This window comes from Parus major, chromosome 1 (assembly GCF_001522545.3).
Source record: "Parus major isolate Abel chromosome 1, Parus_major1.1, whole genome shotgun sequence".
In the NCBI taxonomy this organism is placed as follows: domain Eukaryota; kingdom Metazoa; phylum Chordata; class Aves; order Passeriformes; family Paridae; genus Parus; species Parus major.
This window is the reverse complement of record NC_031768.1, coordinates 66,897,385-67,132,462: the sequence shown is the minus strand read 5'-3', so window position 1 is coordinate 67,132,462 and position 235,078 is coordinate 66,897,385. Positions and strand designations below refer to the sequence as shown.

At 37.8% G+C, this 235,078-nt stretch overlaps 2 protein-coding genes across 9 annotated transcripts; one reads left to right on the top strand and one right to left on the bottom strand.

Annotated features, from left to right (window-relative positions):
- Positions 1–11,755: 11,755 nt before the first annotated feature.
- FRY (FRY microtubule binding protein) lies at positions 11,756–230,831 on the top strand. Of its 8 annotated transcripts, XM_015629509.3 has the most exons (65): positions 11,757–11,821; positions 40,418–40,594; positions 57,647–57,745; positions 103,935–104,134; positions 116,802–116,855; positions 125,216–125,355; positions 127,240–127,330; positions 127,711–127,790; positions 127,905–127,985; positions 129,634–129,802; positions 132,153–132,245; positions 132,339–132,437; positions 134,907–135,008; positions 138,200–138,303; positions 138,769–138,877; positions 139,820–139,906; positions 141,677–141,848; positions 142,332–142,464; positions 146,655–146,762; positions 150,953–151,208; positions 152,290–152,472; positions 153,364–153,450; positions 154,922–155,181; positions 155,535–155,724; positions 156,513–156,637; positions 156,829–156,886; positions 159,493–159,584; positions 159,792–159,964; positions 161,032–161,192; positions 162,000–162,110; positions 163,307–163,461; positions 165,478–165,577; positions 165,879–166,050; positions 167,785–168,041; positions 168,410–168,556; positions 171,918–172,086; positions 172,853–172,943; positions 174,959–175,041; positions 178,258–178,408; positions 178,969–179,072; positions 182,488–182,673; positions 184,622–184,820; positions 185,313–185,434; positions 186,247–186,434; positions 187,353–187,447; positions 189,123–189,724; positions 191,281–191,378; positions 191,466–191,636; positions 196,899–197,039; positions 197,779–197,958; positions 198,661–198,822; positions 199,629–199,703; positions 200,751–200,921; positions 203,002–203,010; positions 206,597–206,797; positions 207,297–207,458; positions 210,838–211,001; positions 211,867–212,056; positions 216,240–216,389; positions 216,960–217,058; positions 217,524–217,607; positions 223,509–223,526; positions 227,041–227,151; positions 228,613–228,806; positions 229,370–230,831. In XM_015629509.3, exons 4-65 carry the CDS (start codon positions 104,015–104,017, stop codon positions 229,626–229,628), a joined length of 8,898 nt encoding a protein of 2,965 aa, XP_015484995.1. In that variant the 5' UTR covers positions 11,757–11,821; positions 40,418–40,594; positions 57,647–57,745; positions 103,935–104,014; the 3' UTR covers positions 229,629–230,831. The 8 variants fall into 8 exon arrangements, with proteins under 8 accessions (XP_015485004.1, XP_015484995.1, XP_015484960.1 ...); XM_015629518.3 differs by lacking the exon at positions 57,647–57,745 and having other exon boundaries at positions 11,756–11,821; XM_015629474.3 differs by lacking the exons at positions 11,757–11,821; positions 40,418–40,594; positions 57,647–57,745 and adding an exon at positions 74,519–75,408.
- A 560-nt stretch (positions 230,832–231,391) lies between these two features.
- Positions 231,392–233,878, bottom strand: ZAR1L (zygote arrest 1 like). The gene is made up of 5 exons (XM_015629526.2): positions 233,623–233,878; positions 232,969–233,536; positions 232,486–232,578; positions 232,269–232,343; positions 231,392–231,865 (listed from the first exon to the last, which is right to left on the bottom strand). The coding sequence occupies exons 1-5, from the start codon at positions 233,748–233,750 to the stop codon at positions 231,722–231,724; spliced, it is 1,008 nt and encodes a 335-aa protein (XP_015485012.1). The 5' UTR covers positions 233,751–233,878; the 3' UTR covers positions 231,392–231,721.
- Positions 233,879–235,078: the final 1,200 nt, after the last annotated feature.

Below are 235,078 nucleotides of genomic sequence, written 5' to 3'. Positions count from 1 at the left end.
CTTCCCTTCCCTTCCCTTCCCTTCCCTTCCCTGTCCCAGCTCTCTCAACCTCTCTTGCGTGTCAGGTGCTTCTGGCCCTGAACGATCTTCACGGACATCTTCCTCAGCCACACCTCAGCATGTACATCTCTCCTCTGCTGGGGAGCTCTGATATGGAACCAGCACACCAGATGTGCCTCTCCAGGGCTGAGCAGAGACAAATGATCACTTCCCTTGACCTTGTGGAAACATCTCAGCCCAGGAAGCTTTGCTCTTTTTTACTGCAAAGGCACGTTGCTGGCTACGAGGCTATTTGTTCTCCATAAGGACTCCCCAGCCCTTCAGAGCTGCCTTGCAGCTGGTGGATCCCCAGTGTGTACTGGTGCACACCAGGATTTCTCCACAGAGGAAGGGATAGGCTTTTTCCTTTGTTGAATCACGTGCAGTCCTTGTTAGCCCATTTCTCCAGCCTGTTAAAGTCCCCCTGAATGGCAACACAACCAACTGGTGCATCAACCCCTCCTCACTGTTTTGTATCTTCTGCAAACTCTGTCCCACTGTCCAGGTCATTGTTGAAGGCACTAAACAGTGCTGGCTCCAGTATCAACCCCTGGATTACTTCACTAATGACTGGCCTCCAAGCTGGCCTGTTTGCCTCAGCCTCTGAGCAGCTCAGTTTTCAGTCCACCTTACTGTCTATTTATCTCGTTCATATTTCATCAGATTGTCTGTGGGACCTTATGAGAGACAGTTTCAAAAGACATTTTAAAGTTGAGATTCAGAACATCCACTGCTTTCCCTTCATCCACCAAGGCAGTCAAGTCATTGAAGAAAGCTATCAGCTTAAAAACATGCTGACTGCTCCCAGACATCTATTTGTCCTTTATATATGTTTGGAAATGGTTTACAGGATTATTTGCTCTGTCACCTTTCCAAGTACCAAGATGAAGCTGACTGATCTGTGGTTCCCTGGATCCTCTTTCTTGACCTTCCTGAATATAGAAAGTGATGGGGTTTTTTTTCAGTCTCAGAAATAGCCCTTCGTTTGATGTTGCAAAGTTTCTTAGCATATAAAATATTTGAGGAGTTGAAAAGATTTGTGGAGCTTTTTTTGCCTCTAATGTCTGTAATTCTTTATAATCATTTTCATGGCTATTTGCTTGATTTTGAATTAAAATAAAAGAAAATAAGAACAAACAGCTGTGCCCAGACAAATATTGTTCAGATAATTGCCCACCATGAAGAACTAAAAGGAAAATTGCTTTTGTACTGTGCTAAACATTTTTAATCTGTTGTTACTGGGGTCTGTTTAACAAGCAAATATAAAAACCCCCTAAAGTTAGCTTTACAACATAATTTTTTGACAGAAGACAATGATGAATAAAATAATTTCTTGTCCCTCAGAGCTAGTATGTAATCAATGACAAATGAAACACAGGGGCAGGAACTGAAGGTGAACACTGAAAATCCCAAGTGCAGTTCAATTGTCTGCAATGCAGGGAAGTTTTTTAAGGTCATTATCAGCCTGACAGTAGCAGAGAACATTCCCTTGTACCTTTTATCAGTGAACAACTGAGCAACAAAAACTTCAGCCTTAGAAATCTTAACAGGAGATAATCTAACTCAGAGACAGATCTCAAAAGGTAATCTTCTTTTTTGTTATATTCCTACTTGAAATACAAGATAAAATGGATCAGACAGGACTGGATGCAATGATCCAGAGGATGATGTCTTTTAAAACAAGGATTTTCAAACTGTTACAGAAATCCGTATCACTCAGCATTTTCAATATTCAGTGTTTTAAAATAAGTATGTACCCTTAGGATAGTTCTAAAATACTGTGCATTATTCATTGTTTGTTCAGGATAAAAACACTTGGTTTTCCTACTCTGAACAAAGGTTGTTCGGCAGGCACACTGTAATATCAACAAAGGTAATCTCAGGTCAACACATGAATTATGGAACAGAAAGCAAAGTTAAGACACCTTCCTATCTCAATAAATCTATAAAAAGTACTTCAGTATGATAGATGGTGGTGATGGTGGACTGAATGTAGAACTGTCTCTGCATTCAAGAATATAGATGCCTTACATTATTTATCAAAAGAGAGTCTCTTAATTCTAAAAAGACTGCACCAAAACATATTCATGGCTTGGGCTGCTCTCTCTTATTATTCTACTCATTAGAAATCAATAATAACAACACTTTCTGAAAGGTCAAACAAGATGATTTCTTCATTGGTATGAGTAGGATTTCATAATATGAAAATAATAGTATTATTTTTCTGCATCCTAAAAATGTACCAAAAACAAGCACTGAAATACCTATCACATGTAAGATAAAATGCTGCAATGCTGGTTGTGCACACTAGTGGAAAATTAATCTTTTACTTAATCCCTTTGCTTATAATTTGAAACTCATTAATAAAAGCAAAGGTGAAAGTAGTGCAAATATTTCCTACAAGACACCCCTCCTTCCTTGAAAAAGCTAGGACCCCCAGAATTATTCTGGGAATTTTCTCTGCACTTTAACCCAGAGTTCTAGGGATTGCAACCAGCCCTACACTTCCTGAAGCACAGTGTATTTGTGGTGTTTATAATGGTACTATTTTATAACCTCACTGCAAGTCAAGGCAGAAAACTAAAGAGTTCAGTGTGAAAAGGGAAGATGCTCTACTCTTTCAAGGTTAAACATTTTTTTCAATGCTCCCTGTCATCTGCTGTCTTCTCTCCATCTGTGTTTCATTCCTGTATTATTTTTCAGCTTTGTTTTGTGTGCACCTATAATAACATCATGTAACTGAATGAAATGATGCCTTTCAGAAGCTGACATTTTAGTTACTTTTGCTTTGTTTCTGCTACCACACAGAGAAAGGGAAAAGGGAATGACAATGGAGGAATTGGAGAGTAAATAATCTCGTTTGTAAAGGTTCACCAAGCAGCACAGCACAAAGGAATTAACAAAATGTTCATGGCAGCGCTTTAGCTCTTTAATCACTTCTCTAACATGTGGGAGACTTTCACTGCAAGGGAAAAGGTATCTCAAGAGAGGAGTTCACTTTTACTAGAGATATTTTTGCCCTTATTGATAGCACTATAAAAGGTAACAGCTGTCCTTGGATTTTATTTCCACTTACCAATTAATGTCTCATATACACTCCCAAAGCCCACACCTCTGTTTCCAGAGCCTCCACATTAACTGCCTGGAGAAAATTTACCATATACTCCTTCAGAGACCTTTTGGCACTAAAAAAATGCCCCCAGAGTTTGTGGCATCAATTACAAGTCACTGCTGACCTTGGTCCTAACTTGTATTTCCCCCATCATGTCCTGTGATGCCCTCATAGAACACCAGGTAATGAGGTGCTCCTGCTGCAGCCTCTGAGCATCCATGCTGACCCTGCTGGTCCCTGTGTGGCAATACCCATGAAACTGAGAAAAGGAAGAGAGGAGAGCTGGGTGCTTCAAACAGCTCCAGGCTCTGGGCAAAGCACCATCTGTCGTCCTTCAATGACAGATGCATAGAACAACCAAGGAATTGTGCCACCAAAACTGATACCAGCCATAATTTTAGGATCTGGCATTTCCCCGTGCTTTGGGAGCATGGCCAAGGGTTATCCAAGCGCTACTAGGCGGGGAATTTATTCACTAAGGAAGTGGCATAAGCAATATAACAAGACTTCAGACACAGCCTGTAAAGCTTTAATGTTTTTACATCAGTCAGCAGCAGTTGGCTGAACAACAAGGAGAGTTCACACTGTACCTATTCAAAGGAAAGCAGAGCTGTGACCGCAGCGGGACATCCCTGTGGACCTCCAGAGTTCAGGGTAGCTTTGCTACATCTGATCCCTCCCCACATGACTGTGCTGCCCAGAAAAGATCCAGCTACCCAGGAACAGCTTGCTGTCTTGCTTTTCAACAAAAAAAAGTATTAAACTTAAATCATTGGAGGCATTTGAATTAAGAAAAAATCAAGAGACAAGAGGAAACTAAACTTTTTTCTTTAAATGGCACATATAGATTGTGTATAGAAACTATACACAATTTGAATGCAAAAGAGTTATTGAATGCTGCACTTACCAGTATTTATTGTGATGGGAAAAAGCATTAATGGCATAAATCTTAAAAAACACCCATATGTAGCCACTCAGAATCCAACTCTTCTTTCACTCTAACAGCCACTGACAGGATTATGTCAGAGTAAAGTGCCCTTGCTACATCAGAGAAATGTCCTCTGACACTTTTGTTACAAAATACTTACTAAAAGGGAAGGAGTCCCTCAGCTTCACCTCTCGATGCTAGGTGATCCTGGATGAGATAGAGTTTCCCAGATGTATAGGGTGAAGCAGGAGCTATGAGACTATGAAATCCAGAAGGAACGCAGGCCCAAAAGTGTGGCATGTGATGGCAGAAGTGTTATAACTCAAACATCTCTCACATTTCTGTCACCATTTCCCCTCTATGGATCAGTTCTGTATGTTGGGTAAGAAAGCAGACAAGTAGAGAAATATCCTCCTGTTGCTGACTAATGTAAAACTGGCCCTTAGCTCTCTAAAATCAGCTCCACTCAGCATGAGAGAAATGTTATCCCAGGAGAGAAATATCCCAAGAGAGCTGAGATCCTACACTGAATGAGTCTCCACTGCTTCATACCTACAAAGAAATCTGTAGTTTTTTTGGGAGATATAAAACTCCTCTGCTCTGATTTCCTGGGATCTTTTAGTACCACTTTTTTAAATCAGTTTTGGGCACATAGACAAGATGGTAAACAATATAGTGCTAAGAAATAGCTTTAAAAGCATGAATATAAGAGCTACATTTAATATGAAAATACTAAAAAATAATTTCATCCTTCCTACACATTACTCTTTATCTGTAGATTTGAAAGCCATTATTTTAACACAAAACTTTTTTGGTTTTTTTTAAATTCAAGTATTCATTTCTTATATCACAATTAAAACTGAGTATTCAAACAAGATCCTTGGGAAAAGGATCTCTTTGAAAGCAATATATGTATTGTAGTGCATCTTGTTTATCAGTATTTGTAATTACATTTTCTAATGAAGACACAGCTACCAGAACCTTTCAAGAGGCAATTTTTACCTATTTAAGCACATTTATGAATTTTTAGATTTGTATTTTCTGTCAATAGCCCTAAAAACTATGACACCTATAACAAAGATTGCATTGCATAAGAAAACAGAGCCTTTGGTAATAGCCAGTTTTAATTTAGGAGGGTGACACACTAAGCATTTACGTGAAATGAGCACAAGCAACAGAGAGCAGATTATTACAGCCCTGTGCAACATATGGTGACTTCAGGTATATAACTAATGACATCAGAAAGACAGCCTAGAAACTTCTGCAGCACATCTGGGTCTGAGGAAGAAGTGGAAATTTTTGACAATTTCTAAAGAAGCATATGCACTCCTGCCCATTTTTATCTGTTCATAAAAGTTAAAACAGTGCTTGTTGATTTTTACTGCTTCATCCCTGCAGTTACAATCACCAGTTCACACTTAGCAAAGGTGAGATTCACTGCTCCCTGTCTGATACTGTAGTACTGTACAAAGGTACTGTATAGGGTAGTAAATCCTTTACACCAGAGGGATGTAGAGGAACAGGAGGCAGAAGGACATAGCAGGTTGTAGAATTGATTTTCACCCAGGTAAATAAGAAACAAAAACTACAACAGCTGCTGAAGCAGACCATATTGGACTTTCACCATCTTTCCAGCCCAGAGGACTCCCAAGTGCAAAGCAAAATCTGGTGACCTGGTGCTGTGTGTTACAGCTTACCATGAGCATGGTGAGGGAAGAAGGCTGAAAAGACACAGGGCTGTGTACACACACATGTCCTTGATATATGCAACCAACACATTTCAAAGCCATCAAGGGCTAAGGCTGAAGCCTGTCCACTTTATGCTACCTTTCCAACTTCCACCTGTCTGTCCAACTAATTTATTGGGACAAGTGTTTTGCCCTCAGGTGAAAAGCCTCTCCTGCTTGTTGCTTCACTATTTAGTATATGGGCAAAACAGTTTCATCATTCATAATGAATCTGAAAAAAAAGTAAGCCAAGGGACAGCTGCCAAACTCACCTGGATTCTAAGCACAGACACGAAAGCAAGGTCTAATTATATCCTCTTTCCTTTCTAGAGTTTCTGGAAATGTGATGATGTTTCAGGCAGCAAAGGGAACTAGTTTTACAGGAGAAGCACATACATACTTTCTTTTCAACCACCCTTCCTCAAGTAGCTTCATCATGTCACCTCAGTCCTTTATTTTCTATTAAGATCTTTAATTCATTGAGAAGGTCTCACCTCCCATTTTGGAGAAGCTTTGATTCCACTGATGTAACAGCTATGAAAAACAAGCACTATATGGCATGAAATCTAAGTGAGAAAGGCCTATTATTGGCTATTTGACTCATTATTCAATAATATCCAGCCAGCCATTGCACTACTGAGACAGCAGAACATTTGATTTGAGACATAATAACAGTCAGAGAAAGCATTTGTTTCTAGAATTTCAAAGAACCCATGTATTAACACATACTAGGCTTATTATCACTCTTGAGAGTCTCCAGGTGAGCATGACAAGTCTTGCTTCTAAAATTAGGGTCTCCAGCATCTCCAGAATCTTAACAAGTGAAAACACACTGGATTTCTGTGCCATTATTTTGGTCATGCTGCTACACACAAATCCAGTCAAGTAGACTAATGCTAGATTCCTGTATGTCTTATTCAAGGCACAGCTATGTCATTCACCAGTGCAGATCAAGGAAGCAGCATGCAGATGAAGCTGCTGTAGTGCATTTTTAGAGAGTAACATCTTCTACTGTGTGCTTTGTCATATGTTCTAATGTGGGGAAAATAATTCCTGTGCTTGGTCCAGTATTGTAATTCCTGTTAAACAACTATAAATGCTTCATTAAGGTTTTTTTCCCAATCACCTGTGACCCTATTCAAAATTGCTTTAAATCAAATAATGCTATTAGAAAAGCCACTTGTGCAAAGTGTTATAAATCATCATCTTTTTTCACCTCTCTTTGCACTGGTAAAAATGACAAAGAGAGGTAAGCAGCCACTGAAAACTGCACTGAATACTTGAGTCCTTTAGAGAGGACAAGCAATTACAGTCTTATTTATTCAGACTTTGGCAACCAATTTCTACCTTTTGCTTCTCCTGCCAGAAAAATCAATATAATTAGATGCAAATGCACAGCAAACAGTTTGAGGAAGACACTGTGTAGGCATCTGAAGCATGGTGAATGTGAGTACATCATGATGGTGCCTCACTCCATGAACAGGATGAAAGATGTTTCCTCCATTATTCCCCAAGGATGAATCTGAATGTGGCATGTTTTGCAGCTGGTGTTTTGCAGTCATCTAAGTTACTCCCCTCCTCACTTCTGACAGATGCCAACACAGCCCCACCATCACCTCCCATTCAGCCTGTCCACCCTCAGCCCATCCAACAGAAACTGGCAGAGGTCAGTTCACCCATCTCACAAGACAGGAGCTGTCAGAGTCCTGCCTGAAATCTCATTGCTGGAATAAGACACTCTTGGACAAAAGACGGCTAAGAAATGCAAACTTTTAAAAGTTAAGATCCATTCCAGACACTGGAAACATATGAGACTGTATTTAAGAATGTAATTTCTATGCATTCCTGCGATCCTGGCCTTCAGTGAATGGAAACAAGGTTTTCTTGGATCAAAATTAAAAGAAATGGATGAGCTCTGCTTAGTACAAAATAGTTCTCAGTATCAGGAGGAAAAGGAAGTGTCAACTCTTAGCACTAACAACTTCCTCTTTTATCTCTGCTAATACAGCATGTGTTATCTTAGGAGAAGGAATTTGAAAAATCACATATATAACAGAACTCATTACAATTGAACAGTAGATCTTTGAGTGCTACCAAAGTGTAAATAAATGTAATGCAGCATTTGAAGAACACTGTCTCAGTACACTTTGAAAAAGCAGGCAAGAGACAAACAGAAAGGTGCACAATGCTCTCTTACCATCATACCGAATCATTTTAATATGTTAATTTGAAATTTTCTGCAAGTTTCCATTGTCCTTCATTGTAGATAGGACATTAACTGAAGAAATGAGAAGCAGAAAAGCTGGGTAAATAAAGCTGTGTTAGCTGCTGAGAGTTGCTCTCTCTTCCAAAATACAGTGTGACAGTATTCTGCTCTTCGGTGTGTCAAAATGCCCAAACTAGGAAAACTATTTATTAATATAATCAAACAATAAATTACCATTTGCAACTCCAAATTATTTTTCCAGAGATTCATTTCAAGCATGTTTCCTTGTTTCCTTGGAAACTGAGAAATGAAGAAACCAAATTAATCCAAACTGCTCTTCCATGTCACTCTCTGTCAGTGTACAAAATTCCTTCTCATTAAAACTTGTGCTGTAAAATTTCTGATATGTGTAGCTTTCAAATATTTCCTTAGTCATCAAAATAGGCATCTTTAAGGCCAAATGATGCACAGGTCAAATTTTTAAAAATCCAGCTTCCTACTCTTAAATATACTGAGCTTTAGAGAGCTTCCACACAAATCACGTGATCTTTACAAGTGTGCAGGCCAGCTCATTAAATGACAGACCAGGTCTCAGCCCTGAAGCCAGCAGGAATGCACACCTTGTGAGTAATCACTTCAGGCTGGAAATTCAGCTTTCAACATTCTTGTAGGAACAGAAGTATTCTAATTTGCTTGCAAAGGACTTAAGTATTATTATTTACTATTATAAAGAGCTGCCACTGTTATTAGACAAATCATAGAAAATAAGGCCAAAAGAGATCCGATACACTTTGTTTCCTTCCTCTTCCAACCTTTCTTGCACAAATTCCAGTTCAATTTGTCCTCCACATCAGCTTGTCTCCTCTACATATACCTCTCATATTATCTTCATCATCATCTTCCTTCCTGGTTTTTATGGGGGTGAGGGATACTTGAGTGACACAAAATTATTGCTGGCCCTTTCCATTCACTATCAAACACACCACAACCTGGCTATTTCCTATTTTTGTCTGCTTCTAGTACTTGTCAAATATGGGATACAGGATATCATGGTTTTGCTTTTTAATAAAGTCAAGTATTTCAAGGAAAAGGACAGATGGGATAGAATTGCCTTCTGCAGGATGTCACTGGTTCTCAAAACTGTTTTCTACAAACATGAGAAAATCAGATTTTCTCTAACCTGTGGTTTCAAGAGATAGCCTAATTAAATGTAATTACAAAACCTAGCTGCCCTGAAGACAAAGGGGCTCATCCAGTCCTTTCTAAATCACAACTATCACTCTGTTCCTCTTTTTCCCTTGAACAGTAGAAATTCTGTCCCAGAATTCACAATCACTATCAATGCCGTAGTAGCTCAGCTGCCTTGGTTAGTGTACTCCAGGGAATCAGCCAAAATTTAATTTATTACCCTCTAGGAGATGAATATTGTGTAACCTTTAAATTAGGTTACTGCATAACTTTTAAATTCTTGTTTCCCAGTGGCTTTTGAAAGTTGTGTGTAGAGATTCAATTTGGTTTCTCATGCAACTTTACACCCCTACAAAATTCCAAGATGTTTTCTGAGAGCTTAGTCTCAACCTATAAGATGGCACAGCCTGAAAAGACATTATAGGTGCTCAAGGTAATGACAGTGTTTTTCTTGTACCTCCTCAGAGTGTCCTTCCTTTTCTAGTGAATTGTTATAAAAGTCAAAATCTAAAATGAAGATTCTGGTTTTTCTTACAATATAATCCCCAAGACACAGGTCTGAGTAGATGAGACACCTCCAGACCAAGACATACATCATGTACAGAGTAAAGGGATACAATGAGGAACACAGTAAAGCTGGTTAATCGGGAAAAGGGAATGGAAAATGTGAACCCACAGCAAGGGGAATACTGGTTCTCAGGTGTATTTATCTGCAGTTTTCCTACAGAACATCAAAGATGAGATTTTAGGGAAGGCTGAAGCAGTGAGGTAGCTGATGGTGTAAAAAACCCTATTACCTCCTCACTCTGAACACTCTGACATCAACTCAGAACATTTAAGAACTGCAGAATGCCGAGAGCACTAAAAGGCAGAGGTCTATTACCCCACTCTCCCCTAATGGCTCTGTGCTGCCTGGCAGTAATGCACAGCACAGATGGTGCATGGATGATATAGAGACAATACCTAATTTTTCACCAGCCTGTGACACCCTGCTACATACATCCTTGTTGGCTGAAAAATTACCATTTGTAATTACTGAGATTCACAATAATTTAGCTCCCACAGAGGTATCTAACTGTAATATAAATATACTTTACAATAGATGACAAACTAACATGAGTCATATGTGGTCCAGTTTTAGTCTGGAATCAACCCTAAGTAAAATGGGCTTACATGACTATTTTGTTATTCCATCCTGTTTTCTTTCAGTGCATGTCTCTCACAGATTTTGAAGCCTTTGCCAGTTTGACAAGTCAAGAGGAGAATTGGGATACAAATCTCAAAGACACTGTATTTTCTGAAATTCCATGAGAATTCAAAGAGTAGAAGAGACACCCCAATTCGTCTCTTGACTAATGTCACCACTAATTTCACAGTTTCACTTGAGCCTCTTATGAATTTGGGAAGAGTAATGACACATCTCTTGACTGGTGGCTCTGGACATGGATGTCAGCCTGGCATACAGGCAGGAGGAAAAGACTGTAGGTGACTTTGGCAGGAGGGAGAGATCCAGAGGACTCCGTAGAAATAAACAGGGAGAAAGTACATCCCTCCCTAGGCAACCAGGCCTCATCAGCTATGCTGCTTAAGCAACAGCATGTTCCTTGTAGGAAAAAGACACCAACCTGCTTTTACAAGCCCATCTGCCTAAAGCTGAGTAGAACTTGATATATATCTTAGTATTAACAGCTGACAAACTTTTTATTTTCCAGGCAAACACATTTACCTTTATATAAACAACCTTCTCATACCTGTCTGTGCTCTTATCGCTATTCCTCGGTATTATTACAAATAATCTAAAACAACACGAATGGGTTCAAGTATTTCCTGGTTGATCCCTTTCACACATACTGTCACATTTTAAGTTACCTGAGGCCGCAGACTTAAACCCCCATCCTTCACCAGCCCCTCGGCGAGCAGATAATGGAGCGCTGTTCTCCTCGGGATGCCTCTCAGCAGCGGCACCGCGTTCCTGCTCCTCCCGATCACAGCGCAGAGCACTCACTGCAGATTTTTTATTTTTTTTTTTTACTTCATTTAACCCTTTCCGCCTTATTTTTGACCCGCACCCCATCCAGGACTTCAGATTAAGAGCTCCTTGCTGACAGGTACTACCAGCACTACCGTTTCCCTGGAAGTCCCCCATTTTCCCCGCTCTTTTCTATTTCGCACACCGAGCATCCCTCCTCAAGAGCGGGGTTATCCGACCCGGCACACTTGCTGCGAAGAGCGGCGCTGGGATCGTGTGACACAGAGGGAACCAGCCCGGCTCGCAGCCAAACCCCACCGCCGGGCTCCTGCCACCTCCTCCCGAGAGAGCGCCGTGATCCCGGCCGGCTCTCCCGGGAATGCTGCCTAGCTTTCCTGCCGCGACGCCCAGGTCGCTCCGTGTCTCCCGAGGGGCAGAAGGCGGCCGCGCCCGCCATGCCCGCCATGCCCGCTCCCGGCCCGGCCCGGCCCGGCCCACCGCCCCCCTCGCCTCCCGGGGCGTCCCGGCGGGGAGGAGCCCAGGGAGCTCCGGGCGGGGCGGCGCGATCTCGCCGCTGGCTGGGACTGCCCGGAGCCGCCTCGGCTGTCCCCATCTCGCCCCGCTCCCCCCGCGGCGGCGGCGGCAGGACCAGGTGAGAGCGGGGCGGTGCCCGCTCCGCTGGGGGAGGGCCCAGGCGGCGGCGGCTCCCGGTGGCGAAGGAGGGGCCGGGCGGGAGGAGGTCGGGCGGAGGGAGGCCGGGCTCGTCTTGACAGGAGGGAGGGAGAGAGGGCAGGCTGCGCTGGTGGCTGCGCTCGCCGGGCGCGGGTGAGTGAGCGGGCGGCGGCGCGGGGAGCGGGGCGGGCGGCGGGCGGCGGGCGCGTCCCGGCGGATGGCGGGCGGCCGGAGCGGGGAGGCGGCGCTCGGCCGCGCCCGGCGGACGGGGAGAGAGGCGGGGACACCGGGCGGTCCCCGGCTCCGCTCCGGGGGCTCGCGGCGGCGGCGTCTCTTCCCTCGCGGCGACCCGGAGGAAAGTTTCGGGGATGCCGGTGTGGCGGGGGCTCCCCCTGCCCCTCCGCCGCCCTCGCCTCTCCGCCGGCTCCTCGGAGCCCCGTCGCCAGCCGGCGGCTGCCCGCCTTGACGCCGCTGTCGCTTAGCGCCCGATGGCAGACAAAGCCGCCTCCCCACCTGCAGCCCCGGCCCCCTCCCCGCCCGAGGCGGCCCCGGGGACCGAGGACCGGGCCGGCTGCCCTGACGGGGACGGGCGTGGGGAGCGACACCGGCCCGCCGAGCGCCAGCAAACTTATTTTTAGATGCGCTTCCCATCACAATGCGTCTTAAAAATAGCACGGTTATTATTTAAGGAGTGGGAAATAAACTCGTTCTGGAGGCCTCGTGGTGGGATTATTATTTTATTTTTTTAAAGCCATTTCTTTTTTAGAGAGGAAAAAACTGTTTCAGTGGTATAGGCAACTGTGGGCCGGTTAATATCCACAGGTGCACCCAGGATGCTTTTACTACATCTTCATTAAGGTCACCCCTGAAGCGTGCGAACAAAGGTACTCATGGCGTTGTCCTCTGCAGTGTGTCTTCGGTGTGAGACGCGAGGTGTGATCTACGGGCACACCTGATTCATGCAATGCTTCCTGTAGGGTTACTCGAGGTTTTTTTTTGATCTGTCGTTTCCTTCGTTTTCTGTCCTGTCACTCGTCTCCAAACGCCTGCAACATGTGGGTGATGCAGGCTGATGGAGTGATAACAGCCTACAAGGATCAGAGCTGTTTATTACTTTGTAAAAGAATCTTTGGCTTTTGTTTTAGCTACCGTCTCTCAGCAGACTCTGGTGATGGAACTACCATAAAATAAATGGGTCTTATTGCTCCAAATGTTGTAATATTACATCATTTGTATCAATTACCTCATCATGATTGCTTGCAAAGCAGAGTTCTGATTTTTATTTTGGAGCCCCTATAAATAATTGGGAGACTTGTGTAAAATGAAGCATAAATGAAAATGGAAAAGTACACCTCCAATAAGGAAAGGAACTTTAGGAAAAAAAAGCACTGAATTGTAGAGTATTTTAGATTGCAAAGGACCTCTGGATGTCACTTAACTTCTGTCTCCACACTCAAAGGAAGTCCAGTTGGGTAATGTTTCTCAGACTTTGTCTGTGTGAGTTTGACTATTTCCAGGAATGGAGGTTACACAGTCTCTGTGATTATGGTGGTGCCAGTGTCTGACCATCTTTGTGGTTATTTTGGGTTTTCTTCCTTAATCTATTGTCAGTTTCCTGTGATGCAATTTGTTTGTGTTTCTTCTTAGTCTGCCACTGTGCACCTCACATCCGTCCATGGGTGATCAAACTCATGTGCATCTGTCGTTTTAGACACTAGAGGAAGCCATGCTAGTGTTTTGAACCAAAGAACCGGTTGTTTCACAACATCATTTTAAATATAATGGCTAGTTTTTATTCTTATACATCAGAAATTTATTAATCCCAAACATCTGCTTAACATTTCCTGTTTATTTGAATGTGGTTAATAGCAGATTAGCATATTAATTTGAAATGCATGAAAGCCTGATGGAGACTATTTATTGGTGCTTTCCTTAAATAAATGTCTCAAATAATTTACCCATCTCTGTCCCCTGGATTAAGCATTGTGTTCCTTAACCTGAAATTGAGATTGTTTACTCCCAACTTTTGCTAGAGTCTTTTCACCATCAACAGTGTCATATATAGTCTCTTAAAATGGCAGTGAGTCTACTCATTTTAATAGAAGGACAGCTTTTTGGCTTTGGTCTTGAAATAGGTTTTCCTTGGGGAGGGATGTGCCGTGAACAATACAGTACAACCTGTTATTACTGGGAAGTTGCCTTTGTACTATATAGGCGTTGTTTAATGCTCTGGAGTTGGTTGATATTTATGATGCTGTTGATGTGGTAAATGGTGTGGGGACTCTTTTTTTTGTCCAGCAGGAAAAAGTAAAAAAAATCTTCTGCGCTGTGCAGAATAAAAATCTGTGTGTTCTCCACCATGGCAATAGGCTGTCAAAATTACTTGTTTCTTAATTTGTGTAAATTCTTGGATATTGCTGATAATGCCTCAAAAGCAGGGGAATATATTTCTAATGTGATTTATAGCATGTCACTTCTGGACGTGTCTGGGTGGAATTTCAAAATATTAGTGTGGTGCTGCTTAATAGAAAATGCTTCTGAGTAACTCATGATTTCCATTAGAGCCGTATCAAATAATTTATTAGAAGCTGTTTGAATGACTGGCTGCGCTGAATTTGATGATATTTAGGATCATTTGATAAATAATTTAACTTATGTTTCCAGATAGCAGCTGCCTTTTTATAATGACGGGAACACCTGACGGGTCCATTCATTGACTTGCAGTAATTGTAGGGAGCTTCCACTCAGGAAGAAATCAAATCTATGGGTCGTTTTTTTTTTTGTGGTGTTGTTTTATATTATTTTATTTAGTGCTGTAGTGACTCTGTGAGTCGTAAATACTCTTGACATTTATAAATCCCTTCTGCAAGCTTACTAGACTCCAGATTATGTATTTGAGGTTTTAAATTTTACCACCACTAATATTTTAGGTATTTTAAAACGGTATTTTTTATTTCAAATGTGGACTGCTTAGTCTATGTTTTTCCCAGTCTGAGGAAAATCTCCTGATAGTATGTAATTATGGTTAAATAAATAAATGTTATATTACACTTCCACAAAATAAAACTTTTTTAGGGGATATAAAAGCTGTATTTTATTTGACAGTATTTGAGGGTGATTTGCATAGCTGGAAAAACAGTTTATTTTGGATTGTTAAGATCAAAGTCTTGGAAGAGGTGATCATCAGGATAGCAGTGATTCATATAATAGATTTCAGTTTGAATTTGGTCAACAATGTAAAACTGGGAATGCTCTTGTTAGACTTAAAAATGGTTTGCTTATTGTAGTGCGTACAGAAATGCTGTCAGTGGCTTTAACTTTATTGTTATAGGACAGAATTTCATAATGGAGCTCATATGCTTTCAGTTTTATGGCCTGGAGGACTGAATGTTGGAACCGCTGTGCTAAATTAAACCTGGGGTCTGTGACAATGACTAATAAAACATGCTTCAGAGGGAATTGTGAGAACAAATGGGAGGTAATTTGCATCCCCTGCTCAAGGTGAATATGATGCTTTGTAGTTTGGAATTGGCTTAAAACCTGAATAACGTTTAATAGCCTCTTCAGATGTTATTATGCATAATTATGATAATTTTGGACATACTTGTTGCTGATATAAGTAACCAGTCTAGATCTGTGGCTAATTTGGGGGGCAGATAGTTTATGCTGGTGTTTTGTTTGCTTGCTTGTTGCCAGACTGCTTCTAGACTCAGGCCAAATTCACTTAATATTTTCCACCAGATTCAGTGATTGGGGCTAATGTGACATTTGGGAAAAATAGGTTCTTCTGCCCACAAAGTTCATAGTTTGAAGTGTAGTGGTGACAACACTCACCTGGGTGTGAAACCTGTCCAGGTGCAGATTGCTTTTCTGTTTGTGTTGGAGCAAGGTCTGGAACAGAAACTGTTTCTCAGAGAATTCCACTATCACCGGTTTGTAGGCAGGTCTGGGGTGTGTATCTCTCAGCTTCTCTTGTGGAATTGACATAGAGATCATGCCTGTACTTGCTAATTTGGTCTTTTATTTTGGACTTGGAAAACTTGGGAAGTTTGTGCTCCAACAGCTGTCCTAGTGAATGTTCAAGTATTTTAAATATAAACAACATCTACAAAAAAGCCTGAAGTTACACTGATACGTACTAACTTGAGTCTCCTGAGCTCTGGGCTCGGCTTAAAAGTCAGGGTAAAAAAGCATTGTTATTATACAGTGTGTTCCTGAATATTGCTTAATTCCATTGTCATATCATCTTGAATAAGGGATGCTTATCATCTCTCATGTATTCTAAGCAAATGTTTCTGAATACTGTTAGATTCTTGGTGTTGGTGGCTTCTGGTAAGAATAGGTTATGTGCTGTATGATTATGTTTTTATGAACTTGCCATTGTGAGGTGGAATGGCACCAGTCAGTATTATTCAGTGAATACCTGTGAGTCTAAGTATAAATTTCACTATGGTGTTATCACTTTTTTGAACTTCATTAGGAATGCAGCCCCCATGGAGGGTTTTGAAATGGTGAAATTCTGCAGTTCCTACCACAAGCTCCTGACAGGCTCCATACCATGTTTGAGGACTTACATCTTTGAACTTTGATTGAAATTGCAGGTAGTGCTGTTCCAAATCAGTGTTCCCTCAGCTTCTGTGTCTAGTGGATAGCTTTACATTCCTTATTTGTATGAAGAAATCCATTATTTGCTTATATGCACCCAACTGGCCCTAAAAGGAGTGTTGTTGGTCCTGCTCAAGAGTTCCCTTTCCTAGACTAGAAGTCAGTCAGCTGCTGTGTTAATCCCATGAAAAAACTCCACCAGTTTAAGTTATCAGTCACTAATATTTGTACTAATGTACAATCCAAATCTGTTTTTCACAAAAAGCTTTGTGTTTGCAACATGACCACACATTCTGTTCTCATCAGTGCTGGCATCACTGCTGCAAGCACGAGACTGCTATAGATGGCAGTGTCAGGCTGGGGAAACGATGGGAGAATTTATGGTGACTACAGGCTCCAGGAGGTGAGAACTAAATTTAAAACCTGGATTTCTGTCCCTAGTAATTGAAGTTTCTTTCCCAAAATAGCACTGATAAAAATCATAGCTTTCATTGTCTTTTTATTGTATTATCTATGTCAACCAAGAAATGTTCTTAAATGCTTTAGGCAAATGTCTAAAAGGAGGGTTAAAAATGGAGTAGGTGTGTACTGTCATACTTTTGACTTCTTGGAAATTTGTACTTCAGGAAAAAAGATTCTTATAAGCCTCTTAACATACTTTTAAACGAACTGGAACAAAATGTGGTGTTACTAATAGTATTATTAATGTCTGTTAAATATTTTGTTTTCTTTCAGTTACGTAAGAGCACAGGTAATTAGAGTGCTTTGAAAGGAGTTTAAATACAAGTGTCAGTTGTCATCGTAAATGAGTGATTGTTAGGATGTGGATTTATTTTATTCTTTGCATCATAATACGTGGTTTGTCTTGGAGCAGCAATTGCAAGACCTTCATACCAGGCCATGACGGAGCATACAAATTTGGCATGGGATTCCAAACTGGAGCACCTCGCTTGAGTAAGATTGGAATTTCTCAGGACACCCCACTTCTTAGGGAGCAGAAGACATTCAGCAGTGCTATAGGATATTGCTGTCTTTCAAGTTAAATAATAGGTGTATTCTTATTTCAGAGGCAGGCTCTTTGCACAACAAATCCCTGAAAAAGAATCTTTCTCTCACCTTGTGGAAGGCTTTATTTGGAAACAGAACACCTCTATTCATTCACTGCAGGACTTTCACTGTGATCATTTTTTGTCTACCTGACAAGCTGTATAAACACAATGCAGTGACATTTGGGTTTGTTTTTTTTAATTTGAAGAAATCAACTACTACATCATTAACATTTTCTTTCACATATCTTTACTAAAAATCTGATTCCATGCAAAAGCAAAAATATTTTGAATAGATAATATTGTTCTTTGGAAGGAAGTACTGCATGCTTGTGTACCTGGCAACAGGAAAATATAAACTAGTGCTTTCAGAAAGCAAGTTAAATTTCTCCTACAGTAGAAACAGGTTTACTTGTTGAGACTGACAAGCTTAATGTTTCTGGGCAAGAACACGACTTTAACCTCTGTTGGTGTGATGAAATACCACAAATGATGCTGTAGGTAGTGTTGGCATTGAGGATGAAATGACAGACAAGAAGTTACATAATTGTTTGTGATTGTACCATAGCTGCCTAGACTATTCCTAAGTCAGTGATTCCATACATTGCTGTTTAAAAGGCAGTTTTACCAGACTTCACAGAATTCATCAGTCTCACTTTTTTTTTTTTTTTTTCTTTTTCCCCACAGCATGACAAGGTCTGAAATGAGTTAGAAGGAAAGCTGTATGCTTAGCGTTAGTTCAGAAATTATTTAATGGATCTGTTTAATCTATCAATGAACTGTCAACTTGGTTATTATTGAACAAACATTTTCAGTATCTTAAAATTCTTCATTTTATATACATAAAAAGTATACATTGCTCATTAGGAATATTTGTAGCAATAGATGTTCTGAGAGAGGGATTATTTTGGCTGTTAATAGTTTCATTAGACTACCTTTATTAGAAGATTGAAAATTAAAATAACATTATTTATGTTTTTCATATTATATTTGCCTATTTCTTCTGTCTCCTGATTAAACATGATCACCATTGAGAGCAAGTATGCCCTCCTGTGAAGTCTGGAGTTAGTGAAGCTCATTTCCTTATGAATTTGTATTTTATGGTTCCTCTGATGGTTATGATCAGTGTTTTTATTATGTTGAAGGTATGGTAAGATTTCTCTCCATGTGGACTCTGCTAATGTGTAATATGATGTGAATCCATACTCCAGCCTTCATCTCATTCAGGGCATCTATTGGAGCTGTTTGTCAGAAGCTTGTTCTTCACTTGGCCATCTGTTTCTGTAAAGCATGTAGCAATTTAACTGCCTTAGAGGTTGCTATCCTGTCAGAAATCAGTAATACCTGTCAAGTGGTTCAAAACTATTGGGAGAGGAAGAGAGAGATGTTCGCAAGCCTCGTGATCGCATAAGCTTCTTATCTTTGCCAAAGCAGACCTGAAATCTGTGTTTTAATTATTCTGCAGCACTTGGGATTCTGATGCTCTCCTTAAAGAGCTATATCCCAAAAAGAAAGTTATTTGTATATGAAAAGTTTAAAACATGTGCTGAAACCAGAAAATATTTCTTATGATGTTTAGTGTCAATAGGATACTCCTAAAAATACTGACTTATTTTTAATAACTGTCAGACTCACATTTTTTCCCCTGTAAATTCTATGATTTCATTGATATTTTGTAATCAGTAATAGCTACAATTCATTCAGGCAAGACATTTTGATGAGTTTTTATTTTACTTAATATCCTTTACTTGATATCCTTCAGCTTAATATCCTGAATGTCTGCAAGAGTTAGTGCAAGGAGCACAGATGATGTGTAGGATTGGGTCACCTGTAAAGAAGAGTAGCTTCAACATATACTAGGCTCCTGCTTCCCCTACTAGAAATACTTGTGGAGTCCCATACTCTGACACAATGTTTGTTTCAGTTTCTTTTATGATGTGTTATTTCAGTTCTGGTCTGTTGCGGTGTCATTTAGCAATCTTGTTCTGGAAGTCATAGTACAGAAGTCATCTTGAAATGAATCCATATCATGCAAATAGGAAGTTGTCTCATAACAAATTAAAATTAATATCCTGCTTCTTTAAGTGCAGAAAGAAGAATAGAAAACTGTCTTCTGTCAATAATGTTCAATCACAGTTAGACCCTGCAGGACTCTGAAGTGTGCTATTGGTATTGACAGGCTGCACATTCTCAGGAGTTGTCTTGCTGTAAAAACAGATGAGAAGTAAAATCCCAATAAGGGAGATAAATTAAAAGTAAAGATTGCAAAAATAAATGTAATTTTTAATTTAAGAAAAATTGATAGATTGGTAGGAAGGCACTGGAAGGGTGAGTTTGGATAGAGATGGAATGAATGAAGAGCATAATAAAGAATGAAGGGGGAGAAATTGCCCTTTATGGGGAAAAAAATGAGGGCTTCTGGTAAAGCCTTTTGAAAATCATCGGAGTCCCAGGCAAAGTAGAGCATAAACCTCTGAATATACTAATTTGAATACAGTCTTCAAAAGGATCTGCATTATTTTTAGATTCATGTCAAGCTGACTTTTTGAATAGCTTAGATTTTATTGCATGATTTGTTAGCTGTAACTAATTTGCTAGCTGTAAGTCATCTAGGCCTGAATCTTCACTTCTCAAAGTTTCTGTCATAAAAAGACGAAGCAAAATACTTTTGTAAGTCTGGACAAGGAATGTCAGAACCACATGAGAATTTTGTATGGCTGATTTTCCCTGTTTAGGAACAATACTGGAGGGCTTACACAACGAGGACTTTGTGTGACCACACAGGCTTAATAATGCTGCAGTGGTATTTTTCCCCAGTCTAAGCATGGCAAGTAAAACAACTATGGTAATTTAGTGTAGCCTCATTAGGCAGGTGCCCTTCAAAACAAAAATGAATATTTTATTTTGCTCTTGCAGTTCTTAAAATGATTACTAATGTCATCTAGGAAGGTAAAAATACACCATTTGTTTTCATGCTTTGTACACTCAGTGTATCTTGTTGGAAAACACTGCTATTGGGCTATCATAGAAAGACTACAGAACAGCTTCCTGTATATTTATCCCTGACGGTTGTCTCAGGTCACACTGAATGTTTCTGAAAGGGGTAGAGAAGGTCAGCTACCATTAAGAAAGCTATGATCCAACTGGAGCAGCTTCTGAGGAGTAACAAGGAAGAGGAAGGAGGGAGAAAATGAGAAGGTGCAGTGCTGGTAAAGTTTGGGAGATGGAGAAGAATGGGCCTGCCCCCAGCAGAAGTCAGTCCTCAGCAGCTACATCTGTACTGCTGCATCCACAGGTCTGGCCCTGGCCAGGGGCTAAGCTGAGCTCAACCTGGAGCAGCTGTGTACAGGGCATGAATCCTGATCCAAGGACAAGCTGAGTGGTGAACAGTATAAAGAGTTGGTTTGCTGCTCAGGATGGCTTCTTGTACTGCCTTTTGTTCTCTGGTAAAGGATTTTTAGGGTGCTGAAGCTGTATCTAGACTTATGGAAATACCAAATTCTTAGTGATATTATTTAGAACAAGTTGTTCTAAATTATTTATTAGTCCTTAGAGGAAACTATGTGGATATTCTTCACCCGAGGAAGTGGCTGAAGATTGCTGGGCAGGAAGTAAGGTCCAGAGGAAGGTGTACTGCCCACAGGGGCATAGCTATGGGTTAGATTTGATTCTTAGGTTTTTTCATAGTATCAACTGGCAACAAACTGGCTTGAATTCTTGTTGTGCCCAGTTACATTGTTTAAGGTTCCTATTTTTGTATTTTAATTAAATACAACTTCAGAGCCTAAAAGCTATGGTCTTGGGGGGGTCTTTTCTTCTTATTTTCTCTCTGTTTTAGAGGGGATGGGGAAGCAAGACTGTTTTCATCTGAATTCTGCATTCAGATTCTGGTTTCAGCTAATTTTAATAACTCAGCTAATTTTGCTAATTTCATTAGCAAGTGCTAACGCAATTTACAGAAATAAGAGGCCAAAAAGAATAGGCAAGAACATATTCTTATTTCTGACAGATTGCACAGTGCACAAAGTTCTTTGTAAATACAGGTATTTAATAGGATAACATGATTAACTTTTGCCAGCTTTCCAGTGATTTTTTGAATGAATTTCCTATTTAAATTTATAAGCGTATTTAAAGAGTGGGGGGGGGATTTTCAATATATTTATTATAAAACATGGAAAAGATTAAAATTTCCTTAGTTCATACTGTCAAAGTAGTCAATAGAGAGAAACAGTGTGGAAAGTGAATGTTGCTGTAGGTGGCTATTTTCATTGTCTTTAGAGTGATTTCCATGCTATCCTTTTCCTGTGACTACTTTCTTCTGCCTTGTAAGTATCACTGTGGAATCTTTCTTCCCTTAATAATTCTGGTCTAGTAATTCGCATGCTAATAGCTGGCTTTGAGGTATATAGCAACAGGATCTACAGTCCCACTATTCACAAATGAGTCTTCATTCTTTATGCAATCTGATTATGTTCCCCATCCCTTGGGAGGATCCACAGTGCTGCCTTCAGGACTCTAGAACAGTTTGTGACTGAAGAAAGTCTGATGGTCCTCAGGCCAGTGAATCCACCTTGGAAGGAGCCCTGTTCAAATGATGTCTGAAGCATTCTGTAATATTATTATTATTCTCATTTCTGCCACTATTAAAAATGAAGGAAAGGAGGAAATGGCCAAGCTGGTTACCTAATTGTTTTCAAAGATTTGCATGAATCACACAGGTGGTTTGTAGTTTCTTTTCCCCTTTGGGAGACAGGGAAGAATAGATACATCCTTAATATGCCATGTAAGCCATACTTGAGCATTCCTGTGGCAGGTAGTTCTTTGCATACAGTTTATGATCTTATTACAGTAGTAGTAAGGTTAAAATTGTAAATTAGCATTTTGTTCTCATAATAAAAGGCTATGTTTGAAAAAGAGTGCAGAAAGCAATAGTTAAACTGCTACCTATTGATTGAGTACTGTGATCCTGTGCTGGCTGAAAAGTTAATAGTGATATGCTTGAGGATGGCAGGTTACTTTGCTTAGCAGAAATTACAGAAGATTCTGAATAAGTTTGTGTTGTGTGAAATTCAGTGTTGACATATATTAGGTTCTACTTTGTTGACAGAGGGAATAAAAGAAAATACATATACATCATTGGGACATCAGAGTCAACGTCCCTCTGTGCTGATGGCTTGATAGATAAGCCAGGCCCTGCAATTATTTTTTTCCTGACCCAACCAGTTATGAGCAAAGACATGGAGATCTCTGTTTATGTGAAGCCATTTACAGTCTAGAAAGAGAATAGAAATTGAAGCTGGAGATTGTCAGCAATGATTAATAGGCTTTGGAAAACCTTCCATATAAAGCAAGATTAAACTTTTCCCATTAGAACTATATGCAGAATACTAGCCTTGATGAGGAAAGGGAATTGTGTGTTCTCTCTATCCTTTTTGATGAAAGACTAAAGTCTGTGTAATAAACTAAAAAAATGTCAAGTATGCAAGAAGTTCTTTTTAGATGGTGTGTCATTAGTTTATGTAATTAACTGACAAAAATATCTGAGCAGTGAGAAGATGTTGTTATTTCTACAACAAAAGATTACATGCTTAAATGCAATATATGCATTTAACTATTCTTGAAGTCCTTTCTTCTGTAAATCCTTGCACTTCAAAATACAAGCAAACTAGATACAGCAACTAAAGAGACACTTTCCCAATCCAGAATTGTCCGCTGACGAATTTCTTGCACCTTCTGTCAAACCATCTGCCACAGGCTAATGAACAGACAGCATGCTGGATTAGATGTAGCACTTGTATGAGCGATTTTGATAGTTCCTGTGTTCCTTTCAGTGGGAACTCTGTGATTAATGAAGCTTAGAGTTAAATTTTTTGAGGGCAGGGGTGGGCAAGTTCTTTCTTTGAGCTTCCGCACTGCAGGATGCCGTTGACAGAGAGGAGTGACAAACCTACATCGCTTGAAGCATCATTTTTGAAGCATGTTTCAGTGTTTTCTTATAAGCCTTCATTTAGCAAAAGGACATCTCAGTAACCTGTTGTATGCCCATGAGAAGTAATAGTTGAATTGAGAGGAGTGCAGAGCTGTACCTGTTTTGGGCTGGGGGATCATCGCAGTTCCAGGTACCAAACATCACTCTGTAGTATAAAGCAGATACCAGAGCTGGAGCTACAACCTAGCTAGAGCAAATACCAGCTTCATTTCAGACTTCTCTCTCTGAGGAATCACCACCATGACCTCTTAGAATTTCTTCCTGCTGTTCTGAGCAAGATACCACACTGTGAGCTGACACTGGCAGGAAGTACAACCACAGATTTTCATCTAGAACACAAAGAATAAGTTTATTTCTATTATCTCACTAACTGGGGGATCCCCCAGCAATACCCAGGCAGAGGCACACAAGAGGCAGGCACTGTTAAGTTTTGGTAGAACGCTAGAGAATCACTGGCCTGCAGTTCACACAGGTTTATCAAGGGCTCTCCCAGCTGCCAGGTCATTTGAGCGATTTACAGTCCTCCTCACCAATCTTTGACTTTTTAACACATTCCTCCCAGCACACCACAAGTATTTTTTCCAGTAGCAGACACAGATCTTGTATTTGAAGCTCTCTCTATACAGACTAGCAGAGAAAGCATTTATTTATTTAATTCCAGTGTATGCCCTTTTGAAGTATTCTTAGATATACTTCATAGATGTATTTGTGTTACTCTTTAAGTCAATCATTCTTGAATTTTTCAGCACTAAAAAAAGGTTAATGATGCTGTTTGGTCACTCTTTAGTGATTCCTACAATTACTATTGAAATGGGAGCTGCTTGTAAACATCAAAGGTCCAGAACCAACAACAGTAAGTGGAAGTGACTGGCCTTACCACAAAGCTGTCAGCGCTGCTGATGGTTTCCAGTCTCTAGACCTGCTCGTGATCAAACCAGAAGCACGTCACTGAACACAGGTGGGCTGCTCTAAGGACAAAGGAGCAGGGAACCAAAGGATGTTCTTCCTGCAACGTGGTAGTTGCAGTAAGAACATTCCTTTTTGCCTGTTAAACCAGTCTTAGAAGCAGCTGGAGTGAATCTCTGTTGGCCTGTCAAGAGTTCTTGCTGGAATCTTTTGCCATACTACATTTGCTCTTTGTACTATAATATTTGGCTCATGATTACTGCCATTTTGCATATTGATCAAAAATGCAATTTTTTTTCTTTTGTTCAATTGTTGTTTTTTTAAAGTGTTGAAGAGTGAGCATGCCCAGGTGCTCCTCAGCACCACAGGTGCTTCTTTGCTAGCAGAAATTCTGATGGCTTAAAATTTTTGCTAAATCAGCTGTGACATAATGATGCCACGGCAAGAAGATCCACAAGGTGAAAAACCTTTGTGGTCATATTGGAACAGTCTGTGCGTTGTGCCTGCGTGTGTTGCATTAATAACCAATCATTGGAATAAATCGATTTTTTTGCCCGATCTGATATGCAGCCTGTTATCTTTGATGTATTTAATGAAGTCTCCCAATTCAGTAAGTTGTACATAGATAGTGCACACACCAAAAAAAACCAATGTGGGCATGGCTGATAGATCAAGCTATTTCAGTCCATGCTTTCTGTCCTAGCATAACTTAAGTGACTTCATGCTTTCAGTGTGCCTACTTTCAATAAACTGACCAGCTTAGTTTATGTAACTGTCAAAGAGGGCAAGAGTCATTGCAGTTCATTTGTCATTCCTCATCTCCTCCAGCTGTGCATAAATTCATGGGAGTTAAAAGTAGATTTGGGGACTTTCTGGAGTTAATGTTACTGGGTTGTGATTGCCATTTCATACCTGAAAAGACTCTGAGATCTCTGTGTAAATACTTATTTTTATTCTTTTATATGTAGTAGTTAAACTCAGAAGTTAAAGTTGCTTCTGAATTATAGGCATTCTGGTGACCAACTAGGACATGATACTGTGTAATGCAATTCTGTAGCAAATCTCCTTAATTTTTACACAAGATACAGCTAAAAGATGGATCCATTAGAATTCCTTTTCTTTTTCTCTCTCTTGGCTTGTTTATTTACCAGCTTAAATGCTTTAAAACCATTGTTGTTGCCTGTGTTGAAGCATATTCAAGTTTTTTTGGCATTTGGGGGATGGGGAACAGATTTCAGGGTCTGTCTCTTAGTTTTGTTTGTCCCAAGCAAGGCCATGAAAGGGTAACTAATTTTAGTGATGTGAGATCTGTATCCTCTCTGGCTGACACCTGCAGCATCTCAAGCAGCACTGGATGCCTGTGTGTGTGCGTGAAGCTAAATCAAGACCCTAAGGCCATATAAGTGATATAAAGCTGTTACAGTATCCCAGAGCTACAATATTGTAATAATTGTTGACATTGTGTCCTGTGAAAGAGGGAAAATACTAAGGTCAGAAATTCTATGGCATTTGGTGCTCTTAAGGAGGCAAGGAGCATCATTTAATGAACCTTTAAGATGTGGGCTGCCGTACTGGAACTATTTTAAATCCATCTGTATCCTTGCAGCTGCTGGAAGGATCAATCCCACTCAACATCACTGAGTGCATTAGGCTTTAACAGCAATTTGGGATGGGTCCAATTATCATGACAAGTAATCTTTCAGATCAAAAACATCTTAAAATTTGGACTCTAGTCATATCTACCTTTGAATAGATCGTTTTGCTATTTTTAATTTAGTTGAAACTACATTATTTAATTTCCACTTAAACCTATCAGTTACAACCAGAATGTACTGCATCTAGTAACTGTCTGGCCTCTTCTTTTCTAAAAGATCTGAAAACTCAGTTTTAAGTTTTAATTAGTGTGTATAGTGCAGATTGTGGTAGGTGTGTTGTTAATCCTTTTTTTTTGTTAAAGATTGAAAATAAATCCACTCTGGCTTGCCTTATATAACCTCACACTTCCGAATATTATCTGTGGAATATTGCTCTACAATTTAAATTAAAAAATCCCCATACTAAGTCTCTATCATTGGGCTACATATGCTTCAGAAAGCCCTATGGATTTCACTACTGGCCAGATGGAAAACTATGTTAAATAGGAAAATAACACTTTTCACCATGGTCTTGTTTAATATTCATCATAGACGTTTCACTACTTAAACAAAGTGATTATTGAGACTTAGTTGGTGGTCAGAGTGAAAGATAACAAACAGCATTTTTTACATAACAATGTTAAAATAGAAAAGTTTGTTCAAGGCAAAATTTTCAAATAGCAGCTTAGTTTATTTGCTGTTTCTTGAAATAAACCATTTCTTCTCTAAGGTATTTCCATATTTTTTTAATAATCTCCTAATTTCATGCTAAGCTTAACAATAAGATCTCATTTTAGGATGCCGATATCTTCTAGTACTTCTAGTAGAAATTCTTCAGTATTATCAGTTCCTGTGGTTAGGCTTTTATTTAAATATCCTGCTTATTTGTGTGAATTGTTACTTTATCATTTAATTTGGAAGTGTAATTTGTGTAGGTAGTCTTGTACATTTCTCCTTTTGGGCTGGAGTTAGAACAGGAATCTAAACAATTTGAAGTTCAAGTTCTGAAATCTTATAGTCTTAGGTTTGTGTGAAAACCTAAACCAAGGTTTGCCAAGTGAGCTTGGCTGTCTGTGAGACCATCTCTTCAAAGTCTTGTATTCCAGTTGTGTTGTGATCTGGGAGTCCTGTGATTCATTAGTGGGGTTATTATCCATGGCGGTAAATATTGCAAATTGCATGGGTAGAAATGGCTTCTAATGTCATTTGGTGCATGTGCCATCCAGTGTATGAATGAGGAGATTGAGTCAAGAGCCCAGATTTTGCCTTGTGTGTGGTCGGGATCGTCCAGTTCTTCGGCAAGCTCTGAGGAGATCACTGAAAGTTAGGGACTTGGTGTTTGTGCAGGAGTAAGGAAGCTGAAGCAGAAGTTTACAGTGTGTGTAAGCTGAGCTCTAAGTGTAATCCTAGGGCCCTGTGTTGCTGGTGGAGCAGCTTCTGCTCTCTGAAAGATGTGCATTGTAGTGGTTTATAGTCACATATGGTTAACTGTATTGGGAATGTGTGCATTACTGGCTGGCTCAAAATATGGAGGTGTGGTGACCTTGTCACTGATGTACAGGTAAAAGAATTTAAAAAATTATAGCTAAATGCATTTTTCCGTGGTATTTTGAGCCTTCCCCCCAGCACAGCCAACTCCCCCAGTTTATATACTGGTCATGATGTTCTCTTTAGCCAGTTTGAGTCAGCTCTCCCAGTCATGCTCTGTCCCAGCTTTTTGTGTACCTGCTCACTGGCAAAGTATGGGAAACTGAAAAGTCCTTGACTTAGGGTGAGCACTACTTAGCAACAACCAAAACATCACAGCATTATCAACATTGTTCTCATACTGAATCCAAAACAACAGCACTGTACCAGCTACTGAGAAGATAATTAACTCCATCTTAGCAGAAACAATAAGGGAGACTGATGACGCTTGAAGGTGACACAGAGTTTAGTCCCACACGTCCCAAACAAGAGGAGTGGAGCACTCTTGACAGTATCCAGCATTAGCCAACAAACAGCCCCCTTTGCCAGACAGTCCTGTGGTCATGTAGCAACTTCCTTTTAACTGTGGTGAAGATAAGGAATGTTTAAGGGAAATATCACACAGTTCATCATTTTAACCAAGAGCAATATGGGAAAAATATTAAGGACTTACTGGGAAGGGACATGAACTCTCTGTGTATATCACAGTTTCTGTGCTGTTAATACTGTAGTTAGAGTTTCACATATTAGAGACACATTAAGATTTTTATATATTATAGAAACCTTAGAAATTGCTGCCAGGATGATAATAAGATGCTCAAAAGCATAACTTTAATCAGTGCTCCTTAGAGATCTCAGCAGAGTTATCACACATTGAACACCTCTGTGAAAAAGCAAGAGTTGGGAAACAAGAAATTTTGGCTCTTCTGCTTTACAAGGTGAAGGGAGAAACCTTGCAGCACTAAAGCATTAAAGATGTCTCTTCTGGATTAATGAGCTACATGAACAATTTTCACAGTCTGGAGGGGAAAGGAAGCATAATTTGTGATTGAACAGCTAAAAGAAGGTGAGAATTAACAGGATCAAGAGTGTTGGAGAAACACAGGGGAAATGGGTGAAGAAAAAGCCTAATTAGACAAAAAGAAGAGAGAAATTAGAAAAAATCACTGAAAGGGACGAAATAGCTAGGCCCAAACGAACTAGAAAAAGATGCATTTTTATGTGTATATGTATGTTTAATAACGCTGGAAAGCATAAAGAAGCAGAAAGAAAACATTGAAATGGTATCATACCAAGAAGACTGTCAGATATGACATATTTAAATTAAGATACTTGCTGAAAACAAGTGAAATGGTTCTAAAATTGAAGAGTGAGTTTAAAATTTAGGGGTTTTGGAAGGCCAACCATTTCTCAGTTTGTGAAACGACCATAGAAGAGCTATTGCATCCAGACATTAAAATCCATTCTGAATTTTGCTAGTGGTAATTCAAAGCTACATATTTATATTTAGCAGTGTGAGAGGAGTTGGCTGGCTCTTACACAGTTAGCACCTCAGTATTGCTAAGCAAATTAAAATGTATTGATATCTTGGAAATTGTTTGGGGTTCATGATGTAGTAAGAGAGCCATGTCTATGTTCATGGTACAATAAGTAGAATATTAAGTAATCCAGCAGCTAGGTCTAACATTAGTTTACAGATTCACTGATTATGACTAGGAAGGGAAGAATAGTGTTGCCATGGTGAAGTCTATATGATAAAAGGCAAGAAGAACAAGCTAGTGAATAATTGATACATGTCTAAGATTAGAAACGATCATTTGCAGTGTGTGCTTTGATGTTCATGCATGCTTTTTACTTAAAAAAAGCTCAGAGAAACACATTAGCACAGACTATGACAGATTTTTGCATGAGCTTTTAGGTAAAGTACCAATAGGTTACATGTGGAAGAACACACAAATATACAGTTACTACAGTGGTAAGATTGAAAATTTGAGCAAAAGCCAAAAAGTTCCAAAATGGAAAGCTGTAAGCGTGGGATATATTTGGCCAGCCTGCATGTATTACTATATTTCTTTAACACAGAACACAAATAAATAAGAATGTTTATCATAAAATTCAGTAAGATAAGTTGTAACTTTGTGCCTGTGTTTTTATCTCCTTCTGTCATATGATTTTTTAATCTTTAGTTTAGAAGTAATTTAGTAAGATCTCCTAGGCCATCTTGAATTAGGAACAGTAGTTACAAGTCCTGATAAAGCTTAAAAACAAACCTTTTCAAAACATATAAAAATTTGACTGCTCTTGCAAAGGTATCTGAATAAAGTAATGGATAAACCTGTAGATCGTCCAGAGCAAAGAACTGCAGGCATCATGCCTTTATAAACAGTTCTGCTTAATGAATGTGTGAGTTAGTTTTGTAAACGTATGATGGAAATCAGTGATTGTACACAATAGTTCTAAATACAGTCTGTCTGCCCTGCAGCAAACTCTAATTCTCATAAATTCCTTTCTAGAAATCTCAGTAGCAAGAGCTATTTTTCCTTATTAATTAGCTCCTTAAAATAAATAAAAATACATGAAGTTGTCTTGTGTAGAGCAATCCTGAGGCTGATGGTGTTGTTTTTTCTGCTTGCAAGCTGAATTAAATTACTCAGGGGGGAAAAAAAATGTCCAGTATGGATTAGTCTACTGCATCATTATTATTTTTTTCTTTTTTTGATGCATCAAATTTACAGGGCATTTTAAAGTAATCACTGAAGGAAACATAAAGGAACAAATTAGGTTAATCTCTGGTAAGTTATAAGCAGGTTGTGACCATATACCAAAGCTAGTTCAGTAGTCACTGTGAAATAGTGACAACAATTGTCAAAGGATAGCATTGAGAGATACTGTAAAGGATGATGGCAAATCATATGGGAAGTATCAGGTTCCATTTTAGTTCATTTACTGCCTAGAATAAGTAAGGAGTAGCATACAGTAGGTAACAAAAAGTTTGGATTTGTATTACATGATGAAGCACTTGATTTCTTTGATTAACTTATAAAGCTGCACAGGCTTCCTGTGCTTTTTTCTGTTGAAAAATAGACAAACTGGCACTGATGATTACAAAGGAATCAAGACATAAAAGCTAAAAGGAAAGGGAGAGGGTTTGCATTCCTTAAACATAGTATGGATAGAGGATCATTAAGGTACATGATACATATAAAAATGATCAGCATTTTTTTTTATCAGCTGGTTTGTGGTATGCCTAAATATTCTTATTTTCCACAGAGCAATGTATTTTAAGATTGGGGTTTCAGATTAGATTTTTGTTGCCTGTCCCAGAACTGAATCAAGTACATTGGTATTTTATATATTGTTTTATACACACTAGCCATGGTCTGTGTAGAAAAAACTATTCCAAACTTGTATGCTTTTCATACTTGCCTGCATACTTACCTGCACAATGCTTTAAAAATAGATTTATGCAGAAAAGGAAAGAGGCTTTGTGTCTGAAGCAACAATCCATATAGATGTAGAAATAATAATAATAGTTCATGAGGTCTGTGTTTGCCCCTGTATTCTTCAGTCAGTGTTATATTTGATATTTGGATACATCTTTATTAATTGCAAAAAAAGGGTAGGATTTTCCAGTACCTTGAAGGTCTTGGATAAACATGTCATTGAGGAATGTGAACTTGATAAATATACCTTTGAGAGCAGACTGGTGAAGGTTACTTTTTGCAAGAAGGGAGTTCTCACCCAGCAATTAAAATAGAAGTGAAAATGATACAGATTGAAAGCTAATAACTGTAATTACCCTCAAAATTAAAAAGCACTTATCTTTTAGGATGGCCCCATCATTAATGAGAGACTCTTCAGTGAATGGCAGCTGTTGTCTGGTCCTTGCCTTCCTGTTCATCCCTTTGAAATGGAACTGAGGACTGCAAAGGTTCCCCTGCAGATGTTGCAGTCGGCAGTTCCTCGCGTGCTGCTCCGAGCCAGGGTCACCGTGTTGGCAGCAGAGGTGCACTTTGTGTGACCAGGCACACACTGTCCTGTGAGGCACTGCTGAATAGAGATGATATGGGTCAGGTTTGGGGATCTACTGGTCAGTTAAAATTATATATCAAAATTACACACAATGAAGGAAAGCTGTGTAATTCCATAAAAACAACAGACACTGTTATTTTCCTTAATTAGCTCTCAGAAGTTTCAAAGTAACATCTTGAAAGAAGTGGCGGCATTGAAGTGTGTCTGTTTTTGTGTGAATGTCTCCAACAAGGCAACAATTAAAACTTCTTTTTATAGATGAGTGAAGAGTTAGGCCTGTATTTCTGCTACCTGCTACTTGCTGGTCTTCTATTAGATATTTCCATAGAATTTAGATATGTTTTCCTATGCCTTATTTCCCATATAGGTTGCTAAGCATCAATAAATGAATTCTGCATATGTCTGTGATTTGCATACAGGGAAACATCATCACAGAAGTTGCATGCATTTGTTAATATTTGTTTCTATTATTTCTTTATAAGCGGTGGTTTGGTTTGATTCAGTTCAGTTTGGGTTGTTTTTCAGAAAGGCAGTACAGAGTATTGCAAATCACAGATATTCTCAAGTTTCCTTCTCAAAACTTGGAGCTGTATCATGTAGTTTTCCCACCTTTTTTACAACAGAGTGGTAAACATTAATCAGAGGCTTCACTGTCAGAGACTAATAGGTCTGGGTCTGCTGAGCATGGTGGAGAAGAGCAACACATTAAGGACTCTCTATTAATACTTTTGAGAAAAGTTTTTTTAATCAAGATTCATGCTCATATCATTTTGTTGGTATAAGTTTTGAACAAGGTATTGTCTGCTTTATTCTGAAGCAGTTTTCTGGCAGCATGATTAATAGTGGTTTATTGTACAACCAAAAAAAAAGCAATACTGATTTGCAAATATAAAGGCATCCTTGCAGATACTTTCTGAATTGTTTAATTTTCCTAAATAAAGTATTTTTTAAAATAATTTTACAACTGAATGTCTGTTCTTAATTTATCTATTGTTTTGGAAATCCTTATGATTCTTGTTCTTGATTTAATTTTTGAGATTGCCATCTGCATGACATCTAGAAAGTGCACTCACTAAAAGTATTATTCAGAGCACTCGTATTATCAAGTCTAAGCACCTACAGTTTGATTTTGTATTTCTTTTTTTGTCTTTTTTTTGCCTTTAAGTATTTTAATAAGCAAGTGGGCTGTAAACTGGTTGGTATTACAACTAAAAGTGACTTACATGCTATTTTTGTTTGTCTTCTTAATTATTCACTCTAAAGAAGTGTACTTTAAGTTTAAAGACATAAAAGACATGGATATGGATAAGTTAATTCTTAGTCAAGGAGAGACCTTGTTTGGTTCAATTTCCACTCTACTATATCTAAAATGCTAAAGAGTTACTTGAGATGGAAAAAGAAAGAAGTAATGCTGTACTAAAAAAAATTGCCTATTAGTTAGACAAAAAGAAATTTAAACTAAAGAGATGGCTAATTTAATGACATGAAGGGAGAGTACTGGCTGAAGTGGGTGTTTTGTGTCTCTTCTTAAACTACTTAGCTGCTGACAAAATATTTGCAGATCATGAAAGGGTCTCTGTAAAACAGGTTTCTGTTCTACATGTTTTGGTAACCATCTTTCAAGTTGTTCTTCATGCTTGTGCCTTCAAGTGAAGCTGGAAAAGTTCAGGTCTTCATCTTGTTCAGGATGTCGTACAGATTGTATAAGAGTTTCATCCAGAGTTTATTTATTGAAAGTTTCATGACCCATTGTCTGGACCACTGAATTTGCTTCCATGTCTAATTAATCAAAACAGAGTGGGAAGGAAGTTCAGAAAAAGGAAAGTTATTTAATGAAATTCTATTTTAGAGATTGATTTTAATTAAAACTGGCAAAAGAAAAGTAGTAGCCCCTATCTGAATACTATTACTTCCAGCTCCATCAAAGAAGACTAGTCAAATAAAGATCAGATTTTTGTCTCTAATTAGAGATCTGAGATTTTTAATAAGGGGGTTATTTTTCATATTTTTATTCAAATGGACCTTCACTCTTGCTGTAGTGACCAAACCAACACCTGGTGCACCATTAGAGATGCTTGCAGTAGAAAGCCTTATAGTCACATGTAGAATATTCCTTTCCTTCTGAGCAATGAAGTGCTTTCTTTTTATTGCTTTGAGACCCCACATTGCTAGTGAGGCTGTGGGTTATGTGATCCTTTTCACCAGGAGGAAATCAGGCCTGATGCTGGAAAATCAGATTCTGTCATCCTGCACTTTTTTCTGTCCCACTAGGTCTCATGTTGGCTGTGCTCAAGTTTTCCCAATGAAAATTAATGTGAAATAGAAGGAGGGTTGGGTTGTTTTTTTGGGTTTTTTTTAATATATATTTTGTTTAATCTTCTACCATAGACATTAGGACTTTTTTAGAATACTGTCTGATTTTGGTCCTTTTCACTTCTTAACTCCTTGACAAATGCAAGTTATTCAGGAGTGACAGGCAGTTTTGAGGTGAAATGTATCTAGAACTGTTGGGTTTTGAAACATTCTCTTATGAAATAGTCATGAGAGTTTAGAATGGGGTGGTATTTACTGGTGCTAACTGTCAAAGTATTTATCAATGTGGTGATAAGGGTGTACAGTAAGGTAAGTGCTTTGTCACTAATTAGGTAAATTTTAAAGAAGCACGTTATCTTATATATGATTGGTACAAAACAGTCTGCCAAGTTGGGCTCTAGAGACTTTGTAATAACACATCAGAGAATAGTGCCTTCCTGCTGGTATGTTTACAAATCTGTTTCACAGCATGAATGATGCATCTCAACTCTTCATTTAGTCTATTTACTAAATGAGTAGTTCATACTAAATTAGCATTTACTTGCTGTGTGAAGCAACATTGTTACCTGAGAAGGCTCCTGTGTAAGAGACATAGTGTTGGGATGAGAGTTATAATAAAATATATTATATGTAGTGTATATATATATATATACACACACTTATAAGTATAAATGAAGAGCAGTACCAGTTGTCTGTGAGAGTATGAGGGGAAAGCACGAGCACCAGAGCTGCATGTGCAGTGTGAGCTGGACCAGAAGAAATCGTCACGTTGCCTTTCTGAGCTTTTTGCACCAGTTCAGAGCTGTATGCTGCCCAGGCCTGGCCAGACCAAACCAAACTCTCAGAAGAGGAGTTATTTGGGTGGATGTGGGCAACTGATAGAGCTCTGCTCCTTCCAGCCCCCAGACAAAGGGTTTACGTTGTGCAGCTGCTCCGAAGCAAGCACAGATGTTCCTGGTGGTAGCGTTGCACTCCACAGGCTGGCTGAGTGCATCCCTGCTGCTCAGAAGGTGCGCTTCTCCCCTCTGCATAAATAGTTAAAAAGTGAAAAATGTAACTTTTACATGAATACAAGTGGTCAACATCCCCAGCCAAACTTATTGTCTCTGTGATACATAATCAGTTCCTGGCCAAATAGAGAAAGACTTTGGATTTGTGGAGGGTGGGAAAATCATTAACTGGAACAATTTTTATGAACACAAAAGTGATACTATTTTGTGTACCTAAATAGTTTTGGGTAGTTTTGTGGGGCTTTTAATTTGGGTTTTTTTTTCATACACTACTGTTTGAGGTACTGGTTTCATTGATTCTTTCACAGAATGATTATTTATAAACCTTCAAAATAATGTATTTTATCCTGTAATTATGCCTATTGTTAACCAGCACAAACTTAGTAAATCAAATTATTATTAATTTTGTTATTACTAATAATTAGTTATTTAGTAATTTAATTACTAATTAGTAATTAGTAATTAAAATTTTCAACAGTATCTTTAATGTTTCCCTTCACTTTTTAAAAAAAATTTAACATCTTGACACAAAAATACTAGTACTGAACCTTTCTCTGTAAGTATTCAACATACTGAATTACTTAACCAGGAACATTTTTAACAGGATTTTATTGTAAGTGAAGATTTTTTCCAGCATTCAGTGGAAAGGGAAGATTAGTTCAAGAATAGCAAAGTATTTACATGATCTTTTGCAGGGATTAACATGTTCTCTGCATGAATTATTTCTCTTAAGAATCATTATCATATATTGATCTCAGAACTAATTACCACTCTGAGTGAGAAATAGTTTAGCTGCTTTTGCTTCGTTCTTCTGTGTTGTTTGTTGCCTTCTTTTCTTAGAAAGTTACATTTCTCGTGAAAAAAGTGGTATTTCCCCTTGCACTTCCCGTTCTTTTCTCTCTTTTTATTTTTATTCCTCCACCTTTAGTTGCAAAATGTGACTGGTGCAGTTGCTGTTTTGGACCCCACCCTTAGGGTTGCTAGGCAGACGAACGTGGTTGCGTAAGTAACCTGTTACTGAGCAGGCTGCTGCAGCCCTAATCAGCCACCTAATGACAGCCAAGTCCTAAAGGAAATAACTCCTACCATTTACTGTTTGGATCCAGACTTTTTAAACATGGAAAAAATGAAGCGTCGAATTTGTTTTAAAAAAACAAAACAGATAAAGAGAAAGAAATCTGCCAGCAGAAACTAGTGTAAAGCAAGAATATAAATGCCTGAAAATAACTGTCAGAATAGCAGCTCCTGAAAGTGGAAAATGCAAGAGCTCTATTGGGGTTTTTTTCAGTTTTGAGGTTTGGGTATGTGGATTCAGTCTGGGTTCACCTCTGGCTTCTTGGGCTGGTTAGTCAGTGACCTCAAGTGAACTGCATAGATTTTGTGAGATAGTTTCTAGTTTGTTCTGTGCAATAAATATTTCACTCTAATAATTCATATCTTGACATTCCAAATCAAACTGATCTCTCCATCCCAGTGAAGTGGTATAGTATAAATTACCCAAAGAAGCAGCATGTGTGTAAATATTTGAAATAGGGTAGTAATGCTTTCTGACAAATAGTACTTCAGATTTGTTTGGTAAAAAGTTTGTATGCATTTCTGCATGTTCTGGAGATCGTTATCAAACTGATCATTGTTTATTAGCACCATCTTAAAGTTGATAAACACTGAAATATTAGGAAATATTCATATGAAGCTGCATGTGGGAAAGAAGAGAAGCAGAGAGCAGAGCCTGGAAGGGTGGTGAGACAGTGGCTATGAATTTCAGGTGAGCAGACAAGATACTGTGAAAACAAAACTATGACACAAAGCTGTAGAGAGGTTAAGAGGCAGTGAAAGGAGCAGGTTTGCAATAGCTGATGACATTTTTGAGAATAAATTATTCCTTGTCATTAAGATCAGCGAAGAAAAGCTCTTTTGTTGTTTTTCTGGGCTCTGGCCAGTGTTGGCTTTGCCGTAGGGAGATAAAGTGGGCAGTTACTCAGCCGCTCAGCTGGTGGAAGCAGACAGACAGCTCCGTAAGATCTAGTTGTGTCCTGCCTCCCCTCTGCTTGTGGCTCTTCTTGAGTGGTGGTTCAAGGACTGTGAGATGGCCAGGCAGCAGATCTATGCCTCTTGCTGCACAGCCAGGCATGGGCTGCTCTCCCCTGTTCTCACACACTGAGGGGCCAGAATGGACCAGGCAGCCCCGATAACCACCCTGGGTGGTTTTTCTCGGAAGCAGCTTTACCATCCTTATCTCCCCCAGCGCCGTGGGAGCACACCCGCTTCTGCATCTCAGCCCTCCTGCTTCCTCCTTCCTCTTCCTCTCTGCTACCCACTGCAACTTCACATCTGCCTTCGCAAAGCTCTGAGCCGGCTTTGCGAAGCAGCTGCCAGGCTCGCTGGGCTAAGGGCCTTTGCTTCTGGAAATTACACCATCTGTCTGTGCACAGTGTATGGAGTTTATATTTAGATCACCTTGTATCTGGCATCTGGACTTTATTCTGTGTGCTTGATGAGACCTGGTTGGGGCACTTTCTTTTGTGGATGAAATTCCGCATAATGTATGCATTGTTAGTTCTCAGCAGCCACAGTGAATAATGTTCCATAGAAAGAATTGTTCTTTCTGTAGAGCTGTTATTTCTATTGGTGAGAGCTGCATGCAGGGTGCCATTTATTATTGGTGTTTTTCAGAATAATCAGACACAGACAGGGCTCATAAAGAAGATTTTGCCCTTGAAATTAGATCAATTATAAGTATCTGCAAAGATGGGCTAATTCATGACAGATCCAGCAATACTGAGTAATCTGATAATAAACTGTGTTGTGGTATATAGCTGAAGATTTTATGCATAGAACTGGGTTGCACAGTAGGTTTCTGTTTGCTTTTTATGTATTTTTTTTCTGTAAAGGAATCTTTGTCATAGCTTTGAGATCCAGCAACTGATTTTATTACGAGTGCACAGAGTACCATGCTGCCTGAAGGCCAACAGAGGGTGCTGGAGTGATGCAGCTCTTACCTTCACTCATTTTTGTTGGTTTCTGGAGAACAAGGTGCAATTTGACAAACCTCTTATTTGGTATGTCTTACTGTACAGCTGTGAAGTTACTGCCTTTTTTTTTTGTTGTTCATCTATTTTCATTATTTTGATGCTTATAGAGATTATTATGAAGATTATTTCAGGAATGCACGTTTAACAATAATATTTAAAATAACAATGTGTACCTGCTTAGGCATTTTAAAATTTCCTTTACGGCTAAAAAAGATACAAATAAAAATTCTCCTTTTTCAGAAGAAAAGACTGGGCCCAGTGGAAGTATCAATTATTTCTGTGACTTGTGTACACCTATTATTGTATATATATTATATAATGATGCAGATGTAGCAAACCACAGATCTATGAAAGTCATGGTTTGGTGTAAATAATACCTGGGTAGAAATAGGATACTTACAATGGAATTTTTCAAGGAGGATGAATAAAAAGTTGGATAGCATATGATAAATCATTGTGCAACACTTCACAGTTAACCGTACTGTACTCTATTTCAGGTTCCTCATTTTTATCCTTGTTCAGGGTCTTGTTTCCCTCAGTTTGTAGAGGAGACTGTGTCCTTTGTACACTGGACTGAAAAGGTGGCATATCTGCAGAGGGTTGTAATGTTTGGTTTGTGACTGCTTGTTTCAGGTTGTCCCTGTTCTTTGAAGTAGTGTCCATGAAAGTCAGTAATTAGACTGTATTACACAGAGCCTGGTATGGAAAGCTCTTCCTCCCTCTCCTCCTGGCCATGCTCCTCCCCATAGCACAGGATAATGGCTTCAGGTTACCCGAGACTGAAAAGTGCAATTTGTCACAGGGATATGCCGAACTAGGTGATTACTTCTAACATGCTGTCTCTCCTCAGTGCACAGATGTTATGTATGATGCCTAAGTCTGCTCTCTTGTACTGATGGTGATAACCTGAAGTATTCCATTTAATTGGGATTTCTTTTTATGATTTTAAAACTTGATAACCCATTTTTGACCAAAAGTCTTGTATGTCTCTGACAGCATCTCACTTCTCATCAGGGAGATGAAAATAGGATGGTTTCAATAACCTGTCAGATCTACTGTCTGTCATCCCTATATTATAAAGCCAAGAAGCATCTAAACAATGGAGCCTTATCTTTAAAACACATCTGGAGTATAACAGAAAAAAAAATACCCAGATCCGCAGAAATTTTGAAGGAGCAGATCTGAGCTGTGACTGCCCTGTCTCTCTGAGGGACTTTACTCAAATGCCACAGTTTGATACTCTTAATGTTCAGGAAACCTGATAAACATGATAGAAGAGAATTATTCAGACTTAGAGCAGTGCTAATTTAAGTGTGGACAGAGGTACTACTGTGTTTTTATAGACATCAGCTGCAAAGGGCTATCCAGAAGGATAAAGGCACTGAAGAGAGAAATCAAGATGTGTAACCCCTTTAATAATGCATGCTGAAGTGGCAAGGGTGGTTCCTGTTGTCAGCGCAAGGGTGGGGAGAGGAGACAGGTTGTAAAACACCCCCTTGTGAGATAGTCAGCTACTCAGTATCATTTGTTAATATCAGCTCAGTAGATCTTCTAATTACATGCTCTGTCAAACATTTTGTGGAGCTGAACAAATCAAAGGGGAGATGGACTGTCCTATTTTCTGCCACGGATCTGGATTATTCAGGTGGAGATACAGTGTTCAAGAGGCTGCTCTGACAGCATTGTGGCTATCCAGAGAAGTGTGTCTCTGTCCTTGGAGGTATTCAGTGCTTTGGTTGGACAAGGTCCTGTGTAACTGCACTCCATGTTCAAGTGAGCAAACAGGTGTCTTGCTCATGTCACAGATCTACGTAGCATCATCGCTACTCGAGCTCACAGAGAATATTCAAACTGCCCTCACAGTAACAAGATTCAATTTGGATTTGGTAATTTAGCATTCTGGGCCTCAGGGCATGCCCACCATGGGATGGTGCTCTCTCTGCAAAGTGTGGTATCTGCATCTGCTGCCAATGGTTCTGCAGGTGGTAGTCTCAGCTTCAGAGCCTTTTGGCAGCCACATGTATTTGCACAAAACAGGAATATAGTGTTTCCTGTTCTAATAACTACCTTGCAGTTATACCCAAATAGATTCCAAAGTGCGTTCCTACCTTTCAGCACCTTTTTTTTTTTTTCCATAGGTTCTGTTCTGTTTGCTTCTGCCTAAGGAATTAACAGCATAAGTCAGTTTTTGCTGTTGCTTGCAGCTTCTGACCAAAAATCTACAAAAAAAGAGTCTAGTTTAAAGTCTAGTTTATAGTTCATACTGTCAGTGTAAAGACAAGTTGTAATTTAAAAGATTTACGACATTGATATATAAATTTTTCCCGCTTGTTTTATGTCTCTATCCAAGAACATGAACTCCTGGTAGGAAGGCATGCAATAATTCTTTTAACGGCATCTGTTATGAAATGTTTGGTAGATAAATACAAATGTTAACATCATGTTTTAAGACATGGATTTCTTTTAAACATTTTGTTTAATCTGGGAGCGGTAATATATCACATTGGCCAGGTGACTGAGGGTTGGCTGTTATTTTTCCTAGGTAGTTGTGATGGCTCACAAAGCAAAACAGTGATCTCCAGGAAGCAAGCAAGATAGCATCCAGACTGCTTGCAGTTAACCCATCTCTGCCTGAACTAGAAAACTATCTATGAAAATTACATTGCAGAATTAAAGTGTTAAGAAGGATCACTGCTGGAAACTGTTGCTTCAGGGAAAGGTAAGATTTTGCATTAATTATCCAGTCATTATGGATTTACATGAGATTTTTCTGGTAAGACTGATAGTAAATTCTAAATGTATTAATACATTTCTTTATTGAATAGATTTGGCAACTATTCTAAAATTTTTAGGAAATAGTTAAAAGTCTTTTGCATAGGTGTGAGGAATATAAAATACGCAGATTGGTATTTGGAAGCTCATGTAAATGTGGTTCTTAGTGAAAAAGATTGTGAGCATAAATTTAAATATTTGGCAGTGACAAATTTTGGGTTCTTACGGCCTGACTTTAAATATGAATTTCAAAGCAGTATTAAGTCCATCACATGTGACATGAGACTATACATACTTTACTACGAATATTTGTGGATTCTTTGTCTTAATATTGTTGAAAGCTGGCAAGCCATTACCAGGAGCTGAAGAAACTTGTGGCTTTTAACTAATCTGATACAGTGCAAGTGTTTAGTTAAAGCCTTCCTGGGGCTGAAATTCCGTATAGCAAGGAGTTGGCTATATTTGGTTTTGTAAATGCCGATGCCTTGCTGGAAAACAGATGAACAAACATTTTGCACATGTACTAATTAAAGGATATAAAGTAGCTGCAATTGCTGCCATGCATTTATATATCAAGGAGCCAGGGGAAAAATATACAGCAACATGAGTACATCAGTGTCCTTTTGAAAAAAACAAAGCCTTTCTTTTCCTACTAGAAAGAAGGTTGCATTGGTTTTAAACTACTGTTAGGCTGTATTTAGTCCTTCTGTCATAAAAGTAAGATTTCTTGGAGACAATTAATTTTGCTGTGTAATCAGCTATAAGCCACATCAGATTATATTGTTAGCAGAATTTCTTCTGGAGTGCTGGCTTCTATACTGCTCCCAGTTCTACTCCAGTGGGGAGTGAAATATTTTCTTTTGCTTTTAAAGAGCAGTACTATAAAGACTCTTGACAGGGTCACAGCCTTTTCAATCTAATGTTATTTTCTTTGTTGATTGCTTAAATACAGACATTTCTGTTTCTGCTTTCCTAGATTTTTGGATTATGGTTTTTAGTATATTGGGACAATTATTATAAAGCCATTTATTATTCAGTGCTTATTTTCTTTTAATGTAATGTGTTTTTTATCCAAGACTGTGCAGATCAAAACAAGTAAAAGGATGCATTTATGCCGTAGAGCACAGTGATGTGTAAATGTGTGATATGTATTCTGGACGTTTATGATCAGTGTGAATATGGTGATTTTCATTGCCTAGAGATAAGCTGTTCTGTGCACCAGAATGTGTATCTTGCAGCTGACATGAAAAGAGCTCCAACTGGCCGAGTCTGTAAGTTGGCTTTGGCTTGAGGTGGGGCTCTAGGACACATCTTCACAGCAGCATGTCCAGTTTCGACCTGGTGCATTGTTGGAACAAGAGGAAATTCCCATGACAGTCACTGAAGGGTGTAAGGGAGATGTCTACCTCTTGTAGAGCAGTGCAGCCCCAGGAGTCCAGAGCACAACACCCAGTGCTCCAGACACGAGATTGAGCATGTATCATTGCACCACCTGAGCCAGCAGGGAAGGAATGCCTGGTGACTCTGCTCTGGAAAAGTACAACTATTGGAATAACAGGCTGGTAAGCTGGGAAATGCAAGAGCTGTTTCCTAGACTACCTTGCAACTTTTTAAGCAGGCTCAGAAAACACTAGATCTGACCACTTTGGGATCAGTTCGCCTGTTTTACTGTGCCTTCAGAGAACTGGTTATACAAACATTTCTCCTTCGCGAAGCAGTTTGAGAAGACACAACCTCTCAGCAGTTAAGCTAATGGCTTCTGAGTGGAAATGGTATCTCATGGCAGCAGGCTTCCCACTCCAATGAATACAAATTTGGCATATTAGCAGGTGTCTTGTAAGCATCCTTGAACTCAGAGACAGAACTGTGTGAATATGCAAACGTATTTGTGGGCTTATATTTTCTAAAGGGAGATGAGACCAAATGGAACAATGAGCTATTGTGAAATTTCTTTTACAGTTTTTTCTAAACTCCCAAGGAACTGAGGGACTGATTTAGTTCCATTTAACTAGAGCAGTGTTGTTTTTTTAATCACACTGGTTGCATGTCAGAAAAATTAGCAGTACTGAAGTCTGATGAATGTGTGACCTATTATCTTCCTATAGATCTCTCAGGTTTTGGAGGATGCTAGTGCTGGCCTCAACAAGAGAGTGCTAGAGAGAGGGGAGATCATATCTGTTGCTACTCATAAATAACAACTGCCTTTTTCTCCTTTATTTATTTTAATACTTCACTCTAAATGTATGCTATTTGTTTTATTTGCTTTGATGATTTTTTAATCGTATATCTGTCCAGCTGTAGATGGAGCTCAATTAGTTCTGTGGCTTTGGCTTTTAGAAGTAACAAATTAAAACTGTATTTAGACCCAGAAAGGCATGTGACAAGCTATCTGGCAGTAATCTAGGAATGCAATTAATCGTGTGTAATTATGCACTTTGTTTGCTAGGCTAGAGTTTTAAAATTTTGCAAGGTGGAGACATCACAGGACATAAAAGTTCAATCTTTTTTTTTTTTTTTTTTTTTAGTTTGAAAAACTCTGTAATTTCTTCACTCAGCTAGTTGTGAAGCCTGTGTTATCTAGGAAGGTCCTGATTTTTACCTAAGTTCTGATAGCAAGCATTGGTTTAAGTGTCAAAAAAAATTGCAGATCCCAGCAGCTGTAAGTTCAGGAAGTTGTTCTCCATTTTGATTTCCCTTTCTTGGAAGGCCTGGCTCTATGGAAGATCCAATTCTCTAACTGCCTAAATGATGTACATATATACATGGATTACAGTACTTCACAGACTGGAGAATGAGATATTTAAACAGGTCTGACTGGACTAATACAGGAAAATAAATGAGAGCTAAGTGTCCAAGAACTGAGATGGAACAAAAACATAGCAGTAGTTTTAAAAAATAAAGCAAGGAAAAAAGCCCCAGAGAATGAAAAACTAAAAATAGACTTGTTTTGTTATTTTTAGGCATTCCTGCTGGTTGCATAGAAATCACTGAACTTAAAAGGTCATGCTACCAATGCTCAGTACCTTTCAAGCATTCATTTTAATCTAGTGCAGAGATCCAAATGAAGGCTGACACTTGGAATTTGAGGGAGGCAATATAATTCTTTCCTAATTAAATATATCAGTGTTTCAGCTTGAAATCTGTTCTGGGAAACAGATCAGCATCATGCATCATGTTGAAGCCAACAGTATTAATACTAACTTGAATCAGGTGATATTTTAGAGCTGATAAGCATTATTTAATATTGCCTAAGAGTGGGTTTTGGTTTTTCTTTCATATTAAGGAACTGTTAATATAATAGTTCAGGACAGGAGTTTGTCAATATTAATTCCAGAAGAATTCTTAAGAATCTCTATAGCTTAGATGTGTGAGTGCTTAAGTAATTTGGTTTTTGCTTTAGCTTTTTGGATTCTTAAAAATGAGGGTGGGTGGGGAGGGGAATAAATAAAAGAAAATATTTTTCTTTAGCAGTGTGCCTAGAATGAAAGATATCACAAAATATGCAGCAATTCTTATTGCAACAGCAAATATTTAAAAAAAAACAAAAAACAAAACAAACAAACAAAAAAATCCCCACAAGATGAACAGCAAAATCACAGACAGTATGCTGTTATTTCCAAAGTAAATATTTTACCAAATAGATTTTTGATACATGGAACAAGATACGCAAGGAACAGGATGTGATACATATCCAGTACAACGTTTTAAACACATTTTAAACATCCTGGCTTTTCCTTTGGTTATATTTAGATAAAGCTTAAATGATTCCACTCAATGTTGTTTTGCTTTGATTAAAAGAGACAACATTTTACCCATGTAGGTGGCTTATTTGGGGTCTTTTTTAGGTAGAAGAGATTTTTTTTCTCATATAGTAGAATAAGAAAAAGTCTCATCTTTCATTTCCCCCTTCAGAGAGATGAGCTAAAAATCCAAAGGTACAGATATGCTGCTTTTTCTTTCAGTGCTGATATGCTATTTTGGAATATGTGCTGACCTACTTTCTCTGTTTCCAGAAAGCAAGCTGAAAAATTTTAGCTTAGGCTGCAGACTTGGATTTATTTTTCAGTGTATTTTTGTACATACTTTCACACAGATATGCACATACACACATACACTGGCTAATGTGGGGGTTGATGTACAATAACAAATCAAGTTTTCCAATTTTGGTACAATTTCAAGCTAGTAGCAGCAAAAATCTGCTGCTAGACACCTTCCTTAAAGGATTTGACAGGAGGATATTTTCAATCTAGTGGTGCCATTATTTAGAGTTATATTATAAGATAGAAAATTTTCAGTTCCCAACTTCAAATAAATTTGATACCTAAATAAAATCATCCAAAATTGCAGTGAAAAATACTGTAGGAATCTCATTATTATATGTTTTACTGTTTCTTCAGCATTGCCTTAGATACTGGAAGATAAAACCCCTTTGAATTATTTACTTTCACTCTATGCATCTCTTTATTACAACACTCTAACCATCAAAGAAAGTTCAGCCCATTAGTTTGCCATTCCCAATTAAAATAATGATACATAAAGCTTTGCATGAATTGTATGAACAAATTAGGAGAAAACGAGTAATGCGAGATGAAGCCCTGCTTAGGGCAGAAAAAAATTATCAGTCTTGGCAACTCTGCTCTCAATTCTGAGCTTTCCCCAGCAGAGCTACTCTGCTAGTGGAATAAAATTCTTTTTAGTGTATTGTACTTCATTCACAATTACTGTAGTAATTACTGTAGTGCAGAAGATCTTGGTGCGGCTTTCCTCTCATCTAACCTGTGTGAGAATTCAAAGGGTGAGCATCTGTAAGTCTCAGTAAAAGGCTGCAGTTAAGGAGAAAAGACAATTTCCCCTCTCCTCAGGTCGATGTGCCTTGCAGAGGTACATCTCTGTCTCTGTTAACTACAGGTGGGGTTTAGACTTTGGCAGCTCAATCTCTGAACGTGTGCAGCTAGGTGGGGGAAATGCATGATGCTCTGCAGGGGAAGGCAAGACAGTGTAAATGAGGCCTCTGAATATTGTGAGTGGTAGGTCTGAATCTTCCTATGACTGACAGGCATCTTACTTCTCTGGAGAGTGTTACGGCCTCCTTGAGCGAGCTGTGGATATGTTGTATTTTTCTAAGACATCGGAATACTTCTCTTCTTTAAATTTACATTGTATAACTTAAAGATTACATACAGTACTTTTAAAAAACCTGTCTCTCAAATCTTCACTTGATTATTGAGATGAGTTTTAGCTCTATGTGAGAGTTAAGAGTTTTACAGTTTCAAAGCTTTTTCCTATTATTTTCCCTTTTTTTTTAGCATTTGGATGATGTAAAATAAAATAAGTATCCTCAGCAGTTCTGCTATTTTGCAGGGTGTCTAAAATTGATGAGACATTAGTTAATAATCAAGTTAAATCAGTATTAGACCCTGATAGTCATATGTGAATTGCCTAATTAAGTGCTCATAGTATAACAAGGCATGTTCTGAATGCTATTACATGGAAGGTAACTGGGGATAGATAGGCAGGTTGCAAATACAAAGCATTTCAGGATAGGAACTTGAAGGAAAGCCAAGGGGCAATTTAAGAAGCTTCTTCAGCTTGGCTGCCCGTGTGATGCTACAATATGGTGGTACCAAAATATTATACCCAGTGCCTTAGTTATTTACACTTAATGAAGTGTTATAAATAAGGGAGAGAGTTTAAAAAAGAAGCCTGTAGAATTTTTGAAGGTCTGGAGAGGAAAGTAAAAAAAAAAATAAATAAAACTTTTATATTGTGAGGTTTCAAGAGTGAAGTGGTATAAATTTATAGAACAGAATTTTGCACAATGAGTTGGTCATTATCTATGAGTTCTTGTATTTTAAAATTTTATCGTGTTTTAAAAAAGCCATCTTAATGCAAGGAATTTCTCAGCCTTATAAATAAAGGCATCTGAATGTTGAAGCTGAACTAGCTTGGAAAGATAGCCCCCAAATAATTCTCTTCACCTAAGAAAGATAGAAATTATATGACCAGCAGTGCAAAGTGCCATGGGTAGGTCTGACCCTTGCCCTGGTACTTTTTCATTCCCGTACCTGTAATATGTTCTCAGTGCAGTCGCTTAGCTAAATTTATGGTGCTAACATGACAGCAGTGCTTAACTACAGAAAGGTAAGGGTAGTGACTTCTAACACAAACTGGTTGAAGGACTTGCTTTACTGATATATGTCTCCCTGAAAATAATTAATTTCTACAGTATTTCTGCTTTTTATTGGACGTTTGCATAATTGCAGAAGGCTTCAAGAATGTGTTTTCCTGTTCTAGAGACTGGTAACAACTTGACTTCTCAGAGATAAGCCAAATCATGGTGTTCTGTGCTATCACAGACATTAGTTCTTCACATTCCTCTTCTTCCTCACTAATCTGAAATGTCAGGAAATTATTGTTTATCCAAACTATATGTTTCAGTATCTTTGAATCTGGATTAATTTCAGGAATGTCATCCTGAGTCTAAAAGCCCTTAATTAATTCTCCAAGACTCCAGCTATAAAATGTTTTGCTCTTCGATATTTGGCCGCCCATCTTCATTTCAGGGTTATAAAGCCTGGAGCTGAACTTGGAAGAGACATGAAGATGGTGGTGTTTCATGCACCTTCCTGGACTGTGGAATGAATTACTGGAAAAGTTCAGTGGGAGTCTCACTAAGTTTTGGGAGTGTTTCAGGGTTTATCTCTCTTGGCAAGCTTTTTTCTCTTTAACTAAAGATCCTCATTAACTTTGGGTGAAATAAATTCCCTGTTTCTGGAGCCCTGTATAAAGGTGACAGTAGAAGACATTAAGGAGTGAAGGGTGTTTCCTTTTCTTGACAGACTGATACTTGTATGGATTAAATTTTCACAGTCAGTGGGCAAACAGTTGTCTCAAAATTTGTACTTGCTGCAGTCTGACTTGAACTAGGTTATTGCATGTTTTCATTTTACACTAATGCTGTGTTTTTCTCAGTTGTTTTCATTTGTGTTACTACTCAAAACAGGTTTGTGTTGTCTTAGTTTAAAATTTAGAGGTTGCACAGCTGACATTCAGAAAAGTAACTCTCCTTTTCTATTGTGTTGTTGCAAGAATGATCTTTGTTTCCGATTTCCATGGCATACAATAGGATGTGTGTATGTGTATCTGTGTATTTGGTCTTTATCTGGAAAGCCTTGGGCCACTGCAGCACTTTGAGCAGCACAACCCCTAAGGGAGCATCTGTTCAGCACATGATCTCTCTTATCATTTTGACTGTATTTAGGGGGCTTGCACCGGGGACATGACTACCCTCTTCTGCCAACACTCTTTGAATGCATTCACTGTTATTCTTGCAAATTAATTGTCAAATTAGTCTAAATTATAGTTATCTCAGGCCTGTACAGAGTGACAAATAATCCCATCCAAATTTTAAAATGTTTTTCTAATTTTCTCTTTTTTTGTTTTTATTAATTGTAACTGTGTTCCCTAGGTCTCAATATGAATGTTAATGTAGAAATTGAATAAACTGTATATATATATGTAAGGTTTTACTAGACATGTTAAATATCTATATATTTATATATAAAATGCACAGGCACACTGCCTTAAGTCTAGCATTGTCTATGCAAATTGTCATATTTATGGCAGGGTAATAGTATATGATATTTTTCTAGTCCTGTCTAGGAATAATTTTCAGTTTCAGGCATGATTTGGAAGCCACCTTGTCATGCAGCTAATTCTTCAAGAAGTCAAAGGAAAACAGTCAGTAAAATTGGGCGTTTTAATGTCATTGTTTAAAATGGTGATGCTCTTTAACTAGTTAGGTTCTCAAACCTCTCTAGTAAACAAGGTGGATGAAAGAGTACCTGAAAATATCTCTGACTTTAAGTAAATCTGTACAGCATCTCTTACTCTTCTTTTTATGTTTTGTGGATTTTTCTCCTTTTCAGTTTTGAAGCACTTGGAATTTTTCACTTCCCATAAAGCTTGCTTTAGGGGTCAGGCCCTGCTTGTGCTTGCCAAGCAGTGCCCACTGTTGCTCTGTGGCAAGGCTGTGTGTCAGTTACTTGCCGTTGGCCACTGCTTCCTGTGGTTTGGAGACCCCGAGTTCCCTCACATCCTTTCCATCTCCCACTCCTTCTCACATGCCTGCTGGTTGTCATTTTTTATCTCTAAGTATGGTGGGTGTGTGTGTGGGGTGGGAAATTACATTACAACTGATGAATCCTACTGTCAGTGTTAGATGCAATAAGAAGTTCTTATTAATACCATTCTAATGCAAAATAAGTATTTATAAGAAAAGTACTGAAGGTTAATATTGTACAATTAAAGATGGACAAATGTTCGGCTGTGGGATTTTTGTTTCTGTAACTGGAGGTTTTGAAGATAATTTACACGTCCTCCTTTATGATGCTGTAGCAGTGTCACAAAGATTCTTGTGTACTGCTGACTCCTGTAGCAAAAGGTGAAACTCAGGTTGGGGTTGTGCAACAGTCAGACATTTAGAGTTGTTTGGGATGTGTTCTGGTGTTTCTAGAGCTCTGGCCTTAAGTGGAGCGCCTTCATTTTCATATTGATTGCTCTTGCACTTGAGATGGTGATCCTCTCTAAGAAGTACTTCCAAGTTCCATACATGGTGATTTTTTTTCCTCTATATTTGTAACACTTTTTTTTTTTTACAGAAGCTGACATGCTGTTACATTCTTTCACATAAGTGCTAACACAATTTATTTTTTGTAGAATATGGAACACTCAGAAGTGGTTTCAAATAGAAAATTGTCTCTGAAATCTATAACCTTCATATGCATAGTTTGCTCTCAGTATTCACTTTCAACATAGAAGGCAAGAGGAAAACCATCTGCCTTTTTTATTCAGGACTAATGCTACCTCATACTGAGTAGAATTCCCTCAGAGCCTCAGGTCTTTCTCTTTCCACTGTATCCAGAGCATAGGCTTCATGTCCCAGGTTGCAGAGGAATAATATCAGGCATGATTTTGTGATTGCCAGTGTTACCACTGTGCAGATTCTGGCAAGTTCCACCCTCAGCCTGTGATCTTTGGAAAATGTCCAGCTGCTGCCACTTGGGCAAAGCCACGTGTGCTGACAGCTCTGAGGCCATCTGCAAGGAGCCCTGTCACCTAGCTGGGTTCTTGTGCTGTGCCTCTTCCCTCTACCCTGCCAGAAAATGCCTGTTTCCTTGGTTTGCACTGCTTTTCTGTTGGAGAAGGATTGACTTTCGAGTCCTCATGAAAATAAGGCTGTGACAGCTATCGTGTAATGAGAACATCAGGGTGAAGTGAAATTATTACAAATGGACATTTGCATGTGAATTGTTCTGCCTATGAAATGCTGTGATTGAAATCAGCTTCCTGTTTTAATAGGGGACATTATAGATCAAACAGTAAAGGACTAGCAGTACAGCTTTTTTTTTTTACAGCTATAATATATATTTTGTTTGTTGTTAGCAGGCAAAAATATGACTTCAAATTAAAGGTGCTTATCTTCTTTCAGCTGAAGGACAATGCATTTGAAATACTCAGCCAAACCTCTTATCAATATTCATCTATTAAAAGCAACATTCCAGCACAGAAGGCAGCTCTGTAAAAGCTCTGTTCTTTTCTTCATGTTTTATCTGTTAGTATTTGATAATTTGAAGAATCATCTGGGCTGAAAGCCTACTTCTTTTTTTCTGAGGCTGTAATTCAGTATTAAGTTATCTACCTCAAGTTAAAACTGTAAATATAGTGCATGATACGATGAACTTCTAATACTCTTGTTTAGCTTCTCAAAGGTCAGGTGTAGCCTGGCAACTAAGTCCTATTTGCACAATTCTGTGAGCCAGTTTTTTCTACAGGGTAGAAGATAATGTGAACCTGAAGTGATCTTTTTGCTTTCTTTAAGACTATGACCATGACTGATTATTTGCTGACTTTTTCCTCTTATACTCACTTCGAAAAAACAATGCTTGACTGAAGAGAGATTTTTTGGATGCCTAGTCCAAACTCTGCTTCTAAGAACATTAAACTGGAAGAAATAGGTTAATTAAAGCAGTGAACATGTCAGATATTCACATCCTCTGAATTCAGACAACCAGAATATTCCAGAAAATTAAATTAATACTTTTTTGAGCAACAGTTGGAAGATTTGAACAGCTGTATATTTTCCTTATTCCTTATTTTTGATACCCCGTTTTCTCTTCCTTTGTTGTTTAGCTTTTCTATTTGAAATGCAAAGCAAAATACGTTAGAGACTTGATGGCATAGATAACTTCTGAGGTCTATGATTGTTCTGCTGTGTAAGAGGTGTGAGACCTGGGTAGTAAGTGCTTACAGGGAAAAAAATAACAAGATTGGGTTGCTAGATTGGTGTGTACTTTTTAAGTCTCCTTAACAAGCAGGTACCCAGGAATATTCAACTTGATTGGTAACAACTTCATTTCTTTAAATGTCTGACACCTGTAAAATGCATAATTAAGTAGCCTGAGGATTGCCTTTTTAGCCTTATTTTTACAAATATTGTAAGGGGTAACACTCAAAATTTTCTAACCTGGCACAGTCACTAAAAGAAACAATTCATATATCCCTGTCCTGGATGCTTACTCTTGTCTTTTTGTCCTTTGTGGCAGCATGACTACAAATAAATAAATAAACAAAAAGCAACCTAGGTTTGTGCCGTAGTTTTCTGTGCAACATCACAAAATGGGTGCTAATGCAACAAGGAGGGGGAAGTTCCATGGGCCACAGGCGAGAAGGATGAGGTTTGTTTGACTAGACTGTGTTGGTTTAAAATGTTAGTAAAGCTCAACTTTCCCTTCATGCCTTTGCAGTTCCTCCAACATGGCTTGGAGGCCTTGTCCTCCCTTGGGGTACCATTCTGTTCTGGTGTGTGTGGCGTGGTGGGAAGGGCCGTGAATCCGTGTACTCTGATACAGAAGTTATGAAACCAGACAGGAACTCATTGCAGAGTTGGTTTTCATTTTCCATAGCACAGATTTTCTGAGTCAGCCCGCACAAGGTGAGACATGGAGAACACTTTTTAGAAAAACCTTTTCTTACATCTGCTGTTGATAGGCACAAATATTTCCTCAGCTGAAAAGGAGACTGGCAGCTCTAATGCAGTCATAATAACAATTGGCTTACTGCACATAAAATATAACAGAATTTACTTGGATCTGTTTTCAGTGGGTTTTTTAATGAACTAGGAAAAACAGGATGAGATTGGCAGATGATACAGGTCTGAAGGACATGAATTAAGTATTTTGGTCTCTAATGATGAAGATTGGCATGTAGGGAGATTTTTAATATGTAACTGAGCAATTTAGAGACACAGTTCCCTTTGGTTATAACCCAATTCTTACCACTTAATCTCTTTTGGAATCCAGTAGAATTTTCAGAGCCTTATTTCCGCATGTAAAAAGAGCTCATGATCCCTAAAATACTCAGCAAAATCAGAACTAGTCGGTTTGCTATTTACGTTTAATGTTCATTTGGTTTAAAAGATCAGTTTGTTCTGAATACAGGGTATGATTTCTGATTCAATCTATTTAAGATTGGATCCTTCCATTCAACTTTTAGGCCAATGCAATATAATTCCCAGAGGAACAAGACAGAATCTAGGAGACTATTTTGCATTTCTAACACAATAAAATACTTAAAAAGCTACACACTTTATATATATATATATATATATATATATATATATATAATGTATACACACATACCTAAAATTACTCCTCTTCCCTTTCAAAAAACATGTAGATGAACCATAAACTTTTTTCAGCCATAACATTACAAAAGGTTGTCATGAAATTCACACAAAAACTATATTGGGAACAGCCAACCTTGTAATCATTACACCAATCTTACAGTGTACCCTAGATTTAGGAAAGTAATTAAAGCATTTTTAGTTTAATTGCTTTTAAAAAAATCAAAGAAATCAAGTTCTATCTTGATTGTCATACGTGTATTTAAATGTCTTATTTTTACTAGTCAGCAGTTACAATAGAAGGAGAAATTAGTCACACTATCACATCTTTCATTTCTTCAGAAGGAAATAAGATTATTGCTCCTTGAGGAAAGAAACCCCAAACTGACAGTTGTGACTATAAAATCCTTTGTGATTTGGACTGTTTATCAATCTTCAAAATGAAAGTTTGTGACATGACAGGTCTAAAAAACCCAGACATACTGTTTGTGCCTTTCCCCAGACAGGTCCCTAGGCTGGCATCTGGAATTTGGATGGTTGTTTGGTTGTTGTTTTGTCATTGTTTGTTTGTTTTGTGTGTGTTATTTTTGTTTGTTTGTGGGTTGGGTTGTTGGGTTTTGTTCACACTGTTTTCTTTTTGTAAGGTTATGCAGCACCTGTTTAACTTGCCAAGTTAATGAACTATTAATGAACTGATCTGTGAAATGCTGTGGGCATAATATAAACCATACGAGCCCTAGACAGTGCCTCATATTAAATCGTATTTTCCACTTTGCAGAGATTGTGTTGCTGAGCTCAGTTTTGCTGAACTTCCTAATTACCTCAAAACTTTAAAGGAATTATTTCAGCCTGCCTCCTCCCTGCGCTGTTTCACTGATGCAAGGAGGGGCGATGCAGTAACTCTACACCTGTCCCAGCACACGCCTCTCAACCTGCTCAACTTCCCCAACGAGTGAGTTGAGCATGAGGACATCCGAGATTGCTCGGTCTGTAACCACTGGTCCCGACACTTCTGGGTGTTGGGGCTGGCTTTGCGCTGGGGTTTAACACTTGGTGCTCCATCATGGCACTCGATGACAGCAGCTTGTATTCCAGGACTAAGAGTAAACTTAATCCCCATCAGACTCGTTACAAATCAACAAGACGGAGAAGCCTGCCGCCAGACATCCTGCTAGAAAATGATTTTAAAGGAAAGTTTCAAAAAAATATTAGGAATATAGACCCTATACACCCAAGGCGCACTAAGAAAAGACCTTCTATATTTTCAGGTAGGAAATGATATTTCAATAGTATGTTAGTGCAGTATCTTTTAACCTTTTTGGTAATTGAAGGATTCGGTGGTGGATTGCAGTCACAACTTATTCTGTTTTAAAACCTAAGACAGTTTTCATGGATAGATTTAATCCAGTGCCATTTATGTTAAATTATGTCAGCCATTAGAGTTAAAATGATGGAACCAAAAAGAGAGTGTTCACGTTTTTGATTTCATGTTACTTGCTTGAAGGTTTTTGGGGTTTTTTTAATACTTAGCATTTAAAGAAAGTTGTTTCTCCAGAGCTTTAAGCTGCATTTTGCTTAACCCAAATTACAAGTAATGCAGGCAACAGCTGCAGTGTAAGAATCTCTCTTGCTGCTCTAATGCTGTATGTCGTTGCTTTTCTGGAGGAGAGTGGCTTGGGGAATTCTTCAGTCTAGCAGATTTTTTTGTGTGTGTGTAGCCAGAAATTAACATCACTAAATAATCAAATGCATGCTTTAAATTCCTGGTTTGAACTGGAGCCTGTAATGTCAGGAGTTAATAATTTAGTTTAACTCTGTAGCTGTTACGAAGTAGGAACAAGGTGTGAGTGGATTTCAGTCAAGCTAATGGCAAGTCTGAAATATTTTATTGTGTTGTGCTTTTAAATAATTTTAAATGTGCCTAAAAATAGGAAACAGATTATTACGAGGACAAAGGATTTGTTGGAAAACAATCAGGTCATCTTTATGAGGAGGGCTTAAAAGGTTCTAGGGGTAAAAATCAATACCAGCTCATCCCTGCTGAAACAGAAAATGTGTTTCTGTGAGGCGATCAGAGGAAATGAAATCCTTGATAGAAACAAAACTTCTTTAAATGAAAGTATCTCCCTTCCCACAACGAAAATCAGGATTTTCACATTTCTGGGGGAATTAGTACCATCACGCAGATCTTTGAAGAGTTATGAAGTATATAAAATTATTTAAATATTAATTTTATATTCCTTAGTGACAGCTAAGCTTACATGGGTACCTTTTCAAGAGCTGAAACGCTAGTGAAGAAATGGGAGTAAAATGTTAAAAGACAACACAGGGCAGCATTGCTTGTGTGGGCTTTAGATCCTCTACTGAACCTTTGTTAATGTAGTTGAAATATTTCAACACCTCAGGAAATAAAGCTTTTTTCCTCCTTCCTATACTACTTCTCTAGCTTAAAAACAATGCAAAAAAGCATTAGCACATCTCAAATGGGATTACTCAGACATGCCCAAGGCTCCTGGGCTACCCAGTGCCCAAACTGGCTCTTCCTAAGGTGATGTGGTCTGTTGGTGACTCTCAAATCACATTATTTTGGACAGGATAGACCCTCTGTATCTTACCTGACTTTGTGTCTTATCTTCATCTCAGTTGCCACTTTTTATGTTTTACTTACCTTTTCTCTGTGTTTGTGGTTTTTTTCCTCCTGTAGCTTTCCATTTTTTTTTCCTGTACATCAACATTTTTGTTAGGAAAAAAGGATATTAAATATGTTTTTGGCCTTGTGTGTGGTCTTCAAAACCCATACTCTGTTGTGCTTACCCAGATTTCACCTTTATTCTCTAATTATTTTTTTTTTAATGCAGTTCTTTCTCTCTGCTCTTTTCCACCCTCCCAAATTACCCCATTAGCAGTAGTACTCCATTCTTTGTGCTGTGTCAGACATGAGCACTTTAATGCCGTTTGTGTGTCTGGAACACTGCCATTATGCTTATGAAATCCACTGCAGATGTGTTACTGTACACTCAAGGGCACTTAACTCAAAGCTAGTGCAAATTGATTCCTATAAGCAACTGATGGAGCATGATGGAAAGATGGGTGTAGCCTTTCATTTGGTAGGTCAGCAGTAAACATGGGAGAAGCTTTACTTGATTTGCTTTTGAAAACAGGTTAACAAAGTACGCTTGAAGCCCTCTAGACTGTCTTTCACGCAGTAAATGTAGGTTAGAGTAGAAAAAGAGCTGTTCCATAGAGTCAGGGAATGATCTGGGTGGGAAGGGGCTTTTAAAATCCCTGCACTGCAGCCACCCTACCGTGAACAAGGACATCTTCCACTATTAGCAGGTTGCTCAAGGCCCTGTCCAATCTTGAACAGATAGATAGATAGATATTATATGTAAATATAAATAAATAGATAGGCTTTCTCTGTAGTCTTTTGGATGAATGAAGAATTTGAAGAATGTGGTAATTCCTACTTCCTTGTTTCAGCCTAGTCACCTATTATAATAAGTATCTTAAATCTATATCATATTGACTCTTCCACAGTCTTCTAATCCCTGTATCTGTGCTCAGTCTTTTATAACACTGTTAGCCCATCTTGCATTTAGGACATGGGTGCAATTTAGGCTGATGTTATGGACTTGTTTTCTGCTCTTTTATTCTGTCTTACAGAGCTTTACTAATAAAATAGTGAATAGTGACACACCAAGGCACTGAGCTGCAAGGAAATGCATCTGTCCAACCATTGGGACCCTTGTTGCAGTCTTGGTGCAAACTCAGGGAGGGATCTTGCATGCAGTAGGCTTCTTTTACAATTTTTTCTTAACTGTGATAGCTAGAAGCTCACTCTTTAAAAATGAAAGCTGAAACCTGAGGAAAAGCGAGTTGTATGTCTGTCCTGCCATCATGGAGTTAGTTATTCATGTATGCCTTGGCAGGACTATCCAACCAGTGGTTGGATTATTTTGCTATATGGGCAAGGGGAGGACAGAAACTGTGTGCTGAGAAACCATGGCATTGCCCAAGGGATACACTGCACAGAGATACCTTTTTCTTCTCTTACAGAGCACATAATTTCCTCTTGTTCTTTAAATTTGAAATGCTTAGAGCTGCCATATACTTCAGGACTGGGTTTATATCAACTGCTATTTGTATATAAGTCTAGATTTTTACTGTTACATAGTTATGCTTTAAAAAAAAAAAAAAGGAACAGGCACTAGGGAGCATAGTCAACATTATAGGGTCATTTATTGTCAGTAAATGTTCATCACCTTAATTAGTGGTGTTTATACAGATCTGCTGATATGCTTTCAGTTCAGCATACTCTCATGGCCATGACTGAACCTCCCTCTGGCAGGACCATGCAAAAATGAGCAGTGTATTTTCTTAAGCTGGAGATAAACCCCTCACTTGTTAAAGGAAGAAGAAAGAATTGTATAAATACTGAGTGGGTAATGAAGGGACCTTCGGAGTAGCTCTTGACAGAGCTACCTAAGAAAAGTAAATTGAACTAACTCAAGCAGCATAAAATTAAAATGGATTAGCTAAACATCGTTAAACATGTATGCTGACTTGTGTTCAAAAGCACAATAGCCTGAAGAAAATTAGTCTGTTTTTTTATTTTAATCTAAGGAAGTGAAGGGTGAGTTTTTCCTCCTATTTCTTTTTAAAAGAAGTTTGCTGATGTTGAGTTTCATCTTTATGCATGGAAAAGACACATTATTTTGGCTGAGAATGTTAATTTTCTATAGAAAAGAGAACAAGACAGAAATTGCAAAGGTCAAAGTGCTAAAAAAATATAATGGTCAAGTTCCACTTGGAACCCATTTCTATTATGAGCTGGGGATGTTTGTTTAACTAAGTACCATTAAAAATCCACTTATAGTACTGTTATTAGTATCTTGTACACTTCCCCTTCATCCCTAGCTTATGTAGGTAGTCTGTATTATTGTCGAATGACACTTGCTCACTGATGTGTCAGTTTTGAAGAACAGAAGGTGAGGAGAATACGTGGGATTTTCTGCCTCTCCCAAGACCAGGCATGCCTCCATTTCATGGCCACATGCCCGTGCCTCAGGTGTTGCCCTCCCAGCCAAAATAAGCTCTGTGTATTCTGTGGCACAACACATGATTGCTGCTTTGGGAAAAGCAATGTGGTGTTGCTGTGACTTAATGTAACGAAGGTCACTGGTTAACAGTACTGTACAGAACTACTCAAAGAAGAATATGGGTTGCTGGTCTGTGATTTTACAGTGAAATAGCCAGTATTTTCAAATTCACTGCCTTTTTTCTTTCTTTTTTTTTTTCTTTTTTTTTTTTTCCCAGTGAAAATATTCTCGCAGTTAGAAGTCTTGAGGTACTCTCTCAAAGCATTTCTGGAGTTCAAACCAGCATACAGTCTAGCAAAGTCACTTTCTAAAATAAGTAAGTTGATTTGATGCCATATTTGCATGTAAATTATAATAATGAAAAATAATGAAAGAAAGAAAGGGTTTCATATATATGAAAAATTCTTAAAAGTTATTCAACTGTGACATGCATAAATTATTTAATTCCTCATGAGTTGTGCAGATAACACAGCTGGTATGTGTGACTTACTTTTTACTTTTGACTGGCTGTGTTAATTGGGAAAGACTTGCCAAAATCTAATTACTTTTAATAAGGATGCTTAAAGTCATGGGTACAGTATGTGTCTTGATTCAAATGAGTGATAATGATCTGTGTTCAGTATTTTAATTTGGTGAAGATTTGAATATCCTACCTCCTCTGTGAATAAATTGTACTGCATGGCAATAATGTATGCTTGTGATCTGCATATGATAATTGCTGTTCAGTTATGGTACCCCTATTGACATTTGGGAGATTGGCCTGTGTTGGTGCTTCATTTTACAAGTATCATCCAGTAGAAGGAAGGGAAGGAGAATCAGACTGGTCCCAAAGTTCTTCTCCTCTCTGCCTGACTTGAAAGCATTGGCTTCATTTCCCACTAATGCTGTTATCAAGACCTTCTGTTGACTGAAACTGCAGGAGGAGGGAGGGGTAGCATTTTTTGTTATTTGTTGTTCATATATTGTAAGCTGGCATTAGTTCAGCCGTACTGTTTTTTATTGAGCCTTATGCTAAGATATGCCATTGGTGCATTGCTGACTGTGTGTTTACCCATTGATTTGGGTGAGTGGCCACTGCTTCGATAACAGAAATTATGTTACTGATAATATCTGGCTTTGATCTGGCCTTCTGCATTTTTGTGGTCTCATACATATTTATATATATTTTACTTAATATGCTCTTCAGCATTTTAGTTTGTGCATATTTCTATTAAAGTGATATTTTCTTTAGGAAGGATGGGCTAATGATTCAGAGAAAAGTTCTGGATTTCTCATGAAGTCTGATGTAATAGATGTATGTTGTCAGACTTGTTTTCTTCTTGGGTTCACTGGCATTTTAAGGAGTGGGGAGAATGTTTTCCAAATGTTCTTGTAAGCAAGTGATGAAAATGCTGCCTCATATTTAAGTTATATTTAGGGCTTAAATGAGGTTCTCTATGTCCATTGGAGAGTAACTTGAACATGGAATTGAGAGAGAAGGTAAGGAGGAAGATGAGGTTAAGAAAAGGAAGGCTTCCTCTGCTATTATGGCTTGGATTTTTGTGGTTTGATTTATTGTTTGTTTTACAAACAGTTTAGTTGTCTCCTAGATTTAAACTGCCACAATCAGTTGTTATAGATGTTAAGACTCTTCTTGAAAGCAGACTCCAGTGTTCAAGTGAATGAATCCCATTGTATTACCCAGCAATATACCTCAAATCTTTAATGTCTGAGGATTTGTAGATTTCATTTGTGCTGAAAGACAAATGAAGCAATTTGCAGCACTTGAATCCTGATTTCAGCACCGATTTCTGTGCGTGCTGCCTTAGAAACAGCATGTGAAAAAAAAATCTGTGTTATTAACATGGTTTGCCAGTTTCACCCTTGGGCTCTCTGCTATATCCTTTCTAGGGGGTAATGATTAAGGTGTAGAGGAAAATCTTAAAACTTGTGCTGCATGCTCACCTTCTGGGAAATATAACAGTTTTGGGGGTTTTGTATGTTTACATGGTTTTCAAGAAGAAGCATTGAACTAATATTCAGCACTGGTTATATCTCAAAAAAAATGCATCAAATATATCAAAATATATAGTATTTTAAAATAGAAGCCAAGAATCCTAAGAAAGCTAGCAAAATAGGAAACAGACAAAAAATATTTTACAATATTTTAGAACAAGTCAGTCACTATATAAAATGGTAGTAGCCTTAGATACATTTCATGTGCCATAAATACATGAGTGTTTGTTGATATTATTTCTAAGCAAATCTTTCTTTGGCCGTCAAGAGGCAATAGAACTGTTTATTCTCTTTATCTGATTTAAGATGCACTGTGAATGGTGCAATCACCATAAAAATATGCCCATATCTGGCCCACAGAAGTACATTTTTTGTGCTAATGGATTGGAGAGATTGGCAATATTTTTTTTCATAGAGCTGTGAAATGCATATTTTAATAAATGGAAGAAAGACATTATTTTTAAAGCCTTAAAGTAGTGCATCTGCAGTAATGAAAAGCTTATCAACCAAGTAAAATGTTTTATAAGAATCAGACTTAAAGGTTGTCATAATGGCTTTGATTAAGGCTTCTAGCTGATATTCTGTTGCCCTCCTGAAGAGCAATCTTCATATAAGCAAGTGTAGATAATGACATTGAAGTATGTTCTCTTGGTAATCTGATGGGTCTGTGAACTGCATGCAAAACACTCAAAATATATTTTTTCTATAGTGCTTATTTAATTTTAGATACTTGTTGGGTGCATTTGGCAGGTAACTAACTTTCAGCTATTTATACTTCATACATTTACACATTTACTTGGAGCATACTGTATCCAAGTTAAATCACCTGATAATCTTGGAATCTTTGAAATAAAAAATTGCATTTTTTCTTAATTTTCAATTTTTTTCTCTCTTACTGTACCTGAAGTTGAACTACAACAAGAAGAAGTTTCAGATTTTCTGAAAGTACCTGCTAAATTTCAAGAAGTAACTTCAAAAATCAGTAGTTTATTAATTTAGGTTCTAGACTGTTGTTCCTGAAGATTGGTATAGAAAATAGAATTCATCCTAATTACAAAAGACTACCTAATGAAAAATACTAGGACACAACTAAAGTGAGTTGGAAGATTCCTTTTTTTACTGCTTCTCATGATAAAAGATGCCCTTATGGATGAAATCCGTCTGATACTTCTGGTAAACTAGCTGTAAGCAGATAGATGCTGAGTTCATATACTTAGATTTTTGTAAAAAACTCATATTAATTTTCTTTATTGTTATTAAGAGTGGTTAATTTGGAATGTGTTTTTTTATGAATTTTTGGCCATTGAATCGCAAATTAGGAACTTGACATGAGTAGCTCAAGGCATTATTATATTTGGGTTTTTTGGGAAATTGAAATTGCAGAGTTTTTCACTATATGATATCAATTTAAATTCCTTTGTTCTGGATATACTAATGTGCAGCTTCTGTGAAAAGCTAAAATGCAGTATTACACTTAGAAGCAATTTCAAAGACCCAATAAATGTCTGTTCATGCTTTTGAATCATATTTTAAGCTGTACTTAAAATTTATTAAAATAAGAAATCTTTTCCATGTGTTACTGGAAGATATTTCTGTTTTAAGTTAAAAAATGTCTGTAGTTATACAATGTATATTGTGTGTGGCACAATCCTGTGGCTTCTCTTACAAGGACTTGTTGTGTAGTGGGCTTTTTATTTATTTAGCTGGTTTAGAACTGCCTGAGGGTATTGATGTGACTTTCTGTTAGGTTTTGCTCTGTGTCTTTGGAGTTACTGTTTCACGTTGGCTGTAATGGCAACATGCTTTAGTTCCAGAATGTTAGAGATTATCTGTATGGTTATCTGTATGCTCAATTTGTTTGTGAATTATGTGCTGCCAGAGTAAACCTTTTCTGGGATAATTTATGCTGCAAACAATATAAGGCTGGCACAATAATTTTTAAGCCTAATCTTAAGTCTGTGTTTTGGTAAGGAGAGGGACAGTTCACAAGTGCCATCTTTCTAACTGTAATCTCATTTGTCCTCTATTTCCTACTTTGTTTAGGATCTTTGAAATAGGCAGTCTCTTGCTGTCCTGTCCTCTCCTGTTCTTCTTATGCAAGTCAGAGAAATCCCTCTCTAGCAAACTTGCTCCATTTCTTCTGCATTTTGCTTGGATAACTCTCCTAGCAATTCTCATACCCAGTTCAGAAGTTGGCAAGAGCTGAGGAATCAAGAGAGAGCTGGATTTGCCACCAGAATTTAGATAATGTTTTGCTGTACGCTTGTAGGCTGCTTCATGGCACCTGGCCCCACGGCAAGAACAGCCCCAGGGGTTCATGTAGGCATGGCATTCATGGGCCTGCATAGTTGAATCACCAGTCTGTCCAGCAAGACATAACTTTAATTACCATAGAGGTCATTAAAACTCAGCACCAGTTTGTTCAGTGAGTCACAATAAAGTACTTCTGATCAGACTTGTTTAGATTTATCATGGACAGTTACCGACTCCTCTATAGAGAATCATTCAAGTACTAAATTCCCACTAGTTGCTGAGGCTGTGTTCCAAAGCAAAAAGTCTAATCTGCAGCAGAGGTTTTACTATTACACAGAAATGCCAGGGTGAAAGAAGGATGACAAGAAAAGCAGAATACCAGAGACTAAATTAAGCTCACAAGATGGAATTTCAGGGTCTGAAATGTAATTTTCTGCCCAGTGAATTGAGGATAAACAAAACATATGTGTACAAGTCCAATTTTAAATCTGTTCTGGAACTAGAAAATCAGCAGTTCTCCTTTAGAAGCTAGTAAGAATGTAATTTAAGTTTAGATTTGTCATACTAAATGTAGTTGCACTCTTAAGTAAGAGCAGTGTTGTAGTTTGTCCTTTATCTGGTTTCAGGGTTAAGAATGCTTCTGAATAATCTATTGTTATATTTTTATTCTTCCCACTTGAAAGCCCATCCTAAAAGGGGTCTCAGTGACTGTGTAAACTTCACTCATGAGCAAGGACAACGATGGCGATGGAAAAGGCCCAGGTAGTCAATCCTGCCTCTGCTTCAGTCTTTACCTTCAGGAGATCTTCAGGAAACCCAGGGCCCAGAGACCATTGGGAAGGCCTGAACTTTACCCTTGGTACAGGGATAACAGGTTAGGGAACATTTGAAACAAGCTGGACATCCATGGGACCTGACAGGATGCAGCCCCAGTGCTGAGGAAGCTGGCTGGCATCATGGTCTGACCAGTCCTGATAGTTTTTGAAAGCTCATGGCTCCTGGGGGAGGTTCCTGAGGACTGAAAGGGACTAAATGTGACTCCTTGCTCCAGGAAGGGCTAGAAAGAGGATCTGGGAGCTGCTGGCTGGTAATCCTCACCATAATCCCTGGGAAAGTGATGGGGCAAGTAATCCTATAATCCATTTCCAAACATAAGAAAAGTAGATGACCAGCAGCAGTCAGCATGTTATCATGAAGGGGAAACGATGCTTTACGAGCTTGATAGCCTTCCAAAACAATAGATTGCCAGCTTGGTGGATGATGGAAGATCAAAGGACACTGTTTATTTCAACTTTAGAAAGGCTTTTGGCAGTATCTCTTTGAACATCATCATAGACACAATGATGAAATACAAGCTAAATGAATGAGCAGTGAGGTGAGTGGAAGGCTGAGCTGCCAGGCTGACTGGGTGGTGACTGGCAGCATGAAGGCTCACAGGAGGTCAGTCACTAAGTGTAGCCCAGGTACTATTTAACAGGAATCTCATGAAGCTCAATGAAAGGAAAAGTCAAATTAATACAATTTTACCAGAATGTTGTTCAATATTTCCCCTACTGTTTCTACAAGTACTTTGTTCCATTCTGTATTACTGAAAAAATCTTACCAGTTCTCTTACTCTACTTTCCAAAGTTTTTATAATTGTTTAGGCATTTCCTCATTATTCTGTTCATTGACAACCTTCCTCACTAAATATTTCCAGAAAATAGAATCTACTTTTTTTTTCTTCTTTTTTTTTCTTTTTTTTTTTTTTTTTTTAAGATAAATGGTAAACCTGTCAAGCAATCCTGCAAGCCTCCTTCATCATGTGTTGCCTATAAGTGAGGCCCATTGTTGCAGGAGTTGTAGACACCTTTCTTTTATAAGCTCCCTTGCTTTCCTCCACTCCTGATACTTGCAGAAGGAATAATGGAAGGAACTTCCATGAGCATTAGTACTGCTCCTTTCTCACAGTAGAGGAACAGATGCAGTAACTTTAACAGAGTTATCATCCTATAAAGACTGATTATCACTGTCTGTTCTGGCTTTTTAAATCTTCAGGCTCATTTTCTGGCCATGCTTCGTGCATTTAGAGCTAAAATGTACCTGTTCCTGCGACAGCTAGAGTTTAATTAGGGCTCAGCCAGAAAAGTGGCTTGGAAGAATGTTCTTACTATAAGAAAGCAGTGCCTCTTATAGGTAAAAGTGCCTCTTATAGGTGTTTGTAAGTGCATATGAGCAGTTGGGAAAGCTATTTAACCACATAATACCTATGAAAAGCGTGTCTCTGATTTTTTTAAACAGGTTGGGTTTTGTTTGTTTTTTTTCAACTTAGAAGCATCATTTTCCTTTGCTTCTTTCCCCCACCTGAACACCCATCAGCCTCTACTGCCTTGACCTGTGGGGGATACTCCTAACCTCATTTGAAGGGAAGGTAATGAAGGTAACACTGTAGCCCCAAGACACATCCTCTACTCAAATCAAACTTCTGCTCCTAGCTAGTGCCCGCACAAGGAGACCTGATGGAAATTACAAGGGAAAGTGGGGGGATGGAAGAATTTCACATCTCTTTCAACAGTAGCACAATCTCAAGTTAGCTTAATCAAACAAGAAAACACACTCTGGGTGAAATCTGTCATATTATCAGATGGGGGGAAGTATCCTTCTGTTCTTGGAGAAGTTTCCATTTTCTAAAGGGTTCTGCCTGTGCCGATGGTACGTTTTTAGTTCACTGAATTAGTCAAGAGCTGGCGATGACCTCCCTTGATCTGTGGAAGAGTTCAGGCAAGGTTCGTGCGTGGAGCCCAGCGTGAGTCGGGAGGATACGGTGTCACTGAGCACTGGTACCCAACTGAGCATGAGCTCAGGTTCCACACCCAGCACTGCCTGCAGCTATGCCGAAAAATTTCAAAGAAGGTGAATCCCAGTTGTTATTTTTTTATTATCACCATTCCCTTTTGAATTAGGTTGCTATAAAAGTTAACTGGATTTTTTCCAGGTCTAAGCGCCATATTCAAATAAAAGTATTCTGTCTCAGTGGATTGTTTTCAGTTATATATCCTATATTTTAGATCTCACTTCACAGCTGAGAAGCCAAACCAGAGATGAAAAAGAAATAAGTATTTTCCTCTTTTGATCTGGCAAAAAAAAAAATTGGGAGAGAACAAGATTGCTAATTTTAATAAGTTTTTAAAAAATGAGTTTAGATTTTCAAAGCCTTTAATGATGCAGTGGACAAACAAGTACATGGGAGTTTGATATTTATCCAGATTAGACACTTAATAATATACAAAGCAACTGTTAGATGTTTCAGAAGCTAAATGCCTTTGAAAATCTAGGCTGTGGTGACTCAAAATCATTAATCATTTTAAGTGTATTTAAAGCAACTATAATTACTACTGCCTTTTCTAGGAAACTGTTCAATTTAAAATGTATCTTTTTGTGCTTTCTTCCTTGCATACTGAGCCTAATGTACTTTCTTTTATCTTTTAATTAGTAAAAAGCAGATTGTATATTTTGTTTTGTACATTTTTTTGCTATATTGCAATTTCCATTCAAGTGTAGCATGCAAGAAACCTTGAGTAACATAACCCTCTTAAGCAGGAAGAAGGTCATTTACCTTTTTCCAACATAAGCAGGCAGCTGCATTAGACCTCATGTCTTTGGGAGATGCAAGACATATTTTGGTTTAGCAGGAAGGGATGGACTCTGAAGGATATAAAAGACCCAGTTGCAAAGGCAGCATGTATATTTAACTCGGCCTCTGTGAGGACACTTGTGCTTCTGTAGAACAGGAAGGAAAGATTTTACCTCTGAAATTGAGATCTCTCCTGGCATGGATTTCTCCAAAAGGTGGAACAATGCATACTTAGAGATAATGTTCTAATTAAAAATAAATAAATAAATCAAAGTCCTGCTTCCCAGTACTTAAAAAAAAATCGTAAAAATATTTTGCAAGTCAGAACAAGCATTCTTATGTAAGATCAGTGAGACTTTTTTAAATCCAAATTGTTGTCTCCTATCTAGCCAGCATCTAAACACACTGTTGTGCAAGATAAGGGTGTTACATAGTAAATTCCAGATGCTGTGTCTCACCAGTGCTTGCCTAGGAGGGTTATATGAAAAGTGAATTCAAAACTGCTTAAAAAAAGACATATTCCTTTCAACAACTGTTTAGGATTGAGATGGTTTACTGACATCAATTCTTGAAAGAATGGAGAAAATAATTCTGAATAATAACAGGAGAGCACTGAGACAGAATTTTTAACTGAAAGGTATGCATGTAATGAGAAACAGAAATTTCACTGCAAAATCAAGTGGCCTGATTTTCCCTGACAGTACCTCACAGCCCTGTAGTCATTTATGTAAAGTTGCTGTAAAGTAGCCAGTGGCTTGAGTCACAAAGATTTTTATTGACAGCTATTTATGTTTACTTTGGATATTCAGAAATATTTTGAGAGGGATGAAGGGCATGGTGACAGCCTAGCTAGTAAAGGTATTGAGTGAGCTAACAAGTGTATGTGCATGTCCTGTTCATAACCTACAGTCAGGGAAAGAAAAATTTATTTTTTGGTCTACTACCTGGCATGATTTCTGGGGTAATCCTGATTTTTGAAGTGTTCGTCCCACCTTGAAACAAAAAAAAGTTTTAAAAATTGTTGATGTTATCTAGCTTAGTCATTAGGACCCTGGTCTAAATGGAGGTAGCATTGAGCTGAGCTCCCAGAACCTCAGCTTTGCTAGCACCTCTGAGTAAAATGAGAAAAAAGCTCTTATACTGTAATAAGCCAGGCTCCAGCTATTCCAGGCACTTCACTCACAGCAGGGCCTGAGTCCTGGAGGATGTACAGTCTTGTTTTTGGTGGTACATGTCAGGGAAGGAAAATTGATGGCAGTGATACAAACAAATTGATACTGCATCATTTGAAAAACTGGCAGGTAACCTACAGTCAAGTTAAACCTGATGGTGCTCAGTTTCCCTGTTTCAGCCACGTAATTCTAACACAGCTGTTGCAAGAGGTAGCACTTTTTGGAATCATTCAGAGTGGACACTGTATGCATAAGACCCATAATACCTGAGGAGACTGGAGGTGTTTGCATTACAGGGGCACATGTGCCAGCTCAGACCTGAGGCCTGGCTGGTCTGACCCTTGCTCTGATAGCGGGCAGAGCCTGATACCTGAGAGGAAGGTGTAAGGGGCAGCAAATGTAGTACAGTCTGATCCCATGTCCATCTCATCTTGATCTATAGTAGATGGAAGCTGGTTGATATCCTTCCAACATTTTTGTTCTCATTTTATGAGAGAAGTAAAAAATTTACTTATCTTCTAAGGTTGATGTTTCTGGTGGACAAAAGGGACATAAGCAGAAGGATATCTTTCTGCAGAATAATGTAAACATTGAGGTATGAGTATCAAATAGGTCAGCCAGAAAGGAAGAAGTGTTAATAATTAAAGACAGAATGAGAGAATGGAAAGGAAAGTTTAAAAAAAGAACAAGTAAGCAAGTAGCCTGTCATTGGACCATCTTATTTAAAGTCAAGGAAAACTTTAGGAGCTGCTCTTGCAGATTTAAGAGAAAGAAAAAAAATCCATAAATGTATTTGAGATTCAAGAAAACATTTGTGTTAAAAATCACACTCAGGAAGTGCATTGAGAGAATACACTTCCTGAATGCATGAATGTCTGAGGGATGGCTTAGTATTAGAGAGCAAATTGGAGCTACTGCACTGAAAATTCCACCTTCTAATTAGATAATCAATGAAAACGTTATATACATGCAACATGTTACAGGGAGGTGTCTTGAGGAAAATGGATATACTGAACATGTTATTCTACAAGGGAGACAAAACTAAGGTGTTTGATATAGTTTGGGTCAGGAGTGCCTTAATTTTGGCATCAGCTCACAATTCCGAGTGGGTACACCCCCCTCCTCGTGTGTCTTGCTGTGCTTTCCGTCACATCTTGGGCACCTCTCTGAAAAGGTGGGACCTTTTCCTTTCCCAAGGCAGGTTCCATGCCTGGAGAGGAAAGGGAAAGGGGAGTTTTCCCCAGCTTCATGGCCCTGGCAGAACAGGGGGAAAACTGTGCTTGGAATCTCAGGGTGTGTCTGAGCACACGACATTTGGTATTTCTTGAGCACAAGAATGAGGAGAAACAAAGCCAAGAGCTCTTATGATCTCAGCTGCAATAACGTGCAGTAATTGTGAGCCATCCCTAGAGACCCTGTAGGAACAAACAGGTTGCTTTGAACAATGCATGTAATGGAAGGTGTCCCTGCCCATGGCAGGGGTTTGGCATAGTCAAACTTTAAAGGTCCCATCCAACCCAAGCCATTCCAGGACTGAATATCTAGCAATGCACATGCTCCAGCCCTTCCCCTTCCTGATTCCACCTCTCTGGCCTCCCACAGAGTTTCCTGGAGGGTAGAAGACATACAGCTTTGTGACAGAAGGGAAGTGGAAAAGGGAGTTTACTACTTCTTATGGCACTAAATTTTGTAGTATTTGGCGGTTTAGTCTATGCATTGTGTAATGAGGAAATATGTGTAACAACTTGAGAAAAAGAGGGGCAGCCACAAAGTCTGGATTCCCTCTGTCCTAGACCTGGTACCAATCTCTTGTGAGTAAATTAGCAAATACAAATTATACTTTGTGTGAGTGGGGTTCAGTTACTCCATCTCATCTCTGAAACAAGCACCCAGAATCGGAGTCAACTTCACTGGTGGTTTGGAAATCTCCTGCTATGAGGAAGTTCTGACACCTCATGCTAGGATGTTTGGAGAGTATGATATATAACCTTGTTTCTAAAATACAGGTAAGGGTTTGTTACAAAACTGAGAAGGGAAGAAGTTTATAGGATTTCAGTAATGGAAAACAGCTTGTTTAGGGATGGTTCCTGGAAACTTCAGGTGAAGAGCAGGAAGAAAATACTGCTTGTGTTATTCTTTGTGCCTGCTGATGTCTGTAGTCTCTGCTTGTGGGACACAGGCTGCATCTTGACATGCACAGCAGTATTTCTTGCATCAGTGCTGCCCGAGTCCATGCCCCAGTGGTAGTGGTGCAGATTTCCTAATGGCTTTCAGGATGGTGTGTTTTTAGCACGTGTACGGTAAGTCCAGGCAAACAAAATTTGTTCCAGGTTGGCCAATGCCTCCAGACACTGTTGAGCTAGGGAGAAACTCAGAGGTGAATGACAAGAGTCCTAAGAGGATGTGTCAGTTTGACAGCTCCAAAGAAAATTCACAGGAAGAATAATGGTACTTTGAATCTTGAAGGCATAATTCCAACATTAACCAATTAATTCTCTGCAAATTGCCTAGTTATCATTTGTTTTTTATAGATTAGGCATAAACTACTTAAAACATATTTAATTACTCCAATGAATTCATTAAACAAGCTGAGGATGAGAGCTGGGTATTGTGTGAATTTATAATGTATCTATAAAAATATGTTATTTTTTTCTATTAAATACCATTCAATGGGTTCATATTCAAGTATTTTGTAGAGCTGTACCCAAGCTTCCTGATGCCCTTGCTTCAAAAATACAAGCATGTGCTTCATTTCAATGCTGCTGTCTTCCATTTTGGCACAGTTTATGATGTAAACATGAACTCCTTATGCATCATTTACCGTTCTCTTGTTTCTGCCTGTTTTGGTTCTCATCACTAGGTGGCAATAGCTGAGCAGTCACTTACAAGCAGGAGGCATAACAAAATGGTGCAGCAGAACTAATGAGACATACACTAAGAAGGATTACTTTATTTAGAGGTTATCATATTAAATGAGATTTCCTTGATGGAATTTTATTTTGTGGAGTGCTATCTGTCACTCTGTATTTTTAATTTGGGTCATAGCAAGATGTTTGTTTTACATTGTTATTACACGGGACATCGTAGTACATAAGATTTGGTTGATTTAGATACTACAGTTTTGATCTTTGCTTCAGCAGAGGACATTAAAGCTGTGGATCTAATGTATGTGTTATGTCATATCTGCCAGTCTCTGTGAATAGCTCCCATACCTTAGGGTATCTATAATCATGCCAGACACCTATATTTAGGCACTGGAATACCACTGAGCTATGACCAGCATCCGTCTGAAAGCTAGCACAGTCTTTCAAGAGCAGGGCAGAAAGAGGCTCCCAGAGAAGGGAATGTGGAATCATGAATGCAATGCATCCCAGGACATGAGAATATCCTTATTGTTTTCCTCTATTAGGTGTGTTCTGCACTGGAATCAAATAAATCTGGGAAACACTCTTTGTAGGGTTGCTCTATTTTGCCTAAGAGGAGTAGACTGTATGAAAACCATAAAGATGCTAATAAGCAGCCCTTACTTATTCCTAAGGTGAAAAACTCCAGACAGCCAAAATTTTGTACAAACTGTATTACCAGTGTGAATCCAATCTGATGGTGAAAATCAGAGACACAGATGTAATTCAACATACAATATTACTTGGCTTAAAGGACATAGAATTTGACTGAAAAAAGGAGGAAAAGGTATATTAAGCGATAAAAAATAATCATCATAATCATATTAAAGCACGTTATTTCTTCAGTAGGTCAGCAGAGCTACTTTTGGCTTTGAGATGTGTCCACATCACTTCTTGAAAGACAAAATTTGAATCTATATTTGCTTTGTTACTGTTGTCATCCCTTTAAGGCTTTCGGCTGCTCTTCGCATTTAGCCTCAGATTCTGAAGAGTTAAGATTGCAAAATCCACATAGCCCCTTTCATACCAAGCTAAAATGAGCCCTCGAAGATTGTGCAAGACTGTGCTATATTCAAATCTCCTTGTGCTTTTTTAAGGATTCCTGCAAGCATTGCTGAAAACATAGAGGACTAAACTTCCTGAATGACTGTAATAAACAGTAGTCACTGAAACTGTAAACAAAATTGGTACCTATGCTACTAAATATTAAGAATCTAAAAATCCAGTTTACAAAAGTAGTTACTCTAAGTATCATGTATACAGTGAGGAGAAACAGGCTGCTTTGAACAATAATTGTGCTCTTTACTGGAACTCTTTGGAACTATTGTGTCATGCTGAAGGCACTCACCTCCCAGTGTAGGCATCTGAGCTGGATTCCTCAAGATAGATATTGTGAATACCTCCAGCAGTATGTGGTTTTGTTATTCTTGTTCCTTCACTGAGTGAAAACTTTGGAAATCTGTTTTTCAGATGTTTTGCAGTGACAATAGCTGTTCATGCAGCATTCTGCTCACAAAAGCACTTCTGACCATGTTGGTGAACAGCATCTCCCAGCTTCTTTTTCCCAAAGCTGAGGCATGGAAACGCCACAGCTCCAGACTCTGCTCAGACTGAGAAGCGTATTATTCAGGCAACCAAGGTTCCTGGATATTTGTTACCTCTGATCTCAGAAAACAGTGAGAGAACAGAAGGTGCTCAGTGTCACAAAGTGGAGTGTGAATTAAACACAAATGTTTATAGTTTAAACAATGGTTAAACTTATGGTAAACAGCAGGTAATTGTTGTGGCAGACACATGAAAAGCCTTACATTTTGAATCTATGGTTTCGTATGGTGAAAAAAAAAAAAGTGACTGTTATTGTCAATTCCCATGTAGTAACATCATAAAGAAGGAACCCACAGTACTTGTAAATATATGTCTGTAATAGTCCTCATCAGACAATTTACTTCCACTGACAGATTTTATATGCTCACGCCTGTCTATCTTTCACAGTCCAGGATATGTAATTAAATTTAAATATCACAAAGTAAACAAAAACGAAAGTGGAAGCTACGTAACTTCAAAATTTTGTAGTCTTGTGAGCCTACCAAAAATAAGTTCAGAACACCAAATTAGAGTGCTGATATTTCTGCCATTTCATCGTGTTGTTCCTGTTTTAGGAGTGTTTCCAAAATATGAGTAAAATCTTTATATGTATGGAAGATGTCTTACTTGCAAATTTAGACTTGCAGATATTTAAAATTAATTTAGTAAAAAATATTTTATGACCAATGATAGAAATAAATAAGATTTTAATTGATTATAAATTGGTGATTATATTGGTGATTATAAATTAATTTAAATTTTAAAGAAGCTGTTAGAACAAAAGTTAAATTCTGAGGCATTTATGTTATGGGTGATGCTTTTGAAAACAGAACCAATAATGGAGGAGTATCAAACCTGAAGTAAATCTTAACAACTGCCATTCTGTATGAACTCATTCATATCATGCCAAAAATATAGACTCTTAAAAGTGGTGGCATTTTTCCTTAATATGCTTTTTCACAATATATTCATTATTTTAGTACAGCATCCTACTGTCAGTGGAAGCACACAATAGGTAGACATGTTCTTCAGAAAGAATACTAAATGGTGAGAGCAGTGAGATTCTGCAGTAATGTTGTGATGCAGTGCTTTTAAAAGAGCTACTATACATGGAAGTGGATTACTTTGGCTCCATATCACTTTGGAGAAAGTCAGAGAAAAAGGGGTTCTGCCGCTCCAGCCAGACAGCTGAATGTAGCTGTAGCCTTTTTTATGGTACTCCACAAGGAAGCACATCCAGGTGTCCTTGTATGTATCCATTTATTTCTTCACCAAATGACCACAAAGTCAAGAAAAAACTGTTAGACTGGTTAGACTTAATAACTGGTGAAGACCAAGTGGCAGGAACATTTACTGGATCCTGTTCATACAAGCGGACTCAAAGTAAGCAAGTACAGATCTGCATATTGAAAATACAAACTTGAGAAATAAAAAGGGGCTGGATAGTGGCAGTTAAGAAAACTGCCTGTGTGGGATGTCTGAAATTTCTTTTACTTGAAAGCACCAAAACCAACCAACCAACAAAACCTTGAACTTTTCATTCTGCCTGTGAGGGACACATGGGACCCGCAGGAGCATCCCATGGAGCTAACAGGTCAGTCATGTCAGCTGGTGTTCTCCTGACAGCAGCAGTCAAAAGATGACAAAAGATGAGCTGAGTAAAACTCAGTGAAGGAATAAAAAGCAAACTGTTAAACATCCTCACTCCTTTAAAACTTCAAAACAAGAACATTGACTTTTAAAGAGTCCAGTATCCAGTGAGGTTGAGAGGTGGAGTAAGAAGATTTGACCACTAACTACGTGAATGCTTTTGCCTTTAGTTTGCACTTTGCCTTATAGAAGAACAGGGGTAGGAGGAGTAATGCAAAACAAACAAGAAAAATCTATTGTGATGTGTAAAAAACATCATCAAAAATCTTCAAATTCACATTAGAAAAACCAGGTGACTTCCCATTCACTCAAGGAAGAGCAGGCATGATGTTGCAGCTCGGGTAATAACATTTTTGTGGAGCATATCTAAAGGGAGGTTCTGCCCTCTAAATATAAACCACAGATTTGTTGGGGGGAAAACGATCTGCATCAACAGAGAGACTGCTTGATAGTCAAGACTGAAACAAAATTTGGTGGGAGATTATTTTTAAAGGTGTGGATTTGATTTAAAATTGGACAAAATCTAATCCAGATTTAGGAAACACAACTACTTGCAAATTAACCTCCTGTTTTTATTTTCAACAAGAGAGTTGCAATAAAATTAATGTATCAGTCATCTCCAGAAAAGCATGTGATATAGCACCACAGGGCAAATTATTATTTAAATCCTTGAATATAGGAATTAATGCAGTATTTGTGAGAGTGTATAAGGACTTCCAAACCTACTTGGCATTCTGTCTGATGAAAAATCAATTAGTGGGATGGTAGGAAGTCATCAGTCCTAGATCTTGGAACTTCCCTTATTTGGTGTTAAATTTCACTTTAATTGTAAAACACTTCATTGTGCTGGCTAAAACAGGATGACACAAAGAGGAGGCTTTGTCAGTGGAGGGGTAGGGGAGGAGGTGTACAAATGGGACAGCAGGGTCTCAATATAAATTGGGGATGCAGAGTGACAGCAATGGGATGATAATTAACAGCACAGAGAGGAAGAGCTGATCAGCTCTCATTGACATGGCTGGGGAGATCAAACCTGAGATACTCTGAACATTTCTGGCTGTTCATGGCCATGAAAGGTACAAACAAGTTTTGTGTGGAGTTCTTTCAGGAACTGAAAGAAGGTTTACAAAGTGAGTTTAAACAACAGCCTGTCATTACTGAGGACACAAAACCTTATCTCTAGATGAGGTATGTTTGCAGAAGACATTTAGCATATTTTCAGAGAGAGCCACAGGAGCTTGGTCTCAGTGACCCGTGTGTTCCTCAGTTTCCAATCCAAACATTAAATATTCCGCATACTGAAACTAAATGTAACGTGCAAATATAATTGCTGACAAAGTTATTAGAAGGATCAGCAGCAGACAAGCTCTATTTTGTCTCAGATACTATAATTATGAAATGCTGCAGGAAATTTATTTCACTGAATGAGAAAAAAAAAGTACTGTTATTCCCACGAAATAATATCTGGAGGGGTGATACCAAGAATATGTGAAACAAAAAGTACTTTGGAAACCGATTCTTATTTTTCTTCATTACCATTAAAATATGCATAGTGATGTAGTGTGATTATATGAAATAAAACCTTAGGAAGATGGAAATTGTACCTAGCAATTAAGTATTTTGTAGAAAACACAGAGATTAACAAGCAGTGAATTGCTTCTGCCTCATTTTTCTTACGTGAATTCAGTTCCTTTTTAGAAACCATTATTCAAGATAAAAATTATATGAAACTGAGTTTTCTGTGGCTCTTTCAGAGGTGAATCCAAAGCAGTGAGCTCTCTGGCTTATTTGCCATTATGGATTCAGCTTGCTGTCTCTCATCTTTGTTAAGGGGTGGGGGGGGGGGCGGAAAAAGTGTCAGGAAAAAAATGTCAACACGTTTTTCTATAGCAGTGAAAGAAAAGCAGAAGCAGCCAGTCTGAATGCCGTGGGTTCAGTGCTCTGAAAGCGCTTCTCTTGTGCAACTGGGCTGAGGGAGAGCCTTTTTTCCTTGCCAGCGTCACTGCAATCAGATATATGGGTGCAGCTCCGCTTTACCGCAGCATGATGCAGTTGTGTGTAGTTCAGCGTGCTCTTCTTGGAAACAGGCGGAAGGAGAGCAGCTGACCAGAGCAGGCAGAGGATGTTCATTAGAGGGTGCCTTTTTTCCCCCTAAAGCTGAGCAGTACGTGTGAGATTCCTGCAGCTGCAGAAGAGACGCTTTCAGTGGGGCTTGGAGTTGATCCTCGGTTCGCGAGAGGAGGCGCGTTTGCTCGGGCTGGCGGCTTCTGATGGGAAAACAGCTTCAGACAGGCAGACTGCGCCTTATTAAAAGCACGGCTCAGACACCCTTCGGGAAGGTACTCTAACTGTGCCTATGGAACAAGTGCTGTGGTGCTCCATATGCCTTAAGCGACCAGAAGAAATTTGCCCGGTTGCGGAATGGAATAAATGAAAATACTGAGTCCTGAGGGGGTGAGGGAATAAAATACTCTTCACATTGAATTAAGAACAAGCCCCGAAGGAAAAGCAAAGGACAAAAATCTCACGGTGTGCTTTTGTTGTTGTTGTTGAGCTTTTTTTATTTTTTTTTTTTAATGAGCTTACCTACCATGAACGGAAGAAGTGGATCTGCGGAGACTTCATTTCCTCCTCTGACCCCTCGTTTACATCACTGACTGGTGACAGTCACATCTACATACATAGTACCTGCCACTTCAGCTGCTCAGAATTATAGAAGCCTCTTTGTATGCTGCAGACATGGCTAGCCAGCAGGATTCAGGCTTCTTTGAAATCAGTATCAAATATTTACTGAAATCCTGGAGCAATAGTGAGTAGCAGAAGAGTAATCTTTTTATATTACGCATTGCTTGGTAAATAGCTAGGATAACCTAAAGGATAGAATCTTACCTTTCTGTATGTTTGTGTTATATAGACCAAGTAATTTTTGCTTTTGTCAGCTCTAAAAATCAAAATGTCAGGGATTTAAATAGGTTTCATTAACTGCAAAGGCTGTAATGAGATTATACCAGATTTTGCTTGATTGAATTCTGAAGTTAGGCTGCTTTCTGGGTCTAACACTACATTGCAGGGAGTGCATTCCAAAAAGCATTTCCTGCCTACATGTTTGTTTGATTTGTTCAGACTTTGTCTAAATATTGTTTTAAATTATGTTTAATCACAAGGGTGTGGCATTGCTCAGAAGTTGGTTTTTGTTAATTGTGCACCGAGGACAAAATATAATTATTCTACTTCAGGTCTGAAAGTCATTTTGGTGTGATGGGAAGCAAAACATCAGTTGCTTATAGCTGCACTTCCCACCCTCTATGCTTAATTTCAGAGTCTTATGCAATATTTCCAGCCAGAAAGAATCCATCTGTTTATCTGATCCAGGCTGGGTTTTGCAGAATGTAAACAAATAGCATTTTAGTCTGCCTTAGTCTTTTCAGTATTGCTGTTCCTGATTTCCATTGCTTTTGAAAATCAATTACTCTATAGATGTTTTAGCAATATTATGTAATGAAGATGTCTGAATAAAATTTATTGCTTGGAAGTATATTCAGATTTAGGTAAGGTGGTGAGATAACACTGGCAGAATTTTGCTTTGCAAGTTAAAGTACATGAACAGTATATTCCTTCTCTGTAGAAGCTTTTGTTAACAGTGCTGAATCTCCGTATTTTAATGTTTTTAAGAGATAGAACACAATGTCTCTGGAAAAATCCAACTTGGCTATGTGTGAAATAATGTTGTGATCATCCTACTATCTATTATTTAATAATGTCTGCATAGAAGACTAGTATTTAAAAATTCTGTGGTATAAAAGAATTGCAAGATCTGCTCAATACAGAGGAAGTACCTTATATATGCAAAGAAATAAACAAAACACTTTATTAGATGTGTGATATGCAAGTCTTGTATTCATTAAATGATATCCATAGAAACTGTATTTTTCCAGGTCATTTGTAACCTCAGTAACACTGTAGTGCTTGTTTGAATCTGTTTTTCTACCACAAGTGTGAAGCCACTAGGGAATAATAGTATTACCTAAACAGCATTGCTTATCTGCCCTCCTACAAAAATATTTAGTGTATATTCATTCAAATAAGTGATCCCACAAGGACTAGGAGAGAATTTTGTGATTCAGTTACCTTCCTGGACTAATATTAATCAAATACTGAGAACTAAAGTGTGACAGCACATATTTTATAACAAGCTAGGCACAGCTTATGACAGAAGAAAAACAAGTCAGTTTATGGTGCAGAAATGAAATCAGTTCTGGCATTAATTTTGTAATAGCCTACTGTAACTTGAAGTAAAACCAGCACTTAAGAATATAAAACCAACTACGTTATAGAATTAAATATAAGTGGTGTTTTTTCCTTTTTTCTTTATCTTGAAGTATATTGAAGTATTTCAATATAGGAAAGGTATTTCTAGTCTGAAATTAGAAATCCTTAAGTTCTAGTTTAGGGAAATGGAAACAATATATGAATAATTGGTATTTCTGACATTCTTTTAGTGGATAAACACCCCTTCTACTGTATATAAAGAAACAGTAAGAGGAAATAGAATAAATGAACCCAGGTTGCTTTAAACTTGTTGCCAATTGGGTTTTTTTTCTTTCATACTGCGAGTGTATATTAATAAATCTGAATGTATCCTTTCTAGCTGAAAAACAAACGATTTGATAAGAAGAGAGTAGGGAGTTAAAAAAACCTAGGTCTTTCTTCAGCTCTGCTATGTGATGGGTGGAGCAGAGGAAAACACTTCCCTTGCTTGAGAAACTGCTGGGAAGCCTGCACATGCATGCACAGGAGCATGTTTTTCAGAGAATAGGTGCTGTGCCTGCACACCCAAGACCAGAAGTATGCTGTAAATTATGCTGGGGCATTCACTTAGCAGCAAGAGGTCTAACATACATTTTTAAAAGAAGAATAACTTTGGTTCTTACCGTGTATATTTTGCTGCAATGTTAACAGTGTAGAGGTGCTGTCCATGTATGTTTCTGCAAACTAGCAGTTTAAAACATTAGTTTAAACAGCATTTATCCTTCCTGGGCTTTTTAGTCCCACCAAAACCAGGTCTTGCCATTGACTTGTGTTTTGGCTTACACAGAGAATATTCTAGCAGATTGCCATCCATGTCTGATGCCCACACCATGAAATATACTCTATTATTCTACTTGAAATTACATTTTTCCCTGATTTTGCTATCTAAGGAGTTTAACAAACTAGCATTCATGACATGCCAGGCAGGATTTCAGTTCAGTGTCACACAGCACTTGCTGAGGTGTTCACCTAGCATGCCACTTGCATGTCCATCACCCAGCTAAGGAGGCAGGTAATTTATGGACAATGGGGCCTGCTCACTTGAACTGCTGCGGTCAGGATGATCCAGTCTGATATAGCCCGTGGTGTGTTCTCAGGGAGCCTGCGCTCTCCTTCCTGGGGGATAAAAAAGCCAAGTCACAGTCTGGCCTTCGAATCATCCCATCAGACGGAGAGATCTCAAAATACACCTTTGTGCAGTTCCGAAGACAGAGTTTTGCTTTGCGTGTGTCCATAAGATACCGTGCACGTTGTTCTGTCTGGAAAACATTCCTGTATTGTGTTGGAGATGGAATCAGAACTGGGATTGTCTGGTTGGAAAATAATAATTTAAGGGGCTTTTTTTACCATCTCATGTGTGTTCTTATATATTCTTAAATATTTGAGTGTTTTTGATCAGTGCTGCATTAGTCAGCAATTGCATTAATTGTTTGCATTACTTCTATTTGAAAGTACTGCTAAAATGGCTATGCCTCCACACAATGAGTGGTGCTCATTTGGCCCACTGAGGTCAATAAGCTGAAAAGAAAAAAATAGGGCTTACCAAAACTAGGACAATTAAGAGTCTTTTCCTCAGATTTGTTATGGAAATACTGCAAAATGCATTTTTGTAAATAAATATTTGTCATTTATTCAAGGCGTAATACATGAATACAAATGTTAAGTATTTGAAGCCTGATCTTTCCTTAGATTTTTTCCTTTTTTTTTACTTTTTTGAATGAATAAGATAGATTTATTCTGAATTTAGTTTCCAAATGACTTTTTGAAATTCATAGTTTAAAAAATATCTGAACATAAATTTGGAAATCTAGCTATGAGGACCTAGAGTACCATCACTATAAACAGCAGAAATATAATAAATTCTATCTTTTGCAGTTCCTAGATCTGATCAGCAATTAAGTTTATTGAAGGAAAGGATTCTGTAGAAGAATCTAAATGGCACAGGTAGATGGCTTACTCCTGCTCTTACTAGTCAGCTCCTGTGTGGGCTTGTAGAAGCTGCATTTCTTTGTCTCACAGTTACTAGAGATAGGTTTTAAAGTTTCTTTCTGTGTAACGAAATGAAATTGCGTATTTTGGATAGGAAATATATCTAGCACTTCTCATAGAACAGTTATCTATATGGCCTGATTTTAAAGATTGCAGTGCTTGTTTATTGACCTTTGAATAGCAAGGGTGTTTTCTGTGGACTTGTGTTTAATGTGGACTCAGAATAAGGACTTTTCTAGTGTCAGGGCTTCAGGTCTCTTTCCCATGGCCATACTTCCTTGCCGCCTTCTACAGTTGCCAACATAGTCATCAAAATCCTCATGTCACCACCCTCTTCCCCTTTGTGCTGTACAAAGCCCCATTGCTCAGTCCTCCCTGCTGCCCAGTGTTCTCTTTCTCTGTGCCCCTGTGTGCCCAGTCCCTGTAGCAGCTGTCAAAAGCTACTTCTTGTTTACAAGGGCTGGTAACATCAGAGACAGCCCAGGCCTGGGACCACACAGACACCCACATCAGTTCACATCCCACAGCACTCCCAGTAGGATCTCTGGCTCCTCTGCAGCTTGCTGGTCACGTACTGAGCCAAACACAGGGCTGGCATCAAACCAGGTTCTGTGGTCAGAAGAGTATCAGGCATCAGAGACTTCCCAGTGGCTGATGTGAAGCCTGGAGGGTTGCTAGCTGCCATGTGGTCATCTGTGTTCTCTTCTTGTCTTGAAGATATGTTTCTACCATGTTAGGAAAAGAAATTAGTGAAGAACATTTAGCCCTTCATTAAATGAATGTAATACACAAGGCAATAAAACTCAGCCTTTTTACAGAGAATATTCATGAGCTCCTGTGTCACTGAGCAAGAGAAAAGGGAAGGCCACAGGCACTTTCTTAGCTGAAAGTCTCTGTTATGTCCAAGTCTATGATATGCTTGTTTGATCTCCTAGAAAGATTTTATTTTGCATGAGGATGATAATAGCTGTTTTGTAGGTTTCCCTTGTCTGCAGTCAAACACAGACATGTTTAAGGCTGAATACACTGAGCACACCGTGCTGTCAGAGATTTGTAGCAGGATACCAATCAAGGAAAGAAGCTCCTCTGTATTTCCCAGAGCAAACTTAGACAAACGCTGAGCAAGGAGAACCTATCCTTCCTTCCCCTTTCTCTTTCTCTGGCATCTGTACTCTTGCAGGCCCAAATAACCTGATTCCAGAAGCTGATGTGCTGCGAACTCACCCCGCAGGGAGAGGGTCAGTTCTTGCCTGAAGCAGCTGGGGCCAATGCTGTGGTGAGCAGACAGAGAAACTGGGACCAGTGTGTCCTGCTGGCTCCTGAGGTCTCACCCCGATGCCACTGCAGAGAGCTGGCCCTTCCACAGCCCATGGGGAGCCCTGGGCACAAGGGCTTAGCATCTGCTGGTGTCTTGGCATCTGAGCCTGCCTGGGACAAGGGATGCTATTAATTCAAGCTGTTGTGCTACCTGAAGGGGATTGATTGCTCTGTCCATTGAGGCTGAAGGGAGGGTGCTGAGTGTATTCTTCAGCTCTAAGTAGTCTGTGATTGTCAGCAGTAAAGTGTCTTGTTTGATAACGGTGACTGGTATCTTCCAGGAACTTCCTTCGTATTTGGTCTGATCCGAAGGGAAAGGCAGTAAACCACAATGTTTAGGCTGTTTATGTTCTGCTAGTACCCATTTTAGAACTTGCATTTTGACATGGTTCCTCTCAGAAGTAAGAGAAAGTTTTATTACTTTGGAAACATGAGAACTCTTTAAAACAGGATTTTTTGTTTATTTTGATGTTTGCTGCTCTGTCGAGGACATTCCAGAAGTGTTTCTACCATACTGGGAGGGAAAAAAGGATGAGAAAAATCATAAACGCTTTATTGCAAGAGTCAGTTGATTTGTAGAATGAGTTTACTTGTCATTAAAAAGTTTCAATTACTGCAGTAAAAATCTCCAAACGCTTTGACTGCAATATAGTACATAAATTTTTGTGGTAAAACTTCAAAACACCAAAATGTAAGATGATCTGGAGACCAAGCTTTGTTAATTACTGGTAGATATTCCATAAAGGTTGTAATTATTTTACTTGTGATAAAAACAAAACTATTCTGTTATAGTATATGTAGTTACTTTGAGTGATTAATTTGTGATATCCTTGATGCTGTCAAAATACCAGCAGTTTGGTTTTTTCCTTGTACTCCTAGTTATTATTCAAAAGGATCAGGGAAAGAACTAGTGATTCTTTTGTTTCCTCTATTCATATTACGCCATTGAATAAGCCGTGGTATCTTTTATTTTTATATGTCTATATAAATATAGAAACAATAATTATGAAAAAGGGAGTATATATAGGTATAAGGAAAGTGATAAACAGGATACCTTAGGAGTATAAAATGTACAATAGTATTTAAAATTTAATACTGGAGAATATGAGCTATTATATTAATATATTAACTTAATCTTAACAATCCTTTTGTATTTTCTCCACTTTTTGCTTTTACAAAATTTTCTACACTCATTGCTTTAACAGTTTAACTCTTTTCAGTGTATTGCCTTGGAGGCAGTAGGAAGCGAGCTCCACACCTACAGAATTACAGTTGCACGTGCTTGCCCCACTTTATTTTCTGTATTCATTCCTGGGTATCTAAACAATCAGAATCTACAGACACTTGCTATGAGTTGGTAGCCCTAGAGACTGAATTCCTGTGGGTGTTGAAACCATGGATGACACATATGGCATTGCAGTAGCTGTGTCTGGGAGGGACAGTCTCATCCCAGCCTCTTACTCATGTCCCCATATTCCTACTGCTTCTCTGCCACCCTAATTATCCATACAGGTAATATGCTGAAAGCTAAACTTTCTAAAATTATGTAGATGCTGGTGTCAGCATGAGAAAGGGGATGAGTGTACACTTCTAGGAGTGGGAGGCAATTTTGGCTGATTCCTGCTATTAGGCTGGTGGAACTGTATGGTAAATCATATTTACTTTAATAGTGATTCCTGTACCTGTGCCTGCGTCTAAATATTGGTAATAGTTCCTTCTCCAGGAAGGAGACAAGTCTAGCTTTTGTATCCCTCTCTTCTCAGAGCATCAGCAGTCAAGTTGTTGCCATTGTTTCCATGATAAATTTGGAATGCAGAATAATTTCACAGAGATAAGTAGCTGAGTTATTTATGAGTCGGTAATTTTTCAGTCACTGCAGTTACCTAAAGTAGATCAGAATCAATTGTCCATGGAAAGAAAATCCCTTCTCCTCAAATATTCTTTCTTCTGAATCATCCAGTCCTTTGTCTATTGCACTAGCTAAAAGGAATACTAAACATAATGTTCAAACTTGGCAGAAGCTCTATCAGTGAGATTTTTTTAAGTTCTTGCATGGTTTATATTTTTAAGAATGCAGATAGAAAGGTGTTCAATAGTATGACAAAGCAGGACAAAACATTTGCTGACTGGAGAACTGGAAACTAGGGGTGACAGTGGAGGGGGGGATTATGACCCTTAATTCAGTTCAGTGGCAGTGAACAGGAGTGGAAAGCAAAGGATGCAGGGCAAAGGGAATAAGAGAAATGTAGCAGGAACTGTAGAACAAGATGAAGAGACAGCCTTTAATATGTTGTATGCCTACCTTAAATGTATGTATACGAATACATACGTTCTGGAAAACTTTCAGGAAGAAGTCAAGTGCTGTATGCAGTCACAAGTTACAATGTCACAGCAGGAGCAAGCTGGGTGTTAACAGCTCCCACTGGTGAAGTGCTGGGATGGATGGATGGATGGATGGATGGATGGATGGATGGATGGATGGATGGATGGATGGATGGATGGATGGATGGATGGATACAAGCTCTTGAGAGAGGACCTGCAGGGAAATAAAAAGTTGCTGTCTTTGTGAAGGAACTCCTTATGGATCTGAAGCTCTTCTATGGGATGGATGGGCGACAGTGTGCTGTGGAGTTTGTAGGTCAGGATTAGAACAAATGGCTTGAAGTGTTACAGAGTGATGGTGGGAATATGTTACAGGGCATTGATCAGGGTGAGAAAGTGTCAAAAGTCTTCTTTGAACAACTTGAGGAAGTTAATGAATTGTTGATGTTGGTTCACATGAGAGACTTGAACTTCATGATGTTTGCTGCAAGTGTGAAATAGTAGGATCCAAGAAGTCAAAATTTCTTGCGAGTATTGGAAGTAACTTCTTGAATTATAATGGACAAAGTGGGTAAAGTGCAACTGGGTATGTTACCCATTAACATGAAGACCTGACTGAAGCTCAAAATCCTGAGAAGAGTGGGGAAAGGGTGGCTGTGTACAGACTCTAGACTTAAGGAGAGTAGATTTGAGTTTTTGAGATTTCAGAAACTATCCGTGGGGATCTCATGAAGGACAGCTCTAAAAGGCAAAGGAACTTGGGAAAGCTGACAGGTCTTTTAAGACAACATCTTCTAAGAAAAAGAACACGGACTTCCCATGCTTAAGGAAACAAGCAGGAATATGAGGAGACTGGCTTGGCTTGTCATAGACCTCTTGGCTGAGCTCCACTGTGAAAAAGACAATATATCCAAGGCAGAAGTGTGATTTGGCTGCAAAGAAGTAATTTATAGACATTGCCTGGGCATGCAGGGACAGTGCTTGGAAATTCAAAATGCAGCTGGAGGTGGGCTTTGCTAGGAATATCAAAGTCAAGAAGGAGAGTTGCTCTTGCTTCCTTAGTGGTAAAAAGCTGAACAAGGGCAGTGTGGACCTATTGCTGAATGAGGCAGGGAATTTAGTGACAGTGCACTGAAGTACTGAGCAACACTTCTGCCTCTTTCTTCAGCAGGATGGTCTTTCTGGCCTGTGTCTGCCAGGTTCTGGAGTTCTACTTGATATGGCACATCTCAAAGTGGGAAACGTAGGACTTTTTCAAGTTCAGGGTTTAAAAGCCCAGACTCTCTTCTTCACAGGAACTACTGAAAAGCCTGGCAATTCCTTACATATTTATGATCTTCTATATATTGCCAATTATAGTCACATTCAAAACCAAGGGATGGCAGAGTTTTTCTTTTCACAGCAGACAGCGGAGCTTGCTTAAACAAGCCACTGAATGAAACACATCTGAGAAACACTGGCTTCTTAGTTTGCTCTCAGCCAAGTAGCAGTAGTTTCACTGAGTTACTGAATGCCACTTGCTTCCTCATCTGTGTGAGAGATCACAAATATAGAGACACCCCAAAATATGTAGATGTTTGTGCATAAATAATATCACTGATACAACTGGTATTTGAGGTGCCTGAGAGATTCATCTTTGTCATGTCTCAGAAGAGAGATTTTGTGACTCTTTTCAGGACATTGGTTTGAAGAGAAATCTGGGTGTTGTTTTGTAAATACTGTGGGATCACTATAGTGACAGTATCATGTTTCTCTAGGGGAATACGTTGCTGATAAAGAGTTTAATTAGGTGATTGGAGCCTTAGGAGAGAAGTTTTACACATTATAAAAAAAGGGGAGGCCCTTTTAGGAGACATGCTACACAATCTTTATCCTGAACACTTTCTGTTCTTTCAGAAATTTTCAGTCATTACATGTAGTGCTAATGCATACAAGTTGAGAGACTGCTGTTGTTTTCCACTACTTAGTGAGGGGGTGGGAAATCACACTCTGTGTATGGCCAAAGTGTGATGACATTAGATGGATTAGTATCAGACAAGGTCTGATCAACAGAACGCATCAGATCTTGATTCTATTTATTATAATGAAGTTTCAGATGATTTTATTTTTATTTTGAAAAGCTTGACTTTGGAACACTAATTTATATTCCCTTGAATTCTTAAGTAGTACATGGCTCAGCACAGAAGTCTGACAAAGATACTGGTTTGAAGGAATTATCCTATAATTGGGTGATCATTATGCTAACATTTTTTCCAGATTTCAAGCTATCTCCTCTCTCTCCATAACTTTGAAGAGTCTCAATTTGTATGTGGAGTAAATTAAACTTCAAAGGATGACCATTTATAAATTGGTTTGTTTTGATACTGTTTTCCTTGAACAAGTTTTGTTGAACACAATACACAGAATTATCTTTCTTACTGCATTTCTGATTTTTGTTTATGAATGCCTTTAAATGTGTGGATTAATTTGGGTTTTTTTTTAGTCAGAATGTTACCTGGATAGAGTTCTTGCTGAAGTTCTTCCTTGAGAAGTTTGCAGTGGGTTTCTTCATATACTCACAGCAATGCATTGTTGTATGTTTTCATAATGAGGTTTATTCTTTTTTTAATTAATACCGTGGAAACAAAAAGGGTTTAGATAGCTTTCCTGTGGAAGCAAAACTTACTCAGTCTGCCTGCCTGCCTTTTTTTGAACATCTTAAACAAATTCAGAGCAATTCAGAATAAGGGTAGAATTCTTAAATATACTTAAGTTTCCAGGAATTTACAAATTGAGTCTGTTTCACAGTGAAGAAGGAATCTCAGATGTTGAAAAACGGCTGCATGAGCCTCCTGCCTTCTTAGACACGGGAAAATCCTTGCTGTGACATAAATATCCCAGCTGTGAAACGAGCTTCAGTCACACCTTTGAGAGGATTGCACACAAAACTCATTGTGTTGCCTCTTTTAAACTACATTCATAAGATGCAAATTGACATTCATTAATTCAGATGCAGGGAAACCACTGCAAATAACTTGGTTGCAGTGGTCTCCATGATAATAATATTCATATAGTGCTTTCCATCTGGAAGCTTTACAGACTTAAATTCTTCCAGCATTATTACTTGAATAGGAAGGATTGCTTTATTGCTACTCCTGGGCTTATCAAAACAGAGAAATTAACTGAGAAACACATATCCTGTGTTAGATCTGGAAATGATGCCCTGTCTTCTATTTCTGTACTACGGGAAACTTTTTTCCTTCACATTCTTGGTAGCCAAGTGACACGTAAATCGTGACTCAGCCAGCTAATATATATAATGAGATTTTTAATTGACAGTAAGTAGTAATTTTCATATGGAAATGTCATTGGATTGTTTTAAAATTCCACAGCATGCAGATTTGTTGCTACTGATGTCTTAAATGAGAAGAAAATTACTTAGCTGTATTTCTTTTTCTATGAAGGCAGATGTTTGAAATAAATAACCTCACCCCACCCTTTATCTGTGTGGCATCTGAATCAAAATGAGGTGATTACTTAGATTTTTGTTCTATTGTTCACAGACAGGAAAAGGGGACAGAACAGTGTATGTATTCTTTACTGGTCAGAGTGTTTGATAAGAGCATTTCTGATTCTCTGGGAATCAGAAGTTGGAATGTAATACAGAAGTCATCAGGATTTGTAGTAAATTAAGCAAAGTCTCAGTATGTCCTTGATGAATCTTTAACAAAAATGTCATGGAAGATGAAAATACTTTCAAAGGGAATGTGAAGTTAAAAATGTTGATTGTTTTTACTCATTTGTCTGTCATGTATTCAAGTAGTAAGGGATAGCAGTGGTACAAGTGAGTGTTATAGGGATCTGCAGACCTCCATAACCACCAAAATGTCTGAAATAATTTGATTAATTTTTTCAATGAACTTTAAAATGTTGTTAATATAGAGAGGTTGGAATATTATTTTTTTAAAAAAATAAAATTAATTACTTTGTGTATATTGCGGTGCCTACTTTTTTAATGCAAATCACCTCTCTTCCTGAGCTTTGCAGTTTGGGCTAAAGCACTTCTAGTCTTAATGTCCCTGTAGGTAAATTTTAGAATTTTCTGCTGAAATGGTTCTACCCTCTCTAATAATGATAAAATGCAAAATAAACCCTGTTGTTTGTTCATGTTTGAAATTCTCTTGTTGGCAGCCAACTGCCCCTGTACAGTGACTGCACAAAGAAAGTGAGGGCAGAAGGGAATGAATCTGCAGTAAAAGCTCAGCAATGAGCCTGTGGGAATGAAAAGAGATGAGGCAGGGGAATCATTATGGGGAAGGAATCAGAAGTAGAGGAACTGATACTTTCCTAGACAGTGGGAGTGGAAACTGAGAGTGCCTGGATGGAGATGGAACCAAGGGGATGCTGGAGAGGGGTGGGTGAAGGGATAGGGATGGGAGGAGGAATGGAATGGGGTTTAGAGGGCTGAAAGGGTGCAATGAGCAATGTTTAGATGGGCAAACAGTGCATGGAAGTCCAGAAGTGGAACAAGGAGCCTGAAATGGGGAAAACACAGACATGAAGAGACACCACATTGTAGAGATGGAGTAAGAAGAGAGCAGCTGGGGAGGTGGGGGAGGTGAGAGACAGAGAAATCCCCTTCCAAGAGCAGAATGCAGTGCAGGAGACTTGATTTCCATCCTACATCCTTGCTTTATAACACATCCTTCCAGCACAGGATATGCCTTCCTTTGCCTCAGTGCTTGGGTGGACATAAAGTGTTAAATGTTATCAGGTGAGGAGAACAGCAAGTGCCTTGTGCATGCTGTTAAGGTAACTGGGTCAACAGTTGGTTCATTTGGAACAGTTGGTTCATTAATCATACATCCTCTATATTACCTCACTTCTGAAGGCCTGAGTCCAATGAGGTAATGCAGCACAGTGGAAAGCACACAGATGTACCAAGAAATGTCTTCTCAGCTTATTATTCTATTTATTATTACTTGTAATGCAGTAGCAGCTAACTTCCTAATGGGCTTCTCTTCCAATACAGGAGGTAATGTCTAAGGTAATAGTAAAAACTAGTCTGTAGTAGCATCTCCCAGGGGAGGGTGTCAGATAGATCCGGCCACTGTTGACAGTTCTCAGCTGAATGAAGAAACAAACCATGTATTTGGGCATTAGGGAATATTTGTGTCACTCAGCATACATTCAAGCATAATGGTTTTATGAGCAATGTGTTAAAAACTGGCATGAGGCACTGTAAATATTAAAAGTATCTTTGTGGATGGTCTGTTATCACATTAGATTGAGCTAAGCAGTTGTGTACTGCAGGGATGGACTCTCAGCTTTACTTTATCTCCTTGTCAGGGATTTGAAGAAGGGTAAATAGCATGTTGTGACATTTAAGTATACCTATACACATTGAAGTATGTAAGTATTAGTAATGAAAAAAGAGAAAAAAAAAATCAAGTGAAATAAGGGATTATTTGGAGTAACTATCTGGAAACTTATTAACCATGTGAATCTATAAATTACTTTCAAGATAGAATTTATTTTTAAAACATGAAAAAACAAGACTGGCTACATCCTTAAACTGCGGTGTAAGGGCCAGCTCTTCACTGGAAAGGGAGAAATAGGATTTCTCACTGCAGCTGCAGTGACAGAAGGTCCATGTCTATGCATAGCTGCTCCTGGGCCAATTCCCAGCTCTGTTTTGCCCAAGTGGGAATTCCAGGTGACTGACTGCTACAATGGAGCTCTGAGAATGGCATTTACAAGTAAGGTTTTTTCATTTATTTGAGGACAAGCAGTAGTCCTTCAAGGAGTAAAATGGAAGCATCACACTGCTGGCAAGTTAGATATTTATTTAAATTTATCATGTGCTTTGATATTAATAGATACTTAGCAGGACTCTCTGCCATTGTTTCTACATCACTATAAATTATATTACTAATTTCTGCAGTAATTTCCTTGTTGCATAGAGGAATCTATCCCTGCAAGGTAATGAAATAGTTCTTTCAAACTTGCTACCACTCATTTTAATAAAGCATTTTTCTCAATTAAGTACAAAGAGGTGTGTAATACTTTTCAAAACCATTTGCACAGCTACCACACCAAATTTCAACCTAATTAGAAAACTTTCCAAAAGCCTTACTGAGATGTCATGCATTTTAAAAATTCTGCTTGTATTATGACAATATCCCTAGGGCATGACTTTTTGTTACAGAATTTTCAGTTTTATAATATTAAATCCATAAAAGACATTTCAGGTTGGGATTATTTACATTTATTGGCTTGAATATGTTTACTTGTTTTATAAGGAGCAGAGTTTGAAACATTTGGCTAGTAGGTTCAAATCACTACATTGCTGTTATATATATGTATGTGTGTGTGTAAATATAAATAACAAATTATGTCTTTCTAATTAATACAGAAAACGATCTTCAGTCATTAAACTTCCTAATCACAAGTGACCAGTGAACATTAAGCACAAATAACCAGTGTGATCAATGGCAATCTTTTACAATCTCTTTTTTCTGTTTTGAATCGTGCAATCATACACATTTTGGATTCAAATGATAGCTACAATTTCCCATAAACTGTAGAAAAACTGGCACGGTGTCATAAAAATCTAATAAGTATCTGCATTGGTAATTTAAGTAAGATATACTGAATAGCGTTTTCAGAAAGCTGTATATTGTCCTAAGAGTTTTCAAGGAAAAGTAGAGAGTATTTAACTGTTCGTATCAGTGGAATTGGAACTAGATTGATTTCATTGAAAAAAAAGAACCAAAACAAAACCACTTTATTTTAAAACTACTGTATTAGTTATTATAGATGAAGTTTTTTTAAAGGCTGGAGATGGGATTTCAAAACCTTGAAGTTTAATTAAGCATTTAACCCCAAATGTGTCACATTCTGGGTGAGCTTTTTAGCCCTTATGCTCTTACCAAAAAAGCAATTATAGCCAAACTGAAAAGGAGAGGAGCTGCTTCTCTCTTCTGCTTTGAACATTTGAAGTGGCCCAGCGATGTGAGGTCGGATATATCTAAGAAAAATATCTATATCTAAGTATTGGCTACTGTGGATCCTGTTATGAGATGCTGCTTTACCCAGTAAACTGACCAGCAAATTTAAACCAGATTTATCCAGGTGGTTTATCATTTGGGTAATTTTTATGGTTCCACAGGCTGATTTTAAGCACTCAACTTCCCAGAGTGAAAGTGTCCTGGAAATGCCACGTCCCCACATAGGCAATGATTGGCTGACAACATGGGGAAAATTTCATTGTATATACAGAAAGAAGTATCAGTGCTGGTGTTTAAATTCTTAATATGTTAACAGCCTAATGTACCATTTCAGGTGCCTGAGGTTCATGCTTTGTGTAGTTTTGTACATGCTTTCTTACTGACAAAGGCATTCATTATCATTGGGTTGCCATGGAGTACTGATCACATGGATCTGGGAATAATAACCCATTATGCTAATAAAGCTTGTCATTGTTTTTGATGTGATGTCCCATAACATCACCTGATGCTTGTAACTAATGGAATTTATGGTAAGATCACAGGTTATGGAACAGTGTTGGCAAAATTGCCTACACTCTTCACTTTGAATTCTCTGATTACATATCTATTAGTAAAACTATTTGTGGATCTTTTAGGTCAGTATTCTTCTGGTTTTAATGTCATTCTACAGTGAGAATCAGATGTTTCTAACAGAACATTTCTGGCCTATTTGCATAATGCTGGAAATGTGTTTTTCTTCTGAGCTCTCCTGCCCCTTTAGGAGCTACAACTTTGATCATACAATTTATATTTGTACCTGGATGTACAAAACGAAATCAAGTACTGATAGGAATTCATACTTTTGCCTCTTGATATTATCATGATTCGAGAAAGAAGAATCCTTCTTAAAACATCTATATCCTAGCTTTACCAATGAGAGATTGTTCTCAGAACTGTGTTTGCTACTAGTATATTCAAAAAGTCATAAATTATACAACCAGAAAAACATTGTGTCATCCAATCTGTGCTCTGCATAGAACAGGCTTTATGGCTTCTCTGAATTAATTTCTGTTTGAGACAAAGCACATCTTAAAAGAAATAATTTAAAATTCCCAGTAATGGAAGAATCAGCACCAGACTTAATAGCATTCTGGCAGTTAATTTTCCTCCCTTTGTGTTTAACCTCTTTAATGCATTTGTCTAGTCTAAAATTCCAGACATTGGATGATGTTACTGAACAAAAAGCTGTCTCTTAGCAAATTTCTATTCCTGATATTCATGCTAAATGGGCGTGGAAATCATCTCATCTGACTTTCAGGCATCCTTAGTGTTTATATTTTACATTTTGCACAATCAAGCCTGGTTTTCCTGATAGGCAGTGAAGAGGTATGGGGGTACAGTTTGCATGGGCTGTTTTAGATACATTTATTGTAATGAATCACACTTCGGATGTGCCTGAATGCCTAAAAAAGGCATTTGGGGGTAGGAGGTGCGATGAAATATGTTTTGCAAATAGGTGCCATTGTAGCAATAATAAGTGCAAATTTCTGCCATTAGAGGATATGATGGTGTAACTTTCTCGTGGTCAAACTAAACTGAACTTCAAAGCAACTTTTGCAGTCGTGAGCTATTTTTTGCCTTTCCCGAATGTTCTCTAGCTCAGCGTCTTTTGTCAAGCTGCAGACACCAGAACAGGGCTGAGCATCCAGCAGTGGTTGCAGAGCCACTGACAATGAAGCAGTAGGGCTTTCCTGCTTTTGCTTTTTTTCAAACTGCTTGAAAAGGCTCTCCATAGCTCTTCAGGTCACAAGAATAGCAGCCTGTTTCCAACACATTAGTCATCCTGGTCTCAGGCCTTTTTTCATCATCAGTGTTTCCCAGGAAGAGAAAGCTGCCTTCTGTCTATGTGGCCTTGTTTCTGGCTATGCAGTCCTCATCTAAGAGGTTAGAATTAATATCTCATGTATTATTTGCTTGTATTTTAAGTTTCAAATGTTATCAAGCAGAATAGAAGGACTTTTTTTTGCTATTTTTTCTGTCATCCTTAATTTGTGTTTTGCCTGTTAACTTTATAGAAAAGCTTTTTCTTTATGTCGTTAACAGTAATGATAAATAGTACAGAATCAAGAACTAGTCTTTGTACCTCCACTAGAAGTACATTCATTATAGTACAATTCTTCCTCAATTCATAGATGTTACCTGTCTTTTAATCTATATTGGTTATGAATGTTCATTTTACAGCTTGGTAAAATACCAATTCAGTTGCCTTGCTAACCAAATTTATAATCTCATAAAAAGATATGATTAATTTAATAAAATTTACTTTTCATAAACCTATGATTATGGCATTGTATTATCATGCTTTGGTTCTTTATTAATTAAATGCTTACTCCAGGATGAGTATCAGGCCAGCTGTGCTGTGGTTGCCTGGATTGCCCTTGCTCGCACTTGAGAAAATATGATACAACATCAGTTTTGTCCCAGCCCTCAGGAGTACTGAATTTCCCTTTGAATATGCTATAAAAAGCATATATTTATTATTTTCAGATTTGATTAGGCTCTTTGGTTTTTCTAATGAACTACTCTGTTTTTGCAGGGTTTAAGCTGTTTATTTGAAAAATCCAATGTGAACCCTTGGATTCTTTCTTTATTTTCATAATTAGATTAGACAGGGTTCATCTCTATAGGTGCCTGTTCCTCTCCAGATTTAATAACTTATTTCTGGCATTCCAAAACATTTAGACACTTCAATGCATGGAAGGAGTTTTCTGTCATAGCCCACTGACCAGCATGAGAGCAATGTTCTGTCCATGTTGTGTTAGGTATTTGGAACTGACCGGTCATGCAGAAGTTCCCTTGGACAGCAGCTAAATTCCATGCACTCCACTTATCTGTTCAAGTGAAAGTTTCTCAGTGGGCAGCTGCACTCAAGCCAAATTTTCAGAAACCCTCACTGAGCTCATGTGCATGGTAAAATACATTATCTTGTATTTCAGTCACCACAAAAAGTATTTATATCCCAGAGCCGCAGTCTACCCAAGCAGCAAACATTTGCATTTGCATTTGCATTTGCATTTGCATTTAGGTTTGTGGCTAAGAAGCAAATGAACCCACTTTCAAAGAATTGTTAATGTAATGTAATAAAGGGTTATTAGATACAATAGCATCGAAAGTTATTAGATACAGTACCATCACAATGGTCTGTGGCTAATAAAAGATGGCTGTAAGCAAAGAGGCCAGATAACATTGAATATGGAAGATAGACAAATATGGAAGATAGGCAATATTATAAGTGTGCTTCTGCTGTAAGTATTAAGTAGTGACAGCAGTGGTTCAATCAGACCTAGTGAAAGAGATTGATAATAAATATTAATCCAGATTTTGGCAGCAAAGTTTTTTCTTTCATTTTTCTTTGTATAGATGTTACTTTGTGTGCTCCCCTGTAGAGCAAAACATGAATTGATGTCTCTCTGATGTTAGTCTTTATACAGAGAAATTCCTCCTGTGGTGTCATCACAGAAAGCTTCACAAAATTTTGTGAAAGTCTTCTTGGTTTGTGATGGCTTGCCAGTCCACAGATCCAGCTTGTGGCTTGGTTTATTGTTGGTGTTGTGCCATTTTCCACCCACATGAGCAAGGACAAGAATTTGAGCCAGCAGCAGCTAAAATGCACCACAGTGCAGTTTAATGCATACAAGGTGCTCTTGAAGAGTAGAGAATTAAGAGTGAGAACCATCACTAGTAACTTTGGGTGTCTTTGTTGTCAGTTCTCTTTCAGTAATCACTGAATGAGTGAGGCACCTCTGGAAAGTGATTTATTCTGTCTTAAGATAAGAATCTACGAAGGGTTTGGTGGATCACCTAGAAATGTCGGTCTCAATTTACCCAGAGCCTGGATGGCTAGATTAAGTTTGATATTTGGTTGGTAGGTGGCTACATTTGTAACTTTCCCTAAAAGGCACCCTATAGTAGATCAAGTGCACCAGAAGATGCAAAAAAGCAAGTACAGTTTTAAAGATTTTCCTTACTAGTACTACACTTGGAAACATAACTAGACATGGCATCTTTATTGTGGCATGAAATAAAGAAAGGTGTAGAACACCAACTCTTAGAGACTGAACAGTGTTATGTCATGAGAAGTAGAAGCTGTTTCTTTTTATACACTGGTAATAAAGTACTGCTTGTTTGCACAAGTGCATCACAACACTCTCAGGTTTTCATAGGCATGTGTACAGTGCACAGAAGACACATCATCCACAAGCGATAATGCTGTTTCCATTCCAGTGAAAGAGAGGAGTTTTTAACAGTGTGATCCAACATGTAAGTAGTTTGGAAGAGCAAGTGTGAACAAACAACAAAAATTCAGGGACTGTTCCAGTTCTAACATCTGAAGTAGCTGTTGAAATTGGAATAGGACTGAGGTGTCTCTTTCTGGTAACAAATAAATAGCTTAAATATGTTTTCAGAATTCCGTCTTACCAGGGTTTGTAGTTATATTGCAGAACAATTAAGTAGAAAAGTATACTGTCCCAAAGAGAAAATGTATAGATGTCATGGTTTAAACCCAGCTGGCCACAAGGCCATTTGCTCACTCCTGTGTACAGGTAGGTGTTCAGCCATCCCCAGGAGAGCTGGCTCTGCATTACAGCTTGTAGTAACTTGGGAAGACAGACACTGTAACTCTGAATGACCCCTCTTCCTCCTTCTTCCCCCAGCTTTGTATGCTGAACGTGTTTCCACAGTCAGGGATATCCCTTTGGTCAGCTGGGGTCAGCTGTCCTGGCTGTGTCCCTGCCCAACTCCACATGCACCCCCAGCCCACTCGCTGGTGGGGTGAGAAGCAGTGAAGGCCTTTGGCTCTGTGTAGCTCAGCAGTAACTTAAAAATCCCTGGGTTGCCAGCACAAACCCATAACACTGCCCCACACCAACTACTGTGGAGAAAATTAACTCTACCCCAGCCCGAATCAGCACATCAGGGAAGGAAGATACAGGTCACATCCTCCCTGCTTGCTAGACAGTCCTTCTTCTGGAAGTAACTATTCCCTCTCTTTTGGACTCTTTTAGCCTTTTATTTCCTCAACCCTTTTCCAAGTTCCCTAAAAATAATTCTTCTGCTAACACCCATCAACCACAAAATTACAGGAATATCTTCATCTCGCTGTCTTAGAAAAGGAAAGCAAATGCAACAAAATGTCTGTCTAAAAATCTTAGAGGAAGCTATTTTCTGACCCAACAAAACCTAAGTGGAGCTTAGCCCTTTTGCCCTAGTACCTGAAAAAAGTGCAAAAGAAGATTATGAATGTCTTTATTCAAAATCAAATTATTTTTAATCTCTATTTGAGCCCAAAGAAATCCTGGTGTAGTTTCAGAAATAGACCTTGTCTCTGTTAGATTTTTTTTAGAAAAAACCCCAACAATTACTCCTCTGAAAATATCTTTAAACCTTTCTTTGGAGTTTTTTCTTTTGGAATAACTGGAAAAGGTCAAAAAACCCATGTGAAGTTATGTAGAAAAGATGCCAGAATTTTGAAATCTTTTGAAAGTATATTGTTAATCTCAAGTAACCCTTCAAAGAGGCAATGTGTCATTACCATATAAAACACAGAAACTGACAAGTATTGTTGTTTCATTTGGATCCCACCTGAAGCAACAAAGATATTTCCTTTAGTAAGAAGTCACCCCTAAATGAAACACTAAAATGTGAAAATTGTTGTAGATTTTCTACAAGATTTTCCATGTCGTTTAACATTTTCAGTCTTTAATCTCATAATAAACCAAGAAATTTCTAGAATTGGTGCAGGTAAAAATATTTATGCTACACCCATATATTCCTATGTATCTTCAGCACAGTGGTATATGCAAACAAGAAAACAATGATTTAGAGAAAAAGAAGCAGAAAAATAGATGGTGAGCTAAGAGAATGGGAGGGAAGAAGAATTGCTTTCCTGCCTCCCTCACATGTCTTGCAAGGATCTGAGATAAGAACCTAGGGGACACTGTTAAGCTGCTCAATCCCTGGCTTGCCACTTAGGAGAAGGAGAGAGGGAAAGTCTGTATCCTACAGGATGCTTAGCCAAGTCAGTGAAAAGGCCTTTGAAAAGTCAATAGACGCATATGACAGGATTTCCTGTTTGTTTATTTGTTTTGGCAGTCATCATTCTTGAATCCTCTGTGTATGCAAGGGGAGAAAATATGTTCCACTCACTAATTTCCTCTACAGGATCTCACATCAATTACCCCTCTCTCGCAGAGAATTGCAGTACTCCTCTGAGAATTATGAAGCTTGACACTTACCTGCCATCAGCTGGGGTGTGAGGGCCAGGAGGTTGCTAGTGGCTAATAAAGCCAAGCTAAGAGTTTTATTCTTTCCAAGGTTCTAGGTTAAACAAGAACCTTTGGCTTCAAAGCTAATAGGCACTTCACCACATCAATCTAAAATAAGACCTGTCTATATGTTACAGTCATGTAAGGACTTTTTTAATGTTTCCCTGAGTCTGGGCAAAGATATCTGTATTAAACTGGTGGGGTCCTGGTGGGACCATTACAGAAGATGGCTGCTTCATAACCATCTCTGACTAGAATGAACATATGAAGTCTTTGTAGACGTGCAGAGAAGAGCATTCCCCACAAGTGCTATTTTAGCATCCATAAGGGGTACTGAGTGACCATATATTTATTTCCAGGTTACATTTTGTTTCTATCCTGCAGAGAATTGGATCTGATTGTTAAAAAATTACCACATCTGGGACATGTTCTTAGCTCCGTTCTGCAAATCACTGTCCACCCCTGGGTTAAGGGGAGGGCTGAAGGAGTTTGCTACAAGGAATTAGCCTTATGTCCCAAAATGTTCAGTCTCACTGAGAATACCACATGGTCTGTTTTAGGCTTGTGTTTTTATAAGATACTGAAAATAAATTCAAGAATGGCAAGCATGTGCACACACACACACGCACACACACACACACACACACAGAATGTTTAAGCCTCTTTTTCCTTGAGTAGAGTAGGGTTGGCCAAAGCTTACACTTTATTGGCAATTCTGCCACTTCTTAATGGATGTACTAATTAATTTGTTTCCTGTTTTCTGTCTTTGTTGTTCCTTGAGTTCACATGAAATTTGTATTCTATTATGGTAAAAGGAAGTTTGGACAAGGATTGCCTGACCAGGTCTACAGGATTTGGAACTGTTTTTTGTAGCTCCACAAGTACTGTGAAAAGAGTGGAATAAGTATATCTAAACCTGGCAACAGCATTTTTTTTCATTAAGTACTCAGAAATAATTTAAAATATTGGTCTTATCTTGGGTAAATAGGTAACCAAGTCCTGGAGTGCCTTTATCATGGAAGATATCTTCTTCCTTTCTCTTTCCCATTCCAGTTTACATAAATGACTCTCCTGAGGCATGTCTCTTTAAAGAAATTAAGGAATTTGAAATGTATAAATTAGCTTTTTTCTCCTTTATAGTTTTGGCATATACAAGTATTTGAGGATATCCATTTCGGAGAGCTGAGTTCATCTCAACACTTTATTGGATATCCTCCCAAATCTATTCCCCTTAGACTTGTTTTCCAAGTGAGCTGTTTGCTCCAGAATCTTGAGCTTCTATTGTACATTTACCCTGCTGACCCTACTGTCTCTTCTCTATTTTATCTTCTAGACTAGATAGTATTTCCTCTAGTATAAGGATTTCCAGATTTTTTTTACATGTAGTTGTTTGGGCTTTATCTTTTTGCATTGCACACCATCTATCTAATTGGTCAACCAAAGAAACTCTTGAAGAATCCTGTATTTGGATTAAATAGGCTCTTGAAAGTCAGGATGAGTTGGGATAGTTTTATGTCATGTTCTTGTGTCAAGGCAGCTGCACAAAATGACATTGTCTTCTCCAATTGTTGCCTGAACAGTTTTAGACAGTCATCAGAGTCAGAGTTTTAGAATACATGTTTACTGAGGTTTCACAGAATGAACTAGGTTGGAAAATACCTTTAAGATCTTCTAGTCCAACCTATGAACCGACACCTCCTCATCACCTAAACCATGGTACTGAGTGCCATATCCAGCCGTTTTTTAAACATATCCAGGGATGGCAACTCCACCACCTCCATGGCCCGATGATTCCATTGCTCAGTCACTCTTCCAGTGGAGCATTTCTTTCTAACATCCAACCTAAATTTCCCTTGGTGCAGCTCAAGTCTTCATCCTCTCAGTCTGTCAGTTGCTGTCTGGGAGAATAGACACACCCCTCACCTGAAAACAGCCACCTTTCAGGAAGTTGTAGAGAGGGATAAGGTCACTTCTGAATCTCCTTTTATCCAGAGTAAACAACCCCAGATCTCTCAGCCGTTCCTCACAGAGCTCGTGTTCCAAACCCCTCACCAGTCTTGTTGCCCTCCTCTGGACACATTCAAGCATCTAAATGTCCTTCCTAAACTGAGGGCCCAGAACTGGGCATATGCAAATTAATTATGAAAATAATGCTTACATTAAAATACTGCTATTAGTGCATCCTACTAATATGCTGGAATACCATTTTCCTTGGGAATCTTGCAGTTTATTTCACGATGATAAAAATGGATCTGTTAGACCTTTAGTTTGTTTCTTTCAGCAATAGTTTAATTTTTTTATTTTCTCTCTATCAAGCTTGAATTAATTTGGAATGTTTTCCTTCAAAAGGTGACAAAGCAACCTTTTGTGGCATATTGGCCATATCCTTGTAAATTTAACTCTTCATGTTTTCTTTTTAATATTGTAATTGCTGCTTTAAAACAAAGCAAATTTCCTCAAGAGTTATTGCAGCAGATGTACAGTTATTCTTAAGGATATGTGGTTTCTCACTGATTCTTGGCATGGGAAAAGAAGAGATACTGGGTTGGCTTTATCACAAGGAATTTAGACTGTATATACTTTTGGCCAAAAGACTTTAGTTACAAAACGAAACCCATCCTGTGTTGTCACTGTGCTTTGCATTTCTCTACTAATTGTTTCCAGCTTGGATTGTATGATAATACATGTGTTTGATATGTGTGGTTTGTTTTTGTCGAACTCCATTATCCTGTCTCATGTTCTTGGAGTGCCTGAAGTAGTTTCGCTAATCTGTCAGCATAGTATGTACTTGTGGATAAATATAGACGTGCAGCCACTCTGTGAGTGGTCATCATCATATGCTGAAGCTAAAAATTACCCCTTTGGTTATGGAAAGGCTGAGCTGATCTGCAGGCCTGCTCTAGCTCGCACACTGCAGGTCTTCAGCATTTGTCTATTGAGAAACAATACTAAGAAACTGAAGGGAATGTCTTCCTCACAAGCAGTGAGGAAGTGTGAAACAGGATTATGAAACAACTAATTTATTTTTCAATTTTGGTTAGAAAAGGATTCTAACTTTTCTAACTGAAGGAGTGGAGCATTTCAGGAATTCACAGGCTCATGGATATTACAGTAGCATGTTGGAGAAAATCCAGCGTGATCGGCTTTATAAAGGGGCTCGGTAGGTATGAAAATACTGCAAATAGATGTTTCCATTTGTCTTACTAGTTTGTTCATTGTTGCTAAAGTGTGAATTTGACACAGTTTACTAAAATAATGCAACCTCTGCTTTTCTGCTTAAAGATACTAAAAATTTAGTAATTGTATGGCTGAAGTTATATCCAGTGTAGCGCAGATTCTTGGCTTGTGCATTATGACCGTTCAGTTGTTTTGATTCCTCTTACAGCTCTAAGAAAAACACCTGTATTGCAGATCATAATTGGGAATCTGTTAGGATAATTTAATTTGGTACTCATCCCTTGCCTTAGCTTTTGACCATGTGTTACACTAAAACTACTGTGCTTTTTTACAGGTGTTTTTCTGATCAGGGAAATGATCAATACATGGAAAAATCTAGCAGTGATTTTATGTCAGGAGGCCTTTCCATGGCAATAGTACATGGCTGTGATGACAACCATGTGTGATATTTCATTATATTTCTGTATTTATTCCTTGTCTTTAATTTTTTAAAATACATAAAATTGAGAAAATAATATGGTTATAGCTTGCACTAAAATACTCTGTAGGGTAGGACCATAATTTGAAATACAGCTCATTGCTCATTTAGTAGAAAAATAGGGAGCCATGCTGGAAACAAAAAAAGATACTCAGACAGAATTACACCCCCAAATGGTACAGACATTTTATAGCATGGTTAAACTTTCTTACAGATTTTCATAGGATAGGAGCTTTAAATATGTAAACAACTCTCTAAATTTGATCTGTAGATTCTCTGCTGTTGCAGAGTTCTTGGGCATCAGGGTTACCATGTTCTCCTCCATGTGCATCACCATTCATTCTGCTGGGGGATGAGCTACTTTTCTCTAGGTAAAGGGTTTAGCTTAATGCAATACTTGTGTGGTGCAAGTAATGAAAGTAACCAATGCCCTACAATATGAAGGCATTCAAACTAAATGCTTCTGTGGTCTGTTCTGGTACTTCTCCTGGTATCACATTTATTATTTTGAAATCAGGCAGTGTAAACTAAATTTGTTAAGGAAATCAATATCTCAAGTTGAGTATAACTCTTTTCTTCCACCATATGCCCTCCATATGTCTTCTGCATGAAGCCACACAAACTATAGATGGTGATTTCTCATGTTAAAATTATGTATTTTATTTAACGGGGCAGTGTTTCTCTGCCATAGATGACAAAACTGAGCACATCTTTTTTATTGCTACTTCTAAGGCTCACAGTATAATGTGTCATGTGTCAACATAAAGGGACCAATCAGGGATAACTTTAATGCAGCTGCTTCTTAAATTTTGAATCCTTGATTTCCAATTTTGTCTCAGAGGCAACTTTTTTTTAGTGAGTTTTGTAGGGCTCTCGGTGTAGGCATAAAAGCTATATTCTTTTAAAGCTCATACATCATTGTATAGATATCAGTGATAGCCTTGTCACTGGGCCAGATTTTTTGCAATGCAAATATCAAGCATATGCAAATGCAGGAGATAATGGAGCTGAAAAGATGCCTTAGAAAAAGCCAAACCTATATATAATATATATTATTATTATAATATTATATATATATATATATGTAATAGTTCATGACCATGATCAATGCCAGACCCTCAGAGTGTGGGCAATTTTAGCTTTCACACTAAAGAAGCTCAAATGGACTTAACAGCTACAAAATGGTCTTTTAAAAAACTGAACTAAATCAATGTCATATGTCAGTCATTTTCCTAACTGCTGTAATTGCTGTAGTAATGATAGACGTTAACCCCCAGGATGTGTTTTTTCTGTATTTGGGAAAAGACTGTAAAGTTCTTTATTTGTGAGAAGTGCTAGAATAAAAATTTTTGGTGCACTGGCAGATCTCACAGATAATTGCATTCCTCTATTCCAGTGTGCAAATAAGTGACTTTTCAGTTAGATGTCTGGAAAAAAAAATTAAATCCACCTGTGTCACAAACCTAACAGAATCATTGTTAAAAGAGGCTTCCTACCAACAATGACTATGTGGATTGAAATTCCAGTCTCAGAATCCTGTCTGAATGCTACAATGATTGAGGATTAGGGTGGCAGCTCCCAGGTAGCATGGGTAAGGTTTTTTAAACTTAATTTCGCCAGGATGGGAGGCGTACCTGCTCTCACACACCGCCTGCGTGCCTGCCTGCCTCCCATGAATCCCCCCGGTGTTTTGAGCTGAGCAGCCAGGTTTAAAGCAGAGCTGCTGAGGAGCAGAAGGCAGGTTTGTGTTCTATTAGATTGCAGCAGATTTCTCCGAGAAGCAGCTTGGGCTGGCTGCCTGGCCCCAGCCCAGCGGTGTTGTGCTTGGCAGGGGCGCAGCACTCAGCTCCAAGCCTGGCAGCTCAGCGTGGTGGCACTGCAAGGGACGGGGCTTGTGCTGCACCAGGGACACAGATATTTAAGAAAATTGGATTTGCTGCTCACCAAAAAATTTTCCTGACTGAGCACTTGGAGATGGAGCTGATTTCAGGGGTAGATGTAAGCTGGTCAAAACCACACATTTGGCAAATATATTCCTAACTGCAAAAATATTGTCTGACTCCATCCTAAAGCTATTTGCAGAGAGATTTCCATTGCCTAGTGTATTTGATAGTCTATAAAAATTTTCATCTGATCCTTTGCATCCCACTGTCTTCATGTTTAAGTTTTAAGAGAGCCTAGGTGATGACAGAAGAGCAGTAGCACTTACACTCTTCTCTGGTGTACACTCTACTTTGAAGTAGATTGTTATTGAGAACAATGTATTTTTAGAACAAGGTTTGTGCAATATAAATGTAGGACTGTTTTATACACTTTTTTTTTTGCAAAGAGTCATAATGCCAGGAAGATTCCATGATAATGCTTCTGCCCTCAAAAATCAAGTGAAACTTTCCAGGAAGCAAATCTAGCAGGAAACATCTGTTGCAGTGGGAGAAGCGCTGCTGCTGTGCTGAAGAGTGATGCTGTACCTCATCAGTGAGGGGTTATTTTCAAAGAGAACTGTAGATGTGTTACGTTTGCAGAATAATAGCTACATGAAGAGAACAATTTTTGTCTTCTCTTATATACAAACTTCTAACCTGATTTTTCTAAAGGAAAACATGTTCTCTTTTCTCTAGTGCATCCTTTTTTATTTTTCAGTGTGTAATTTTAGCTTCTGATTTAAATGCTCTCAAGCCATAAACTTTCTTCTTTTAATTTTTTTTTCATTTTTGTTCAGCAGTGAAGTGTTAAAGTCCATAGGAAGCAAATCTGATTTATCCTTAAAACAATCATATGTCACTAATAATTGACAGTTCATTTCAGTAACACTTGCAATTCTGTTCCTCAAAGGAAAAGACTAAAGGTATTAGATGTGAGGTAACCATCATTGTAGCTCATTCTTCCTTCTCTCTTTCTTTCTATGCAACTTGGAGGTAACACTCTGCTATGGGGAAGTGCTGTAATGATTTTAGTTCACAATATTTCCATGGTTTGTATTGCATTAAAGCATCTCCATCCAAATCATCAGTTGTGCTCGTGGGCATTGTGACACTTTTATTACATTCAGAGTGGATAATGGCTGGTCTTGCCAGTCTTACTTAATTTTCTGATTTTAAAGTCTCTGTGAAAACTAACAGAGAAAGAGTGCTACCAGTACCTGTTTGAAGACCAAACATGACTTTTATTGCCAATAAGAGCTGAGCCCTGAGGATTTTTGGTTGTAAATTTTATGTGTAAAATGGTAGCATTTGAAAGTGCTGCCATTTACTTTTCCTTCATTCACAGAGAAACAGCCAGTTGAGCTCAGTCTAGTATACAATACCTTGATACTCATTATGGGGAATTCAATCACAGGATAATTTAGATTGGAAGGTATCCCTGATGGATGATTGGTCCAACCCCAGCTTGCTCACCAGCTAGGGAAGGTTTCTCAGGACCTTGTCTGGTCAACTTTCAGGTATCTCCAAAAGTGGATTTTCTGCTGTATCTCTGAACAACATGTATCTGTGTTTGCTCACCCCCTCACAGTGGAAATTATCTAATAGAAATTTCTCACATTCAGACTAGTGTCTGTTGCCTCTTGTCCTTTCATCTTCAGCTCAAAGAAGAATCTAGTTCCTTGACATCTTTGCTAGACTCCATTGGGTAGATAAGGGGTGCAATAACATTCTTTTCTCGAGGTTGAATCAGTCCAGCACTCTCAGCCTTTACTAATCTAGCAAGCCTTTGACCATCTTCATGGTCTTCTCTTGGCTCTGCTTCAGAATAGCAATGTCATTCTGGCATGGGAGAGACCAAAACTGAACAGAATACACCAGGTGTAATCTCAAAAGTGCCAGGTGGAACTGTAGGATTTGGTACTTTCAAGAAAGCTAATGCATAATTAATACTTTTTGGCCATGGAAAACACTCTATGTCTGACTCTTCATGTAAGATTTATACTGGTAACATGTATGGTCTTTTTTTGAGTCATTCTTGTCATTCTTCACCTAATGTAGATTAAAGAATAAGACCCTTTACAACTCACCATTGTCAAAAGACCAGACACCTGATTTTTGCAAGGCTAAGCCAGTTTGAATAGCAATAAAGAATAGATTTTTGTTACTTGACAACTGAGTTGCAGGTCTGACTTGCACACAAAAGACAAAAAATGAGGATATTTTTCAGTTAGGTGTCAGGAAGTCTTACCATGTTAAAAAAAGTAAAGGATTGAGTTTACTATGCACTGCATAGTAAACACCACTCAATTTTAATATAAAATATTTCATCTTTTATTTCTTCTTCCAGTTAGACAAATGTGCATTTTACCTATGGTTCCATGGAAGTTACATTGATGTGTGATATATTTCTTTGATTAGCAGCTAGTCTCCAATTTTGCTTTGACAGTGCAGTGAGCTGTTGAGGTGGTCTGTGAAAGTTAAACCGTGTTGAATTACTCAGAAGTAAATGTGTCTTTTCTACATTTCAGCTTCTCCAGTTGGTAACGGATATATCAAGCCACCTGTCCCTCCTGTTTCTGGTACACAGAGAGAAAAAGGCCCTCCAGCCATGTTGCCCATCAGCATTGACCCAGACAGTAAACCAGGCGAATATGTCCTGAAGAGCTTGTTTGTTAACTTCACTACTCTGGCTGAACGCAAGATTCGCATCATCATGGCAGAACCTCTTGTGAGTAAAAAGAAACTCCATGTATATGTGTACTGTGCTTTGAATTTGTTTCAAAATCAGGCTTGCTCGCTGTGCAATGAAGAGTATTTTGCTTGTAATCTGCGTTGGAGTTTGATAGTGTTCCCCAAACTGTAAGATGTGCTGCTTTGGCAAGTAGAATGTTGTGGGAGAGGGCAGAGGTATGCAAGACATGCCAAAGAGGTGACATGAAAAGGAATTAATATTGAATTTCTGTTTGCAACTTGGGCACACGTTAATGGGATTGAGAGGCAGAAGAGGTGTCAGCCAGCACAGATTTCACAGCTGGGAGAGCAGTCACTGGAGTCAAAGTAGATTAGAAAATGCTGAAATATGATAAAAGCAGTATTTCTGAACGTTACAGGTTTTCAGCTAAAACATTAAAATAGCTACCACTGCTGACTCCTCTTTTAATTCTGACAGTAGTAGATTTCATAATCTAATGGAGGGCTATAGCACCTATTTTCCATATATGAAAAAGCATGCAGCACTTGAAAAAGGAGTTACATTGCAAGGTCTTGGACCATGAGAGAGCCACTGTCATTTGTATTTTTAGGCAAATTTAGCACACAAGTATGTCTGTTACAATTTGCCTTATGTAACTGATCTTCCAGGACTCTGCTCATTTAACTTGAGACTACTTTTTATATACAGTCTTGCTGTTTTGATTAAGGAAGAATATTTCTAAAACTTATAGTTTAGCTCTGACAAGATTAAAAAAAAAAAACAAACTAAAAATACCCAGAAATCTTTACTTCTGTACTATAAGGGAATTTTAATAAAATCTTAGAATCTTTTTGTTATAAAATCCAATGTAGAATACTTAGTTTAGTTCCCTATTTTCAGGATATTTTAAAGGGCAGAATTAAAGTTTTCTTTTATTCTGATGACATCCATTTAGCTTTGATTTAGATTCAGAAGCATTTGATGTTTGGAAAGTTTTACCAGGCTTTCTTCTGAAGCATTATCTAGATGCAACATGACAGAACTATCTTACATAATTTGGAAATGACACTACAAAAAGCTTACAGTAACGAATATTATGACAAAAATCCAAATTTTTCTTCTTTGATTTCCCTCCAAATCACAAAAAGTAGAATAACCTGACATTTATACTGTCCTTTTAAAAAATAAAATAGCAGCATCTATTTATTATCATCCAGTTTTCATGTGATGCCCAGAGAATGTCTATAAAATTTTTAAACAGAATGTATATAAAATTATTTGACAAGATCAGGAAAAGAGTCAGAGGACCGGTACTGAGGATATATTTTCATTGCAGCACCTGTGTTACTCTTAAGCATGAACCTCTGCATTTTCATATAACATTTCAGGCTTGGACTTACTCCCATTTCACCTTGAGTTGCTGTGTTTTTTTCACATTGAGAAACTATTATTATCTAAATGTTGATCTTATTCTAGAGGTTGTTCAATGGAATTTTATTTGATAAATTCAATGTAGAATGTAGAAATATTTCAAGAGACTGGAATGTCACCTTCTTGTCATCATTTTCAGAACATAATTTTACAGGGATCTGACCATGAGTCACTAACAATAATTCAATTACGTACTCACATCTCATTAGTACTAATAAAACTTACATGTCATGGCATGCTGCTGTTTCAGGTTGGCTGTGACCAATGAGTAAGCAGGATTCTGTAGACATTCAGTCAAAATGATTTTGAAATAATTAGGTTGTAATGAAAGAAGTGACAAGGGAAAATGGCAAAAATTATTCTCAAATAACAGCTAAGAATTTGAGTCTGCCCTTTTTGCGAGGTGGCTGCTGGATGTTTAGCAGCCTTGTTCCAACATTTTACTTTACTTACTAGAATTGTGACCAAGAAGTCCCAGGGATTTGGGAGACGAAGTTTATAAGTTGATGGTGAAAAGCTACTTTTTGGCCTTTTTTCACAATTAGTTAGTCAGATGTTGAACTCTTTGAAGTTTATGGTCTAATTAAACTCAAGTGTACTTCAAAGAAAGTCAAACTTGCACAGTGCTCAACACTGAGATATTTCTAGTTTGATTTCTCCAAGTCATTACAAGATATGACAGTTTAATTTTATAATGAGCAATGAATACTTAGGATTTCTTCTAGAGAAGATAAAATTATCTTTTTATAATATTGTTGCCTTTACATCTCTTTTATCACAAAGTCTAGCTCACACTGAAGCTCTGAAGTTACTATGGTTAAATTAAGTACTTAACGGATACCTTTTTTACCCAGACCATTCTTTTCATACATGTTCTGCCAGCTTATACTTTCTGATTATCATTGTTGTTATTTTCATGAATTTTTGTCTCAGTTTCTTTGGGTTCCATATGTCCATGTGATACATCAATCTCTTTCTTTTGTGATGCACACAGAGCCAAAGTGTAAATTACAGTGTTCTGACAACCATGTAGGAAAACCATGTTTGTATCATGCCGTGAGTTGCAGGTGCCAGAAAGGCACTAGAAATCTTTGCTATTTTCTACTGTGTCAATGAAGGGCACAGCAAACCCCATCCCTTCCTGCAGCAACATGAAGTCTCATCTGGGATAGCAATATTCCAGGGGGAGAGAAAGCAGAGGACAGTGACACCTACTCCTCCTGCTGCCTTGGCTGGCAACCAAGTATCATTTGACATTTTGGTTACTGGATCTGGCAGTGATCATCATAAAAAACACGCTCCCCACTTAATATATTTTCTAGACATAAATATAATGTCAGCTATCCACTGCTAAGTCTTTAACAAGTTAAAATGGAAAACTTTTCTTTCCAGATTTGACATTTTTTAACTTTGCCCACGGAATATTTTATTCAGAATTTCAGGTCAATTTTTCCAATTTTAGGATCTCTGATATATAAAAAATACAATTCAGTAATTACAAGTTCACAATCATGTGGCTAATTTTTAATGATTAACTACTGTACCCAGATTGTCACGTTATATTATTTCAAATTAAAAGTGTTTGGCAGCAGACTTGATTAAAGTAGATTGTTTATAAAATAAAATCCAGTTTATAAAATTAAATTCCCGCAAATGAAATTTCAATATTTTTTTCTTGATAATCTTTAATAATTTCCTGGTTCTTTTCTGTAGATAATGGTTCTTACTTGTAAGAAATATTAAGATTTTATTCCACAGACCTTTTTCCACAGCTGATTTAATTCATATTTAATTTTTATCAGTTTTTATTCTAAATCTTCTCTGCATTGCTTCACTTCCAAACACAATTTGATATTTCATTACTGCTGATTTTTTTCAAGCAGTGATGGTCTTGAAATGAAGCTAGAAAGAGGAAGCCAGGGAAATATTCTTGCCAGTTCAATTGAAAGAATATGTTTCATAGCTCTGTAAGGAGAAAGCCCAGAAAAAAAGTTTCCTTTTTTAGGACTGTTGATTATCACTTTGGGTAATAATTCATCCTGTGCATACAGAGCACGCTAATCTTTAAATAAGCCTTTCAGCAGTACTTACACACAGCTGTAGACATTGATAAAACATAGGGAGCTACAGGCATTGACAGTTGTTAATGGTTAATTTAGCTGTTGGTAAACTTTCATTATGCTTTTCTCCTGCAAGCATCTTCTTTTACTGAGCTTGTCTAAATTCAGGATCTCTCTGAATACTGAGCTCAAGAACAGAATTTACTCATTATAGGATTGGGACTATAAGCATATTCATGAATTCTGTATGTAACTCTTTCTTTTTATTAGGCAGGTTTAATCTCACCATTAGGAAAAAACCTGAAAGGAGTGGTGTGGTTGATACTAGTGTCTTTATTACTTCCATTTCATTAGAAGCTTGAAGGCATTAAAGCAGAGATCTATTTCAAGACAGAACTGGTGATAACAACCTAGCAGATGGTTCAGAAGACTTCGAAAGAAAGGAAAGAATAATGCAAATTGCAGAGATTGACCAGCCAATATGTATAATGGGACTGGTTTCTGTATTAGCTTCAGTCTAGGCTTCGCTTTTTCTAGGCAAGAGAAGAATATGCTAAGAACAGAGAAAAGGAAGTAGGTTTTTTTGGGTTTTGTTTTCTGAGGACTGGGCTGTGATAACTAGTAGGATTTATATAGGCTGTGATAATACCAAGCAGTTTTATCCCACAGCTGTAATGCAGAATTTTCTGGTTTACGTGGACTAAAACTCCAGCTGCATCACACAAGGTGACAACTCCTTGTTTGTCACCTGTAATGAGACACATTAGCCTTACACATGTTTTACATTTGAAGTCCTCACTGATAGTTTGGCTTGTACAGGGACTTTGGACCCCTGTTTGTTCAGAGTGAATAGATACTAGTTACTGTAAGGAACAGGTAATTTCCTGGAAAAGAGGAAAGGCAAGCTGCCTTGCTCTGTTCTAAATATTCACTCAGTGTATGTATGCCCAGACAAACTGACAATTACAAAATTTTATTTGAATACCTTTATGCAAATATATATTGAAAATTCTGTTCTCCTTTCTCCTGAAAGTCTGTCCAAATCAGTACCAGTAACCAGGAGGAAAAGGCTTCAGGTCAAATCACCTGGGGACACCTCTCATATGTACTTACATGGTACAGTTACAGCCTCTGAAATAAACACATAGCCAAGAAAGTTCCAAGTAACAGAATTTTAAAGAAAACTACTGGCAGTAGTTCTCAAGTTCACTTCAAAAATACACTTTCCTCACTTCTTTTTCTGTTCTGTGAAGACAGGTGCACAGTTGGTGAGTAACTACCTGATGTTAAAGCAGTAGTGGACAGCAGACCATGGCCAGGGTCATTTGCTGTCCTGTATTATGCCTGGCTGGCTGGGTCTTGAGAGAATTGGCTCCTGTTTGCAGAGGTCTCTGCTGCGCTTGGAGCAGCCCTGCAATTACAACCCTAAATTTATTCAAGCCAACTGATAAGGGCTTCCTATAGGCTTTATTAAATTAGGTCACGTTATTGTGAGTGGGTAACCAGTGGTCAGGGCCCTAAGGGCACTAATAAGCCTTAATGGCCTCCTCTAAGTCTCTCCCACACCTGCCCACAGGCCAGGACCCATTCCCAGGTTATGGAGCCATTAGTCCCTGCCACAACAGGGCTAGTCTCATGCTCCCACTGCCCTGCCCCCTCCCCATGGCTGAGCCAGGTCACATAGCTGAAAAACCTTAATAAACCTTTACAAACCTTAATAAACAGTTGAAATTATACCTCGAATAGCAGTTTCATGTAAAGGTCATAACATAGACTTGGAAGTTTCGATCTCCATCATCTATTGGTCTTATTCTTACATGGAAATCACTGTATCAAGTATTTTTTTTAGAATATCATGCCTATTCCAGTCCAACAGGCTCATAAATGAAAGATCTCGGACTCTTGTACTGCATCCTATGGCAGCACTCTTGAGTGAGGCCTTGTGCATTCCCTGCCCTGGCAAATTAGTTTCCAATCAACAAAAGTTTATCTTCTTATATTGGAATTTTTTAGGTTAGAATCACACAATCTACTAACACAAGGCTGTATTGGAATTACAGTATCAATCTAGTGCCCACACTGTATCCAGATGCTCTTTTTAAATTTATCATACTTACGGATTGTAAAATCAACCTCTTTTTTTGTGTACTGTAGTATTGGAATATATAAAGTCATGGAAAACCAAGGGACAGTATTATAATACTAACCAGGAGGATCCTAATAGACAGATGATTTTGATGTGTTTGTTAAGTTACAGTTTTGAAAATTCATTCCTATTAAAACAAGTTCTGAAAACAAACAGCCAAGAAAATTTCCATTCTCACTTGTGCCCGAGTGTAACGCAGATCTCAGTAAAGTTATCCTTAGCACTCTTTTCAACTTACAGGTTTCAGAAAAGCATGTATTTGAAAAGTATCTTTCACATTTCACAAAAAGCACGTCTTTAAAATACTTCTTTCAGAACTGGTCCAGTAGTAGTTATCAGCTTTTTTGGGCTTAAAACATGATAGTAAAAGAAATGTTTGACTTCCTGCCTACAATAAAGCATTTTACTTTGCAATGGAAAATAGAAATGCTGAGAGTAGTAGGTTTGTTGTTTGGATTTTTTGGGGCATTTTTTGTTTGGGTTGTTGTTTTGGGGGTTTTTTTTTGTTTGTTGGGTTTTTTTGCTTGGTTTGGTATTGTTTCTTTTTCTGGGGGATATTTTGCTCTTAATCTGTATATCTGTAACAGCAGTTATCCTTTAATTAAAGTTTGCAACTGTTGATTGTCAACACTGAGTTGAGGGAATATCTAGGAATTTTTGTAATGTTCAGGTAGGAATGGTAGAGCTCTTGAGTTCCTTGCTAAAGGCTGATGAGAAAACTGGTTTTGTTTGTTGGGAGTTGTTTTGGGTTTTTTTACATTCTATGTTATCTTGGGAAAGTAGCAGCACTAATTTTTGTACTGTGCATCCAAATAACAATCTTAAGTGGGTTTGCTTCTTTCTTCAGGATGCTTGAAATTTACTTCCATAGTGTATTCTGAAAATCAACTCAATTTTGGCCTGGATGGCCTTCTTTTTTCTGGCATATCAGTTACTTCAGACTAAAGACTCACATGACCAAAATTTATGTGTCCACGTTTTAGTTTTCTTGGTAGACAGCCTAGGTAAAAGATGCCCTTTGCAGAGAATGTGGTAATCAGACAAAAATTAGCCTGCAATACCTGATGTGATGACATAGTCTATCATCGAATCAGAGCACTGCATGACAAGGATGCCAAAGAGTCAAAGCCAGGGAGTGAAAATCTGTATTTGAAGATGATCTGATGTTCCTGTATTTTTATATTCAGCAGTATGGGCACATCCTTTTCCACATGAACAAAACAGAAGAGTTGTTACCAAAAAACCCCAAAGCAATTACATGAAGACAGAATAGACTTAGTAATACTGAACATGTCTTTTAAACATGCACCTTTCATTTTTTTTGTGTATTAACTGTAATGACAAGTAGGTTTTTGACTTGAGCTTGATAAATTGGTTTGGTTTTTTTTTTGGAGATACAGCATATTTTTAGTTATTTCATGGCCACTTGTAATAAGTTTATTTCCACCACATGAAGTACCATGCACAATTAGCATTGCTTTTTTCTCAATTTTCAACAGTTAAATGAAGTCCATCACAGTTTTTGTTAACATTTTGTCTTATGCAAAGTTGTAGTGTTTCCTTGCAAAGCTGTATTATCATATCTTTTTTATTATGTTTGCCTTTAGAATTTCCAGTTGCTACATGCTTAGAATTTCAAAAGTTAATGAGGGCAATCTCCTTTATTTTACTCTCTGTGTACCGTGGTCACTGACACGGTTTCTTAAAATAAGTGTCTAGCAGCTAATTGATGCTAAGAGAAGTCAAAGATTCTGTTGTCATCCACTGAACAGGCAGTTTATGTGTTTATGCATGAGGACCTGCTGACTTACAAAGAATGGATAATGAAAACAGGACACTAATTTGCCTGTTTCATAGAACTTGCAGGTGGGAGACAGTTGTGAGACTATCAGAGTAAACAGATTATCCTTTTCAGTCAAGAAAGCTTGGCTGTCTTAATTGCTTAGGTATAAATTAATTAGACTCCTTGGGGTGGTGGGAATTCCAAAATAGTAAAAAGGTATATAAGAGACAAAAATCACTTCCTGAGAAGTTTTGTCTGTAGAAAATAAGGCCAGTAAAAATAATTGGCATGTTTGGGAGCAGACCTTTTCCTACAAACACCAATTCTCTTTCCTTCTGAAAAGTATATAAGACATTTGGGGCAGAGGGAGCTGATGTGCTGATTCATCATAAGAAGAAAGAATTGGAGATTTTCGGGCTCTTAAGATTGTGCTTACATGCCTTTTACATATATTGTAGCTGTAGTAGTTGAATGTGTTCTATGCCTACTCCATTTTATGTGAAAAGGTCCATTTTTCTGTTCGGTGAGTCTTCCACCCCGGTAGAGCACTCAGTAGGGTATGTCTGTCTGCTTTTTAGTGTGCAGTGCAAAAGTTAAAATTTGGGTAAAAATATCCTTTCACCATTCTTTAAAAAAAAAATAAATTAAAAATGGGGTTTGATCTCAATCAGTAATACAGTAGCCTGCCAGAGTTCAGAAGGAAAAACAGTCCTAATGGTTGCTGAGATTAAAAATAGCTTTAAGGGGCATTATATATATCATTATAACATGGTGACATAGTGAAGCTTAATAGGCACTACAACATCCTTTCGTTTTTATGTTTCCCTGAACACTCAGCTCTGTGACAGGTGGCTATTCCTGTGTAAATTTACCCAATTATATTTGTGTAGCAGCCCTGAAAAAGCCTTAATATATTAACCATTAAAAGTCACTGACAGTTTTTGGAGAAATGTTTTAGTGTGCCTGTGTGAAGAGAGGGTTTGAATGATAAGTTGTTTTTTAGGTAATTTATAATTATTATATTTAGTTGATGTATGCAAATATGATAAAATATGCATTTTCCATTGCATATTTCACATATTCTGTGTCATTATATTCTATTTATGTTTTGCCAAGAGCAGTGATGGATAGGAAGGAAGTTAAGTTTTAGTAGAGCATTTTTTTTTGTAGGCATTGGCGACACAAAACATTTAGCAGGTTTATTGAAAAACAATAGTTTCAAATATTAAATTGCCTTTATTGCTTACCTCTAATGTATTTATATTATGGGAGTTTCCAGCATGCACAAATATGCAATTGAAGGCAGCACTTCAAACAAGAAATAAGGATGTTTAGTTTAGGGATTAAAAATGGAAATGTTACTATTGAGAATCCATTCTTCTGGAATTTTCTCATGTTTTTTGATAGTTCAGTAAGATATGGGCCCTTTCATATTAATCACAACTTTTTTTATTCATATTTTGTTGTTGTAGGTTTTGACTCCAAATTCAGCTGAACTGTTTGTTTAAGATTTGGAAGACATTTCTGTAGAATGTAGTGTATCGACAGAGACTAAAATAAGTCAACTTATTATATAAAAAGGCCTCTTTGCCATTTGTGAGTTGGGTGGGCAAGAAAATAAAGTGAAGTAAAACTGTACCATGAGGCTAGAAAACAGTTTTAGGATTTTTTTTTAAACTAATTAAGTGTTTAATCTCCAGGGTAAAGAGACTACTATGGAATCTATTGCCCAGGGACAGTTTCATATTGTTACGCATTTTAACCTTTCTTTACAAATCCTGAACCTGTGGTATGCAGTAAAGACACCTACCATGAGTATAAATATATTTTATATGGTATCTGCCATAGCAACAATGTTGAAAATACTGCATAAAATGAAATGGAAAGATTTGTAAGGATATTAGAGCTAAGCAAATAGAATAGGTAAGTTGTTTACAGTAGATGAAAAGAAATTATTTATTGCAGAAATAAAAATTGCTGTTTTCCAAGGACACTTGAAGTACCTTCACATAACTGAATTGCCTTTGAATATACTCAGTTGTGTCTCCCTGAAATGGTCAGTTGCTCCTCTTATCATGAATGTATTCATGCTTTTATATTTTAGGAGTGCTTAGACAACAAAACCCCACATTTCTATCTGGCCCTTCATCTCTATTCACTTCTTAATCTATTCAGCACTCAGCATAAGTAGCAACAAGTAGCAATAACTTCTGTGCTGGGCTCTCTCAAACCTCCAAACTCCACACACAATCTTATATGGCTGTTGCCACTCACTGCAGGGCTACAGTGAGAGGCTGTGGTGTGGACACCCTGCTCCCAGAACTGGAAGGCTGTGTGCAAAGACTCTCATCTCCATGGGGTCAGGTTGGGTCCTGACACAGAGGCTGCAGGTAGCGCCAGAGGCAGCACAGTCCTTGGAAAGAGTCAAGGAAGAAGGAGCAGCAGCAGCCCAAACAGGGGCATGACAAAGGGGCAGAGACAGCTGCAGCAGCAGCTGCTGCCTGGCAAGATTGTGAGGGGAAGGGAACAGTGGGAACAGCAGGAGGTGCAGGATGGGATGAAGGGAGGAAAAAGGCCTCAACTGAAGCCCTAAACTGGAGACACTGAGAAGTTATGGCAGCAGAAGCCTTCCTGGCTTCTGGCAGTTCTTCATCCCAGCTGCCTTCTGCTGCGACCAAGGCTGCTGCATGGCCTGTGAGTGGTTTCTTTAGGTCAATGCACCGTGGCTGGGGAAGCCCTGGTGTAGTGCCTGTATAGGAGGGCACATGATGACTTGTGTGGCACAACCCATTGGAGGCATCTTCTTTAACTCAGGGGTGCATCCCCTAGGAAATGTCATCATCAGAAACTAAAGTATCTGGGAGGTGTATGTGCTTCCTCAGATAGGTTACAGGTGATGAGGGAATTTTCAGGATTGCAATTCCTGACTTGGGTTTCCAGAACATGGTTTGTCTTGTTTAATTGTGTTCCCCTTAGAGACAGCATGGGATGAGGAATCCCACAGCTCATTTCTGCCTGAAACGCTACTCTCTGAAAGCCAGGTACTGCAGTGTTGTTCATGGACACACAAAGCTCCCACATGCTGAAGCCCTTTTTGTTGAAACTGACCTTAAGAACTTTCTCTTTGGTAACACAATCTTCTGCAACAGAATCAGAAATGTCATAATTAAAAAAAAAAAAAAAAAAGGGGCTGTTGATTATTTGTTTTCCTAAACTGTGCTAATTCTTAGTATGCTGATTTGTCCAGGACCCATGAAAACTTAAGAATCCTTTTCCTTTTAAGTAAGTTGAACCCTACTTTTGAAAGTTTATCTGCTGTTCTTTTCAGTGAGCAGCATTAGACAAAAGAAGTATTGTCTTCCTGTGAGACACAACTAATCAGGGTAGCACCAAATTACTGATTGAGGAGGAGGAGGAGGACTATGGGTGGGGTAGTGTCCTGTGTTTTTCTCAGGGTTGCAATGTTTTTTACTGCAGATGTTCATCACCAATAATCTGTCATAAAGTTATAATTAATAGCTGTTGTGCCCAAAATGTAACCTGGAGGAGTTGCTTTAGGTATTTAGAGAAAACAATGAAAAATATTGATGGCTGTTCTGAGTAAATCAGTGACTCAGTAGAAAACATTTTGTTGATTTTTGTATTTGGTAGGTAGTCAGGGGATACTGCAGTCACCCCATAGCTGGCCTCCTTTCCAGCTGGCATTACAAGTGGATCAGCATAATTAATTTCAAAATCAGTCAGCAAAGTATACTGGGCAACATTTGCTTCTGAAAAAAACATGAAATAATAGAAATCTTTAGTCCAACTCAAGTCTTTCCATTTCCTTATCTCATCAGCTTTGTAGATTTCTTCATTTTATATCTAATAGCCACTGGTGGGAATAGTATTTTACCCGCTGTATTAACAGATGTTCATGAGTGTAATAGTTTGTTGAAAACTGAACACAAAATCTCATTCTGAGCTGGTGGGAGAGCCCCAGTCTTGCAGCTGTAGGAGAAGAAAGAGTCATGATTTACAGAAGAATAAGGCACTGGCACATTGCAGACACCAGAAACAGTAGTGTAATTCACAGCAGAATTGTGATAGTGACAAGTGATGTGTTTTTCAGACTGTCATCTGCCCTCATGTGTTGTTTATTTTTGTTGTGGTGTAGGAGATTCATGTTTTGTATACTGTTGCATGCATCTAGAATATTGGCCTGTGCTCTTCTCCATGTCTCAGTAGCTCAGCCTCCTTGACAAAGAAGCCATGCAGGTGAATGGATGTTCACACATGGCTTCTCTGAGTTGGGCAGTTCTCCTTGGCTTTACCAGCTGCACTGAGAGTATGACCTGAAAAGTTGCTTCCATTCTGAAAATACCTTCTGTAATTTTTTTTAGTAATAATTTTTCCCACAGTTGTCTTCCTTAAAAATGAACTCTGTGATCTATGATTCTTCCTAGACCACGTTTCTTTCAGTATGTCCTGCAGGATGTAATATAATATAATATAATGTAATGTAATGTAATATAATATAATATATTATAATATAATATAATCTAATATAATATAATATATTTTATATTTTATTATATACAAACATGGGCATGTTCGTATTGCCTGGTAGTTTTATAACAGGATGGTACATCATGTAACAGAATCACAGAATCGAGGTTGGAAGGGACCTTCAGGACCATCGAGTCTAACCCATGCCCTAACACCTCAGCTAAACCATGGCACCGAGTGCCACGTCCAGTCCTTTTTTAATCACATCCAGAGTTGGCGACTCCATCACCTCCCTGGGCAGACAAGTCCAGTACTTTATCGCTCTTTCCGTGAAAAACTTTTTCCTAATATCCAAACTATGTTTCCATTGGTGCAGCTGAAGACTGTGTCCTCTCATTCTGTCAGCTGCTGCCTGGAGAAAGAGACCAACCCCCACCTGATTACAGCCACCTTTCAGGGAGATGTAGAGAGTGATAAAGTCACCTCTGAGTCTCCTTTTCTCCTAAATAGAGCCCCTTGGTTATGTATTAGAGAAAACACTTTTTAGGATGTTGAAAGAATTTATCATCGGTATGAGCACAAACTCAGATGTAATGAATGGCTAGTCCTTCTCTTTTGTGAAAAGGCACCAAAATCATTCAAGATACTCTGTCAGTATTGGCTGATACATATGCAGAGGTCTCCAGGATCAGATCAGGAGGCCCATTATGTGAGTAAAAAGTCTAACAGAAAAATATGAGTAGAATATGATAGTGTTGATCTTAAGTAATACATATTTAATATATTTTCTTTCAGGAGAAGCCACTGACCAAATCGCTGCAACGAGGAGAAGATCCCCAGTTTGATCAAGTAAGACACTTGAAATTACATTATTTCCATTCCTCAGGCTAAAAGAGGAGTGCATTGGAAGGCATTCCAGTGTCCTTATACTGTTGTTGCATACTACAAAAGTAATATTTCTTGATGTGCTTTGGTAGCATGATAAATGGTTGCCCAACCATTCTTGGATATAAATTGGAAGAATTTTTCCTCTGTTTCCAAGGTCAATATTTTTTTCTGCCATAGAACTTGTTACTTTTTATAGTGTATTAGGCACAAGTATTGTTTCTTGTCTGTTTCCCCTGATGGGGATCTTGAAGCAAAATATGTATCTTTTCAAAGTATGTGGTTTTTTAAACAGGTGTGTGCCCCCCAATCTTTCTTTTATGAGGTTTCTTTTATAGTTTATATGAGGGCCTATAGTACCATGGTTGTTGCCATCAGTCTCATCAGTCTAGTTTGCCTCTGTTGTTGTGACTCAGCATGACTTACATTTGTGTTGCACTTCAAATAGGCTGAGCCAATCTGTTGTGTTTAAAATTAAGTTCAATTGTCAGGATAAACACTTGTATTTGACAAGGCAGATAATTATTAGGAAAATGGTGGGCAGGGAAAAAGAATTAAAAATTAAGTAGAATTTATATAATTAGTCTGATTTCATTAAGTAGAACAATGAAATTTTAATTTATAAAATTAAATTTATATCTGGCTTTAGATTAATTTATTATGTAAGGGAAATAGGACAAGTATAAAAATAAAACCAACAGCAATATACACACTTCTAATTGATTATATAAAGCAGTTTATTTTTGTCAGCAGTCTTTCTTTTTGTCAGCAGCATCTAGAATAACCTATTTTGAAATAGGTTTTTGAAGGAAGATAAGTTATAAAGAGTTTAACTTACATAAAGGATGCCAAAACTGGCAGATCTCACTCCCCACAAAGAGGAATGATAAACTCTAGGTGTGCCATTGCTGTCACCATTGCCACTTACTCCACGTTTGCCTATACCGCTGCACTGCCAGGGGCAGAAACACAGGGCAGAAGGACAGCAGGGACAGAAACAATTCAAAATGAAATTACAACCAATGCCATAAGATGCAGGTACCATATTGATTGACTCTGGGAGAGGAGATAGGTATAGGTACAACTTCGGAACTTCAGCTGAACATTCATTGAGTTTTCTGAGACATATCTCCAGAAGTAAAGATGCCTTCTGAGACTTCACTGGCATTCACTAAGGTTCACTTTGTAATTTTAGCTTGACAAAGTGACTCTAGATTGTTCTGTAGCCGCTTTTTGGGGAGAGAGAGCCTGCCTGGAGGGCTGCTCAGAGCAGGAGGTGAACAGAGGAGGTGAGACTTCATACTCAGGAGCTCCCTATCTGCCTCACTGATCACAGAGACCCCGCAGGGAAACCAGCCACTGCAGGCTAAAGGAGGCTCTTTCTGAGTACTTCCTACCTGTCTCCTTAAATTCTTTGTGGTATTTTGACCTTAATTTTATATACATACTCTTTTCCTTCCTGTGGTAAGAATGTTGCACTCAAATGGGAAAGTAAAACAAATTCAGCCACCCAGATGCAAACCTTGGGATACTGTTCCTGCAGTGCATTAAACAAACTCATAATGGGTGGCCGTGATTTGATTAAATATTTATGGTTTAGCAAATTTTGGCCCTTTAAAAGGAAGAATTGGAAGACTGATAATTCTCCTAGTTACTGGTAAGTAGACGGAAAATTGAGTAATTAAGTCAAGCTCATTTAATGAGCACAGCAAAAGCTTCCTAGAGTGAAACTGTGTGTTTACTGCTGTAGCAATTTACTCTGAGTGCAGGCAGGAGAAAAAAAAACAGATGCAGACCAAACACCAAGGTAAATTTTGTTATATATGACATTCATATATCTTTCTGTTCACATATCTGAAGTCCTACCTATGTGAAGAGTTGATGGAAAAGTACGGTGGTGAGATTGACTTAGATGTCATCAGAAGGCCTTGCTTTCCGCTGCTTGAAATTTTTGAAACAAACTATTTAAGCTGAAATTTTCAGAATTTGTCAGCCCCAGGCCAGGTTTCTGGCAATGTTTCCCTTTTCAGTTTTCACATTGTTTTCTACTTAAATAGCATTATCATTTTGAGATGTTCTGGTGCTCCAACTACAGGTGTAGACCTGTGATCAGCAGATGGGACCTGAACCTGGCTTATGAGCCCATTTTCAAGAACATGGTTCATACTTACCAAAATTATTTTAGTTTGGCTAAATCCATCAATACAATCTAAATTATTATATTGCTATATTACATGCTAAATTATCAATACAATCATAGGATGGTTTTAATTGTATTCAAATAGTTTGCATTCAAAATTTTGTCATGCACAATACAGATTTGATAGAAATGAGCTAGAATAGAGACAGGAAGACATTGCAAAAAGTCTTTCTTTACCTGGCATGTTTCACTCAATAGATTATGTGAGTACATCTCCATATAAAGCTGTTTTTCAAATTAAAACATGTCAGTACTATAAAGTTGTCATAAAAGTACAGATAATAAAATGAAGGTGTAGTCTGCCTGGGAAGCTCTGAAGATCATGATATGACATGGCACCAAAACCCAAGTAAGAAGGTATGTGCTTGTAAGTGAAACTACTCAAGTTTCATTTTTGAAGTTAACTCAAGTATTTAAAGAGTCTATGGGATGAAGGAAGACCAGGTTGGTAATCCCTCACTTCCCCTTTTCAGTTAGGGTGCAGAAAGCTTTGGTGTTTTTTTCTGAAATCCATAAAGTCATCTAGCAAAAACAAAAAAGGCCAGCCATGACATTCCTAATATTTTTACTACAGAAATGAAGGCAGGAAGGATGGACAATCCCCATGAAAAAACTTCTTCAGGGAGTGTCTAATAATTTTTACTTTCACTTTTAGGGCATATAAGTAACAGACTGTCAAAGGAACCTAATTTTCTTTCTTTTGACGTAATCAAAATTTTCTCTATTCAATTTGAGCGACATTGATAAGCAATGCTGAAGTGAGTAGGTCACTAATTACTTTAAAATGTTTGAGCTTAATCTTCTAATGGTAAATTAAAAAGCAACAAAAATAAAGCATGACCTGATTTAAAACTTGCTTTTTTCAAGTCAGCTTCAAAGGTGGAAAGAATCAGTCCAAAAAGAACTTAACAATGAGCAGAATGGCACTTTGGCTACCCAAAGTAATCAGCATCAAGTTTAACACTGAGACCCCCCAAACTATTTGAGATGGCTATGAAAGCATTACTTACTATCCCTGAATAGTTCTATCTCTGGCTCCCTGAGAACCAGCATTTTTTCCTGCCCATTCTTAAACACCATTTTAGGAACATTGGTTATGATGGTGGTGATGGATCCAGTGTCTGGAAACCTGACTGGGCCAGGGCTGTTTCTCTCCACATAGGTGTAGTCAGTGTCTCCTGTTGAGCAGACAGCATGTCTGGCTGCCAATTGCATCACCCTCCTCAAACAAATAATAGGATCTTGAGCAATGTATGAAGTGATGATACTTATCCTGACTTGCCCAATGTCTCACCATTGGCCTAACAAGCTACATTCCTTACACTGACTGTGTTTTCCTTTCTAGGTGTGCATATGTATAAAGAAAATATATACAGGAAATTATGTAGGTTTTTTCATATGGTTTTAAATATTTTCACAGTATATTTGAAATCACATTTTTAAAGTCCTTGGTTAGACAACTCTAGTTGTCTGTTGGCAAAGAGTATTACAGCTCCAGCATTAGTGTGCTGTGTCCCCAGTTACTGAAATGTTATTAAACATTGTACTAGTGAACTATGACTTAAACTTCCTATTACAGGAAACCATAAAGTTGCAGTACATGAAAAGATCAAAAGCTAGCTAAAACCCATAATTCTCCAAGAGGGTTATCCTCACCTAAGGAAACATTTTTATTACTCTTTTCTCAGCTTCTACTAATGTATCATTTGTTCTTACCACGGTGAATAAATGTTCCATGAACTGACAACACTGGAGGCAGAAGAAGGGCACTGTGTAATCTTGGATTGAACTACAGACTGTTTTCCATATAAAAACACTAAATGAATGTAATGTTTTTGCCATGGAAGTGAAAAAATTTAACAGGAAGGCTTAGTTTCCGTATGAAGCTATCTATCCGAGGTGCCTGTTGCAGAAGTTTCAGCATAAACTGCACAAAAGCTTTTTCTTGTTACAGTTTTACTGCTTTCTTCTTATAAGTGCACAAGGTTGGAGACTACGATATGGAAAGCAAAAATATTTAATCTTTAATATACTTTTAGGAGATGAAAACAAACAAAAAAAAATCAGCTAAGGTAAAAAAAAGGAAACTAAAATGAATAATAATAATAAAAAAGTGGAAAATGCAATAAAAGAATAAATAAATAATGCACTAAGCAGCATACTAAAGATAAAGTGTCCTTTTTCCTAACAGCCTAAACAGGATTAATGATATGCCGATAATGATTCTTTTCCAATATTATTTTTTAGATGTAGTTAGTGAATACAGATATCACTGTCATTGCAGTAGCACTGCAGTTGGCTGCTTTTGTGTTTTGCCTTTCCTTGATTTTTACACATTTGCCTTCACCACTAGAAAAAGGCACAGAGCAGAGAAAGTATAAGAAATGATGGTCATGGGGTTATAAAATAACCTTTGGCTCCTGGTCAGAGGTTTGGGTTCCAGCCGTGTGTAAGGAAGTACATCTGAAGGCAAAATTAAAGGTAATACCTTCAGAACTGAACTTGCTGTCCACTAAAAATAAATGGGTTTTCATGTAAACTGTTATGCTGGCAGTAAAATAGCTATAAACATACACTACCAAGTGTATAAGAATGCTAGCTGAAATTGCCCATCCACAATATTATGGTTCTAAAAAATACTGCTTTCTTTTTTTGTCTCACAAAGCCAAGGCCATTAATGAAAACTGGTGAGTTCAACTTGAATAGTTATCCATTTTAACCATTTCCAGGGAGATTTTACTTCACAGCACAGTCCAAGAAAAGTGCTTAGAGCAAAGATGTGAATGAAAGGACATCTCCACAATTACAAATGCATTCAGTAGCATTGATAGAAAGTGTAAAACCTTACTTGTGCTTAGAATCTGCACAACAATTTGAAGATAAAATATACAGACACAGTGCAAAAAATAGAGTCATAAGAAATAAACTAAGACTGTGCAAAAATGAAGTACTTCAATTCTGCTTTATTAAAATGGCAATAAAATGCCCATTAAACATACATATGGATATATATGATACAGAAAAAATAATGCAGGGCCAAAAAACTAATGGTACTGTTGGAAATTGGGTGCAGTTTTGAATATATTTGGTGTTAAGGCACATATAAATTCATTAGTGAAATGAAAAAGATAATCATATCAATTTTCTGTTAGTGGAAACATTTCTTATATTTGAATTTTGACAATATAGCAAGACTTCTATGAAAGTATATAAACTGTAGTGAGCTGTCCGAGCAGAATTTCATTAAATTTACTCTTGCATTTTAATCCAAAATAAATATTAAGCTTTTACATAAAGTATATTTAATGCTCTGTAAACACAGGTTTTAAACAGCTCCCTGCTTGTGCAGCTTTCTTATCCTTAAGCTATACAGTAGGTAGTTCATTTATGATGGAAGAATATGATCATTTGTCCAACAAGGACATATTTGTACATCTGTGCACTCCCTTTCAGGAGCAGCACAGAGCTAGAATTCATCTCACTCCTGGACTTACTTCCAGTAAATGAAAGGGTTGAGTAACCGGCATGCTGGCTAGACTTCCCTCCCTTCCTGTTCCCTGAGAGCCAGGTCTTTTCCCAGTCCACCCTTCCTTCCTGTCTTAAAAGTGCAATGACAGAAAGATTAAAAAAAAATAAAAAAAAAAGAAGGAAAAAATAAAGCTATATTGACCTTTTATCCCAAATGAAGACAGACACTAAATTCAGCAGAGAAAGTATGGCATGAGAGTGAGAAGATTTAACAGGAATCACTTTGACTTTTTCTGGTGAAATTGTATAGGTGAGATTTAGAGAACAGCTGTGATAAGTATGTCAATGAACATGCAGGAACATCTGATTGAAACAACTTTTCATTAATGGTTAGATACTGCAATTTGTGAAAAGTTATTTAGGTCTGTTTGAGGGCCCATGGACATAAGACAAAGGCTAAGGGTTTTAAACTAAAGAGGATCAGTTTTTACTAACTGGAAGGAAGATATTTTTACTGTGAGGCTGAAGCAAGTTGCCCAGAGAAGCTGTGGATGCTCCATGCCTGGAAGTGCTCAAAGCCAGGTTAGTTGAAGCTTTGATCAGCCTGGTCTTGTGAAAAGTGTCCCTGCCAATGTTAGGGAGGTTGGAAGTAGATGGACCTTTAAGGTCCCTTCCAACCCAAACCATTCTGTGATTCTATGATTGTATGATTCTTTTCTGGTCTTCCCTAGGAAACCCATTTTCATTGTATTTCATTATTACGAAGCAGTGTTGCACTAACTGCATTAAAAGTTTCAGAAAACAGTAAAGAAGTGAGTTGGTAGTGTATAGTTTGCCCTGACACCAGGTGATTGATTTTTTTGAGTATTTATCTGAAGCCTTAAGCTAGAAGGATTTGGTATAATTGAGCTTGAGGTCCTATAGTAATTCTTCGTTAAAAGCTTTCTGTCACTGCTGCAAGTAGTTGCTTCATGATATCTTCCACAGCAACTTGTTTCATATTTCAGGTAATAAAATCTATTGCAAAGACTAGATTGAAAGTTTTCTGAAAATATTACTTTCATGGAAATTTTTAATTTAGCAGGGCAGTTGTTTTATCTTTCTAGTGCAGCATGTTTAATTTTAGGCCATAATAAGTAAATAATAATATTTCACCCTCAAAATATCTCATTAACTTTAGTTCACAATTTCACTGTGAATTAGTTAAATCCTGAGGCTGAAAAACTACAAAGGAGGTTCAGAGTTACTCAGCTAGACTAAGTGTCATCCACAGAAGTTCTCAGTTAAGGCTATACTAATATTTGGGTATGCTTGGTCTTTCAGTTTTGCTCTTGTGTAAGTCACAGCATTCACACAAGTTTGGTGTTACACGAGGCATTAAACTCTGTTGTTTTTCCACAAGCATTGAAATGCACTGGTTTAAGTTTAAGCAGGTGGATAAACCTGACAGTTAATTACATAATCAGTGTACTGGGCATGTTGTACACACTTCAGCTCTTCACTCCTGATACTCAGCACTTCGCAGGATCAAGCCCTGCATGATCTTAAGGTGGTCAAAAAATCTTCAGATCATTAATTTCTTCCCTACTTTAAACAGTTGTTTTTTATTTTCTTAGAATGCCCACAAATGCTTTAGCTGTGAACATTCAGTTGCAATACATATATTGTCCTCTTGTATAATAATGGAGGGGTTTTTTTACCCTACTTTTTGATATTTTCATGTTTTGTAGCTTTATGGTTTCCTGTAATAAGATGTTTAAGTCACAGTTCAGTCCAACATGCTCAGTAACACTTCTGTAATTGGTGACACAGTTAATACTGAGTGAGCAGTAATCTTCTTATCTAGTATGCCACTAGAGCTGTTAAATCAGCAACTTCTAAGGAATAATTCTAAACTATGTTTTGTTTATTTGTGCCCACAAAGACACAAGAAACTAAACATTTTCCTATATATAAAAGAGAACTTTTCAGGTTTTTTTTCCAAGTTTTTGGGTGTGTGAGCCTAAGAGTAAGATGCATGCATCTGCATGGTCAGTTCATTAAAATTATTGCAGAACTTGTGGTGTTTCTCAATCTATTCTGAGTCTCTAGGGGGGCATCCAGCCCTGAAGACAGTACTGCTGATTCATTCCTTTTTTTTTTCCTTACAATCTGTTTGAACTCAAATCAACATTGTGTAACAAATCAAAATAACCTGCTTGAAGAACTAGATGATTTTCTGGTACACGGAAAGATGTTGTACACGATTTTAATGCATATTAATTTATACCAGTTATATATATAATTAATTAACCATATTAATTTAATGCATATATTTATACCAATATAAAGACTCTATCAACATACACTCCGCTGTTGGATTTCTGTTTATGTTTTATAGAATCACAGATTCATTTAAGTCGGAAAAGACTTTTGAGATCGTCAAGTTCAACCACAAACAGAACATTGCCAAGTCTAAACACTAAACCATGTTCCTACATGCCATGTCCATACGTCTTTTAAAGACAGGAAATGCAGAATATTAAGTCACTGCTTATACCATAGTTCTCAAAAAATGGATGATAACAAGAAAGAACCATTGAATTAGTACTTTTTTAAGGAGAAGCAAAAACTTGAACAGCATTTCATTTGTTGATTTGTTGTGTTTTCCCCATAGGTTATAAGCTCAATGAGCTCACTTTCAGAATATTGTTTACCCTCTATCCTGCGCACTTTGTTTGATTGGTATAAAAGGCAGAATGGCATAGAAGATGAGTCTCATGAGTACAGACCAAGAACAAGCACTAAATCCAAAAGGTATGATTCTGAATATGCATAACTGATAAATTCTAAAGTAAACTGTGTTACATTTCACCCATCAACTTTTGTGAGGTAACAGCTGCTTGAAAGTTGTATATTTTTTCTGCTTCTTCCTGGAACTCTTTTCTTGGCTTCTTGATGTATGGAATAATTGTGTCTTTCACGTTATGCTCCTCCAGTAATTGTCTTACTGATGTTTTGGATGCTTCCATGCCACTTAAATACCAGTTTGTGTAAACTGTACTTACTCAAGTGATCGGTCAGTAATTCTGTGCTGCTCGGAAAAATTTTTCTTATATATTTTTCTGCTTACACATGAAAAATTCACGTATACCTACCCTCAACCTGAAAACTGGAGAATCACTCAGAGAATTTTAGCAGTATACCTCTTAAAAGTAACAGGCATAGAAAAATAATGATATCAGTAGTTCCTCAGTGATAAGGGAGCAGACTGATCTTGGTTATATTGATGTCTGGCAGTTTGGTTCAGGTATGTTCTTCAAACTTTGAGTTTTTCTCAATACTTCAGTATTACATTTACACACTTGAGTGAAACTGCAGGAGAATAAACACTGTGTTCAAAAATGCATAGGCAAGTCTTCACATTGGGATTACATTATAGCCCAGTAACTGCAAAAGACAGTAGTTGCTGGAACAGAGGTATTATAGGGGTCAGGTTTAGATACCAAGGTAGAAGTACTCTTTATGTCAGTAGACGTAGGCAGGATGAAGATACAGTTCATTAATCAGATGTCTGCTTTTGGGTGAGATGAATCCTTGCCTTGAATTGCTTCTTTCTCTCAACTTGTTCCACGACTACCTGCTCATAAATAGCTGTCTTCGGGAACTCCACCCAAAATTTAGTTGGAGGTCAGTTTAGCAATGAAACAAGACCACTCTGTCAATTGGTAGTGTTGCAGAAAGAATATATAACAAGTCCTTTCTTCAGTTAATGTAAAACCAAAGGAAACCAAAATGCAAATAACTTGCTTCATCACTGATCAAGTTGTACCCTTAAATGTGCTCTTATGTGTTTTATTGCAAACACATAAATGCTACTGAAATCACTAAAACTCTCAATGTTTATAAGAATCGTGCTGAATTTACACAAAAATCTCACTGAATTAATGTTAAATGCTTCAAATGGACTGCAGAACTCTTTCTTTAACATTTAGTTTTACAAAAGGTACTGTATATTTCATGTTATCTTTTCAGTACACTTTGAAACTTCAATCAGTTGAATCAAATAGGTATTTTTTGGTACTTTTGCTGGAAGCTATTCACCTCAGACTTTTATTCCTCTGTGTTGTCCTGTACAAGAAATGTGTTTGAAAAGTTTGACAAGTGTTGCCGAAGTTAAAAAATCAGCACTGGAACAGTTTTTAAGAGATAATACCGTTTGGTTGTGAATTCTCCATTGGTGTTTTTAAGGCATTTTTCAAAATTCATGCCAAGTCTAAGTATAAATTTGATAGTACACAGTTACATTTGCCTCCAAAGTGTAATTAAGAATGTCCTAAATGTTGTCATCATCAAGGAATTTGAAATTAAATCCATTTCTTAGAACACAGAATACACAAGTTTCCTTGGCTTTGTTTTGTTTTTTATTGTTGTGGATCTTTAACTGGAAAAACAAAAGAGGGAGAAAATGGATAAGTGATATTTAAGCATTTGAAAGAACATCACATTAGCAAGTTAGATTTGGTCTGTTTATCTCAGATTTTAAGAGCATAACAGTACATTGCTTTCTGAAATGCTGGACTGCAGTTTAAAAGGTGGAACACAATTCCCTGTTATCTTTATATGTGTACTTGAAGAAGACGTGTAATATGAATTATAACACTTCTCCAAAATATTGTGTTTCTTGGTTTGATTTTGCAGTGATGAACAGCAAAGGGACTATTTAATGGAGAGAAGAGATCTGGCTATTGATTTTATTTTTTCTTTAGTATTAATAGAAGTTTTGAAACAGGTAGGAGTTCTTAAATTATCCATTAACTAATAAATAATGGGAATTACCAATGCAACTGTATTTTGGGATTCTTCTATTTGCATCTTTAAGATTATAATAAAAACATGAATTACATCCTGCATGCTTCTTCATTGCTGTCTTTCTTGCACCTGTATGATACATAGCATTCTGTGCTGACACAGACCTTACTTTGCCAAGTCTTTGGAGCTAAAGTATTTATCTTCAAAACTAAATAAACATTAAACATCTGGCTCATTTTAGCTATTTTGTTAGCTACATGCTATTTTAACCTATATATTTCTGAATGGATGAAATCCACAAGTAATATTAGCAGTAGTGTAATATATGTGTACTTGTTATATTTTATTTTGTGTTTTCAGATTCCACTTCATCCTGTAATAGACAGTTTGGTGAATGATGTTATTAACTTGGCTTTCAAGCACTTTAAGTACAAAGAAGGGTAAGGCTCTTTTCCATGCAAAAATTCTATGAAAAAGATACTTTCTTATTTTTTTTAATAGTGGCTTAAACAGTATGTTTTCTCAGCTGAGAATTCTTTCTTGTCTCTTGCTAGGTACCTTGGTCCTAACACTGGCAATATGCACATTGTTGCAGATTTGTATGCAGAAGTAATAGGTGTTCTAGCTCAAGCAAAGTAAGCAAAATTCAATATATTATTTCCTTCATAGATATGACAAAGTATACTTGCTTAGCATGTGAATAATGTGATTTTCTTACTTTCTTTAAGTATTCTGTAGGAATAAGTCATTTCAGTTCATTGGCCTTCTGTTTATCCAGATGTTCTAGAACATAGGCCTCTAGGGAATCCCAGGCTTTCTGCATCTAGTCCAGTGATACTGAATAAACTCAACTCAACTACAGCAGCATTATTTTTCCTATCTCAGCAATGACGTCTGTGAAAGCCCAAAGGGCTGAAGAGAGCTATTTTAACTAGTTTTTTTTGTAGATGTTATTTTTCCTTCAGCTGGGCAAACCTATAAATGGGTATCCTCCTACATAGCAACAATATTAAGGCTCTGCAGCTATTTCAGCTCTGAACTTAATGCATCTCCTTCTGAACCCTTCATCCTTCTTAGGACAGATGACATAAAACACTTTGTGGGTCAGATCTTAAATTTTGAACCTGAAAACAGTTAAACTCAGGATCTCATGTACCCAATATAGCATCTCATTATACACTTGAACCACAAGCTAAGCAGAGGATGAATTTTACTGCCCTGATGCAATACTGTCTTGTCTCCTGACACTTCAGTGTTGCTGAGAGTGAATCTCAGCTCTACAAAACCAGTCAGTTTGGCTTGATGTGGCTAAAACTGTTTAAGATTCTGGAAATCGTATCAATTCAGTTAAGGTCTTACCTGGGCCTCTAAATTTGCTGGGTCAAATGCAAAAGGAGAAGTTGCATCTGGACCCAAAGCTTCAAGCTGTCAAAGTTCTGAAGTACCTTGCTAAGATGTTTCTATCACTGAAGGGCTTCTTCCTGCTAACCTGTTTCTTTCCATTCGCTTGGGTTGTCTATCAAAGGGGATAGCAAAATGTTGTTACATGGTACGCCTACCATGAAAATTACATTATTTCCATTTTGTCACAAAAAGGGCAAGAGGTCCTCTTTGGTGCTCTTTCTAGCTATCATTTTTATGGACAATGTGTCTCCAAAGACACCTGCAATAAATTCATGAGGGAGACCAAAAATTATCACAGAGCCCTCTACCTCAAGTTATTGTAGCTGTTAATGCTTAAGTCTTACTGTAATGGCTGTTAGGAAAAAAAAACCTGAGGGTACAAACTGCCTATATGAGTATTTTCAGTATATTATATAAATATAATATAAATACTATATGAGTATTTATATTATATTTATAATATAAACATTTTCTTTTGAAAATATTACATGTTCTTGCAAGATAGCTGTCTTTCCATCATGAATTTTTGAAAAAAACATTTGAAAGGGTTATTTAAATGATACTGCTAGCTCTTATGTAAAAGAGGTGCATGGTAATAAAATAATTTGAAAGATGTGGTTATCTAAAGCCACATCTATATGCTTCCTTTTCTCAGTTTATTAGAAGTGAAAGAAAGCTAAACAAAGAAAAACTATTCAAATACTGAGCGAAATGGTATATTAATTGTATTTTTTATTTTATTTTTTATTTTAATTTAATTTTTAAATTTTATACAACCTAAGTTTTATCTTCTTTAGGTTTTTCCCAATTGATATACCTTACAATGCATTTCAAATATTGCTTTTGAACTTTTTGGAACTAACCAATCTGAATTCCTAGATTTCCTGCTGTAAAGAAGAAATTTATGGCAGAGCTAAAAGAGTTGCGGCACAAAGAACAAAGCCCATATGTAGTTCAAAGCATTATCAGTCTTATAATGGGAATGAAATTCTTTCGCATTAAGATGTATCCTGTGGAGGACTTTGAAGCTTCTCTTCAGTTTATGCAGGTAAAATTCTTAAGTATATAGCTGTGGCTTCCCAGACCTTTTTGAATAGGCTAGCCTTTATTTTCCACATAATATTCTAGATTTTCCATATGTCATTTCCACATAAACCTATGTGAAGCTACTTTCGGCTTGTTTTGAACCCCTCAATGCTCTGGTCCCTGGAGTGTGTTGTCCCATACCAACTTTTCATCAGTCATATTCCTCTAGTCCCTACACCTCAACCTCCAGCTAGAAGAGGTTTTGTTCTGTAGACCCCAGCCCTTCCACCCTGCTTTCCCACAGCTGTCCCTTGCCCTGTGTCTGTGCCTTGTTGTGTCTCCCTAGCTGGTCCCTGCCTCCAAAGTGAATCTTCCACTACTGACACAGTGACCAGAAAAGAGAGATAATTTTCCTCTAATGGAAGGAGGAGACAGAGAATTGAGGCAAAAGCTGGATAGAACTTCCTTTGGATGTGTTGTCTCCTTCCACCACACCTTCACCCTGCTTGCTGTAGAGTGCACTCTGTACCCTCCTGGTTTAAAAATCACTAGTACAGCGCATAGTTTGACTACAATGAATGCTTTAAATTAATAGATTATATCATCTCGTAAAAGGCAAGAAACTATTTCATGTTTCAGCATTCTTGCTGGTAATATACAATTGGTTTTTTTTCCCACCAGCAGGTTTCTTCAGCTTAATCGTGCTATTCCCCTGTTTTTTCTTGGGAGGACCCACATGGTTACATGGTGTGTAGCCACTCATCCAGTACAATAAATGTTTTATATATACCTCCATGTAAAGATTAATGTATTGATGGTGTAAATGGAGAAAAAAAAAATCAGTGTTAGATGCTCTCAAGTAAGGATTTAGGATTGGAATACAAATATATAGGCATAGAGACATGCTAAGCCTTTTCTTTTAAGTCCTGTACAGGAAGAACATTCTATGGCAGCTTTTGCAATATATTCTAAACCATATTTAATAGCATATTTAAGATGAATTTAACAACACAGAAATGTGTAATTTTTCTTCTTACCTTACTCTCAATTATGTAGACACATACTCGTATGTGTCAGTTTAAATTATCCAGAACTGGCAAAATACCAAAGTGATGTGTGTTCAGTGCACTTGACTTGATGTGTGAATAGGGCTGTGGCTCAGCTTTATCCAGTGTTCACTGCTATTAAAATCAGAGGTAAGACTCCTACCTAGTAAAAACTGAAATTTTGATCTCTTCCTTCCCCTGCTACAATATCTCAGTACTAAATAAATTCTTATATTTACTCCTCTGCATCATAAGAATCATTGTGCCTGTAGGAAAACCTCGTTTGCTCAGTTTGGTGAAGTACATTTCAACTCTTTGGGTAGTTTGTCTGTTTCAGGATCTCCACACAGTGTTTCATCTAAAACCTCTGTCACACCAGTGCCGCTGTAGTAGAGAGAGATGCTTTCAGAGGGTGAGCTAATTTCAGGAGTGAGCTCCAGAAGAGCCTGTCTACCCCAAGAGTGCAGAAGCATCTCAGGGAGGCTGGCTGGAGTGTCTGAAGCCATGTGTTGTATAATCCTGTTAGCACACAGGAAAAAAATATGTATGATCTGAATGTAAACTGTTCTGCATGACTGTGAAGGAAAAATGGTCAGTGGGGCCTTCCTCATACAGTCAGGGGTTGTTTGGGCCTTGAACCTGGAGAAAACTGGGGCAGTAGGATTTGTCATCCTCAGAGAAGTTGTACACACAAATGGGTGGATGCTTATCTCCCCTCCCTCACTTCCTGAGCAACACAGCTGTCTGGAGAGTAGTTCACTGCATATTTAGGACAAAGTCTGTTTTTATTTTTTTCTTAATCCCCAGTTGCAGGCTGGAAATTGTCCTCACGTAGCACAGTTCCATATTGACCATCAATATGCAACAAATCCTAGTAATGAAATTCATCCAAAAATATTTACAATAAGATTGTTCGTTGTCCTGTGTATCTTACCAGAGAATTACATTCCTTTTCTGGCCTCTCAAAGCGTTGTGTAAAGCAGTCCATGTTGACTGTTAGGTTTGCTCCTGAAGATACACACAGGGAAGGCATGAGGTCAGCCCCTGAGTCCAATTCCATTTCCAGTCCAAAACACACCACCAGGCACAGCTGGAGTCAGTGGAGACTTTCTGGATTAGAGTAACAGCTCCTTGATCTTGACTTATGTCCTGCTTTGTGCTTGCTGCAAAATGCAGATTTAGAAGTTAAGAGGCAAATGTTTTCAGTGGGATTTACAGAATAAAAATAGTCACTGAGACGTGATACACATTCAGAAAACATTCAGAGGTCTTTATTCCAGCTGATACGCAATTTATGTTTCTTGTATTTTTTATTTTTTTATTTAGGAATGTGCACATTATTTCCTTGAAGTTAAAGACAAAGATATCAAGCATGCACTGGCAGGACTGTTTGTTGAAATTCTTGTCCCCGTAGCTGCTGTGAGTTTATTTTTTATGTTGTTTGCATAATTATTAAAATTAGATAAAACAGCTTGTGAAATAGGTTTTTACTAACATGAAATTTTCTTTCAGGCTGTTAAAAATGAAGTGAATGTCCCCTGTCTGAGGAACTTTGTTGAAAGCCTGTATGATACAACGCTTGAACTTTCATCACGAAAGAAACACTCATTGGTTAGTAACCCTAAGAAGCAGAGGTTAAAATTCTTTGTCACAAATATTTCTGAGCAAGACTCTTGGGAAATTGCAAAATGTTTTATTTGTGTTTGGCTATAACGAATACATTTCTAATTGCAGGACAGATTATTGTGTTTAGAGAAAATAAGTGTACTTAGTTTACCCATATTATGATCTAAATTAGTCTGAATCAAATATGTTGTCAGCTTCTGGTTCTGTGATTATTAAATAGTTCGGTTTTCTCATAGTTGCTATGTGTAAACATTAGGAGAAGAGGAGGAAGAATAGAGTTCATTTCTTGTCAAGTGAGAACAAATGAGGCATGTGGGAACAACTCTTTCACAGGGCTTAAATAATACATTTTAGGAAGGAAAAAATGTATAACACATGCCCTTTTAAATACATAACTTGGCTACTGTGTAGCTCCCTATTTCATTTTTTGTGTGTGTGAGATGAACAGTGGCACTGCAGTGTATTTTTGGAATCATGAGTTGATCTGAATTAAATGAGGATCTGAGTCAGTTTGATGCTGGCTGCCTTAAGCAGTCTGTCTCTCCAACTGGGTCAGCGCCCGTCAGCAGTGTGGCATTAGCTAATTCATTTTGAAGTCTTGGACCTTTTAAGTAAAGAAAGTTTGTCATTTGTCCTCCCTCATTCTAGGGGAAAGTCAAAAAGGCTTCCCTGTTTCCAGTTCTTTCGGCAAATGCTGGTCATTGGCGCTAGTGAAACTGCTGGGAGGACTGCAGGAGTGTGCTTGAGCTCTCTGCCTGTTACAGCATTCCCAGGGGACAGCCAGAGCATCCCCTGGGGCACAGTCCTGATCCAGTTTGAGTTAGTGGGAGGCTTGAGATGGATTTCTGATTTTACTCTGCTTGCGTTTGTGTGGCTCTGTTCCACTGTACCGAGTTAATAAAACATTGTTGGAGCTGCAGCAGGGTACAGCTTTTCTGTACAGTTTTTACATTAAATAGAGCTTCAAAAACTGTGGCCATACTTGCCAAAGTCAATACTACATTCTTGAGAAAGGATTGCACAGCTGGGCCTTTGCATTTGATTGCTTGTCTACACATACCGCACTGGCGGCTACATAGTTAAAAGTGACAAAATAGAATAGATTCTTGTGAGGGTGTGATTAGAAATACAAACATTGCAAGGAGAAGGAGGAGGGGAAAGGCAAACAGTTGACAGAAATAGCTGCAGTGCATATTTCCAGGCTTCCAGGAAGAAAGCACACTCCTTAAAGTCTGAACAGAACCAAGATCAGTGTTTGGTGAATCCATGCACTCGCTGTGCAGACAGGATGGGGAAATTCATCTTGCCTTATGTTCTGTCTAAAAGTACCTCATATGAGCTAGTCATTAAGGTTCTCTCAGTAGTGAATAGAGAGAATTAGAAAATTCCAGGAGATGGTTTATCTTCCCTCCTAGGGATCTTCCTTAGGATGGGTTCTAACACTCTTGGAATGTTACTAAACTCTGTGATCCAATCAAATACTCAGCTGTATAGTAAGAAGGTCTTTTGTGAGAAGACTTCAGTTATCCTGTCCCATATGTATTTTGGACATGAAGATTATAAAAATAAAAAGTAATGTACATTTGCCATTTGCTCAAGAAATTAACCTAGCTATAGACAGTTTATGTTGCATGTTACTGGAACAGAAGCTGAGATTTATGATGTGTTTATACTATGAGCTGTGACTGAAGTTAGAATTTAGAGGTAATTTTTAGAATAATTCATGTTAAAATGAACATTACCATATTTTTGACTAACACCTTTTATGTCCTAAATTGGTTTATTAGCATTAGAACTGAAACTTTAGTCTTCTTGAAGTAGCACAGTCAGTTTTAAAATCATTAGGTGCATTTTAGCTTATTTTTTAGTGCAACATTTACAAGTCTTAAAGTGAGTGTTGACAAAGAGACTGGGTTCTGGTATGTCAAATTCTATGTTCTGCTTTGCTTCTTTTTATTTTTCGCTTCACAAGCTTTAATTCCCAGCAGACCCAGGCATTGTCTGTATTTTAACACAATTCTTTTGGGTGTTTGACATGTCTCTCGGTAAATATTGTGACTACAGACTTTGAGGAGCAATAGTCATCTGATTCACAAGTTCCTACAATCTCTGTGGGTCCTGTTGTTATAATAATAAAGTTTAGTTAATTCCATGCTTTTATTTCTCAGTAAACTGACAGAACTTACCTGAGAGTAAAATTGTAAAGCTGTTCCCTATCTTACACTGCTATGAGTACATATTTGGTCGGTTATAGATCATCCATGAAACGTATCTGTAACAGCTTCAGAGAAGGCTCCTATTAAATAGTACTACTTACTAACGTGTTTATGTTGGCTAACTTGTGTTGCACAAAATGGAGGAGTTAGTACTTCAAGTTTACAATGTCTGTATTAAGTTAGTTTTGGTTGTGTAGACATGCGAATAACACTGTATCGACATCCATTTTCCGTTTAGGCTTTGTACCCCTTGGTAACATGCCTGCTTTGTGTCAGTCAGAAGCAGTTCTTTTTAAACAGATGGCATATTTTCCTCAACAACTGCCTTTCCAATCTCAAGGTTAGTATCACCTGGTTTTGATATTGTATTCAGACTTCAGTATGCACTGTTGATCTGTTGCGTAGCCTTTTTAGGTAAATCTACTGACTTATTGCTATTATCTGATTCCATACATAATTTTATTCCTGACAGTACATGTTCTTTATCTGTGCATGTTTTTTCAATAGCAAAAAAGTATTCTTGGACCAAGTCTGAATTTCTACTGCTTCTCTAACTCAAACCAAGCCTCAGTCAAACACCTGTGAAAAAGAAAAAAATGCTGATGAAAGTTATTAGGTTGAGTAACATACCAAAATTGACCTAGTAGTAACTTGCTTTTTTCACAAAAGCTTTGGAAGCATGAGCATGTTACTACTTTTTCAAAATGGAACTACTTGTAGGACACTGATTCCATTGCTTGTTTCACACATGTTAAGGGTTTGCCTTACAAAAACCCTAAACTGTTTCAATTTTTTCCTCCATGTAGCCATTCTTATGCATTTGCCATTTGTTAGATCTTTGAGGTTTAAGGTTAGATTTTCAGTGCAATCTGCTGTGGTTCTCAGGCTGCACATACTGTTCAGTGCACATGTGCTAGTTATCATTACTGCTCCTTCAAGTGCCTTTTATTTTTGCAATACCTCGTGTCCCATGCCGTGCTAAAACTGCATCCCTGTGAAAGGATGGTCCTGTGCCCACCTGAAAAGGGAAAAAAAAACCACAGTGAAGTCACTAGAGCAAATGAAGGGTCTCGCAACTGTGTCTTGATGAACCAGTTGTTAGGAGGCTTCTACTAACAACACACTTCAAACTTCACACAAACTTCACATCTCAGCCACTTTCTCAGCTCAGAGACCGATACCTTTTCTCCAAAAGTTGAGTTCTCAAGCTGGTCAAAAGGTATATATTACATCCTTTTTTGATGCTGCCTTCTGGTTGTGCTTCCTCTCTGTCCTAATGAAACAATTTGTATTGATTCTCTTCATGTGGATCCTCCTGTTAAAGTAGTTCCTCAGAATGTTCAGTCTGCCTGAAGGTTTCTTTCTGCCAATACCTGAATACCTTACTTTTGGTGACAATGCATTAGAATCTGACCTGCAAAGAGATTTAGAAAATAAGCATGTTGTTATTGAAACTAATTTTACAGGGTTTTATGCAGCTGTACAAGCTTCAGAAAAGGCAAAGACAGCTGGGAATATATATTTTTCTGAAAATTAAGGAGATCCAGACAAATTATTTGAAACCATCAGAGAAAATGTAAGAAAAGTTGGTCCTATCTTACTGATTGAAAATAAAATTGGGATTTATTTTGCAACCTGTAATTCATTGATATATACCTCAGTTTATAGAGCTCTTGGATTAAAGTGATGGCACTATTTCAATCTTTACTTTGAGGAGAAAGTAAGATAGCTGAATAGGTGGCTTAAGTAAGAAAATGGTTGGCCACTCCTTCCCAGTACAGAGAAAGAGATACCCCAACCATTGAAACAATCCTTTCACCAGACAGGCTGGCACCTCAAAACCCAAACCAAACTCACACAGCTGGAGGAAGAACTGAAAATCCATCTGTTAGAGGGAGAGTTGTGCAGATCAACACCATGAACTTTGACAGATCTTGCTAATGGACATGCCCATAATGTCCCTGGATGTACTTAGGCTTTTTATCATCTTCCTCTTAATCCTGTTTCTGCCATGCAACTTGCTGTTCTGGCAAAAAGCCAGTCTGCTGTTCTCTGAAAACTCCAATGATGCTGGTCTCAGCCCTTTTCTCCTCTCTGATTCTCAATGGCCCTCACAGCTAACTGTTTAATCACTGGGATATTTGGTTTTGCTAACAGATAGCTTCCTCCTCTGCTGCACATCCTCTTGTACCTTAACTCAGTCACAGCCTGCTGTTTCCTTGAAAGCTTTGGAATAAAAATAAATTTTGTTTTTGGAATAAAAATAAAAATTTATTTTTGGAATAAAAATAAATGTACTTCATCACCTGTTGAAGAAATAAAATTCTTAGGTCTGAATTGTACAAGGACTGACAAGATTATACCTGATGAAAAATGGATTGAAAGTAAACAGGTTAATAAACAAATTGATTGTAACAAATTTTATTATTTAAAAATCCTGCACAGATTAATGTGCCAAATAAACTTTGGCATTCCTTTCACTACTTACTCTAAACCTGTGGGACAACCACTGTATGCTGCTATAATAAACAAAAAATATATATTCAGTGTTTTGTCCATATAAAACTTTATTGCATAAAATGTGTTGTCAATGTGTTGAGTGGAAATTAGAGCCCAAAAACAGTGTTTCTGTTCCTAAACTTCTGACAGATGCCACGTTGAAAGCTGAAGTCATCTCCCGTAACACTGGGAAATTGTCTTCCCATCATTTTGCAGTACCAAGACCAATACACATTCAGGAATCACTGATGGCATCAGTTGCAGTTTCTTTGATCAAACCGCAGTCTTTGATCCGTGACTCAACATTTGTCTACTGAAAATATCTCAGATTTTTGCCATGGAGATTTGCCCTGTGGGCCAGGCAAACCTTATCTCAGGTCAAAGTGTACTGGACTCCTTCAAAATTTAACCCAGCAGATGGCTCAACATGCAGGAGACCATCTGATTGGACTGCACTTGTTTTTTACTCAGACAGCCCTTTCAACTGCCAGAGAAACGGAAAACTGCGTGTGACTGAAGAGACCCAAAGACAATCCTGTACTAGTTTCTAAAAATAAACAGCAATCCAGGCAGATAAACCAATCCAGTCCAGCTGATCGCAGATGCCATGTTAATTTGGCCAGCCTAAGCATCCACAGATTTTTTTCCTTTCACTTTTGAGTATGTGGTACATTCCTTTATCTGTTCTCATACCAGGCCTTCACCATAGAGCAACAACTTTTGAATTGATGTAATCTACTGAATAGAAGGTTTTCTTTTCACAGTCAAGTTGTGGGTGTTTTCAGAGATTTTAAATTTTAACATATATCTAATTTAACCAACTTGATGCTTGAGTTTTTCAACAACTCATGTAATAACAGAAGCAGGTCGGATGCATGAGCATCCTACGGCTCCAGGAATGGAGCACTGAGCAGCTGTGAGGCTCTTTTTATAGTTTCATTATCAAAATGCTGAACCTTGGTACCTATTAAGTGTAGAACTTCCTTGCTAATTTGTGCCTGAAGCTTTTTCATATGTGGTATGTTTCTCTAGAATAAGGACCCAAAAATGGCTCGAGTTGCACTGGAATCTCTGTACAGACTACTGTGGGTTTACATGATCAGAATTAAATGTGAAAGCAACACAGCTACCCAAAGGTAAAGTGCTTTATTTGTAATGAAAATCCATTGTAGAGTGGATGTTGCCAGTGAAGAGGCTTTATAGTTCTCCTGAATTCACTCAAATTGAACCTATTCATGTTGTGAAATAAGAAACATAACTGTACACAAGAAAATATTCCCTCTTGTAGCACTGTCAGTTACTCTGTCACCTATGAAAATTGCTGTATAAAGTGTTTCTGCTTTTGGAAAAATTAGAAGTCACTCCTTGTTCAGTGTAAGTTAAAAATACTTTTGTAGTAGCCACTGACTGATTAATTTACTTGTAGTGCAGTAATGAAATAAAATAATTGCACTGAATTTATAGCAAAGGATCAGAACGAGATACCCCATTACATTTTCAGTTCAAAGGAAGTTTTTTTTCTGGTCTTTCTAAATGGAGTGTCAAGCTAAATGAAGGTCTGCAAGGTCCAAAAATGTCTAATGTTCCTTTTTCTTTTGCAGTCGACTTATTACTATTGTCACAACCCTTTTCCCAAAAGGGTCCCGTGGTGTTGTGCCAAGAGATATGCCTCTAAACATCTTTGTGAAGATAATACAGTTTATTGCACAGGTATGGGAGAGCCATGCATATATCTTTCCGTACAATGAACAACTTATTTTCCCAATACCAAATTAATAAATAAGTAAAGTTCTAATGACTGAATTTTTTGCAACCCTGTTGACATTAGCTTTCATCCAGAGAATGATGAAATTATAGACTGAGGTGCGGCAACTCCTTTTGAATGAGGTTTTGATTAACCTCATTCCACTGAATATAGATCAAAATTAATAGAGTTTGTTTCAACTCACATGTAATTTTTGTCAGTTTTTAAAATTTCCAGCAAGTCAAAAAATTAATTTGTTTACACACTCTGACTGTCAATAAAGTTGAAAATAATAGGCCATGTCTCATCTTGATACTGAATCATCCCTGCTGTGTAGGACAATAAGTTGCAGTGCTGTCAAAGCAGTAAGTCAGATGTCAACCAAGTTCAGCATGGAGTTGACAGATATAGTTTTCATCAGTTCAAATGGGAACTGCTAAAATAGGCTGACTTACAGTGCTGGAAGTTCCATCTCTTTCATGACTTAAAGTCAGAAGATTTTCCCATTGAGCAAAGCACTTAAGCACATACTTAAAGTCTCTGAGTAGGAATGAAGCAAACAGATGCTTAAAATCTTCCCTTAACTGTGCCATCTGTGAAGACAACTCTCTTTATGTAAAATACTGTGTTGGTGCCATAATTACTGCAGTTTAAATGAAATAATTAAGAGCTGTATTTCTGAAATGGATCATTTTCTATTTAAATGCTATACAATTTTTATTTTGTCAATATAAAGCATTGTCAAAAGCTTAGATCTGATAATATGTTCCACGTACTTCTGAAAATCTGTTTTTTCCATGTATTTAAATAAACCTTGATTAAACTGGGTTTCACTGTTCTGTAGCCTTAATGAAAATAACTAGCATAAGGGAGCAGCTTAATGATTTGCAGTATTTTTGCTATTTTAGGAACGTTTAGATTTCGCAATGAAAGAAATTATCTTTGACTTTCTTTGTGTTGGAAAACCAGCAAAAGCTTTCAGTCTCAACCCTGAGGTATGATGTACATCTGCTTTTTTTAATTTTTTTTTAATAGTTAGTATGTATTGTATTGTGCTGCATTTTCTTCCTGGTTACATTCTAAGTATGCTTTCATATTTGCCCAGTTTTCAGGCCAGATATTGAATCTGATTTATTAGTAAAATACATCTGTGAACATCTGTCTGTAAAATGTCACATTGTTTATGACTTTCTGATGTTTTCTCAGTGAAGAATATCAAATGTGAACTTGTGCAAATGTATACAAGAAAAAGAAAAGTATAAATAAAACTATTGGTCACAGTATGTCCTTATCACTCTGCTGTTGTTATATGCAATGGCTTAAACTATTTTAATATAATACCAATTTTTCTGTAATAGTATCAATGTTTTTCAAAACAATTTTACTGAGAGTACATGATGCAAGAAAGATTGAAAAAGAAAACAGTCAAATAAAATTTTACCCCTCTCACCAGCAAAGCTCCAGTGGTGTTGGTGTCATGAGTCAGCTTCCTAATGCTTTTCCTAGAGAAAACAATCAGAAATTTGAAAAAATTTTACAAAAAAATCAAAATATAAATAAGTACTAAAGAATAAAAAAAAATCTTAAAAATATGCAATTCCTTTGAAATTTTGAAATTTTTTTCTTTTGAAAATTAAGAAAAAATAAAAAATAATTTATGATCCGCTCATAAAAGATGTCTATATTAATCTTGCAGAATTAAATTCTTGTCTCTATTCACTAAGATGTTAAAATAGAGTGATTGCCTTGCACAAATTATATTGGCTACAAAAAATGGGGAAAAGTAGGTTAAACTTTCTACTGTCAAAAGCGGGAAAAATGAAAGGCAAGCTTTACTTTGAACACAGCTTTCATCTTTCTGTAGCAGAGTAAAAAAGAATGAAACAATTTTTGAGCGGGCAGTCCGCACCATGCTCTGGGTCAGCCACCTGCAGCATTGACTGAGAAAGGTCCTACAAAGGACATTTTGTGTTAGCCCAGCTGAGAGGGGGTGGACATCATCCTTAGCTTTTTGTTGAATCAGTGTCTGAAATTTTACTGTTTCTCAACAACATTGTAAGTTGAAAATAAAGAAATTGTAGTGCCACTTTTTTATGTACGTAGACTTTAGCCTTCCAAAAAAAAAAAATCCCCATAATGTGTGTAAACGCATCTCTGGGAGACTGTCAGTAGGACAGCCTCTCAGTTTTTGGAACACATTCCAGAGAAATTGAAAACATTCTAGTCTTTCAATCACTGCAATGCAAAGCTTGCAAGTTTTCCTCTGGTGCATTCCCTGAAGGCATTCAGGTCACTTAGATTCATCTTCCTAATATTTTCACATTGTAGCTTTGGCATTGAGCATCATTCCAGACTTTTCTCTCAGTATGATTAACCCTGGGGCCTTTCAAGACAGTTATTGATCTTTTTTTTTCATAACAGATGTAGGTAGTTTTTTGTTTAACTGAAGGTCCATTTAAGATGCATTGCTACACTGCAGTTCATAGCTAGGTATTTTATCCTGAAGATAAAAAGATAATGTGCTAATGCAAATACTTAAAGATCTGAGAGGGGAGAATACTTAAGGTTTTACTCACAGTGGAGATAAGAATTCACTATTTATTTTATGGGCAGATTTTGTGAAGTGTATCAGACTAGTTAATGTAATGAAGATACAGGAAAAAAAATGCCAGCAAGTGCATTCTCAAAATTTCAAAGTGAATGAAGAATATGAGTAAAATATGATTATTTGCTTATGGTACTCATCCATCTTTTAAACTTCACAGAGAATGAATATTGGCCTGAGAGCTTTCTTGGTAATTGCTGATAGCTTGCAGCAAAAAGATGGTGAACCGCCAATGCCAGTGACTGGAGCTGTCCTTCCCTCTGGAAACACTCTCAGAGTGAAGAAAACGTATCTGAGCAAAACTCTTACAGAGGAAGAAGCTAAAATGATAGGTCAGTAAAGAATGGACAGTAGAGAATTTTATGTGAGAATGGATGTGTACACATTTTCAGCCCTTGAGGAGAATCATTTATTATTGTTAAGTATTGGATTTATTTTTGTACTATAAGGATTTAATTTATTGTGTGTTCTAATGAAATATGTGGTTCAGTTTGACAAATGCTGTTTTTCACAGGTCATTCTGAAAAGAATTCTAACAAATGTTTGCTCTTTTGAATTCTTGTATTAGCTGTTTCATTCCTGTTTTATAATCCAGTATTCCAGTTTCCATGTATAATATGTAAGCATTCCTTTCAGAGCAGGCAACACATTCTGGTTTTGGATCAGGATATCATTAGTAGTGGAATATTCTATCTCATGAGGAAAGCATTTTTCTTACTTCATGCACCACAGCATGAGTAAGCAAGTTTTCTTTTCAGAATATATATATGTACCTATAAATGTTCCCAATTATACAAAAGTGCATATTTTTGCAGGTATGTCATTATATTATTCTCAAGTCAGGAAAGCTGTGGACAACATACTCAGACACCTTGACAAGGAAGTGGGTCGGTGCATGATGCTAACCAACATACAGATGCTCAACAAAGAACCTGAAGACATGATTACGTGAGTGCTAAGGAACACTAATTCCCATGAAACAAGGAGATGTTTTTGGATAAATTTGGAACTTTTTTCTCTATTTCTGTCTGTCATGAGTCATCAGAGAAACAGCAAGAAACAGGAACATTTAGCTTAATTAGTATATACTTTGATAAAATGTTTAAGACAAGTTGATTGTGCTTCTTTTAATGTTTGGAACTGAAGATGTTCTTGATGTAGGTAAAACCATGTGTGAATCCTGTGGTTGTTTAGATGGTAGAGGTAGAATGCTGAAGTAGAAAATGTGGCAGCCTGTGCTCAGAACACTGTCTCAGAGTATACTTGCATCACTGAACTTCAAAATGAAGGCAATGAATTCTGTAAATCCCTATTAATAATAGTATTCCAAAATTCCCTTTGCTTTTCATGCCTGTAATCAAAATAAAATCTTAATTAAAAACCCAAATAATCTTGTGATAAGGCTTGGATTTAAGCAGTATCCCACTGGAGCAGAATCAAACCAGTGTGCTTCAAGCTGCATTGAGCACAGCACCATTTTTCACTTTCATCCAAAGTTATTAGTGAGGGAAGTTTCCTGGGGAGAGTTCTGGTGAGGTAAACATCAAGTAGAGGTTAGAGACACAGAGACATCATCTCATACATGCAGAGCACAAATTTTAGAGATCTCAACTTTAAGGAGACCTTGCATATCTTTCCTGTTAGAGCAGTGGACATGGTCATTATTCTAGAAAAGAAACAACCCCTGGAAAAAAGTTTGAGGTGTAATGAAAAGGATGCTGGTCTCTTTGAGATACATTATATTTACTGCCCAAAAAAGTCAACTTGCTAGGAATGCTGTGAGTGACTGACTGCAGTGTCTGGCCAAATTGAACTGCCTTGTACAACTGATACAATCTTTATGTTTTTGTTGCTCTTCCCTTATTTGTTGCAGTGCCTCTAGGTGAGACTGTGTCACCAACATTGTCTTACTTTATTTATATCTGTAGCCAGTATTACTATCCAATAATGTTTCATATTTTTCTTGTAGTCCTACCCCGAGTCCAGTTCTCACACCCAGTTTTCATAACCATTTTGGGTATTCAGGCTTTGTGGTAGGGAAAGTGAGTTTTGAAACTCACATTTTATTCCCAAAAGATAATTGCACTGTGAAACCTTGGGCACTAAGACAAGAAGTGTTCTTAATCTTTGCTATAAATATCCTTTGAGTGGTTTCTCAGCATCACCAAAATGTTGTTTATTTTTAGAGTCAGCGAACAAATAGACTCAAAAGAGTTTTAAATTTCAGGACATCTTAAGATTTGATAGTAACTTTTGTCAGAAACATAAAGATTGGGATATTTAGACATAAAAGTTGCTGTCATTTGTGTTGTACTTTATATCCAGATGAGCTCTAATTTAATATATACACTTGAAAGGCAAGCCACATTATAACACATTTTTACTTGTGTTGCCTTTCAAGGCAAAAAAAAATATCTGGGATGCTTAATTATCAGTTGATACAAAATCATGTGAACTCACAAAAAACATAAATAGCTGTTACTATCAGGATTGAAAATGATCCTTTCAAAAACTGCATTGTGGATATGTGGAAAAGCCAACATAGTTTTTATGTAATTGCTTCCCATTTCATTCACAGAACTCTATGCTTCACTATAGTTACATTTTTATTTTGAATTCTTTGGGCTTTAATTGGTAGATATCACACTCTATTTATGTACATTTTGAATTTATTGTTTTTGTCATAGTTGCATAAAGTTTTTGTGCAAACTGCATAAAATGAATACCATAGTGGTATTTTTATTAACAAATAAAATAAGAATCAGAGGGAAGTAGCTAGGCAGTGAGCAGACATAACATTGTAAAGTATGCAGATTCTGGAATTTTCTTTGGCAGTGTTAGACTTGCTTCTAGACAATATTTAATTACTGATCCTTTCAGCATTTATTGTTAAAGTACTAAATGCCAGTAGGGAGGATCATATTAAAAGCCTGAGTAAGCAGCATCCTTTGCATCCTGCACTGGGATATGAGTTTTGGTACTGGTTATAATTACTTCCCAACATTTAGTTAGAATAGGGCATCCATTTTTCTGAAATACAAACCTGTCCTTGCAAGTACTTCAAAGGTTCCCCTTGCCTCCCTCGCGTGTTGCGCCTCATAGCTCAGATGGTAAGTTGGAAACTTGAGCCTGAGGTTTGGATCTTCTCCTGCTACTCTTCTGAGCAGCTGATAAGCCACAGAACACCCACAGATTTTATATTTATAAATAATTGCTCATTTGCCTTCAGAAGAGTTTCCTCTCAAACTATTATTTTACAAATCTCCATTTGAAATGCACAAGTTTTGCCCTTGCTAGGCTCTGAGCATAAGGAAACTGCAGAGTTCATTTTCCATTTCAAATCATCAGGGAAGACTTGGGTTGCCTGCAGATAAAGTTACCAATGATACTTAAATGTTTACAACTGTAAAAATACAGGATTTTGCACTAGTTATTAATCCAGCTAGTATTTGCTTTAGTGGTAATAGTTGAAAGGGATTTGTTTATAACCAAATTCTCGGTGAGATACTGTATTTTACTCCTTTTCCAGTCAGTTGCTAACATCTTTCACATTCTATCTGTTAGAATACAGATACAGTGAGACAAAGGTAATTAGTCAAGAATATAGTTTCTCCTAACTGTACCATTAAAACAGAGAATTAAAAATACGTCAACATTTTATTCGTGTAATGTATGTCCAAGTGATAAGTAGGGTGTTGAGAGACAGTGTGGTATTCACTACAAAACTGTCTTTAATCTTTGAATTAAGTAAATCTAATATCAGTTGATGCCTTTTCTGTTCTCACTGAACTGTACTCAGTGTTACTCACTGAACTAACGAGTACAGAAAATTTTCTTTCAGACAGCATTGCATCCAGGCTTTCTCTGTGACTGAACATAAAAGTAAGGTACCCAAATCCAATGTCCTCTGTTGGGTGGAGAGACAGAGTAATTTACTAACCAGGGCAATGGACCAGAGTGCAGGAAGACTAAGTTAATTTTTTGTTTTGTCACTCCATTTCAGTGTGGTGTTAAATAGCTTATGGTGCTTCTTGGTGTGTCTTTTTTCCCCCTCATTCTTTTCTAGTTCTATTGGAAGCATATTAAAAGAGGAAAAATTTTTCTTTTCATGTTTATAATATGGACTCTAAATAGGACCTAATTTTTTTGATCCTTCCAAAGCATATTACAGGCTAATATTTAATAATACTGCGGGAACGACTGCACATTTTGAAATGCTGTTCCACTTTGGTAATTTCCTCTACAGTTCATCGTTAGATAATAGATGATTGAGATAAAAATGATCTGACACTTTGGGTTCTATCTGCAGGACTTACTTAATCTGCAGATTTACCAAAAAATTTGGAAACAAGTCAGAAAACAACTGGATCTGTTTTGAAAATAATCAACAGCTGAAACCTGGGCTACTTTTAGAAGACTCATAGACTTCCAATCTGGTGTTTGGTTCTTGCTGAACTTTGTGCTTAATGACTTTTGCAGGCTGTTAGGGAACAGTTGTGCCATTCCACAGATTAGAACACCCTTAGGGCTGCTAAAACATGTTCTAGCTGATATGAGTTGCCAAAATGCTGTTATCTCTGGCAGTGATCAACAGAAACTCTCTGGCCATACCTACCTCTGAATTATACACCTTTTTCAGTATAAAAATGTATCATGATTTTCTATAGGTTTGCCCTCTGTTGGGGACAAATGTCTGGATCTTCAGTCGTGTTATTTGAACCAATTATACATCTGCTATTTGCTCTATACAACTGGTGAAATATAGCTGCACTACGATGGAGAACACCCCAACTCTTTCCTCATTGCTTCATCCAAAGCTTGCATCATATAAATGCTGATTGTGGTGGAGGAATCCTCCTACATTATGCCTCCATTTTTTATATATATGCCAGTTCCTCTCAGAGAGAAATAAATGAATCATTAATAATTGGTTTTTCAAGTAATATATAGATATGATGCATAAAAAATGTCAAAATTGAAACCATTTATTCAATGGAAAAATGTATTCATGTTTCCTTCTTATTTCATATTCTAACAGTCTATCCTAATGTATTTAATAAGCCTCTGGCACTTTAGAGGTGGATTATTTAACACAGTTCCTTCTTAAACTTAGTCAAAATTCTGTTTTAATTTTTCAGTGGTGAAAGAAAGCCAAAAATTGATCTGTTCAGAACATGTGTTGCTGCTATTCCTCGATTACTTCCTGATGGAATGTCAAAACTTGAGTTGATCGACTTGCTGGCAAGGTAAGCTGTACAAGCACTGAATGACTGCTCCAGGGGAACAGTGTGAAAAGCTGAGCCATGGAATATGTAACTGTTTCTTTTTATATACATGCTTTAAAATAGTAAATTGCTCTTAATGAATTAGACAGAGATGTCCTAGCATCTTTTTACAGTTTTGTGTTTTTATTATGGTTCATAATTTTATGAAAAAGTTGGTATGTCCAGAACTCTTTCCCATCAGTATGTAGGTCATATAATATTCGCTATTATTCAGGAAAGTCACAACGTATTACTGTTTTCTAACCATCACAGCATACTGATTAACAGGAGAAAACATCTTTTCTGTGTAGTGGAAAAACATGGAGATAACTGTTCAGTTTTGATTTATGATTCCCCCATGTCTCTTTGGTAAAATAGCATATGCTAGATGTGGTACATTAGAAAAACCTTTTTTAAGGTTATGTATTAGTATTAGTATTAGTATTAGTATTAGTATTAGTATTAGTATTAGTATTAGTATTAGTATTAGTATTAGTATTGTAAGACATAAAGAAAATATAAGTTAAAAAAATATTATATCCCTCCATTTAATTTGTCTGAGTAGACTTTACTGAACAAGGTAGTCTATGACATGAATGCTACACCGTTTAGGTTTCAGGACATCAAATCAGTGACTTGTAACAAATAATTATGATAAAAGTCAGTACAGAAAGTCTGTTACACTTCAATTCAAGTATCCAAGACCAAGGTTCCAGCTTGTGTTCTTTATGTAAGTGGATTATGGTATTAAATTGAACCAAGAGGGCTTTGCAGCATATTGCTCTCTGGTAACTGTGGCAAAGCAAACTTTGCCACCCTGTTCTTGCTTTTCAGACATCACAGATGTGGGAACAGCAGATGTGGGAGCCAGAAGGCTACATACAAAAACAGTTTTTTCTGCTCTATGAACAGAAGAAACAGAGCTAACTCCCAATGATGTGCTAAATCAGTGAGACAATTGATTCTGGTAGTAGTGGAGAGTGCAGACAGCCAAACAACTAAATCATCAGCCAGCAGTAGGTGTGCTGCAGTGCATGGCCAGCTTGATTTCCTTGAATTCACATTGTCTGCTATAAATCACTTGTAGGGTGCTTTAAATCATTACATTATTAAATTATACAGATACCTTACTAAACACTTGCATCCATTCTGCTTAAGGGAAATTTAAAAGGACATGTTTTCCTTTAATCCAATATTTTAACTAGAGTTCTATCCTTATTAATGGCCTTAACTGAGGTGGTAAAAAAGCACGTATCTATTCAGGTCACAGGTCTTCAGTCACAGGATTGTCCAGGTCAGACCTGTCACTACTTTTAAGAAAATCTGGAGACCAGTGTGAGTTTCTTTATAAATTAATGCTACCCTCCTTAAGTCTCACAATTGTCAGTGTAACCACTGGTCTATATTCTGTCATCAAACTTCATTCAGAAAAGGTCAGCCATGATTCTAAGTATTTCTTGGGTAATTGCCCTGCTGGGACAATGCAAAGCCGTATAAGTTTGCTGAGTTAGCTGACTCTGACTGTAAAAAGAAGTGAGACATCAAGAGGAGCTGAGGAAGCTTCTCTAGAGCAACCTCAGAAGCAATTACATGCTCAGCCTTTCCCCAGGAAGGCAAACTCTGGAAATGGTGTTTTAAGTCATACTCATTAGTATAAGCAAGGGAAACACAAATGAGGTAAAATAGATGGGTACACAATAGGTTGGAAAGCAGTTAACTAACAGTTTGTGGTTCAGAAGACACATGGAGTGGTGTTGAAACAACTGGGTAGGGTCTCAGTATTGCAGAGCAGGATCACAAACTATGCAAAGAAGTGATGTTCCTATGAAAAGATAAACCTTATTTACATGTACAGGTCTAGAAGGTTTTCAAAGAAGTTCTTCTGGTCTAGTCAATATAAAGAATGCCTGGTTTGGAGAACAGTAGGCAAGCTGGAGCACTGTAGTTGAAGAAGACACTGACCAGAGAACAAGGGGGAAAAAAGATAAGTGGATTGAAGACATTAAGTCTATTTAGCCTGGGACAGCATGAACTGAAAACTGTCTTCAAAAACATACCTTCAGAGAAGAAAGTAATAAACCGTTTAAAGAATTAACACCCAGCCTAGACTTAATGTAAATCACCAGAATGTCCCAGCACCAGAGCTGCTTCTATTCTGTATACTGCCCCATGTTTATTTGAGACCAGACTGACTACTTATCCCAATTTTGAAAGTGTAGGCCCAGAAGGTATTCATCTGCAGGTCTAGAGAGCTCTGCATTACATTATTTTGTGTTCTGAGTCAGAAACTGGACTCAATTCAGGGACAAGAAACTTAGAGGAGGTAAGGTTTCAGTTTCTCTGTTTTTTGAAACAGCCCTAGAAGCTGTTCTGCCAGGGATTTCTGTGGGCCTGTTCTCTTGAGATGGAAAGCTGTTAAATGTTTTTTTTTCACAAGAGATACAGTTTCGTCTTTGAGTTAATTGGTTCTTGTATTCGCAGTTTGGTTTGAGTTTTTCATCCTCCCAACAGATGTGTCTTTTGGTGGTTTTCAGGAGTCTGTAAGTCAGCAGCTAGACTTTTTTTCCAGGACAGCTGTATTAAATTATAAACCATGAAGCAGATGTCAAGTATATACTGCACCTTTTGCCCTTTCACTGCCCACTGCAACCATTCATTAAAAATTCCTGAGTTGGTCTTAAATTTAACTGACTCAAGTGCAAACAAACAAACTTGTACTTGGTTCCTGCACTGCCTGTCGTACAGTGGTAATAGAGAGATGCATTCTTATGCTCAATTTGAATTTCATTTCTTTAGATAATGCCACTGGGCAGTGACTTGGGCTTAGGAGATGTCTTTTGTGTCCTCTTCTCTGCTACTGCCTTGTGTCATTGTGAATGTCATTTCATGGATGACTTAATTGTGGTCTCGAAAGGTTTTGCTTGTTTATCTGGTTTTGGCATTCCAAAAAGGAGACAAAACTGATCGTTTCTTAGCACAACAAAATACTGTGTTTCTAAATATATATAGAAAGTCATGTGGTTATTAAAGCATAACAGTTATTTTTGGAGTCATACTCACCAGGGGTGAATTTTCATGGCAGTTGTTTCCTTTTCAGTTAAATAAAATGTCCCCTGCCTCCTAATTAGGCAGCTATAATGAACCAGATTTTTTGTGAACCGCATCTCATCATACACTTCCAACTGAATGGACTTTGGTTCCACGCCATTTGCTATTTTGGGTTTTTTTTCTCCTAGCTTTCTGTCGATTTCATTATAATGAGTCCTCCTTTTCAACTGTGTAGATTAAATGTAGATAAAATACTTTGAAAATGAGTTCTAACACACTACAGAAAATTACAGTCTCATGGGTAATTAAAACAAAATGCATCATAAAGGCAATGAACCAAAAATTGCAGAATACACTAATCTGAATTTACTTTATTCTGCCAACTTCTAACATAGAAGTGGTTTGATGATTTCTGTGTCAAAAGACAGTATAATTTTTTTTTTTTGATGTTGAGAAGGACTTCAACATGATGCAAATAAAGAAGAAAATGAGATTTGAAAATGGGATCTGAAATGTCACCATCTTTCAGAAGGATTTTGAGAGTATTCAACATGTTTCTAAAAGTATAAAAAGTCCTGAGTATGTTTTCCCCATCTCCTCATTTTTAGTTATTTAAAACATAAAGCAGTTTTTAATTCAAATGCCTCATTTTAATTCTTTTGAAGATTTGCTTTTACTTATTGTGATTTGTATCTTGGCTAAAAATTTAACTAACTGTTAGCTGACCTGTTGTGATTCTTTTATTTTTGTATTTAGTTAAAAAATAGATCCATAAATTCTGAGATTATGTATTTATTTCTAAGCCTTTTATTATCATACCTACATGGAAGTTACTGAGTTATAAGTAAATAAAAAATATGTTTAGTTTAAGAAAAGTTTCCAAATTATGTACTTTGGAGAAACTTCCCAGGAGGGGAGCACAATTCTTTTGGATCCATGAATATCTTCTGCTGCTGCAAGAATTACAATATAGAAAACAGGTCAAGGATGTTAATTGTGGTTAGCAATAATGAAACCATGATGGCATCATCCACCACTGTCAGTGGGAGTTTTTTCCATCACTGTCATGTACTGATAGACACTCCTTATAGCTTTTATTATCTGCCATTTACTTTTACTTACAGGCTGTCCATCCATATGGATGATGAACTCCGGCACATTGCACAGAATTCTCTTCAGGGCCTACTTGTTGACTTTGTTGACTGGCGGGAGGACGTACTCTTTGGGTTCACTAATTTTCTGCTACGTGAAGTGAATGACATGCATCATACCCTTCTTGATACTTCACTGAAGTTGCTGCTACAGTTGCTTACGCAGTGGAAGCTTGTGATACACACTCCAGGAAAAGCTTCTGAGCAGGCCAAAACCAGATCTGCAGAGGTATGAAATCAGGAGATCTGTGTCCTCGCATTTTTACTAATTGAAGGCAGAAATTATGTTCCTTGATACCGCTGTGGTTTGTGTGGTTTGTATTTACTCACCTGAGAAGAATTCACTATACAAAATTTTTTTAGGTAATTAGTTCATGTGTCTTTTGAGGACAGCCATGTCCTTGTGTAATACAGCAGATGTTGTTGTTGAGCAACATAAGAGAATGCATGTCAAACTAAAATAGGCGCATCAACAAAAGCACGTGAAGTGAAATATGTGTATGTAGATGTGTCAGAAGGACATTTTCCCAGGGCTGAAACAGATTGATAATGCTAGTGGGAATGCTGTGAAGAGTGAAGTACATCTTCTTTACCCTTGGTTGATTCAGAAACATCAAAGAACCTGATTGTTACCATAGCCTGCTGTCTCCATGTGTTACAAACATTTCTGGGAACTGAACAGCTTTTCTCCTGCTTCTCCCATCTGCCCTGTCCCACAGATATTTTCATTATGAGAAATGATTTTTAGGCTTCTTATCTCTGAAACTAATCACACTTGAGTATGTTTTCCTTTGGGCAAACAAGATGTGTGTTTTATATCACAGACGACCATTAATTAATAGGTAATAACAGGAGTACATAAAAACGTAGAAAAGAGTGATTCTCACATACTTTTCATTAAATATTTTTACACTTTACTGGTGGGGTTGGGTTCTAGAGGCCACCTACCTAAGGTGTTGGCTGCTACAGGACCCAAGAAAGACCTGAGGGCATGCTGTCTGGAGTAGAAAAAGTGTTGTGTTCACCATCATTCTTTTTTTAGTGGAGGATGGAAAAAAGTGGGAAGATTAATTGAAAATTAGAGGGAAGGATTTGCTCAAAGGACTCTGCTCATAGCTCATACATTGCTTTTGTGGAACAAAGTAACCTAAAGCAACAAAATTTGATTACTTCAGATAATATATCAATTTTCCCAGTCCAGCATCTACATGGCCTCTGCATTTCGATTCTTTATGTGTCCTAGTGGTTTCTTGGAGACGTGGTTTGCAAACACCACCACTCCATTTTCCCTCCCTTGCACTGTTCTCCAGTTGATACCGAATGGATCCAGCCACAGGATGCAGTCTGAAAGGAGCCCCTATTCTAACGTCCTGCACGCAGTGGAAGGATTCGCGCTGGTTCTGCTGTGTAGTTTCCAGGTTGCGACGCGGAAACTGGCTGTTTTAATCCTCAGAGAAATCCGTTCTTTATTCTTGGCCCTTGGCCAGGCAGAGGTAGGACTTTTCTCTTCTGGAACTCTGAGTTAAAATTTCCCAAAGATAAAGCTCAAAATTGCTATTACAGTTGCTTTTAATGTAATTGCTGCAGTGTAGCAGGTATGCACTTAGTGTATTAAATAGCATTTTATCTCAGCTTACTATTTCTGTTTGCCTTAACACTGCAAACCTTTCTGTGGACTCAACAATGTAACATGAATGGCAAATGCCCTGTATAAGAATTTGAAGGGGAATGTACAGCAACTTCTATTTTCTCTTGGAATGATGTGAATGTAAAATACACTGTAAAACCTTTATTACTGCATGGGTCATTTCTGTTTTGTCAAGTTTATAAATTTATGTTGGAAATGAAACCCATTGCTGTGGCATACCATTGTGGGTGAAAAAACCCACAGCATAAGACACCTTTAAGGTCATTCACATACGTTTTCCTTCTATAGTAAAGACCTCTAAGTCTTTTTATGGTTACAGAAATATGGAGAGTCATGTTGTATACTGGTGGTCACAGCTCAGTGAGCCATCAAAATGCCTAAGAACACAAATATGTGTGTTCATGGCAAAGGAATGCTTCAATAAACAGTAAGCTAATTTTTCAGTCTTTTCATACCAGCTATCCCAAGTCATTTGGGATTTTCTGATATGTGCTTTTGTTCACTAAGCAGTGAGCTATAGCCACAAATTAACTTCATTTCAAACCACAGCTTGGACTTAGTTCTGAGATTAATTTGAAAAAGACAAAATGTTAACCCGTCGTTAACAATGAATAGTTTTAGCTACTTCAGATTCATGTCATAATTTTTAGATGTTTCTGTTGCATGTCCCAGAAACATAAGAAGGGAAATAATTTGGTCAGGAGAGCAGTAAACTTGTATTCTCTGTGTTATCCAGGATGATGACAGGCCTATGATTGATGTCATGGATCAGCTGAGTTCTTCTATTCTTGAAAGCTTTATTCATGTGGCTGTTTCAGATTCAGTAAGTACTACTTTACTGTTACTGCTTGTGTTTACATAACAAATATCAGACATGAAATACTAAAAATAATACTGCTAAAAATCAAAGAAATCATACAGCTTTAAGGCTCCAGCCATCTACCCAAGGCTCCACAATGTCCCAGACAATCTGTTCCGTGAAAGTAATTGTGCTATGGATATGGAAGATACTGCATACAGAAAAAAGAACAGTTGAGAAAGTCTTATTGCTAGCACCACCTAATGCTAGAGGCACTTTGTATCTATTTGAGAAGGGAATAAGCTTCAGCTCCCTTGTGTCCTTAGAAAGTGGCCCTGCCTGCACACCTGAGCATAAACTCCAGAGTAATTCACAGCTGTGGTGAATCTCTCACTCAGGGCTCTGATGTGTCTGACATGCACCAGAGGAAGCAGAAGCTGAGCACTTTAAATAGAGCGGTGTCAGTAGAAGAACTGATGCATAAGACAACTGATTTTGCATGCTGGCCTAGAGATTAATGAAAGACCCATTTCCAGAGGTCAGGAACAATCAGCTTGGGGTACTTTTCAGCCTGATTTAAAGCAACAAATGGTTCTTGCCCCATTGAGTGCCCTTTCCAGGGCTGTGGGTTTGAGCCACATGTTGGGTGCTTAGAAATGTAACCCCAGCCAGCAGTCAAGGCTCACAGAGCCACTCACTCACTTCCCTGACAGTGGAACTGGGGAGAGAATCAGAAGGGTAAAAGCTGGAGAGCTCATGGGTTGAGATACAGACAGTTTAACTGGGAAAGCAAAAGCCGTGCACACACACAAAGCAAAACAAGGAATCAGTTCACCACTTTCCATGGACAGGCAGGTGTTCAGACATCTCTAGGAGAGCAGGACCTCATCACATATAGTGGTGATTTGGTAAGGCAAATGTCTTCACTCCAAACATCCTCTTCCCTCACTTTATGCACTGACACAGTCTGGAATCTCCCTTTGATCAGTTTAGGGCACTGTCCTGGCTGTGTCTCCTCCCAGCCTCCCAAGCACTCCCAGCATCCTCACCAGTGTGGCAGAACAAAAAGTAGAAAAGGCCTTGGGTCTGTGCATGCCCTGCTCAGCAATAACAAAAACATCTCTGTATTATCAACCCTGTGTTCTGCACAAATCCAAACACAGCCCCATACCAGCCACTGTGAAGAAAACAAACTCTACCCCAGCCAAAACCAGCAGAGAAAGGGACATTAAACTGGTGGGGTGGTTGGGCCCCTCTGCATCTGAAAACAGAAATTGAGCAAGAAAGAGACATTCTGACTTCATAATACAGGAATTAGGAATTTTGTCTGATAAATAGCAGCATTTGGGTTTGGGTTGCAGTTTCTAGAGGCCAAGATTTTAATTTTGTGCTTTCATTCTGTTCATTAATAATAAAGCAAAGCAAATGTGTTGCCTCTGTGCCTGGTTTCTGACTAGTACAGAAAGGAGTGTTAATTTATCTTTTCTCTCCTTAGACAACAATCCCGTTAACACACAGCGTGGATTTGCAGTGGCTGGTGGAGTGGAATGCTGTCCTAGTAAACAGCCATTATGATGTGAAAAGTCCTTCCCATGTCTGGATTTTTGCCCAGTCTGTTAAAGACCCATGGGTTCTCTGCCTCTTCAGTTTCCTTAGGCAGGAGAATCTACCAAAACACTGTCCTACAGCTCTCAGCTATGCTTGGCCATATGCCTTCACGAGGCTACAGCTGATAATGCCTCTTGTGGATCCAAAGTAAGTGGCAATCTGCATTTCACTTTCTTTCATGTGGGCTGTGTGATTTTAATATGAACTTTCCTTTGGTCTTATGTTTGAGTACCAGTTCACACAACCTACAAGGTGCCACACAGAAATTGGTGCCATGCAGGTTTGAGTTCCATAATTGTAACTTGTAAGGTGGAAAACTCCAGTTTTATACCTTCACTGATTTTTCCTGAGTATCATGTCATGTTGAATTGCAGCTGGTAGATACATAGCATGTTTTATTCCCTCTTAAAATATTTTAAAATACTGTAATTAATATTTTAGTACTTGTAATTAAGACTGGAAGATCGTTTTAAGAATTATAATTTATTTTTAAATTCTAGTATTCCTGTTAATGCAAAGAAAACAAGTACAGCAGGCAGTGGAGACAACTATGTTACTTTGTGGAGAAACTACCTTATTCTGTGTTTTGGAGTAGCAAAGCCGAGTATTATGAGCCCAGGACATCTGCGTGCTTCAACACCAGAGATCATGGCTACCACTCCTGATGGAACAATGAACTATGATAACAAGGTGATGCAATCTGTTACAAGTAAATTATTTGTTTAGGAAAATTTTAAGCTGCATCTGCATGCAAAATCCTATCCTCATGAAAGTATTTCAGTTTGGGAATATTTTGGTATATGCAAACTACTAAATACACATAATTAATAACTAAAACATATGTATGATATGATGTGTTGATAAATATTTGGCAAAAACCATGGTATTTCCAATATATTGCTTTTTTTTTTTTTCTCTTTTTTTGCATTTTGGGATACATGCATTCAAAATATAGAAGGTCTGGATATGTGTTTTGAAGCTAACTTTAGTTTGTCGTCCCCTTTCTTTCCTTGTAGAGTAGTCCAAATTGTAAATTTAAAACATTAAACAATAAAGCAGATTTCTGAATGCAAATTGTATTCCTGCTGGATATATGCCTGTCAGAAACAATAATATAAAAAATACACTTTCAAGTAATAGCAACCTGAGAGGAGCAGTAGCTCCACAAATGCAATTACTGTAATATTTTAATGAAGCAAATTAATATGTTAATGAACAAATTAAATAAATTACAATAATCTGAACTAAAGCAAAGAGATTTCCCAGATGTATTTACATGTTAGGCATTATTGAGCTGATTGTCAGGTAGCAGATACCCAGTTAGATTGGTGGATTGATATCCATAATAATAAAATCATTCCAGCATGTTTTTATAATTCGTATTGATTCTCACACAATGTTCGTTTGTTAAAAAAATTGTGCTTACATAATATTGATATCCTGAAAATTTAATTCAGCAATATTTTAATATATTTTAGGCTATTGGAACTCCATCTGTTGGAGTCTTACTAAAGCAGCTAGTTCCTTTGATGAGACTTGAAAGCATAGAAATAACAGAATCACTCGTATTAGGATTTGGAAGAACAAATTCCCTTGTTTTCAGGTACTTCTTCACTTACCATATTCACAGTTATTTGACTCTAATACAAGTGCTTTATTTATGTTATAACTGAAATACATATTGAAATTTTTATTTGCACTTTAGAGCTTTGATTTTATATGTTTGATAAAATATTTATGCTTTTCAAAGGACGTTAGACTTTGTTTACAAGTATTTATGTTTCTTTAATTTAGGGAATTAGTAGAAGAACTCCACCCACTAATGAAAGAAGCCCTAGAAAGAAGACCAGAGGTTAGTTGCAAAAATAAAATCTAATAGTTTTTTTTTTAAACTAAAAATTATATTAAAAGTAGTAATTCTGTCTGTTTGAAATACAAATGTATTCTTTTGCCCTAACTATCAAATTAAGTTCTGTGTGCAACAAGAATTTTATTAATGGCATAATTTAAAATAATTCAATTAAAACCTAGTTCAATTTAAATTCTGTCAGTGATCTGAAATGTACAATATAGAATTTCATTATGAGGAAAACATTTCCCATCCAGTATGGACCCTGATACACTACTTGGATATATTGGAAATTCACATTTAGTATCTGAAAAGAAAAAAAAAAATGCTTTAACACAGCTACAAGCACATTTTATAGCAGTGTTTAGATGTGCTTTTATTTTCAGGGCAGGCAGGGTCACCTATTTCAACTTCATGGAATCACAGAATCAAAGAATGGCTGGAAGGGACCAAAGTGGTCCAAGCTCCCTGCTCAGGCAGGGTCATCCTGGATCACATGGCACAGGACTCATTCTAAGCACCATCAGTTAATTGACAAATTCATCAGTTTTCACCTTCATTATAGTGTTCTCTTTTTTACAAGAGAAGGTAGTGATAGAAGGGCTCCTGACAGATCTTCCAATACACACAGGAGGGAATTCTATGTTCTTAAAAGCCTCTGGTGATAAAATCTGTAGCCTCAGTAAGCAGTTTTGTTGCAGGATGTGTCTATGCAGCTAAACAGAAAAGCAGTGGGGAGAGCTTCACTACTGGACTCAAGTTCTGCTCAGTTTTCCCTCCTTAACTCAGTTTTAGACAATTCCATCTGGCTCCAAGATAGCAATCTGAGTGGCTCATGAACAATTATTAATAATTCTGTGCCTGGTAAACATCCGCAGCCACTTCCATTCTGCATTGCTTCACACCTCAATTCAGTTTTGTGACTTCCATCCCTAAGAAGTCACTGATTTGAAGGTCACTTGTTTTGATACTGGGCAGAAGTGGATTAATATACCTTAGTGCAGCCACTTCTACATTTTGTCTGTGCACCATTTAAGACAACTTAGACTTGAAAAGCCTTTTCTGGAGACATACATATCCAGTGTACCCTCAGGAAAGGAATTGCTAGAATTCAGAGGTTTACTGTATGCAGTAAGAGCAAATTTAGCACATGGAATTCTCAGTAGAGGAATATGAGAACAAGAGACTGCAGTGTTAAGTCCTGTATTTTTCCTGATATGAATAAATGGGACACCTTCCTGCAAGCAGTGCCACCTGGAAACCCAGGAGTGACTGTAGGGGCTGTGTGGCTGTAGAGAACAGAGCAGGCCTCCATGTCAGCAGGCAGGTATCCAACACACCAGAAACAATGTCCTTGAACATATGCTATGACTAGGAAGAGAATTCCCAGCATGGCCAAGAGCTGCAGGGATAAACCAAAATGGACATTACACAAGATCAGCCCTGTGGGCTCTGGCACAGAGCTTGCCAGATCACCTCTGACACTGCTGCAGGAGGCAGCTGTGTCTGGTAAATATTGTATTATAATAAAACTGCTTTTTTCTCTACATATGCTTCCTGGAACCTTAAAGGTGTAACAGGAGAAAAACAGGGCTCTGAATAGAACAATTCAAATAGCATAATTATTTGAATAAAACCTTTGGCTGGGATGCTGCAATTCTGCCAGTTCTGGATCAGAATACCAGCCAAAGCATCGTTTTGTTCTCCCACACATCTACTGCTGGCCATGGACAGAGACAGAGTCCTAGAAGAGATAAGCCTTTGATCTCAGTATTGCTCAGTTTTGAAGAGCAAAATCTGCATTTTCTCTGAGCTTTTCTTGTACCTTCGAGTGCAACAGCTGCATTTTTACCTTCTGATGTTTTTCTTGCTCAGGGGAGATACAGGATAGAAACAGGTCAATTTAGCCTTTCAGCAGAGAGTGGGCCTTGTTGCATTCACATCTTTCCAGGAAAGGCAGAAGACAGAAAGGACAGCTTTCGAGGAGGCAGCGAGATACAATGAGCCAGTTAACACCATGCAGTCCTGTTCTGTGGGAGGAGTACATTACTGTGGGCAAAACCCCTGCAGTCAACTCACCCAACACTGGACTGGAGTGGTGTCTGCTAGGAGCTCACTTGAATGTGAGTGATGGTGTGCTGCAGCATTGCCAAGTTGGCAATGGTTAATCACTAGGATACCTTCCTCAGGTCTGGATATACGTTCTGCTCTGTGAGTGCCTCCAGCACCCAAACTAGATGACACTAAACTAACATGAATATCCCTGTTACCTGAAGATGGCATGGGCTTTTGGTACAGAGACCTTGAATAGTAGTTATTTTTATCCATTATTTCATTATTTCATTTCCACATTTTCAGTAAGTACTAAGGCAGTTGTTAACATTTTTCAAGAATAGTTACAAAGGCAAAAAGTTAGTCATACTCAGTTCTTTGTTGATGTTTAAGAACAATGTTTTAGTGCAATATCCAAAAGTACTGGGGTTCTTCTGTGAAGAAAATTCTTGAACTGGAATTCTTAAATTTCACTACAATACTGGCATTTCTGATGCTGCTAATTTTTAATGTGCACACCTATGCATATAAACACGGTTGTTATTTTAAATTCCAAGAACAAGAAACGTCGAGAACGACGAGATCTGCTGAGGCTGCAGCTGCTGCGAATTTTTGAACTCCTTGCTGATGCTGGTGTTATAAGTGACAGGTAGAACTATCATTCATCATAAATATTGATTTTTTTTATGTGAAACAATTTTCAGTGTTTTCCACACTGAGATTATGTCAGTATGCTCTTTGAAGAATTGTCTGGTCTATCAGACATGGAGAGATTTGCATGCAATTCTGCAGAAAACTGTAGTATAATATATAACTCTGTTATTCTATATTAATGTGCAACTTTCCTTTATGCTAGTACAAATGGAGCCTTAGAAAGAGATACACTAGCCCTTGGAGCCTTGTTCTTAGAGTATGTTGATCTGACTCGCATGCTTTTGGAGGCTGAAAATGATAAAGAAGTCGAAATCCTTAAGGATATGAGAGCACATTTCAGTGCAATGATTGCCAACTTGATTCAGTGTGTTCCAGGTATGGAGCTAAATTATGCATTTAATATAGGTATTGGGAAAGTAATTTTTTGTTTCTTTTTTTTGTCTGTGCTTTTTTCACTGCTTGTGAATTTTCATATGATGAATGTAAAATAGAATGTAGGGGGAGAAAAAGCGTTCAGAGGTCTACTAAGATTGAAATAAAAATACCAATAAAGCTTGATGAAGCTTGTAATAGCCATGTCTAAGAATCACCTCTTTAAAAGCCTAGCAAAGAAATTGTCTGTGACCTCCAGGGAATCCAGATTTCTTTGGCACAAGGCCTTATTTTCCCCCATCTGACTCAATTGCCAGACTTCATAAACTCAGACAGGCCTTGAAAAATACAACTAGGTGCAGACAATGTGCAATATTAAATGCAGTGAAAAACTTGCCCAAGGTGTTGAGACGGTATCCTATGTTGCCTGAGTCCAGTTGTATCACAAAGATTTATTCAGTTGATTCCATGCTTTTTATATATTGCAATATCACTTCAGAAATATAACATAATTACATTAGCAAAAAAGCAAAGAATGCCTCTGCTTTAAAGGCCTCAGTGTAACTACTGGAAGATGAGGTCTGAGGCTTTTTTTTTTCATTTGCTTGGGTAATTCAGCTGTTCAGAATATATACCACATATATATCATAAACAAGGAGCCACCAGGTTTCTTTTATTTATTGTCCTATTACTGTATTAGAGTAAGACACATGTATTGTTTAGGCTCAAATTTGAAGAATTGGAAAAACCAAGTAAATATTTGCCACTAAAGGAATGCAGAAGACAGTGAAAAACCCTGATTTTATAATTAGATTCTTTAAATGCTTTTCTGTAGTCAGATGTACGTGTTTGCATAACTACACATTAATTCAGAACTGAAGGTTATTAGAAATAAGATGCATCTTACTCACTTGGTTAGATTTTTTAAAGGCACTCAAATACTATAGAGTAAGCGTATGTTGAGCACATAAGAACCCCTCCTTTTTTGTAAAAATTTGAAAATCATGTCATCATTGTGTTACATGAATATTAACAAATCACAACAATTTCTATTATTTCTATTCTCTTAGTTCACCACAGGAGATTTCTCTTCCCTCAGCAGAGCTTGAGGCATCACCTGTTCATCTTATTCAGCCAGTGGGCAGGACCTTTCAGTATTATGTTCACACCACTGGACCGCTACAGTGATAGAAATCACCAGATTACAAGATACCAGTATTGTGCTTTAAAGGTACTAAAGGTTCACTGTACAAACCAGTAACAGCAATTTTTCAGTGAAAATACAAGTAGTTGTGGAGTCTGTTTCCTTATATTTAAAAGAAATTTGAATTGGCATACTTGATGCAGACTTGTATGCTCATATGTAAGTGTACAGTGGTATCATAGAATATAGCACTGAAGTTATATGTTTTTTTCTTTGTTGACACTTTTCAAGGCTAATTATTTTAAAAACAGAGTGCAGTTTGAAATTTTGAATTAGCTGTTCATTAATGGGTTAGCAGATTCAGCAAGGAGATCTTAGGCTCTGAAATTAGGTGTAGTTCTGATTCAGTACCTGAGGATACTGAATCGGCACCAAGGTACATCTCAGGAATGCCTCCCACGCTTGCCTAGAGATATACTCAGTAATAATGTGGCAAAACCAGTTGCAATTCCCCTGCATGAGTAAGCTGGGAAAGTAATAGGTTATGTACTTATATAAGCTGCACCACTTGCTGTAAGACAGTTTTAATTTTTGCAGTAACATACTGTTGAAACATCTGAATATATTTTGTTTTTGTAGCTTGATTTGTGAATGCTGGGTAAAATGACAAAATGTATCTTGAAGATAGTACTCCCTCCAAAATGCTTTGAGCATGATCTAGAATCCAATAAAATCTATAGCAAAATAATTATTGAATTCTAGCAGCCAGCTGTTAACATTTTCACCATAGTTCGCTCCAAACAGAAAGTGTCAGTCCTGTTAGCCTGGACTCACATCATTCAGAAAGGCTCATTGTGTTAGTTTCTGTGTAACTGGAGTTCCATGTGTTTCTAGGCCATGTCAGCTGTGCTCTGCTGTGGACCTGTGTTTGATAATGTTGGTCTTTCCCCCGATGGATATCTTTACAAATGGCTTGACAACATTCTGGCTTGTCAAGACTTACGTGTAAGTACTGACCAAAATGCAGCACTGATGGACAATTACTCACTGTGCTGGGTGAGTAAAGAGATTGTAAAGTGGGGGTTTTTTCCTTCTTAAAGAACATGCAATGGATTGTTCTTGCCATTTTCCATTTCTGTGAAGATGGGCTTTGACTTTGTACCTACACAGTCATGGTTCTGTTCATAGCTGGTTGGACTGCCTCTGTGGTTAAGGAGGAGTAGGCTGGTGATTTGTACCAAATGGAGAGAGAGAGACAACAATCTTTCCCTTTTGGTATCTTGCACTTTGTCCTGCTGTTCTCCCTCAAACTCTCATACCAGCACACATAACTCTGCTAAGGAAAGGTAAATAGCAGAATATAAATAAATGCATGTGAAGCAGCTAGAGGATAGGGAATAGTGGAAATGGTAATTGATTAGGGAAAAAAAAATGGTTGAACATTTTAAGGAAGGGATGAATAGCTGCAGAGAAAATCCTTCAGAAATTACATGGGATTTTGGAATGCTGGTAGGGACAGAGCTATAAAGATATGTGCAATTGATATGCAGTCTCTCTACAAGCAGTCACCTACACTTGGTGACAGAATATTAATAGGCATTAGTGTTTGGTGTACCAACACTATCCTGTACTGAAAGAACATGAAGTCCAAGCCTTAGCTGTGATGTTTTTGTAGCAGTGGTGGTAGCAGGACTAAGCGATTCATGGTCTGCAGGGAGAGTCGTTAGATTGCTTGATGTTGCTGGATTAAACATACAAGTTTTCAGTCTTGTAAAAGGTATTTTTCTTCGTGTGCCTTGCTTCTGTGTTAGTCAAAAGAAGGATAAACATGAAAGTTTGTCATTCTGTGAAATTCACATGAAGTCAGTTAAGTGATATAAAATGAAGTTGCCCAAGAACTCCTATCAAGAATCTTAGATTTTCCAAAAATTCTGCTTTTTTTCTTTTTGTTGTTGTGCCTAATTTTGGAAAATTTATTTCATTTATGTACTCTATGTACATACCATTTTTTCAAGTGGTGAGTATTGAAACCTGAGTCACATTCCAACTCTGCTATCCCTAAAATAAATGTATTACCAACGTTTTGATTTCTTTTTACATACTTGAATTTGCCATTTTTACCCTGTTTGCCTATGTCACTCTGAGAATTTTAGAGAATGAACATATCTGACCCCATCAATCATGTTTTGACATCTTCTCAGGTTCACCAGCTTGGCTGTGAAGTTGTAGTCCTGTTGCTAGAACTGAATCCTGATCAAATCAATCTCTTCAACTGGGCTATAGATCGATGTTACACAGGATCATACCAGCTTGCCTCTGGGTGTTTCAAAGCCATTGCAACTGTGTGTGGAAGCAGGTATTAATTAGTTTTTTAATCTACACTTTCAAATGTGAAGAAAACTGAAGGTTCAGTTCACTGTGTTGTTAGGAGTTGTTGGTCACACTCATGTCTTCTCAAACAGTTCTTGCGACTGTATCGATTGATTTTTATGATTCTGAAAACAAAGTGATGTGCTTGGTAGAAGATATTCTTAGTATAGGTATATTTGAAATATGGGGAATTTCGATGCTATTTTGCTCAGAAAGATACAAAAAAAGTTACAACAGTTTTATTTGAATGTAGGTCATAAATCTGGTTTCAAAAGATTTGGCATGTTTTTTAATTTAATTTATAAAAGGAAAAATGTTTTAAATATCAATAGCTGGAAAGTCATTATTTTGACATGTTATTATCTTGAAAGTCATGTTCTTCTTCTAAACTGGCTTTCATTTGACTTGTTTAGTTCCTTTCCTGACAACTGGTATCTTCATTACTGCTAATGCTGAGCAAGCACAAGCTTCATGAAGACATGAATAAAAATATTGCTTTTGTGTCAGGCCTTCATAAAACTCTATCTCTTTTATTATTTTCAAAGACAAAATTTATAGAGAAATTAAATAATGCAGTATTTTTCATCTTATTAAAATAAATGTGAACATTTACTCTTCACAGAAATAATTTGGCAAGATATCTGATCAGCATAGAGGAATACTCAATGGAGAAATAATTGGGATTTGGAAAATCAAAATAACTCATGTATTTTATAGTTTTCCTGCAAAGCTGTTTTGTTCTCACAGGAACAACTAGAATAGAGACTGTGTTATATGAAGATTTTTAAAATATGAATGGAATTTTGTGTTTCCAAATTCAGTTATGTTAACAGGGTTTTTATTTTTATGAACACAGAAACACAGTGGTTTCAGCCAGTTTTTTCCTCAAATTGTGTTACCTGTGCCACTGTGACCTAAAAATTATCTTTTCCATTCTTACAGTAAAAATCAAGAGTATTATCTTCATGATTTTTTTTTTGAGGGGAAAGTCCTCTTTCTAGCAAGCTGGGAATTTTTATTAATGTTTGAAAGCTGTTAATAGTTTTTCCTCTGTCATCAAGATGTATCAGGAGACCACTGCTTAAATTACCTGTAAAACGAGCAGCAATTGATGAAGTCCATCCAACTTTCTACAAAGAAGCCACTTCCCTTAATTTCTTTTCTTTTTTTTGTATTTATTTTTTCAACAGGAAGGGCAAATAGCCAGTTACAGAGCTTGGCTTGCAGCTAGTATGTGGAATTATCCATGCCACTCATGTGTCTGCCATGTTAAAAAGTCCAAATAGGCATCCAGGAGCACTGTAGCTGACCTCTAGGGTGGTAAATTGATGGTTCACAATTCAATCAGTACATTTGTAAACCAGCATGAGAAAACAGAAACCTATTTAGTGCAAGTCCAAATATTACAATGTGGGATTTACTCCTCTAACAATATTCTCATTAACTCTTTGATATGTTTAACCTCTGCAATTGATGCTGACATTACAGATAGCAGACTTTTTGAAGAAGTTTTTCATGTTTACTCTTTGAAAACAATTTTCATAGAATTGTCTAATACCACAGAACAGAGATAGTGTATTTTGTCCAAAGGGATTGTTTTGATTGCAGCTTGGCTTAAGAAATTCTTTATCCCTGGAAATTTTCATGCTCCCCATTTGCTTTCATGGGTGTCAGCCTGTCCTGTAAATAGTTTATGCTATAAATTAAAATGAATTGACAGTCATAGACACAGGTATTGCATTTCTCATTGTGGATAGCTCAGTGCATTCCTAACCATGAGTCTAAGATAATTATAAATAATCCTTTCTTTCTTCTCATTCACCAGATGGTCCTTTGATGATGCAGTGTGTATTCATAAGAGCTCCCTTTCCCGTATTCTGATGGTAGAAGAGAAAAAAAGAAAGATGACATTCTCTTTAGACTGTATTACAGAGAAAATCAGAGTGAATATAATCTGCATTTCTCACCAGCATTCACAAAAATGTTCTGTTTATTCTTCTAGGAACTATCCTTTTGATATCGTGACGCTTTTAAATTTGGTGCTGTTCAAGGCATCTGACACCAACAGAGAGATTTATGAAATTTCCATGCAACTTATGCAGGCATGTATCAGCTACTTATTTTTCCCTCCTATCCTTGGAGACTCTTTTGGTGAACTTCTTATAAAGTACTGTTATTTGCACGTGAGTTTTGTTTTGAAAATAGACAATTCGTTTTGTCTTGGCTATAAAAACTTACACTAATATTTATATAAAAATGAATGTTACAGTGTCTTTCATATTCGGAGTATATACTCTGAAACATACAGAGCATTCTCTGATAGCTAAACTTCAAATGCTGCTATTTCCTGATTTAATGAGTTTTTATGGTCTCATTCCTTTTTTTCTCTTTTGTCTTTTATAGATCCTTGAATCAAAGCTTTTTGTTTATTCAAAAAAGGTAGCTGAGCAAAGACCAGGCAGTATCTTGTATGGGACACATGGTCCATTGCCACCTCTTTACAGTGTCTCACTTGCCCTTCTTTCATATGAACTAGCAAGGATGTATCCTGAACTTACCCTTCCACTTTTTTCAGGTACTTATATTTATTTGACTTTCTATCTCCTTTACGTTTTAGTGCAAATGCTGGACAGCTACCATTTTGAACCATTTTGAAGTTCTGTTTATAAATTTAGCTTGACCTGTTCTTATTCTGGTTCAGGTCAAATCAGATTTGGAATCCAATATGTATTTCCTAGAGGTACTCACACAAGGTACAGAATTCTTCCTCCTTGGGGATTCTGTGCCACTTTTGTGATCTTAGGGTAACTTTGAAATTACAAGTGCCCTGAATGAGTTAAAATGACATTGGCAAACTCTCCTATGATGGGTTCTTATGTGATTCTTCTTACGCATGGATTTACATAGACCATACTTGTGAGGATATATTTCTTCATTTTATGTAAATGTGACTTGAACTTTGGGCAGATGGATTGCCTGTGTCCAGTTCTACCCATGATTCAAATCACTCTGACTGATCTCTACCTTCTGTTATTTGCCACATCTGCATGTCTAACCTTTTTTAATTTTATCAGAAATACATATTTTCAGGATTACTGAGAAAAATGTTAAAGAATGAGACCTGCAGGAGCACAATTCAGAATATGCCCACTGTGAGGCCATTCCTGGGAGCAGTGGTGTTTTGAGACCTATCTTTAATCAATCTTATGTGTTGCTCTAGTTTTTAAATAACAGAATGCGAATGTCTGTAATCGTGGGAATTTTTACTGGCTCTTAAAATCCCTTTCTGTTGTTTTTACTCAGTCTGTAGGGGCTGGAGGGAGGGTAATGGAACAATACATCACCCTTACATTTCTCAGTGCCCAAGATACCATGAGTTATAAATAACTGGTGTAGGGAAATTCTGATGGCTCATTTGTCATTAAGCTAATGCTGTTCACTGTCTCTGTTATTGTCTACTCATGTTGCTGTAACAACTGTATAATTTAAAAAATCTCAGATATACAGGATATTACAGTCCAAGTGAGACACCCTTTCTGTACATCTAGAATCATAAGGAGGACAGAACAGTGTGTGTCTTCATGATTTTTAAAACCAGGCAGTGAGTGAAAAAAGGAAATGCTTGCTCTACTGATTTTACTGAAGAATTCTGGCAAAGAGAGATAATGTGGTTCACTTTGGCAGGAAGCTGTGTTTCTTATCCCAGATTTTCCAAATCCCTTTTCTTTACAGTGCCAGTTCGTTTTTTTGAAAGCTATCTAAAGTGCTGTATACAAGCATTCCTGAACTGACAGCCAGCTATGAATTTTATAGTCATTCCCACAGGAAGTAGGATCCCAATATATGCAAGATGTTTTTTGTAAACTCAGTATAATAAATGCCTTATTATTTAAAGTATAGCTTAGAAACCTGGAGGCAAGTGAGGCATTTGTAATCTGCAGAACACTTTTGTATATTCTCCAGAAGCTCTTGGAATTCTGGAGTAACCACCAGTAACTGAATTATCCTTTTTCCTCTTTATTGACATCCACCTCACTAAATACATAACATGGCACAGTAACAAGTACTGTTTCTAAGCCCAGACTGAGTTAGTTATTTTAGACACAAACCATGAAAATTGCTTGCTATTATTGAACATTAATTCCATGTCTCTCTTCAGGAATCTCAAGAACATGTTTTATATGCTTATGGTGTGCTAGGTAAAAATCATCAAGCAGTCTAACAAACATCAGAAATGTGACTTAAGCAGTGTATTTAGGGTTTCCATCATAAATAAATATGTTGTCCTTATCAACTCTTACTGTTTTAGAGGTAAGCCAGCGATTTCCAACAACACATCCAAATGGAAGACAGATCATGCTTACCTATCTGCTACCATGGCTTCATAATATTGAACTTGTAGACAACAGACTGCTCCTCCCTGGCTCAAGCCCTACCACTCCAGAAGATGAACTAAAGGACAAGGATGGGGAAATAGCAGTCACAAGTGGACTAAAAGGCAATGGCTGGGGCTCACCTGAGGCCACCTCCCTGGTTCTTAATAATCTCATGTATATGACAGCCAAGGTAAAAAAAAAATCTAACAAAGAAACTAACTTGTAAAACTTTTGTTTCTTCCTGCCAGTACAGTCTGTACAGAGCAGTCTGTACCAATCAAGGAAAACTTGCTTAATTTTAGGACTACTTTTTGAATTTGCAGTCCTCAAGACTTTTATTTTCTCTTATGATTTAAGTCCTTCTGTGGATCAGAACCTAAATAGTTTTAAATGGAGTTTACATCTTGAAATATATCAAGCAGCTTTTTAAAATACTATTTTGTAACTTTTTACAGCATTTCACTGTGGTGTTTTTACGTGAGAAAATGTTCTAAAAGAACATGCTTTAGTTTGGAAGTCTGCATATTTCAAGGAATGTATGCCTATGATTCTTTGCAGTATGGAGATGAAATTCCTGGACCAGAGATGGAAAATGTCTGGAATGCTTTGGCCAACAATGAAAAATGGAGTAACAACCTTAGGATAACATTGCAGTTCCTCATTAGTTTGTGTGGTGTTAGCAGCGATACCATCCTTTTACCCTATGTAAGTCTATGCACTTTATTTACTTATGATTACAGGTTGTAGTGAATAAAACAGCTATTTCCTGCAGAAAATTAATTTTTGTATCAAAACCAAGAAATACCAATATACTCCCTAACACACTGTACAAAATTAAATGGCAGGAATGAAAGTGCCAGGAAACTGAAATTTAAAAAAAGAAATTGAGTAGTTCAAATCTCAGCCTTCATGTGCAGTACACACCCCATTGCAAGTGAGAGATGGGTTTCTTTCAAGCAGAGAGAAACTTTGCATGTCTGTATGTGGGGACAATAACAGAGACTGGCCATAAATTTCCAGAAAATGCTACATCCTTTTCTTTAGCAGACTAGAGCTTTTTGTGGGACATCTCAAGAGAGAGAAGATAGTTAACCTTTATAAGCTTCTTACCATATCAACTTCTGCCTCTGCTTTACTGTCATAAATTACCTAACAGTTGCTGCAATGCGCAATTCAAACTGTGCTGGATATTGTTATTATTCAACTTAAAATAAAATCAAGGCTGTCTGAGAAAACCAGGCTTCTTCCATTCCCATGATCCTTATTTCTCAGTTGCTGAGTGAAACAGAATCTAAATTTAGTGAATTTTCCAGCCCAATTGTAATATGTTGTTTTATTAGTTAGCCTCTTTCCATTTCTTTCCCTGAAATAAATATGAAATTACTATTAATGTGGTGAAATTTATCTAAAAAGCCTCATAAATATACATCATTTATAGTTGCTGAAATAATAGTTTTCCCAAAGTTTTTATGATGACTGCTATGCATGTTAGAATACAGAAAATAAAGAAGCCCATAAAAATCTTCAAAATGTTGTTGTTGTACCATAGGCATCCTGTTTGTTTCCTTTCATTTGTTGGGTCTATATTCTCAAGTCAATGTATATATATATATATGCCTGGCTAGTCAAAAGTAGAAAAATTTGAAAGTGGAATTTGTATAAGAACAAACTCAAGGTTTATATGAAAGGAAGATAAAGGTGTTCATCTGAAATAAGATCTTTCCCTCAGTTGTTACAGTGGCTCTCCATTCAGTGTTGACCATGCTTTGAGCAGGAGGTTAGATGGGAGACTTCCCAGCTTCTTTCCAACCTGCCTCATCCTCCAACCTGTGAGAGATTTGGGATTAGGCCCAAAGGTGGTCTCCATCTGTGTTGGCAGAGAACAAGTGGAAATCACCTGTTAGAGATAAAACAGAAAATGAGGGCTGTTACCCTCATTTCTGGCAGTTTACAAAAGGAACAGGGGCAGTTTTCTGAGAGGAAGGAGTAGTCCTGTGCTGAGTATATGTCTGACTCCTAATGTAGTCTGACTGGAAAAGCCCAGTAGCCCTGTCACCTCTTGCCCAGGAGCCACTCACATACCTTATCCCCAATCCAGATACTTGCCAAGCCAAAGCTTTCAGCACCTCCTTTTTCCGTAACTGTTGCCATCCCACAACTCTGAGCAGCCTTTCCTCAAAACCCCTCCACCCACGCTTCTTTATTCAAATTCTCTTTTTTGCCTCAAAGTCTTGGTTTTCACAGTCCTGTCCTCCTCCAGGACAGTACAGTCCTCTTACTTCAGGAAGAGAGCTATCTGTTCTGACATCTCCAGCTTCATCTGCTCAGCATCCCCTGGTTTGCCTGTGGGGCTTTCCTGGGCTTCTCATGGCTGGTGGCAGCAGCAGCTGACAAGGTTCCCGTGTTCTCTACCACCCAGTTAGTCTGTGTTTTGTAATCTTGAGTTAAAAGTCTGATTCTCAGATTTTGCAGAATCTGAAAAAGTTTTTTAGCTTCCGTGGGAAGCCTGACTGTGCTTATGAGTCATTCCTTCACTGATAGCTTTGTCTGGAGAGGAAAATACACTGGTCTTATCACATGCATCTGCTCAGTGTTTTGCTAATGCCCTGGAGTTCATAGATAAGAAATCCTGCCTAACTCTGTTAACTACTACACAAGACTGCTGATATTATAAACATGTCTTCCATTATCATGTAGATAATAGATACACGTTAGCAAATAAAGATCATTTGGACAGTTTATCAACAGTGTTCCAGGTCACCTGGGTTTAAAAGACCACAGAGCTGCAGGCTTGCCAGTTTACCCATCTCCTTTAGGAGCCCCCTGTGCCCCAAGGCAGTCACCAGCTGCTTTGTGCCTTTGGCCATCTGTTCTCCCTGTGTGGGTGCAAGCCAAAAGCGTGCCTGACTCACATTTTTTAAATTTTTTTTATCATCTAAATTAATTGCTTTGTCTCTCAAGTTTCCTTTAAGCATTTTTTCCCAGTGCCCCAGTACAAATTGCTGAGCTGTCCATTCTTTCACATAATGTACTGAAAGATTTCTTAGAGTATTTACAGTTCAGAAACCTCTTCAGCAGAGACTCGGTGTTGGGAATGTGACCCCTTCAGCGGTGAGAGAAGCTGAAAGTGGCACTGTGAGCCCAACCAGAAATGAGCCTCAGGAAGAAGATGGATTTGTCTCTGGAAAGTCCCTGGGAAATTTTTAGCTTAGTTGAGTAAAGGAGACTTTACATATGTGCATTTTCTCTAAGGGAAAAAAAAAAAATAAATAAAGGGAAAGAGAAGCAGTAAGAAAGTTATTTTAGTGAAAGTATTTAAAAGTATAAGAACAGCAATACTTGGTGAGGCCAACAGGTAATTCAGTCTAATGTATTAGCTCCACTATAAGCATCTGTTTAGGGACATCTTTAAAAACAAGCAGGCAAGCACAGAGAGATATTCCCTATATGGTCTCCCACCTCCAGCAGTTTATGAATCAAGTGATTTTGAGCTGGGGAGAGTCTCTGCTTTTAATAGTGATCAGGGATTCTTTCCTCAAGAATTCAGCTAAATTTGGCCTCAGTATCTCAACAATCCTCACTGCTGCAGTGCAGGTTTGAGATCTTATTAAAAGATTTATAGAAATTTCCAGAATTTCTATAAATGATACTCAGATTTTTCAAATCAGGATACATGAAGTCTGTATACATAATTGCTCTGCCTTTCTTCCATTTGCTATTACTTAGCTTACAGATACAAGTAGCAGCTCAAAGCCTGGCTTACTTTTTGTGGCCACAGCTACACTTTTCTAGATGTGCATGTTAAATAGTTATATACATAAACAATTTGTTGTGAATGGTAAGCAAAAACTTCGAAGTAATTAAATCATAGAGTCAGTCTGCTGGGAAAACGATCTCGATGTCCAAGCGAGAAGTTTTATTTCTGTATGAACTGTATGTGGTTGTGGTGTCTGTCCAGGAACAACACTTGCATTCTAGAACATTTCAGTACTGCAGTGTGACATTCATTGATTTCTTTGGAAATTCAGTTCAGTCAGAGTTTAACAACTGTTCTTTTCTTCCACAGATAAAGAAGGTTGCAATATATCTATGTCGCAATAACACTATTCAGACAATGGAAGAACTCCTTTTTGAGCTGCAGCAAACTGACCCAGTGAACCCCATAGTCCAACACTGTGATAATCCTCCATTTTACCGTTTTGCTGCCAGTAACAAAGCCTCAGCTGCAGCTTCTGGTATGACCTGAATGTGGTTTTTTTTACGCTCTCCTAGTCTTTTGAGTCTTCATCTCTTTGTAAAAAGCAATCTCTTACTTTTGCATCCGTTCAGACCTGTGTACATAAAGTACAAGTTTCAGGGCCTTGTTGCATGTCTACATTACAGATCTTTTTAATCCCTAATGATGTATATGCTTTGTTAACATGTGCCTTAATTATCTTAAGAATTTTAATAGTATATTACCAATATTTGATGCTGTTGAGAATTCTGCCACTCTTCAGAAAACTCCACTCTCTAGTGCATGTTTTATTCAGAACAAGAAGTCATCATTAATATGGTGAACACAGCAGATACATCAAGCAGTTTCCTGAAAACTGAGAGCCTCAACAGTGTGGCAGTTCTGTTTTGAAAGGCCTAATGCCATTTTCCAAGCTGCAGTAGTCAAATACACTTAATAACCAACCCCACATTTAACCTTGTAGATGTTTTGCCAAATCCTTGAAAAGCAATAGACTGTGTCTCTTGAGCATGAGCTTAGTTTAAGGAGTAGAAGACCATCATTCTGTTAATCTTCTTCTCAAAGCATGTGAACTTTACACCATCCAGGCATGGAAGCAGGTCCTGGTTTGTAGAAGTATTCATTCATTCATACGTGCGAGTGCTTGAAGGATGGGCACTTTGACTGTAGCTGCTAAAAAAATGCTGTAAGTTATGGGCTTTTATTGCTTTGCAGATGCTGTCTGCTGCGTGTAACAGGTGTTCTTATTCACATCTCATATACAGGAACCACCTCCAGCAGTAACACTGTAGTAGCTGGCCAGGATAGCTTTCCTGACGCAGAGGAGAACAGAGTGGTGAAGGAGACTGATGAAAGGTTTGTGGCTTGGGGTTTCTTCCTCCAAAATGTATGTGTTTTCCTAGGCTGAGGGCAAGATGTTGGACAAAGTTCTGCATTGCACTGTGAGGAACTCTGGTGCTCAGATTGATCCTAAGTAGCGTTATCCCAGTATGCATAATATTTTATAAAAAAAGCTATTCTCAGGATTCTAGTTCCTGACTCTTGTTTAATTGTAAAGGAACAACTGTTAAACCTACATTCAATGAATTGTGCTAAGTAGGTTTTGTAGGAACTATCTGCAAAGGTGAAAGAAAAGAATAGCAATGTGCAGCAAATAATGATTACTAAAATTGTTACAAAAAATCAGATTTGATCACACAGTTTGATTTCATGGACAATGAATAAAATTTAATTCGCGGATTTAGATCAGTGATTGCAAGGACACCTCCTTTGTCTGGATGAAATGTTTTATAGAGGACAGCTATGGAAAATAACATATGTCAACATATGCACTAGAACTGTTCTTAAAAGGATAATAAAACCATTTTTTCCTCTGAATTTTTATGATTCCTTACATTAATGTTTATGGCTGCATAGCTTTAAGATAAGCTTTTATTCAGTTGATTTACAGGTGAGTTGAGCAAACATCTCTTACAGTAGTTCAAGTCAGGATTTCTTGTCTTATATAAGTTTTAAATATGACTCTAAAAAGGCTTTTAGGCTTCAGATCTGCCAGAGACTTTATGATAAAAATGAAAGGAAAATTATGAAGGTATGATATTGGTATTCAGGATCCTGCTGAAAGGCATCTCAGAAGAAAATGGAAAATAATTTGCCTGAACTCATTGCTGGCATTTATGTTACCAAAGCCGGCTGTAAGTGCGTCTGTATGTCAGAACCAGTGTGTCAGTCTTAGAATGTCCATTAATATTGACTTCATACACCAGAACATACGAAATAATGAGGGTCATAGATAGAATACCATGTGTTGGATGGCTCACAATGCTTTTTTGTCAACTGCACAAGGAATTTATTGCATGCTAATGAGACATACGTGCTTTGTAAACAGTGTAGTATGTTTTACTGTATTACAAACAGTGTAATATGTTGATGTGTAGTGAAATACCCTGCACTAAGGTGTGTGAACATTAGTAAGAAACCGAATTGAATTTTGTCTAGAAAATCTTCAGTCTTGTCTTGTTTGATCCATGGCTATTTGTAATTAGTTTCCTAGTTTTGCAGGAATGGTGATGTTTTTAGATCATCACAACTGTGTGAGCTGTCAGTATGGTTCCCCTCATTCCACCTCAGTCCTGATTACCCTGAGAACACAAGGTGGAGGAAGTCAAGAGAGATCACCAGGAAAAGTCACCTTAGCATGAATCTGTGGCAGATTTCAGGACAGCTGTGAGCAATTTGCTCTGACTTTATATCCCTTAACTTTTCTATTAGGTCTGCTCTGGCATTTGCTGGATTCTCCTCTTGCAGGGTGATCTGCTGTAATTTTTCCTGCCTGGTACTGGTGCAGGCTTGGCTTTGGTCTATCCAGTCAGTCACAGAATCACAAAATATTCTGAGCTGGAAGAGACCCACAAGGATCATGGGGTCCAGCTCTGGAGTGAATGGCCCATATGGAGATTGAACCCACAGCCTTGGCATTTTTAGCACTGTGCTTTGAGTGCGTTATCAGTTTGGCAGGATTTTACCCATGTACATGATCTGTGGCAAATAACAGCTATGAATAGTTTGTATCTCAGATCATCCTTAGAAGTTTCTTCCTTCAAAAAAATCTAACATTTGCAGCATAAGAGTTTTCCTTTGCTAATTTTAAAGGCTTGTGATACAGGAGCACACTGCTAGAACTTCTCAGTAACTGGCTGCAAAAATGTTTTGTGGAAAGAATCAGCATTACATTCATTTGCTGTCTACTCCTATGTGAAAGTGAATGCTTAAGGAAATGCCTTTTTTTTTTTTTAGGGTAAAAATAAAGTCCACATGATTAATGTCAGTCTGTGTTTTTAATGAAGATTTTTTTTTTCTTGTATTTGAAGGTTCGGTAATGTCATTAGAGCGCATACCCGACTAGAATCGAGGTACAGTAATAGCTCTGGAGGATCTTACGATGATGACAAAAGTAAGTTATATTCAGTTTGAAGAAATGGTGTTTTGGTTGGAGAGGAAAACATTCTAATGACCAGGGGAGCCTCTCTGTTTAAAGTTCTGTATAAACAGGAATGTAGCATCGCCATGCAGAGAGTGTCCTTATTTTCCCTCCATACCTCATTTAATTAATTTATTTTTTTTAATCTGGGTTCAGTCTGTTTGAAGGCCAGAGAACTTCACAGAAAGCAGCAGCAGCAGCAGCAGAGAATCCTCCAGAGAGTAAGGCATTGGGCCTTTCATACATGGCAAGGCAAAAGACTTGTAAGAGCATTAGAGCAACTATTTTGAGTTGTGCCATTTGGCAATATATCCCTCCAGATCAAGTGCTGTTATATGAGCATGAAAAGAGGCTCAGAGTTTTCAAATATGAGATCTTATCTCCTCATTAGCTGTTATCTGCTCTCTGCAACCAGTTTCTGGCTGCACTGTGCAAACGTGTGTTAGAGGGGAGATGAGGCTCCTGAGCATTCTTCTTGTTCTTTATGTTCTTTATTTAGTATTTCTACTGAATTGGCTGTAAATGGTCACTGGTTCTCAGCAGAGATTCCAAAGAAAACCAGTTAACTATTGAACAATAGTGGAAAACTGGGGAGTTGGATGATGTGACTTCATTTCTGGAGTGCATTCAATTTACGGTTTTTGGCTAGGCCCTAACCAAATATAAAAAAGGCAAGATCTTGTTATTGACTTTCATCACTGGCTTATTAAAGCCAGGTCAAGTACTATATTGGCCATAATATCTTGGTTTGGTATTACAGACACCATTTTGGAACAGTATTTTGACATAAAAAGTAAAGATTTTATGTATTTTTTAATCCAAGTCATTTTTGGCAATACTCTTCTGCAAAATATGCAAAGACTGTAAAATACAATACGATAGGATAATTTAATGTACACCAACAACTACTATTCATAATTATGAAGCACAGTATCGACAAAATATTGTGTATATACAAACTCTTAGAGTTTAAATACATAAGAAAGTGTGCAACATCTCAAACTCAGTGGGATTTAGTACACTTGCCTTGGATTTTTTTATAGCTTTCTAGTGCTGCAGCTACTTAAAATGCTTCACCAGATGTTAACTGAAGCACTGGTGCTAATCTGATCTGCATGAACAATCTTTCAAGACAGAGCAGCATTTATCTTATCAGAACAGCCTTCACAAATACCTGGTTTTGACAAGAGCTTAGAGTGATAAAAGGTTAAAAAATACTGAAATTTTCTTTGCTCTTTTGGAATGTCTCCTCCAGCCAGTGCCCGAATGTTCTTTCCTGCCTGTACCTGCAAGATTTGTAGTACCGTGAATATTTATGCAAAGTGTCCTTCTCACAGGGTTCCTTCAGCAAATATATGAATACCTAGAAGGAAAATAAAATATATTTTACTTAGCTACTTACATTTATATAGACTTCTAAAGCAAAAGGAATTTTTATACCTCTTGCCTTTCTACAAGAAACATAATGCAACTTCCATTAAGAAAGCACAACTTACTCCCTCAGACAGGCAGCCCAGGCTGCAAAGGATTTGGTGCTATGGCTTCTCTCCTCTCTCCAGCCTACTTTAATATTCATGTATTGCTGAGGATATAAATAGGGAACACAGCTCTGCAGCACACAAACCCTTTTGTTCAGGCAAGGTTTGTATATTTACCTTCAAAGTGCTGCTTTTTTTTTTTTTTTTTCTCTGTCTGCACATAAACCTGTGAAAATAGAAGTGAGATCTAGGTCTTGGTGTGAACTTCATGAAGCACTTTTCTGTGAAACACTTCAATTGGTAGAAATAAGTAGCTCCCGTGCAGTACTTTTTCTTGAAAAACATCTGGCAAACATTATCTGGTTAATTCTTAGAAGAAGAATATGTGAAAATGCCATACTTTGATACATTATTAAGTCATTTTATTCTTTTTTATCTGTGACTAGTCAATCATCCTCCAGAGAATCTAAGTAGATATCTAAACCACAAAGACATAAAGTGTTCTTTTAAAGACCAGCACTTAAGAATGGGAGTCACAAAGTTGGCATTTTAGAAATAATTGGAGAAGCAGCTACAGCATTTAAAGTCTCCTGAAGATGTGGAAATCTGAAGATGTTTTTATAAAAGAAGTGATGCACATTAGAAAAATCCAACTCTGTTACTTTTGTAGGCATCAGAACAGCTTTGTTTCCCGTGGGAAAGCTGACAAGCATCAGATACATGCTGCTTAAAAAAAAAAAAAAAAAAAGAAAAGGAAAATGCTGAGAGTTTCAAGCTTACCTAATATACAAAAGCATAACAAAACAAAACAAACAAGAAAACAAACAAATGAAAACACAAAAAAGAAGGAACAGAACAAAAAATAACAGTCACTAAAAATTCATAAAGGGTAATGTTTGAATGTATGTCAAAACAGATCTAGAAAGGATATTTTCCATGGCAGGGTATCACAGACTGTCAGACCTCAGAAATAAAAACTGAACAGTGAGAAAATCAAGAGGAATGAGAGGGAACAAAATACAGGAGAGATGAACGAAATTGTGCAGCTGAGACAAGACAGAAAGTGGTGGAAGTAACTTATTTGACCCACATCATTCCAGATAAACAGGTGGAAGAAGAAACCCAAACACTCACTAACAAAGCAGCTGTCACACTAAAACAAAATTAAATACAACTTTGAGAAATTCAAGATAGAATTCATCCCTGTTGAAAGAAAATTACCCTGAAGATGTTTTTTACATTCCTTATGCCTCCTTGCCAATTCAGGACATTTAACTTCTGCCTTTGTAGCATCGCTCTGCAGGGCACTGGTGAGGAGTTGCAAGAATGTGTCACTGGTACTCACTCCTTGCAGCAGATGGCTTCTGACAGCAGCTTTGTTGGCTGAACTTTTCCCTCATTTTCAAGAGAAAGTCTGTTGCTTGGTGCTTTGTGATTTGGATCCAAAGCTACTAAGTGACAGCAGGGATTCAGCTGCCGCTCCTACCATTCAGTGCTGTCTGCCTGGAATCTCTTTAATTTCCAGCAGCATGAAAGAGGGATTAAAAATGCATCACTTGTTATTGAACACAGGAATTTGCAAATCTCATGGCATCACATTGCTCCAAACAGCTGAACTCATATGTTAGCATAAAATCTATTTTAATATTTCGCAAAAATAGGTAACCAGACTTGAGTTTTATGCACTTTTTTTGAATGCTTTTCCATGCAGATGATCCTGTTTCTCCATATACAAGTTGGTTATTGAATATTGTTGAAACCAAACAGCCACATCCCCTGCCCATGCCATACAATGGAGGATGTTGGGCACCACTTGTGGACTATCTCCCAGAAACCATCACACCCCGAGGACCCCTTCATAGGTGAGCAGTTTCTCATTCTGACATTTCAGACAGTGAGATGCTTCCTCTTAGTAGCTGACCAACACCAATCCAACTGTCTCACCACTCAGAACATCTGAAAATCATACATTTGATTTCTGCTGATTTCCAGTGCAAAAATCAACATGCAGTGAAAGCTCACAATTCTACTAGATTTCTATCAGAAAGCCTATTTACAATTTAGGACATCACTGATAAGAATAGGACTGATGAAGCAACTGAAACAGAAAAGGAAAATTTCTTTTTCCCAGGCCTCTGTGCCTGTTATTCATAGCACTTTGATCTTTTATTCTAACTAGGCCATGCATATTCTGAAAATCCTCTTTTATATAATTTGTATTGGCAATAATAGGGGTTTTTTTCAGTAATGGATACTTGTTGGCTTGATACTGTAACTAAAGTGCTGCAGCATTAATTGTATTGAGAAGAAATGCTACAAATCTGAAAGCATATAGATTGTGTATTTCTTCAGAAATAGGCGTCCTGTTTGTGCTTTCCCGTTTCCAAGAGGTTTGAAACTGATGCTGTGATTTAACTTCCAGGTGCAATATTGCTGTTATCTTCATGACTGAGATGGTAGTGGATCACAGTGTGAGAGAAGATTGGGCTCTTCACCTCCCTTTATTGCTACATGCTCTCTTTTTAGGTAAGACCAACAGAACAAGAAAGAAAGTATAAATGTACTCCCTCCTTTTACTTTAATTTTTCTGAAGATATAGAACTGTGTTTCTTACATGTTTTGTGATTTCCTCCCTCCACCCTAAAAGAAAAAGCCCAAGCAGTCACAGTCTGTAATTGGTCTCAAAAGTTTGAAATTTTTGAGTATTTTGGCCAACCTCACCCAAATTTGAGAGCTATTTAGGAATTTGAAGATGAATGACTTCCTAAAATATCTCTATAAAAATGTGTGGCATGGCTCCTGCAAGAAAAGGAGGTGCAATTCATGCCTTTGGTTAGTGATGACAGTCTACACATACCTTGGACATGGATCACACACACCTGTGCTGTCTCTTGCCTTTGCAAAAACAGTCTGTAAGAGAGTCAGGATAACTGTACTGCAGAAGTAGTGGGGTAAGGACACAGACCACTGGACAGAAAAGCTTCATTAATTTCACTGCTGGTGGAATACTTCATCATCAGTGTGCTCCCTTACGTACCTGAGCACTGAGGCACTGCTTGGTCCCCACTACTTTGTCTGCTCCTGAGTGTAGCACAGTTCATCTGGAGGCTGTTACCTTCCTTGTCCTGCCATTCAATGTTATGAAAAGTGAGTGGCCTAAATTTTTAGCACACAAGGGTATTTAGCATTATAAAGCCATTCCCCAACTTCGTGGCTGATAAATAATAGTGTTCACAAATAAACACAGACAGTTGTGAAATAAATTTCTTATAGCTGAGATCACACTTCACTTTTTCTTCAGTCACCATAGTTACCACTAAGTATTCACAGTCAGTCTGGGAAGAATCTGTTGATCAGCAGGCAAAAAGAGATTAAATCGGGATGTTACAGCACAGTGGTAAAATGAGGTATATTTTGAAGAAGATGCTTGATCTCCTTTACTGCTACTCTCTTACCAACTGTTCTGCTTAAAATTTTTTTATGAAATAGGGTTTTGTATATCAGTACGTTGATTTCACAAACTTGTAATGAAACGCAGGACTAACAAACCAGGACTGTGTTGGATGGGACTCCCAGAGTCTGTTTTGATATGACATTTCACATATATTTGCTTCAAATTTAAACTTATTTTGTGGCTGCCCATAACAACTTTCTCATTCTTTTGTCTATTTCTGTGAACTTTGTGAGTGTAAGAGGGAGGTGAAAGAGAACTGGTAAATTTTATGGATCAAATCAATAACCCTTAACTGATCAAGCAACGTCTTTGCTATGATCTGGAGCAAGTGTGAGAAAACTGTTGCTTACACTTAGAAATTGTCCCAAGAATAAAGGAAGAACTTAAGAAGGAGTTGTACAGAGCAGTGTGATTACTTCAGTTAAGATGGCTTTAAGGAGCTGTCAGGGAGTCATGCAAATAAACATACACAGAAACACATTATGATACTAGTAATCCACTAGAAAAATATCTTTAATTATTTGTTTATGCAACAAATTTCAAAATAACAAATTTTTAATAAGGAATAAGTAGAAATTTATTAATACAATTGAGACAATCCCTTGGCTAAAACCTCACAATTATGAAATGTGAAATTAAAATTAAGTGTAACTGGTAATGCAATGTAACTGGTTTAGTGGTAACTAAAGTGAGATCTGAGCTTTCAGGCTTCAAGGTCAGTTTCTCTAGGGTTGTTATATCTCCTGTGGAAAGATTTTCTATTCTGTAGTAGAGCTCTTGTGATCTTGTAAGGAAGTTATGCCACACATTAGCCAAAGGTATGTATGTAATTAAAAATTAAGTGTTGCTGTCTTGTTGGAATGTAAGCAGGCAGACACACATCTGACTGAAAAGAGGACTAGAAGGTAGTATGCTGGCTAGATGGAGAGCTGGTATCCTTTGATTTATTGGAAGGAGTGAGAAGATATTAAAATGAAATAATTTTGCAATGTCTGTTTGTTTAATAGGCTATTGAATGGTTTGTAGTACTGTTGGTGAAGCAGGCAGGCAGGCTGCTGGTTTGAACTTGCCTATCTCTGGTGCATGGAAATCACTTTTCTTTAAAATCTCTTTTGCAATCAGTGTGAAATTAGTTGAACAGCTAGACTCCTTTCCCATGGAAATGTGTCCATGTCACAGAAGCTTACCCTTCTTGGAACTCTTACAGGTTAAAGAAAGGACCAGCACTGGACAAGCACAAAGACTGAACTGTCCTTTTCACTTCCTAGTTAGCAATAACAATTCCTGGGCCAGTACTTTCATACAGCCTTGGGGTTCAATAGGACTTCAGCTACAACTGTTGCCAATACAGAATTTGTTTTCAACTGAAAGACCTTTTCATATCTTTTCAGATGTATGTTACAACCAGGTGGGATGGGTTCATTATGTCCTGGCAGGTGGAAGTAGAATGGAGAAAGGTGAATAGGAGCAGAAACCTTAAGAAGCTGAAATAGGGATGGGCAGAATAGCCACAGTTCTTTTGGAGGAGGCTGCTGGGAGATGAATAAGACCAAGGGTCACAGGACCTCCAAAGAATTGCCCTTAGGAACCAAAGGCACTGTGTTCAGACTATGGCAGTATGAGCAGCTTCATTATTGCAGGGCAAAGAAGAACCATCATGACTAGAGTATATTAGAAAACACCTGACTTGAAAGATCTGGTGGCTGCTGCCACACAGAGTAATGAAGTATTCCTCTTTATTGAAGAGGAATATATTCTGAGAAGAGAGCAGTTGAAGAAGAAAAAAGTTAACTTTTCAAGCACTGAAACTACTCTTAAACAGAAGCATGTATAAGTATACAGCAAGGTACTGAAAGAGAATCCAAATTAAAACAGAATGCAGAAATATCTGTTTCCTTCGTATTTGTAATTTGTGAACTATTCTGGCTGTTTTAAATCTGGCAGACAGCAGTAGTGAAAACCATATCAGTCTTTCTCTGCTAGACTTTCAGTTTGAGTTCTGCATCCTGAGGTAGGGACTAATTTCTCATGCTGCTCACTAGTAGTTCAAGTTCTTTTTTGAGTGATTTGTCTGTCAGTTCCTTTTTTAATAAATCAGTACCTGCCTCTTACAGTTTGTACTCACTCTAAAACTGATGTCTGTGCTAGAAAGCCAGATACTGTGGTAAGCAATGTAATGACAAGCCCCATCAAGAATACCTCATTTTTAAAGGTTTTCTGGACCTGTCAAATTAACTGCAGTGAGACAGAATACATAAAGCTGTATTGCCACTCATTCTTTGTACCTCCTGTGTGGGACCTCAGTCTGGAACCTGAATGTACACATATATTTAAGTAACAGCACTGGTAACTATGTCTGGAAATACTACATCTTTTGTTTATTTGCACTGTTGTCATGAACTGCCTTGGAATTTTTGCTATTTCTGGAATGTGATCTTGTTTATTATTACTTCATATTCAGAGATTGCTGTAACCTTTTCTTTTTAGGTCTTGACCATTACCGCCCGGAGGTCTTTGAACACAGTAAAAAGTTACTGCTTCACCTTTTGATTGCATTATCTTGCAATAACAATTATCAAGCCATTGCATCTGTGCTTCTTCAGACCAGAGAGATGAATGAGACCAAGACTCTGACAGTACAACCAGCATACTTACCTGAATATCTTTACACAGGTAATGAAGCAAAAGAAGAACACTGTATCATACTGTCAGGTTTTGATAAATCAAAGTAATGAAGTGCCAAATATGAACAGATCCCATTAATACTAATCCACACAAACCACCCTAGGGATGCATACAATTTATTATTAGACAACTTTTCATGATAGTGAGAAAGTTATCTAATGTAAGGCAAAATTTTTAATGTAGTATTTTAAAATTAATAGGGTTAATAACTTCCTGATTCCCCCCTCAGGGATCCAGAGCTACTTAAATGAGGGCAATCATTCCTCGACCTTAAAAGAAATGAATAAATAATTCTGGGACAGAAAGAGCAGCAAGAATGTGCAGCTCAGATTTTCCATTATAAAATTAAGTTTCACATGATACACACCCTCCTTTATATCACTGATACATTGCATTGCTGTCCTGAAATCTGTTTCTACATTAGGAGTCTTACTTCAGACTTCTGCTGAGGTCAGTCTTCCATTACTTTTAGCTATTTACCTGTTTTTAAGGAGTTGGTTTGAACCAATTTGTGGAAAGCTGCTAGTTAGATTTACTGTTGTCATATAATATTACTAAAAGCAAGTGTACTGTTCTGTTTTGAAGGAATCACAAAATCAATATAGAGTTGTGGATGAAGGATTAGTTGTGGGGAAGAGGGTGAGGAATTTTACCATATAGTAAAAAATGAAAAGTAAAGATTCTCAAATCAGTGGCATTTCCACTGTTCTTTAGGAAGTAATAAGTAATTTGGCTTTATAAAAAATATTACATGATAACTTATTCTTTTTTTCTGAGACACAATAAAATTATTTTAAAGTAATGAGCAGAAGGGATAGATGTTTTAGACTGATGAATTATTTTGGCCAAAGAAATTTCATTCTGAATAACTTCTGTGAAAAAATGTCTCACATGAGTTTTCTGTGCTGAGTTGGGTGGATTTCTTTCCCAGTGCACATCTATAAACTATTAAATACAAAATAAAATTCTTACATTAAAATTATATTGCTGCTTTTCTGCCAAATGAAAAACTGTTTTCATCCTTGTGTCTAAAAAATGTAATTGGTACCCTGAGTCTGGCCCTCTGGAGTTCAAGAAGTTATCAAGACTTGGTATTTTGGACTGGCTTTTGAGAAGCTAATATAAAGAGTGAGAGTGTGGGTGAGCAGCCATAGCAAAGAATCCTTACTGAAAATACTGCAGCATTATGAGGTTTATTCCTCATAATGTCAGGCAACTAAGTTAGGAGTCTTCTGATTTGCAATGGATTTTTTCCTGCTCCCATTTTTCTCACAAGGCCATTTTTTTCTGTTGTAGATACAGCCTAAACATGACTAGAAGTCCAACTTTAAGAAGACAGGTCTGGGTTTCTAATCTTAGCTCTGACACTGTGGCAAGCTTTTGATCTAGCAGAACTCTTACTCAGGTGTTTCATCCTAGTGCTGAAAATATTTTGTATGACTAGTCCAGTGGGTACAGTTACTAAAGATGTTGAACAGAAGCCTTAAATATTTATGTCTTGATTTCCATTACATTTGTAAAATTAGGACAGCATAATCATTCTAAAAATTCCACCTTGCAGTTTTTTTTCCATATCAGACTAGCCCAGAGAAGTGAACTTGCCAGTTTCTAAATTCACTTTAAAAAAGTTCTACTTCTGAACGTAAAATGCCCTGGAATATTTGTTTTCCAAGTACTGTTGTCCTTGTGCAGTAAAAAAAGAAATCTTGACTTGGATTGTTTTCATTTTATTCTGGATTCTACACATTTAGAAACAAAGTACCATTTTCACTCCCATCAGTATTTGAGGGTTGTTGTGTTCTGCGGGTTTTCCCCATGTTTCCCAGTGGAAGGTTTCTGCCACTGGCTCTGCAAAGAGCTGCTTGGCAGACACTTTCATCTGCAAAGCTGGCCCAACAGTGCATTCCATCTTTATCTCCTCCCTTTTGGCTGGCAGGTGGCTTCGACTTTCTGCGGGAATACCAGTCATCTCCAGTGCCAGACTCCGGCTTGAGCTCCAGCTCCACCTCCTCCAGTATCAGTCTGGGAGGCAGCAGTGGAAATCTCCCACAGATCACACAAGAAGTTGAGGACATGGACACTGCTGCTGAATCAGATGAGAAAGCAAACAAATTAATTGAGTTTCTGACAACCAGGTAATGCAGATAAGCAGAAGATATGTTTGTACTTGAAGTACATACTTTCATTAAGCAACTTTAAAAAAAGAAAAACAGAAAAAAACCTTGCCTGACAGACATAAAGTGTTTAATTGACTGATAGTTTTATGTTCAGAGATGAATTAGTAGAAGAAGCCAGTTTCATTAATATAAAATAAGATATAGTACAGTGCATAGTGAAAAGCCATAGTGAAACTAATACTAACTACCAGCTACAGCAGATTCTAGGCACAATGTTAAATTGAAAAACAGATGTTTGTTTATGCTGCTCTCTACACAGCATGGCTTATATTTTAAAATACAGCATAGGAATATTTATTTACTTTTACTTAAAATTCTGTTTGATTGCATGTTTACCAGGTCATGGCCCTGTAAATATCTGAGTACGTGTACAGATTATATATGTTAACTGAATATATTTATTTCAGATAACTCAAAGAAATTTTGCACTTTGTTATGTATTTCTTTAAGGGCATTTGGTCCCCTTTGGTGCCATGAAGACATCACTCCCAAAAATCAGAACACCAAGAGTGCTGAACAGCTCACTAATTTTCTGCGCCATGTTGTATCTGTATTTAAAGATTCCAAATCAGGTAGTAAATACTTTCTTTCATAACTAAAAAAAATACTCCCTCACAGAATTCCCACACTTAATGTTTATCCTGTGACTTAGTAGATCTGCTTATGCAGAAGCACAGTAAATGTATCTTAACAAGGATGTACAACATATGAAAGAATTGCTTTAAAACAGTTATGTTAGATTAAACTGTGGCTAAATGTTGAATTGAATATTTCTTCAGAGCTGTTGATAGAAAGCCTTTTGATTGATTCTGCCAGATAAAACCTCCTCTGTGTCCTGTTAGTAAAATACATAACAGCTACTAAGTAAATATACTTTGTTAAATTTCTTCGGGCAATAAAAGTCTAGTTTTCATTTATTATCATTTTTAGAACATAGGGAATGTGCTGATTGCATTTTGAAAACCAGCACAGTCACTAATTAAATAATTTCCAAGATCAAAGCAGAATGCAGCATCAGTATTTATATTAAAGATCTTATCCAATGCCTTCTGAAGCTAATAGAAAGACTCCTAATTCAATTTAGCTTCAGGTTTGGGAGTTTTCAGAAGTTACTGTTGCTGCCAGCAAGAACAGTGGATGGCTTGAAAGTTTGTCCAGAAACTGTAAAAAAAAATAAATCAGATTATTAATTTCGTGCTCAGAATTTTCTTGAATTCTGTGCAAAATAAATGTCAAATTCTCTAAAGCTCCATTTCTCAGTGTTTGCAGCATGTGCTGATGAGCATATCCTCCTCAGAGAGTATGTTCAGCCTGTTTATGACCCACAGCAAAGTCTGTAATAAAAAAGGGAAAAAAGAACCTGACATCCACCTCTTTTGCTTAGGTTTTCATTTGGAGCAGCATCTGAGTGAAGTTGCTTTACAAACAGCTCTTTCAAGCTCTTCCAGACATTACGCTGGTCGCTCTTTTCAGATATTCAGGGCCCTAAAGCAGCCCCTTTCTGCACACGCCTTGTCTGACCTCCTGTCAAGATTGGTGGAAGTTATTGGAGAGCATGGAGATGAGATTCAGGTATGCATGTGTAAATAATGCTTCTTCGAACTGTTGTTTAAACCATTTCAACAAGGTGTTCTGGAGTCACGTGATGAAGAGTAGAATGTGGCCTTAGAACAAGTTACTTCTGAGTTTGCTGAATTTGTATGTACCTTATCTAGGCCTTTGTCAGGCTGATACAATCTTAGATAGCTCTAAAGATAACAAACTAGTGAATTTTAGTAATTGTCACTGAGAATTAAATCTTTGTGATGACCATTTTTTCCTTTTCATCTCCATTAATTTGGGCTTAAGGAATCCATCATCTGTCTGGTGATGTAATCTCGCAACATGAAGAAGACACCATCTCATTCCTCAAATGTTAACATGTTTAGGAGTAAAGAAATCTGCACCATCCATAACAATACAAAGCTTACACTGACTTAATTCGATACAGACCTTTCACAGCACAATGACATTCACTCTGCTTAGCTAAACAGACTGAAATTTTACAATCAGAGACTATTTATTGCAAGATTAAAGATTTAATAAAGAGTAATACTGGCTCTCAGTAAGAAATAGACTTGACATCACCTCCATATTTTACTTGGGTAATGAAACTGCCACAAGATGACAGTAATACTCTGTCACAACTGCTTGTGGAGAATTTAAATCAGTGACCTGCAAGTCAGAGGTTCAGCATGTCATTACCAATCCCTTGATGAGATATGTGCCCTTCTTGCATACCTTCATAGATCATTCAGAGGCAGAAAATAAAACACACTTGCAGTGACATTTTAACGTTCAGGGCAGTGGCTTTGATGCGGATGTTAGGAGGTTTTTTCTGGAGAAATTATAGGTTTTCAGTTGGTGCCTGTTCCTTTTATGAACTGAGGATTTTTAATGTTACTTTTGTTGAATGTCTTCACTAAAATTCTTAACCTCCTGCCTTGATAGGGGTATGTAATGGAGGCACTACTTACTTTGGAAGCTGCAGTGGATAATCTCTCTGACTGTTTGAAGAACAGTGATCTTTTGACAGTGTTATCACGGTAAGAATCTGTTCTCCTAACTGTATTTTTTTCAATGTTTCATGACAATAAGTGTGCAAATTTGCAGTCTTAACAGCAAAAAATAATTTTGATAAGACAGAGCTCATTTGTAACCATCCAAGAACCAGACTGAGAGCATATTTCAGCCAAATTTTGCCATAGTTGAAATAATGTTGATAGAACTAATAAAACTTTACAATGTGTTGTAAATTCTACCTTGCTCCCACTTGACTATAACTTACTTTAACATCCTTTAAAAATATTGTAATTTTTGCACCATTGTGCATAAACCTGAAAATGTATCTGGGAAGGAATGTGGGTTTTGTAGTACTGGTTTCACACAGCATGTCATTCTCAGGTGAAGTATTCCCCAGGAATAAATCATCATGGTTTTTTCTCAATAAAACTAGGGAGCATTTTGTCCTGTGTAGCCATGGATTTTGCTTGATGTGTTGACCATCTTTATGAAACTCTTGTCCTAAAGGAGACCTTTGTACATGGAGGGAAGTCACAGGCTCCTTCTGTAAGATGGCTGTTGATAGTACTGAGAGACATGAATGTCTATCTGACTTCTAATAGTAACAACAGAATAAGTAATTATTTTTTTAAAATATCCATAAGTTGCTGTGCTTTACCTGCAGCACATACCAGGTCTGTCATTTCTGACACTAGCAGGCAGGGTGCTGTGCCATGGCAGAACCCAAGGAGTACCTTGGGAAAGAGCAGATCAGGGTAAATACACTTCTACTTTCTAAACTAAGAGCTGCTTATCTTTCTTTAGTGCACATTTCAGCAAAGAGAAAGATGGAACAAAGAGGAATGCAATATACTTTGCCCTGACACTTGATTCTAGAATAAGATTCTTTTCAAGTACTACAGGCAGTAGAGACTCATAGTGTATGAGGTAGGAATGGGATCAGAGTCAGAAATTAGCTGTTCTCCAGAACAAGCTTCCCTTGTGTTCAACACATCGTATTCCTCTATGCAGATAATTGATAGATATAGTCTGGATCATTGCATGGTAGTCCATGAGGTGGCATTAGTGACTGAAATTGAACCACCTACACTTTCTGCAAACCATCTTGAAGAGATCTTAGGATACAGGCAGGATAGGATGCAGTAACACCAAATTTTTGGAAGGACTTGTATTGGCAAGACCCTGGGCAACCACATGACAGGTTTCTTGAGGATAATGGGGTGTATTTGTGGTTCTGCTTAAGATATGCTGTTTTTTCTGCCCACAGTTCTCACATTACCCAGCAAGCAACTGTGCATTTGCCTGCCAGCTGTGCCAAGTTCAGGGCTTGCTCCATTGATGAGGACATTTTAACAACCAAAGTTGTTTTCAGTTCTGCTACTGTCCCATTGGGAATTGCCAGAAGTCACTTCACAGCTCTGTATTTCTTATCCCCATGTCATTCTTGCCTATGTAGACTGTAGGCTGTCCTGCTCTGGTTTGGTGCAGTGCCGTGTGACTCTCTTCTCTGTCGGGTCTGTTGGCCTGAATCTGTCTTCTGGAAAAAAGAAGGCAGGCTGCAATAGATGGTTTGGTGTTCTACTTCTCCCATTTTAATATTTATTTACAGTCTGATAAATACTTAGCTTGCATTGAATATGTACCCTCTCAAGCTGTGCATTCACACAATGTAATGGATGTTATAAATCTTGGTTTCAGTTCATCTTCACCAGATTTAACATCGAACACCAAACTGACCGCAAACCGGAAGAGCACAGGGCAGCTGAATATGAATCCTGCAAGCGGCAACACAGCCACTGCTGAGCGAAGTAGACACCAGAGGAGCTTCTCTGTACCCAAGAAGTTTGGAGATGTGGACAAGTCCTCGGACCCACCACGCAGTGCCACACTAGACAGAATTCAAGCATGCACCCAGCAAGGCTTGTCCTCTAAAACAAGAAGTTCATCCTCTCTAAAGGACAGTCTCACCGATCCATCCCATATTAACAATCCAACCAACCTACTGGCCACCATCTTCTGGGTTGCTGTGGCTTTGATGGAATCAGATTTTGAGTTTGAATACCTAATGGCACTGCGGTTGCTGAATAAACTTCTGGCTCACTTGCCGCTAGATAAAGCTGAAAACCGGGAGAAGTTAGAGAAGCTGCAAGGGCAGCTGAAATGGGCAGACTTCTCAGGACTTCAGCAGCTACTCCTGAAAGGGTTCACTTCCCTTACTACCACTGACCTCACACTCCAGCTCTTTAGTTTGCTGACACCAGTGTCTCGAATATCCATGGTGGATTCCTCTCAAGCTATAGGTAAAACCATTATACTTCCCTGTCTTTCAGTTTCTGTTGCATTGACATTTGGTGACAGACATTATTCAGCTATCTGAACAAAACCAAAAATAGCAGTTTTTCTTTCACTTTGAATATAGCATGATGTACTTTTGCTTTGAGCTGGGTGAGCTTTTTTTGAAATTTCATAGAAGTAATGACCTGTCTCTAGAAAGTGAATCCATTGCACTATAAGGTTTTGAAGGATAGAAATAATGTATTATTTAGCATTTAATTTCTAGGGCTTTAGTAAGCATTCTAATTGGTGACACAAGTAAACATGTAAGGAGATACTGCCAAAACTTACATTACCTACTTTGGTCAGTTTTTCTGTTGAGTTGTTTTCAGACTATGTCAGACTGCTTGATTTTAAATTAGTGTTTCATGGTATTTTATTTTATATTCTAAAAATATAAATATCAAAAACTCTTGTACACGCTAGGTAAACTACAATAGCACAATGGTGAGTGAGGAGAGAGGCCTGGGTTATAAGGAAATAGGATAGCATTTTGAATGAGGTTGTAGACACTTCTTAATTATATTTCTTGAAGACAGTTTCTGCATTGTTCCAGATTTTTACTCCTCTCTTTTGGTCAGAAACACAGATACTAAGACAAATGTCCAGTCTTTATAACTAAGACATAATAAGCCTAGACACAGAGTAAAGGGATGAATGCCATGAGCAGCCTGCCCATGTCTAAGCACCTGTGTGGTGCCTGTTTTCCAGGCTTTGGTTGGGCAATTCACACATTGAATTGCTGTGACAGTACCATCTGGAGGTATCTTCCCTTTTCCCTGAATATAGAGGAAGAGTAAGGAAATCATGATCCTAATTTCAGCAACTTGTTTAATTGTTGAATGAGAGGGAATGAATGGTTAGAAAATTATTTTCATAGAACAAACTCCTTCTTTTCAAAAAGCAGATTGTGTCCAAATATAATTAGTTGATTTCTGAGCTCCCACCTGAACTAGAGAAGCTTTTGTTATAACTCTCTGTTCCAGCTGCTGCAGGTATTTCATCAACTACCTTGAGCTATGAGTTGGTGCAGAAGAGCTGAATCCCGTTCCAGACGGCACTTAAGCTAATTACAGCACCTGGAACTCAGTGCATTATTACCTTGAATAGTAAAAAACAATGGAAGCTGTGCCTGGCAGCTGACCAGAACAGTTGTTTATTAATCAATACTTGCTGAATTTCTTTTTATGTTTTAGCAGCTGGAGTGAAAATGCAACTGGTTAAGACTGTCAATAAACCAGTTAAGTGGAAAGATAAAAATTATCTCTTGACGGGAATGTGCAGTACTGTTTGCAGAAATAGGCTCATGCTTTACAAAAGTATTGCTGCCTAAATGACATACTGGATTTTCAAATTAAGGCCCCTTTCAGACAAATGTGGCATAACCAACTTGACAGGATCTGTGTGAGTTTATGGCTAATGTAATATTGAAACCGTGACCTCCCAAGAAACACCAGTTTAAAGATCACTGTGGCTCTTGCTGTCCAGAATATATGCTTAGTTCTGTATTTTCTTGTTCTAGGATTTCCACTGAATGTTTTGTGTCTCCTGCCCCATTTAATTCAGCATTTCGACAGCCCAAACCAGTTTTGTAAAGATATAGCCGAAAGGATTGCTCAGGTATCAAAATCATTTGCTGTTTTGTACATCCTCCAACCCTGTAAATTGTCTTGCTCTTGATATGTTTTCATGTTTATATTTAATTAGGTTTGTTTGGAGGAGAAGAATCCCAAGCTATCAAATCTTGCACATGTCATGACCCTTTATAAAACACACAGCTATACAAGGGACTGTGCCACCTGGGTAAATGTGGTTTGCCGCTACCTTCATGAAGCATTTGCTGATATTACTTTGAGTATGGTTACATATTTGGCAGAGGTAAGTTTTCAAAAACCTTTTACTCTTCTGTTGCCCAACAGGCCAAAGAGATGAAGTGTGCCAGCAAATTACTGGGAGCTCTACATCTGTTATTTATAATTAAAAATTAAAAGCAGAAATTGGCAGAAAAAAAACAGAATTACTTTAAAAAATCAATACTGAACACTAAAACAAAAGCTGATACATCTTAAAACAGATTCCTTCATCAGCCAGTTGGATTTTCCACTTTCACAAGTGAGAGGAAACTGGACATTTATTTAGATCCCATTGAGGAAAATCAGAAGACTAACTCCACAGTGGGTTTTCCAGCTTAATATAAAAATATATAAAAAATATCATCTGCTATATAAGGATCTGATTCTTGATACAAATTTGTATGCATTCCTCTAACACTGAATGGTATCAACTTGCTGCAAAGGTTTTCCTGTGCCCATTGTTTTCTCCTAGCATTTTGCACACGTGGAGTGTTGTGCTGATGCAGCATTGTTATGGGGGGTCCAAGGTTCATTTCTGCTCTTTAGCATAAGGCTGCTTGATATTCTTCCCCCAGTTGTCAGATCACTTTCAGGACAACATTTTCCTACGGGGTTCTCAGATTTATCCCTTCCCTGCTGAGTTGCCTTCAGTCTCCCCTCTCATCCAGGGAGAAGACAGTTTTGTATTCACAGAATCACAGAACCATTTTTAGGCTGGAAAAGACCTTTGAGATGATGCATCAAGTCCAACCCCAAATCTAACACTGCCAAGTCCGCCACTAGACCATTTCCCTCACTGCCACGTTTACACGTCTTTTAAGTATCTCCAGGGATGGTGAGTCCACCTTTTTCCTGGGCAGCCTGTTCCAATGCTGGACAACTGTTTTCATGAAGGAATTTTTCTGAACAGTCAATCTAAACCTTCCCTGGCCTGGCTTGAGACTGTTTCCTCTTTTACTATCAATTGGTACTCTGGAGAAGGGGTTGACACCCACCTCTTTACATAAATTCACTAGCGTCTGCCAAAGGATCTATAAAAAACCCTCAGGCATCTCTGACTGTGGCTATTCACAAATTTTCAAGAGCCTGAAAATCCAGGTGCTGCTCCCATGCTCACTTAAGGCTTCAGAACAAACGAGGCCCTGCTATGTCAGGCTGCAGTTCCTCACCTTGCTTGCACATGGAGGGTCTGAGTAAGATATTGCATATGATCTTAAGTGATGGTGAACTGTAGGAACCTTAAACAGGACCTTAAGGTTTTTCAGTCTCTTTTCAAGTCCAAATACTCTGGAGAGCTATTAGCTCTTCAAATGAAGAGCTCTTCATGACATTGAATCCTCCAGAGTCAAGTGTCTTCTTCACAGTGGAAGCTTGTATTCCTAATAAAAAAATGCTGTTAAAACTATATTTGTAATAAAGAAATGCTATAAAAATGTAAGTGATTAAGTTCTTTCTCATTTGCTTTCCCAGCCTTAGGAAAGCAGTTGACCCTCTGTTTCCTCTTCAGTGCTCTCTGTACAGTCCCTAGTGCTGCACCACCTCCACAAAGGCCATTGCTCGTGATCCTGCTCCCCTTGAAAGGGGTTGAGACGTGCATGTGGAGACTCTTTTCTGCACTGTTCCCCCTTGCTGTAGATTGGCACCACCTACTGTATCAACAGCAAGCCAGGCAGGTTTTTTACTGTAATAAAGACACATTCCTCACATAGCCCCACCAGCAGCAGGATGACAGAGTTGTAAGCACTGACTTCCTTTCTCTGTGTTTACATTGAGTACAGCTCTGTTGAGTCATGTCTGGAGAATATTTATATGGGCATAGAGTAGCTGCCAGTCTGGTGGTGTAGCAAAAGACAAGAAACCATCTTATTCAGCCTGCTGTGGCCTTGAATTTATTTATTTATTTTCCAGCTTTCAGAATGTTTCCTCTTTTCTTAATTAATCCCCAGGCCAGGATAAACAATATGCCCCTGTCTCCTATAAACCAGCTGTGGGATACACTGTCAATTGGTAAAGCCAAATAGGTCAACAGCCCCACTGGGCAACCTGCAGTTCAGTGTTAAAGCCATACACAGCCTTGAGCTTTAACAATCCTGGTTCAGTCCCCAACTCTTGGGGCAGAGGGAAATCGTGAGACAGGCAGTGCTTAAGAATAACAAAGGAAATTGTATTGCAACAGTGGCCCTTCCAAACACAGGTGTAGTTTCAGAAGGAGATGCTGTACCACAAGTTAAGACTATGAAAACAAATGCTCTCAGTGCAAGGCAGAAGTTTCAATTACTGCCATAGAGGTAAAATTTTGTATTTCATCTATTCGATGGCAGGTCATTGCTTGTCATCAAGGGGTATGATTCTAGCACAAAATAAAGCATTTGAGCTCTGTTATTATCCAAATCTTACAGTGAAAAGTAGTGCTCCTTACTTAGTTTTACATATATTCCATTCATGAAAAATTATAATTTCATCTAGAAAACTACTGGGATATCTCCATCTACAGATGAGGACAAATCACTATTCAGTAGTGCAGTAGACCTCTCAACCTCCACAATCAAAATCAGATCAGTATACAAACATATTACTGAAAGCTTACTTTGGTTTTATGCTAGATTTTTACAGATTTTTAAAATTTAAACTTTAATAATGAAAGCACACTCATTCTGGGAGCATATCTGAGCATATCTGGTGATTCATTAAGTCCAGGGTCATGCTCCAATTTAAGTATTAATGCTATTAATAGAGAAGAAAGGACAAGAATTCCTAGTGCACAGTAATATGTTTATGGTAGATTTTTCCACCTCCTCCTTGTTAGATGGAGGATTGTTTGTGATAAAAACATAAGCATTTATAACCTGTTCAAAGAATCAGTAGAAACTAAACCATCTGTATTGCAAAGGGAAGCCTCCCCTAGATAAGGCATTCATCTGAGTAATGGCTTGTCTATCAGACATGGCTTTTGAAATGCCCTCTTTATTTCTCAAAGCATGTGTTTGACTGCATGGTTATGCCTCAGAGCTAAGTATCTCTTCACACCCCCTGCCAGACTGGGAGGGGCAAGGGAGCTGTCTCCTGCAGTAGCAGCCCAGGCAGCACTTGAAAGAGGAGGCTGCTCTCTTCTCCACTTATTCTGGGTTAGTTGTTGCTTCAGGAGGGGGGCAGATGTTGCTAGTGCAATGTAGATTCCTGAGCCCAGGTAAAATAGTTACCACACAGAACAAGTGAGGAATCCACAATTCTTCAAAATAGATCATATGTACAAAAGTAAAAACAAACAAAAAAAAAATGTTGAGAACAGTTTTATTTCTTTTTACAAATACAGTGGAAACTCTTTGTCCTGGAATTCTCTTATCCAAATGATGTGTTACTACAACTCCATCTTGCTGCTATTTTTGTTACTTCTGGCAGCAATAGAATTCATTCTATTCTATTCTATTCATGCATGTAAGGCATGTTAAGGTTGCTATTCTTTTTTTAAACAGAAATACTCTTTCTTATTGCAAATTCACTATGTATTTAAGGACACACTTGGGCTACGAACCACCACATATCTGAGCAAGTGAAAACTGACACAGTCACCAAATATGTCAGGTTTTGTCAGAGCTGTTTCAGTCAACAAATTATTTTGACAACAAATTTATACCAACTGGAATGGAAATTACAAACTTTCAGAGATAAGGTTCCTATAACAGTTTTCTAAACAGCAGTTTCTAAACAACAGAGACAAAATTCCCATTATTTCTCAAGAATTCCTTTTCCTATCCCAATTATCTGATGAAGTAGTCTCTGTCAGAGAACAAAAAATTTTCTTTCTGTCATCCAGATAGTTTCTTCTAATCCTTCACTGAAATGATATACTGGCTGATGTTCTGCGTCACATAAACTGGAAACAAGGAATCAAACACATATTTGGAAACTGCATATTTGGAAAGAAGGAATCAAATTTTCCATTGAAAGATCCTAATAGTAGGCAAAAAAACCCTTGGTAAACCCATTTTGAAGAAGAATTTCTAAGCACATTTTCTCTCTCGGTAAAGGTATCTGAGGGGCTGAAGATGTCTAAGGGCTGGAGCAGATTGTCATGTAGTACCTCTAATTTAAAAATTCTTCCTGTCTATTTGTAGAGGAATAGATAAGTATAATGAGTTCCCCTTTATTGTGCTGTTAATAGAATTTGCTTGCTTTGTTTTATGAATCACTAATTGCTACTCACTTTTGCTGATGAAAGTAATCAGAAGATATTTAGTAGGATAAAATAGGTTCCATTTGCGCTGGCATGAAACATTCTCATGCAATGAAAGGAGAAACCTTATCCTTCTACATCTGTAGAAGGATATCTAATAAATTACTAAAGTCCACTTGGATAAAAATTGAAATTTTTCTTTGATGGAAGGCAGGAGGCAGCTCACAGTTTTTATAAGCAATTTTTTTCTAGAATCCAGTAACTCTAATAGCCAATGTCAGAACTTTCTTGTCAGCCTGAATTGGGTAGTATTGAGGCTCTGATAACCTCCATCGAAAACATTTGATTGCCTCTGAAATTTGTGGAGTGGGACAGCTCCTGTCACCAGTAAAAGGAGGTGCTGCCTGCCAGGAAATTTTCAGCTGATTTATTTCTCACGCATACAAACAAACCATGGCTGTCCGTATGACTCTGGAATTACTGCCACGCATATGTATGAGCACAGTTGCATTCCCAAGGTTCATTGTGGTATTTCAGGATCTATACTCAGGTGTCTGAAAATTCCAGAATTTAGATCAAGCCTTTCTTTGTATTACTCTCTCCAGTAAGAGGGCCCAGGGATTCCACCCTCTCCTAAACAGAAAATGTTTCTTTGGCACTTACAGCCAGTGAGCACTGGCAGTGAAATATATTTGATAAATATTTATTGATGTCTGAATAGTAGTAGTTTTGTTCCCTCAGCAAGTTTTCTTTCTTCTCACTGACTTCCAGCAAATTTAGACAGAAAAAGATCCTCCCTTGTTTTTATTGGATGTGCTTACCCAATTACAGTGTAAATTTTACCTACCAGTTTACTCAACTGCTGAATGTGTTTTCTGGATAAGTTAGGGCAGGCACTTATAAAATAAAGCAGGCTGGCATTTGGCTCCCAACTTAAGCTCTTTTTTACTTCATGCCTGTATCATCATCAGTTGTGAAATTATTATAAAATAGCTTTGCAAAATCACTGAGTGAAGAAAGATGAAGAGTACAATTGCTGTTTGTGAAGCAAGTAGCTTTTTATTTAAGAAGGAATGTGTCAAAATTTTGTTATATTCACTTTTCTTTTAACAGCTTCTAGAAAAGGGCCTTCCTAGTATGCAACAGTCCCTCTTACAGATGATCTACAGTCTTCTTAGTTACATGGACCTGTCAGCTATTCCTGTGAAGCAATTTAACATGGAAGTGCTAAAAACCATTGAAAAATACGTACAGGTAAATACAACATCATTTTTATATTAATATAGGAACTTAGCAGCATTTACTATTGTAAGTTGCTGTTCTGTGTAAGAATTTAAGACCAGATTAGCAGGGAAGGCTGCAAGTGTGTAGTGTGGTACAAAGTTTTTAAACATCCTGATGTCTGTGCATCCCCAGAGAAGATGCCTGGCAGTGTGTTCACTGTGGGGGAAGGCTGGGCTTCAGCCTTGGATCACCTCGGAGCAACCCTAATACCACTCAGAGCCTGGGTGACCATTCTTTAATTATTAGCACAAGGGAGGTGTGGCATGAGCACTTCTCTTCAGAGACCTCTGTACCTAGTTCTTGACAAGTGAAAAATACATGGGAGTATTAGGAATTCGCAGAGGTAAAAACCTGTGTCAAGTTACCTTTTTTATTAAGTGGGGATTCTTCTATGGCCCCTATATTTATTCATATTGATTAAGACATTCAGGTAGGAGATTTTAAATCCTCTGCCAAGTTGGCTTTGTCCACAGGTCTCCCAGCTTGTGGGCCAGTTCCCTAACAGTGACACCTTAAGGAAGTCTTGGTCTCTGATGTTGAAATTATTCTCCAGTTACACACCCTGTCACTGGCCAAGAGAGACAAAGAATACAGATATTCCAATTCTACATTTTAATTATGTGGTAAAAAATATGACTGTAAAATGTAAATAGTCTTGAATGTGTGTGAATATCGCTTTCTGTTTGCTGAGTAAATATATTATTTCTAGAGTATTCACTGGAGAGAAGCCTTGAATATCCTGAAATTGGTAGTTTCCCGTTCTGCCAGTTTAGTTCTGCCTTCCTATCAACACAGTGATCTTTCAAAAATGGAAATACATCGAGTGTGGAACAGTGCCTCCAAGGAGCTACCAGGGAAGACTTTGGAGTTTCATTTTGATATTTCAGAGGTATTTTTTATAGTTTTGCTACTTAAAACCTTTATTCTGACTTCTGACTGGACTCTCTCACAGCAGTCTTTATCCTGCAAACCCTTGTAACTTTATAGAACTGCATGGTCCTAGTGACTTTAATGGGCAACTCACTTTATTGTTAAGAAGCTGCAGAATTGTTTGCAGCATTATAGATTATTTCATATAGATAATAGTGAGCTGTTGAGGTTAAAAGGAAATACAAGCATAAAATGGCATATGGTACTATTTGCTTTCCTGTCAGTATAGTTCTGGAAAATGCTATTGTCAATCCAAGAAAGCATTTCAATACCTGTTGGAAAAGGGCCAAAGTGTTCAGCACTCCTAGGAAAAGCAATTAAAAATATGCAAGAAGTGCATATTTGACATAAATTTCATAAGCCTTCTTGAGTTTTTGCTGGTTCTTATGTCAGCAACTTGTGTGGTAGTTGCTTTGAGTATTATCACTCATATCTTTGTGATATCTTTGAACATAAGCTCTGGCTACTAAGTATGGCTGTAGCTATTCAGACATCCACAGTGGAAAATAAGAAACGTACCAAGTGACATGAAATTTGCTGCACTCCTTGTTTTATCCCCGTATATCCCTTCAAAATAATCTTTTCCTCCAACTGAAGCAATATGGCTCTTCTAAGTTCATCCTGAAACAGGGTGCTACTGAATAATTACTCTCTGTTTAAGACTCCAATTATTGGGAGACGGTATGATGAGCTGCAGAGTTCTTCTGGACGAGATGGCAAACCCAGGGCAATGGCTGTCACCCGAAGCACTTCCTCAACCTCATCAGGATCTAACTCCAATGTCCTTGTTCCTGTGAGCTGGAAGAGACCCCAGTACTCTCAGGTAGGTAGCCCACTATTCATTAACAAGTTGCAGTCAGAGCAGCTGAATTGACACATGCTTGGGTCCTTAAATGCTTGTGCCCTGGGCAGTGCTGTTCGTGGCTGCCTGGGGCAGTGGCAGCATAACATCTGACCCTGTGTGCTGAGTGTCCTTCTTGGACTCAAAAATGGGCTGAGTTATGTCCATCTGCTATCCCAAAGCTGTTTCTCTTTCAACTTGCAGGAAATGCATCGCTTTAAAACCTCTTAATGACAGATGAGTTCAGATATTAGCAAGGGGAGCAGGTAGATAGCTGGTGCAAGTTTCAAAGTTGTTTTCTTGGGAAATTCAATAAAAAACACAATTTTCCTAGAAGTGGTATTTGATTACCTTAATGATTTTGGTTATCTGCCAGTTAAAATAAAGCCATGCAGAATAAACTTAATTTTTTGCACTTTTCTCCTTTTTGATATAGCAAGTTATGTAGCAGTGACTCAGGCTAAATTATACAAAAAACAAAAAATTATGCATGTGCTTAATTTTAGGTTTCTGAACTGTCTTTTTGAAGTGATGCATATGAGCCAATGTTTCCTCAATATACTCAATGGAATTTATAGACTAATTTAAATATAATAAACAGCAAAATCATTAACAGCTGTTTTTATGTTTCCTCGATGCGTAGTTGCTCTGAAAGCAATCCTTTGAGCATTTAATGACTAATTCTTTTGTTGCTTCCCCCTGATTAAAAATTGCTAATGTATGTTTCTAGCTACAGGGAGAATGGGTGGTTAAAAAAATGCTCACTTGAGAAACCTCTTGTTTTCTAGAAAAGGACAAAGGAAAAGCTGGTGCATGTCCTTTCCCTGTGTGGTCAGGAAGTTGGGCTGAGTAAAAACCCTTCAGTAAGTAGCCTTGTATTGACCAGGTTTTTTTTAATTGTGTCCTAAGTGTTGAAAGTGAAGAACTGTGTTTCCCAGAGCTGCTGACCAGATTTGCATCATTTTGAAGTCACTACTGTCATTATCCTTTGTACTGGCCCAGGCTGTGTTTCTCAGCATATGGACCAGGTGTAAATGGCCCTTTCACTTAAAGATTCACTTTGAGAGCTATGTGAAGGTTTTTTTATGTGAGAATTTGATGCTGTAGGTTTTACTTATGCCATCTCAGTGGACAGAGAGTAATGACCTCTGATCTACCAATACAGAACATTTATAAAGTAAAAAACTAAATTACAGAAGTAAAATGGGAGGAGAAAGGGTGTGTGTGTCTGATTTTTCCATTAAACACTAGTTCTGATGTTACTCTTTAAAAATTAGTGTTATCTGGTGCCAGGAAAAGAGTGATTGGTCACCCAGGGTGGGAAGCTCTTAAAGTATTTATTAAATATTTTCTATAGAAAAAAGAAAAATTTCTGAATGTTTTTGAACATGGTATATGTCACTTGTATTATGGAGAACAGGACCTTTGTTTTTGCAAGATGGGAGCTGTTTAATTTTTGCAACTAAATTGCAGAACAAGTATACTCAGTAGGAAAGAAAAAAATATAGCTTGTATTTTCCAATCTTGACATATTTTTTAACAACTTGTTAACTGGAGTGGTTTTTTTAATGAACTTGTTATATCATCCCCTTGACAGTATTTTCTCTGCTAAGTTCTCTGAATTTTGTTCCTATATATGTCTACAAACATCCAGGCAACATCAATCTGCAGCCATTAGGAGGTAGCTGTAATATTCTTGGATGTGTTCCCACAGTATGAAGTTGTTTCTTTGTACAAGTTTAATCTGAAGGCACCTGTCCAACATAAATAATAAAGAGTGTTCTAAAAATACTCAGTGAAGGAATTAGGTGTGTACTGGAAATACAGTCTTCTGAACAACCAATTACAGCTTTTAGGAAGAAACAACCAGAGGGAACAGTTTGTAACAAAAGAAATCCTTTGAATTGTAGGTGATTTTTTCTTCCTGTGGTGATTTGGATCTGATTGAGCATCAAACGAGCTTGGTCTCTTCAGAAGACGGAACGAGGGAGCAGGAGAACATGGATGATTCAAACAGTGAACAACAATTCAGAGTCTTTAGAGACTTTGATTTCCTAGATGTTGAGCTGGAAGATGGGGAGGTACAGTATATTTTCTCTGAAACAGCTTTTTTATTACAACACTTTTATACTCCTTCTGCTAAACACTTCTCTTCTTGCAACATAAAACTTTAACTGTGTAACTATAAATGTACTTTTAAGTTTAGATTATTTATGAACTTCACTTAGTGTTTATTTCAGTAGTGTAACAGTAAAAGGACTACCACACCCTTCCTTTCTGAATCTACTTTAGGAAACGCTGCAAAACTGGTAATGGAAAATAAAGCCTCTGTTCTAGTAACTTTTTGGTGAATCTACTTTTAAGTCAACTAATTTTAAATACAATTTATAGATTTATAAATTGTTAAGAAAATATATATATTTGCTGATTAAAAATGTATAAAATGAAATTGTTCCAAATCTGTTGGTTCATAAGGAACCCTCTGAAACATTAATTCAGGCCTTCAGGCTGCTTTTATTCCTGCAACTGCCGATGAAATCACTTAGAGATGTACCTTCCACTCTGCTGAAGTGTCTGTGATTTCATCATTTCATGCAGGAGCTAAACAGAATCCTGAGCAGCCAGATCAAGTCTTGACAGGTGAAGCCTGTCAGCTCACCTTGAGCTGAAACTGCTGAAGGGAAAAATTTGAAGAACTGATAAATTTTTAAGGACTACATCCTTTAATCTTGCTAATATCAAACTTGGGGTATTTCTTTCTATTTGATCAGGAAAGACCAAATATTAATATCCATTGCCAAACATGTCTCATAATTTTGTTGATGTTTAACAGTTCAGAAACTGTTACTTCTTTTAAAGTACCTCATATGTTCAGCAAACCTCAAGTTTAATAACTTGTCATAATCTGGACTTGTTTTTAACATGAATTCTCTCAGTCATCATTCTGACTGAGAAGAAAATGTGTACAGGAAGAAATACTAATTTTTCTACCTATTTGTAGTAAAATAATTTTAAGGTAAACTGAACACTAAGGTGTAAACTCATGTACATCTGAATTTTTTCTTCCAATGAACAGAAAGGATGAAGGAATAGGAAAAAAAAATATCACAAAGTCCTTATGTTTCCAAGTCAGGAAATTCTGTATCAAAATTAGTAATCTTGGCTCACAGCTGCCAATGGCTTCGCTAATGGAAAAAAACAAAAAAAAGCCAAACTGAAAGGGTACTTGGCAGCAATGGTTGAAAATACATTAGACAAATATTGAAGGATCTTCAAGGTTCCAAACGAGGATGAATGATAAAACAATAATGCCAGGATGTTTGACAAAAATACACTGGCTGCAGTAATTTCTGTGTCTTAAATGCTTTCAAGATATTACAAGGATGTAGGACTACAGTTTTGACTGAAGATCACTTGATAATTTTTTGTCCACTGAAGTTCAGGAATTTGTTCTTTTTCTTCACCAGTTAAAACCATACAGAGAATATATATAATTGTGAAGAACAATTCCTTTTAAAATAGATTTTCTTTCATGGACATTGACTCTGCAAAGATTTTTTTATACATGTGGCCAACTTCAAGATTGAGGCCTACATTAATTGATATCCTAATAGTCCTAAGTTGGTCATTAAAAAGATACCAAGCTTCTCTACTTCTATGTGAAGTAAAATTAAAAATGTTGAGTTTCACTTCATGGTTTTTAAATTGCTGTGGATTGTGTTCCAAAGTTTAGTTCAGACTAAACTTACTGTTGTTTTAAAATAAATTCAGACCTGGTGTAAAAGGCTACTACTCTAATGACTAAGTAGAAACTGTAACATGTACATCATATCTAAGTGCGGTATATTCATAAAAATAAAAAAAACAGTGTTAGAAAACTAAATCTAGCAGGAGCAGCATCAGTCCTTCAAAAAAGTGTATATGATTTTATCAGGCCAGTGACACATGGGTCATCCTCAGACCACAAAGTATACTTGTTTGAAAATTCCTAAAGATGTGAAATCATGAAATAGTTATTTTCAGTCTTAAAAGGTAGAGTTGAAGTTCCATGATAATATTTGTTAAAATTGTAGGCAAATGTTTGTCTATGATGTCTTTAATGCAGTGATTTTACATAGATTCTTTCTATTTGTTTTTCTATCTGTTATATCTGCTACCCAGGAACTTCAGGTAAGAATGCTACTTGAACTCAGATGTGCCAGCATATGTTATGCCTTCTTGCAAATTTATATTGTAGAATAACATCATAGTTTTGCTGTTGCCTCCCCCCTTCAGTGTGTGCGTAGGTGAGTGTGTGTGTGTGTGCTTGCATTTCTGACTGGTGCCTCATTTTTTGTCTTGTATTAGAAATATTTTTGAGGTCTTTCTCAAAAATTCTGCTTCGTTTTAAGTTTGTTTTTGACATGTTCAACAGTCTTCACAAATTTTAAAATATCTTAATTCTAGTGTCAGTGTTTTTCAAACTGAGCCCTTTCTCCTTGTGATATCTTTGTGCTTGATTGATGTGTAGAAACTTCATTATTTAAAGAGTTTGGGCCACTTGTTTGTAGGGGAAAATTATAAATAATTTCTACTTTTTCTGTTGAGGAATATTGTCTTCTGATAGCATCTTGCTAAACAGATGTCTGAAACTGTTTAAGACAGTTTACATTATTGCTATCAAACTGAATTTAATTGAATAAATTAATTTCTACAGCCTAATTTAATACAGCTGTATGGTCCTACCAACTTTGCTAGACTCATTTGCCCTGTAAGGAAAACTGAAAAGACACAGCAGTCATTGCCAGTTTGGGACCTAAATTTTAAATTTATCAATGTATAGAGAAAATTGAAATGGTAGATTATTTAATGAGCTGTACAAATAATGCAGAAATCAGCAACCACAGAATTTTGCATATCTGTTTCTGATAGTTTGTATATCAGTTATTATGCAAACACAACCCCCAGAAATCATTGTCTCAAAATTCCTGTGCTGTAAGAGATAGATCCATATGGAAACAGTGCCTTACTATGTAGTTCCACAATACTTCTGCCTATACCCTACAATATTTGGGTGTTTCCATTAACTTTGCATACTTTGTCAACACAGTAAGAAGGAAAACTTGTGTGAAAGAGGTTTTGCATGATTCTTACTGCCTCTGTGGAGGAGCATTACTGCTCTCCCCCACATAGGGGGGAAAGTTTCTCCTTTCTCCCTGGCTGTTGTGAAGTTTGAAGTAGCTGCAAGAGCACATCTGCTCCTTTATCCAGAGGGTGGTGACTGTAGGAAGTTCTGTGTGGTACCTGCTCATAGCTGGCCAGACACACTTATAACGTGACTGTTATCCTCTGAATTGATCTTTATCACTGGTGACTTTTCAGATGGGAGAGGGCTTTGCTCCTGCTGTACATAAAAATGAACAGCCTCACAGATATATCTTTGCTCTTTCTTGTTAATTGTGAAAGAAAGATTGCTAAATGCACTACAAAAACAACAACTCCATAATCATGTGCTGACCTCTTGTTTAAATTCAGTGTGGTTCAGGGTGCCCCTGTAGCAAGCCTATGCTAATCCATATGCTGTGGGTATTTGAGTTACAGTGTTTCATCTCTTTTACCCTTTTCCTTCACTTTTAATTCACTACCCCAACTAACTGCATGCTCTGGAAATGTCCCTTTTATTTTCCTTCTTTTTGCTGGCTTCCTTCTTTAAGGCATTGCAGAATAAAACTGCAACAGGAGATATTCCCACAGACATGGGCTGCTGAATTTACTGATGGCTTTGCTAGGCATCATGAGGATAAGGGTGTGATGACAGTGATCTTTGCTTGCTTGCTTATTTATGTCATCTTGTCATTTGTTAGTTCAGTAATTGATGTGTTTTTGGAGGATGTCTCATTTCTGCATGTGTCCTCCAGCCTTTGAGGGGGAGGATGGACAACCAAATAATTTTCTAAAATAAATAGCTTGGAACTGAACAGTCATTTTGATGATTTAAAGAGGCCTGACTTCTTAAGTTAGATGTGTTCTGTTCTCTTTCCACACGAAACTACCATATGGTACCAGTCTCAGGATGAAAACACAGGGTTCTTCCAATAATGTGTCAGTCTTCATAAAAATTTCATCTTAATTTTCTCTTCATTATAGTGCATTCCTTAGTTTTAAATGTTCTTGTGAATTGCAAGGGTTTTCTTTTTCCTTAAAAATATTTTTTCTATTTTCATCATATTTATACATGAAATGGTGAGCTTAATGTCATGAAACTGAACTTTCCCTCCTATTCAAATTCCACAGTCTATTGCATTAAGTGGTAATGGTGCAAAATAAGATCAATTTATGCAAGTTTGTTGATTGTTAAGGAGGTAAGATTGCAATTTAATTCATTGCACTTTATGCAGTTTGATTCCCATTCAGTAAATGTCTGAGTATTCCCAAAAGGGCATCACTTAAGTGTTTAAAATCACAGCCCTGCTTAAGGGACCTTTCTGAACTGAGACCACTTTCTCAATGACTGCACATAATTTTGATCTGAATAAATCCAGGAAAGAATCATAATCAGTTACTTGATAATAATATTATTTTTAGGCAGAACTACTTTTTTTTCAAATTAATATTTAAAATATCACTGTGAGTTTGAATTTCACCAATTGACTTGCTTGTTTCAGAGCTTTGCAACTTACAGAGTCTTGTTCAAAACAGGCAGCCCTAAACCCTCAAAGGAAACATTTTTCTCTAGAAATTTCCTTCCCATGTTTGATGCAGGATGGAGGGCTTTCATCAAAATAAAGTACCCAAAATTGCATCTGAATACTTCTGGTGAGACCTTTCTAGCTGTAAGACCCCTTTTGCCTCTGGAGGTCCACGGCAGGAGCAGTTGTGGATGAGGTCCTGCATTTGCCAGAGAGGAAAAAGGGAACTAGAGATTATTGCAATCAGAGAAAAGGCATACAGTCCACTGGAAAATATATAAAGTAAATAAATGGAAAAAGGGTGGAAAACTAATTGTCATTTTTATACATGAAAGAAATCAAGTGATCTTTTTATCAGTTCACCAGGCTAACAAATGGTTGCACGATTTGCTTAATGCATTCAGCTTTATGTAACTGTGTGTGGGATCGGAACTGAAAGTCTGATAAATATAAAATGTTTGGTCCATTTGACTGTATCCTTTTTAAAATGTGATCTCACAGGCAATGCTGATCAGGCTATTCCCAAAATATAGTTTCAAATAATTCAAGTAGATTAAAAAATAAACAATATGGGCCTAGAATAAAAATTTACAAGGTGTGCTGCTTAAGGTGTTACACTTTTTGTGTAAAGCAAGGGTTTGTTCAAATCTACTCACCATTATGGTTATGTATATAAAGCAAAGAATCTAAAATCTTTAACATGTTTTGCAATTGAACCATTGGTATGAACTGTGCTTCTAATACTTTTAAACTTCATGAAAAAAATTCTTTTAAATTGCTTCCAAACTTTTCCTTTGCGTTTCACTGCTCTACTGGTATTGAGGAGTGTGTATATGTGGACTTACAAAAACAAATTCTTAATTTAGTAAGTGCATGAAAAAAATATCTAATACTGAAAAGACTGAGTGTTCATTTAACTGCCATTTCCATGCTTCTGCTCTTATCTCCAGGTGAAAAAGCAAGATAATGCTTATTTCAAGATTTTACTATATTTTTACATAAAAAATATTTCTGGAGCTAACTTTGATCACATGTTAGCAATATGATTAGTTTTATATCAAGTAAGCTGACCCTCTGTCTGATTTCAGGGTGAGAGCATGGACAACTTCAACTGGGGAGTGCGCAGACGGTCCCTGGACAGCCTGGACAAGTGTGACATGCAGCTGATGGAAGAGAACCAGCTCTCAGGGAGCACACCCAGCCTGAACAAAATGAACCATGAGGACTCAGATGAGTCCTCAGAGGAGGAGGACCTGACCACCAGCCAAATCTTGGAGAACTCAGACCTAGTAAGTTGCAAACTCAAAATTTAGGAAAAGATAGGGTGGTGGGTTTAAATAAGCTGGGCTTTTAGTTTCCTCTGCCCAGGTACAATCTATTGAGCTGAAATTAGTCGGTGCATTTTCCCTTATTTGCAAAGACAAACAGGAATTTTAATTAAAGTTTGAAACACAGGAATCATCAGGTCTTATTATTTGCCTTTTTTTGCTATAGGACAATTTTTGACAATTGGCCAATGGTAAATCTTTCTGATGTATTTAACACTTAAGGAAATAGAACAACACTCCAGGTTGATAAACGGTGTCAGATTTTCATTGTTCACTTCTAGGATGCTTTTCATAAAATTTTTATGACAGAAGTATTCAAAGGGTTGTGTCTATATGCAAACTAAGAGAGCCACTGTCACTGCACTTTAAGACACTGTCTGCTTTGCATGTTTATGAAAGCAGCATATGGTAGGGTAGCCGTATACTCAGTTCTTTTGTGCTTTCATTGTTTTTTAAACAGATTATAAATCTTTCCCCATCTGAGGATGCAAATCATATTGACTCACTTTCCACGTCATGTGACACAACCTCAGCAGACCCTCATCATTTTAACATGGGAACATCCAGCTTTGATGTGTCTTTGCCTGGTATGAATAATCTCCAGGTGTCTGAAGGGCCCAAGGTGAATGCATTTTTTTCTTTATTTTCTAACTGGACTGTATTTTATCTTACAATTTTTTTTGCTTACACTCTCATAAAGGGCTTGATCTGTGAAATCAAGTATATTCTGTCTTCCTCTGTCTAATGGCATAGTACAATACATTCGTGCACTACTGCCCTTTCATACCATTTCCTTTCTACTTATACTTCCTTCATGAAGAGATTTCATTTACTGTTTCTTAAATATGTTGCACTACATATGCACCAAAATACTACAAGCTCATCAGAAGACAAGATCAGGAGCTGGCTACAAGTTACAACTCCAAGGCAATATTCTTTTGTTCTTCATGCTGAATTAAAGAATGATATGCCAGCCCATGTGGTGGGTGTACGCATGTATTCTCTGAAATATTTTTGTATGTGGGGCCCTATTGTACAGTTGTGTGCCCTGGATTCAGTATTTGCCTTTTGGCAGACACGCACAAATTTTAAATTCATGACCACAGTATTAAACCATCCTGGGGGTGGGGAAGCAGGATTTGCAAGGATACAACAACCATGTTCAGCACAGGGTATTTCAGAGAACTGTGTCAGAAAATGAAGACAGAGCAAGGTTTGTAAATCATTATCAATATGGGGATGGTTTCTTTAATTTTCAGTTTGACGGTACTTGCTTATGGGAGATGAGGTGAACCTACTTTTGGTGTCTCTCCAGAAATAGAATCTGGTTTTGGGGCTATATATGAATTAGTGGCTTGATGATACTGTTGGCTTCTGTCAGTAAAGCTTCTCTGTCATATCTAAATTGTGTGACTTCTGCAGAAAGAGCAGTGCATGAGACTGGGGCAGAGGAAAAATATATGTATCTTCAGTAATTGTTGGCTTTCTTCTTGCCCTTGCCCCCTCCAAATGCAGCCACACTAAACATTGATACTGCTAGCACTGAATGTTTCAGAAGTAATGGAAACTTCTTCTGAAGAAGTCATAGAAAAGGAGGTTGGAATTGTGCTGAATATTGAACAAATTGTTTGTGTCAGAAACGGCTGCAGTAGGAAGAAAGGATGGGAGGAGGGAAGAGTTTCTAAGCATAGGAAAGGAAGGGAACTTCTCCAAACAGTGGCTGTGGGGAAGGTAAACTCATTATCATTTGTCAAAACAACTGTTGGTAGGCAAGTAACCACATAACAACCGTAAACATCAGAAGTTGGCAGCATTTCAGTTCAGGAAGCAGCAGGCAGAAGAGACATGTCTGCAGGTGGTAACTGCAGCTGATCTCATGCATCCAGCTGCAGTAGCTATTGGTGTGTTAGGAGTTCAATGTATGTGGGTTTGGAATCTTTACTGTTAAAATCTCTTTAATTCCCCCTTTGCCAATATTCATCAAAAATGAAAAGTTTTGGGATAAGTTAGTAAGTGAAGAATGTAAAATCAGAGCAGTTTCTTGTGGAACTGACAGGGAAATTTAGCTAGTCCTGGTACAGGTTTGATATTGGAGTAAAATATAGCCCAGGTTACAACTGTTTCAAAGATGACTGAATTGGTAAGCACAGACTCCCTTATTGGTGTGCTTTTTTGCCTCAAAGATATTTCTTCTAGTGTGCATACTTCTGTATTTTTACTCAAAATAATTTGGAGTCAATGTAAAAGAGTCATCCAGTTTTTATCAGAAAACTTGAAACTTACACCTAAATAATTTTTACTTCATTTCATAACACAAAATCTGAGCTCTTTACTGTTTCTGTTTTCCTCTGAATTCTTCTTTTCATAGAGCTGATGAGGTGTCATCAATGCAAAGGAATTTTTTTTTTTACTTCTTTAGTGATTTACAGAATGTTTAGTTGTTGCATCATAAGCAAAACCAAAAATATCTCAACTTTTAAATAGATAGAGCAATTGAGAGAAACAGACTGATTATGTAGCCTCTTCATAGATGTTTCAGTGCCAAAATCTAGATATTATTGATATATTGTTAACAGCACTAAATTAAATCTTTCTGTTAAAGATAGTGGGGTAATTCTTTGAGGGTTACAAAAATTCAGATGATGCTAATTATGTATTTTTCAAGTTACCTAAACTCACATATTTCTGAAGTATACTACAATCCTCTATGAATACCCAAAGTTCACTTTTCTTTTTTGCTTTTGGGACATCATATTAGACTTCAGTGGGTGGGAGGTGTTTGCTTCCTCTTCCTTCCTCCTTTGCTCTATCCTATCAAAATGTGTTTTCCTCCTACAAACTCTGTCACTGCAGTGAAGAAACTGCAGTGGTTCGCTCAAGCTAATATTTAATATTTGAAAGTGGTTACTGCTAATTACTTCTTGAATAAGCATGAAACATTTACACTTTTTACCAGGTTCTTTGGTTCCTATTCTGATAATTCAGCCATATAGTTTGCATTTCTCTTTTCAAGATGGTTTGGGCTCTGATTCATTTCATTCACCCTTAACTCAAGAATACTTCTATCTCTTTTGCTTCAAAAACAAGCAAACCAAAAGATTATTTTACTTAATTTCTGATCCTGTCCCCTCTGTTACAAGTATTGTTTAATTTTTACAAATACAAATCCCCATAATTCATCTGTAGGATCCAAGCAGACTTGATAAAATGCAGAGGGACACTTTTCTCATTTAATTCCACTTGCCACAGATTTCCCTCCCTATTAATTCCCAGCACATGTATGTACATGCACATGGGCACATGTGCACAAAAAAAGAGCAATCCACTGCAGTCATCCCTACAGGAACTGCTTTGGGTGCTCTGGATGAGGCAAACAAAAGCCAAAAGATTAAAGCTGAAACAAAACTTGTTCAGACCAAAAATGCAAGAGAAATTGGAATGTTTAGAACAGAAATCATGTGCTTTAGGTGCTGATAGATGAAAAAGGAAGGAAATTAAGCATAATCCTTTTAATGGCCTGTAAGAGTGCTTGGATTCCTCGTGACTGTAAATGACGTGTTAAAATTAATTCCCAGTTCTAAACATGCATGTAGTCTTCCAGACAGTGATTGTTTTCAATATATTCTGGGAGGCTTTAGTACAGTCTTGGACACTGTAAAGTGTTAAGTGAAAAGGACAGACTGACAATAACAAGAACCCTATTGTTTTTCTTGAGAAATTACTTCCTCGCTATGTTGCCACATGCACTGGAATCTGAAATTCTTTGCTAGACAAGTTGAAAAAATGCCTTAAAAATAATATTTATCCAAGACAGAAAGTTGAGCAAATACAGTATTTTTGAAGAAGTATATGTTGATTCATGTCATTTATAACCTGTGGCTTTGTATCTGTGCAGTTTAACATGTTGTCAGGTTGGTTTTTTCATCAAATGCTTTCTATTTATTAGAGGAATTAACTTACTAACTTGCTGTTTTCTAAGACATCATCATTCACTCCCCTAGGCTGAAACTGTACATGAAGAACAAGATGTAGCAGTCCATGAGGATGACCTTTCAGGGTCTACAAATGAACTCCCTGGAGCATTTGAATGCAGTGATAGCCTTAGTCTGGATATGACAGAAACTGAAGAGAAAGCTGACAGGCTGGAGCAATTTGCTCTTACTAGGTACTTTGATGCACTATTATTCACACATGTTCTTTTACAATGTAAAACAAAAGGATAACAAGGTGGTAGTTAATGGAATGGATGTTTTAGCCACAGGAGTTATAAAATTCTCATGAGTTTGGAGCAAAGAGAAGACAATGCTCTTATTACCTGCATAATTATCACACAACTGGGGGGGGGGAAAAAAAAGCAGAACAAAACCAAGCTTTTCATTCTAGGAAAAATAAGATACAATATTTATGTACATCTATACAACTAGGTGTTATGTATATAATATGCGTAATTCAAGTAAAAAGAAGGATTTGTAAAGATTTGCAGTAATGGAGCTATTACTTAGGTACCTGTTCAACAGATCAAGTGTGTATTCATCCTTCTGATTTCTCATGAAAGAAAACCTAAGTATTGTTAAAAATTCCAGCTATATGCTCCTAAGGCTGCTTGTGAGTGTGGCTGGACCCCAGTATATGTTATAAAAAGGCTTTAAGATTTTTTTACATGCCATCCAGAGCTCTTTCAGGTTTTGGATGCTGAGTTAGATGGCAGCCTGGGGAGGGCAAGAGAGGGAGAGCTTTATTCTCCTGTGAAGTTTCAGCCTTCATACGCAAAACAATGGTACAAGAAAACAATTCAAGTGTTCTGGGATGAGGATAGATGATAATGGCCTGAAGACAGGAATTCTGATTTGGAGATTTTTCTCATTGTAACTAACATCCTTTCAACCTTCCAAAGTAATTCAAAAATTCATGAATATTTTTCAGAAGATGCTGTAATTGCTCCTGTGATTTTATCTCTCTGTTATAGCATATTTTAACTGCCACCTACTTGGTATTCTCCTTTCATCACATTTTTCTGTTTTGTCCTTCAGTTTTGGAGATGTTGATCGAAATGCCTCCCCTCCTCCCTCACCATTTTTCTCCGCCATCCTTGCTGCATTTCAGCCAGCAGCATGTGATGATGCAGAAGAAGCCTGGCGCAGTCATATCAACCAGCTCATGTGCGACTCTGACGGTTCCTGTGCAGTTTATACATTTCATGTGTTCTCTTCCCTGTTTAAGGTGAGAAAATAAGTTTAAGATGCAAAATCGTAATTTTTGTGTTGTGGCAATTAGTATTTCTTGATAGCAGCCCCAGTAATGAACTAGTAGATACATAACCCTTGCCATTTTGCTTACTGCAGAATTGCTGAACCACGTTTTCATGCAGCACTGTCTTTTGTGACCAGTTTTGTCATGAAAATACTATGTATCTCATACTTGCAGTTTTGGAGGTCATGTTGCAAAATATGGATCCACTTTAAAGAGTGTTTTCTTCAGTACTTTACAACAGACTGCAGGAACAGTGACTGCAAGAGACAAGGAAATTACATTTTTAATCTCAAACTATTGTTAATCTGTTCTTTTATCACAAACTCTTGAAATCTGAGCATGTGCATGTAAATGTCAGCATAATTAAATGGTTTGTACCTACTCGTCTGAATTGAAATACCCTGCTGCCATCGTGTAGCATAAATTCCAGAGACTGAGTCTGAAGACTAGAAATACATTTATCCTTTCTAAAAGTGTATGCTTGCAAAGATAAGAATCTTGCAAAAAGATAAGAAAAGAAAGAGTCAAATGTACAAGCTGTTCTAAGGAATGATTGTCTAGTTTTACCTGGAATTAGTTCTAAAGCCTTTTTTAATTGTTTCTCCTGCAGCTCCAGGACATTTAGCATGCTCCAGCAGTGAGAGCAATAGCCAGGTTACATTCTGCAGTTTAAGTGCCTGTGATCTCAGAGAACACAACAAGGGGTACCCTGCCAATAAATTCACAGTTTCAAGGAATTTTCATACATCTAAGAGTAATGTGGTATGAAAGAAGTATCCTATAGTAAGAATCTCTTCTTCATCATGTTTTCTTTGTGCTCCACTGGAGTTGAATGTCTTATCTACTTGCACATTGTCCTCCTTTAAACATTTTGCCACTGTAAATATGGGTTTCTTATAGGCATTCTTTTAAACACTGATAAATAACCATTTGGAAGGATCAAAACCCCAGTGCTGATTGAGTGTTAATCCTGTGTTTATTCATGATGTCAGCTTTTCTGTCTTAACCTCAGTCCTAGAGGTTAATAGCCCTGTCTGAGTGTTTAGAGACTTATTTGTCCTTGATCCTCCTCTTTGAAGAGGTGAAAAGGAACTGATGCCACACTTCTGAAGACTAAATAAATAATACAATGCAATGAAAGATCTAAACATTTCTTGTAAAGTATCTGTTTAACTCCAAATCCTAGTATCCACACACTTCATTTCCTGTTGTGCCCGCCCTATGTTCAGAAGATACCCTCCTCATTTTCTTCAGCTGATATTGGAGAAGAAGGAAAAAGGTGTTAATAATATGAACAAGTTACAATTTTTAGCTGGAGTCACTGCCATATTTTTAGTTTAGAAAAATAATTTTGTTGTTCTTTTCAGTGTTAAAACATAGAAATATTATTTTCTCTCATTTTTTTCATAAGATCCCAGCTTGTCTGGAATTGCATTTTGTTTGCACTATGAAACTTTACTACTCATCTGCCAACTTTGACTTTTGACCTTCATAAACAGGAAATTTCAGAAACAAGTCCTGTATGTGTTAAGCTTGCAATGCAAAATACTGCCAAAATACTTGACTGGGAAACAAAATCCTTGTTTGGAGGAGCTTGTCAACTAAATACTTGGTGAAGTGAAAGAAGTGCATTTTCCAGGGCACCTACATTTCAGTCCTGTATAAAATTAATGGTATCTTGGATGATTGCCCATAACACATTGAACTTATTTAAAATTCCTGAAATTATTGAAGTACTTTTCTTGTAAATGAGTCAGAGGCCAGAGATCTCTGGATTATCTTTACTGCTGCCTCTTTCTATTCCCTCAAATTAAATGTCTTTCAGCAGACCAGACAGCTGCAAGAAAAGTAGATTTCAGATCTAGCAAGTACCTTCCACAATCAAGCCCTTTTGTTATGTACAATCCTCTTCCCAGGAGAGGAAAGGTTAAGGTTAAGAAGAGAACCTTCTGAGAGTATTTTTTTTATTATTTACATGGACAGAAAGCACAGTGACTATATGCAGGTGTATATTTATTCACATAATATGCTGACAGCTGGCATTGCTGTTCACAGTAATCCCATTTCATAAAATATATACTGCATTCAGACCATGCTTGATAGATTTCAGCCCCTGTAGTCTGCACCCAGAAGGACATAGCTGAGATGACAATTTATTATAGAACTGTTAGTCCGTGTAATCACAAAATAAATATATTTACTGAAATATTATACATAGATAGTAAAGTACAGTCTCTCACTGTTTCACACTTAATAATTTAAAACACTCTTCAAGGCCATTATCATCTTAGCTGTAAATTGATTGTTGCTTTTATGAATATCTGCAAACAAAAGGAGTAGAGGAAGAGTATCTGTTACTTTTTCTGTAATCTGTCTCATTCACAGCCTCAGATTTACAAACTCAATTATTGAGCCCCAGGAGGGCTTTGCAGCAACTAAACAGGTTGCCCAAAGCCTTGAGGAAGATCTGACCTTGGAGATTTTAAGACTCAGCTAGTTAAAACCATACCTGACACAATCTGGGGTCAGCAAAAGTCCCACTTGGAGTTGAAGGTTGCATCAGATGTTCTCCAGAGGTCATTTTCAACCAATGTCTCTTGGATTCTCTTTCATCATCTGTCATTTTAAATTTCCTTCCACTTCTTTGTTCTCAGCTCAGTCTTTTCTGTTGGTTAAGATCAAATCCAGATCTCTCTGCCTTGCTGGGAATGTTATCAGCAAGAGTTTCACAAAGACTTGGCTGAATCTTTCTTTCCAGAAGACCTCACAGTAGTAAATCTCCAGTTGTCACCAAGCCCTGTGATTCAGATGATTCTGCTAGTTGCTTATAAAAATGATCATTTATCTGGTTTGGTGGTAATTAGTGATAGTCCCTTGCCTCTAACAGGCTCAGTGCAGCAGAGAATCTGTACCGTGTACTGAGTGAGGTGTGTGGCACTTTGTTTCTGTATTGGAGGTGGTGGGAGCAGTAAGACCAGTATCAGTCTGCCTCGTCCTGTCTGTGCTCAGATGGGCAGTTGAGATGCTTTCGAGAAAGATTCACAAATAAGTAGTTATGAAATTTATTGGTACAGGAATTCTGACCATTTTATAAATCATTGATAGTGTACAGCCTATGTACAGTGTGAGGGTCTATTTAGCATTTAAAGAAAATCATTCAATCCAACAGCATCCATGTCTGAATTCAACAACTCAACTTCCATGCACCAATGCAGGAGCAGTAACAGGCTGCTTCTATCATTCAGACTGGCATTTAGGAAGTGCTTCTCTCCAGTGAGGCATATGTATGGTTCAGGTCCTAACCTACATTCCTCAGAGAAATGCCACTGGTAACTTGGAATGGATCATGTAAAAATGTTGCATACATTTATTTTTTAAAATATTCTCAAGTTGTTCCTAACTGCTGAACACTAGGCCTTAGAGAGATATATATGGGCAGTGAACACTGATGGGTATGTATCAAAATCATTGTTTCAGTTAGTGCAAGTTTAATATATTATGTTTATTCATTATTCACTTTATATATAAGTCACTGAAAAGCACTAGAATGTTTGTGGAAAGCTAGACTGGTTTAGGACTCAAAACATTAAAAAAAATCTGCTGAGAAGAATAATTCCTGGATGCAGTGCAGTGTTTCTGGAATCTTCCCAAGCAGCAGTAAAGTTTTAGTAAGAAGGTTCTTCCCACAGGGGAAACAAAAGGTTTTTTCTGATTTTTCCATGCTACTGTTTGGCATTAGTATGTCCATTATATTATGTGATTAGCCACTTGACAGGAATATTAAGAAAACAATGCCCGGAATGGGCAGAAAAAGTAATGTGCTGATCAACTCTGTTAACCCTGTAGAGATAAGAAAAAAGAAGCTACCTGTGGCTAAAAAGCTTATAAAGATTGATTCATCTTTACAGGAAAGAATGTGTTTCAGTAGTAGGTTATGATGAACTCTAATTAGTTTCACAGCTACCCAGCTGCACACTGTCTCCAGCATAATAACTTTTATTCAGTATCCAAGAGCAGACATTCAGTTCTCCACAGGGAGATGGTCTCTTTTACACTTCATTATACAAAGAAAAATGACCATGCCATTTGTTTACAAAGGAAGGAAGGTCATACTTGAGTAAAATAATGTAATGTAATGTATTTTGCTTTCCAGAATATTCAGAAAAGATTCTGCTTCCTAACCTGTGATGCAGCTAGTTACTTGGGAGACAACTTAAGAGGAATAGGCTCCAAGTTTGTAAGGTCTTCTCAGATGTTAACATCATGTTCTGAATGTCCCACCCTCTTTGTAGATGCAGAAACAGTGAGTATATTCCTTTCAAAAGACATGTACTTCATTGCAGCGTGTTGTTTTACTGGCTGTTTCATTTTTGAGCAACTCCTGAACAGATATGTCAAAAAGGAATTCTCCTCCTATCTCTTACTTTTTATCTCCTGCTTAGAACTGTATTTCCATTCATTTCCTGTATTATTTTATTAGGTAAGTAGTGACATATGGGCAGTATAAAATCACAGACTGATAGAATAGTTATAATGTGTTGAGCCTGTGTGCCAAACCCCAATATAAAACAGATACCTACTGGGCTGGTTAAGCTTTGTGTACTGTTTCATTTTGGAGAAGTCCTCTGCTAAGACATTAAACACAGAACACAATTTCAGTTCCATGTGTATCATAGATGCAACTTTTGCTGTTGACTTTTCAATACAGTGCCCTAGTTGTGTAGATTTTTCCACAAATGTAAATATTTTTCAGTATGAATATAAGTCTATAGTAAATCTAAGTATTCTTTTGCAATATCTTTCCTATACTGTATACCAGTATTTGCATTCTTTCATAGTGACATTTACAGACCCTTTGATTTCATTTCTCCAGCTGCTCTCTTGTGGCCTTCTTGAAAAGCTGAAGTTCAGTGTTCTAGAGCTGCAGGAGTACCTGGACACATACAACAACAGGAAAGAGGCAACACTCTCGGTATGCTGAATTATGCTCTTGGTCTTGTCTGTATGCTTAGGCTATGTCAGGAAACTGCACATCCATTCAGATCTGTTTAAACTAACATTCAGTAGAAAAACCTGTTTCAGATACTGGATTCATTGAATGTTTATTCCTGAACATATGAACCATAGCCAAAAAGTATCTATTTTATCCCTTAATATTAGAAACAATATCCCTGGGATATCTTTAATATCCCTGGTCTCTCTCCTATTTATTCATTAATTAATTTTCTTAGTTCATGTAATTGAAATATTAACAGAAATCAGGACTACACATTTTAAATTACAGTCAAAGCAAATTGCCATAGCTTATGGTAATAAAAAATGCAATTACAAAGTTTTATTTACATGATGTGCTGTGAAAACTAAAATACTGCTTATCTTCCTTTGAATCAAACCATAAATCTTGCTCATATTTTCTTTAATTTCTTTCTGACAACAGTGGCTTGCAAACTGCAAAGCAACATTTGCTGGGGGCTCACGAGATGGAGTTATTACCTGCCAGCCAGGGGACTCTGAAGAGAAGGTAATGAACAGCCAGTATTATTTCTCTCCCATAAAGTGACATATGTGTGATATATTTTGTTCTTGAACCCACAAGAACCCTGCTTTACTTCCTCCTTGATTCTCTGCTGGGCTTGGGCGTAATCCAGTTTTCACACTTTAGGTTTGAAGCTGTTGTTGTTGCCTCAGTCCTGGCCACAGGAAATGGGAAGTATTCACAGGAGGTGTTTCTGCTGTCATACTCTAGACAAAGAAGCAGAGCTGACCCTAACCCTGTGCTTTCCCTTTCAGAAAGACGTTGCAGCAGCAGTTTTCCACAGTGTCTCTGAAAATCATTCCTGCTGTACTCTCCTTCCATTCTACTCCCATTTTATCTTTGGCTGTTAAAATCTCCGTCTTCCCAACAACAAAAATTGCCTGGTTGAAGTACACTTAGATCAGTAGTTACAAAGCAATGACTGTGAAAGGGCCAGCAAAATTATTTATGCTGTAGATAAGTATTTAAAGCTAAGGCAAAATATCTCTTTATTAATTTTTAACAAAAAAATTCATACACACAGGTACATGTATATTTATTTCTTTATGTTTTTTGATTCCAGTTAAGGAATCTTTTTTTCAGGTATCAGTACCATCAGTAGTTAATACTGTTATTTGATATACCAAGTATAGGAAACAGATGATATCTTGGAGATGTATAATGAGTTAGGGAATGTTATTTTGTGGGGATGTTTCCTTTTGGGAGAAAGACAGTGGAGGGATGGGAAAAAGAGAGTGCTGGACAGAATTAGCCAAAACTGGGAAGCAAGCAAACACCACATAGAAAAAAGTGACATTTCCTCTTCCCACGTATTTTAACTTATAAAAGATAATTGTGACATATTCAGAACACAGACTTGCCTGTTGCAACCATTTTTTTCAAATACCTTGTTTTATTCTTATATTGGTTTCAGTTTGTCTGTCTTTTTCTCCGAGTCACTTTATTTTCTTCTGTCTTTGTCTTAACTTCTCTTTCCCATCTCTATGTATCTGTCTTCTTGTCTTTGAATTCCCTTGATTTTTGTTTTTTTATGCCATTTTCCAAGAATCCCAAATCCTTGCCACCACTGCATTTTGGCTTCCTTGACCTTATTAGCAAATCTGATTTTCTAATAAATCCTCTGGCTGCAATCACAGGCAGTGGGAAAATTGTTCAATCTTCCCCACCTAGCACTGGCACCAGCAAAAGTTAAGCGCTTTCCAACACATTTAAATGAGATACTGTCTCTTCTTTAATTGTGATGCTGTGCAAGGAAGTTACAAATGAGCTATTCTCAAGTCTAAAAAAAGAGACATGGAATACATACCACTGCCTCTCTTGAATATGGCACTACTGGGATGTGTATGGGCATTTTGTTCCCTCTGATGTACAAACACCCTGAACAGTGACTTCAGACTGTAATGTTACATACCTTGCTGTAGATAGCTTAACTTATCCTCTTCATCTCTCCTTTGGAAATGCATAAAATGGGATGGAGAACAACACACCTTGCTGATAAACTGCATTGTTTCTTTTTTGAAAAAGTACAGAAATAACGCTAAGAAGAACGAATAATCTGTGAACTGAGCTCATATAGCTGGCCTAAACACATCTAAAAGTCCGTAAATGTCATGTTCCATTTGTGTGGGCTTTTGTAACTAGATGTTCTCTGTTTTGGAATTAAATGTGTGTTTTGTGAAGCCAGGGTTGCTATTTATACTCCTTATCAGACAGACTGAAAAGAAGGGTTTCCCATTCCTTCAGGAGTCCCTGGTTTCTCCTCAGCATTATTCATTTAGACTAAAATGCATTATTTCTTGGAAGTTGTCAGGATGAACAGGCATATTTCTTTTCTTCCCCTACTCATTCACCTCAATTGAAGCAGCTTTTTCCCAGAGGAACAATCTGTTTAATTAATTAAAGTGTAATGGGAGGAAGAGGCCAGGGAAACTGAGGAAATGCAATTAGGAAGGGACAAGGAAAACTTATCCTAGACTGGCAAGTATTTGTTTTCTTATCTTTCCATTTCTCCCTCAACATGAAAGGCTAAAGAATCTAATAATTGTAGGGGGAAAAAAAATCTGTTTTACAGTGGTAGTCACAAGGGAACCTGCCCAGACTCTCAAACTCATTGAGGTTTAGTCTAGGACCAAAATCCTGCTGAAAACTTCTGTCCTAAAAAAAAAAAAAAAAATTGTTTAGCCAAGCACAAAACCAGGTTACTCTTGGAAAAGGTTCAGAATTAATTGTAAGGAAGAAAAAGCAACAGCTTGGTCTACAGAAAGCAGAAATCTTTGATTCTTAGAACTCCCCACCTGGTAAAAAGCTTGAGGGGAAACCAGACCCCTTTACAGATGAGACAGATGTGAGACCAAATTCAGCATTGTCACAAGTGGTTGCGTCACAAATGCCTCCTGATGCTGGTAACTAATTTGGCACAGTTTCTCTAATCAGATCTTATTTCAAAATAATTGCACATAATTTATTGACTATTGTTACTGTTACTGAAAATGGGAAAAGGCAAAAAATTGCTTATTCTGACATTAAAGAAGCTTGAAATAGAAGTTGTCTAGGTCAGCTGCTAGAGCTAGCAACTTTTCTGAAATCGGGTAAAAGCTTTATGTCCCAGAATGTCTTCCCCCTGCCTTATTATTGCAACAGATTACATGATTTGGATGTGTGTGATTTGTAAGCTTTGATGTTAGTTTGAGCAACAGAGTCTCAATGACATAGGAGTCAATTCATAGACAAAAGATAACTGCACATGCCATTGTGCTGTCTGTGCAGGTTTTTGTCCTGGATGAGTACAGCTATCAATACTTTCTTCAGCCTTATTAAGAAAGAAGGTTTTTTTTAATCTAGTCAAAGACTGGGTTGGTTTGTTTCTTTGTTTGCTGTTCTGGAAAACCTGTATTTGGAAGATCCTCTTTTTCTTGTCAATTAACGTTGCTAATTCATATAAGTATTTATTTCCCAATGAGACGTTCAGTTTATTCTCCAAGTCCAAAGTCAGTATATGCCTTTCTCTAACATTCCTCACCACAAGCTAATGGATGTGGGCTTTGCAAACTCAAACTGTTAATAGATATTTAAAACGTGCTGCACTGCATAAAAATTTGTCCCCAAAAATCAGAATATACCTGGTGCTGTGAGTTTCACTGTGGCTACAGGTACAATCACTCTAGGCCACCAATAAGGCTGGAGATGTACAGTCATCTGGAGCTGAGTTGAGATACAGTAAAGCTCAAGGCATGGTGAGGCTACGGTTAAACTAGAAATTCTTAATAGTCAATTATCTGACTGTTGTTTGACAGATCCATGGTTCAACAATGTGGTAAAATTGGCCCAGGTAGGCAGCTTTTCTAAAGGAGGAACACAGTTGTGTGTAGATTTCCCCATGCAGAATAGTTTCTGCTATCCTTCAAATCCAGTGGATATTCAAGAGCACACAGCACACGCTGTTTTCTCTGTCTCTGGTATACATACAAGTTTTTGTATGTACTGAACTTCCTAGATCATGGGAAAAGGTTCATTCTGCTGACATGTTAAGGCAAATAGAATACCTTAATAAAATGCACTTGCATTTAATAAACCCTTGCATGAAGTGGCTATTTTGTTATGCTGGGACCCTCCCATGCCAGTAAATGACTGAAGACTAAACTAATTATGTAACTGTCATCTCTTTTCAGTATATAAAAATGATTCCTTAAAAAAGCAAGAAAATCTGAGATCTAAAAATTAGTGCCTTGCTGTCTTCCTGGTCAGCTAACAGTACAAAACAGTTATTCTAGGAATACAAAACTAAATCAAAGTGTTGGTGCTAGGGAGTATGTCCTTCTTAGATGGCCTTCATTCACTGGCTGCTTAAAGAATTGTGCAAATGATCCAAGTACTCTAAACTAATTTGGTGTTTTCAGCTGTCTAAACCACTGATTTTGTAGTGTCTATCAACTAATCAAAAACACTTCCCTTGCTCTAAGAATAAAAGCAGCAGTTGAAAATTGTGAAGTATGATCACTCCACCTGAGCCCTTGCTGCTGCAGAATAAAAGAAATATCACTTAAGCCAGTATTTAATCTCCTTTCAACTTCCAAGGAATCTTTCATTTTATGCTGAAAGAGAGAGGAAGTTACAACCATGATATTGGACAGCAATATGGAGCTGAGCATCAGTACATTTTTTGTATCCGGTATATTTTCTTCCAGTGAAGAAGGGTTTTTCATGTAATGTGAAACCCCTTCCTCATCCCTTCTTTTTTGGCTTGCCCTGGTTTTGGAAGCAGTACAGAGGAGACTGTTTTCTGGCAAAAAAGACCATGGAATTCACTTATTTGCTGCTTCCGCCTTCCTCTTCCCCCCTTCTTTAAAGTAAATTCCATGTCAAATTAGAAATTATATATGGATTCCAGTGTTTCTGAAAGTCTTAAGTGAAGCTTGGTGGCATGCTAAACTTCAGAGTAGCTTAAGAGAGACAACAAGATCTGAAAAGCACAAGCCAGCACACCTGTGAGTTTACTAGAACATGGTGATCTGTCTGTTCTTGTCCTCCTATCTTGAATTTAGCTTTGTAAAGCTTCATTTATGTGAACAGCATGAAAGCCAAGCTATAAAGGGTTTTTTTTTTGAAGAGTACTAAATAGAAGAAGAAACTATTCAAGCAATGTTAAAGGCAAAAATTAAGCATCACAAGAGCTTAAAGCCTAGTTTGTCATGGTTTTAGAGAAAAGTAGTGCATGGTTTGGGGTAACACTTTTTGTGTATATATTTTAATATTAAGTCAAATGTAAAGAAAACAGAATGAAATACTCTGTTAGGCTCATCAAAGTTAATATTATTTGACATTTCTGAATTTTCTGCCTTTGTACTGATGGTAAGGTAAATAATTTGAATAAAAATTCCACATGCTTATTAACACTGTGTGCATATGCACTGACATCAGGCTATGACTGGGCAGATGTGGTTGTGTTTGTTACTTACAGCATTTACATGATGACTCTCTTCATGTAAAATGTAATGAGATTGTAATATTTATAAAATAAGAAAAGCTGCATTAAGCGAACATAGAGTGCAAATTTTAGTTCTTGGCAAAGAAAAGAGGAACACTTATGTTTCAAAGAGAGCACTTAGTCCCCTAATCTTTGAAATGCAAATGTAAGTCAATTAGAATTTTTATTATTGCAACAGGACTTACACTGACATTTTAATAGCTTTAGAATTATAAACCAGTGAATCATTACTGGTGAGAGGAATGGATATAAGGCTGTCTCAACTTGTGGCATTGCCATGTAGTTAAACAAAACCGGCATTTTCCATGCTTTTTTTTTCCTTTATGATAGTCATAACTTGAAAGTTATATGCAAAACATTTCCATTGTAATGTGCCAAGTAATAAGCCCAGCAGCTATAAAACCTATCCTGCCAATTTCATTAGATCCATTTGTCAAAAAATAGAAGTATTTTTAAACAGGAAAAGATGTAGAAATAGCAAAGTTCAGTTTTGTTCACTTCTTGAAAATACTTCCTAACTTTTTTAGTCCTTTGCAATATGAGTTATTTTTAATCAGAAATAAACCAAAGTTAAATAAAAGTATTATTTCAAGATTTTTCTATCACTATTTCACTGTAAATTCTTGAGCTACTGGGTGGGATAAATCTAAACTAATAAATCTGAAGATCTAACTGAGGATATTTAGACTGGAATTTACCATTAGAATTAAAGCTTGATTTTATTAAGAACGCTCTGCATGTTGAATGTGATATTCCAACCAATCATCAGGTTGAGGCAAGCATTGCTAATACTGCTGACAAGTTATGCTATTACAGATGGGCTGTGCTTCCTATTGCATGCATTACACTGACACTATACTTTCTTTCCTTTCCTTTTCTCCTGTGCCATGCTTGCTGTGTAGCAAATGGAATCTCTTGCAGTAAGTTGAAGTTCTTTCATATTTTTTTGTCCATCTGTGGATGGGCTAATACACCCCAATTCTACTGTTTTACTTCTAAGCATGTTTTCTTTTTTTGTTATAATTTTCCTATACAATACGTGGTTCTAAACATGGTGACTAAAATAATTTGTGTTTTGTAAAATAATGTGTGTTTTGTGAAATCAAAAAAAAACTGTGCCAAAATTTTGAAACTTTCATATGCTGTTTCAAATGGTCATTTGCATACATTTTCACAAATCAAGCTTCTGAATGGATGCAATATGCTGGGGCAGGAAACATCTTTTATTATTTTAAAATTAATGATTTTCAATTTTTCCTAGAGAAAAACTGCAGTTTATAGTTGTCAGTTACATTTCAAATGGGTTTTGTGTATATGTTGATGAACAGTTTCACCACTATGGATTTCTAATACTTACTCAGGAAGAACAAAAATTGAGTTGCTTGATACAGTAACTGAGTCAAACTAGAACCATTAGTTTGATCTTAGTTTGTTTTCATTCCAGTTAGCAGCCAAAAGGGTGAAACTTTTGTTCTCCAAGGACAAAAAAAAAAATCCAGTGTTATATGCCAAGCTATCATGAGATTATTTTTTTTTAATGATGTTATGCTTGTTTTCAATTAATTATTAATTCCCTGACAGTTCCAACTCTATGTGTTTGTAACTGCTATGTAGCGTTGCCAGGTCTCCAAAATTTGAATAGAGTGAATTTGATCCCTGCTGAGGAACCTCAGGCTGTGTCCCTGCTTGCGAACTGAACAGGACCAGGGAGGAAGTGAGTGTCCCTGGGCTGGCACTCGCTTGGGTGAGCGGTCAGCACCTTCCCTGGCTGGGCCATCAGCCAGCTCCTGACATGCCTGAGCGTGGTTTGAGAGAAGACAGAAGCCAGAGACATCTCTACACAATTACAAATTTGGCAGTGCTCTGTAGAGAGCGGCCCCTGGGCAGGTTTATTTCACTGGCAGTGTTCCTCATACCCTACCTCTTTGTTCTTTTAGGCTTTTTCCCTGTCCACAGGTCAGTTCTGCCCTAGCACATCTGCTCCCCACCACAGATCTTCTGGGCCTTCTTCCTGCATTTGTGGGTCTTTGCTGTCATATCCAGTCTGGTGGGATCATAGAATGGTTTGAGTTGGAAGGCACCTTAAAGATCATATAGTTCCAATCCCCCTGCCATAGGCAAGGACACCTTCCACTAGACCAGGTTGCTGAAAACCTCATCCAACCTGATCTTGAACATTTACAGGGGTAAGGCATCCACAATTTCTCTAGACAACCTGTTCCAGTGCATTACTACCCTCCGTGTAAAGAAGTTCTTCCTAACATCTAATCTAAATCTCTCCTCTTTTTGTTTAAAGATTATTTCCCCTTGTCCTACCACAATCTGCCTTTGTAAAAAGTTGCTCTCCATGTTTTTTATATGCCCCTTTAAGGTTATAATAAGATCTTCCTGGATCCTTCTCTTCTCCAAGCTAAACCCTATCAGCCTGTCTTCACAGGAGAGATGCTCCTGATGCTGCCCAGGATGTGGTTTGTCTTCTGGGCTGTGAGCACACACTGCTGGCTCATGTTCAGCTCCTCATCCATGAGAACTCCACAGGGCTGCTCTCAATGAGTTCTTCTCCCAGTGTGTGCTCATGTCTGGGATTGCCCCAGTGCAGGTGCACCCCCTTGTATTTGGACTTCATTAGGTTCTCATCGGCCCACTTCTCAAGTTTGTCCATGTCCCCCTGGATGGCATCCCATCCTTCCGTGTCATCTGCAGACTTGCTGAAGGACTCCTCCTTGCTGAAATTCCTCCTTTCCATTTGGGACATGAAGACTCTGATTAAACGTAACGACAGGGATACCAGATCCAGAATGGCACAGAGCTCAGAATGGCACCAGGCAAATTTACAGTGCTGAGCTCTGCTGCTGTGGTAGTGCTGAGGTGTGAGCAGCCCCATCTGTCTGGCCTTCAGCAGGACAAACCCTGCTAGGCTGGTTCCTGCTGGCTTGGGACTATCCTCCTGCTCCCACTTTCCTCCATAAACCCTGTTTAGAAGGAGACTAGCTCTTGCCTCATCTTGGCAGTGCCCTTGGCTATCTGTTCACAGAGGGGTAGTTGATGTCCACCTCACCCATATGAACAAAGATGCAATTTCCTTTTCACCTTATCCCCTCAGCCTTGTGAGGCTGGTACAGAAATTTGGGGAACTGGAACACTAAACTGTGGTTCTAATTTTGGCTTGTTAATAAGAAATGTGACACTTAAATGTTGAACCATACGTAAAATAAAACTCTTCAGTGAAATTAACATTTATAATGTACTTAAAGTACTTTCTATTAGTGCTTGTGCTGACATTTGCACAGTCCCAAATTCAGCAAAGAGCTGCAGCACGTGCTGGTAACTAAGCCTGTATGAAGTGCTTTAAAGAAGCAAACATAAATAGCTTCTTCTTTTCTGCCAATTTTAGCATGAAACTCTACTTTAGTTCCTCCAAACAGATGGAAATATCACTGATACTTCCACTCACCCTTGGTCACGGTGTCTGTCACAGTGGGCAAATCAAATAGGGTTGGAAGTCTGTAAGGCTTTCCTGCCAAAGGGTCAGTACAAGGTCAGGACTTGTCCTTGCAGGATTTTCACTTTTTATATAATTAGCTGAAGATTAAATGTTCCTCCCTTCTTCACCAGGATCCAGCTGTGGAACTATGAGATTCCCCTCCTGTTAGGCACAAGAATACTAGGAACCATTAGCATATTAACTTGACCTCTCTGGCAGCTGTGCCCATCACCCATTATTTCAATGTGTCTGACATCTTTTATGTCATGCTGCACTTCACACTGGAAGAAACAAGTGAATATTCATAGAGCAGTATCTACTTAATGTGGGGGAATACTTCATAGAAGCCAAATATCCTCTTACACTTTAAACTCCGTCCATCTGTTGCATAGTTTCTTTAAGATGGTGGAAAATCCATGAGCAGAGTTTTAAGTTCCAGGGCTGGCATTTCCTCCTTCTCACTCCTAGACAGATTTATCACCTCTGTTTCTGTCTCCTCAGAGGAGCAGGCAGGAGCTTTGACCATCTTGGACAACTATTTCACAACTTCTCTCTTAGATTTCCATCCCTTAGAAGAGGTCTTCGACCATATCTGAAATTCAGGAGTTTCATGTTCAGTGCAGGAAAGTCACTTCCCCTATATTCTGTCTCTTCTTCCCAGCTGCAAACTGGAGACAGTGAAGCTAACCAAAAGAGAATGTTTTCAGGCTGATGCTGACATGTGCTACGTGAGAGCTAGCTGTTATAATTTTATTTTTGAAGTCTTATATGACTTTGATGCAGAAGAAAAATCATTACTTATTTTCCGAAAATAGCATATGATCATACTTCAGTAAAATAATGTTTTTGAGAGCAAACTATCTCAATGTGTCTTGTTAGTTATCAAAAATTATCAAATTATCTAAACTAATATTTATTAATTATTTCTTCTCTTACAAATCTTTCCTTAGCAATTGGAACTCTGTCAGAGATTATATAAACTGCACTTCCAGCTGCTGCTGCTTTTTCAGTCCTACTGTAAACTTATTGGACAAGTGCACGAAGTGAGTTCCATGCCAGAGGTATGTAACAAACTACAAAGTCCTATACTGAAAATTCCTCTTTATTTTCATGTTCTTATTTTTTCTTTCTATAGGCTTAACAACAAGGATCACATAATTTCACCCTGACTATAAATCTGCAGGCATACATAATCAACTAAGTCTCTTAATGTCTTGTATTTTTAGTTCGTAGTGTTTACAGGCCTTTTTCTTTAAATATTTTTGGCATGGCACACTCTCACTTTTGACCCAAACAGCTTTTTGGTTTCAGATTAATCCATGTATCTTACTTAAAAAAAAACTTCAGAAGAACAGTATTGTTAGTCAAGTTTATTTTCAGCAGTTGCTTAAAATATGTAACACTTCGAAACATCTTTGAAGTGATCACTTTAAGATGGGTTATTATCATTTAAGGAAAGATTTAACTTACCATTCCACAGGTATTTTTCTCCTGGTAAAGAAGAAGATGTATGTATTTTCAGCTATTGAGGAGAAACAGTTGTTGTACTCTGCTTTGTAAAATAAAATTTGAAGCTATTACATGTATTTTATGATATATTCTATCAGTTTAGAGATGGCCTATAAATGGAAATCGTTATATCAGATGTACTGTTGGAGTGAAAAAGAGTTTGTATACTTATTGTATCTTAAGGATTCAATAAATTGTATGTTGTGAAGGTAGGCTCACAACATACAATGGTTGGTGACTGGGCTGTTCACTTCTAAGAGAAGATGCACCTAACTACTACTAGAGCAGTCTAAGTGTTAGAAATATTTTGTATTCCTTATAATTTATTTCTGTAACTGTATTTCACAGCTATAACTTTGTTAAATTGCTGTTAATAAGGTGTCCCATGGAACTGGGAAACAATTGTACAAAGAATAGTTATTTCACTGTGACATTTGCATATTTTGCTGGAGCATAAGCTTTTACTTGAAGGAAATTCCATTGCTAGTTCATGTGACAGTGGTTATTTTTAGCATGTAGGAGCATGAAAAAGTAAATCCTTGGAAATTATTAGCTTACTAATTATCTATGAATTTTGTGCCATATTAACTTTTCAGCCTGAGAAAGGGTTATACAATTCCCGTCCATCTGTTAATAGTGTCAGATGCTGCATATGTTTTGTAAATAAATATCAGCATCTTGCTAGGAGAAGCACATTTTCTTCAGCTCTTCCACTATGATGTGAAAAAAAGTAGCAAGGGTGAAAAATAAAAGCTTGATTAGATATGCTCCTGCATTTTAGCAAGCCAAAATTACAGCGTAATGTTAAAGGATGCACAAAGATTAAAAAAAAACCTGTAGTTTACATTTTCTCTGTGTTATACAGAGATCAAGAAATGTCTTTGTATTAAATTGGGGTCTTTTCCATGATATGTACATCCAATTTAATAGTAAGGATGAACCTGAAGTACCTACTCCATGTGGGGCTTATGGAGAATGAAAATACCCATCTCTCATTTTTCTTCTCGGAACAGCTGTTAAATATGTCAAGAGAACTGAGTGAGCTGAAGAAAAATCTGAAGGATGCTACTGCTGCAATCGCAGCTGAGCCTCTGACAACAGAATCTGAGCCCACATTCAACTCTACTGAAGCAGCTATTCAGTCCATGCTGGAGTGTTTGAAAAACAATGAACTTGTTAAAGCCGTCAGACAAATAAGAGAATGCAGGTAAGTTTTACTACATCATTCATATTAGGCGTTCATGTTATTAGAAAAGTATGCATTTATTATCTTCCTAGCGAAATGTAATGCACAGGATCAGTATAATTAATTAATTGTTTCACCAAGGTACTGGCTTTTGGACAGGTGTGCCACAAGTAACTATCAAACATATGCTTGCAACAATTAAGATGCTTAATTACATTCTGTAGATCAAAAGTCCTGTGAGGCTCTTAAGAATCTTTTTATTGAGTTAAGAATCTTTTTATTGAGTTAATTCCTTACAGGTGCATGTCATTGGCATGAGCTAACATTCATCCCAGTTTCACTTACACCTATTTGAATGCATTTTCTTAAGCACATTTTTTAGATAATGGAAATTGCACTTTTTTGTGTATTCAGTGTCTGATACCAGAATATGAGTAATGAATGGGTGGCATAAAACGGAGAGTTGCTTCAGGCTTATAAGCGTGTGCAAATCCACTCCTCTTTTAGAGATCTCTGTCACGTAGCTTCTGTCTCTGTTAACAAACCCATAATGAAATACCTGCTCTTTTCCTGTTTCATTGCAGGATTTTGTGGCCCAATGATATCTTTGGAAGCAGCTCTGATGATGAAGTCCAGACACTACTGAATATTTACTTCCGCCACCAAACCCTGGGTCAGACGGGCACCTATGCACTGGTGGGCTCCAACCAGAGCCTGACTGAAATCTGCACCAAGTTAATGGAACTGAACATAGAGATCCGCGACATGATTCGCAGAGCTCAGAGCTACCGGGTCATCAATACTTTTCTTCCAGACTCCAGTGTTTCCGGCACAAGTCTCTGACAGGACCCTTGGGCCCCCTTTCAAGCTGGGAGTGCTGCCCTGGGGGAGTGAGGTGGCTCGATGTCTTCTCAGCCTTACAAAGGTTTGGTCAAACTGTACTCACTCTTGTTACATTTAGGATTTCCTCTAAAAAGCGATGGGCTGAACTTCAAACACGTAGCAATACTGTAAGGACAGAGGCAGCATAGAGCACCGGGGACATCCTTTGTTCTGTGTTGCACAAAAACCAGTTAGCATTTCACTGAGCAACTGCAACTCACTACTGAAGAAGTGACTTCCATTGCATACCAAAGCCTACTACACTGAACAATACTTCCTTTATAGCAAATTAATTTTTGTTTGGCAAAAGTGCAATGTTTCCTTCACAAAATAGTATTTTTTGTTAAAAAAAAAAAAAACTTGTACATTTTTTCCTTTTTTTTTTTTTTTCTTATTTAGTTGAGTGAAAGATGGGCAGAATGAAGCTGGCCACGGAATCTCACAAATGTGTTGGTCAAAAGCTGAGAGCCTGTGTATATGAAACAAACTGTAAACAGCCTATAATTTAATGTACACTGTAATTTGAATATGATTACTGTATCTTAAAACAATGAGCTGCTATGAAGTACATTTCCTAATGTTACTAGGCTACTGTCTCTGAAGGTACTGGATCATATTGCAGAGGTCTGTTCTTAGGCCCCCGTAAGGATCATGAAAGGTCTTGGTAGATTTTTTTTTTATTTTTAATTAAGGACCTTGGCTGCTTTTTACTAGAGGTTTGCTTTTATGAATATATTTATACTATTAAAGGATGGTAGATATAATTTAACTTGCCATTTTGTAGAAGAAAGTCCCATCACAGAGTCAAATCTTTTGAACTGTTAAGCATGCATATTTTTATTTAATATAAATTTTCAGCATAAAGAGTAAAGATATTAACGTGAAATGCAAGTTCTCATGTTAAGTTTGTTCAAAGAGATGTCTTATTTTATTTGTAATGTATATATAAGTCATAACTATGTTTTTTCTTACATTTAACTGCTGTCCAGTGTTAAATGTATGCATGTAAATCTGTTGCACATCTGAGACACTTTTATTCTGATAACTATGTAACTTATTCACAATGTAAATACACTTAACCGTTTTTGTGAAGTAACTTTGAAATTTGGATTAGTACATCCATTTAACTGAAGTATAAAAGTCATATATAGTCACAACACAGTACATGCTTGTTGTGAACATTGTGTTCTTGCCTGAATGTGTACTGTTGCACACGCTATCCATGATCAGCAGCCCCACAACAGATACTTGGCTCCTGGTTTATGCTAAGACCATTCATAGATAATAATGAGAAATGTAACTGCAGCCTGACCAAAAAAACAAAAAAAAAAAACCAAAAAAAAAAAACCTCAGCATGGACAATTACAACAGCAAAAGGAGTCCAATTGGTCTTCCACTAACTGTGAAAACCTCCCAACTTTCTTCTACCCTAAAGAGAATTTTTTACACTATCACAGGTACAGGCATTCAAGAAGGTTTTTTTCCCCTCCTCATTTCAAACATGGGTAGCTTACATCCTTTTCCTTCCTGTTTTGCAGCCATAATCTTCTTCTGGGAGATAGTCTTTGGTTACCAAGCAGCTGTGGTTTTTTATATATACAGTTCACAGAGGCAGGAGGAAGACAGATTTGCATTTATACCAGACTTGATGCTCCAGACAGTTTGCACCTTCCACCCTAGTTCAGTTTGAGTGACAGAAAGAAAAACTTGCTAGTGTAAAAGTCTTACTTAAGCTGAAAACTTTTTTATTGTAGTGTGTCCTGAAGACATCAAAACAAAGTTTACTATCTTTAGGAAATCAAATAGGTTGCTTCCTTACAGCTATACTTTCCTCTTTCATCTAAGAAAGATGAAACTAAGGGGTATCAAACTAGTGCAAACTTTTATGGAACTTTATTTACAGGATGCATACAGTGAAATTACATACTTTAAATTACTATACTTTACAATAATGCCGAAGTCTTCATCCATTATCCAATGCCAGGTCAAAAGCCTTAAGTCAAAACATTGCAACAGACAAAGTGCAAAGAACAAAACAGAAGATGGCACATGGATCAGACAATGTATTTGAAACTGTAAGTGCTATCACAGGACAGCCTTTTGCCTCTACAGCGGCCACAGAGTTCTTGGCGATGAGGTCTCTTGAGATCAATATGTCTCTTCCTCTGAGGGCAAGAGCAACGAGTCTTGGAACAGATCTTAAGGAACAAAGATATGTTAGTAGTAGTAGATCAAAGAGGATGCACTTCACATTATACTAACATTCAGTTTTCTTTAATCACAGCAAAGCACTGGGGCTGATGTACTTCAGAGCTCTTGTGCTAAAAACCCTGTGGATTTAAGGTGAAAGAGCTTTCTCACCCAGAAGCACAAAACCCTACCATACACACAGCAAGCCATAACACTATATGAAAACTGTTTATGTAAGTCATCCAGGGGAGGAAGGAAGCCTACCCTAAGACATTTCCCAAATAACACCTCCTAGTATTTTGATGAAATCCAGTTTTCTTCCAGATAAAGTCAATGTCAAATTCAACAATAATATTAGTGTGTATATATATGATAACATCTGACAGTCTTAATGGAGTACAGTTAACTTACCTGGCACTGGATTGCTTCCACTCGATAGGGATTGAAGCTCTTCTGGCATTTGCGACAGAGCTGCTTGAAGTACACCTGAAAAAAAAGGAAGTTCTGTTAGTATAGAAACTTACTCAAGGTGTTCTGTCCAGGTAAATTTATGCCCAAACATCTCATTTGTCAGAGACTTTATGCCATTCTTATGAGTCTCAGGAGAAAGAAATTACTTGTTAACTACCTTGTTGCTTCCAGAAATGCACCACACATAAGCACTCTCCCATCTGGTCTTGCAGTCTTTGCAGTGGAAATAGCCATACTTCTGCTCCAAGAACTGCAGAGACAAAGTTCACTGAGCAGCACCCTGAGAACACCCAGCCCAGCTCCCTCACGAGTGCTCCCTGAGGATGGTGAGACACTGAAAAAGGTTGCCCAGGGAGCCATACGGAAATATTTGAAGCCTTATTGAGTGGGCCTTTGAGCAACATGGTCTAGTGGGTGGCATCCCTGCCCACGGAAGGGAGGTTGCAACTGGACGATCTTTAAGGGCTCTTCCAACCATTCTGCCACACTTTGAGCCACACATGTGGGATTTTGCAGGTTGGAGGCTCTTCTGCTCCAGGTGAGACAGAGCCAGCCCAGGGCAGGACAGTGACCATGCTGCTCATGAGGTGATTTCTGGCCGCCCTGCTTGAGGGTTCGCCCCCCGCCCATCCCAGCGCACCTGGAAGGCAGCTCTCTGCCTGGGAGCCGCCGTCTCCTCTCGCCGCGTCCCCACCGGCTCCTGCCGCGGCGGCAGCGCGGCCCCCTCCGGGCTCTCCTGCTGCTCCTCGCCGCCGTCCGCCCTGGGTGTCTCCTCGGTGGGCGCTGCCTTCTCCGGGGGCGGCGCGGCGTCGGGCAGCACAAAGAGGCGGCGGTCGGGCGCGGGTGAGTAGAGGGCGAGGCGCCCCGGGGCGCGCAGGGCGGCAGGGCTGAGGGCTCCGGCGGGCGGCAGCGTGCGGGGTCCCAGCGAGCACTGCACGGCCGCGTCGGCCCGCAGGCTCACCTGCACCGCCGCCTCCTTCGTGCTGGCCCGGCGCGGCCGCGGCCCCAGCGCGGGGCCCACCTGCGACAGCAGCGCCTGGAGCTGCGCCCGCCGGTAGCTGTCCAGGTAGTCGGAGGGCAGCGGCGTGAAGGGCCCCCCGAGAAAGGGGCTGATGCTGCCGCTCTTGCTCTGCTTCCAGCTGGGCTGCTTGGCCGCAGTGTCCCAGCCGCGGCCGACGGCGGGGCTGCTCCTGAAGTTCTGGTACGTGCTGAAGGGGGAGCAGACAAAGCTGTCCATGGTTATCGCCGCTGAAGGGTCAACCCTACCTGTGCCCCTGCCCTGCTTTTATCTTACCTGGGGAGCTGATGATTGCTAATTGATGGGGAAAGTGGGGCCAGCTGGGGGAGCGGGAGCTGATGGCAAGGAAGGCCGGCCGGCCTCCCTTCCTTGTGTGCCAGACTATACTGATGAAGAGATGTCATTCAGCCACAGCTGGAAAACCACGGCCTGCATAGCGAGGAGCAGCCTGCTTGCTCACAGTTCCTTCTGCTCATGGTCTGAAAAGAAGGAAAAGGGGGTTTGGGAAACTTAACAAAGTCCAGGTAAACTGGGTGTCTCCCGGGGTGCTGAGCAAAGAATTCAGGCAATTACATCTCTGAAAAGAAGGGTTTATCAGTATAAAAAGGTAACAGCATCCTCCTTGTTCCATTACTTTGGGATTCTCTACCTGGAACTTTTTCTATCAATGGCTTTAGGAAAAGATGGAACATTCTTGTGTGTACAAACTGAAGTAAGGGAAAGAAGTGGCTTAACACCTGTATAATGAAGCAAGTGTTAGCAATATGAGCAAGTAATAAAAGCACATGCATATTAGACTAATAGTCCTTCTTCCACAATTATATCACTTTAGTTCAATTTTAAGATAATATAGTTAAAATAATGTAATTAAATCAACCAAACTGTGTATGTAAGCCTTTAGAGACTGGAGAACTCTTAAATCCCTGAAACTGCTGTGATATGAAATCCTTTCTTTGCATGACTCCTCACCATCTCTATAAATGCATTGCTTTTTAAAATTAAATGGGCCAGCAAGAGAGAGGCTATAGGAGACCTGATAGGGATGATGTCTTTAAATCTTCACAGTGTATCTGATGCTGTCAAGTGTCTGAGATAAATCAGTAAGAAACAGCATTTTTACAGGACAGAAAGAGGTTAAGATTCAGGAAACACCTTAATCATAATTAAAAGAAACGTGTGTCAAGGCTCCACATTGTGCTTGGGTTTCCAAAGCGCTATTGGTATCAACTCAAAGCAAAAAATAGGGTACCAAGATGGCCAAGTTAAAACTTAATGACTGCAACTTAGTGGCTGCAAAAATACTAAGTTTTGAAGCTTTGGGAATGGCTTCAATGGGGATGGAAATCAAATTGGAAACTACATGCCATTATTTAAACCAATAGTCTGGGTTCCTCTAATTTGCTTTGCAAAGAAAGTTACTACACCTCCATGCTTTTCTCCAGGGTTAGAAATGAAAATTTCTTCAAAGGAGGAGGAATGTGGAAAATTAAGGTACAAGAAACTGACAAAAGTGACAGATGACTAAGTAGGTGACATGATAAAACTACTCAGCATAAGGACTAGTGTGGAGAGGTAGGAAGAAACCTCTTTATGGCACAAGAATAGATGAACATCACACTAAAATTAAGATGGCAAACTCAAAGTTGGTGGTGGAGAGAGTGTTCCACTCATCTTGAAGTTGTTCCATAGCCATAGCCAAGAGTTTAATCAGGAGACAAAGTGGGAATGGACA

Excerpts from the sequence above, each read along its gene's own strand:
- FRY (XM_015629474.3), top strand. The coding sequence starts at position 75,339 with ATGGCTAGCCAGCAGGATTCAGGCTTCTTTGAAATCAGTATCAAATAT. Across the intron at positions 142,465-146,654 it reads GAACCTGAAGACATGATTAC|TGGTGAAAGAAAGCCAAAAA; the intron begins GTGAGTGCTAAG and ends TTAATTTTTCAG. Across the intron at positions 184,821-185,312 it reads ATTGAGTTTCTGACAACCAG|GGCATTTGGTCCCCTTTGGT; the intron begins GTAATGCAGATA and ends TATTTCTTTAAG.
- ZAR1L (XM_015629526.2), bottom strand. The coding sequence starts at position 233,750 with ATGACATCTCTTCATCAGTATAGTCTGGCACACAAGGAAGGGAGGCCG. Across the intron at positions 233,537-233,622 it reads AGCAATCATCAGCTCCCCAG|CACGTACCAGAACTTCAGGA; the intron begins GTAAGATAAAAG and ends CTCCCCCTTCAG. Across the intron at positions 232,579-232,968 it reads GGCAGAGAGCTGCCTTCCAG|TTCTTGGAGCAGAAGTATGG; the intron begins GTGCGCTGGGAT and ends TTGTCTCTGCAG.